This window comes from Nothobranchius furzeri, chromosome 2 (genome assembly GCF_043380555.1).
Source record: "Nothobranchius furzeri strain GRZ-AD chromosome 2, NfurGRZ-RIMD1, whole genome shotgun sequence".
Lineage (NCBI taxonomy): Eukaryota > Metazoa > Chordata > Actinopteri > Cyprinodontiformes > Nothobranchiidae > Nothobranchius > Nothobranchius furzeri.
The window spans coordinates 6,234,647-6,523,004 of NC_091742.1; the positions used below are offsets into that span (position 1 = coordinate 6,234,647).

At 41.8% G+C, this 288,358-nt stretch overlaps 10 protein-coding genes and 1 long non-coding RNA gene across 16 annotated transcripts in view; 5 read left to right on the forward strand and 6 right to left on the reverse strand.

Moving 5' to 3' along the window:
• Positions 1–43,943: 43,943 nt before the first annotated feature.
• On the reverse strand, positions 43,944–49,351 carry mrpl19 (mitochondrial ribosomal protein L19). The gene is made up of 6 exons (XM_015947388.3): positions 49,216–49,351; positions 48,930–49,041; positions 48,724–48,842; positions 46,178–46,312; positions 45,797–45,978; positions 43,944–44,353 (listed from the first exon to the last, which is right to left on the reverse strand). The coding sequence occupies exons 1-6, from the start codon at positions 49,292–49,294 to the stop codon at positions 44,129–44,131; spliced, it is 852 nt and encodes a 283-aa protein (XP_015802874.3). The 5' UTR covers positions 49,295–49,351; the 3' UTR covers positions 43,944–44,128.
• Positions 49,352–52,682: 3,331 nt separating this feature from the next.
• efhc1 (EF-hand domain (C-terminal) containing 1) lies at positions 52,683–63,816 on the reverse strand. The gene is made up of 10 exons (XM_015947389.3): positions 63,609–63,816; positions 62,307–62,528; positions 61,940–62,227; positions 61,685–61,834; positions 58,828–59,014; positions 58,403–58,626; positions 58,156–58,293; positions 54,656–54,869; positions 52,922–53,074; positions 52,683–52,812 (listed from the first exon to the last, which is right to left on the reverse strand). The coding sequence occupies exons 1-10, from the start codon at positions 63,672–63,674 to the stop codon at positions 52,784–52,786; spliced, it is 1,671 nt and encodes a 556-aa protein (XP_015802875.3). The 5' UTR covers positions 63,675–63,816; the 3' UTR covers positions 52,683–52,783.
• A 338-nt stretch (positions 63,817–64,154) lies between these two features.
• LOC107377641 (protein eva-1 homolog A) lies at positions 64,155–161,944 on the reverse strand. 5 transcript variants are annotated; one of them, XM_015947391.3, is made up of 8 exons: positions 161,625–161,944; positions 135,269–135,492; positions 133,743–133,866; positions 131,878–132,030; positions 116,799–116,942; positions 76,197–76,331; positions 67,628–67,774; positions 64,155–66,069 (listed from the first exon to the last, which is right to left on the reverse strand). In XM_015947391.3, exons 1-8 carry the CDS (start codon positions 161,725–161,727, stop codon positions 65,690–65,692), a joined length of 1,410 nt encoding a protein of 469 aa, XP_015802877.3. In that variant the 5' UTR covers positions 161,728–161,944; the 3' UTR covers positions 64,155–65,689. The 5 variants fall into 5 exon arrangements, with proteins under 5 accessions (XP_015802877.3, XP_070399562.1, XP_054603952.2 ...); XM_070543461.1 differs by lacking the exons at positions 116,799–116,942; positions 131,878–132,030; positions 133,743–133,866; positions 135,269–135,492; positions 161,625–161,944 and adding exons at positions 93,558–98,896; positions 109,504–109,909; XM_054747977.2 differs by lacking the exons at positions 116,799–116,942; positions 131,878–132,030; positions 133,743–133,866; positions 135,269–135,492; positions 161,625–161,944 and adding an exon at positions 109,504–109,904.
• Positions 161,945–167,467: 5,523 nt separating this feature from the next.
• Positions 167,468–168,671, forward strand: LOC129165263 (EF-hand domain-containing protein 1-like). The gene is made up of 2 exons (XM_054747979.2): positions 167,468–168,128; positions 168,234–168,671. Exons 1-2 carry the CDS (start codon positions 167,913–167,915, stop codon positions 168,417–168,419), a joined length of 402 nt encoding a protein of 133 aa, XP_054603954.2. The 5' UTR covers positions 167,468–167,912; the 3' UTR covers positions 168,420–168,671.
• A 17,745-nt stretch (positions 168,672–186,416) lies between these two features.
• Positions 186,417–187,780, forward strand: LOC129165264 (uncharacterized). Its single transcript, XR_008564651.2, has 3 exons — positions 186,417–186,785; positions 186,891–187,001; positions 187,082–187,780. It is a non-coding gene; the product is annotated as an uncharacterized lncRNA (long non-coding RNA).
• Positions 187,781–187,831: 51 nt separating this feature from the next.
• LOC129165448 (uncharacterized) lies at positions 187,832–196,350 on the forward strand. Its single transcript, XM_070541789.1, has 14 exons — positions 187,832–188,257; positions 188,467–188,689; positions 188,866–189,031; positions 189,112–189,194; positions 189,273–189,449; positions 189,889–189,981; positions 190,653–190,718; positions 192,060–192,149; positions 193,169–193,303; positions 194,399–194,533; positions 194,612–194,680; positions 195,200–195,294; positions 195,950–195,995; positions 196,144–196,350. Exons 1-14 carry the CDS (start codon positions 188,028–188,030, stop codon positions 196,348–196,350), a joined length of 1,815 nt encoding a protein of 604 aa, XP_070397890.1. The 5' UTR covers positions 187,832–188,027.
• An 8,014-nt stretch (positions 196,351–204,364) lies between these two features.
• tram2 (translocation associated membrane protein 2) lies at positions 204,365–218,983 on the reverse strand. The gene is made up of 11 exons (XM_054747987.2): positions 218,782–218,983; positions 217,188–217,251; positions 216,947–217,056; positions 215,833–215,949; positions 215,656–215,714; positions 215,433–215,517; positions 215,185–215,255; positions 214,980–215,084; positions 214,722–214,865; positions 205,066–205,223; positions 204,365–204,990 (listed from the first exon to the last, which is right to left on the reverse strand). The coding sequence occupies exons 1-11, from the start codon at positions 218,899–218,901 to the stop codon at positions 204,914–204,916; spliced, it is 1,110 nt and encodes a 369-aa protein (XP_054603962.1). The 5' UTR covers positions 218,902–218,983; the 3' UTR covers positions 204,365–204,913.
• Positions 218,984–224,899: 5,916 nt separating this feature from the next.
• On the reverse strand, positions 224,900–230,392 carry xkr5a (XK related 5a). The gene is made up of 7 exons (XM_015947393.3): positions 230,172–230,392; positions 228,818–229,001; positions 228,452–228,636; positions 228,147–228,359; positions 227,754–227,923; positions 227,477–227,588; positions 224,900–227,233 (listed from the first exon to the last, which is right to left on the reverse strand). Exons 1-7 carry the CDS (start codon positions 230,305–230,307, stop codon positions 226,293–226,295), a joined length of 1,941 nt encoding a protein of 646 aa, XP_015802879.3. The 5' UTR covers positions 230,308–230,392; the 3' UTR covers positions 224,900–226,292.
• A 4,458-nt stretch (positions 230,393–234,850) lies between these two features.
• On the reverse strand, positions 234,851–244,192 carry prdm1c (PR domain containing 1c, with ZNF domain). 2 transcript variants are annotated; one of them, XM_015947395.3, is made up of 8 exons: positions 244,044–244,192; positions 242,316–242,576; positions 241,047–241,166; positions 239,934–240,186; positions 237,406–238,382; positions 237,188–237,316; positions 235,741–235,801; positions 235,366–235,601 (listed from the first exon to the last, which is right to left on the reverse strand). In XM_015947395.3, exons 1-8 carry the CDS (start codon positions 244,068–244,070, stop codon positions 235,507–235,509), a joined length of 1,923 nt encoding a protein of 640 aa, XP_015802881.3. In that variant the 5' UTR covers positions 244,071–244,192; the 3' UTR covers positions 235,366–235,506. The 2 variants fall into 2 exon arrangements, with proteins under 2 accessions (XP_015802880.3, XP_015802881.3); XM_015947394.3 differs by having other exon boundaries at positions 234,851–235,801.
• A 14,496-nt stretch (positions 244,193–258,688) lies between these two features.
• prep (prolyl endopeptidase) lies at positions 258,689–268,877 on the forward strand. Its single transcript, XM_015947396.3, has 14 exons — positions 258,689–258,896; positions 259,210–259,284; positions 260,166–260,299; positions 260,864–260,994; positions 261,136–261,345; positions 261,440–261,561; positions 261,644–261,749; positions 261,868–262,059; positions 262,151–262,348; positions 263,461–263,564; positions 263,672–263,903; positions 265,946–266,077; positions 266,342–266,498; positions 268,051–268,877. Exons 1-14 carry the CDS (start codon positions 258,774–258,776, stop codon positions 268,343–268,345), a joined length of 2,211 nt encoding a protein of 736 aa, XP_015802882.3. The 5' UTR covers positions 258,689–258,773; the 3' UTR covers positions 268,346–268,877.
• A 6,403-nt stretch (positions 268,878–275,280) lies between these two features.
• The window catches only part of lin28b (lin-28 homolog B (C. elegans)), a 22,421-nt gene continuing 9,343 nt past the window's right edge, over positions 275,281–288,358 (forward strand). The window contains exons 1-2 of the mRNA XM_015947397.3: positions 275,281–276,494; positions 277,059–277,252. Of these exons, the coding sequence (XP_015802883.3) occupies positions 276,485–276,494; positions 277,059–277,252 (204 nt within the window). The 5' untranslated portion in view covers positions 275,281–276,484. The remainder of the gene's footprint in view (positions 276,495–277,058; positions 277,253–288,358) is intronic.

Here is a 288,358-nt window from a genome sequence, read left to right on the forward strand (position 1 = left end):
GATGAGGTTGTTAAAAAGAAAATTTTATGATTTTGTCCTTGCATGCTCAACATTTTATGTTCCTACCTGTTGTATCCCAAAATATTTGTAGGGGTTTTGTTTGTTTAGTGTTTGTGTTTGGATGGATTTGCCATGTTTCAGTGGAAAATTCCCACATTCCCGTTCGACGCAACCAAAGCTCTTGCTGTTTCACCCAGTCCCTTGTGTCTTTGCCTGCACTGCTTCCCCATCAAAGTACAGCTGATTACTGGGAAATCCACTGGGAACAGGAGCTTGAGAGATGGGAAGGAAGCGGGGAAAAAAGCAAAGCTGGAGCAACTCGTGCAGAACTGAGTCGCAGACTGCTTGTGCAACAGCAGTTTAAGGCAACACAAAAGGTGATTAACCTTATATCCATATAAATGTATATAATCAGAAAACAGTTTGCTTGGGAGAAGTTTTGCAAGTTCAAATTTGTCTTTTTTCACCTTTTGCAACAAACAGCTGAATTTCTGTGTGAAAGTTTGTAAACAGAAAAAAAAAGAGTATACCGGTGTCGGTAAAGGATCTGGTCGGGTGCAGGATCGGCTCGGGGTCCTTCGACTGCCGATGACGTCAAAGTAGTTGATTGGCTGAACATGAAGCTTATGGAAGTTACGTGATCACGTTATGATTTTGATTGGTCAGAACAAATTTGCGGTCGTAGTCTTAGCGGTTGTAGTCCTGTAGTCCAAAAATCAACACTTTTTGGAGAAAATATGTTTGATTTTCTAAAGGAAATGTAAAATATAAGCAAATTATAAATGGTGACCCCCAAAAGCTCTTGATGTTGATGTAATGGGGCAAAACAAAATATAAGAACTTTATTGAAAGACACCAAGCAATATTTAGAGTCAAAGAATGTATTTAGATAACAACTAAGGAAATATACAGACGAACTCCACATTAATACAAACAGACATGGCTTCACATATAAGAACTGTTCTATTTTTTGTCAGTCCGATGTTGGTTTTATGCAGTTTCACATTCTTTACAAAACAAAGATAATATGGTGTTTTATTAACAAATTACAATTATAAAGAAAACATTTAGGTGTTAACAAACAAGAATTTATTAACAAAACTGCTGATGTCCTTCCACAATTTTTTCCAAAATTCCTCCCCGGCACGGACCCGGTATAAGCTGATCGTGTGTGCGTGCACGCGCGTGTGTGTGTGTGTGTGTGTGTGTGTGTGTGTGTGTGCGTGTGTGTTTTAAGCTCCCAAAATAGAGCAGGCAGGGTATCCGTTCATTCTCTTCTCATGTTTTTAATCTTCCTGTCCTTTTGCCCATCAAGCACTGTTGCAACACTTCCTGTCAGTGTCGCCATGGCGATGACAGGACAACCAATAAAAAGCCGAACAGGAAACAAACGGGAGACCCTCTGTTTGTTTGGAAGGTGTCTGGACTGTGAGTCCTCAGTGTACTTCTACCATGCTTTATACCTTTGTAATGACATACACACACACACACACACACACACACACACACACACACACACACACACACACACAAACACAAATAAGCACAGCAGGACAAAAAGTGTAAAGAAAGTTGAGGAACATTGAAAGAGAAGCAGGAAGACAAATGTAACGGAAATATGCAGATTCCGGGCCAGGAATGAGGATAATTCATTCATGTTTTGTTATTTCCTGCACAACATGCAGGTGCGGTTTGGCGATCTCATCATCATTAGGAGGCCAAGTGCTTTGATTGACAGGAAATGCATAGTTTTTTTTTCTTTTCTTGTTACACATTTTACCTTGTTGCAGAGACATTTTTTAAAGGCCATCTCTGGAGTAAAAATGTGAACCGGACCGGAAGATGGTATTACTAGTTGATGATTAATTAAACGATAAACTGGGTAGGGAGTAATGAAGGCTTGGATTAGTCTCAATAAACTGATCTGGAGGAATGCAGAGCTTAACCTGCTGGAAAACTAAGATGATCTATTGGTCGAATTTAAAAGTGGGGTTAAAAATCACAGAAAGACGACAATACGATAATGCAGTTGTAGACACTCAGGAAGCTCTAAATTGTCCAAATACAATGATTTTATCTTTCAAAGTGGGGGTGTAATGTCCTGTATCCCAGACAGGACGGTATGTTAAAGGCCGGTGACCAGACAGGAGCCATCTGGTGAAAGGCCAAGATCTGGGATATAACCCTGGAAGGAAGTGAAGGTCCTAAGTAGCCTACTGGAGTCAGGATGTGCAGAATGTTCTTCCATTATCCATTTTGTTTCATCTTGTCTCTCAAACATACACAGTTTGTAGTTAAATTGGGACAAAAAGTTGTCTGAAAAAGAAAATATGGGCTTTTTAAAACTACTCATGTCTAAGTCCTGATCCAGACACCAGAAGTTTGAATGTTTTCATGGAAAGAACCACTTCTTCACATTTAAAGGTGTTGAACAAATGTGTAAATCAATACATTTGCTGTGGTCTCTGGTAGGAATGAATGCCTTACAGCGGGGTGTCAAACTGGGACGAAGTTGCGGGACAAACTTAATATTTTTTGAAAAAGTGACGGCAAATTTGCACATTTTCTTCATCAACATTTATGCAATTTTGAACCTTTTAATTTGGAAACTAACTAATTTCTGCATTAACACTGAATGTGGAATAACCAAATTACACACGAGCAAGTCCATTTTAAATAAAAGGCATCAGTGGTATTCATTACTTGTGGTATATTCAGCATTTTTAAAATCTATTCAGGATTTATGTTTTCTTGTTGTTTATTCGTTTTTCTTATTTTTGTTCTCCTTTTTTTCTCCTGTAATAAGTGTCATCGCTGCTGTGACATCTAGCTTTCCCCACTGAGGAACAATAAAGGGATTTTCTATTCTATTCATCTATCTGCAGCCTTTCCACTTCCTGTTTACTGTAGGTTAAATCTTTTCTCACGGGCCAACAACAAAATACAAATATCGTTTTATCTTAAATGAAAATGCAACATCTCACCTGTTAACTTTCATGTTTTGGAGCAGAAAAAGAGCAGAAAACCTAAATATTTAAAGCTCAGTTTGCTGCACTGGTTTACTGTGATGCTCACCTGTTCCAGCCAGATACCTGCATCATGGGGTTGATCTGAGCTGAGGAGGAGACTCCTGTTGTTTTGTTCATCTTCATCATAATAATGACAACATTAGATGACAACAGGTGCTCACATAGGTTTGTGCTGCTGAACATGTCTGAGCAGCTTGACCACGTTGTTGTGTGTCGGGGAGGAAAAATAAAAACTACAGCAGCCACAGAGTCATGCTGATTTGAGCGTGTCGCTGCTCGCTGGAGTTATATCAGCTCTGTAGTTAGTTGGAAAACATTCTCTTTCAGTTGTGAACACATTACTGAGCTGTTAAGATCTCCGTTTCTGGGCTTCAACATCAGAAAATAGCTGAGTAAACTCGGCACTGAGTGAGAGGAGTGCTTAGTTTGTCCAAGACAGCGGAGCTGCAGACACCGTCAGCAGACGCTGGATAAAACACAAAGGAGAGGGTGGTTCGGCTCCGTGCTAACGCCGCAAAGCATCATGGGAGTTGTAGTCTTTGCGGTAAAATCAGCCAGCGGGACAGTTTTAATATATTTTTGATATTTATCTCGCGGGCCACATAAAAATGCTCGGCGGGCGTTGTGTCTGACACATGTGCCTTACAGGTCAAACTCAGGGCAAAAAAGCCCTGAAATGCCTGAATCAGCATGGGCAAGTCTGCCACATCGAAGGAGAGCTTAACACGACAGGATTTCCAGTCTTATTTCTTAATGTTTGGACAACATGCCTTGAATCGGATAACAGCGACACATCTCTATAGCCTTTTTTACAAGACAGACGTGCCGGCAAAATTGGCGTAATATTACCGCAACTGCGTGTCTTATAAATGTGCCTTGCTAGCGTGGCGTTGCGCGAATTTTGCAGCATCTGTTCACCTCACTTGGTAGTAATATTGCAGCCTGCAACCATACTGAAAATGAAATAAGTAAAAAGTTTTGTTTTTTGAACATAATCAGCTGAGACAACAAACTGGAACGTTGCAGCACTTCGTGAGCGTCTCTCCGTTAGAGCTGAAGCTCAGATCATCAGAGACTGCACGGTGACTGGTGGGGACAAACACCTTTTGGAGCAGCTTGTTACAAAAAATTAACATTCACAGATTCAATCACAATAAAGTCAAGTTATGTTCAAGATAAACGGAAGTCGGCAGCATCGCAGAGACCGCCCCCATACCTCCTTTATGCCGCCATGGCCTAACCTAACGGCGTTGTGACACATTGGCGACATTGTTTTGTAAAAATGGCTTACTACTAACTCCACTTGCTCTGCGACAGGGATGTTTCATCTCTACAAATAACTCAAGCCGGGAGGAGCTTCTGCTGTGCAGCTGAGTTGCTAATGCTAAACGTTAGCTTCTACTAGTCTAGTTATTCACCGATGTTTCCTGTCCATTTTTTAGGTTTTTTTCTTACACAGTTTAGTAAAAATGATTTATTTACCTAACATGTTTCAGCTAGTAGCTCTAGTTATCCTCAGAGATTACCGGTGATGGGGGCGTCACTTCCTTTTATCCCTGTCACGAGTCAAGATGGGTGTTGTGTGACGTAGATCTGTCCGACTTTTCAAATCCTAGAGTTTCACCATCTATTTTCTATCAGAAGTTAATGCAGGACATAAGTGTAGGAGACTATTTTCATGTTCAGCCTCCATGAAAAACTCAGATTATAATCTGAAATAATCATTAAAAACGTTTTTTTCAGTGTTCCGCACCGTTAAAGAAGTTAAATACAGACATGTAATAAAGTAGCAAATGCAAACAAACTGAAAGAAAATCCTAACTCTCTTGTGCTCTGGTCAATCACACAGTAGAGCACAGTTTAGTATCTTTCATTGAACATAACTAAAAAAATAAATAAATCTGGTAAATCAAAAATATCTAGTACGGTAATTGTTATCTTGCATTATTTGTATCTTAAAATCATTAACTCAATCACTGTCAGCCGTTTCCTGATCACTGACGGCATTCGCTTGCCAGCGTTTCTCACCGTTCTTACTGTTTTTTAAGAGTCACAGAACGTTGCGCGCTAGCATGATGTCGATGCCAAAACAACCGAAACAAAGAGGAGACTCACCTCTTACATCAGGAAGAAGCCGCGTGTTTTGAGCGTTATCCGTTCTTTCATAATCCGTTGTCGAATTGTGATCGGCAGACGCTTTTCTGGTTCGCGCCTCACTTTTTTTTTTACAGGAACGGCCCAAAACGATCTCCTAACACATGGATGTGTTGCTTCCTGATCATGTGATCCGTGACGTATGCGGATGAAGATCGGCTTCAGGGCTGAGATGTTTGTTCTCTCAGCGCGGGGGCTCGTTCCGATGCTCAAACAGTAAAAAATGCAAATTGGCTGTGAACGGTTGGATCTAAAATGACGACTTTAGTCGTCAATGGCAGTGAATAAGTTAATTTGGGAAAATTACCATAGAAGCCTGAAAATGATTAAAAAAACAGACAAATAAGAAATTTTTATTGCTTTCTTGTGAGTAAATGAAAAAGTTGGACATGAAGACAGAAAAAAAAGATAAATTAGTTCCTGCTAAATGTTCTGCACAAATACAAAGTGTCAGAAAACCCAAAAGCCTGACTGTGTGAAAGCATCTTTTATTCATTTCTCACTCCCTCGAGCTGTTACACCCTTTTTCTTTCTTGCAGTGTTGTGGCTCCTGCAGCCTGTTCTTCTGTTTTTTTACGCAACACCCAGCGTCACAACATGACCTTGTGCCAGTTTCATCCTCGCTCTGCCAGCCTTTCAGGCAACTGTGCCAAACCCCGGTCAACAGCAGGTCCACACATCTCCTTCTTCACTGACAGGGCGTGCGTACACTAGTGCATGTGCGCAGATTACGCCCACATAATCTGGGATAAGGAGAGATAAACAAAAGCAATTATAAATTTCCACATTTACAAAAAAAAAAACCAACAATTTTTTAAGTCGTCTTCCCAGACACGCCTCAGTATCAGCAAGCACACCTCAGTCCGTCTCAGTCAGCCAAAAACAACTCGCCGCTTCATGGCCTCTGCGATATGTTTATGTAATAAGTGAGTTTACAGATTTGAGAGCATCGTAAAATATAAGTGGGTATGGGAGCTGCATGCCAGACCTCAGGCTTAGTACAACCAGCTCAGTGTCTTAATTGAAAGTCTCACAGGCACAGAAGTTGTTTTCTCTGGGAATCAGCTGGGGAGAGGCTCTGGGGTGGTGCTGCCTCAGCAACTGCATGCAGAAGCTTGCGCAAAAAGCCACCAATTACTGAGAAATGGTTGAGATTTCAGTTGGTTTTGATTTAGATTGCGTCTCAGTAATTTGAAAACGGTTAAAACTCATAAACTGCCAAACAGAATACTTCCAATTCCAACGTTCCGTAATTCGCCGACTCATCCTTTTTTAAAATTTGTGAAAATCTACTAATTCAGCTCTGTGATCCGAGCAAACCACTAAGCTAACGGAGTCAACTGTGTGTAAATAAACAAGGAATTGCTAATCTCCGACACGTAAACAGGCTGGTGTCACCCCGGCCGTCGATTCCGGAGCGCATTCCCATGTTATCCAGCAAAAAGTCGTGACCCGAGATAATAAATGAGTCGAGTTTTCTAATTTGGCTCGGACTCTGTCAGAGGTCAGGGAGCATCACCCCTGTGCCTTTGAGCTCTTTCTTGTGGGGTGGGGGGGTCAGTGGAGGTGAGGGAATAGCCACGGGCGAGTGCACACAAATGCAAACACCCACTGGTGAACTCACACAATCTCCAAATCTACTGATTTCCAGGAAGGTCAACAAAAGGGGTTTTTTAGAGCTCTTGGAGGTTTGGATTCATGCGTTACGGCCTCATTGAGGGTCGCTTGTATTTCCTTTCCTATAAAATTCTTTGGTTCTTTAATACAATACATTAAAGCTCTGGGCAAGGGTGAGCTGGGCAGATCAAAGCTGTTCTCCGAAGACCCGATACACTCCTGGCTCTTCATAACTCCTCGCGCAGAGAGTCAACCCCCTCGGCCCGCTGACCCCCGTGAACTGTGCGTGTACAGAACCAAGGCGGAACTAAACGGGTGGCTCCGGCGGCATCATGAGAAGAGCCCGCCATCATCTGTGCAGAATGTGTGTCAGGAGATTGGGTAACTCTACCAAGGGAGGAATAGGAGGGCAGCACACACTGCGCACATTGTTGAAACAGAAGACATCTCACTTACATAAGACAAGCGTGTGTGTGTGTGGAGGGATCTGTGCAGATGCATGAGGGAGCATCTGTATGCATGTGTGTGTTCCTTGTCGATGATGTGGTCGTTGAAACATTATTTTATGTGCAAAACAATCATATGTGGCTTTTCTTTTGTTGCTCATTGTTTAGACAACCTTTCGTTACTCATTGTGTCACCATCAGAGGTTAAAGGTCAGCTCTGCTCTTGTGTGTATGTGAGTTTTGCAACAGTTTTGAACCTTTCATGTGTGCGCGCTTTTTCGTTCAGACTGTGAGCATCCGAGCATGTGTGCATCATTTATCACCGGAGCTTTGTCTTCTCTCCTCTCCGAGTGTTTGTGTTTACCTGCAGCTTTTATCCGATCGGCCCACACAGGAGGTCAAAGTCACAACGGGACTCTGTTGAGTCCATCTGAAGGTGGAGCTCCAGAGAATCAGCTGCTGAGGACTTCGAGGAGACTTTAGGCACAAAGATCTGTCCGGCCCACTGTATCTGAAACCAGTCCCACTCTCTTCAGGAAGAGGTTCTAGTTTGTTAACTAGAGCTGGCCATGATGGATGTGGTTTCATTCATCCACAAACTGTCTGTTTCACTTAAACAAATTCAAGCAACGCACTGGAATTGCTGTTGACTCTCCTTTGCAGAGCAGGAGTACCTCGTTTTCTATCAATAACACTTAAAATGAAGCTTTGCAGGAGCTTGGACCCGTATTTTCATACTTCTGAGACGAGTAAAGGCTGGTTGTACTGGAATTGTACGTTTGAGATCTGTGGCAGCTCTGCATTTGAGCCCGGTGGGGCCGAGGCCCACCAGATGTCGCTGTGGAGGTCTATGTTTGCATAAAACAATTAGTTAAAAGGCTTGTGTGTTTATATTGTTTCAAAAGCCATCATGTTATTAAGAATATTCTGTTATAAACATTTGTGTACATATAGCCCTTTTTACAAGACATCGTGCCGGCAAATCAGCATAATATTACTTCATTGGTGCATGGACGTAATTTGGGGGGGGGGGGGTTCCCCACTTTTTCCAAAGTCAAGTTTTGACCCCTGCACTTTTTACCATCCAAAAACAACATTACGCTATATTAAATTGACACTGGTTGAGCTCTAGGACCAAGCAGAAAACAACCGTTTGTGTTGAAGCCTGTTTCCCATTACAGCATACTGTAAAGATCCCCCCACTTCTAAAGTGAAAATCATGTCCATGCATTGGTGTGTCGTATAAACGCGCCATGCCGGCGTGGCGATGTGCAAATTTTGCGGCGTTAATTCTGCCTCACTTGGTAGTAATATTTAAGTAATTGTCTGCTCCATAAACGGCGATTGCGCCTTGGCGCCACAGAGGGAGGTGTCAAGATCACGTGGGGAGTTACTGCCGAGCTCCGACGGGCAAAAGCACCGAAAATTAAAGTAAAAACGGGTCGTAACGTTTGCTTTTGAGCAGAATCAGCTGAGACAACAAACTGGACGGATACAGCGCTCCTGGTGCTTCTCTCCGTTGGAGCTGGAGCTCAGATCACCAGAGACTGCACCGGGACTGTGGAGGACAGACACCTTTAGGGGCCGCTTGTCTAAAACCTGTAACAATCGCAGCTTTGTTCAAGTAAAAAAACAATTTATGTCCACGATAAACGGAAGTCCACGGCGTTAAGGCAAATTGATGGCATTGTTTTCTAACCCTGACTTCACACTAGAAGCATCAGCGGTGCGGAACGTTGGAACATCACTGCTTCAAATAGAATCCATTACACTTTATAATTTTCAGGCGGTTCTCAGAAACAGCTCGCTGCGCCGCTAAAGATAGGGTCAGGTTCTGTTTTTGCCGCTTCTCTGACACGTCGATTTTCGCCATTACCATAGGGCTGGACAGAAATTCACATACGGCTTCAGTGTAAAACCTCCAGTAATTTTCATAATACAAGACTATTGCAGCGATGGGATTTCATATCTATGTGGATTACATCTGTACGTGTGACCTAACAGCTTATTTACTCCCTGCATTGTTGAAGAGGTGCAACAGTGTGATTGTATGCCTTTAATCCTGGCAGTGAAGAGGAACATCCTATATGATGCTTCAAACAGTGGTTTCCTCCTGTTTGGTTTAATCTCGGAGGACTTAGTGATCTCGCGAGTCCAGCGAGGAGGACGGTGGCTTCCCCGCCGTCCATGGCTGAGATTCTCTCAGTGTGCACTGCCACGCATCGAAGCGTTCCACTGCCGTCCTGCGCCGCTGATGCCTCCAGTGTAAAGTGGGGTTGAGTCTTTGCCAGAACACCGACGAGCTCAATAAGCCAATCGTGTGCAGACATCAGAGATTGGGACCATCAGTGTTTGATTTAAAACCTATAGGGCACAAAACACCCAGCCCCAAGCTCAGATCTTCCAAGTAAAATATTGGAAAAGCAACTGTGATGTTAAGTTACTGTTCTGTGGAATAGCATTATTTCCAATATGTGGTGTTTTGTTAACAAGGACAAAAATCAAACTAAATGAAGTAGAATTTCTCAAGAAGGCAGAATTTTCCACCTGAACAAAATTCCGACATAAAATCTTTAGGATTGTTGACCACAGAAGAGTCATTGAAAAGTTTGCCTATGGAAGCTTACACGCATGCTACGTCCTGGCTATGCTACGGATGTAAGGAGATAACATAAACCTGTGACCAGATGGTACAAAGGGGGGCCGTAAGAATGCATCTTTTCTGTTAGAGAACACTAATGAGTGACCCTTTAGTTGGAATTTTATGTGGAACAAAGTGTTCTTTTAAATTTTTACTCAAGAATAACTGAACAGTAGTTTGTCTAATGGTGTTTTCTGTTGATGTCTTCATCACCGCTGTAAGTCATATCCGTTTCCTCTGGACATCGTTCAGCTATAAGACCACCGTCATCCTGACAGCACACGCAGCAATCCCCATCACGAGCTTCCTGCGTCACATTCCAACCAAACGACCCAGCCGAATGATGTCCTACATTGGGGGATTCCTTCCCATTCTCACACAGCCCTCAGCATTCCCACACATCCGGGACTGGACTGGATGCCCAATGAGCATCGCATGGCGGCTCCTCCTGTCTCTCAACCAGCTGGCTCACAAAATCATGAGCTTTGAGCAGACATTCGGGAATAACATAATTCCCTTGGACATCGTTCTCCTTCTCGTCAGCGTTGCTGTCAACATGAGTAAAAGGGGCTCAGGTTCAGCAGCCGCAATGGTAATGGGATGGACAGATGCTTAGACGTGAGGGAGCCGTCTCCCTTAGAGGCACCCGCAGCAGCACAGCCTGACAGAAAGCAATAAGCTTGATGTGGAAGAACAGAAAACTGTACTGTGCATTTACAGAAAGCGCTGTAATGTGAGCCAAGAGAAAGGGATTTAGACTTGAGGTCCGATTGGGAGAGAAGCCGGCAGAAAGGAAAGTAATAAAAACAGCTGAGCAAAGGATGAGCCCATGCGTGTGTGGATGCTTGAGAGAAAACAAAAAACCATGAATTCTGAATGACAGGAAGTGTTTGTGTGAGTATTTAGAGTCGACTCGTGTTTCTATCTGAGGGAGAACAAGAAAAAAGGGAAGGGAAGTAGGGGAGGTGCAGAAGAAAACGTGTGCTGTTGGCAGGAGCAAAGGTGGAAACAGCTGAGAGGTTTTTGAGGTGCATCTCTGGCTCTGATCACGCTTTTATTCTGGAAAGCTGATCCTCACGACGCTCGGCTCCCCGTCTCACCAACACACACTCGTTCTCCTTTCCTCTTGCCTCACCCCTCCTCCTGTCCCGTCCCTGCCAAGTATTTTATCCTGGGAGGTGAAGTGAGTGTTTCCACATGTGGTAGGCCGGTGCTACCAGTTTGGCTTGTAACACTGACTCAACACAAAGCCCCCTTATAGAAACACAAAGAGAAACAGTGAAGAGGCCACGATTACCTCATAGGACTTCACGTTTAGCTCGGAGGCTCCGGCTGAAATGTTGGAAAAGCGGGACTAAAGGGCAAATTGATGAACTGTGTGTGTTTTTATAGCAACCATAAGTCTGGACCTGCAGCTTTATTATTTATCTTATTTTATATAATCATTTTATTCATTTCAACTTCATGTTTCCCATACAGGGGAGGCTCTTTTCTGAAACCACTCGGGAAGTGAGTAAATGGAGCTGCTCAATACAAGATCCCACCTAAGAAGCCTCATTAGTGTGAGTGATGTAAACATTAACCTACCCATACTGCAGATATAGCAGCTAATTGATGAAATGTGAGTTAAACAAGTTGCTACTGTTTTTCCTGTTGCAACACAGCTCGGGTGATCATTTCTCTTGAGGATTATCTGCTGTGTTTCATCAAATAAACTCAATGTTTCTTTCATATAGAACAAGGGATTAAACAAGGTTTGCGTCTGCAAATTTAGGGACTTTTCACACCTACAAATAAGATCTTAAATATTTAGGCCCTGTCCACACGTAGCCGGGAATCTGCCAAAACATAGATATTTTTCTACGTTTTAGCCTGTCATCCACACGAAAACGGAGTTTTTTCACACAAAAACGGATCTTTTTAAAAACTCCGGCCAAAGTGAAGATCTGCGTTTTCTCCGTTTTGGGTGTCTGCGTGTGGACGGACAAAACCGGAGTTTTAAGGTCCGCAACGTCACTTTCCGCAACAAAAAATGCTGACATCAAGTGTGCGACCTGTATTTACACTAGCCGACAGCATGGATGCCCTCAGAGCTGCGCTCGCTTTATCAATTGTCCAAGCGCTTTTTGCTTGTTTGTATTTGCAAGCGGAATCACTGCTCCTTGCGGAAGACCACAGACGAAGGACGAGGTTAAGAACGGGGGAAGTACTGCCGCCTACAGGTCTGGCATGTCCTTAACAACATATTTATCTGGGTACGTGTGGACAGAGTTTTTTTAAAACAAGGTGGTGTGGATGCAAGTATATGGAGGGACGGATATTCGTTTAAAAAAAAACGGCTACGTGTGGACTAGGCCTTAGTAAGGTGATTAGTATTTTACGCTGCATCTTGACTTTTTTAATTCAAATTTTTACCCAAAAGTCTGCCGTGTTTGTGTTTTCCTGTATTTACCAAATGTGTGATACATGCATGCTCCCGTACACCAATGGCTTTGTTCCATTCAGTGGTTTGACTTTCTGATTATAATCGGTCATTCTGAGTTTTTCATGCAGGCTGAACGTGAAAATAGTCTCCTACATGTTAGGATTTTAAAATCCTGACAGATTAACGTGTCACCTAACTATGGCGTTTAAAGCGTGCCACAACCCGTGCACGCGCATTGGGTCCACAGCGCGCGTGTGAACGGGACTCGCGAGCGCAAATATACATGGCAGCGCGCGTGTAAACGGGAATCGCGAGCGAAAATATACATGGCGAGAGGTCATTTGTGCACTGAGAGGGAGCAAACTGTGTCTGTGAGCGCACAAGGATGTGCACAAGTGACAAACCTGCGTGCGCGCGTTGTCAACGAGCACACGGCAGAGGAAAACGTGCGCGCGCGGCAGCCTCTGTGCGTGCTCGGCAGCCTCTCTGCGCGCTCGGTTTCTGACTCCTGCTCGCTCGGCTGTAAGGGCTTTTGGCACTCTGGAGGCGTGGCCTGTGGCAGATCTTGTCTGTCCTCTGATTGGTTAGTTCACCCCGCACTTTACCCTCTATCTATATAAAAAAGTCTGATGTTCAGTAGTTGCTGGCATAGCTCAGCTGGGAGAGCGGGTGACTCTCGCCCCGGAGGATCCAGGTTCGAGTCCGGGCAAGGAAAATGTAGTAGACGTCATGTTAATTTTTCTTAATTTCAGGTATTTTACAGTTGTGACCGTTCAACTGTCGTTAAACGTCCGAATGTTTGCTGGGCAGTGTTTTAAAAAGTGCACATAAGCTAGATGGTTTTAACCATATAAAATTACATTTTTTGTGATACTGGAAAAATACATACTGAAATAAAACTACTGATTGAAAACTTTATGACTGTGGTTGTACAATATATGACTCACTAATACACTGCAAACTCCCTTAGAGTGGGGCTTCCAGAGAGAGAGAGAGAGAGAGAGAGAGTTAGAGAGAGAGAGAGAGAGAGAGAGAGAGAGAGAGAGAGAGAGAGAGAGAGAGAGAGAGAGAGAGAGAGAGAGAGAGAGAGAGAAGTTCTTGCCTCATTAATGAATTGTTTATTTTTTTCAGTATTTAATTGACAAATTATCCTTTCAAATAATTAATTGATGAGTTACATAATTGTCCATTTAGAATTGTTGAATGGACTGAGTCAGGTTTGGTGCACTTTATATATTTCAAAACATGTTTTTTTTATTTTAATGATGCATATAAATAATTTAAATGTTAATTTAATGAAATATTTCTATTTTTTCATTACCTCACCCTTGTTTTGACAAAAACGGGACCTTGCTGGATAATATCATGGAGAAACTATTTGTTCACAGTACATGGCTCAGTGAGGATCTGTGTAAAGGAGGAGATACTCAGAAATCTGTCTGCAGATTGTTACAACCCAGACTGGAAGTGGTGGGCTGTAATAAGAAAGGAGACCAAACAGAGGAGTGGGGGTTCAACAACTGATTTATTTAACAAAAGTAAGGATTTACTAAAGCAAGTTAGTGAACAGAAAATGGCCATCTCAAGGTTTTACTCGGATGTCCCTCAGCAGGGTGCAGCACTGTTGAAGGTCATCTGAATGAAAGCTTGATATGCAGTTTCTTTATGAAATGGACAATTATGTAACTCATCAATTAATTATTTGAAAGGATAATTTGTCAATTAAATACTGAAAAAAATAAACAATTCATTAATGAGGCAAGAACTTTTCTCTCTCTCTCTCTCTCTCTGGAAGCCCCACTCTAAGGGAGTTTGCAGTGTATTAGTGAGTCATATATTGTACAACCACAGTCATAAAGTTTTCAATCAGTAGTTTTATTTCAGTATGTATTTTTCCAGTATCACAAAAAATGTAATTTTATATGGTTAAAACCATCTAGCTTATGTGCACTTTTTAAAACACTGCCCAGCAAACATTCGGACGTTTAATGACAGTTGAACGGTCACAACTGTAAAATACCTGAAATTAAGAAAAATTAACATGACATCTACTACATTTTCCTTGCCCGGACTCAAACCTGGATCCTCCGGGGCGAGAGTCACCCGCTCTCCCAGCTGAGCTATGCCAGCAACTACTGAACATCAGACTTTTTTATATAGATAGAGGGTAACGTGCGGGGTGAACTAACCAATCAGAGGACAGACAAGATCTGCCACAGGCCACGCCTCCAGAGTGCCAAAAGCCCTTACAGCCGAGCGAGCAGGAGTCAGAAACCGAGCGCGCAGAGAGGCTGCCGAGCGCGCACAGAGGCTGCCGCGCGCGCACGTTTTCCTCTGCCGTGTGCTCGTTGACAACGCGCGCACGCAGGTTTGTCACTTGTGCACATCCTTGTGCGCTCACAGACACAGTTTGCTCCCTCTCAGTGCACAAATGACCTCTCGCCATGTATATTTTCGCTTGCGAGACCCGTTCACACGCGCGAGTCCCGTTCACACGCGCGCTGTGGACCCAATGCGCGTGCACGGGTTGTGACACGGGTATGACGCGATACCTAACTTTCATGGACTCAGCCATCTTGATTAATGACAGGGAAGGTTGTTGTTGTGTTAGCGTCTAGGAAACAGCAGAGAACGACTTGGAGAGTTTAAGCTAACCGTTAGCATTAGCAACACCACCACACAGCAGAAGCTTCTCCGTGCTTGTGTTATTTGTGGAGATAAAACATCCATGTTGTAGATCAAACTGAGTTAGTGGTAAAGTCACATTGCTGTTACCCAATCCGAGAAGAGATGTCCAAATATCTGGAAAAAAGACTCAAACCCTCCCGTGTCTGATCTGGCTCACTTCTAGTTCCTGAAACAGGCGCACGGGAGCTTTAATTCCCCAGAGTACGACTTACAAGGTGTTCATTCCTACTACTGCAAATGTATTAAAATGTAAAGTTGACTTCTGAAATGTAACCTTGCCATGGTTTCCTGTTGTGCATGACTGGAGTTGTCCCATCGATAATATTCCAGGATGTCACAAAAACGTGAAAATTGTTTCGCCAAGCCATCAGAATCAAATGAAGCATCACATGAGAATATTGAAAATGAAAGGCATTCACATTGGGTATTTGGCATTCAGGAAAAGGAAACACAAGATGTAAGAAAAAATAATGAAGTAGAATTAAAATATAGACATAGACCATAGCACAAGGGTCAAGGTCTGTGATTTGATGACGTCATTGAAAGCTCTCCCGCGGTCCACCGTAGAGGCCTCTGCACTTGCCGGTGTCGGCACAGGATCTGCTCGGGTGCAAGATCGGCTCGGGGTCCTTCGACTGCCGATGACATCAAAGTACGGCAAACCCACTCAGACAAAATACACTACACATCTATACTGTTGGAAAGAATTTTGCAGTTTCGTTATTAAAATAATGTTTCTTAAGACGTAAGTTTGAGTTTATAATGGTATTTGTAAAATAAAACACTATATTTTATTCATAATGTTGAACTCCTCTTTGAGCACGTCCCTTGAAGGATCATAGGTATTAGCAACACCTGTGAAATTGTATTTGCAGGAAAGAAGTGTGTCCCGTTTATTGAAGTATTTTGTGTTTAGAGTTTTTGACGTCTTGTCCATGCGTAGTTCAGGTACGCTCATAGCTGCTAGCCAAAACTCTGGAGTTAAAAGTTTTCTGGCTTTACTAAAATACCTGTCTGTACTTATTTGATTGATGGTAGTTTTACTTTCTATTAGACTCCAAATGTAATCATTTGACACGTTTCTAATTCATAATTTGTAATAATGTAATCAGTGATATTAGCATTAGCATTCCTATGGGTTTTTCCACATATATTAGCATTGCGCTAACCACTCGCTGCCAAATTGCAGCCTTTGGGATTAGAAAATCTCCTTTTGTCACATCGCAATTTAATTGCACATGCAGTTAATCGTTCAGCCCTAATATACATGCAGCTCTATGCTAAAAGTGTATTTTCAAAGCGGTAATGATGGATTTCTTTGTAAAAGTTGTCCATCTTTGCAACAGAAAGATTTGCCTGGACCAGTGTAACGTGATAACAACGTAACGTGATTACATAACTTCCGTAAGGTTCATGTTCAGCCAATCAACTACTTTGACGTCATGGGCAGTCGACGGACCCCGAGCCGATCTTACACCCGAGCAGATCTTGTACCGACACCGGCCTTAGAAATATTACAGCTAACGTGGACAAAAGTCAAACTGTCTGTTGTAAACCCAACTCAATGAGATGGTGTTTTTTTCGATTTAGGATAATATGAGTAGTGAAGAAGAAGAAAGTATCATTTCTTTAGCGCCTCTCAAGACAAAAATCACGAGGCGTTTCAAAGTGTGTGACGATGTTGAAGCACAACAATTCTAATATTGCTTTTGAACTTTGGTCACTTCTGAGTGAATCCGTGTGTGAGTCTTCGTGCATCTGCTGGCCTGTGTTCACACAGAAACTCCTGGGACATTAGGGGTGAGAACTAAGGGCTGCTGACTGGGATGGAAGCTGAGCGTGATGGAAATGAGGCAGCAGGAATGGAAGAGGCTGGTGATGAAAGAAAGTGAGAACACACACACACACACACACACAACTCACGGTCATTCGTTACTGCCTGCCACCATCACAGTGGGGGGGCCGTGGCCTCTGCAAAGCCTAAGAATGCTAAAGGCTAATCCTACAGGAATGCTCTAGGAATGTGAAAGTTGAGTCAGGGATCGAACAAGAGAGGGGTGGAGAAGAAATGGCTAGAGGAGTGGGGATGGGGGGCAACAGAAAGAAAAAAGAGGGGAGCTTATAGAAAGGAGGTGCATTCAGAAGTAAATGAAATGAACGAGAGAAAAAGAAAAGGGGGGAGTGCTTGGGGAAGTTCAAAAAGAGAGGTGGAGAGGAAGAGGAGTGCCTGAAAAGAAGAAAAGCAGAGAAATGGAACAAAGGGAGAGAAAGAGGGCAAGTGAGAGACGGACTGGCTGCAGGACTGATTGTAGTGTCTATAAATGGTGGGACGCCTTTTTTTTTTATCTTACAGGCATTTCAGACGTTACAGAAACAAAGTCAGAACCTCACAGATCCTTTTAGAGACATCCCCTGTCCTACAGGTGAAGAGTTCCCTCAGAAGGTTTGGCTGGAAGCGTTCACCTGCTTGTCTTGTCATGAAACAACAAACAAACTTTGGGCTGGCTTTTGTAACAACGGCGGTTAGGCGTTCACCGTTGCCGCTAAGCTGTCAGGATGAGTTTGGACTCGCCTCTGCTTCCTGGTTCCTGTTACAAATATGGTTTTTCCACCTTGCGAGTGACGTACGCACACCGGATAATGTGCTCTCTCATGGTGGTTGGATCAGGATCAGCATACCTGCTGGTGAAGCTTTCCTAAAACACATTTGGCTCTAAAAATGCATACCAAGAGGGATGATTATGCTCTCTTGATGCTGTTAAAATCTAAACTCAGAGATAAAAAGAGTTTTTAAGATAAACCTGACATCTGTGGCTGATGGTTTTGCATGAGTTACCTAAGGGGCAGGTGTGCCATGTGTATTCCTGGGTGACACCCAGTGGGAACACACACACACACACACACACACACACACACACACACACACACACACACACACGCAGGAAAAGAATGTGTCGTTATGCATATATTTGTCTTGCAGTTCTTGATCAACGGTAACTACAGTTACACCTTCAGTTAAACTTGCTGACAAAACACAGCAGGAGATGGGACACACATGGCAGCTGCTCTTTCATTTATCTCTTCAAGTTTGTGTGCACGTATGCAAATACGTGTTTGCTGAAAGGGGACAAAAACACTTTTCAACAGATATTGACATCGATGTGTGATTAGGTGTACGGAGCCTCGAACGTGACGCATGCATGAGAGGAGTTTTCCCATCACTAGTGTTATGGGGAACTTCACCAGTGTTTTGTTCTACTAAAAGAACAAGATGGGGTGATAAAGGTGGTAAACGCTGTTGAGCTTCACACAAAAGTCACAAAGATTTCATAGCCGATAACGTGCTGCGAAGTTGCCGTTTCGACTTTTTATGAAACCTTTCGGTTTCTCCGTTTGTTTCTGGAGTTGAAATCATCAGTAAGGGTAAAGTTCTCCACTCTAGCTGACATATTTAGAGAGATAAACTAAAGAAAACATTATAAATTAACAAGAAAAGCAACACAAAACATGGAGATACAGTCAGGAATCACACAGATTTAGCATGTGCGCCTTTTCAGCACCGTCAAAGTGAAACCTCCTAATATAAACATTAGTAGGGAAGACAAACAAGGTTTCATCTGTCCCCATTCCAGCACGACAACTACAAAAAGAAAGGATGCATAATAATACACAGCATAACTTGGCAACTTGCAATTATTCTTTCATAAGAGGCAGCTGTCACACACCCATCAGATACCAGCACGCTTCATCTAAAACATTAGGATCAGGATGTAAAATCTCTAGAAACATCTGTATTATAGAGGATGTTCTACACTCCTTTTGTGTTTGACTGTCTGGCTCCATCTAAGTTGTGGAGTTTGAGGTGTTTTGGAAGCGTAGCACGTCAAAAATACACTCGAAACATACTGATGGTTTTCCCTCGCTTCTGGGCGTGTCTAACTTCACTTCCGGTGGGAAGGAACTCATCTACTGTAACGTGGTTAACTGCTGCGTAGTACATTTCTCGGCCGTTTCGCGACGCTTTGACGTGCAGTGGGAAGAAGGGGTGAATCACGTAATGTCATAGACTCGAGTTCAACAGCACGTGCCTTCCCACTGGGGGTGTTTAATATATGATTCAGAAATGAAAGTGTTCCATGCATCTGGTCCTGCAAAGTAACAAAATCACAGAAGAATTGCAAGATCACACATAATTTCAGCAGCTCACATGATAACAAGTAAGGAAAAAGATGGCAGCGTGCATCCAAAAAGTTTGTGGTTCATTTTTGGTTCCTTTAACCCCAGCTGTGGAGGCGCCACAGGCAATAACATATATTTTAATTATCAAGGGACAAAAAATCTGCAGTTGTCTTTTATTTTGAAAGTTGCCGGGTGTTTTACACTGATCTCGTGTTTGACTTCCTGTCTGGCCCAATCTGAACTAATGAGTTTATAGTATGCACGCTTTGGTGGAAACGTCCCCAACGACTGAAAAAGCGGCTAATTGCTGTTTGCTACACTTTGCAGCCAAAACCAGAGTGAAAAAGAGATCCTTGCACATTCATCTACAATTGATGAACTATTGAACCCAATTCAATTCAAGATGGTTGCTAAAGCTAATCAACCATGGTTGCAACACAGAACATTTAAAAGTTATTGCTGGGTTTGGGTGTAAAGGTAGAAAGTGGTTAATAACACAGAACTAACTGTGAAACATTTTGCATTATCGCACATAAGACTGAACCCATTCATTAATAACTGCATCTTTTCCCGTAAATGATCTTGGTTTGAAACAACGACATGATATACGGCAAGTATTTGCGCCCTATAAAGCTAGTCCAGGCCTGAAAAGAAAATCTTAGTAAGAATTCCTTTACTTAATTTTGTTTTTTACCAACAAGAAATGGTTTCCAGTTACAAAGGTGACTTAATTAATTAAAAAGGAATGGCAAGGCAGCTTTATTTATGTAACACATTTCACACAAAGAGGCAATTCAATGCTTTCCATTAGCGAGATTAACACAAACATTAAAATAATGTTACAGCATAATTAAAATCAACACATTCTCACTCCCAGCGCGTCAAAAACAAACGCTTGGTCAGCCACCCTCCACGTCAGACCCCAGACACCAAAAGTGCGCTTTTTCGTTACTTATGTGCGAAAAGGGGTTTTCCCCTTTCTAACTGCAGATCCCAATGCAGCGTAAAACTGACGTGATTAGATATCCGCTGATGCGGCACCGAACCAGCTCATTTAACCGCACCTAAACCTTAAATGCGGCGCAGAACCAGCTCGTGACTGTGAATTTTTGTATTTGCCACCCAAGGGGAACGTTAGAACATACCATCTGGCGAGGAGGAGGTTACAAATACCCTCTACTTTTAACCTCCACCGTGGTAGTTGAAACCTCCCCATCGCGTTGGCTCGGTCCAAACTCGACCAATGACGAAGCGGCTCCCGCCGTTCGCTTCATAGAGCAGGCTTTTAGAGCGATCGACACATCACTAACGTGTTAGCTAGCAAGATGGTTACAGTTAGGATAGGGGTGAGGGGAAGGTTAAATAAGAGGATAAGGTTAAGGTGAGGTACAATGAGCTTGTTTGGTGCCTTGGCTGCGGACATCCCATCTCGTCAGTGTAACGCTGCATTGGGATCTGCAGTCGAATAAGGGAAAAACCCCTTTTCGCACATAAGTAACGAAAAAGGGCACTTTTGGCGTCAGGGGTCTGACGTGGAGGGTGGCTGACCAAGCGTTTGTTTTTGACGCGCTGGGAGTGAGAATGTGTTGTTAAAATGCACAAATAAAGATAGATCAACTTAAATATGCAATTAATTTCATATTTAAGAATTGGAAAAAAAGGCGGTAATGCTTCCCTTTACAGTTCCCTAATTACTAAGTACTTACATGGTAATTACATGGTATATTGAAGTTTATTATTGTTTCTGAGTTCTTAAACAGTTATTACTATGTAACGCAGGTTCAATTCTAGTTTTTATTTTATTAATAATTTCAAGTAAGTACAGCTTTACACAATAATTGCACTTTTTTACAACTATACACTTTAATTACACAATATTACACTTTAACTTACTATGTAATTACCATGTGAGTACTTGGTAATTAGGGGACTGTAAAAGGAAGAGTTACCAAAAAGACAAAGTTAAAGGGTGAGCAGTTACAGTGCAGAAGGTGCAGCATAAGAACGTTCATTCACTTAAGCAAATTAAATTAGAAAACATACAGCGGATTCATTTTACTAATCACATCCCCGGTGGGGACTTCCACATTCATTGTATTCCCCCAGAGACAAACTCCCAGAGTTATTCAAGGACACACATCAGACATATAAACAATACCACAGAGAGAGAGAGAGAGGGGGGGGGGGGCGAAGCAAGCATTGGAGATGGAGGAAGGGCTGGTGATAAATGTCTGAAGGCAGTGAAGGGTGAGTGGGAGAGGAAGAGAGCAGATGGAAACTTAGCAGTGATGAGAGATTCTAAGAGGGAGGGATATGAGCAGAGACAATGGGACAAACAGGGACATGCAGTTGGAGGAAGTCCCCAATAAAAGCTTTCCTGTCTTGCTGAACATCCTTGGTCTCTGATGGCTTTCTCACCCAAGGCCTTGGTTCTAAGTGAGATTCCCCCTCAGGACCTAACAGACAGAGAGACGAGTACATGATGGCTGTGAACGTAGACTTCCTGTGCAGACATGTATAATAAAGATGGACGCACTAACACATTCAGACGTCTTCCATCGGGCATACAAGGCACGCTTTCTGAATAAAAACAGAAAAGTGGATTTATTTGAAAACTCAAGCAATGGTTAATGGAAAAATACAAAACATGTTGAGGGTTTTCTAGCCTAGAATCTAGACCAACAGTTTGCCAAAGCAAAACGATCGGTCTAGCCATTGGAACTAAAGCAGACCCAGACTTCTGGTGCAGGTCCAATCACAGCGCTCAATCTGTTTGGTGGGTGGGATGTTGCACCTTCTTCAACAGTGTACAGCCATTTTTAGAAGACACATCATGCCAGCAAATCACAGTGTGCGGGAATTTTGCAGAATTACATGCTTGGTAATATAGTAATATTGCCGCAATGCCCGACTTGGCGCAGCAGAGGGTGGTGTCATGATCAAGTGGGAAGATACTGCTGAGCTGAACTGTAATGAAAATGAAAGTAAACACAGGCAGGAAGTTTATCATCTCAGAATCAGCTGAGATGATAAACTGGAGCAATGCAGAGCTCCGGGAGCTTCTATCCGTTAGAGCTGGAGCTGTTCAAGGGGACTGTGAGTGACACACACCTTTAGGAGATGCTTGTGAGAAGTTTACACCAGCGCAGAGACCGCACCCCTACCCCCTTTATACCTCCATCTTGTAATCTTTTGTAAAAAGGGAAACGATTGCGCCACATTACCGCCATGGTCTGACCACTTTTAAACAACTTGAGGCTCCGTGATACCGACTCAGCGTTGCAACAAATTGGCAGCAATGTTTTCTAAAAGAGGCTCATGGCAGACTGTGACTGACATCTTTAGCAGTCCAATCACAGCACTCTGTTGGTGGGTGGGATGTTACTGAAAATACAAAGATGGCGATGGCTTGTTTGAAACAGCTTGTCATCAACTTTGGCTTTCTTTAGCTGTTTTTAACCCTTTGGTGCATAATGGTCACTATAGTGGACAGGTACTCAAAATTGTTATTTATTTGTTTTTGCTATTAAGTACAGCTGTTGAAGACTTTATTGCATTTGAGCCTCTCCATTTGGACTTCAGTAAGCCAAGCCAACACATTTCATGCTCAGAATGCACGCTGTCCACTGAGATGGATATGTAATAAATTATTTGTAAATTATAAAATTTTACAAAAAATGTTTTTTGAAATTTGTTTCATTCACACCTAAAGACAAATGAAAAAAATTGTTAAAAAAAATCATGGTTGAAGATTTCATAATTCATGCATCAAAGGGTTAAAAACAATGCCGTCACTTTGCTGCAACGCCATGACGGTATCAGGGACCCTTTGGTCATTTATAAGTGGTCAGACCCTGACAGTGACGTGGCGCAATCGTGTCATTTTTATAAAAAATTGGGCGATGGCAACATTAGGGAGGTATGGAGGTGGCCTTCTGTTTATCTTGGACATAACTTGCTTTTTATTGCGATTGTTAAGGTGTCTGTCCCCATGAGTCCCTGTGCAGTCTCTGATGATCTGAGCTTCAGCTCTAACGGAGAGACGCTCATGGAGCGCTCCAGTTTGCAGTCTCGGATGATTTTCTTCAAAAAGCCAAAACTTATTGCCCATGTTTACTTTCATTTTCAATATATTTGCCAGCCAGAGATCGGCATCAACTCCTCAAGTGATCATGACACCTCCCTCTGTTGCGCGATGATGCAACAGCCATTTATGAGACAGACCATTACCACAATATTACTACCAAGGGAGGTAGAGCAAATGCAAAATTCACTTAATGCAACGCCGACATGGCGCGTTTACAAGACACAATGTTGCAGTAATATTACATCGGCACGGTGTGTCTTGTAAAATGGGCTTCTGACTCAGGAGCAGATAGAGGTACTTAAGTTTATTTAGAAAAGGGATGTGCTTGTATCTTCACTGACGGAAGGTGGAGTTCCTCATGAACTGACATCCGAAGCGCTGAGTACATCACTTGTTTGTTAACCAATAGCACGCGGAGTCAGTTTGAAAGACAACCGTAGATCCCACCCCTCGACTGGGAGCTGTCAGTGGAGACTTTATATTCACATATATAGGATGGCTCCAAATTTGCCACAATCCATACACATACTTGGAGATTGAAGATGATCACAGATTATAACTCAACATTCAATAAACTGGCCCACATGGCATTACATTTGTAATATTTGAACTACCAATGGTTTTAATATTGCAGCTTTTCCAATTTTTTAACCGTTCCTATTTCTCACTTCTTCCTGCTTAAGCCTTGAAAGCATGAAGCTTTAATAAAGCGATCTATTTGTGTGGCCCCTAAAATCCAGTAGGAACCAGGATGATGTGGCTCAGAAGGAAGGACTGAGAGGATTACAGAAAGGGTGTATGCTGGGTGGAGACAGGGGTTAGGCGAATTAGAAACTGGGCTCAAATCCCGGGCGCAGCATGCCACGCTCCAGGCTTCATCCAGCTCCGCTTCAAAGAGTCCTGAAATCTCTCCAGAGCCACTCAGACAAATTATAGTAATAAACAACAAGTAACCCTTCCACACACACACAACAAACATCTCTCCCAGGGGTAAAACTAACAGCCCAGAATCCTATCGCCCCGGTGACTGAACCCGAACAAGCTCGCCCTGCTGCTGACTGCCTGTTTCCAACGCTGTTTGTTTGTTTACTCAAAGACAACAGAGACGACCGTAGTAGGGACTGTTATCTTCACAGAGCTCAGGCTGAAAGGAGTCGGGAAAACACGAGGAGAAAGAAAAAAAGTTAAATTACATGTGATTTTGTGGGGTTGGTGTGTTTGATTGGGAATGATAAGACGGACTGTGAGTGGGCAATAATGACTGACTGACCTACAGGAAGGCTGGGTGTGTTTTGTCTGATTGTCTCTACTGTAAATCACTGCAAAACACATGAATGGATCCTCCTTCACATAATGAGTCTGGCTCTCTTTCATGTCTGTTTTTCAGAGGAGACAAATTGATGTTTCACCTTTGCAATGAAAAAAAGAAAAGTGAAACTTTAATTTTGATCCCAAGAGATTAATGTGATGAATCAAAGGAAATCAGGTATGAAAGGTGTCAGATTTTAATCAAAGTTGATTCAAAAAGTGCATCACTCAAATTCCGCACAGGTAGAAGTCTTCACCTGCCCTCCAAGGCCAAATGCATTCAAGAGGTGAGGAATTTACCAAGACAGTAATTCACAGGCCTCTCCTGTAGTTCACATGGAGATGTTAACCCACGAAAGCTCAGGTAAAGGTTGAGCTGCTCTCTTCATTTACTAGAAAGAGATCAGTCGGTGTTCTCTGGTGGTTTCTTGTTAAACACCGAAGTTCTCACGTAGCGCAGGAAAAGAACAAGATGAAGAAGAAAAGGGAGATCTCAGAACCTCCTGATCCAGTCTGAGTAATATCAAACAGTCATGAGAGGAATGTCAACAGCACTCACCTCTAACCCCCCGTGTGAAGGCACTACAGTGGAGCGCTGACCCCTCGTTCTCCTCCCACCGACCTCCCAGCAGCCCTGCTCTAATGGAGATTTTATGGATGGTGTTTCACTTTAAAGAGACTTTGGGCCTAACTGGGCATCTCTGGGAGCCAGATGTGTGATCCGGTCAGAGCGGGTCAGTGACTCAGAGAATGAGAACAGGGGGGTGCGTTTCGCAGGTACACACATTAAAATGTCAATTCAATTTCACTCAAGCCGAAGGAGGGTACTCCCGTAAAACTGCCAGTCGGTTTTCTACACAATATATTTAACCTAACCAAGCACTTTATTAGTTGCACCTTGCGTCAAAGTTAGGTTCAGAGAAGTACTGATAACATTTTTGCTCAGTCAAGGGATTTATTGCTTTAATAGCATCACACCAAGCTGTCCAAGTCCAAGTTGTAAACAACAGGAATGAAACTCCTAAACTATTAAATGTACTTGAATTATGTTGCTTTTGTTTTAGACTCAAACTCTTGCATGTGGAACCATTAGTTTGGTTGAGTTTGGACTGCTGGACTGCAGACTCAACTGTGCACATTCAGCAGTAACGGACATATTTCTTGGGAAAGGTTTGTGTATCCATCCACTGTCTTCAGTTTATCCGGGATCGAGTTGCAGAGGCAGCGGCCTAAGCACAGAGGCTTACCCCGGCTGCACACTGAGAGCGTCAGCGGCGCGGAACGATTTTCTGCGACAATCACTGCACTCCAGTGCAACAGAGGGAGAGTCTCAGCAGCAAAGCAGCTTCTCTGCCATGCTAATCGCTCGACTCGCGAGATCACAAAATCCCTCGAGACTTCAAAGGTAACAGTTTGTTTACTCAATCCGCAATTAAACCAAAAAGAAGGAAATTGCGTTGTTATCTCCGTTTAATGTCATTCATGATGCTGTTCCTCTCCACTGTCAGGATTAAAGCCATGAAAACACACCGCTGCACTTCTGGAATGATGCTGTGAGTAAATAAGACGATAGGCCACACGTATACTGCAGTACTTTTATATTGAAAATTACTGGGGATTTTACACTGAAACCTTGTGTGATTTCCTGTTAAGCCCTATGTTAACTGCGGTAATAGACGCATCCCAGAAGCGGCTCATGGAAAAAAAAGAACCTGATCCCATCTTTGGCGGCGCGGCTGGTTTGTTACTATATTGGGTTTTATTTGAAGCAGAGCCGTTTTGCTGCCGTTCCGCACCGCTGATGCTTCCAGTGTGCAGTAGAGGTAAGGCCTCCCTATTGGGCCAGCTTCTCCAGGGGAATCCCAAGTTGTTCCCTGACCAGACAAGAAACATAGTCCCTCCAGCGTGCCCTGGGTCTCCCTTTAGGTCTCCTTCAGGTCAGACGTGCCTGGAAAACATCACAAGGGAGGTGTCCGGGAAGCATCCTAACCAGGTGCCTGAGCCACTTCAACTGGCTCCTCTTGAAGTGGAGAAGCAGCAGATCTACTCTAAGCCCCTCCTCGATGACCGAGCTTCTCACCCTATCTCTCTAAGGGAGAGCCCAGACACAGAGAAAACTCATTTTGACCACTTGAATCTGCGATCTCGCTCTTTAGGTTACTACCCAAAGCTCGTGAGAATATCAGGGTTGGAACTTAGACCAACCGGTAAATGAAGAGCTCTCTCGTCACCATTATTGCAGACACAGCACCAATACTCATATCGATCTCATCATCCACCTTTCCATCACTTGTGAACAAGACCCTGAGATGCTTAAACTCCTTCACATGAGACAGGACCTCGTCCCTGACCTGGAGAAGGCACTCTACTGTTTTCCGACTCAAGTGTATAACATGTGTGTAAAAAAAGACGTCATATTTATGACTCTGAACTTTTGAGAATTATATAAAATGTGTTAACACTGTCCTTGCTTGGACATTTGATAAAAATAGAAGATTTTTTTCCAGTAACAATTTATTTGGGAATTTATAAATAATAATGATCAAAAAAATCCATCATTCATCTCACATCATTTTCCTCCGAGTCTGATGCGACTATCTCTATCGATGTTTATATACAGAAGAAAAAATGAGTGAAAAAACACCCAAAGATATTGATCAAGATCAAAATTCCACTAGGAAGTGTTGTTCCTGAGAAACAATGGCTGAAGAAATGAGAGCCGGCCAAGACTTAAGTTAGCGGTTTTCTCTGAACCTCCCAACAAACAAAGTAAAAAGCCACTTTTACACTTCACTAAACTCTTGTGGACATCCTCTTGGGAGGCCCAAAAAAATGACAAGCAGACGGCAAGTGTGAGATAGTGAAAGGAGTGACGGAGAGAGACAGGCAGAGCGTTAACACAGAGGGGTAGATAAAAGGACAAGAAAGGGGCAGAGAGAGAGACGAGAGATCAAATGTCAGGTCCACTCTGGTCCATTTTGCTCGGAGACAGCTGCAGCCACAACTGACAAATCCAGAGGGGCCCCTTCCTCTATAGGCACCGGGAAAGCACCGGGAATTATCCAGCGTCTCGGCTCTCTGCTCCTTAGGGAAGTGCTCTCTCTCTCTCTCTGTGTGTTTCTTTGGCTGGCAGGGAAGACTAGGAGACGAGGGTCATGTCCTGTCCCACTTCCACTGGCTGTACCAGTGCCCTTGATCCTTCTTCTCTGCCCACCCTGTCCCGCTGGCATCCTGGAGACTCGGGCACGGTCCTGACACACTCCCCCACCCCCATATGTCTTCACACAATGATTTGTATGTGTGTGTTAGAGGGACGTGGAAGTTAGACGCGGGGGAAAGTGTGAACAGCTGTGACGAACTGTCGTCCGGGGCATGATGATATACCCACGCCATTCCATGAAGGCTCAGGAACATCTGTACATGTGTTAAGGTGGGTTTTACAACAAGCTAGTCACAGTTCAAAGCAGGGCACGGATTCCTGGAAAACCCTGATACCTGCTGCGCCTGTAAAAGTCAGGAGCATTAAGTGAAATGAGCGCAGGTTACTGTTACGGAGAGATGGGGGCACAGGATATTAGTGTAAGAAAGGGGAGGGGGTGGCAGCAGCTACACGTGAGAATGTTGGAAGGAGGTTTTGATGTTTGGGAAAGGAGTGCAGCAGGGGAGCGCATCGTAATGTATCTATTGAAGTGCAGGCCTCTGTGCTTGATACATTACATCTGTACACCCCCACCCCCCACCCCCCACCCCCCCCCAGCTGCACTCTCTCACGTGTACGGGAACAATAAGACACAAGACCATAAATTCCCTCCCTCCCTCTCTCCACTCACATCCATCTCTCTTAGCATCAATGTTTTCCCATTTTTATTTCTTTTCCATGAGGCGTTTCCTTTCTGCCTCTCACACCATCTTCCTTCTTTGTCCCCCTCTTTTCTGTTCTCCACATAACGCAGCGCTGCAGGCATTCAATGCTGACATCCGCCTCAGACTGCTGACTTTACTACAGCCTCTCATCTCAGACGCTGCGCCATAAAAAAGCTTGAATAAATTGATTTCCTCTTAGTGAGAGGGGTCGTGTCTTCTGCTCTGGTTTCTGAAACCCTCTCCCCCCCCCACCCCCACCCCCACACCCACCCACCCCACCCCCCCCATCGACTCTCTGGGCAACCTCTTACAATAATCCCTCCGCCTCCTCCGCCGCTCTGCGATGTGAGAGAATGGAAGTATCAGTTGGCCCCCATCCGGGTCCACTGGGGTGTGGGTGCGCGGTAAATGAAATATGGTAGCTGTCGCATTAGGAAATCCATTGAAGTTAATGAGGGCCGGTGTTCTCTGCGGAGCTACATCTGCTGCTGGTTAGGCGCCAACAGCCCTCTATCCAGACACCACTATGGGGACTGCAGTGGAGAACAAGGGGGTAGAGGAGGGGGTTGAAGGGGTGTTAGTACTGATGGGGAAACTGGACCTGGGGTATTGAGTGGTACTGGCCAGCAGTTGGCTCTGGAGAGTGGCAAGGAAGCTGAATGGCTGGAGGTCTTGACCTCTTGGTAATTTGTGATGGTGGCTGGAAGGAGCATCGAGTAATGGATACGGAGTTGTTATCACAGCGATCAGCTGGCTAAGCTGTGGTAAAACCACAAAAACTAACCTTTCCACACCCACAACACATCTACAAGTGGGATTCATTCAAGATGTATGCTTCTGCTCTTCGAATCATAAACTGGTTTCATTACATGTTTCAAAATGTCACCAGTAAAGCAACAAAACTGTCCGGGAGTATAGCTTGGTAATGAGCTGTGAAGCAGGTCTTTGTAATTCGGTACTGCGGGCGATTGCTGGGTAATGGTGCATGATTTTAAGATGGCAGCTCAGATAGAAGAGCACGAGGCTTGACCGTACAATGTACACTCCCAGTGTATAACAGCTGACCTGTACCCCTAGGTGTGTGGGCTAGGGCGTAATCATGACAACTAAATAATAAAGACAAGCAAACTTAGCGTGACAGGCTTGACCGCTACATAGACAGTAGTCAGAGGACTCAGAGTTTGGTCAAAGAGCGGCAGACACAGCAGGGTCAAAAGTTTAATGATGGCAGTCGTGTGAAACATGACAAATGGGCAACGTATCGACATGCAGACAAACGGCCCAAAGCTGCCCCGAATGGCCGGTCACAGCTTTTTAAGACAAACTTTGAGTGATTTGGACTGATGGATTTGGGCAGCTCAGATGAGGTCTTCAGCCCGTGTGGAATTTACTGACTGCTGGAGAATTTGTTTGGAAATCAGCGCCGGGTCACATACTTGCTAATCAGTTTTACTTTTTTTTTGTTTTTAACTGCTTGAAGTTCCAGATGGTGAAGGGTTTACTGCATTAGAGGAGTTCAAAGACTGTTTGGTGAGCTGTCAATCTTGAAGTTGGAGGTTGACATTATGCTTTTTTTTAAAAAGAAAGAGAATTCACCTCGATTTATAGCTTCAGATGGATGTATATGTGGCAATCCCATTTAAAAACAACAAACCTATGAGTAAACACTTGAACGTTGGTAGCACAAGTTGGGTGGAAACTTGTGGACAATGGATTTACCCCAAAAGGACGCAGCACATATAATGAGCCTTTGCTTCATCTCTCAGAAAAAGTCAGATAATAAATAAAAAGGAGAAGAAATGGTCTCTTAACCTCTAGTCAGATCACAAAACACCTCCCCAGGGTCAGCCAAAGCAGGGAGTCCCTACATCTGAGATGTCAGACCATTTATCAGCTCCGTTCACTTCAGAAAGTGCCTTTGCTGAGTCGTCCATCTTTAGCATGTATTGTAAGTATGCATTCATGTAGTGTGTGTTTCACGTCACTTGTCAGCAGTTCAGAGAGCATCTTCATTCATTTGTCTTCAGCGAGGCTTCTAAGTGGATTTTCTTTGTGTCCATTTCAGGTCATTATGGTCAGCATGCATAATGGATGAATGAGGTGGGTCACAATCAGGACGAATGGAATGGCTCCTTTTTTCTCGAACGGATTTCTTTATCTATAATAAGATTGAAACGATTAGCACAACACAAATGAAAGTGATAAAGACAAAAGAGGCGTAATAGAAAAGGTTTGGTTTGCATTTACAGTAAAGCAGAGGCTGGAATTCAAATGAAACCAGAACCCCCAAGTGGATGGCTGCATTGTTGGCTTTTGTTGGTTTACCTAGTTATTGTCTTGCTGGAGCATGTTCAAGTATTTGGTTTTCTAATAATCGTAATTAGTTATTATCATGGAAAGACATCGTACATCTGTGTTGATCAGGAGTAGGCACCCCTTGTGTCCCAAGTAGATTCTGGCTTCAAAAGTACAATCGGGCAGCGTTCATGTGTGGTGCTTTGGTTTTACTTTTACACAGCAGATGTAGACGTTGTCCAGTTTTATGTGTCAATCACCTGTGCAATGCAATCGGATCGGCGTTTGCTGCATTTTACTTTTAGATTAAAATGATGCAAGCATGCTTGTTTTATTGGAATAAATAAAAGTGTGTAGTTGCAGTTGTTTATGAAGAATGCATCTCCTACAACATTCAGTTTGGTGTATAACTCTTCTTCATTTTCAGGGTGTGAATGGGTGAATGACTGATTGTGTTGTAAAGCACCTTGGGGGGTTCCAAGACTCTAGAAGGTGCTACATCAAATACAGGCCTTTTACCATTTTGTTTGTGTCAGACTTCATTAAAGGTTTTTGGTGTATTAAGTATTAAATTGCAGTCTTTGTACCTGTCACATGTTTTCTTTGAATTACTCTAGTATGACAGCAGTTTTTGCTCCTAGCAATGTTTTACGATACATATCATATCGACCGTGGACCTAAGACACTTGACCCTAGGATCTATTTTACTGTCTATGCTGTAATAATGTGTAGAATTAAGCAAGAGGAACCATGATGCATGTTTAAAACGTCAAATCTCTGTTAGTTACTGATATGTGACCAAGTCACATGGTAGTTTAAGTGCAGTAGACTTTATAAAGACATATTAGATGCATTTTATACAAAAGGGTATAATAGAAGAGTTTAGGTTAAAGGGACAGTGTGTATTTTTACCATTAATCTCTGGAAACCTCCATCAGAATGTTGAAAATGAGTTCAAAGTTGCCCAGTTGTTGGAAAATATTGCCGGCTTCGTAACATAACCATAAAAAGCGGGTCTAAAATACCTGGGAGCGGGTCCAAGTGTCTGGGCGACACCATAGAAGCCATGTTTCCTTCTACGTAGGCTCGTGAGGACAAAACGCTTTAACTGATTTGTAACACGCGGTTACAAATGTACAAACGTCAGATTTGCTTGTCATTTTGCTGGCGATTGAACGATCTGATGAAGTACTTGTTTGAAAAATGCGCTCCCAGAGATGTGTTTATTTTATTTTGTGCTTACAATAACTATGCAGTGAAAAACTTTGAAGACATTATTGTACAAAAAAAAAGTTTGAATAAACTTTCTTTTTTTTAATGATAAGCAAAAATAATCATATGTTTAAAATGAGTATTTTCCGAGACGATGTATTTAAACCTTCAGACATCACTGGAGGGGTTCTGCATCTTGAGTCAGATAACCTTAGCAGTCGGGTTGTTGTTACCTCACAGGACCTCAAATAAATTACTTAGTTGTTTGTCAACCTTCTTGACCCCAGGCGTTGCAGATAAGTTTCCCTGAAATTCTGCTAAATTCTTTCGGTACCCCCCACGGAGGGAAAAGAACAGGCACTTAAGCTGAGTGTTGTCTGGTACAAGTAGAGTCCCAAGACTTTCTAATCTATATTGGTGAGACATGAGAAATCAGAGGGTCCTGATAAGCAGGCGGACTACTGCGATGTGGTTTGGCTGGGAATCAAATAATTGTGTGGCTCAGCTCCTTTTTTGAATATCAAAAGCTATTTGGGTAAATTGCTTTTCAGCTGTTGCCTGAAAAACTACAAAAAAAATTAAAAAAACGTTCAGAATTGGTCAGATGAAGTTCGTGATACCCTGACCCATAAAGGCCCGCTCTGCCTGCATACTTGGCATTAGATCAAGGTGAGTCTAAGTGTGTGTGTGTGTGTGTGTGTGTGTGTGTGTGTGTGTGTGTGTGTGTGTGTGTGTGTGTGTGTGTGTGTGTGTGTGTGTGTGTGTGTGTGTGTGTGTGTGTGTTCTCAGCCCTCATTAGTAAACTCCAGTCTGCGTTAACAGTATAAATACACCACACCTCCTCTTCCCTTCACTCTCTGCCTCTCAGCTAAATGAGGTTAATAAACTCAAGAGTTTACTTCCATCCCTACCAGCCCTCCTCCCTTGATCTTTCTCTCCTTACCTCCACCTCTCTCACACACATGCGCACACACACACACACACACACACACACACACACACACACACACACACACACACACACACACACACACACATTCTCTTCCTAAGCCTCCTTCACTCTTTCATCTCAGCTGAAACGCTTTCTTCCTCTTTCCCTCACCTCTTTTTTATTGTCATTGTTGTAAGGCAAAAGCTCTGGGATTTCCTCCCTCTTTTTCCCAGGACAGAGTTGCAATTACAGCTCAGGAGAGAAGAAGACCAGCTGTTTCAGGGGAACGGAGAGCCGCTGGAAGGCAAAGCTGAGGGCGCCGCTCAGAGGTGAGGAAGCCAAACTGCTCTTCAAAAGCAGCCCAGAGAGGGGGGATTTAGTAAGCATCACACAGGGTCATGATGACCAAAACAAGAGTAAAGTCCATCAGAATGAGTGATGTTCTGTGTTATGACCTGGTTTTGCTTTAAACCACAACACTTGCCGTTGGCAGCAACAAAAGCTGAGTGATATGAGAAGAATGCATCCAGCAGCCTTGAGCACTCTTACCTTGTATTGCATTTGGACACGGATGTCCTGAAAGCTGAGAACGCTCAAAGTTACAGTGAAGCAGTTTCTGGGCAGAAATATCCCGACTCAGTGCCGAACGCTGCTGTTTCTGCCGTTTTTTAAAATGCAACATCCTTAAGGCACAGCTTTGTTTTTACTAGCACACTCATCACACTGTACGACCATCTGAAATCTAACAGGATTATCATCAAACAAAAGGTTTGTGCTCTGGTCTGATCACACTCCCTGATCATATGACCGAGGAGCGCTCGAGGCAAAGCTGTGGAGTAAATCTTACCTTTCTGGCAGATTAAACACAACTTTACATTAAAATGTCTGTAAATCTTCATCATTACAGCTGAAAAACAAGGATCTTGATTCTGATTTTGAACAAATTCCACATAAAGGAGCTAAACTTACTCTGGATTAGTGTTTCCCCAGTACTTGAGGTCTCTTGATTCAAAAGGCCTCATTTAAGAGACTTAAAGGGATTTATAAATTGTCTTTCTATTTACATTTTATAAATAATTACTACCTTACCTGTTGTAAATTGCTTCCTGAACAGCCTCAGTGATAAAAAAAAAACGTACATCCTGCAGGACTGATGAGCTAACAGCTAGTCTGGACAAAGCCAGCACTAAAGTGTATCACTTCTGATCTGTCTAATCTAAAACATATCACAGCAGTTACATATAATTTTATAAAGCCTGTCTTACATTTAGCATTGCATGGTAAATATATACTTGGTGGTTATTTACTGGCGTAGCATGTTACCAGCAGCAGAAAAACGTAGCACTGTGTTTATTAAATGGGTCAAGTCCGGTGCGAATTTCTTAGTATCTCTTCTAAAATAATTACATAAGGTTGATAGAATATGTATACATGAACTGCTATTAAATGTTGGTAATTGTTGTGTCAAGGAGAATTGGGTCTCAGCTGTCCTTAGACAAGCTTTCATTGCATCAGTCCTAGTATATTAGTAGCACAGGTCAAAATGCACATTATACCTCTTTAAAACCAACAAAGGTGAAAAAAAGTTTTAATGATTATAATTAAATGATTATAATCTGATAGTAATCATTCACTCTGAGTTTTTCATGTAGGTTGAACATGAAAATACTCTCCTACTCATATGCCCTGCATTAGCGTCTCATAGAAACTCTAGGATTTGAAAATCCTCACATGTCTATGTCACACTGTGAATTTGCATTCATGGCCCCGCCCATCTTGGCTCACGCCAGCCCACAGGAAGGTTGTTTTTTTTTTGCAGCAAGGAGAGACAGCGGAAAGTGTCCTGATGATAGTGACTGTGCAACATGGCTGAGCACGTTCTGTTAGCCAATCAGGAGTAAGATGTGTGCATATTGTCGTCGTCATCTTCCTCCGCTTATCCGGGTCCGGGTCGCAGGGGCAGCATCCCAACTAGGGAGCTCCAGACCGTCCTCTCCCCAGCCACCTCCACCAGCTCCTCCGGCAGGACCCCAAGGCGTTCCCGGACCAGATTGGAGATGTAACCTCTCCAACGTGTCCTGGGTCGACCCGGGGGCCTTCTGCCAGCAGGACATGCCCGAAACACCTCCCCAGGGAGGCGTCCAGGAGGCATCCTGACCAGATGCCCAAACCACCTCAACTGACTCCTTTCGATCCGGAGGAGCAGCGGTTCTACTCCGAGTCCCTCCCGAATGTCCGAGCTCTTCACCCTATCTCTAAGGCTGAGCCCGGCCACCCTACGGAGGAAACTCATTTCGGCCGCTTGTATCCGCGATCTCGTTCTTTCGGTCATTACCCAAAGCTCATGACCATAGGTGAGGATTGGGACTTAGATCGACCGGTAAATCGAGAGCCTGGCTTTCTGGCTCAGCTCCCTCTTCACCACGACAGATCGGCTCAGCGTCCGCATCACTGCAGACTCCGAACCAATCCACCTGTCGATCTCCCGATCCCTCCTACCCTCACTCGTGAACAAGACCCCGAGATACTTAAACTCCTCCACTTGAGATAGGGCTGCATGGTGGCGCAGTAGTTAGCACTGTTGCCTCGCAGCATGAAGGTCGCAGGTTCGAAACTTGGCTGCGGCCTTTCTGCGTGGAGTTGCAGGTTCTCCCCATGCGTGGGTTTCCTCCGGGTACTCCGGTTTCCCCCACAGATCACAACATGCCCTATAGGTTATAAATTGTAAGTCGCTTTGGATAAAAGCGTCTGCAAAATAAATAAACATAAACATAGGTAGGACCTCTCTCCCGACCCGGAGTTGGCAAGCCACCCTATGATATGATATGCGTGCATATCATTAATAATAATAAGTAATCCTGCTGTATGCAGCCCAACTCTGCACCAGCAAACTTGTGCATCTCAGAACAGGAGCATCACATGCCCTTTTTACAAGACACACCATGCCAGCAAATCAGAGTAATATTACCGTAACAGTCTGTATTATAAACGCGCCATGCTGGGGAGTCACTGCCGAGCTACCCGGCAACAACATTAAAAACGAAAGTAAAAACGGGCCGTAAGTTTAGCTTTTGTGAACAGAATCAGCTGAGATGGAAAAGTAAAGCGATGCAGGGCTCCAGGAGCTTCTCTGTTAGAGCTGGAGGTCAGATCACCAGAGACTGCACGGGGACTATGGAGAACAGACACCTTTAGGAGCAACTTGTTAGAAAATATAACGATTGTGGGTTCGATTGCAATAAAAAGCAAGTTTTTTCCAAGATAAACGGAAGTCCAAGGCAGCGCAGGGACCGCCCCATACCCCCTTTATGCCACTGTTACATAATCCTTTCTAAAAAGGACACAATTGCGCCACATTACCGTCAATGTCTGAATACTTATAAACAACCTATGGCTCCTTGATGCCGCCACAGCGTTGCTATAGCTTTTTTTAAAGACTCATAAGGCATTGATTAACACCAGAGAACACTACTAATGTATTGAATAAACGAGTAAACCACACCTTTAAACAAGCCTAAACAATGATTTGTGATTCATACTTTGGTGTAAATATGGACTTTTTTCTGTTTAATCAGTATAAAAACATTTAAAAGTTCTTTATTCACAAGAAAGCATCCTCTTCTTCCTCCTGCTGCAGCGACCAGCACATTCAAGCAGTGTGTCACTATTTAGTCTAGAGAATGATGTGTTGTTTCACTTCACTGTTCTCTGTCATTGCTAGTTTTCTTTTTCTGCCTTGGTGGTTCTGACCCAACTATGATTTGTGATGACATTTTATGGAAGGAAATTACAAGTTTTGTCCAAAGAATACATTTTCAAAAGGAATAAACTTGCATGTTTCTTTTGTGTGCATCTTCTTTTAATGTTTTGTCTCACTGTTCAGGCTAAGAAAAGGGATCTCACCTCCAAGTTCTCACCAAGTTTTCCCAGAGGGAATACTGCTCCAGAACTATCCAAAGCACCTCAAAACACAGCAGCTGTGAGCGAGCACAAACCCGTACACAGAAGATTTCTAAAAGGAATGTTTCCATAAAGAAGCTAGTTTAAGCTTCACGTGTATTTATGTTTGGTTCTCTACTGAGTATTTCCAGCAGCAGGACAGGCCACATAAACTTCTCCGTCCCAGCTCAGTTGTATAAACATAAGTGACGGTGAAGCAGTGCGAAAGTAAGAAACATCGGTACACTCAAAAAAATATATATACATATACATATATTTATTTATTTATTTTTCAGCCACAACAAGTGTGATTGGGTCAAATTGAACTGAACAAACACTTGAGTTCAAGGACTTAAATAAATTACTGATGTTGGTCGTTTAACTAATAACTTCTTGAAACAAAATCAAAAAATGTGTGAGTTTCTCTCACAAATCAGCATTATTATTATTATTATTATTTATTTATTTATTTTTTTGCTTGAAACTATATTTCAGTGCTAATTAAATGTTTTCATTAGTTCGGTGGAAAGTTATGAATTATCCATATTCTGCCTTTTCTGTGTAGGTCTTTGAATGGCTTCAGTTGGGAGAAACAGAGTTTAGCTCTGATGAAGCCACAAGGGCCAAAAGCTAATCGGGATGAGTTCAGATACAAAGTGACTTAAAAGACTTCCCCAAGTCGTCAGCGACTTTACCGAAAAACATTCCAGTCCCTAAAGGTGTAGGGATTTCTTATTATAATCGGTCACTGGGTTCTCCATGCAGGCTGAACATGAAAATAGTCTCCTACACCAATCTCCTGCAATAGCTTCTGATGGTGATCAAGCCCCCACAATGCAGCTCAAAAATTGAAGCAATCCCGGAAGTACTCAAAATTGCAGTTCCACCCTCATCCACTGGTGTCAGAAGCGAGCAATCCTCATTGACTACCATGTTAAAAATACCAATTTCACAGCAGAAATAACCATGTTTACAGCCTGGTACCAAAACATGTTTTTGGTTTAAATTATCTAGTTTACACTCATGACAACTCTGAGGGGGGTGAATTTTTTTTCTCACTCTTCTGTTTAAGTGTATTAAAAGCCTAAAATTCTGTATAATTAATGAGCATCAGACCCACGTGACTGCAGAGCTAGCTCCGTGGAAAGGTCTTAGTAGAGCCTCGGTCTGGCTTGGAAACTGTTCCGGGATTTTGAGTCTCTGTGTTTGTGTATTCTTTTTTGTATGTTTTTTGTGCAATTGTTGGACAAAATGACTTGCTGTGGCATTAATTGCACTAACAGAGCGTCCAAGGAGTCTCCACTTCATTTTTTTCGGTAAGTAAAATTATATTTATGTATTTTAGGTCACTGCCGAGCTGAGCTTAGATTTTAACATGTACTGTTTAACCATGAAATTTAAATGTAATAGGGTAAAACCCAGTGCATTTAACATAATGCTGCACTTTAGAACATGGGTTGAAATATAACATGTTGGTGGAGCTGGGTTCCGACTATCGGCTTGTGGAGCTCTCAGGAGACCTCTCTTTTCCACCCGGTTCTCCCCTCCCCGCAGCTCGGCGCATCTCTGTCTGATCGCAGCTTCTGTCTGCTGTGCGGGCTGTCGGCTTGCGGAGCTCTGGGATGGAAACCTTTCCACCAGGTTCTCCCCAGCGGCAGCTCTGCGCATCTCAGGTCACAGCGGCGCTTGTCTGCTGTGCGGCTGCCGGCTTGTGGAGGTCTCGGAGACCTCTGTGTTCCACCTGGTTTTACCCAGCGGTCAGCCCGGCCTATCTCTGACTCAGAAGCTCTGGTGTTGTGCACAGTCAACTCCGGTTGTAGCTAGGTTGCTACCTCCGTTAGCTTAGCTCCCACCGCCACGTTAGGTTTGGGTTAGCTTGTAGCTAGTTCGACCGGGTGTCGTCAGTTGATCTCAGCCTTACAGCACCACCCTCAGCTCCACCGCTCTTCCCTTTTGTGGAATTGCCTGGGCTTGATGGAACCTGTGACATGGTCAAAATGGCGGTGGTGGCCACCTCCCATTTATCTTCAAAAATTTGTTATTGGAGCCAATGGAAACCCATTGTCCAATATTTATGTCGATGATGGTGATCTACGTCACACTGTCACTAAACTTTCATGGACTCACCCATCTTGACTCACGGCGGGGAAGGCTGCTGTTGGTTTAGCTTCCAGGAAACAGTAGCGACGTCTCAGCTAGTAGAAGCTAACTGTTAACATTCACAACTCCACCACACGGCAGAACTCCTCCAGGTGTGGGTTAATTGTGAAGATAAAACATCATTGTTGCAAGTCAGTGCTAGAGTTACGTTGCTGCTATCCAGTCCAAGAAGTGATGTCCACATATCAGGAAATATGACTCCCAAACCTGCCGTCTGAAGATCAACAGTGATGTGGCTCACTTTTAGTCTGTGAACATGGTGCACCAGGGTTTTCTTTCCCAGAATACAACTTACAAGGCATTAATTCCTAATAGAGACCACTGCAAATGTATTGATTAAATGAGTGAACCACACCTTTGATATTGTTTTTCGCCTCTGGTCTTCTACAGTAAAACAAGAGTGTGTGCAGGTTAAACATGTGATGTCTTAGACATGGGAAGTGACGTTTCGAAAGCCAAAACCCTAGTTATTAATGTCCACAAGTCAATGCCGACAACAAAACTCCACTTTGGTCTTGTACACTCAACAAAAATATAAACGCAACACCTTTGTTTCTGCTCCAATTTTTCATGAGATGGACTTAAAGATCTAAAATTCATTCCTGATACACAATATTACCATTTCTCTCAAACATTGTTCACAAATCAATCTAATTGTGTGGTAGTGAGCACCTGTGCTTTGCTGAGATAATCCATCCCACCTCACAGGTGTGCCACATCAAGATTCTGATCTGACATCATGAGTAGTGCACAGGTGTACCTTATACTGCCCACAATAAAAGGCCACCCTGGAATGTGCAGTTTTTTGCTTTGTTGGGGGTCTGGGGACTCAGAACCAGTCAGTATCTGGTGTGACCACCGTTGCCCTCATGCAGTGCAACACATCTTCTTCGCATAGAGTTTATCTGATTGTCAATTGTGGCCTGTGGAATGTTGGTCCACTCCTCTTCAATGGCTGTGCAAAGTTGTTGGATATTAGTGGGAACTGGTACACGCTGGCCTATACGCCGGTCAAGCACATCCCAAACATGCTCAATGGGTAACATGTCCGGTGAGTGTGCTGGCCATGCAAGAACTGGGAGATTTTCAGCTTCCAAGAATTGTGTACAGATCCTTGCAACATGGGGCCGTGCATTATCTTGCTGAAACATGAGGTGATGTTCATGGATGTACGGCACAACAGTGGGCCTCAGGATCTCATCACGGTATCTCTGTGCATTCAAAATGCCATCAACAAAATGCACCTGTGTTCTTCATCCATAACAGATGCCTGCCCATACCATAACCCCACCTCCACCATGGGTCACTCCATCCACAACATTGACATCAGCAAAGCGCTCACCCACACGACCCCACACACGCTGTCTGCCATCTGCCCTGAAAGATGTAAACCGAGATTTATCCGTGAAGAGAACACCTCTCCAACGTGCCAGACGCCATTGAATGTGAGCCTTTGCCTACTCAAGTCTGTTACAGCAACGAGCTGGAGTCAGGTCAAGATCCCAATGAGGACGACGAGCATGCAGTTGAGCTTCCCTGAGATGGTTTCTGACAGTTTGTACAGAAATTGTTTGGTTATGCAAACCAATTTTTTCAGCAGCTGTCTGAGTGGCTGGTCTCAGACGATCTTGGAGGTGAACCTGCTGGATGTGGAGGTCCTGGGCTGGTGTGGTTACATGTCGTCTGCAGTTGTGAGGCCGGTTGGATGTACTGCCATATTCTCTGAAACGCCTTTGGAGACGGCTTATGGTGGAGAAATGAACATTCAATGCACGAGCAACTGATCTGGTTGACATTCCTGCTGTCAGCATGACAATTGCACACTCCCTCAATGCTTGTGGCATCTGTGGCATTTTGCTGGGAGACAAAACTGCACATTCCAGGGTGGCCTTTTATTGTGGGCAGTATAAGGTACACCTGTGCACTACTCATGATGTCGGATCAGCATCTTGATGTGGCACACCTGTGAGAAGGGATGGATTATCTCAGCAAAGCAGAAGTGCTCATTATCACACATTTAGACTGATTTGTGAACAGTGTTTGAGAGGAATGGTAATACTGTGTATCTGGAATAAATTTTAGATGTTTAAGTCCATCTCATGAAAAACGGGAGCAAAAACAAAGGTGTTGCGTTTATATTTTTGTTCAGTGTATGTACACTTTCGTGTGGATCACAGGCCAAATTTACCTTATGAAAATATTGTCATTTTGTGGGATACCTGGCTACATGTGGATGTCCACAATTCCACAAATGACTTTATGTAGTGCAGTTTATCCTACTGCTAACTTGAAAGACTGACTGGCCTTTGTCCTTCTGCTGCTTCCTAAACTCAAACATGGTTAGACATAAATGGAAATCTGACAAACTTTAATCTGGAAAGGATCCAACTGGAAACGAACCCCTCACCATAACATAGACACGCTGCACTCTAGACGACATTCTCACAATAATTGTGATGTGTGACTGTTTGACTTCAGCTATCAGCTGCTTGCCATGTACTGTTTCCAAACAGCTGTTGCTCTGTCAGGATGTGTGTGTGTAACAGACAGAGTGATGGCAGCGGGAACCCCCGCCAACCCCGTGGGACAGTCGGAGGAGCAGACGGTCGTGTCGTTTCACTGGAAGCATCTGGTGAAACTCAAGTGTGTAATTTACCTTGGACTACGGGTGGCCCTGAGCTGCGCGCGCACACACACACACACACACACTCTCACACACACACACACACACACACACTGGTGGGGTGTAATTTACCTGGGGCCTATGGGTGGCCTGGTATCCAGTTCCACTTGTCTTCCCCACAGACAGCCCAAACACAGTTCACACTGACGTAGGCACAGAGAGTGAAACTAATTTCTCCAAGCCTGCAAACAGAAGAGCAGGAAATCATGCAAGATGGAGACAAAGAAGTGAAGACATTACCCCCGACTCTCCACCTGTGGGAGTTGCTTCACACTCCGTGTCACATCCTCTCCGGTTCATCAACCTGGCTCCTTTTCAAAGACTTCAGCTAGAACTCCCACAGGAGAGGGATGGAGATGAAGGCTTGGGGAGCGCCGGCGAAAGGGAGTTAGACTGATTAGAAGAGAACATCCCTCCCTGCATTCCTGCACTGACCTTCTTAGTGGTGCGGCACTGTAGCCATCATCAGCCCACCGTGCTTTACACTTGGGCGTATGGTCTCAAGTTTAAACCGTGATTCCTCAACAGATGCAAATGGTGATCAAGGTTGGATTGCCCCAGATATCTACAGTTGGAAGGTGTGGAGAAGGGGGGAATAATGGCCGTTACGGCAGTGATGCACCTTTTGTGCAAAAGCGGCCCCTCATGTAGCACTCGTCCGGCATGTCGGGGGGGACTGTGGGTGGCTGGTGTTTGAGGACCGACAGATATTTTCCCAGAAACCTCGGAAATTTCCACTAATAACTGACCAGAAAAACTACCATTGTGCACCGTACCTGGTAGGATGAGAGGTCAAAATCAGAGGTGGCGCTACTGCGTGCCGGCCCACTTAAAAGCACTGGTGCAGGGTGATGTGATAGCTTGTCTGCAAGTTTACAAACGTGTGTGCATGCATGTGTGTGTGTGTGTGGGTGGGTGGGTGAGAGAGAGACAGAGAGAGAGAGAATCAACTGGTGTTTGATCTTCCGCTCCCAGCCAAGGCACTCTAACTTCACTCCAGGTGCAGAAAAGTCAACCTGAGGGCATGGGAGGCACGTACAGACAAGCAGACAGGCTTAGAGCGCGTGCACACACACACACACACATTTCCTTCCAACTGAGACTGAGTAACTGTGGTTTAAACTGGTTTACCAGTCCAGTGGTGTTACCAGTGGAATGCCTCTGAAGGCTCGGTAATGTGCAGTAGGATAAACATTTCTGTTACTGCCTCCACACGAGAACATCCATCACCGAGCAGAAATACTGAGAGTGAGAAATGAAAAGGTGAAAGGGCCAGCTGGTTCAGTGGGTAGGGTAATGACAATGTGCAGGACGGCCACTTAGATGCAGATGGAGCTGCTGTGTTTTTCTTTTCTGAAGGTCAGCTCCAGCTGGACGGGGAGCGAATGAAACGGACCGCTTTAATGGAGCCAAACCTTACAGGTGTAGAAGTTTCAACTCTTCCAAAAGCTTGCCTGCATGACACTAAGCATAGCTCAAATAATCACTCTTGTTGCTCCTCAGCATCTCCGCGCTGCTGGGAATCTGTGTGGTCCATAATGAGCCCAACAAACATCTGCTTCTCCTGTATTAGAGACCATTTTCTCCATGTCTCATCCTGTAATATGGAGAAATTAGAGTGCAGGGAGTCGTTTGGTGTGTTTATGCACATGCACACACACACACACACAGACATAAGGAGCCCAAGTGTTTTTATACTACTCAACTGACGCTCAAACACACCATCTCAGCACCGCAACTTTCCATCCACAGCAGTAAAACACAACCGGGTGTCTTTGGTCTGACTTGACTTTTTCCAAAACAGCACTTTGAGACTTTTCTTTTAACAGCAGGTTTACTAAAAATAAACAACTCCTAAAAACACAAAAGCCTAGTGAGATTTACTATTCGCTTATTCAAAATTTGAAGCACAAACCTGCAACATCCTGCTTGTTTAAATAATGCATCGTTTTTCTTACCTTGGAGGTTTCTCCTCAAAAACCTCCAAGTCAATTATGTAACCGCTGATGTGTGCAACAACAGTGAAGGAGCAGCGCCACCTAGTGTTACTAATCAGATCTACATGTTTTATTCGTCCTGGTTTTCCTGAACTGCTTCTGTGAAATAAGTTTTGAGAGAATCTAGAAGACAGAATGTAGCTTTGGCTAATCTTTCTTCTGATTTACTTTGGTAAACTAAAAGATTAAATGTCAAGGTGGAAAGACTAAAACGACAAGTTCTAGAACCGGAAACATTGAAGAAATTGGCAAAAGAGAAGCGAAAAAGACAATAAATTGGACTTCTTATTTATCTTTATGAAACCAGTTTTTATTTGCACAGATATCAGAGCGGCTAAAACGGGAATGTGGCGAAGTGGCCAAAATTGCCCACCGCTCCTAAAACAGCTTCCCAACCAAGTCAGTTGTTACACCCACAAACGTTTCCAGTCATTCCCAGAAAAAGTCCGCTCTGTGGTTTAGGTGGATCTCCCTCACTTGCTCAGCTCCTGCTGGACCTCCTTGAGAATCTTCACCTCCAGCTCGGAGGTGTCGTACTCCTTCAGCATGTCGTACTCCACCCAAGGCTGCCCGTACTTCTTCTGGACGAACTCCGTCTGTCTGGGTGTCATGCAGAGGTCGAAGCGGATGCCCTGGATGTTGAACGTGGGCCGTTCCCAGTGTTTGGACCATGGCTTCGGACGCATTTTGACTTTGAGCTGGTATAAAGACAAGTTTTAAAATGAGAACACACCAAAACGTAGACAAGTTCACCACATAAACAAGAATCATTACTAGGGAGAATCTGACGTATCGGTCGGCAGATAGTCCTCCTTACTAGAGCTGATTTAAAGTCAGGCACATCTTTAGGAAGCCTCAGAAATGAGTGTTTTAGGCCCCATTTTATTTAGTTTGTATACGTTTTATTGTTTATATTTCTTAGTTTTATTATTTATATTCTAATGCTTATTTTATTTAGATGCTTGATGTGTGAAAATAACAAATCCTCGAACATTTCTATAAGCTGACGTTTGTTTTTATCCACCAGTTTTGTAACTTTCAATCTATAATACAAAACTTTTTCATGTTTTTAAACCATTTTCTTGAGCCAGTATGTGCTAAATGACCCTTTACAGAGTTCTGACCTCCATCGCCCCCCTGATGGCAGAATACCGCACTTGCAACTTCAGAGTAGTGGACCAGTCCCTGTTAGGTGTAAGTGGAGCTGACATACCAGCCCTGCAGTCTGCTTCCAGCACGTTTCCTGCATGTTTTAGATCATGAACACAGCTGATTTGTTATTAGCGATGAATCGCTCCTGTAGACAATAATGAAGACTGAGGAGACATTTTAGCTGTTTTACTAAGATGTTAAAAGACAAACGCACAGCAGGGACGGACTCTAGAAGTAGGGCTGGGATGATAATCAATCAATCAATCAATTAATCGTACGATAGATGAAAATGAACTCAATATATCGAGGTTAAGAAATGTACAAATCTATTATTATCATTTAGTATCATTATTGAAGTGCAGTTTTGGTCGATGACACTGGATAGGCCATTGTATTTATTGTTTTGGAGAGACGGGGTCTATTTTATTGTTTTTGATGCAATGTTTCCTAAGAGTGTGAAAGTCCTTTTATTTTTTGTTTGTTTTATTAATTTATTTAGAAGTTCTGGTTCTGGACATTCCAATATTAAATAAAGCTTTAATTGTTGCATTTTAAAGGGTGTACTTGTATTAGTATTAACATTACATAAGTGGCTATTTTGGTCTCAATAATGTCAACAATGACATTGTTTATCGTCAATAATATGTTGGACAATATATCGTCCACCAAAATGCGTTATCGTCCCAGGCCTAGCTAGAAGCAAGCCAAAGCTCCTTTAAACACTTGGTCGGTTTATTCATTTGTTGGTTAAATTCAGTGTTTAAAAACTCATTAGATTCATAAATGTTGTGCATCCACGTGATTAGTGACATTTTACCACGCAAACAAGACAAAAACTTGTAGGTAACGGCTGTAATAATTGGCCCAATAAAATTGGCAGCACATGTCAGCCATCAGCAGCAGAAAAACCCGGAACAGTTGATTCTATAACGAAAGTAGTAATAAATGCAGCTGAAGTACTGTTGGGTTTCATCCTAAAGCTCTCTCACCTTGTTAACAGGCACCTCTCCAGCGGGAGAGAAAGGCACCGGCTTCATTTCTGGGTCCACGGTGCTGTATTCAGGCAAAGCGTCCCTCAGGTACATCAGGTTGTCATCCAGTCTTTTCTCCAGCTTCAGCACTTCTATTTTCTGAACACGAGGGCTGTACAGCTCGTAGCAGATCTCCACACCTACGACACACACGCACACACACCTTTACCTTTAGACTAGCCTGACTCACAAATATTGGGAGCAGATTAGTTATAATAGTGGACACACAAAAAATGTGATGTTGTAAATATTTACAACATACAAAAATACCCAAATATGCAAGAGACAATTACAGAGTGTTATTTTCATATGAGTGGTTGGTTACAAGTCAGATCTTACCTTGACTATTAATGATGTTCCTCAGAATAAATGTGGCGCCCAGGCCTTTTCCTCCCCTCTGGACACAAATACCAACAAAGCGGTTTGCTTTCCCACTAGCGTTTGGATCAGCCATGGTCACTGCAAGGATACTTCCTGCAAAATAGTGAGATAATGTTACATGTGGGCACAGATTACAGTGAAATCGATTCAAAAGCTGAAGCCAAGAACTCTTGGAGACTGAGAACCAAGAAGCAGTTCTGAATATAGTTTGAGATAGCTGTGATACTTTAACACTTATTTTATCATCATTTTAATGTAAACTGCTGGTATAATGAAAAAAAAATTGACATTGGTTCTTTTGTTTTGCTTTTCCCCCACAGTATTTTGATAATCGTTCAGTGATGTCATCGTTCTGGGTTCTTACATCTCTGTTAATATTGAAATCAAGAATTTTTAAGGTGATGATTTGTCGTCGTCTTCCTCCGCTTATACGGGTCCGGGTCGCGGAGGCAGCATCCCAACTAGGGAGCTCCAGACCATCCTCTCCCCGGCCACCTCCACCAGCTCCTCCGGCAGGAACCCAAGGCGTTCCCGGACCAGATTGGAGATGTAACCTCTCCAACGTGTCCTGGGTCGACCCGGGGGCCTCCTGCCGGCAGGACATGCCAGAAACACCTCCCCAGGGAGGCGTCCAGGAGGCATCCTGACCAGATGCCCAAACCACCTCAACTGACTCCTTTAGATCCGGAGGAGCAGCGGTTCTACTCAGAGTCCCTCCCGAATGTCCGAGCTCCTCACCCTATCTCTAAGGCTGAGCCCGGCCACCCTACGGAGGAAACTCATTTCGGCCGCTTGTATCCGCGATCTCGTTCTTTCGGTCATTACCCAAAGCTCGTGACCATAGGTGAGGATTGGGACGTAGATCGACCGGTAAATCCAGAGCCTGGCTTTCTGGCTCAGCTCCCTCTTCACCACGACAGATCGGCTCAGCGTCCGCATCACTGCAGACGCCGAACCAATCCGCCTGTCGATCTCCCGATCCCTCCTACCCTCACTCGTGAACAAGACCCTGCGATACTTAAACTCCTCCGCTTGAGGTAAGACCTCTCTCCCGACCCGGAGTTGGCAAGTCACCCTTTTCCGGTCGAGAACCATGGTCTCAGATTTGGAGGTGCTGATCCTCATCCCAGTCGCTTCACACTCGGCCGCGAACCTACCCAGCAAGAGCTGAAGGTCAGAGCTGGATGAAGCTAGGAGGACCACATCATCCGCAAAAAAGCAGAGACGAGATTCTCCTGCCACCAAACTCGACACACTCCACACCATGGCTGCGCCTAGAAATTCTGTCCATAAAGGTAATGAACAGAACCGGTGACAAAGGGCAGCCTAGTTGATTTGCACACACGTAATTATTGAGCACCCTCGCTATTTCCAGTTTCAGTGAGAGCAATGGGAATTCTTAAAAATTCGAGCACTTTTTAGAATTTTGAGGACCCGTAAGAACTGTGCTTGTAGCAATCTCTCTGCTGAAAGCAGAATTAGACTCTTTAACATCACAGGGATGAATGTTAAGAGTATTTAAAGTGTGCAGAAAGTGGTTGCATGGCCTTACAGTGTGCAGATGATCACATTTAATAACTAGTAAAATATTCCCTCAAAGAAATTAAGATTTTTTTAATAATTTCTTCTTGTGCGTACGGTGCTGTACTGCAATTGAAATTTTACATTTATTAAAAGGATAACCCCTTGAGATGTATCGTATCATTTTCTTAGTGATGCACCGATATGAAATTTTTGGGCCGATACCGATATATTAAGATCAGTTATGGCCGATATTTGCTGATGCCGATATACTGACATTAATGCTTCTAAAATCAGGAGATTTTGTATAGAATGGAAATTATTAAAGCTGAATTTACATTATTTTGTACACATAACACACATTTACGCTTCTGAGATGATTCCATTCACTGTCACTTAACTAAACAATCACACATCACCCCCTCACCCTCTGAAACAGATAAACAAATGGAGACAAGATGGAAAAAGTATCTGTTGTTAATATTGGCCCGGTTTTATTTATCGGACCGATACCAATATGTTAAAAAATGACTGACATCGGCCGATAACTGATATTGATGCCGATATATTGTCCATCCCTAATTTTTTTCAAAAGGTTGTAAAAACATTCAAATTTAAAATATTTATATAATAATAATAATATAATTATTTAATAATTTGTTACAGTTTCTACAAAACTGTATTTTAAATTTTTTTAACCAGCAATGGCAACTAAAAATAATTTTTGATAAAACAAAGGAGCTGGAGCACTTAAACTAGTTGAGTGTAACAGGTGCTATTTTTTTCATTCCATTGTCCTCCAGTTGTTACTCTTTTATTCTAACTTGAAAATAAATATTTGTTTTAAGAAGAAACAGCTCAATATCACAGATAGTAATAATAATGAATTGTCTAAAATAAACTGAAATAATGCATTGTCCAGGGGGAGCATATTAAATGATTTTGTCAATCACAAATCCCTGAAACGTCATTAGTGTTCTTACCAACATAAAACTCAGGGATATTGAGTACTTTCCTCCTTCTAATCATGTCCTTCCTTTCAATAAAAAACTTTAGTGGGTCCGTCCTTTGTCTGGGAGGAATAAACTCTGGGCTCAGAAACCTGAAAAAAAGAAAAATACAAAAGAAGGGAGTTTAAAAAACACCGCAAACGTGTCTACATTAATGTCTATATTCTTGACAGTCTTACTTCCGCACAGACGCCACAGTCTGAGTTTTATCTACAACAACGGGCTTGGACGGGGGGACAAACTTAGTCGGTTGGTTGTCCGCATGAAGACACGCAGACGAAGACAGAAACCCTGAAAACATGAAGGTAAAATATCGTTTTATTGTGTCTGCTAGCTAGTTCACATACTAGCATTAGCTTCGTAGGCATATTACGGACATACAAATGAAACAAATCACTATTTAGCACTGTCTTGTTTAATTGTGACAAAATACGAGAAAGTTGGAAACGTTTTTAATATACATACGTTCATTATGAAGCTGCAAATTCCGACATAATCTTAGTGAACCTAAACATTCATTGAGTCCCTTCGTGTAGGCAGCCATGATTGACCTTCTGTTATCACGTTGTAAGGAAGCCGCGAGGGCCCAAAAGCCGACGATGCGCTATTTCACACGAGTCGTGGTAATACATTACTCTTTTGATTATTAATTAAATTATTGTTTATATTCGTGTTTTAAGAGAATATGCCGTAATTGTGCACACTAATAATTGCAGCTTTAATTTTCTTAAATATTTACAAAATCAAATGTGTTTCATAGGAATTTCAAAGTTTACCTGAAAACCAACGGCGTCTCCAGCCTTTAAGGAACACCTGGGCTTAGCCCGGACCACAAATTATATTTCATTTTTAGTAAAAAACAACGGTTGTATTTTTAGGCACTGTAATATGCACTATGTGTCTGGAGGGCAACAATTCACCTCGTTCATAAAAATCAATAAAAATGGCAAGCTTGTTGCACTCTAGCTAGCTGGCTTTAACTCTATTCAAGCATCATGTTTAACACATATACAGTTTTTATTGTGCTTTCAGCTAGAAAAGACTGTTAAAACGAGTTATCCTAGCCTAGTGAACTAGACCAAATTCTTGTTTTACAAAGTTTAATATATTTATTTAGTCTGGATTTCCAGGCTAGCTACCTATCCTGTTGTTACCATCAAAAAGTCATGGTGTTTTATTTTGAAAGAAAACACAGGAAAAGTGTATACTAAGTAACAGTTGTAACTTTATTAATGTAGCTCACTAGTCAACTTCTGCTTTTTAAATTAAATATTCAAAAGTAGACCATCCATCCATTGTCTGAACCCGCTTTGTCCATGTAGGGTCGCGGAGGGGCTGGTGCCCATCTCCAGTGGTCAATGGGCAATCAGGCGGGGTACACCCTGGACAGAGAGCCAGTCCATCACAGGGCAACACAGAGACACACAAGACAAACAATCACACACACACACACACACACACACACACACACACACACACACACACACACACACACACACACACACACACACACACACACACACACACACACACACACACACACACCTAAGGACAATTTAGACAGACCAATTAACCTAATAGTCATGTTTTTGGACTATGGGGGGAAGCCGGAGAACCCACGCATGCACAGGGAGAACATGCAAACTCCATGCAGAAAGATCCCAGGCAGGGAAGTGAACCCAGGACCTTCTTGCTGCAAGGCAACAGCTCTAACCACTGCACCACCGTTCAAAAGCAGACAAGAAAAAAAAAGGATTTTTTTAAGAGGCAAAAATATTTTTGTTTCAATTATTTAACAGAACCGGACAGTTGTTCCGACTCTTCGACACTGGAGGGCGACAAAATCCCTTCTCATATACTAATTAAAACCACAGTTTGTTGCTGTAGCTAGCTGAGTTTAGCACTTTGATTCCAGACAACTATTATGTTTAACACTGTATAAATACAGTTTTAAATGTGTTTTTAGCTAAAAGAATATGAGAAAAAGGTCCATTTCCTCTGCTGCGAACGCCAAAATGAGCGTTTCATTTTGAAAAGAATTTGCAGGAAGTGTTTCTGCTACGTAACTTTGTAGATGTGACATGCATATTATTAACGGGTCCACCAGAGAGCGCAATTGCCATGTAAAATAACTGATAGTTTTACGATTTAGTACTATTTGATTAATTTTAAATCAAAATGATCCATATATATGTGTTTTTTTCTTCTTCATTATACTTTTTATGGCTGGTGCGACTTATATTCCGGAGCGACTTATAGTCCGGAAATACGGTACGTTAATAATATTGAAAACTTGCTCAAAGGAAAACATATTTTCATTAAGGAAATAACTTATAAACTTAACGATTTAATACTTTTTTATCCACAGAAAGATGGTTTGCATGAAAAAGCGCCGCAAACCTCCACACAAACTCCGTGTGAGCTTCAGGTCGCTGGTGTTCCACAGAGTTAGCTCTGGTTGTAGCTAGGTAGCTACCTCCATTAGCTTAGCTCCCATCTCCGCGTTAGCTTTGGATTAGCTTCAGGTTAGCTTGTAGCTAGTTCAACCGGGTGTCGTCATTTGATTCCAGCCTTACAGCCCCACCCTCAGCTCCACCTCTCTTCCCTTTTGTGGAATTGTCTGGGCTTGACGGAACCTGTGACACGGTCAAAATGGCGGTGGTAGCAACCTCCCATTTCTTTTCCGAAACGTGTTATTGGGGTCTATGGAAACCCATTGTCCACATATATATATATATATATATATATATATATATATATATATATATATATATATATATATATATATATAGATAGATAGATAGATAGATAGATAGATAGATAGATAGATAGATATATATATATATATATATATATATATATATATATATATATAGATAGATAGATAGATAGATAGATAGATAGATAGATAGATAGATAGATAGATAGATAGATATGTCGATGGTTCTACTGCTGGTGTGCTTGACTCAGTCTTGGATCCTCTGGAAGTTTATCCGCTTCCAGCTGAGGCGCTGGAGGGAGTTCAGACACGAACAGGCCGTCCGCAAGAAGGGCAATACAAAGCAACCCTTGCAGCCGCTAAAGAGAGACTCAAGTGAGTTTTGCCACTTATGTTGTATCTTAATGAACTGCTTGATCTTGACTTCTCCATCCCGTGTCTCCTTGCCAGCTGGTTACCATGAAAATAGAGTCATTTAAGCTGAGAATGGAGTTTCTCCTCGGACAAAGAAACTCAAATCCACATAAGAAGGTGAACTAAACGACCGTTAGCCCCCGACTGAAGCTTCTCAGTGAAGCCAGCGGCCCGCTGGCCACCAAGCTTTTGGCCGGGAACTTCCTGTGATGTCACAGGCACTCGGTCACAACAGATTTATTTTACAGTTTTCATTGGTTCACTCAATCCATCCACTCAATCCAATTGTGTTTCACACATTTGTCCTGTACCAGAATGTTTCATCTATCTTGTAATTTGTATTTTGTAATTTGTATTTTGTAATTTGAATTGCTTTTATTGTTGATTTATTCAATATATTTACCTACAACTGTACCATGTTCAGCACTTTGGGCTTCCTGACAGGGTTGCGGAAGGCGCTTTATAAATAAAGCTTTGATTGATTGATTGATTGATTGACTTAAGCTTGAGCGCTGGATAATGAAATCCAAGGAAATCCTTAGAGCCCAACAGACGTTTACTGCTTTGTCATTCCATGTTTTGTTTTTGTTCTCTTCTTAAATGTCTTCAATAAAATGACTTTCTGAAGCAAGTTGTAGGATTATCTGGAGTATCTAAGCATTTTGTTTTTGGGTCAGATGTGTTTTTAGGAAGAAAAGCAAAGTGATACTATTAGTATAGCGCCAATAATAAAGCACAACTGGGGCTACTGAACTACTGCAGGATGAGAATGCTGTCTTTAAAATCATTTCCATCGTTCCCGTTTGTAAATTTATTTGAAAATCCACTAGGTCAAACCTTTTAAACATTCAGTGTTTCTTCTGTGTTTTGAAGCAGAAACATTGAAATAAAATCCAGTGTTCATGTCGGAGATGATTTTGGTTCTTCGCCTGTTGAGGAGGAAACAAAAGTGCAGAATTACATTCATGCACAATTCTTTTTATTAAACCAGGCAGTTTGTGTGGGAGTGTTGGGAATAAAGACAGATTTGATTCTTACCGTTCTGCTCGTCTGGTTGGTTTTCTGCCATCTTCTCACCAAGTGTATGTCTCAAAGAATCCAGTGTGTGAGAGGGAATCTTGCTGGAGATTGACTCCAAGTACTTAAGCACTTGTGGGGCAGCGCCGGTCAGCACAAAGCGATGGCCTAAAACTGGAAACAAACCGTCAGCTGCATTAATGGTGAATGCAGCTCGGTATGGCATTCATTATAAAACATTGTCTATCTTGGTGAAACTTTAGAGTAAATATTAACGTTCAGAATTTGGGGATTACATTGAAATGCTACCTCTCCCTGGGCTGCCACCTTACCGTGGTGGAGGGGTTTGAGTGTCTCAATGATCCTAGGAGCTAAGTTGTCTGAGGCTTTCTGCCTCTGGTAGGGTCAGCCATGGCAAACAGGTCCTAGGTGAGGGATCAGACAAAGAGCAGCCCGAAAACCTCTGAAAATCCACTAGGTCAAATCTGAAGTGGAGGGTCCGTCGGATTGTTGAACCTCAGATTCAGGAGGAGCAATGTGGTTTTTGTCCTGGCCATGGAACACTGGACCAGCTCTATACCCTTAGGGGGATCCTGGAGGGTGTGTGGGAATTTGCCCAACCAGTCTCCATGTGTTTTGTGGATTTGGGGAAGGCGTTTGACCGTGTCCCTCGGGGGCCCTGTGGGGAGTACTCCGGGAGTATGGGGTACCAGGCCCTCTGATACGGGCTGTTAGGTCCCTGTATGACCGGTGTCAGAGCTTGGTCCGCATTGCCGGCAGTAAGTCGGGCTCCATCCCAGTGTGAGCTGGACTCCGCCAAGGTTGCCCTTTGTCACCGATTCTGTTCATCACCTTTATGGACTGGATTTCTAGGCGCAGCCAAGGTGTGAAGGGCATCCGTTTTGGTGGCCTGAGGATCAGGTCTCTGATTTTTGCAGATGATGTGGTCCTGTTGGCTTCATCAGACCGTGATCTTCAGCTTTCGCTGGAGCGGTTCGCAGCCGAGTGTGAAGCAGCTGGGATGAGAATCAGCTCCTCTAAATCTGAGACCATGGTCTTGATTCGGAAAAGGGTAGAATGCCTTCTCCGGGTCAGGGATGAGGTCCTGCCCCAAGTGGAGGAGTTTAAGTATCTCAGGGTCTTGTTCACCAGTGAGGGAAAAGTGGAGCGTGAGATTGATAGGTGGATTGGTGCTGCATCTGCAGTGATGCGGGTGTTGTATCGGTCTGTCGTGGTGAAGAGAGAGCTGAGTCAGAGGGCGAAGCTTTTGATTTACCGGTTGATCTACGTTCCTACCCTCACCTATGGTCATGAGCTTTGGGTAGTGATCGAAAGAACGAGATCACGGATACAAGCGGCCGAAATGAGTTTTCTCCGAAGAGTGGCTGGGCTCTCCCTTAGAGATAGGGTGAGAAGCTCAGTCATTCGGGAGGGGCTCGGAGTAGACCCACTGCTCCTCCACATCGAGAGGAGCCAGTTGAGGTGGCTCATGCATCTGGTCAGGATGCCTCCTGGACGCCTCCCTGGTGAGGTTTTCTGGGCACATCCAACCGGGATGAGACCTAAAGGTAGACCCAGGACACGGTGGAGGGACTATGTCTCTCACCTGGCCTGGGAGCGCCTTGGGATTACCCCGGAGGAGCTGGCCCAAGTGGCTGGGGAGAGGGAAGTCTGGGCCTCTCACCTTAGGCTACTGCCCGTGAGACCCGACTTCGGATAAGTGGATGAAAATGGATGGATGGATTGAAATGCTACCTTCTACAGTGGCTCCAATGGCAAAGTCCACAGGTGAGTAGAACTCTGGTTTTTCCACGGAAGAGCCTGGCTTGGGAACGCAAGTCTTTCTCAGGAATTTCCCACCGATGAAACCAGAGTTGCAGACAGGTTTCTCAAAAATGCTGATCGTGTCGTCCAACAGGAAGTACGACATAACAAACTGTCGGCCTTCATCCTCAGGATTCACCGAGTCCTGGAACCAAAATCAAACATACTTTAGTTTAAAGGTGTCGAACACTGAAAAACCATTTTTTAACGATTATTTCTGATTATAATTGGTTGCTAAGTTTTCCTTGCAGGCTGAATGTGAAAATAGTCTCCTACACTTATCTCCTGAATTAGTCTCTGGTAGAAAATAGATGGTGAAAATCCAGAATTTGAAGGTAAATGTCAGCATCAGCAACTCCACCACATGGAAAAACCCCTCCAGGTTTGTGTTATTTTTGGAGATAAAACATCAATGTTCCAGTGCTGTTATCCAATCTGGGGCGTTATGTTCAAATATCAGGAAATAAGACTCCAAATCCCACCATCTGAAACTCTACTCTGATGCAGCTTACTTCTACTTCCTGAAAATTGTGCACTGGAGCTTTGTTTCCCCAGAGTATGACTTACAAGACCACAGCAAATGTACCAAAAAAAATGAGCGAATCACACCTTTTAAAAACCGAGTACATAAAAATCCAAATTCTTAAATTTTACAGTTTAATGTTTACTAAGGTAGAATTTGACTGAATGTTGAAAATCCTGACCATAGGCGTCATTTTAACCGGGGACGCCGGGGACATGTCCCCGGCAAAATTTGTGATTGGCAGCTGTGTCCCCCCCACTTTCAAAAACGCCTGCTGATGAGGATTTTTGTTTTACCAGTTCAGATCTTATACCAGGGGTCGGCAACCTGTTCCCATCAAAGAACCATTATTACCCGTTTCCCACGGTAATTTTGGACGGACCTTAATAAGCAGAGACTTAAGTGAAGCAGGCAGGTCGCGCTAGAAAATTTCATTTAAAAGACGTCATAAATGTGTTCCCCCGTCATTTTTATTACTAAAATATGAAGTAAAAACTCACAATTTAATTTTCATTCATTTGTCATTAATATGTAGTCTACACCCGTGTGTTAAGTGGACCATCTTCCAGTAAACGCACAGCATCCAGTCCATCTCTCCAAATGCGTAAAATGTGCATCAGCCGCTAGTTAGGCGCGCGCGCACCATCAGCTGATCAGCCCAGACAAGAGCAGAGCAACTAGAGAAAGAATAGAGGATAATTGTGTCTGGATGTGGATGGAGATTACATTTTACAGCAGCCTGATCATCATTTAAATACGTAAACCATCACCTGTCTTCTAGTCCACGCTATCAGCATTATTTTAATTGGTGTGTGTGTGTGTGTGTGTGTGTGTGTGTGTGTGTGTGTGTTTTCCACTTCAAACACTGGTCTAACCAACCAGACCAGCGTGTCCAGTAACATTAATGTTACAATTAAACAGTTTCACTTCATGTATATAGGCTAGGAACATTTCACCTGCCGTGGCCCGACCGCTTCTGCTCCACATAAACTTTGTGCGTGATCAAATGTCATACGCTTCATGCGTCTCCATATTAGAGACGGGAACAAGCGCTGTTCAGCCAAAGTTTCATAATTTCATAAAAAGAACACTTTCCAAGTGACACATCCCTCAGAGAGACCGGGTTTCCAGACTATTTCAGTGGGAGGAAATCATCGCATGCGCGTGGTTCTGCGCTGCGCTGCACTGCGCTGGAACCCCAGATCTTCAGCTCACTGTCCACCGGGGCGCTCCGAGCCGCGCTGAACACAGTGTCCAGTATAAAGAGCTCTGATGTTCTGATGGGAATATTTTACCTCCGCGATGTGCGTTAACGATTAAAATGTCAGCTCATCCATGTGCATCAAAGGGCGTCGGGGTAATTCTTTCAAACAGAGCAACATCCTTGAGTTCATCTGTCAAAATAAACAGTCAAATGGAAATATATGTAACCTGCCGTTTAACTGTTTTGCCTTCCTGTGAAGATTGTTGCAAAGAGAAACAATTAAACTTGATTAACCCTAGAGCCACGCAGAGAACCATGCAGTGCACATGCGGGAAGATTCCTCCCACTGAAGCGAGTGTTTTCCAAACCCCGTCTCTCAGAGAGACTTGTCACTTAGAAAATGTTCCCTGATTATAAACTTTGGCTGAATAGTGCTTGTTCCTGTCTCCAATGTGGCGACACATCCAGGAGCCGTCTGAGGAGAAGCCCAGAATCTCACATCCTCTTCAGCTCATAAAGTGCCTATATGATTACGCACAAGCGTGACCGGTCAACCACCGCAGACCGGGTTGGACCTGTTCAGGTTTACGCAGACAATCTACATTTAGAATTGGCATACAGGTGTAAAATTAATGCAGTAAAATATAAAGCATTTTATTTAAATATCCATTTATTATTTTACAAGCACAGAGAGTTGCATCAGATGGATGGAAGAGCATGCGGCTCCAGAGCCGCGGATTGCCGACCCCTGTGCTAGCCTTCTTTATTGTCCCCAGCAATTTTTAAACCCCACTCAAGTGTATGGTTATTGTCCCCAGCAATTCTGAAAACAAACTGACGCCCTTGATCCTGACAGATCTACGTCACACTGTTGCTGAACATTCATGGACTCACCCATCTTGACAGAGAAGGCTGTTGTTGGTTTAGCGGTCAGGAAACAGCTAAGAACGTCCGGGCAAGTAGAAGCTAACCGTTAGCATTAGCAATTCCACCACACAGCAGAACTCATCCAGGCTTGTGTTATTTGTGGAGACAAAACATCAACGTTGCAAGTCAGTGTTAGAGTCACATTGCTGTTATCCAACCCAAGGTGGGAGGTCCAAATATCAGGAAATATGACTCCAAATTCTGCCGCGATAAGCTCTGCTCTGTTGTGGCACTCTGCTAGTTCCTGAAACAAGCGCATCTGAAACTAAACTTCCTGATTTACTCTGAGGACCATTCCTGCTCTGTAGAGCTAATACATTTCCTGTAGCAAAACCTAGAGTTTAGGAGGGGAACTGCAGTGTGTGTAGCTATACTACCCACTTCAGTGGCCTAGTGATAGAGTGTACGCCCTGCTACTGGGAGATTGGAGTTCAAAAACCGGTCGAGTCATACCAAAGACTAAATAAAATGGGACCCAATGCCTCCCTGCTTCACACTTAGCTTTAAGGGGTTGGATTGGGGGGTTAAATCACCAAATAGTTCCCGAGCGCAGCCACCGCTGCAGTTCACCGCTCCCCACAGAGATGGGTCAAATGCAGAGGACAATTTTCACCACACCAGTGTGTGACAACTATGGGACTTTAACTTTACTGATTAAATGAGTGTTCCACACCTTTATTTGTTTTATGATTGTTAGCAAAGGCTTTTCAAGTCGAAACAAAAAGAAATGTCAGAATTCTAATCATTAAGTATTCGAGATTTCAAAGGTTTCCTCACCAACCGGGCGCTGTAGCGCAACACAGTGTCACCCTTCAACATCTTCTGCAGGTTCCCTTTAGGACGCTTGGGAATTAAAGACAAACAGTTCTGAAGGGAGTCTTCAAGAGAACCGAATCCATTGTAGGGTGGTATGTGCTGTGCATGTTGACAACAGGATGCAGAAAAAGTAAGGTTTGAGAGAAATATTAATGTTACAACAGATATCTTTAGTCTGACAAAGTAATACGAAGAATGTGTTCCAGACCTTCTCTGGAATTGGAGATTCCTTCTTCACTGGTATCTCTGTGGGTTTCATCTCCATGTCTGGGAAGTTCTTCTGGTAATAGTCTTTAGTGAAGGCATCACAGTTGTAGAGCAAGAAGTGATGGTTCAGCAGGGTGACCTTTTGACCCAGCTGGAAGTCTTTGGGGGAGTAGTACTCCTCTACATCCTTCTTAGTGAGCTCCATTATACAGCTAGGGGCCGTTTCTTACAAAGCAAATTTTAAAAAGAGAGAAAAATGAGAAAATCTATCCAGGACAAAAAGCATTTATTTTCACTTATTAGAGGAGTTGAAAACATGTTGTGTATTTTGGTGTAATTTGGTGTATTTTGACACCACCACTTTGTGTCAATATTTTTTATGAAATACCTCGTCTCACAAACTACATTTGGTTAATTTTATCTCACCAGATTTCAGCTTCTTGGGGATCTTCTGCCTGCGCAAGAAGCGAGAGGAGGGATTCCAGCCGCTGTTGTGTTCATGGACCTCACTGATCTCCACTGTGTCGTCCACCAGGTAATAGTAGATGATCATTGGCCGGGGATCTTCATAAGGTGTGTCCGATTTGTCATACAGGGCATAAAAACGTAGCACCTGACCAAAGAATCAAACAGCCTGAATGCTGAACTGGTATTACAAAGAAATATATCATTAGTATTTGAAATAAATAATAAATAACGTTGTGCCAGATTTTTTTAAAACAATATGATATTTGAAAATTTGTTTTTTTTATTTAGAATTTTTAATAACTAACCACCTGTAATGAAATTGTAATAAGGAAATTAAAATCTTTTTGTAAGCAACACTAAATAGTTTTTTAAACTTTAAGCTAGTGATTGTTGAGTTATAAACTTGACCAGTTTCTTATCTGACAACACTCTGCAGCCCGCTGCTGGCCAGATACTGCACTTAGTTTTGTGGAGCGGGTAGGGGGAGCTTTTTACCTGCTTTGTGCCAGTTAGCTGTTATGCTAGCAGTTAGCCTTTCAGTTTGCCTATGGTAACCCAGCAGAGAAAACGTCCTTTTTCTCTTCTCTTACCTGTATCAAATTTTATTTTTGCTTTTATTATGAAAAAACGTTTACATTGAAAGGAGGAAGTCAGATCCGTTCTTTCCCACTTTGTTTCCTGTTATATGGTCTTTTTGCACTTGGACATGAACGAGACCGGTTGTACACGAGCTGTTCTGGATTTAATGTTTCACCTTGGTGAGTTTAAAGGCAGAAACGTGTTGTACTCCACTGTTGGCAATTCCTAAAAGCTATTTTAGGATATTTGTTGCATTAAGTGATGAGAGTATGAGCTGGAGCAGCCGTGTGATGGGAGTCCACTGCTGCATTCATATTGATACCTCATCTTGGCTAAGTTTTTATCCTTGCCGATTAAGAACTGGATCGGATTCCTGGATTCTCTCCAGATGGAGATGGCGAGCCTTTGCCCAGAACCCAAAGACACGTCAATTGAAGACACATCACTCTTCTCACTGAATGTGAACACCAAGTGGTAACAACTCAAACCACTGAACCAGAAAGAACTGAAACTGAAAAGACGCTTTGACTTGACTAACGACTAAAAGGACAACTCAACTATTGAGTCCAAAATAAGACTGGGGTTTTATTTTGTTTATTTTGGGCCGGCTCAGAATTGTTGATCTGAGTATTGCATTGTTAAGATTGTATTCTCATTTCACATTTTTCTAACTAAATATTTTCCATTTTTGCTCATTTCCTGCCTCCTGCCATTTCCTTTTGCACCCACCTTAGTCCCTATTGTAATCCCGCTGAGCCTAGCTGCTGGTCTATCTAAACATTCCTGATCTTAAGTTATCTAACTGTGTCCTGGGTTACACTGTCGTCAATAAAGATGAGGAAAAAGAAGAAATTAGCTTTATTGTTGGCATCATGGCAGAGCCTGGAAGTAAAAGTAAGAGAATAATGTCGTTTGAGGTGAAGCAAAGAGCTAAACCAGAGTGAACATCGGTGCAGCCTATGCTAGTTTGAGGGAGCTAAAGGAGGCTACAAAATCACAGACTGATGGTGACCTGGCTTTGTTATCTGATGCTAAAATGATATTTTCGTCCAACAATGGGGATCTTTTTACTTCATGTCTTTTTTTTTATTAGTTAGCTCATGTTAGTGTTAGCTTGTATTAGCGCTAGCTGCAGCAGGGTTGTTTGCAACAGTTGTAATTCCATTTTCAACTAAGAGGGTGTTACGAACTCATCCCGCTGACTTCTGTCCCATCATTCCTGCCACCAACGTGGCGGCTGACGTCATCACGCTGACACTACTTAAGGAAGTGCCGGCGTTTCATTCATTACTCAGTCATCGTTCTCACCAGACTTTGTATCGAGTCTCCAGGCTTACCAGCCCTCTAACCTTCAATCCAAACCTACAGGAGATAACCACGCTGGTTATTTCCATCACTCCGTGTCTGGGCAACAGATCCTCTCAGTCACGCTTCAGATCTGCCAACGTACCTGACAGGGGGCAGAGTAGCAGGAAACTGTTCTGTCTCACTTGAAATTATTCTTTTAATTGGCTAATGTCAACCTAGAATTAAAAAAATGTACCTAGTCTTTTTCATTATGGTTTCAAACAACTATTAAAAAAATACAGTTGCACATGTTGCCTACAACACAGAGCTTCAACCAGAGGGCAGAAGAAATGTACAGGATTCAGGTTTTTGAGGAAAGTACAAATCCTGTTAAAGCTCTTAAAAACAGATTTGTCAAATATTAAACATTTGGTATTAATGGGATGTTACATATATGTCAAAGTGGACTATGTTACACAGTTTCAAACCTCAGCAACAGTATCAAATCAACATAACGGCATTAATTAGGCAGAAATATTTAAAAAAAATGTTTAAAATATTATACAAAATTGAACTGTAACTAAGTATAAAATTGTATGGCAATGTGGAGGTTTATAAAATAATAAATGGTTGACATTTTGGAGTCTTTTTTTTACTTTTTAGTTGCTGAAATAAAGTGATTATAGTTAATCTGGATATAGGTTTTGTTGCAGGTAAGTAGTCTTAAATGTTCTTTAATGAGATGTCCTTTGGAACATACTACGATTGTACTTGCAACAGCCAGTATAAATCCATAAAATATACAAAACATTAACAAGTAACAATCCTGCACAAAATAGCATTCTTGTTATGTGCCTGTTCTCCTCCAACTGCATGTTAAAGTTGTAAAGGTCACCAGATGTGCTCGTTTTATTGCTGCAGTGACTTGGAAACAAGGACTTTCCTTTACCTTAAGGTCCATGGTAAGAAACCGGTGAGTTATGTCGGGTGTGGGTGAAGTGATACGGGGCGGTGGTGAGAGTTGACGATGTTTGATGTAAGGATCCTCAGGCATCGGCTCAGGCTCATTCAGAACTATACCCTCATGTTCCATGAAGTCCTGTTGAGTGAATGAAAAGCCTCAAACCAAAAGACTAGTTGCAGAAGCGGCTCACACACAACACTTGTTTCATAGGGATGATAACAGGAATCAGGAGTGATGTACCTTTGTGAATGTATCACAGTGAGTAAGATGGTACTTGTATCCATACACTTCCAGGTCTATACCAAGGTTGAAGTCTTTCCAGTGGTAATAGTCTCCACGGTCATTCTTTGGCACCCGATGGCGTTTGAGCCGCTTCCCCTGTGATATCCCAGAGTTCATCACTGCGGACTCCCAGATGCACATGCTGTCATCCTCGAGATAGTAATAAATGACCACATGGCGTATACGGTGATCCTCGTCAGGTGAATTCCAGACATCCTCCAAGAAGTATGCAAAGAAACAAAGTACCTAGAATACAAGCAGATGGTTGTCAACAGTAATTTACATTTTATGGATAAATGATCATATCAGATTTTCTAGGTTCAACCTTTTTGTCGAATTTCACATAAGCTGGGATGAAGTCTTCGTATACTGTCTTGTCATCAAAGTGATATGTAAGGTCTGGTTTCTCAAAGGACAGCTCACTGATCTCCTGTTGGGACAGCTGCTCTGATACTAGAGGCTCCTGACCAATGCCAGCGGATGGGCGACGAGGCAAAGCAAAGCCGTTCTTATAGATCAGAGTCTGGGGTAGGTGGAAGGAGGACTTCTGTCGAAACAAATACTTTATTGTGGACTTAAATCACACCAGAAATTATGAAGTCATGTACACGAAACTTCACAATGTAGCATGACGCTTGTAGATGCAAAGTACATAGAATAAAAATATGACACTGGTGTATTTCCATGTAATTTTCTGTAATAAGTTGGTTAGTTTGAGTGATCCAGCACCAAAAGGTGTTATAGGTTTCGATTTACCAATTTTCCAATCACTAGCAGCTGTGAATAATAACTAAACTCTGTGTTCTTTAAAGAGTCACAGGCTCACAACGGCATTGTGACATCATATTGTACCAGCTAACACCATAGGGTATCTCTTAGCCAATGGCGATGACAGATTTAAATTCAAATGCAGTGCAGAATTTTCAGCTGAAGAGAGCACAACACTGATAGTTTTAGGCAGAAAATTAAAAATTTAACTAAAGTGCAAGACTATTGTCTACATGTGTCTGCAGCTCGATTACGCACATTTATATAGTTTATCAGAAAAAAAAGTTGATTTGGGGATGACTTGCTCTTTAAATGAACACTGGTCTAGAAAAGTTGTATTCTTATATAGTGTATAAGGTTTTTCATTCATTGCAAGCCAACTTGCACAAGGATTAATGATCAGTTTTGCTGATGTTGGTTTTACAGAACAGATGGTAAAATCCCCGCAGTTGAGAAAAATCTCATAGTAAAAGAGTATTTTAGCCGTCTTCTGCAAAAATGTGCTGTTACTAGACATTTCACACTAAAGCTTTATATTAACAAATAAGATGAATAAATTACAGATGTGAATAATTTGTGTAACAGTTCTTCTAAATGTTATCAGAACTTTTTTATGGAGCTGAAAGCATTCAACAATGTTTAAATATGTTTATCAATTATGACTAATTAGTAATTTCTTTTTTCCACAAATGCCTGAGGAATTATAGCAATGACATTTCTATTACAGAAATAAAAAGTAAAGGAATAATGAAAAACAGCAAAAGCCTGCAAAATGCTAACTTTAGTGTTTGTTTACCGGTCATTTACATCAAGAATTCTGTTTTGCTAGCTAGCTTTAGCTTCAGGTGTGTCAGTTTACCCTTTCCTCTCTAAACGAGTATCCTGGTAAAAATGGTATCCCATAGTTATTCCAGTTAAAAGCCATTTTCCCGGGAAGCAGTTTTCTAAATTATTGTCTCTAAAACAATTTGAGTCTCCTGAAGAGCTTCTCGAAATACAAAGCCACACGACAACGATTGAGGTTAGTTTGTAGTTTCCATGGAAACGATAAAACAGTAACAATTTCTAAAATTAAATACAGAAAAATAAAACTTCCGTCATAAAAAATGAGACAAATCAAATTTTACGATAAAAATGAACAGGAATAATAAAAAGAAATTAGAAATAAAATGATTTCTTAATTCTTTATATATTTTCTAATTCGTAAATAGCAAAACCCTCATGTGGCCACCAGGGGGCAACATTGCTCATTAAATCCTGCCGACTCTCCCTAACTTGGGTAACAAAGTTTGCTCTTATTTGCGTGACTACCTATCATTTGATTTGATTTGTTTCTGTGCTATGAGAAAAGGATTGTGCAGATAAAGCTGTGAAAATTAAAATTTCCAAGGAAAAACAACAGCAGTTTAAATTTGAACAGTTTATTCCAAGCACAGGAGTCTTACATTGTTATTAGCACATGTGAAATTCCTCCAAGTCTAGACAAGAAGATGGGAAACTTAATGCTTTAAAATGTTCCATTAAGACAATGAAAGCCTTTAAATGAATCTGACTATAGCTTATGTTATTAAACTGGTACTTGCACGTTTCATCTTCAGTGCTGGTTCCTTCTTCAGATGGCAGCAAGCAGTGATCACCATGAGCATCTGTTCAGCACTGACAGCTATGGAATTAGGCCGTGGTTTGTTGGAGCCCTGAAGTTCACACAATCTTTGATCATCAAAGACTAGAAAAAGTAATTTCAAGCAAAACCACATTTACAAATTTGGCATATTCTTGCAATTTTACAGAGTAGATGGCAAGTGCAATATTCAATAGAAACATTGAGGTTTTACACAAGCTCCACCTTTTCCATAGCAAAATGGTTGTATAAATAGAAATAGAAATGTGATTTCAGTTAAAAAAACACTAGTTATGGGTGACAACTATGACTTAATGGCTAAAAAAAGGCACTGCACTGTGAATTTCTGTATCAAAAATAACTATAAATCACTAAAATCCTCTTTGAGGCCTTTTACATCATATTTCAAAATTTCCTTAAATGCTGAAAAACCTATTTAATTGAGCCGATCATGGCTCGATGAGCACATCATCCAAACAGAAATACTAGGATTGCATCCCTGAGGTGCCAGGCAGCCTTTGCCACGTATAAAAATATCTCATAATTAAGCATACTTAAAACAAAGTAAACATAGATAAACTATTAAATATTATAAAATATTTTTCATAAGGGTTGAGATGAATCCCCTGCACACGTGTAGAAAAACTAAAATCTTTTGGTTTTATTAAGCTCAAAATGCAGCATGGTTATTCTCTGTGGAATGATTGTCCTACATCGACCCATTGTCAAGCATGTTTCATTCAAAATGCCCATCTGGTAAAGCACACGCTGAATACTGGAAAGTACTGAGCATAAAGCTCCAAGTGTAGCAGTTTCTTCCAGCTGCTCTGCATAAAACAGACCTTGGTTCAGTCTCTGCAAGCCTGCGTATGTCTAAAGCAGCCAACCCATAAATCCCCACTTCAAAAAGTCCTGCTGAGGTCAACGACAAGTCAGTGTAGCCTTTCACCTCTCACTTCCAGCAGTAAGAGCTAGCTTGCCATGTAGAGTGGGCGCTTATTGTTTGAATGAAGGGGGTGCAGCACATGATGCAAATAAATCTTCCTCTGTTCCTCATCAGGGTGGAGGCCATCTGGCATACTGGGCATCATCCCGCTGGGCTGATCCAGTCCGCCATCCCACCCTCTGCTTGGCGATCCCCCATCAAGGGATCGAGCGGGCTACAGCACCGTTCTTTCGCTCGCTCGGAGAACTAAGGTAATGGCCAGTAGGACGGACAAATGCCAGGGGTGAGTTTTTGTCCCAGTCCACCCCTTTCAGGGTTCACCATTTGTCGAGTTCCCCCTTCAGTCCAAGATTTGGTTCAAGTCAAGCCGTCGTCAGTAATAGCGATTTAGGCTCCGCGTCCCGGGGATGTCCGGTTGTCCGTTCATCCAGATCTCCCGTATGATTCGCTCTCGTTCCTCTAGCCTCTGCGCCCTCTCCAGCTCCTCCGCCGACGTGAACACGTTCATGTTTAGCGTGCGCTCGAAGCGTCTGTGCCGTTGCGCCGACAGGTCCGAGGTGGTATCCCAATCCGAGTCGGAGTTGCTGGAGTCGGAGGACGAGTCCGCAGGGCGTGCTCGCTTCTTCGCTGGGGCACGCTGACGGGGCTGGCAGTCGGTGCGACAGGAGATCTGGACCACCAGGGCGAAGAGAGTGAGGAAGAGGCCCAAACACACGCCGCAGACGAAGAAAAGTGCTGCCTTTTCTGGGTGGTCTGTTAGAGGAGAAAAAGCACGGAAGTCAGAGTTGATTTCTTGTAGAAAACATGACAAAGAGTGGTTTATTTCAGCGTTTTCTAACCTGTTTAGCGAGTTATATTTGACACCACACTTGGCTTGATTTGTTAGTTTCTTGTGATCTCCGAGCTCGACTACAACCCAAAACTCTCTTTTATATCCCTTAACCCTTTCTATTACCGTCCTCTACAGGTCGTATCTTTTTTCTTTTATTAAGGACAAATGATTCAGTTGGAAAGAGCAATGAAAAAAGCCACGTTACTCCAAAAAAAAAAAAAAAAAAAAAAAAAAACGCCATTTCTACATAAAGCATCTAAATTGTATGATGGAGGTTCTACATCGTATAGAAGAAGAAAGTATCATTTCTATAGTGCCTCTCGCGATAAAAATCACAAGGCGCTTCACAAAAACAAAAAATGTAAAAATAGAAAAAAATTTAGAAAATGGTTACAAATATATTTAAAATGAGCAAAAATAGACAATTTGTGATTAAAAACAAAATGTTAAGAAAGAGAGAGAGTGAACAGGAAAGAGGGAAATCAGTGGATCCTGAGGAAGGTGGAATAGATGGGGAGAGCAGAATAAAGAGAGAGTGGATGAAGAAGGTCATACAAAAGCCAGCTTGAACAGGTGAGTCTTCAGCTGCTTTTTAAAGGAGACCACTGAGTCCACTGATCTCAGGCTCAGGGGGAGAGAGGTCCAGAGTCTGGGGGCCACAGCAGCAAATGATCTGTCACCTTTGGTCTTTAGCCTGGTGCTGCACAACCAGTAGGCTTTGGTCACCAAGATCCCGTGGGGCAAGCAGCCTTTTTCACTCGCTAATCAACAATTTTTAACATCTTTTTGATTTCAGCCACAGAAAATGATGTTCCCGGACGATCACTGTTTGGTAGGTTGCTTCTTTTCCGACTTGCATTCTTATTCCATCACTTCCCATCCAGGATTCAGGACTTCCACGTTACAATCATCCCGGTGGTTTGGCTCGGAGTAAGTGTTTACATTTAGCTTAGCTGCAGCATCCTCCATGCAATCACAAAGTCTTTCAGCCAATATGGACAAATATCTCAATTTGTTTGTGTCCCTTGGCGTTCCGATGATGATGTTTGAATAAAAAAACAATGATCAAAACTTTCATCCATACTAAACACTGCAAAAGATGATTGTGCAAGATCTTGTGGTACTGCGTGACCTCACGTGCAGCGTTTTCCAGATTTAATGCATTTCTCAACACAAGATGTTGAAAAACTCTGCCATGAAAGGCAAGCGGGCCATATGCATTCCCTCAAGAAATACAAAATCTTTCATTTAAATCTAAATTCAACTGGACCACCTTTACCCAACCTTTACAAATGCAAAAATTGGAGGTTCCAAAAAAAGCAAAATGCAGTCATTGGCATTAATTTAATAGTATAAAAGTAGACGGTGCACTGATTTATTGCATGCTGCTAGCAATAAAAGTTTCATCTCTCCCTCTGAGACATTTTAAATTAAAGCATTTATGGCCCGTCGCATAGCTAGTAGATTTGACTGATTTACCTGATATGTGAGTGTAAGCTGCCAGTGCATTGCTGATGAGGGCCAGGTTGGCTCTGGAAGTAGAGTTGATGATGGGATTCATGCCTTCTGGTTGGAATGGACTTTCTAGTTTGGTTTCGGATGTCTTCTCCTCATCAGGGGTCCAAACTGCAAACAAAGAGGCATTTTAAAACTTACAAAAGCAGTGTGAGATCAGAACGTTCTGCCTCTAATGTTCAGAGTAAGTAACTCGTAACTTATTTGTCACACCCTGTCCTGTCCCTCCATGTGGTTCAGCCTGTGTCCCTGTTGATTGCTCCCACCTGCCTCTTGTTTCCCAATCACCCAAGCTCCCAGCCCTCCTGTATTTAAACCCCTCCAGTCCTTTGTCTCTTGTTGCTTCATTGTTTCCATGTCCTGCGTGCGTGAATCATTAAAACCCTTTCAGTTGTCCAGTTTGTCTGCCTGCCTGCTTTCTCCCCTGCATTTGCATCCTCACCTCCGCTCCACTCACCAGCGCACCCTGACAGAATGAAGCAACCAATTGAAGGAACCAGCGGGGAGATTCTCCCGAGAGAGTACCTGCTCCAGTGGCACGCTCCAAGCCACCACCCGGCTTCTCCAGCTCCAGCTCCGCCTCGCCGCGGACGATGGCGCCGGCGTGCACCCTCGGCCTTCCTCTCCACCCTCCCAGCGCCTGATGAGAGACCGGATCGAGAGACGCGTTCGGATCACTCCAGTTACGTGGGCACCCGTCTGGCTGTGTGCTCCCCCGGCGTTGGTCCACGGCATGGGGAGAGACGCCGGGCTCCCCCGCAGTCCTGTGTTCCGGGACGGAGCTGTGTGCCCGCCGCTGCCCCTGCTCTGCGCAGCAGTTTGGACAAGCCCCCGGCCAGACCAGCAGTTCCGGCTCCGACCCAATCGGCGCCTCCGTCATCTGCTGAGGGAGGAGCGTTGGCTGCAGCCCAGCTGACTGAGCTCGTCAGTCTCCAGGCGGAGCTTGGCCGGTTCCGCCAGCTCATCAGCTTCCAGGAATCCCGCCTGGACGCTCTATCCTCCTCATCTCAGGACCAGACTAGCGAGCCCGGTGTTCACCCAGCGGAGCTCGCCGATCTCCGGGCTAAGCTGGCCCAGCTCCATTGGACCCTCAGCCTTAAGGAGCATCAGCTGGACGGTCTGTCCTCCCTGCTTTCACAGTTCTCAGCACCACCTGCTCTGTCGCAGCCAGCTCCAGCAGTGGCCCCGGAGGTCGCACCACATCTGGTCCAGCCTGGCCAGGCAGCTCCTCCTGCAGCAGCTCTGCCTCCAGCCCAGAAGCTGATGATACCGGTCCGGAAGCAGGCGGTCCCGGCCCAGAAGCAGAAGGTTCGGGCCCAGAAGCAGATGGTTCCGGTTCTGGCCCAGAAGCAGACGGTTCCGGTTCCGGCCCAGAAGCAGACGGTTCTGACCCCGAAGCAGATGGTTCCGGTTCCGGACCAGAGGTTGACGGTCCAGGGGTCAATGGTCCAGGGGTTGACGGTTCGGAAGTCGATGGACCAGAAGTCGACGCCTCCAGACCAGGAATCGACGCCCCCAGACCAGAAGTCGATGGGGGTCGACGCCTCCTCCAGTTCAAGGGTCGACGCCCCCGGGCCAGAAGTCGACGCCCGTTCCTGTCCAGAAGTCGACGCCCGTTCCTGTCCAGAAGTCGACGCCCGTTCCTGTCCAGAAGTCGACGCCCGTGCCTGTCCAGAAGTCGACGCCCGTGCCTGTCCAGAAGTCGACGCACGTGCCTGTCCTGAAGTCGACGCCCGTGCCTGTCCTGAAGTCGACGCCCGTGCCTGTCCTGAAGTCGACGCCCGTGCCTGTCCTGAAGTCAACGCCCGTTCCTGTCCTGATGATGACGTCTCCTCTGAAGTCGGCTCGTCTGATGACGTCTCCTCTGAAGTCGGCTCGTCTGATGACGTCTCCTCTGAAGTCGGCTCGTCTGATGACGTCTCCTCTGAAGTTGGCTCGTCTGATGACGTCTCCTCTGAAGTCGTCTCGTCTGATGACGTCTCCTCTGAAGTCGGCTCGTCTGATGACGTCTCCTCTGAAGTCGGCTCGTCTGATGACGTCTCCTCTGAAGTCGGCTCGTCTGACGACGTCTCCTCTGAAGTCGGCTCGTCTGACGACGTCTCCTCTGAAGTCGGCTCGTCTGACGACGTCTCCTCTGAAGTCGGCTCGTCCGACGACGTCGCCTCCCAAGTCTGCTCGTCCGACGACGTCGCCTCCCAAGTCTGCTCGTCCGACGACGTCGCCTCCCAAGTCTGCTCGTCCGACGACGTCGCCTCCCAAGTCTGCTCGTCTGACGACGTCGCCTCCCAAGTCGGCTCGTCTGACGACGTCGCCTCCCAAGTCGGCTCGTCTGACGACGTCGCCTCCCAAGTCGCCTCCCCTGACGACGTCGCCTCCCAAGTCGGCTCGTCTGAAGTCGGCTCCCCTGACGACGTCGCCTCCCAAGTCGCCTCCCCTGACGACGTCGCCTCCCAAGTCGGCTCGTCTGAAGTCGGCTCCCAAGTCGGCTCGTCTGAAGTCGGCTCGTCTGACGACGTCGCCTCCCAAGTCGGCTCGTCTGAAGTCGGCTCGTCTGACGACGTCGCCTCCCAAGTCGGCTCGTCTGAAGTCGGCTCGTCTGACGACGTCGCCTCCCAAGTCGGCTCGTCTGAAGTCGGCTCGTCTGACGACGTCGCCTCTGAAGTCGCCGCCTCTGAAGTCGGCTCGTCCGATAACGTCACCTCCTCCTCCGAAGTCGGCTCGTCTGAAGTTGCCTTGTCTGAGGATGCTCTCTCCAGTCCAGAGGTCGACGCTCTCTCCTGTCCAGAGGTCGGCGCTCTCTCCTGTCCAGAGGTCGGCGCTCTCTCCTGTCCAGAGGTCGGCGCTCTCTCCTGTCCAGAGGTCGGCGCTCCCTCTAGTCCGACGTCTCCACCGTCTCCAGTGCCAACGGTGGTTCTGGAGGTCATACCGTATCCGGTCCAGCTTTTCTACGAGTCTCCGGTCCAGCCCGTCCAAGGGGCTTTGGCCCCGGCCCAGCCTGCAGAGACTATGTCCCCGGCCCAGCCTGCAGAGACTATGTCCCCGGCCCAGCCTGCAGAGACTCTGTCCCCGGCCCAGCCTGCAGAGACTCTGTCCCCGGCCCAGCCTGCAGAGCTCCTCTGCCATAGACGCCGGCCCCCAAGAGCCCGTCGTCGCCTCCTCCTCTGCCCCGGGCGCAGGCCCCCAAGAGCCCGTCGTCGCCTCCTCCTCTGCCCCGGGCGCAGGCCCCCAAGAGCCCGTCGTCGCCTCCTCCTCTGCCCCGGGCGCAGGCCCCCCAAGAGCCCGTCGTCGCCTCCTCCTCTGCCCCGGGCGCAGGCCCCCAAGAGCCCGTCGTCGCCTCCTCCTCTGCCCCGGGCGCAGGCCCCCAAGAGCCCGTCGTCGTTATTGCCTCCTCTGCCCTGGGTGCAGGCCCCCGGACTCTGCTGGTCCCTGCCTCCTGATCATCGGGCCCTCTGTCCCTCTCGGCCCTCCATCCGGGTCCCCCTCCTCTGGCCCTGTTCTGTGTTCCTGTGGGCTTCTGGAAGCCGCCCTTTGAGGGGGGGGGTACTGTCACACCCTGTCCTGTCCCTCCATTTGGTTCAGCCTGTGTCCCTGTTGATTGCTCCCACCTGCCTCTTGTTTCCCAATCACCCAAGCTCCCAGCCCTCCTGTATTTAAACCCCTCCAGTCCTTTGTCTCTTGTTGCTTCATTGTTTCCATGTCCTGCGTGCGTGAATCATTAAAACCCTTTCAGTTGTCCAGTTTGTCTGCCTGCCTGCTTTCTCCCCTGCATTTGGATCCTCACCTCCGCTCCACTCACCAGCGCACCCTGACATTATTGAGTAATTTACAGTAATAGATATGCATCGCAACATTTTTCAGAGAGCAGAGACGAATAAAGTTTTTTAGGAAGTTTTAAAATCTAAACTGAAAACTTTTACCTATTAATCTATAGGGTGCCATTTGTAAAGTCAAACGGTCACAATTTAACGGCAATATTTTGTGTTATTTAGTCGATTATGAAAGAAAATAATTGAAGTTAATTTTTAAAAGTTGTATGTTCACCATGTTATTCATACATTTATAAACTCTAAAGTTCCCAAATAAACATTTAGTTAGTAAGTTGAAAACAAATATTTAGCTCCAAAAATAAATACTTATTTTCAACCATAAATATTTAGATCCCAGCTAAATATTTATTTTAGAAAACAAATATTTTGCTCCAAAAATAAATAGTTATTTTCCACAATAAATATTTAGATCCCAGCTAAATATTTATTTTAGAAAACAAATATTTCGCTCCAAAAATAAATAGTTATTTTCCACAATAAATATTTAGATCCCAGCTAAATATTTATTTTAGAAAACAAATATTTAGCTCCAAAAATAAAAACTTATTTTCCACAATAAATATTTAGATCCCAGCTAAATATTTATTTTGGGGCTAATCCTAAATATTGACTTTGCAAACTCAATGTTTGACTCCAAAGTAAACATTTAGCTGGGATCAAAATATTTATTTAGAAAATTAAATATTTAATTTGGAGCAACATATTTAGTTTGTACACTCCAAAGTCAACGCCCGTTCCTGTCCTGATGATGACGTCTCCTCTGAAGTCGGCTCGTCTGATGACGTCTCCTCTGAAGTCGGCTCGTCTGATGACGTTTGTTAGCTCCAAATTAAATATTTAGTTATTACATAAATTATTAAATTAAAAATAAATAAGTATCTAAATTAAATACATATTTATAAAAGAAAAACTTCACTAAAAATATTTATTTTGTACACCAAATGTTTAGCACCAAATTTAATATTTAGTTAGTACATTATTTAATAAATAATAAATAATTATCTAAATTAAATAGATATTCATTAAATAAAAACACCCTCAATTATGATAGGCTAAATAACCCAAAATACTGCTAGCAAATTATGAATCTTTGACTTTACATCAGCCTTTGAGTGAATGTTTTATATGCTGCACCTTCTGCACTACTGTTCACCCTTTAACATCGTCATTTTTACCATTTTTAAATCAGAAATTAATTTGTGTGTTAATTCGATCTAAATGTATTTGTGTATTTTAATAGTTTTTACACTGATTTTAATGTTCATACTATTCTTGTTAAATGGAAACACACTGAATTGCCTCTGTTAATGACATTTGTAAATAAAGCTGCCTTAATTGCCTTTTAACACATGAAATGTTGGATACAGCCAATAACACAACATCCGTCCACCTCACTCTTGACTCAGAGCATCGAGAGGCAGAGAGCCACATGGAAAAAGTTTGTTCTTTGGCAGCCCTTAGAAAGTTCCCTTCAAATCTCAGAGGAGAATCTGTTTATGGCAGAGAACAACAGTTTGTTCTTCTGGATATACGTCATCTCTTTTAGTGCTGGCTTGGGCTGTGTTTGTCAGAGATGAAGATTCAGATTTATTTTTGAGAAGGGCCTCATTTACTTGACCTGAAGGAGGTTTGTGTAACTTCTCCATCTTTAGCTCTCTAAATAAGCAAAGCCTCACTGAAAAAAAGAAAGAAAACAACCTAAAAATAAAGACTAAATCCCCAAATCTGTGTGTATATTTGGGTGCACGAGTCATATTTACAGGTTAGAACTTTTTTTCCTTGCTGGTTGGGTGAACTATCACACAAACCAGTGATCTCTAATTGCAGCGTTTCTGAGGTGCGTCAGAGGCTCTTTATCTGATAAACGCAGTTTGGTGTGGGATGGCTCACCCAGGAGGTGAACGTCTCCACCAGATGACGGTCAACTAATACGCACATAAATAAACCCCAAAACAAACACGGCAAAGCTTCTTATAATCATTACATACAGAGAATACACATCTCTTGATGTGTCATGAACACAAATCTAGATGTATAGATCTTTCTTTTATTATAAAATCCCAACTAAAAGTGTGTTACTTGCAAAACAGGAAGCAGATAGCAAGAGTTACCTAAAGCATGTTTTTTCAACAAATCTGCAGTGGTCTCTAGTATAAACGAATGCCTTGTGAGTCGATCTCTGGGGAAAAAAAGCTCTTGCACTCACGCTTCAGGAAGTAGAAGTTAACCGAAGGAAAGGAGGGAAGAAAATGGCAGGTATTGGAATCTTACTCATTAAAGTAGCTTTCCGAAGTTTTCTACTTTCAGAGATTATATATGGTTTTTCAGAAATCCGTAAAAGTGATTTTCTTATCATGTACTGTGATATTATGTAAGCAATATGTCTTTTTTATTTTTTTATTTTTGCTAAGCATGCCCCTGCCCCGCAGAGCTCCGTGCAATAGGAAACTGAGCGCCGACCAGAACTGACCAATAGCGTTAGACTAACGGCTGATGCAGAGTTGATGAACTTTTCACGGACAAGAAAGTCTTTAAAATATAAATATATGAAAACACAACATGACATGAGAATAATGCTTGTAAAACAACATGTTTTAGCTGTGTTTGTCAACTACAGAAACACATTTATAAACAAGAAACGTGAAGTTGCCATCTTAAAAAACTGAGCGACAGACTTTTTGTGTGATATGCTTGTCAGCCACTAGATGGTGCCATGGGATAAGAGAAATACTCCGGAAAGAGACTTTAAAGCTGCAATGGCAAATTAGGAAAATGAATGAGCTTAAAACAGGTTTTTCATGCCTCTTAACAACATATAACTATAGTTAAATTGTTGAGATACAGAAAAGAAATAAATTAGTAAAGTGGTTCTCTCTCATTTGTCTAAAAACCTTCGCCAATAACAAGTAACTGGCTGAAAGCAACTATTGAACTATCTGGTTGTAGGTCTCACCAAACCGCCACACTTTCCTGGATCCTCCTCTCATAACGCACCCGTGTATTTAGCAACAGAACACCACTAGTGTGAGAGGTTCTTGGCTCGATATTGTCAGAGGAGGAGAAACAGCCGGCTGCTACCACTTCAACTCTAGGACAAACTTCCAGAGTCCCAAAAAAAAAACAACAACATTTGAAGTCACGGACAACAGAAGACATTTGGACCTAGAAAACGGTGACTGGTGTTTAGCACTATCTTGTTTCGTCTGGCATTACTGGTTTCTTGTTCCAGCAGAAGTGTTTCAGGAAAGATACCTGAAGGGAGGGGTGAGTGTTCCATGACCGTGTTTGCGTTCAAAACCTCGCTTGATCGCAGTTTCGTTATAACAGCTTTATTATTTATCATTTTCAGACATCTCGCCTCTGATTGGCTAACAGCAACGCGGCTCTTCCACCACCTTTGTTCGCTCTGCAATGCTGATGTTTTATTTTCAGATATAACACAAGGCTGAAGGAGTTCTGCCATGTTGTGGAGTTGCTAATGCTAACTGTTAGCTTCTACAAGCCGAGGCGTGCTCTGCTCTCTCCTGGATGCTAAATCAACAACAGTCTTCCCTGGTCATGAGCAAGATGGGTGAGTCCATGAATGCTAACATACAGTGTGACAATTATCAGTGTGGCCTTTTCAGGCCTGTCAGTTTCCCCGTCTGTTTTCTAATGACAGCTAAAGCATGGAATCGGGGTAGAAGACTATTTTCATGTTTAGCCCGCTTGTGAAACTCAAAGTGACCAACTGTATTTAAAAAAAAGAAGAAGAAACTAGAAACTAGAAAAAAGAAAAATAAGATAAGTAGTCAACCCAGTTTTCAACATGTTAAAACTTGTATGTCTTCAAAGAAACTTGTTTTAGTTTCCGTGGGTATTTTTAGTTTCGTGATTTTTCTGAACAGGAAGAAATTACTTCCTGGTATCTTTGCTCGTAAAAACCTGATGGTGATGATAGTTTAATCATTAATAAAAGATCAAAATACAAACCCCGTCATTGAGTTTGGTAGAAACTCATCAGATAAATCCATTGTCACACTAACATGAGGTAGAAACGGGTCTTTCCAGATGGACCAAAGGAGTTTCTTTCTCTGTCTCTGAATAATTTATCAGATGTTTTGTAATTAATTAATCTTGATTAATTGCATTTTAATTGTTCAAAACTATTGGCCCCCAAGCTATTTTTTAAAACTAAAAATAATGTTAGTGAGGCACAGATGACACAGCCACACTATAAGGAGTGTAGTTCTGTAACCACAAGACCTAATACATGACTTAGGTCTCATTATAAAGGTAACCATTGTGGGATTTGTTGGGAATCTGCATCAGAAGCTGTCAGCTCTGCAGCGCACATCTCCTGTTCTCGCCCCGTTTGCTCTCTCTTTTAACTTCTTATCCATTCACGCATCATCTCCATCCGTACAGAACCAGTAGCTGAGCAGAGCAATTAGTGTGTTGGACAAAGGCCAGCATCCCTCATGAATAAAGCTTTGTTTGACTTTTTTTTCCTGCCAGGGTCTTCAACTTTTTCATTCTTTTATTTTGTTGTTCTTGTTTTCACTTTTCTCCCTGGAAGTTTGACGTTATGAAACTAGCTTCGACGGTAGTTACTGAAAAAGCTGAACAATTTCAAGTCCCGTCCTTCAGCTTCAGATTGGAGATTGTTTTAAATTGTTTTTTGAGAAGCTGAGAATTAGATATTGCATAAGCTCACATGTTCTCACCTGTAACACTGTCAGGCCGTGGCAATGAGGTTCCCTCAGGAGGGTCGTCTCCCACTACGTTGGGGTCATGGGAGCAGGGAGGTGGGTGGTACTCTGACGATCTGAGGCCTGGTTCCTGGAGCAACCTCTTTGGAACTTCAAAGAAGAGGAGGAAAGTTCGGGGAGCAGGAAAAAGCATATTATGATTAGACTATTGGATTTTAATTTTGAAAAAAGGTAATTTGTGTAAAAAATCAAAGTTTTGATTGTTTAAATGTAATAAAACAGCAACAAAATAGCTTGAAGTCTTAAAAAGACAACTTGTGATGTGATCTCCCAGCGACTGGCTATGTGTAACTTTCTAAGATTTGCACTTTGAGGTTCTGATGAAATATTAAGGACACATTTGGCTTTTCATCATGACTGGAGGATCAGCAACAGTTTTGAGCATGAATAAAACTTTGTAGCACAGTCGTGATGGTTTATTGTTGTTGTGAAGTGCAGCTTGCATGCACCACTAATGTGGCTTGGTCATGGCAAATTTGAAGAAAGACAGGTCGCATTGACTACACATAGACCAAAACACCACTATGTCAGAGGTTGATCTTGTAGCATGTACTCATGGATATTCTCATTTTGAGAAGATAATGATGCAATCGTGGATTGTTGTTGCTAAGCATTGTAAGGGAGCAGGAATGTCTTGGAGTTGCAGAAAATGGGTGATTGCTACGTTATATTAGCCTAAAATCTAGACTGACATGCTAAGGAAAATGATTTTGCTTAGCATGTTGGTCAGCCAGTGTTGTGGCTGACCAACCACAGCACGTTCATTTAGAAAAATTATGTATTTTCATCTGCTTCCATGATGTTTAGCAGACTGCCCCGTTGATTGTCATCTGCAGCGGTCCAATAACCGCATTCTACTGGTTTGGTAGGCCAGTCGAAGCACTCTTTCAGTCAGGTGGGCGGGATGTTACTGCGACTGAGTGAAACTAAGATGGCGACGCCTCATTTAAAACAGCTTTGGCATCAAAATTGAACAATTTAGACTATTAGGGCTTTTGTTTGAGTCAAGAGCAGACAGAGGTACTTAATTTTATTTAGAAAAACTATGTATTTCCAGCTTCTTTCATGACGTAATGGCGGACTGCCCCTTTGACTGACATCTGTAGCAGTGAGTACGTCACGTTGTTTGTTGTCCAATAGCATGCAGAGACCGTTTGAAAGGGAACCGTAGATCCCGCCCCACGACTGAGAGCCATCTATGTATTGTGGCCAGACTACATATTCACATATATGGGATGAGAGTAAATATTGCTTTCATTCTTACAGCCTTTCAACATTTTCTGCAATCTGCTCATATTCTAATGTATTGTGTGTAAATAAGAAAATGAATACTTATTTCTTTGGAGAGTAAATTCTTGTTAATTGACTAACTGATTGATCAAGAATCCACTTTAGCTCAGTTTTGGAGTAACCTGAAACAGATGCTGTTGGTAAAGATTACAATCCTCTTAATGCGTCATGCATTTCAGAGCTTCTGTATGAGTAAGATGACTGTAGACAGCATGACTCACACTCCCCCCAGATCTCCATTCCCTTTTCAGACCCCTAACCTAACAGCGTCCTGTGAGTCAGGGAGTCTGCACTCTTTCCCCAAGACACAAACCCACAATGCAGTGGGCTATACATTCCTGTCTGCTTACATGTGGTTTTGTGGGCCGAGCCACGCTCGGGTCAGCATGTTTGCTAGCCCTGTGAGATCAGCGGTGGTTTGCAGCTTGACAAATGCCTATTTCTGTTTTTCTCACATGTTTATCACCCCAGACAAGCAAACAAACAAGCCATCGTGAAAAATCCGGCATCTTCTGTTGGCATCAATGGCTCCCATGGTGACATTTGATTTTGGGGTAAAATGGACCAATTGGTTAAAGGCCAGAGGATAATCATACTGATCAACTTTCCAGAACCGTAGCTTGGCAGATGTTCAAGAGCCAGTCAGTGCAGGAAAAAGCGAAGCGGAACACGCTTTCTCCCTCCGCCTGGATAAAGATTGTACTCTGGACACAATTCAATGAGTGAACTTTGATGAAAGCTTTATTGATCACACTTCAGGGCTGAAGGAGAAGGATGCACTCCACTGACATCCAGAAACTGGTACCAGTTGTTTTTAAGCTCAGCACTGACAGATTTTTCCACATTAATGTCGTCTCTTCTGATTACTTTGTTACAATAATACAATATTTTGTTCTGCTACAAAAGTTGACCAACTGTGCATCTTTCACCTAGAATCACTGCAAATCAAGATTTCTCTATCAGGTGGAAGTTAATGTATTTTGTCATTAAACAAGATATTGTTCGGTGAGACCATGGAGCAAGACTTACGTACGGCTTCGAGGAGGTTCTGGTCCACCATCCGGCGCCTCAGGGGGGGAAAGCAGTGCGCTACCAACACTATCTATAGTGAGGACGGTGTGCTGCTGACCCCTACTCAGGACGTTGTGGATCGGTGGACAGAATACTTCGAAGACCTCCTCAATCCCACCAACACGTCTTCCAGTGAGGAAGCAGACTCTGGGGACTTTGGGTTGGCCTCTCAAATCTCTGGTGCTGAGGTCACTGAGGTGGTTAAAAAGCTCCTCTGTGGCAAGGCTCCGGGGGTGGATGAGATCCGTCTGGAGTTCTTCAAGGCTCTGGATGATGTGGGGTTGTGTTGGCTCTGCAATATCGCATGGACATCGGGGGCAGTCCCACTGGACTGGCAGACCGGGGTGGTGGTCCCCTTATTTTAAAAGGGGGACCGCAGGGTGTGTTCCAACTACAGGGGGATCACACTCCTGAGCCTTCCTGGTAAGGTCTATTCAGGGGTTCTGGAGAAGAGGGCCCATCAAATTGTTGAACCTCAGATTCAGGAGGAGCAATGTGGTTTTTGTCCTAGCCGTGGAACACTGGACCAGCTCTATACCATTAGGGGGATCCTGGAGGGTGCGTGGGAATTTGCCCAACCAGTCTACATGTGTTTTGTGGATTTGGAGAAGGCGTTTGACCGCATCCCTCGGGGGGTCCTGTGGGGGGTACTCTGGGAGTATGGGATACCAGGCCCTCTGATACGGGCTGTTAGGTCCCTGTATGACCGGTGTCAGAGCTTGGTCCGCATTGCCGGCAGTAAGTCGGGCTCGTTCCCAGTGAGAGTTGGACTCCGCCAAGGCTGCCCTTTGTCACCAATTCTGTTCATCACCTTTATGGACAGGATTTCTAGGCGTAGCCAAGGTATGGAGGGTATCCGTTTTGGTGGCCTGAGGATCAGGTCTCTGGTTTTTGCAGATGATGTGGTCCTGTTGGCTTCATCAGAACGTGATCTTCAGCTTTCGCTGGAGCGGTTTGCAGCCGAGCGTGAAGCAGCTGGGATGAGAATCAGCTCCTCTAAATCTGAGACCATGGTCTTGATTCAGAAAAAGGTAGAATGCCTTCTCCGGGTCAGGGATGAGGTCCTGCCCCAAGTGGAGGAGTTTAAGTATCTCGGGGTCTTGTTCACGAGTGAGGGAAAACTGGAGCGTGAGATCGATAGGCGGATTGGTGCTGCATCTGCAGTGATGCGGGCGTTGTACCGGTCTGTCGTGGTGAAGAGAGAGCTGAGTCAGAAGGCAAAGCTCTCAATTTACCGGTCGATCTACGTTCCTACCCTCCCCTATGGTCATGAGCTTTGGGTAGTGATCGAAAGAACGAGATCGCGGATACAAGCGGCCGAAATGAATTTTCTCCGAAGAGTGGTGGGGGCTAAGCAGATGAAAATGGATGGATGGATGGACAAGATATTGTTCCATCATTAACTTCTGAGACCGAAAACCACCTTCCCATCCAATTTGTTTGACTGAGATAAAAAAGGAGTACATTTTGATGAATGACATTATTACTCTACAGTGAGAACAGAAAGAAAAGTTTCTGATGTAATTTTAACACAAGCAAGCCACCAAAGCTAGTAAAAACTTTAGTTTTTGTTCACCAAGAACTGACGAGGAAAAGTGGGGGATGGGGATCTGAAAATAAGAAGAAAATCATTCGTTTTGCAATCCAGTCAAAGCAATAGAGTCAGATATGCAGCCAGTTGTAAAAACATACATTATCACATTTAACTACCTCTCTGTAATTATATCAGGTCATGTGGCAAACCGCACCATCATGTCCTCTCTCTCTTTATGTATACACACATGCTATATATATATATATATATATATATATATATATATATATATATATATATATATATATATATATATCAAACTAAATAAACAAACATGTAGAAGTAAAGGAAGCAGCCTCGGCAGCTGTCCCCCTTTTCTCCTTCATGAGTCTGACCCCCTAATCATGGGTCATAAACGTCCCCCACTGCCACGCTACTCCTCTTGCCACGCCCTGGTTACAACTTTCTGATTGGTCCTAATTGGCTGCACATGTGGATAAGGTTCACAGCTGAGAGGCGGCACACTCCAACACACACACATGTTTTTTTCACAAATATAGGACATAATTGAGACATTTGCTAAAAATTGAATACCCACCGCTGCACAAATGAGTTTATTACCCCTACATAAACATGATTCGTGTTATTCTATAGAGTGTTTGGGGAACTTGGTGCAATGATGACTGCTTTTCTTCTAAAAATAATAACAAAAACGTCAAAAAGCTGAAAGTTCTTGACCTAAATGCACGCAAATGCCTCATAAAGGGGCAAGGCAGTTAAACTTGGCCAGGAAAGGGAAGAAGAAGAAGTGCAAGGGAGCAAAACCCAGCACATAAATCACACCATGCAGTCTGTATGCTGTAATGGCATGGTCGCATAAATGCGGGGCAAATGATTTCTCACAATTCCTAAAATAACTGACCCAAGCAAGGCCTGTGCCAGAGCTCCACCACTCAGAGGCCAGGATCGCCACGGGGAGCGAAGATACGAGGTGGGAGAGAGCGCTCATAACAATGACCCATGTTTACACTGGCAGAGCCTGGCTTTGTTTTCACTAGGCTCTACAGACCAGTGTGTGTGTGTGTGTGTGTGTGTGTGTGTGTGTGTGCGCGTGCGTGCGTGCGTGCGTGCGTGTGTGTGTGCGTGCGTGCGTGCGTGCGTGCGTGTGTGTGTGTGTGTGTGTGTGTGTGTGTGTGTGTGTGTGTGTGTGTGTGTGTGTGCACAAGGCTGCTTTTGCTTGCCATTTGTTGACCACTGCACTGAAACATGCTTTAACCTTTATGAGAACACACGAGGGGCACTAAATGTTCTGAGCGTTGTTTAGGGGATGTTTTAATGCTTGTTCTCAGGAGTTTGGCTCAAAAATGAACAACCTAATCTTTGTTGATGATTTGGTAATGAAGTCCCTGAGCAATCCTCAACATAATTACTGTTTTTATTTTCTTTCCTGGATTAAAACAATAGTCAGAAACTAGAAATATTCTGAAGAAACCTTGAAGGGTGCAGTTTTGTGACAACAAACCGTTTTGATGACTAAACTATAAGAAGTGCATCAAAACAATAATAACAATAATAACCCTACCACTACCAAAAGCCATAATGCAATATTCCTGACTGACCAACTTACTTTTTGACACACAAATGATGTATAGATCTTTCTTTTATTATGAAATCCAAACATAATGTGTTACATGCTAAACAGATAGCAAAATATGCCTAAAGTCCTCATTCACTTGTTTTTATTCAATAAATCTGCGGAGGTCTCTACTGCCTTGCGAGATGATCTCTGGGAAAAAAAGCTCTGGCCCTCCTGTTTCAGTTACCCAGAGGAGAGGGGGTCAGATAACAGCAGGTTTTGTAGTCTTACTCATTAATATTCATAATATTTGGACATCTCACCTCTGGTTGGCTAACAGCAACGCAACTCTTCCACTGCCTCTGATCGCTTTGCAACGTTGATGATTTATTTCCAGAAATAACAGAAGCCTTAAGGAGTTCTGCTATGTTGTGGAGTTGCTAATGCTAACTGTTAGCTTCTACTAGCAGAGGCATGCTATGCTCTCTCCTGGATGCTAAATAAACAACAGTCTTGGTTTTGAGCCTAGATGGGTGAGTTCATGCATGCTAATTTGCAGCGTGAAGTTAACTTGTGTGGCTTTCTCTGACACGTGTGTTTCCCGGTCGGTTTTCTCTTGCCGGCTAATGCAGGTAATCGGGGTAGAAGACCATTCTTACATTCTATTTGCACAATTTTTGCCTCCAAAGCTGCAGGGTGTGAAGACGGACAAAAATGATTACAGAACTAGTTCATAATTGAAACAGAAAAAGTAATTTCTTCTTCTTGGCTTTTAACTCTTACACCTGGTTTTAGTATTAGGCCTACAAGGTTTCCTCCTTTCCATCCTGATTGCTTAATTTCACATTTGTGTATTTTATAGTTGCCTGTTTGGCTTTTATTCCTTTTTGAACTGTGACTATTTAGCTTGTTGTTTTTACTGTGCAGCGCTTTAGTTGGCTGTAATGCTGTGTTGAAAGCGCTTAGCAATTAAAGTGGTACGGTTTGGTATAATTAGTAGCTAATAATAGTGCTTTTGCAGTGGTGCCCTTAATGATGTGCAACTTGTTTGGAGAAGAAAAGCAAAGTTGTGAGGAACTGTAAAACTGTGCACATGCACACTTAAGTCATCCAAGATTGCAATAAACGAAGTTGAGACTGTCAGCTAATTAAAAAAGCGGTGAATGAGGGTTACTTTTGTTGTAAAATAGAAAACACGTGCTTATATGGCAGAATGCTAAAACATCTTGAGAGATGTGTTTCTTTAAATAGGTTCAAGCCGTTTTAAGAAAAAATAATGTCAGTGAGATAATGTGCTGGCGTGGTGTCGAAAGTCTGGGCAAAAGCATCTGGTTTTAATCAGCACACAGCCTACTTTATGACATGAAACTAGTAGTTAAAGCTCTAAATTCAATTAATACACACACACACAATTCTTCTGCTTTTCACAACAAAATCTCTCACACACACACACACACACACACACACACACACACACACACACACACACACTTAGGTTATAGCATTCCTGCAGAATAACATGTGAGGTGAACAGGGCAGAGGCTGAAGGTGTTGTGGAAACTTCCCTCCTCTCCCTCAGATGAAAACATCTTATTAGGCTTGTGTGTGTGTGTGTGTGTGTGTGTGTGTGTGTGTGTGTGTGTGTGTGTGTGTGTGTGTGTGTGTGTGTGTGTGTGTGTGTGTGTGTGTGTGTGTGTGTGACTACACCAGCCTTGTGTGTACCAGCGTTCATCTTACTAACCTGACCAACCTGTTTGTGTAGCTCCAAAATAAAAAAATCTAAACTTTAGCTGAAGAGAATCAACAGGTTTGTAAATCTCTACCTGCCTAAATCCTCGCATGCCTTCATGGCTGAAGGCACACATGTCGGGGGGGTATAATTAACCCACTCATTGTTGTTTTGTATACATAGAGTGGATCGGGTTTAGTTCACCAGTAATGTGAACTCTTCCAAGAGACTCGAGGTCTGGCCTACGGGGTTTTCCTGGTTCTGCTTCTTTTCATGTAAGTTTAAACAACCTGAAGGACTCTGTTGCTTTATTAGGGTTAGTCATGTGCGTGTGAATGTACTTTGGAAGGGTTATAACCAACTGCACCTGTGATCATTGTAGAGGAGCATTGCCTGTTTCAGCATTTCTATTCCATTATTTAGAAACTTTGACTACATAAGTAGGAACTAAATCAGCTAATATGACATGACTGGTAGACTCACTTTCCCAAAAAAGTCACAAATTTACACTTTATTTTGGACAGAAATGACCCTCAAGACAAGTAATCAGATTTTTCTCAACACAGTGGTGCAGTCATTTGAACTGGCAACATAAACCTGCATGTTTCTGTTACTATGACTACTTTTCCTCATCCCCACGTCAAGGTTCAGCATAACAAAGCTCTTCGTGGACTACAAAACATCACAGGCTATAGTTATCTCAAGTGTCATACATTCATGTTTTGCATGCTGATAATATATTTAACCATTCCGATGGACATTCCGTGATCTTGATGTCTAACCGTGATTAATTAGCCTGGCAATCCACCATAATTATGTGAATATATAATCTAGCCTCGACCCATTGGCGGATCTCAGTCGTGGAATCTTTGAATGACTTTAAAACTGTCTCCGTGTGCTATTGGACAACAAACAAGGTGACATATGTCACCGCTACAGATATCAGTCATTGGGGCAGTCCACCATACGTTGTTGAAGACACAAATATATCTTTTTTCTAAATAACAGACTTAAGTGCCTCTATCTGAACTTGACTTAAAGAAAAGCCCAAGTCTAAATAGTCCAAAGTTGGTGCCAAATCTGTTTCAAACAAGCCACCACCGTCTTAGTTGTTCTGCTCTGTTGCATCGTCCCACACACACAAAAAAAAAAAACGATAGACCGCTTTGATTGGCCCAACAAACCTATAGAGCACTGTGATTGGCAAGACACAAAACTGCTCAGGTCCAATGGTGGACCTGCTGAGGTTCCTATGGAGACCATGGTCTTGGATTTAGAGGAGCTGATTCTCCAATGTTTTTTTTTACATATATGATGGTATTTTGAAGCAAGAGATGAACCAGCAGATGGGGATTGTCTACAGCAGGGGGTGCCCAATCCTGGTCCTCCAGGGCCGGTACTCAGCATGTTTTAGCTGATTCTCTGCTCCAACACAACTGATTCAGTGGTTGAGTCACCTGTTCAGCAGCTCCTCGAGCTCTGAAGAGGCCTTTTAATCACCCACTGATTGAAATCAGGCATGTTGAAGCAAGAAAAACACTAAACATGCTGGACGCCAGCCCTCCAGAACCAGCATTGGTCTACAGCAAGGAGGGCATTGCGTTGGACTGTTGAGAGGTTTTATGGGCATTCCTCATTTGGATGTGACCCTGAGATAGATCCAGATCCATCTGGAGGGTTTATACATCTACTCTGGCCAAGAAATGCTTTGGGATACCCAAGAAGTAGTTGGAGAGTGTTGCTGGGGAGAAGGACATCTGGGGTTCCCTCCTGGAACTTGCTGCTGTTACACAACCTTGCATGTCGGAGAAGAACGGATGAACAGAATGACTGACAGATTAGTTGAACGATGGATACATTTGGATGGTCAGGATGCAAAAATATATTTTGAGTTTCAGTGACAGAAGAAAAAGAATGAAACAAATTTCATTGCAATTTTAAACAAAAATACACTTCTTACACTTCTATAGTCAAATTCACGGGATACCTCCATGTTTTCTGTACATTTCTGCATGAGATAACAAACTCGAACATACTAGTTCTGGTGAAAAAGGCTTCCTCAAACAGTTTTCACAATCACACCTCAAATCTTGAGATATAACAGATAGCACGGCATTTTCTGGTTTCTTTTGAGCTTGAATAGTTCACAGGTGGTCTCAGATTTCCTGTATGAGTTTAGGGACAACACATGCGCTTGAATTGGCAAGGCCTTTTGGCATAGGAAGCTTGTTTTAAAGTTGTATTTATTTAACACAAGACGGATATAAGTAGACAGCATAATTCCCATTTAAGCAAACACACTCCTAATACATCCAGAATCACTGGTTTGGAAATGCACTCGATGAGAAAACCCCTATCCTTGCCTTATTCAGCCCTCTACCCTAAATTTAGCAGCAACCTTTTGAATACATCTCCCATTTCAAAGGATAACACACATCTCATTTTGTGAGACACCCACAAATGCAAATGAATGCACATAAGTATAGACTCCCTAGACTAGGAATCACTCTTAACTATACCACAGCCATCATTGAAACCCCAGCTGTTTATACCAAATCCTCTCCATACACATGTCTATGAAAACACAGTTGGTATCATTCATATACATGAAGTGACAGAAATAGATGCAGCTGTTGACAATTTAGGTCATAGCAATCAGTGAGAAGGACACTCAGTTGGAATTCAGACCTCACACAGATGTTAGCTACACAAGCTCTAATGCTCTAATGACAGTACAGTTACGTCTTTACTGGCCGGAAGTGGGAGACGCCGGTCCACTGCTGAAATCAGCACAGCTCATCCTTATCTGATGTTCAACAACGGGACAACAATGATGTGCTCGACGCTGAATCATCAAACCAAGCCACCCGCCTACACTCACTTCTTCGTGCCAGTGTCATGAGGTCACAGGATGCAGGGCGTTCAATGGGACATGCAGCTGCTCAGGTCACTGTATCTCCTGTAAACAGTCAGACCCAAGTCTTTTGTTGTCGCTGATATGGAGAACAGAAGGAACAGAGAGCTTAAGGACCTAATCAGACATAAAGGCAGCAGCATTCGACAAGAACATTCTGATGCATGTCAAGCTCGCTCTACACAATGGTGTTATCTTTAGCAGAAGGCTACAACTGGTCAAAGCAAGGCAGTTAATAAAATCAACACTTGGAAACATTTGAGTCCATTGGAATGTGGGAAATGCATGATGCACTGATCAAAACATAATTATGACTTTTTGTCTTTGCTTGATTGTATCGGACTGAATCAGATCGATCTGGATTCAAAATGGACCTTTAGTCTTATGTAGCTTTCGGAGATCAGCAACCCAGAACAGTATCTTGGTGCATACAACTACTTTTACGCTACAAGTCACATTTATCAAGTCACACGATCCGTGCGGTCCATTACGACTTCCTCACTGTGGTCTTTGCCGCACTCGCAAGATCACAAAATCCCTCATGACTTCGAAGATCACGGTTTGTTTATGCCATCCGCCATTAAACCAAAACAAAGGAATCACGTTTGATATGGTAAATGGCCTGTATTTGATATAGCCCCTTCGAGAGTCCTGGAACACCCTAAGGCGCTTTACAACACAACCAGTCATTCAAACACACACATTCACACCCTGGTGGGGAGAAGCGACGATGTCGCAACAGCTGCCCTGGGGCGCACTGACGGAGGCGAAGCTGTCGAGCACTGGCGCCACCGATCCCTCCGGCCACCACCAGCAGGCAAGGGGGGTTAAGTGTCTTGCCCAAGGAGACGATGATAGCGACAAACTGAGCGGGGCTCGAACCTGCAACCTTATCATTACGGGGCGAGCACTCCTGTGCCACCGCCACCCCAGATATCACCGTTTGATGTCATTTATGATGTTGTTCCTCTCCACTGCCAGGATTAAAGCCATGAAAACACACCGCTGCACTTCTCAAACAATGTGGAGAGTAAATAAGCCGTTAGGTCACACGTATAGACGTAATCTACATAGATATGAAACTGCAACGCTGTACTAGTCTTTCATTTAGAAAATTACAGCAGCTTTTAGACTACATCCGTGTGTGATTTCCTGTCTAGCACTATGCTAACTGTGGAAATTGATGTGTCGAAGAAGCGGCACGCAACAAAAATACAATCTGATCACAACCTTAGCTGCGCGGCAAGCCGCATCTGGGACACACCTGCAAATTGCTGCATTGCAGCTGGTTTGAAACACCCCCATAGACCAGGGGTTCCCAAAACTTTTCAGTCCGTGACCCATAAATTAACAGTTTCAAAGTCTCGCGACCCCCTGGAGATGAGTGAAATAATTAAACACACACGTGGAACTTAATCTTTAATAAGTGTACTCAAATAGACAGGTTTAGAACCCTCAACAGGTAAATATGGCACGAATTTACATTTGAAAACTGTAAAAGGCGACTCTGAAAACATTCTTGCTGTTGTGTGCAAACTTTAACATGTAACAATCCTTGGCAGTTTTGATAAGAACAAGGCAGTCAGTTAGAATTTTGGTTCATTTTCAGCTTCTAAAGTGACAGCAACTCAGTGCCACAACAATCTCCACACTTTCTCCCTAATTTTACTCTCTCCCGTCCCCCTCCCTGCACACGCTCACACATACACAGCATTGCCATGGCAACAAATGGACATGCATCTCTGCCTCCCTTGAGTAAACATTTCCAGAACATATTAAAACAACACTCCTAAACGGGTTACAAATGTTTGTAACAAATGCAATTCTTGATGAAATCTTAAAAAAATGGTAACGGAAAAGTGCTTTCATTTCAATGTAGCAAAAAAAAAAAAAAAAAAAAACTCATGCAAAGTCACAAACAATGTAATACAGAGGAACTTTGTTTCCGTGCTTATTCACATTTTCAGAATGTATGAGATGGGTGGGCAATATGCTTGGAGCCGAGTAAATCCATTCTGGGTTTAATTTTAGAGATGGCCACTCGAAGATCATCCTGCACGTTAAGACGTGATCTGTATTTATTTTTAATATATGTGAGGGTTGAGAAAGTCTTTTCGCACAGGTATGTGGAGCCAAACGGCATCAGAATGTCAATCGCAGCCTTAGAAAGCTGTGGATATTGTCTCTCAACTGAAATCCAGAACTCAGCAAGCATCTTTGAGTTAAAAGCACTCTTTAAGGTGCGGTCACTTGACAGTTCAACCAGTGCGTCCTCAATGTCGGATGACAAATGATGTGTGCTTGTTACGGTGAATGGGGATCTTATCCAGTCATATTTTTCTGGAGCTGTTTCCTCAGGAAAAAACTTGATAAAGTGATCCAAGAGGGTTTGAAGGTGCATGGTGATATACCCCTTAACGGTGTTAACACACAAATCATTTTCCTCCATGAACTCCTCCAGTTCAGGAAACATGTCAAAACAGCCCGTTTTTACTCGTGCAGACCACCGATCCAGTTTCCTTTTGAATGCATTAATTTTGTCATTCAGTGACATGATGTTTGCGTTTTCAACTTGTAGTGATGTGTTTAACCCATTCAGCTTGTCAAATATGCAAGCCAAGTATGCTAGCCTTGTTAACCAGTCAGGATCAGTCAGATGGGCTGTGGGCAGCAAGGTGAGATCCGTGCTCCAACAAAAATAGGCGCACCTCATCCCGCAGCTCAAACAAGCGCCTGAGAACGTTTCCCCGTGACAGCCACCTGACTTCTGTGTGGAAAAGCAGACTTTGATGCTCTGATCCCATTTCGTTGCAGAGAGCAGCAAACAGTCTTGTGTTCAGAGGACGGGATTTTATGTGGTTGACAATTTTTGTTGCACTCTCAAGCACCGTTTTAAGCTCTGGGTCTAGCGATTTACTCGCCAGAACTTCTCTGTGGATAATGCAGTGCGTAAAGTTTATGTGTGGGGCCACTTGTACAACTCTTGCTTTAAGTTCTTTATTTTTCCCCAGCATTGCTGCAGCACCATCTGTGCACACACTGATGCATTCATCCCAAGACAGCCCCTCCTCTTTCAGTTTTTGATCAATTTCTGTGAAAATGTCCTCACCTGTGCACTTTGCTGACAGTGTGGTGCAAAACAGCATGTCCTCGTGAAGTTTTCCATCAAAACTGTATCTGACAAAAACGAGCAGCTGTGCAGAGTTTGCGACGTCTATGGATTAATCTAACTGCAAAGCGTATTTTCCTCTCTTGACTCTGTCAATCAACTGACACTTGATGTCCTGCGCCATCTCTGTGATGCGCCGGGATATTGTCCCATCAGACAGCGGGACCGCTTTCAGCTCCTGGGCTTGTTTATCCCCATGCATTATTTGGCTCACTGCGATGGCAGCAGGTTTTATTAGGATTTCTCCGATTGTGTGCGTTTTTTTTGCCTGTGCAATTAAATATGCCACCTCATATGATGCCTTTTGAGCTTTTGCAGAGATTGTTTTCTGGTTGGTCATAACTTTCTTTTGGCTTTGAAATGCTCTCTCTTTTCGACGGAAGAAGTCTGCTGGTTTAGCTGCAAATGAGGAGTGCTTAGTCTTCAAATGTCGGAGCATTTTTGCAGGCTTAAAGCTCTCATTTGCAAGCAACTCAGTGCACAATACACATTGGGGGTATTGTATTTCGTTTATAACAGTGCACGTAAATCCATACTGGATATATTCCTCTCGATACCTGCGAAATTTAGGTGAAGGCTGATTCAGCTGCGCCTTGCGCAGCAGTTTATGGGCTCCTCCTCCCGCCTCAGATGTGGAAGGCGGACCCCCGCTGTTCTCTGAGTCTGCTGCTGCATGATCAGTTGGCTTCTGTTTGTTGTCTCTAATCTGTGTTAACAGCGCTTCATATTGCATACAAACAATATTACCGTAAAACTTTTTGGAATATTTCAGTTGTTCAGAAGAAACGTGTTTACCGCGGCGCTGCAAAGTAACCCGTCGGTCGCAAATTGAACTGCCGTAAAGAGCCTTGTTTCGCGACCCAGCAGGGGCGTATTGCGACCCCCGGGGGGGTCGCGACCCCGGAAATGGGAACCCCTGCCATAGACTATAACTGATCCTGTCTGAAGCAACAACGTACCACGCCGCTGATGCTTCCAGTGTGAAATAGGCGTAAGGCCATAAATTAGGAACTTAAACTTGCTCAATCAACCGAGAACAAAAATATGACCCATTTTTAAGAAAAAAAGAAATATTTCAAGATTTCATTATGCAGTCCTAAATATAACTAATTACCTAAACCATTCCCCATTTCCCTCCACTACACAAAGAATCAGATCAATTCACCAATGAAAGCATCTACTCTGATGAATGGATGTCTTTGATGGAGTTAAGCACTAACAGAGTTGGAATAAGGATAGTGTGGTGGTGAAATGAATACATACCTACCTGCTGTATGTCCTTTTTCCAATGTTTCTAATCTAAAGGATTATTAAAGCCACAGACTGTGAGACTTTTGTTGTGTAGTTCGACTTAAAATGACCTGTTATGAGCTAAGAAATCAAAAGCAAGACAGAGCAAAGATCAGACATTGTGATAATTTAACCTTGGCCATATGTCTGGTTTATCTATCGTACTCTGGCTTTTATGTAAACATGAGAAAAATTGAATAAAATCACAAGTTGTTCCAAACAAAGAAGAACACAGCTTTAGATAGCAGATGTTTTCAGCATCTGTGAGTTATTATGTGCTCTATGATTTAATACAAGGCGTACTCTATTCTTTATCATAGCTAAACACTACCACCTGTCTCACGTGTAAACTATCTATCAAAGGAGCTCCTGTGCTCTGTCATTGTCAGGTGATTATAGAAATCACGGGTGAGACTGGATTACAACCAACAGCTTTTCAGACTAAGCAATACCTCACTGCATTCAACAGAGAGAGAGAACTGATGGTAACGTAAGGATCGCCGAGCTGAAAAAGCAGTAGGGGAGATTGCCTGGGAATCAGAAAGCAAAGCATATTTTTCTTTTTTACTGTGTGTTGACAGAGTGCTGGGTCATATCAGCAGCCAGTTCTGGAGAGAGATAATGATAGCAAGGTCTGGGTCAGCCCGAGTCTGTCATCACTCTTATCATTAGAAATGCATAAAGCATTTTGACTTGAGCTTGAGTTTGTACAAGCTTTGTGAAATACGCATTTTGCAAGTAGATAATTTACTGCAAAGAGGTTTTCTGATTTATTTTTTGTCTGATGAATGGTGCAAAAACTATCAAAAAAGGTCACAAGAAGTGAGTTTTTGAAGAGGAACAAGTTTTAGGAAGTTTAAATTTTGTTTAGACGTCCAAAAGACACTGGAGATGCAATGAGCCCAAATCTCCAAATCTGTTCATTCAAAGCACTCCTTTCATTTCGGAATGTCAATCAAAAAGCATCTTGTGTTGAAGCATGATGGAGTTATAGCTATTTTGATCAAATATCGGTAACCGCTTAGCATCAGCGGTGTGGAATGGCAGTGGAACATCACTGCGTCAAATAGAATCCATTATAGGGGTGTTTCAAACCAGCCGCAATGCGGCAATTTTCAGGCACATCTCAGGAGCGGCACGCCGCATGCTGCTTCTGGGTCACGTCAATTTCTACAGTTAACATAAGGCTAGACAGGAAATCGCACACTGTTCCTGCATAAAACCCCAGGTAATTTTCAAAATAAAAGACTATTACAGCAATGCAATTTTATATCTATGTAGATTAAGTCAATATGTGTGACATGATGGCTTATTTACTCCCTGCATCGTTGCAGAAGTGCAAAAGTGTGTTTTTCATGGCTTTAATCCTGGCAGTGGAGAGAAAGAACATCATACATGACATCAAACCGTGATATCATTTCCTTCTTTTTGGTTCAATGGCGGGTGGCTTAAACAAACTGTGAACTTTGAGGTCTCGAGGGATTTTGAGGAGCACAGTGAGGAAATTGTTCTGCGGCCAAGACTTTCCCGGCGTGTACTGGACCACAATCAAGCTCGCCAGTAAAATGTCCAGCTCTGCTGATGCTTCCAGTGTGAAATAAGAATGTAATGCTGATTTCATGAAATGGTGTAAGGATTATATGATCTGTTAGCACTTAGCTTTAGCGACATGCACAATAATTCATTGCTCAACATCTGTAAAACTGACTGAATGTTTACCATTTTAATGGTTTCTACGGTCATTTAAAGTAACAATAAATAGTTTTATGCTAGCAGTTAGCTTTTTCAGTTCGTCAAGACAAAGAAGAAGATGAAGAAGAAGAATGAGCTAAAACCAGAGTGAACATAGGTGTGGCCTACACTAGCTTGAGGAAGCTAAAGGAGTTTACAAAACCACGGACTGATGGTGACCTGGCTTTGTTGCTACTGGACTTGTGAGTAATAATATTTTTGACCATCGGTGTGGAACTTTTGACTTTGTGGTTTATTTTAGTATTAGTTGGCTCATGGTAGTGTTAGCTTGTTGTTAGCGCTAGCTACAGCAGGCTGCTGCAGGTTTTTCTAACAACAGTTGTAATTCCACTTTCAACCAGTAGGGCAGAGGAGCAGGAAACTGCTCTGTGTTACTCGAAGGCTGGCTTGATTTAGGTTAATTATGAGAGCTAGCCAGTTCCTTATGTTCACTAATGACCAGTACAGCTGGTTATGAGATATGTTTGCTAAAACCTACACAACAGAAACAAAAACAATGAACTTACAAAACAGAGAGAAAACAATGAGAGTATTCTATCTGAAGGACATACTATTGGTAATTGGTAAACTAGTATTAGATGAGTCACTGGGACGAAAACAAACTGGCGTAACAGACTCACAAGCACACAGTGAATATGGTGAACAACCAAACCGAGAAAAAATAATGGCAAAACTAAAGAATAAACCAAACTAAACCAGAACTAAAAGCAACCAAAGCCACAGACACTTTCTGCTTCTCCTACGGAGTCCAAACCCCCATTGTGATCCTCCCCCCAGCAGAGTGGTTTAAATACATTCTATCAGCTATTATTAGAACCAGATCCCAAGTTAGACTTCAAAACAGGTGGTACCATTGTGTCCTGCAGCAGCTGTTTGTGATCAAGCGAAAGAGAGGACAGCTAAGACAGCTATAAACATTTCCTATATCCAGTCGGGATTTGGGGCCAGCAAGAGTTTCTTACACAAATACACACAAGTGCAAAGGATATACCGTCTTCAGAGCACATTTTGGGTCAACAGTTGAAGGTAAGGATCCAAACTGGGGTATTTCCACTTCACTCTCTGTGGAGAATTTCTGTCTGGTTAGCCGCCTGTACTGTATATCCCGATTCACCCCTTGTGTGTGCAGACTTGAGCCACAACAGATGCAGAAGCATGTCCTCGAGGGTTAGGAGAGCAGGAAGACAGAGCAGCCGGGAGAAAAGTGCCAGACACAAAAGGCAGCAACTGACACTTTTACAACAGTCTCAAAAATAAACACCTGCTGCTACGACTGAAGGTCCAGATGCTTAACAGAACCGGCACGTGTTGCTGCTTCTGATTAGGAAATGAAACAAAGACTCACGACTCACATGCTGGACTGTACTTTAGGTGGTTCAGAACCACCAACAAGATTATTTTTTTACAGCTCTGTCACTCATTAAGTAGAAGAGTGAAGTAAAGGACAAAGGTTGTAAAAATAAAATCATTTATTTGTCTAAATCACGGAGGACACACACTTTGTAGCTATCCCCAGTTGGACAATAACTCAATTTGCGTTCAGCCACTGGACCATTTGGCAAACCCAATGAAGCACAGCACAGCGGGAAGGTACAGCCATTATTTCTGGTCCTTGGGACCACACAACCAGTTAGTCAGGCATATTTAGAGAGATACTTTGCAACTGTTTCATATTTTAATATATTAATAAGTTCGTTCTGTTTTTGGGAATGATTCTAATTATCAAATAATAGCCTCAGTACAATCATTTCAAGGTAATACAAATCCTCTAAAGAGCCTGGTAATAATAAAAAGATAAATCATAAGCAGCTCATTAAAACACAACTTATCTTCCATAACATAAAGAGCCAGCAGCAAATCATCATCATCATCATCCTGCTTACGTTTTTCTTCTGGTTCGTTCTTTTTATTCCATCATTCTGGTTTCTAACAGCAACAGAAGCCCTTGAACAGAAGATGTAGCTCACAGGCCTTTAAAAACACAAGGCTGTATGCTGGTGAAGGTTCTCAGTCATCCAGGTCATAGTAATCCAAAGGTTTCAAATGAAGGCAACTGGACTTCTTTGGTTTCTTGAAGACTCTCATCCGAGGAGCTTTATCCATTCTAACTAGAATATGGGAAAGTGAAGCTTATCAGCTGTAGCTGTCTGTTATTTAACGAGCAGAAACTACTCGGAGTACCCCTCCTCTCCATCCCCTGATGAGTCGTTGGCCTCTATTGAGAGGGAGTCGTTGTGTTGATTAGATGCAGGAAGGTGTGACCTCGACTGAAACTGCTTAGTAATGAGATTCAAAGCTGCATTATAGGTACTGGAAAGGTGAAATTCAAGCCCCCCCTCCCCTATTTAAAGTCGGGTTTTCACGTTTGACATACAGTGCGTTTACATGCAGCCAGTAACCCTTTTAAAACTCGAATATTCACAATAACCCAGTTCCGTAGGTCCGTGTAAACACCGCCAGAAACTCGGATATGCTCATAACCGGGTTTTTAAAACCCGGTTACTACACCTGGGGTAACCCTTTTCTAACCCAAATGTTTGGTCGTGTAAACGCATATCGGGATATCCCCATCAAAGCGTGTGTTCTGCGCATGCTCTGTTCGCAAGGAATCTTGGTCTTTTTGAGTAGCGAGACGTCTTGTATGCGCCAGAACTCCGGAAGTAAACAACAAGTTGGGAGCAACATGGCGAGTCGCAGCACAGCACCACACTTTCGGAGTGACGAGGAAACTAAAGCGCTAACAAACGCGGTCGCTATCTCTTCCGAACTGGGAAACACGTTGTTGTTTTCACGGATACCGGAACAGGAAGAACCGGAAATGACGCATATTGCATCTGGACGTAGTCCATACGTCCTGACGCTACCCCAACGTCCGCATTTAAATCGGGTTATGCAAGTTAGAGGTAACTCTTTCTATTTATGCTTGTAAACGGGTTATTCTGATCAACTCAGAAACCCGAATACCGACCTTAACCCGATCATAACCCGGATATTGGCTGCATGTAAACGTAGTCATAGACAGCTTCATTTACTCCTCTCTCAAACCATCTATCTTCTTTGTCCAGAATGTGGACTTTGTCGTTTTCAGAAGTGTGTCCCTTGTAAGGCTTTATTTTCCCACAGGGCTTTGTGCCGATTTGAAAGAAGGCAGGCCTATACAACACTTGACTCTGTAACTCTGAGTCACATTACCACCTCATAGCGGCAGGAGGACAGGAAGTAAGAGTGGGGGGTAATTAACTCGGCTTTCCCTCAGGGTGATGATATCTTCAGGACCAGTCCCAAAATTAATGTGGATTCTAAAACGGTGAAACTCTAGGATTTGAAAATCCAGACAGATCTGCGTCACACTGTCACCAAACATTCATGAGCTCACCCATCTTGACTCACAGCGTGGAAGGCTGTAGTTGGTTTAGTGTCCAGCAAACAGCGGAGAATATCTCAACTAGCAGAAGTAATCGTTAGCATTAGCAACTTCACCACACGGCAGAACTCCTCTAGGCTTGTGCCATTTGTGGAGCTAAAACATAGCGGTAGAGTCGCATTACTGTTATCCAGTCCGAGGAAAAATGTGCAAACATCAGGAAATACGACCCTAAAACCCGCCGTCTGGGCTCAGCTGTGATGTGGGTCACTTCTAGTTCCTGGAAATGGTGCACCAATGTTTTTCTTCCCCAGAGTACGACTTACAAGGCATTCATTCCTACTAGATCACTGCAAATGTACTGACTAAATGAGTGTTTAACATCTTTAAAAGTAACTATACCAGTTTTAAAAACTACAACCTATTTTTAGAACGAAGCTCACAAATGTGAGTTATGAGAAACCAGTGCTCAGAATAAAAGCACCTTAATGTGGAGGACCACCCAGAAATCCATCAACCCGTTTTATGAGGTAAATGTTCTTTGATCCTCAAAATTAAAGTACTTCTTATTTATTTGACTCACAATATTTTAACTGCATTTAACCATCTTCTTTTTTTAGTGACATAACCGCGTTGTGTTGCTAGACTGTGTTGCCAACACAAGAAAAACTGCCTTAATTTAGATCTTTCTGAATGAACAACAATCATTTTTATACATGATGTCTAAATGACACCAGAGAAAGTGGACCAGGAACTGAGTAATGTTTCCTCTGCTTAGAGAGTTAAAGCAGTCACATCTACAAAATAAATACTATATTTCATGTTTCATGAAGGTTTCCTTGCTGCTATGCACTCCCTACGTCCCTCAGGTGTCTGATCCAGATATTTCTCCACTCCTCAGATGGAATTGACATCTAATCAAGAATTGTTCAAGGCTTTAAAGACAGAAAAGCCAAGATGAGTATCTTCTTCAGTTTCTGAAGTATTCTCATTGTTTGTGTCACAGCATTACGCCTGATTTATACTTCTCCGTCCGCTCCACAAGGGAGATACGCACATGCATTCACAGAGATGTTTTTGGAGTTTACAAAGAATGGTGTGAAAAGGGAAAAACACCCAATATGCGGCAGTCCTGTGGGCGAAAATGCCTTGTTGATGCTAGAGGTCAGAGGAGAATGGGCCGACTGATTCAAGCTGATAGAAGAGCAACTTTGACTGAGATAACCACTCGTTACAACCGAGGAATGCAGCAAAGCACTTGTGAAGCCACGACACGCACAACCTTGAGGAGGATGGGCTACAACAGCAGAAGACCCCACCGGATACCACTCATCTCCACTACAAATAGGAAAAAGAGGCTACAATTTGCACAAGCTCACCAAACTGGACAGTTGAAGACTGGAAAATGTTGCCTGGTCTGATGAGTCTCGATTTCTGTTGAGATATTCAAACGGTAGAGTCAGAATTTGGCGTAAACAGAATGAGAACATGGATCCATCCATGAAGGTGGTGGTGGTGTTATGGTGTGGGGGATGTTTTCTTGGCACGCTTTAGGCCCCTCAGTGCCAATTTGGCATGGTTTAAATGCCACGGGCTACCTGAGCATTGTTTCTGACCATTTCCATCCCTTCATGACCACCATGCACCCATCCTCTGATGGCTACTTCCAGCAGGATAATGCACCATGTCATAAAGCTCCAATCATTTCAAATTGGTTTCTTGAACATGAAGATGAGTTCACTGTACTACAACGGCCCCCATAGTCACCAGATCTCAACCCGATAGAGCATCTTTGGGATGTGGTGGAACGGGAGCTTTGTGCCCTGGATGTACATCCCACAAATATCCATCAACTGCAAGATGCTATCTTATCAATATGGGCCAACATTTCTAAAGAATGCTTTCAGCAGCTTGTTGAATCAGTGCCCAGAAGAATTAAGGCAGTTCTGAAGGCGAAAGTGGGTCAAACACTGTATTTGCATGGTGTTCCTAATAATCCTTTAGGTGAGTGTATTTACCTGTACGAGAAAAGGAAGTGGAATAATATTTTGAGCAGAAATATACAGTTCACGATTATTTAAGGAGCTAAATCTTACAAAAGTGTTTAAATGAGATGTTTTAAAGACATATGTAATATCCTGGTAGCTAACTCCAGCTATGGGCTGCAATAATTACATAAGTTTTGCACACAAAAAAGTATACTTTAGTATGGATTTACATAGTTCTTTTGTGTATTTTTGTCTAACTCCAAAAGCATTAGAACAATTCTAAATAATAATAATAGTTTATCAAATATTTTCTCTTTTTTAAAAAGCTCAAGTAGATTTTGTGACTCTCCATTTGTTAGGAACAATTTGAGATTGCTTTTTTCACCCAGTTGTACAGAAATGGCTCACTTTACCTAAACAGCAGTTTTACTAAAGTGCAGTTATACATTCATTTAAAAAAAACTGCACCTTGTACAAAAAATTACTCTACAAAATTTATCAAAGTAGAAGTTAGAAATTCCCAAAGGATTTGGGCGATCAGACCGTTATATCATATTTGAATAAGATTCAACCACATGGTCCACTTTATACCAACATAAATGACTATGTGCATTAGCGCAGCAGCTAACCATAAACCCCACAAAAGCACGCATACACCTCAAGTGTAGTAGAGCCCAGTCTGGCACTGGTGTCATGTTGCAGACAGGAAACAGATGTCCTACTGGGGGGGAAAAGGCAAAAAAAAAAAAAAAAAAAACATGCAAAAGAGTCATAGAATACGGCTCCGCCACCTTTTCTCCTGACATCCTTCCTTCCTTTACGCTTGAATAGGAATAGTGAGACGTTGGTGCTTAGAGTACAGATCGGTGAGTTCTGGCTCAGGATCAGAGTGACGGAAGTTCTCTCACAGATAAACCAGCAGGGTCTGACTGTACTGACAGACTGGGCTCTGAGCCTGGAGGCAATTTAGGACGCATCCTAAAAAGAAAAAAATGAATTTTGAGATGCTTTTGTGAAATGTTTATAAGCTTTAAGACTGAGTTAATCACTTTTTCAGTGTTTTAAAGCCAGTATAACAAAGAAATGTGGGATGAATTTGATAATTCACAGCTGGACAGACACCAACAGACACACAAGGTAAAGTTTACTTCCTCCACCTCAACCCCATGAAACTCACCTGAAACTCAGGAGTGACCTATACGTTGCAGATCACAGATAACCTCTGACCCCAAAACAACAATTAAAGATCAATATTGTCTGAGGCAGAGGTGCGCTGATAAGTGGACTGACCCCGGCTGTTCGAGGTCACGATCCATCACATGTTTACTCCAGCTCTGCTTCCTGTGTTCTCCCGAGCTGACGCCTTCAGATCTCTATCACCGTGAACTTCTCAAGTTGAGATCTTTGATGAGTTTTTGTCGAGATCAGTTAGTCGGACAACTTCGGTCTTCTCAAAGAACTGTCGCGTATGTGCAGACACTCGTGCTGAAGTGATGCGGCGTAAAACACACGCTGTGTGTTAAAAGCTGCTAAATGCAGACAGAGACCTCTTCATCTAAACATTCTTTTGACGTCGTCTCTGTTCTCCTCCTTCAAAACACTTTAACCATTATTGGAGGGCTTCAGTCTGGTGTGTTTTCTTCTCCAAGTCTCCAGACTTGCAATCAAGAGTAAACTAAGGCCCTGTCCACATGTAGCCGGGGATCTGCCAAAACCTAGATATTTTTCTACGTTTTGGCCTGTCATCCACACAAAAACTGAGTTTTTTCACACGAAAACGGATCTTTTTAAAAACTCCGGCCAAAGTGAAGACCTGCGTTTTCTCCGTTTTGGGTGTCTGCGTGTGGACAGATAAAACCGGAGTTTTAAGGTCCGCAACGTCACTTTCCGCAACAAAAATTGCTGACATCACGTGTGCGACCTGTGTTTACACTAGCCAGCATCATGGATGTCCTCAGAGCTGTGCTCGCTTCATCAATTGTCCAAGCGCTTTTTGCTTGTTTGTTTTTGCAAGCAGAATTACTGCTCCTTGCGGAAGACCACAGACGAAGGACGAGGTTAAGAACGGGGGAAGTTCTGCCACCTACAGGTCTGGCATGTCCTTAACAACGTATTTATCCGAGTATGTGTGGACAGAGTTTTTTTTTGTTAAAACGAGGTGGTGTGGATGCAAGTTTTTGGAGGGGCGGATATTCGTTTAAAAAAAAACCGGCTACGTGTGGACTAGGCCTAAGCTAACATGTAAAAAAAATTTGGGAGTCTTCATGTCTTTTTCCCCTGCCTTTCAACCATAAAAAGTACTGTGAGTAGTTAAACTACATTTTAATTAAGACCTTAATTAGAACAAAGTTCTAAAGTTGCTCTGCGTTGTTCTGTGTTGCAGAAACAGGATTTTAAATCAACAAATTGAGCTTAATGGGGGTGAGGTGTGGGGAAGTCAGGGGGAGGGAAATGCACCATGCCAGTCCTCACCATGACATTAGTTTACACACCAACTGGAGCATGCACACAAATGTAATCCCATGAACACAAGATTTATTATTTGTTTTACAAGATAATGCTTCTGTACTTTATTTTAATCAATTTGATGTTAACATTGATGTGACGAAAAGTTAATTTAGTATCATCAAAATCCTTTTATCATCATTTTTATAAACAGTCCAGGAAAAAAAAGTCGTCACCTGGATTTAACTAAGCAAACAGGAAGGAGCCTCCGATTGGATAATTACTGCATCTTTCAGCTGGCAACAAGTTATTTAACCCTATCTGGTGCAATGAGCTGCTTCTCATTTCTTAAACAACCATGCAGAAAGACACATCTGGTGGTCATGGAAAAGATGTTAGTCTGTTTGAGAAGGGCCAGATCATTGGCATCAAGCAGAGAAAACATCTTAGGAGACTGGAGAAATGACTAAAACTGGGTTAAAAAAGGACCAACCCCTTATGAAAAACTGTTCTGATGAATCCAGATGGACCCTGTTGCAGAGTGATGGTGCATCAGGGTAAGAAGAGAGGCAGATGAAGTGATGCACCCATCATGCCTACTGTACAAGCCTGTGGGGGCAGTGCTATGATCTGGGGTTGCTGCAGTTGGTCAGGTCTAGATGTAGGATCTGAATATTCTGAATGACCAGGTTATTCCATCATCCCTGATGGCACGGGCATATTCCAAGATGACAATGACAGGATTCATCAGGCTCAGACAGTGAAAGAGTGGTTCAGGGAGCATGAGACACCATGATCACCATGGATTGGTCACCACAGAGTCCAGACCATAACCCCAATGAGAATCTTAGGGATGTGCCGGAGAACCGTCACCTTATCGTGGTGGAGGAGTTTGAGTGCCCTAATGATCCTAGGAGCTATGTTGTCTGGGGCACTTAGTGCCCCTGGTAGGGTCTCCCATGACAAATTGGTCTTAGGTGAAGGGTGAGACAAAGAACGGTTCGAAGGATCTTTCATGGCGGTTAAAACGAAGAGTCGGAGTACCCGGCCCGGAGGGTTACCGGGGTCCCACCCTGGAGCCAGGCCTGGGGTTGGGGCCCGTGAGCGAGCGCCTGGTGGCCGGGCTTTCGCCCATGGGGCCCGGCCGGGCCCAGCCCGAACCGGATACATGGGCTCGTCCAACTGTGGACCCACCACCCGCAGGAGGAACATGAAGGGTCCGGTGCAATGCGAATCGGGTGGCAGACCAAGGCGGGAGCCTTGGCGGTCCAATCCCCGGACAAGAAAACTAGTTTTTGGGACATGGAACGTCACCTCGCTGGCGGGGAAGGAGCCGGAGCTTGTGGCAGAGGTTGAGCGGTACCGGCTAGATATAGTCGGACTCACCTCGACACATTGCATTGGCTCTGGAACCCGAGACCTGGAGAGGGGTTGGACACTCTACTTTGCTGGAGTTGCTCCGGGTGAGAGGCGGAGGGCTGGGGTTGGCTTTTTGTTAGCCCCGAGACTCTCTGCCTGTGTGTTGGGGTTTACCCCGGGGGACAAGAGGGTAGCTTCCTTGCGCCTTCGGGTCGGGGAACGGGTCCTGACTGTTGTTTGTGCTTATGGGCCAAATATCAGTTCAGAGTACCCACCCTTTTTGGAGTCCCTGGGACGAGTGCTAGATAGTGCTCCATCAGGGGACTCCATTGTCCTGCTGGGGGACTTCAATGCTCACGTGGGCAATGACAGCTTGACCTGGAGGGGTGTGATTGGGAGGAACGGCCCACCTAATCAGAACTCGAGCGGTGTTTTGTTATTGGACTTCTGTGCAAGCCGCAGTTTGGCCATAACGAACACCATGTTCGAACATAAGGATGCCCACCGGTACACTTGGTACCAGGGCAGCCTAGGTCACAGGTCGATGATAGATTTTGTAGTCGTATCATCTGACCTGCGGCCGTATGTTTTGGACACCCGAGTGAAGAGAGGGGCGGAGCTGTCAACTGATCACCACCTGGTGGTGAGTTGGATCAGATGGCAAGGGAACATGCCGCGTAGACCTGGCAGACCCAAACGCATAGTGAGGGTCTGCTGGGAACGCCTGGCAGAAAAACCTGTCAAGACGGTCTTCAACTCCCACCTCCGGCAGAGCTTTGACCACGTCCCGAGAGCAGTGGGGGACATTGAGTCCGAGTGGGACTTGTTCCACTCTGCGATTGTCGAGGCGGCTGTTGCTAGCTGTGGTCGTAAGGTGGCCGGCGCCGGTCGTGGTGGCAACCCCCGTACCCGCTGGTGGACACCAGAGGTTCGGGGAGCCGTCAGGCTGAAGAAGGAGGCCTACAGGGCGTGGCTGGTCTGTGGGTCTCCGGAGGCAGCAGACAGGTACCGGATAGCCAAGCAGGGTGCAGCAGTGGCAGTTGCCGAGGCAAAATCTCGGGCGTGGGAGGAGTTTGGTGAGGCCATGGAGAAAGACTATCGATCGGCTCCAAAGAGGTTCTGGCAAACTGTCCGGCGCCTCTGGAGAGGAAGGCAGCAACTCGCTCACACTGTTTACAGTGGGGATGGGGAGCTGCTGACGTCAACTGAGGCTATAGTCGGACGGTGGAAGGAATACTTTGAGGAGCTCCTCAATCCCACCAATGCGCATTCCGAGGAGGAACCAGAGCTGGGAGGCCTGGGGATGGACTGTCCGATCTCGGGGGCAGAAGTTGCTGAGGTAGTCAAACAACTACACAGCGGCGGAGCCCCGGGGGCGGATGAGGTTCGTCCTGGGTATCTCAAGGCTATGGATGTTGTAGGGCTGTCATGGTTGACACGTCTCTACAACATTGCGTGGTCATCGGGGGCAGTTCCTAGGGAGTGGCAGACCGGGGTGGTGGTCCCCATCTTTAAGAAGGGTGACCTGAGGGTGTGTTCCAACTATAGGGGGATCACACTCCTCAGCCTCCCTGGAAAGGTCTACTCCAAGGTACTGGAGAGGAGGGTCCGATCGATAGTTGAATCTCAGATAGAGGAGGAGCAATGTGGTTTTCGTCCTGGCCGTGGAACTGTGGACCAGCTCTATACCCTTGCAAGGGTGATGGAGGGGGCATGGGAGTTTGCCCAACCAATCCACATGTGGTTTGTGGATTTGGAGAAGGCTTATGACCGTGTCCCCAGGGGCACCCTGTGGGGGACGCTCCAGGAGTATGGGGTGGGTGGCTTTCTGTTAAGGGCCATTCAGTCCCTTTACCAGAGGAGCGTGAGTTTGGTCAGCATAGCCGGTAGTAAGTCGGACCTGTTCCCAGTGAGGGTTGGACTCCGCCAGGGCTGCCCTTTGTCACTGGTTCTGTTCATCACTTTTATGGACAGAATTTCTAGACGCAGCCGTGGTGTGGAGTGTGTCGAGTTTGGTGGCAGGAGAATCTCGTCTCTGCTTTTTGCGGATGATGTGGTCCTCCTAGCTTCATCCAGCTCTGACCTTCAGCTCTTGCTGGGTAGGTTCGCGGCTGAATGTGAAGCGGCTGGGGTGAGGATCAGCACCTCCAAATCTGAGACCATGGTTCTCGACCGGAAAAGGGTGGCTTGCCACCTCCGGGTCGGGGGAGAGGTCCTACCTCAAGTGGAGGAGTTTAAGTATCTCGGGGTCTTGTTCACGAGTGAGGGTAGGAGGGATCGGGAGATCGACAGGCGGATTGGTTCGGCGTCTGCAGTGATGCGGACGCTGAGCCGATCTGTCGTGGGGAAGAGGGAGCTGAGCCAGAAAGCCAGGCTCTCGATTTACCGGTCGATCTACGTCCCAATCCTCACCTATGGTCATGAGCTTTGGGTAATGACCGAAAGAACGAGATCGCGGATACAAGCGGCCGAAATGAGTTTCCTCCGTAGGGTGGCCGGGCTCAGCCTTAGAGATAGGGTGAGGAGCTCGTCATTCGGGAGGGACTCGGAGTAGAACCGCTGCTCCTCCGGATCGAAAGGAGCCAGTTGAGGTGGTTTGGGCATCTGGTCAGGATACCTCCTGGACGCCTCCCCGGGGAGGTGTTTCGGGCATGTCCTGCCGGCAGAAGGCCCCCGGGTCGACCCAGGACACGTTGGAGAGGTTACATCTCCAATCTGGCCCGGGAACACCTTGGGGTCCTGCCGGAGGAGCTGGTGGACAAGGCCGGGGAGAGGACGGCCTGGAGCTCCCTAGTTGGGATGCTGCCCCCGCGACCCGGACCCGGATAAGCGGAGGAAGACGAAGACGAAGACGAAGTGCCGGAGAAGGCTTTGTGCAGCGGTCAGACTCTACCATCATCAATGCAAGATCTTGGTGAAACATTAATGCAACACTGGATGGAAATAAATCGTATCGTAACAATGCTACAGAGAATGTGTGCCGTAATCAAAGCTAAAGGCGGTCCAACGAAATAGTACAGTGTGTGACCTTTTTTGTTGTAGCGACCTTTTACTTAGTATTAGGCTTCTTTTTAAGTTTAATTGTGCATGACCGATTGTGCATGATGACTATGGAAAGGCAAAAAAATAAAAATAAAAATCATCTGATGAAGAAAAGGTTTAGCATCATAAAGCTAATGCATAATATGAATGAAAATACCTCAAAGAGTCAAGGTCAGATGAACAAAACATCCACAGCTATTGTCTGTCACCTGTTGACCGACACACAAACCTGGCTAGGCAGCAAAGTAAGCAAACAAACACACCTTCAGCAAAACTCACACACGAACACAGAAGAACGTTTCTGTTCTCTCATGATGCAATGCTCTGGCTCAAAGCCCACCTAACATTTCCTCTGCTCTGTCTCCTTCGCTCTTACCACGATGAATCAATGTTGCTAAAAAAGCAGGAATCCTGCTGAATAAAGCCTTCTGAGAAGTTTCTGGAAAGCCCTTCAATTTTCCAGACCCTGGCGTAAACTGAATACGTCTTCTGGACAACTGCCTGGCTGCTGGCACTGTCTGTTTACTTGATCTGCTTGTTATCACTGCAAGTTTGTTTTTGCAGTCGAAATGGAGTTAGGATGATTAATATGATAACAGCCTTCAAACAGTCATTCTGCTCATGCAAATCAAATAAACAAGTTTAAGCTTCTCAACTGTAGCTTTACATCATATTCTGTGCAATATGTGAACAAGCCCCTCCCACCTCAGTGACATTTCAGTTCTACTCTGACAATCTTACTGGGATAAATCAAAGTAATCAAATATAAATCAATCCTCAAAGTCACGAGGCTAGACCCATACACACAAAAAAGCACGAAACACGAAAAGAGACGGCTCATTTACTGCTGATCGATAAATCAGTTAAAAAGTTTCAATAACTTTGGCTAATACAGAAATTACAATAATTTAACACAATTATTTAGAAAAAAATGCCTTATTTATTTGATCTTTTAAGCCCAAAACACTGCAGGGCGCACTGTCAGCTACATTTGTATCTGTGTTCACTTGACCAATATTTTCTGAAAATAAAGTAACTCATTTTGAAAGAATATCTTCAGAAATGTCTACAATGGCCTCCAATAGGGTAAGTCCTAAAAGCACAATATTTTAGGGAGGTTTTTGGATTATGTAAAGTCTTAAAAATATCCAGAGTTCATACGATAGGAACATATTCATGTTAAGTAGCCACAGATTTGTGCTATTTAGAGAGGATTAATTCTTACGAGTATAAACTAAGAGTCCTACACTACTTTCATCATGCTGCAATCAATCCTACGTTTAGGTTAACAATACAACATACTGTTACTTTTGACATTTGACCAGTAGCTCAACAGGTTGAGCGGGTTGTCCAGTAAATCGGAAGGTTGTAGGTTCGATCCCGGCTCCGGACAGAGAATGCTGCCGTTGTGTCCTTGGGCAAGACACTTAACCCACCTTGCCTGCTGGTGGTGGTCGGAGGGACCGGTGGCGCCTGTGCTCGGCAGCCTCGCCTATGTCAGTGCGCCCCAGGGCAGCTGTGGCTACATCGTAGCTCATCCCCACCAGTGTGTGAATGGATGAATGATACACTGTAGTGTAAAGCGCTCTGGAGTCCTTACTCTGAAAGGCGCTATACAAGTGCGGGTCATTTATCATGTCATTCACAACAAACCAAAATAAATCATCCACCTGACTGACAAGGACAGACAGCGCTGCTAAAAAAGCAGAGAAGAGCTGCCACGGGAGCCCGGATGTCCAAGCTAACAGAGGGAATACTAAAGAAAATTGGTCTTCTTAGAAATGGATCCATTTTGGAAAAATATTGCTAGATGCCATGCCATCTCAACTGGATACACGTGAAGCATATCGTTTGATGCATGTCATACACCACCAGTGTGTTTTGCTCTTGTTCTGCCATCTTTAATTGCTTTAACATTTTAAAACAACGCAGCAGGACATTTTTGATTGCAGCCTTCAGATGGGGAAGGATCAAAGAAAGACCAAATTAAAGCATGCATGCTGAGTCAAATGTGACTAGATGATTCAAAGAACAGCACAGATATGCAACCAGTGTGTCAAAGTACAAAGAAATGGTCCAAAAAGTAGAAAAAAACAGTGAAACTAAATTCAAAACAGTCATCACTATGCAGAGAGAAAAATAATTGTGCATAAAAATGAGTTAAGAAGGCTGTAGAGCCATGAGGATGTGTTGATGTATTCAAGGTGGAGGTATGTGAGGGTAGAAAGGTCTGATATGGAGACAAAAGAAATCCAAAACACCCAGCAAGCACCTGGATGTTGGTTTTCCCTCCTCTCTCTTAAACATGTTTCATGATGAGAGTTTTTCTGTGTTGAGAGATGAAAAGGCAAAGAGAGCAACACCTCTCAGGGAAATCCATTTGAAATGCACGCTGGGCTTCAAAAACAGAGAAAAGAGCAGAACAGAACAAAAATTTAATCAAAGGTATAGGGCAGACAGCTAGAGGGGGTTGAGAGGGGCTTTGCTTTGCAGTGAGAGAACCAGATCCAGCTTAGAGCAGAGCCAGGTTCTTCTCAGACTGCAGAAAGTAAATAAAACCACTTGATGGAAGAGAGCTAAAGGAAGCAAACGGGCGGAGAGGGGAGTGAAGCTGTGATTTTACCGTTTTTATGACTAAACCATCAACCTTATCTGAGGCCGGATACAGATCTATACTGATTATCATAGCATGAAGTCACGGGAAAAGAGGGACAGCGTAAAGAAGTTCACTCATTCATCATTTCTGCTGTCACCTCAATCTCTCCCTCCATCTACCAAGAACATCCACAAACAGAGCCAAGCTAGCATCCAGCACCGCCGGGCTCAGTCCTGTTCCCGAGCTGTAAAACTGGGCCTGCCCCCCGTCCTCCCAACACAAACCACACACTAATTTATAAATTACAAACAAAGAGTCTCTTGTGGTTTGGGAGGGACCGGGCCGATGCTGCAAAATGGGGGAATGGCTGTGCTTTGGTGGAGGGAATCCTGGCTGTGTGTGGATCCACACCTCCGGTTTACCTCCAGTCTGCATTTGTTTGCAGCGTGCTGTAAACACACAGACCATTTGGAAGAAATCCAAACAATGTTGTCACATTTAGGTGCAGAACTGAGAGCGTCGTTGTCCGCTGAGTGGGATTCTCTGGCCCGGAGTCCGAATGGGAGTTAAAACACGAGCCGGAGGGACACAGAGTGGCTAAATAAACAGCTGGGTGCTGAACTTAGCTTTTATCGTTGTAAATACTTCACGCCCAAGTGTGACGAGTGGTAAAATAAGTAGGACAAAATGTCTATTGGCAAATATCTAACAATTAAAACAAATGGCGACGGGGTTCACCTGAGTCTATTAGGTCTTTTGTTGCATCTTTGGTTATTTGGATTGGATTTATAAAAAATCAAAATCTTTGGTTTTCTACCCTAAAGTGTTTTAATTCATCTAAAATAGCAGCAATGGCAAATTTGGAAAATAAATGAGCTAAAAACATTTTTATGCTTCTTAACGTAGCATAGCTAAAAATTGATTGTAGAGATAAAAAAAAAGCTAAATATAATGAATAAGAAGTGGTTCTCTCGCATTTGCCAACAAATCTCCACCAATAACAAGTTTTGGACCAAAACCATCTATTAGATCATGCGGTTGTCGGTCTCGCTGAAGTGCCGTACTTCCCTTGGTCCTCCACTCATTACGCACTCACATATTTATTTACAGAACACCACTGGTGTGAGCGGTTCTCCGCTCAATTATATCAGAGCAGGAGAAACAGCCTGCTGCTACCACTTCTACTTTAGAACAAACCAGAGTCCCAAAAAGAAAAATCACCTTTTGAAGTTACAGACAACAAAAGACGTTAGGACCTGGAAAACAGTGACTGGTGTTTAGCGTGATCTCGTTTGGACTGGCATCGCGGGGCTCTGGTTCCTGCAGAAGCGTCACAGGGAAGATACCTGAGGGGAGGGGTGAGTGCTCTAGACCTAGCTTGTTAGATTCACTATAGCAGCTTTAAGGCCAGAAACCTCGGTTTTAATCATGCAATGTTAAAGACAAATGAATAAATATTCACTCTTCATGCGCCATCGATGACACACTCGTGGCTTATGTTCAAGCATGCATTTACTACACACACGCGCTCACACACAAATGTGTTCAAAACAGCTTTTGAATTCCTGTCTTTTGCAAAAATCAACACAAACTGATCTAATACTAAATAAAAGTTTCCAGTAGATGTTTGTTCTACATAATAAAATGACTATTTGTTGTTCAGCTCTATGAGTGAGTTGCTTTATGGTGTTCTGCACCCTGTGGTCCGCTGCAGCAGAGCTACACTCCTGCTAGAAAGAGCTGGTTCATAAGAATTGCTGACCATGTATGGTCACATGGAAAAACATACAAACAAGAGCTTTATTGCTGCTCACACAAAGACAGCAGCACTGATGGAGCCTTTTAAAGTTGGGTCTTATTCATGAATCAAACTCCAGCGTTTACCTCCATCTGAGCACATACAGCGTCACATTGTAAATTTACATTTTCCGTGACAAATGGTGACAGTATCCCCTTTATAATAAAGCTTTCCAACAAAAATGGTCACACAAAACTCCTAAATAAAATAAACACTTAAGGAAAATGTGAAATGTATATAAAAAAAGGAGCTTTCTAGTGAAGCTGAACAGATTTTAAAGCAGATGCATTCAGGGAGGTGAGACATCCAGCAGTGTGTTCAGGCAGAAGCAGAGGTGACACTTACACACACATCGCTGAAGAGAAACTCCCCCAGGGTTCACTCACTTCTTCCGCTCAGAGGGGGCGCGTGTGGCTCTCCGACTTGTCAAACACTCCTTCTGCTCTCTCTTTTGCTGGAACAGCAGAAGCTGACGTGAAAAGTCTGCTGTGGGTCTAACCAGAATCAGAGAGCACGGCCCACATGAGGAAACACAAGGAGGGGTGGGAGGCCAAAAAAATAAAAAATTGCCCCTTTAAGAAGTTACGCTCCTTTCAGATGACTCCCCCTTTTAAACCAAATGAAGTAGAAAGAGAGTTTCCTTTTTGATTCTCTGCTTCTCCCTTCCTTCCCTCTCTCAGTGAGAGAAAGTTAAGCTCGGCTTTAAACAACTGGAATGTGACAGCATAGAGGGAGAGAGAGAGAGAGAGAGAGAGAGAGAGAGAGAGAGAGAGAGAGAGAGAGAGAGAGAGAGAGAGAGAGAGAGAGAGAGGGGGGGGGCACAGAGAGGGAAATGGGACATGTGTGGCGTCCACCTCCACTGCTGGGAGTGAGCAGTCAGAATCACAAAGGGGAGGGACCGAGCGAGGCAGGGAGGGGGATGTGAGAGTGAGACAGAAAGAGACGCAAAGCAAGGAGAGGTTGGGAATTTCATTCAGTTTGGACTGGGAATCTGGGAATGTTGTTCTCCAAGCTGCACATTAGTGAAGGTACACTGCATTGGTGGAAGATAAGATGATAACTTGTAGGGTTGCTTAACGTTAAAGCCATGTTTTATAGCAGATCTGAAGAAGAAGAAGAAGAAGAATGAAGAAGAAGAACAAGATAAACTTTGTTATTTCTAACCAAAAATAAAATGTTAATTGTTATTACTACAAAAATGGTCAAAAGAAATGTTAAAGCTACTTCCAGTGGTTTATAAATGGTTACCGTGGTAACCACAACTCTTGTTACTTCCTGGTTTGAAGAGGACATTTTTAGCTAAAATGCAGCTGGTCTATAGCAGCCTGTGTGCACTTCCTGCAGAGATTAGAATGTGATATCACTAACTTTTCTATTGAATCAAATCATAAAAATGTGGTTATGTACACAAAATGCAGAGTTTTCAGACTTTGGATGAAGATGAAATTGACCAGATTAGGTCTGTGTGACACAAATTCATTTAGTAATCACTTTTAAAATACTCCGTTGCATTTTTGATACAACACTCAGTCCATTTCTTTATGCCTCATCCACTTAGCATATATTAAACTAATCAGATCAAACCCTAAACACATACACTTATCAGCACTAATAACAATAAATGCATAATTAATGGTTACTTTTTAATGCTCTGAACCTGCTTCAGATAGACCTTTGGGTATGAAATGTAACTCTCTCACTTTGTGAACTGAAATCTAAGCTGGTTGAGTTTGTTTTGAAAGCCGATGCTGGGTTTGGTGAGAGAAACTATAAATTCTCCATCTGTGGGCCTCTTTAACTCCAGATCCACAGAGATGCTGCATGTGTCTTTGTACAAGTACAGAAAAATTCCAATTCCAAATTCCTCACTGGCTCCCAGCCCCCTAGAAAGGCCCTTACACACACACACACACACACATACACACACACACACACACACACACACACACACACACACACACACACACACACACACACACACACACACACACACACACGTCCCTCATAATTTCTCTCCCCTTCTCTCTTCATCCACTGCAGAAAACTGAAGCCAGCCCCCGACTGGAAGGCATTACTCTGCCCCCTCTGTCGGATTCAACGCCCTCAAACCCAAACGACGGATCACAGCGGAGAGCAGAGGACATGAAAACAATACAAATGTTCTGGAAATGACAAAGCCTTGACCAGAGGTTTGCTTACTTTGCATTTTAAATAACAATAATAATAATATTGGATTGGATTTATAGTATATAGCAATTTTCAAGGCATCCAAAGCGCTTCCCGTTATTCACACATGCTCACATTCACACTGCTGGTGATGGTGAACTACTATGTAGCCACAGCCGCCCTGAGGCAGTCTGACAGAGGCGAGGCTGCTGTTTTGTGACATCAACCCCCTCTGAATATTCTATTTAGTAAGAGGAAAACTTTATGATCTTTATCTTAGTGAATCTATAATTAATTCAACAGCACATTCCACGTCAAAGAGAGTAAACTATTATTATCAGGAGAGGGAGAATGTTTAAGCGGTTAACAGCAGGATAATAAACATGTAGTTGATTTTCTCACACTTTTGTGTGTTTTCTGTCAAAGTTACTAATGCCTCGTGCCTCAGGACACTGAGATATTCATACAGGTTTATTTACACAATTTCCTCTTCAAATCAACGTTTAAAGAAACATTTCTGTTCGGGACACATTCAGTTGTTTTGTTTCCTGTTACTCAGATACTGGAGATGACTAATTTCAGATACAAAGCACTGAACTCAGAGAAAGTCTTTAACCCGTATTAGTCATGCTGTGGTTAAAAATAGAAACACTGTGCACCATCAGCACACATAGAGGAAAAACAGCAAGACAACACGGCTGTGATGGAAAAAAATGCAACTTAAGTTGACTGAAAAGTCCCAGAACACCCCAAAGCAGATTCTAACACCTTACTTTTATTCTAATAAATCTCAAACAGAATTTCTGTGATCACACTGACCAGGTATTTATTTTTATCTGCAACATATAACCACATTGCTTATTAAATTCCAGAGTGTGCACCCATTAAAACCAGGACGAACCATTAGGTTAGGTGTGACTGAACAGGTCCTGTCCAGAACCAGCAGATTCCAGATGATGCAGGTCAGTGAGACATGCTGGCAAAGCGTTAAACTAACCATGAAATCACTGAAAACATCTCTCCATGCCCTCCATTCCCTTCAACAGACCAGCAAAAACGATGCTTAACTTGTTATAAATGTTTACCTTCTGCAGGTGAACAGCATAAGCAAGTCTGTCCAGGTCGCATGTTTTGTTTCAGAGCAGCAGCATTTCTGTAGTTCTCATTACAGCTTTGATGCAGAAATGCTATTAGCATGAGCCAATTTCTGCTACACCAGTCGTCAAACTCACATTTATGTGAAAATCTCATTTTTTTCAGCAGAACATCTCAAACTGATCTCAACTGTATCAGACAAAAGGCTATTTTTGATTCATGGAGCATATCAGTCCAACTTTTAAAAAATCTGGAAGCTACTTTGTTTTTTATCCATTAGGACCTGCAGCTCACTCACAGAAAATCTTAATTATTCATCAACTTTGGTCCCTGCCGTGTCTTTCAGGCCTAGTCCACACGTAGCCGGGGTTTTTTAAAAACGAATATCCGCCCCTCCAAAAACTTGCATCCACATCACGCGTTTTAAAAAATAACTCTGTCCACACGTACCCAGATAAATACGTTGTTAAGGACATGCCAGACCTGTAGGCGGCAGTACTTCCCCCGTTCTTAACCTTGTCCTTCGTCTGTGGTCTTCCGCAAGGAGCAGTAATTCCACTTGCAAAAACAAACAAGCAAAAAGCGCTTGGACAATTGATAAAGCGAGCGCAGCTCTGAGGGCATCCATGCTGTCGGCTAGTGTAAACACAGGTCGCACACGTGATGTCAGCATTTTTTGTCGCGGAAAGTGACGTTGCGGACCTTAAAACTCCGGTTTTGTCTGTCCATACGCAGACACCCAAAACGGAGAAAACGCAGATCCTCACTTTGGCCGGAGTTTTTAAAAAGATCCGTTTTCGTGTGGATGACAGGCCAAAACGTAGAAAAATATCTACGTTTTGGCAGATCCCCGGCTACGTGTGGACAGGGCCTTAGTTGCACCTTGATCAGATCCTAACAAGCGCCAACTGCTCCAACCTAAAGAAGAAAGAGCAGGTAGCAAGAAGAATAAAGGGGCTACTTGAACATTCGTCATGTTCATTTTGGGCTCTGATGACGTTTTTATTTTCCCTTTGAAATATGAAAAGTCAAATATTGAAAGTTTTACTTTTTGCCAGAGAATATCTGTGTCCTATGTGAGGACAAAAGTGTGGATTTCTGTTTTATTAGCAAATTTTTTACTTAAAGCATTTAAAAAAATAGTGTTAAAAATATCATCTCACAAGCTCATTGACTAGTTGTATCAATAGAGAAAAGTTACCCCACAATTAAAAAATTACCAGTAATGATGTTTGAACCATTTTGTTGCAACCCTTTTTCTTCTTTAAAAACAATTGGAATACTATAAATTAAACTTTCCTAAATTTGATTTGTTTTTGTAAAAAAAAAATAAACACCTATAAAAGGTGTAAATATTCCAGCCTGTTTTACTTTAAATTCCTGTTCTTAACATATAAATTGTGTCCACATCTGTTCCAATTCCAGGGGGACAAAAACCCTGATTAGAACCCAAAGTTCAGTTTTGTTGGACAACTGTGTGAAAATGTGTGTGATGTCCCAGTTGTGTGTTATGTGGAGGGTACATGTCCACAGCTAGAGGACAACGAGGGAATGATGATTCCCAGCAGCACCCGCTGCCTTCCTGGCTGGACAGCAGCCACATCCAACAGGGCCAAGATAAACATCTTCCCCGCAGTCTCTTCTGCTGACACGCGTGTGTGTGTGTGTGTGTGTGTGTGTGTGTGTGTGTGTGTGTGTGTGTGATAGATCATGTATTATTTTGATTTTACAGTATGTGTTTCTGCTTTAAAACGCACACAATTCTGAGCTCCATCTTTGTCTCCCTTTAGGCCAGCTAAGCCACGTCCATTAAATCCACAGCAGATGAACTTTGTATAGCATGTCTGGAAAGTACACAAAAACCTATAAACAAGATGAGAATGCTCTGGAGATCTGAGGTTTCAGATTTGATGTAAAGTGCAGGCTCAGCAAAATTAGTATAATAAAAAGATAAAAGGATTGGATGGAAATGATGCTTATTATCCCATTGGAAATGTATGGGTCACATGTTGCGCTGAGTCCCCCCCCCCACCCCCCCCCACCCCCCCCCACACACACACACACTGAGAACAGACCTGATGTAAAGTCTTATGAGGGAGCTCCAGACCGTCCTCTCCCCGGCCACCTCCACCAGCTCCTCCGGTCGGACCCCAAGGCGTTCCCGGACCAGATTGGAAATGTAACCTCTCCAACGTGTCCTGGGTCGACCCGGGGGCTTCCTGCCGGCAGGACATGCCCGAAACACCTCCCCAGGGAGGCGTCCAGGAGGCATCCCGACCAGATGCCCACTACTCCGAGTCCCTCCTGAATGTCCGAGCTCCTCACCCTATCTCTAAGGCTGAGCCCGGCCACCCTACGGAGGAGGGTGATATAAAGTCCAAGGTATTAATGCTTCTCAGGGGAGGAAAAAGGAAATGTTCTTCATGATTGAGAAGCCTGATTCAGGTAGGAAGAGATGGATTCTTCTAGATTTAATCTTATCAGTAAGGATAGTTAGTCATAAATCATATTAACAGCACACACACGCATGCTCAAATTCTATGAAATTTCAGCTGATGTTATAAATAGACATCAACACACTGTTTAAGATGCATTTTCCACACAACAATGCCAACTTCTAGTATTTATTCCACTACTGAAGTCTTTTGACAGACCAAAAACGTCGATGCAAACAAAGCCTCATAAGAGGTGGCTGTGTGGAGTGTGTGTTTAATCTACTAGGAGGCTGCTGGTGAGTTCCAGGTCATTTAGCTCTGTGTTAACTCTGAGGAACGACTCCGTCCCTGGGGCTGTGTGGGGAAGCAGCTGAAGCTCTGCAGCTGGTAGCTTCAGAAATCACAGGCAAGTTGAGGCTGATAACGAGTCTGTGTCATGAATCAAACTCAAAAGCTCCAGTGTTTGATGCTCAGAGACGTTTGAATAAATATGCACGCACACACACACACACACACACACACACACACACACACACACACACACACACACACACACACACACACACACACACACACACACACACACACACACACACACACCACACACACGTCAGGTTACTCAGATCAATAGGTTCAAAAGTCATTATTTAGACATTTAAATCTCGTGCTTGTAGTCCGTCTGCGTGAGGCACCGGATGGAACAAAACATGGTAAAGACAACCACATAAATACATGCTCATAAATATTACCAACCCAGAGTGGACAGCCAGGCTCCATGCCTCGCATTTACCCCCAACCACCGATGAAAGAGGATCCCTGAAATTACCACTCTCTGCGAGCCTGCAGCAACCCGCAGCAGATCCCATTCAAACCTCTGAATTCCCACCGCGTTTTACCCCATTTCCTAACCCTCGGCATGCAGCACATTCACAGACCCAACTATCCAAACAGTTCTGGTTCTGTTACCACCACACATCCTTCCTCTCTCCACTCCGGCTCACAAAAGCTTCCACAACACCAGAGCTGCCGTACGCCGAGTTATCAGTGACAGATAAGGAAGGTCAGACAGACGTCCGTAACAAACGACTGCATAAACACAGCTCTGTGTGAGTGTGTGTTTGTCAGGGATGGCACACTATTAAGATAAAGTCTTTATGCATCCTATCTGATACTGAACACACTGCACACTGGGATCACACCATAATGAATCTACTGTATAGTTTAAACCAAAGCACAGACTGAAGCGGAAACTCCACGGGCCTAAAAAGTCCAAGAGTGATTTTTAAGCCTGAAAGGAAGAGTTAAATATAAAATAAAGTGTGGTCCTTAAAATTCGAACTCAAAAATTCCACTCGCAGCGGGCTAATTTTGGGTTTCTGGGCAAACATTGACTGAGCTGACTGATCGATTCCTGGTGCTTGAGGCGCTAGCAGCGCATGTGTGTGTGTGTGTGTGTCAGAGTTAACTTTGAGGGGATTTGAAGCAGAAAAGGGAAGCCCGTTATTTCTCCTAATCTGTATTATAACTTTAGAAATACAGATTAGGAGAAATAACGGGCTTCCCTTTTCTGCTTCAAATCCCCTCAAAGTTAACTCTGACACACACACACACACAAACACACTCACACACATGCGCTGCTAGCGCCTCAAGCACCAGTTAAAGTTAAAGCAGGAGACATAACAGCAACCATTTGGAATAAGTTAGCAAAGTTCTTCTCCACACTTACGTTAAAAAAAAAACTAACAATGCAAAGAGAATTGTCCGAGAGGTATTTTTCCCCACTAAAATGTTTGTTTCACAAGACAGTTAAAAACCAGCAGAAAATGTAAAGCCACAACAACAAAAAAACTCATTTTGAAATAAACAACATCTGATAAGTAGTGGAATGTCCCCCCCTGGTGGGCGGAGGACGAACACCCCTTGAAGAGGTGAGCTGTGACTTACCACAAGTGAAGATCACACTCAGGTACTTCCTGGTACCAGCGTAACACGGATCTCCAAATTCCCTGCTGGAGGCTCGAACCATGCAGCTCTTCTTCCCCTGGCAGCGGGCTGTGAGAACCTCCAGGGCCTTAGCTGACTGACATTCTGACAAGAGAAAGAGGATTTTTTGATTTAGACAACGAACCTGTTGCTATGTGGTGTGATCACTTTTTTCTAATTATCCAATAGAAATGTCAAGAAGTGCAATAAAATAGGATCAATTACACTTTAAATCTTTACAAAAGCGGAGATTAGATTTAGAGCGGTAGTAGCTGAGAAGCATTCACAACACAAACTCTGAGTCATTCAATGACATCTCAAGTAATCTTAAGAGATTTTACAATGTTTTCTCGGGATTTAACCAAAACGGTTTTAATTCCATCTCTGTTGACCCAACATGATCTTACGATTAAATTCTGGCAACAAGATCAGTGTTTTGTTTTTGGGTAATGCCTTTAAAAAGGAAGCAATCTCTCACACACACATGCATGCACACACACATTTTCAGCTGTCAGTGTGTCCATTTGTCCAACAAGGAAATTTCCAGAGGTCCTAGACTTTCTGATCCATATACATGAATATGTAAATGCCCCACTGGGCACTGGAGAGTGTAACAGCTATGCATACACACAAGCGCGCGCGCACGCGCGCGCGCTTGTGTGTGTGTGTGTGTGTGTGTGTGTGTGTGGTCCGATCCAACAAATGTGTGTTTGTGTTGTGCAGTAATCAGACAGAAATAATGGATCAGCCTCTCATACATCATCATGAAGCACCTGCATTTAGAATGCTCCTCCATTGTCAGGGCTGTGCAGTTTCATGAATGAGACCCACCCATAAAAATAATCCCACTTAACCCAATTCCATACTAATTTACACAGCGAAACATTTGTAAAAACTATTTACAACATGCAGGATTAATTTTATTATTAGAGTAAATTTAAGAAGAACCTAAATGGAGCAACATGAACTTCACTGACACTGCACACAGAGGTGTGACGAGCCCAAATAAAACCAGAACCCCCCCCCCCCTGCTGTGTCTTGTGGGAATGTGAAAGGGACTTGGTTTCGCATGGATGCCTCTCAGGCCTTCACGGTCCATCTAAAAAACCCCAAGAACAACACAAGGAAATGAGCCTTTGAAAGTGGACACTGGGCTGTCACACCATCTCCCCTGGTGGGCCTCAGAGAGAGAGGGAAAGAAAATTCACAGGAAAAAGTTGGAAACGAGACTGATAAAGACTTGGCTCACACGTCAACAAGCCTCGACAAATTATGGAGCAGGTCAAGGGTCAAATGTTGCAGTTAGGAAGGGTATGAGGGCAATTTTGCAGTTATCTATAGCGGCAACACTGGGAATTCTTCCATAACTGCATTCCTGGTTTATAATCAGGAAGTAGAACACTCTGGTTAATTTATGTGGCAAATCTTTCATTTAAGTTTAAAGTTGTGCAAAATTTTAAAGGTGTGGTTCACTCGTTTAATCGATACATTTGCAGTCGTCTTTGGTAGGAATGAATACCTTGCACGCTGCACTCGGGGTAAAAAATGCCCAGAAACGTTTGGATCAGCTCCGACGAGTCTGCTGCTGAAGACAGAGGCACAAGACAGCAGGGTTTGGAGTCTTATTTCCTGATATTTGGACATCTGGCTTTTGATTGGATAAAAGCAACGCAACTCTAACACTGACTTGCAAAGTTGATGTTTTATCTTCACAAATTGCACAAGCCTGGAGGAGTTTTTCTGTGTGGCGGTGTTGCTAATGCTAACTGTTAGCTCCTAATAGTCGGGATGTTCTCTGCTGTTTCCTGGACACTAAACCAACAACAGCCTTTCTCGTCGCGAGTCAAGATGGGTGAGTCCATGAATCTTAAGTGACAGTGTGACATAGATCTGTCAGGATTTTCAAATCCTTGCGTTTCACAATCTACCATCAGAAGCTAATGCAGGAGATAGGTGTAGGAGACTAATTTCATTTTCAGCCTGCATTAAAGACTCAGAGTGGTCGATTATAATCAGGAATAATCATTAAAAATGGGTTTTCAGAGTTCCACACCTTTAAGCTCCTCTAAGAAATTAGCAACTTGCATCTTTATCTTTGGAAATGTTTCATTTGGGTTCCTGGATGCTGCTCAGCTCCAGCTGACATGCTGGACTCCTGCAGATGGATGGGACTAGAGAACTAGCTGCTGTACATTTGAAGTCACTATAAAAGATGTATCCCAATGACATTCCCATGCATTATGATCTATTTTTTTCCAGAAATGTCTGAAAAAGAAAACTACGTGTATTCCACTCTTACAGATCAAGCATTAGGTAATGAGTTGGATTTTGTCCCACTCTCTTTTACAGAATTGTTTCATTTATCCACATTGGATGGTTTACCAGTTTAAACAAGTTGTTTAGGGTCAAAGGTCGGAGCATGGCTCCAGCAATAACAGCATGTTGTCCAGATCCTGAAGCAGAAAAAAACACCTCCAGACCATCACACTACCACCACCATGTTTGACTGTTGCTATGATGTCATTTTTCTGAATTGCTTGTTGATTTTACTCCAGATGTAACAGGACATCCACTTTTGTGACATCGGTCGACAAAATTCTAAAGTCAATTTTCCCACAAGTCTTAGAGATCATCAGAACAGTTTCTGGGCAAATGTGAGATGGGTCTTTCTTTGTGCGCAGAGGTTTTGAACTTGGAGCCCACCAATAGCATTTTAGTCCTGCTTCTTTCTTAATTTTGAATAAAAAAAACTGATGCATTCTGGGTTTTTAAAATACTTTAAATGAAACACAACGTGTTGCTTTTAGCCTCGTTGTCATGCATGTCCTAGTCAGGCGTGGGCGTGACTAGTCAAACTAGACTCAACTTTACAAGTAACATGATTAATCACAGTTAATTCAAGATGTATCAAGTTTGGCGGTTATTTCCTCCACATGAGGCCCTTTTTAACCTCTTATGCCATTTTGACAAAAATCTTAACAAGCACACCATCTGAGAGACCGCTAGCTCTTTTTTTCCACTGATTTTCAGAGTGAATAGGGTGTGTATGTGTGAGCATGAGGGAGGGAGTGTGTGACTGTGTTTGTGTATGACTGTATACGTCAGGTGGGGCCTTTGACTCCTCCCTTCTCCTGGGATTTCTTTTGATGATATAGATCTTCGTCTCCCCTCTCCCTGCCACACCTGGTGTGGAGTGCGGTGTCTTGGTCTGCCTGGGTCGAGGCTCCCGGGTCAGGGAGTTTAAGATTTTTGGCATCTGCCTGACCAATCCCTGTGGCTGTCTGGTGGGGTCTGGGTCCCTGGGCTCTGCTGGGTCCCCGGCGGGGGTGGTTGCCCCTGGGTCCCGGGCTCGGCCGGCTAGGGGATGTGGGCCTGCGGGCTTGCTGCCAACATCTCCCGGGACTCTGCCGGCTGCTGGTTGTGGCCCCCGGGGCGATCCTCTGCGCCTCTCGAGGGGAGTGGGGGCTTTTCTGGTCGCAGTTTCCCTGGAGTTCCTGTGTTCTGGGGCAGCACCTGGATCTCTGGGACTTGGAGCTCCCTCCGTTTCCTACACATCTTTAGGGGGCAGATCTGTGGCTCCTCACACTCTCTGTTGGATGCTCCTATAGAGAAACTTTACATAAACAAGCGCATGTACACACACAGGTGCTCACATGGTGCTCTCATAAGTATGGACTTGGGCACGTTCAACACAGGTCTTAAGACTATGGTGGGCACTTAATGCACTGTGATTTATTATCGTGTGATTCTTCAGTTAAACAATGTTGATTTTATATTTCTTCATCAAGTTGACGCAGTGATAGCTTGATCTTGTTGTATTGTTGTTGTGTCCCTTTTTTTTGTTTTTTGTTTTTTTTTCTTCTCTCTTTCTGCAGGTCTAGAAGCAGACTCTTGTTCATTATTGTTTATTTTTGTGGAACCCCCCCCCCCATCTTTTCTCTCTTCCTTTCTCTTTCACCTCTGTCTCTGTGTCTGGTCGGAATTACAAGCATTCAAAAACAACAACAATAAAGTTTTAAGTATCAGGCGTGACATTAAAAGCAGACGCTTTGATGCTCCACCTGACAGTAAATCTATAAGGCTTGTTACCAGCATTCAGACATCAATTCTGTTCGCTTCACAGCCAGACAAGACACGGTAAAAAAATAAAATAAATAAAAGAGACAGCTAACTCTGATTTAGCTGACGCTATGATTCCATGGCCAGTTGAACATGGATGAAGCTGAGAGGCTCAGAGAATAACAGAAACTTTGTGTTTGAGGTGAATGGTGACACACTTGTAGTCCTTGTTCCTAACCCCCCACACGCACATGCATGAGCATGCACATACAGACACTCACAACATTTAGCTTGGTCTGACCTCTGCAAGCTCTTATCAGTGATTTTTAACACAGATAGACAAGCATACAGCACTTCAGCATCCCTCTCTCAAACACAAAAGGGGAATGAGTAACCTCTGTGACCTCCAGCCTATCCACCTTTCTGTCTGTCAAACTCCAAAGGACAGGACTATAGCTGAGAAAAGAGGGTTTGCAGTCAAAAGACACATCAGCAGAGGATAGGGAGGAGTTTCCTGGACAAAAACACACCACCATACTCTCGCCTACTCTTTATCTTGACAGATGACAGACAACCATTTAAGAATCAATAACTTTGTTTTCTAATGTAACAAAACAAAAAGAAAGTTGTCCTCGTTCGTGCCTCCATCATGTGTGCTTTTCAGGTTTCAGAGTACCTGCAGCAACTCATCACAACAGCTTGGACTCACGCCCATCATGAGCCTCAAACAGCACCTGAGTGCCACCAGTCTGAATGCCGGGCTGTGGACGGGTTTGCCCACTTCATTCCCACTGAACTGCTTTCACACACCCCCATCATGCATTTGAGAAGCAGCATAATGGTAACATATCAAATACAGTCTCATGTGCATCAAAGCCTAACGTTGAGTCTCACTTGTCACAGAGCCCTTATGTTAAAACTGTTATTGGGTACAGTGCATGGTGGCAAGGCTCTAAGCTAAATTCTTCTCAGTTACATGTACTTTTAAAACACACCTCTGAGCACAGATCCAGGCACACACACACACACACACACACACACACACACACACACACACACACACACACACACACACACACACACACACATTATCAGTACATCCACGGCAACCCCCAAAACACTCCTGGTTTTCCGCCCATGCACACCTTTCTTGGAATTCTAAAACAATGACCGGAGAAGCTTGTCACAAGTTCCCATCTCCTATTTCACCATGACTCACCTTGTGATGAGATAAGAAGTCACATTAAAAACAAACCTCTGGTCGCACAATTGCTGCAAATATTATTTTTCTGGAGGGACGAAGTATCTTTTTTTTAATGTAAAAATGTGGGTTTTTTTCTTTCTTCAGGTGTATTTGTAGGACATGAAATGGGAAAATCCTTCCACAAGATCACACCTGGTACGTGTTTTCACTAGCCTCATGGGCGGGGCCATCGGCTAGCACACTGCTTCTAACCACTTAAACATTCCCCCTCTCCTCATGATAACATTTTAATTTCTTTGAATGTGCTACTACTAGTTTACCTGTTGAATTACTATAGAATCACTAGGATAGAAACAATAAAGTTTATCTCTTACTAAATAGAATACTTACTAAGAAATCACAATGTAACCATAGAAACACTACTTGGTATAAATGTTGTGTGTGTGTGTGTGTGTGTGTGTGTGTGTGTGTGTGTGTGTGTGTGTGTGTGTGTGTGTGTGTGTGTGTGTGTGTGTGTGTGTGTGTGTGCGTGTGTGTGTGTGTTAGGGTTGTCACGATACTAAAATTTCAAACTCGATTCGATACTTGAAAAAAACTCGATGCTCAATTTCGATACTATTTAAAAACACCAATTTATTGAACAAGTTTATCCAAAAAATAACATTCCTCAATTCATATTGCAAAAATTAAATGTTAAGAATTAAGTGTGTAAAGTGCTTAAACCTTTCAAGTATCAGCATTTTTTAAAACGTGCATACAAAAGCTGGCGAAAGTTAACACTTTAAATCATGAATTGTCTCACTGTATATACACTATTTGCAGAGTGATGTTTTGCTGCTTAAACTCTGTTTAAGGTGCATTTTTGTCATAAGACGTAATGCCATATGTTTTGTTCTGTACTTTTGAACAACTCTGTTGGTCAATAAAGGGAGAAAACGAATTTCTCCACTGTAGGACAAAGGTACATCTACCGGTAATCTTAATAAAAACAGACTGGCGCACGGCAGTGACGTCATGAAAAGCGCCGGTTAATTAGCCGCGGCTAGTCTGTTTACGCCTAGAAATCCCAGACCCGCTCCAAACGAACAGGGGATTCATGTTAATGATTCCTAACAAAACCCTTCGACATTGAGATGCTTTGGTGCAGATAATGTCTTATTTCGAGGCTGCACCATGGGTGCCCGTCCGCACCCGTTATATGGATATACACTGATGGCGATTCGCCGATGGATCTAAATACCCCGGGGAATCCAAGTAGCACCAAAGTTGTCAGCGTGAGTAAACAAACGTACTGCATGCTAGAAATTAAGTCCGGGTTGCAATAAACGGGAGTTTCCTTTAAGCACATAAGCGTGAATATACAACTACGTGTCGGACTTGGTATGCTAATTAAGTTGGGCTGTGAAGCGCCTCCCAAATAGGCTGTTTATGTTTTTGTTTATTTATTTGGCAGACAAAACTTGGATCGGAGACAACTCGCGTGGGAAATTGCAATGTAGCCATGCAGCGTCTTCTTCTTCTGTTTGTCTGGGAGGCGGAGGCTGCTTTACGGCGTCTGGCTGTCGTGCGTGTCGGTGTACTTGAAGAAGGCTGTGTATAATAGTCCATAATATCGATACCACAGGGATGGAATATCTAATTTAGATACCACTTTTAGTATCGATTTATATCTAGGTATTGATTTTTTTGACAACTCGAGTGTGTGTGTGTGTGTGTGTGTGTGTGTCTACTCTGTCTTCTCCATCCCCAGTGAGTCATGGTGGATGGCTGCTTATACTGAGCCAGGATCCTCTGGAGGGTTCTTCCTGTTGGGAAGGAGTTTTCCTCTCCACTGTCACCACATGCTTGCTTAGAATGAGTATTGCTGTAAAGTCACTGACACTAGTCAGCGACCTGCTACGTTCCTTATGTAGGAAACTTTTTACTGATTGGCTTAATGGACTGTATTGGAATGTTTATTATGTGAAGTGCCTTGAGATGACTCTTGTCTTGATTTGGTGCTATATAAATAAACTGAACTGAAATGAATTGAGTTAAAAACTCTGGTCATAAATTATGCAACTGTATAATACAATAGCAAACTTTAGGCAAACTGTTGTCACTATTTTAATGCATCAAGTACCCATCCATCCATCAATCTTTCCATTTTCATCCACTTTTCTGGGGTCACGTAACGGGGGTAGAAGACTAAGCAGAGAGGCCCAGTTTATCCTGGGTCTTCCTTTAGGTCTTCTCCTGGCTGGACGTGCCCAGAAGTACCTCACCAGGAAGGCGTCCGGGAGGCATCCTAACCAGATGCCCGAATCACCTCAACTGGCTTCTTTCGATGTGGAGGAGCAGCAGATCTACTCCGAGCCCCTCCCAGATGACTGAGCTTCTCACCCTATCTCTAACGGAGAGCCCAGCCACCCTGCGGAGAAAACTAATTTCAGCAATTTATATTCACAATCGCAATCTTTCGGTCACTACCCAAAGCTCGTGACCATAAGTGAGGGAAACGTAGATTGACCGGTAAATGGAGAGCTTTGCCTTCCGGCTCAGCTCTCTCTTCACTACGACAGACCGGTACAACGCCCGCATCACTGCAGACGCAGCACCAATCCGCCTATCGATCTCACGCTCCATCTTTCCTTCACTCGTGAACAAGACCCCAATACTTAAACTTCTCCACTTGGGGCAGGACCTCGTCCCAGACGTGGAGAAAGCGTTCTACCCTTTTCTGACTGAAGACCATAGTCTCGGATTTAGAGGAGCTGATTTTCACCCCAGCTGCTTCACACTCGGCTGCGAACCGCTCCAGCGAAAGCTGAAGATCACGTTCTGATGTAGCCAACAGGACCACATCATCTGCAAAAAGCAGAGACCTGATCCTCAGGCCACCAAAACAGATGCCCTCCACACCTTGGCTGCGCCTAGAAATCCTGTCCATAAAGGTGATGAACAGAATCGGTGACAAAGGGCAGCCTTGGCGGAGTCCAACTCTCACTGGGAACGAGCCCGACAAACTGCCGGCAATGCGGACCATGCTGACACCGGTCATACGGGGACCTAACAGCCCGTATCAGAGGGCCTGGTACCCCATACTCCCGGAGTACCCCCACAGGCCATCAAATACCCAAAAAAGCTAATTTTGCAAAGCAAATGTGACATGTCTTATTTTGCATTTATGGTGAAGCAGATCTTACTTTTCTACTAGAAAAAAGCTAAAGTAATAATCAGCATAATGACATTAATTTGGCATCTTTGTGATCATTTGACAGTCTAATAAGGTCTAGTCTAAAGTCTGAAATCTTTTCTTTGAAGCGTGCACTCTAAAGCAAAATCACAGCAACCTGCCCAAAGGGAGAAAACAAAAATGGCTCTGATATCCTGCATGCCATGGGTGGGGGGCTATTTAGATGTCAAGAGGTGTGTGTGATGGTAATGAGGCAGATGAGAGAGCAGCGCTGAGGCAAACCCCTTTTACTATGAGGATTCTCCATCACCGCCGAGAGCTTCATACCAACATCGATCTCTCCACAAAACCAAAGAAAAGACTAGATCAAAGAAGTCCTACTTTAGTCAGCGTATTTAGTCTACAGACATTTACCCCCAGCTTTTTTTTAAATTAAAAAATGGTCAAGAAATCATTTCAAGATCTTTGCTTAACTTAAAAGCTATTATCTGGAAATTAGGATTTAGTAACTTTTGGTGGTGGGGTTAAGAATTAGTTCTGGATCTTTAGATGAAGATGAAGCAGTGAGAATGTACACCTGAGTAGGTGCAGCAATGGTAGAAACTCAGATCTCAGACAGCAATAGGGATGGACTTGGTTCAGCGCCGATACTGTAAGGGCAAACCAAATTTGTGGTTATCTGTGCGAGGGATGTCACATCACGTCAGGAAAGGGAAAGATTTAAAAATCATCAAATATGAACTTTTCATGCCAGAAAAAAATAATAATAATTTTATGTTTGCGAAAGAGAATGGTTGTTTTGATGAAATCTTGAATATAACTGTGTAACGTGAGGAAATATGGGTTTTCTGTCACAAAGGTGGTGTTGGACTCAGCTGGGTCAAAGCTGGGTCGCTGAGAACTTTCACCCACAGATTAAGACCTGAACGCCAGCGAGTCTGGGAGGAAACCATAACATCTGAACACCTGCAGTCTACCAGAAGATGTGTTCCCAGGAAATATAGTCATAATAAGTCTTAAAATTCCTTTTCTCTATTTTAATGTTAAAGTAATCATTATCATTTTGCTCATTATAAATGTGTTTAATCAAATGAATGATTCTTATGCTTTGGGTAATTATAATGGATTAATGAATCCATACTTAATTAAATAATGTTTGAGGATGTTTGTTATCGACCTTCACACACACTCAAGCACACACACTCAAACACACCCACACACAGATTCTCACAGTAAACTCCAAAACACATTTGCTGACGCACACGTTTGCTTTGAGAAGAGAAAGGTTTTTGGTAAGTTTCAGTCTTATGATTCAGTTCGTGTTGGACAACGAAAGAGAGAGGACCTGAAAAACCAAAGGGTGGACGGAGCCGATTGGCTCATTTCCCCCCCCCCCCCCCCCACGCTGTTCCTGTCAGCCAGACAGAACAGCTGAATCGCAACTTCTAGCGCAGACTCATACTGAGTCTTTTGATTTCTGAGTGAACTAAACTTAACAAAACGCATCGACAAAACGCTTTACCACCAACGTGTACCGAGGGCAACTCTGGACCGGTTCGTGGCGCATCTTTGTCTTCTTTGCCAGCCAAGGTGCCCTGGATGAAACATCATCCTAAGGTGACGTCCCGGGTCCAACAGGGAGTCCGATTTTCGGTGAGGCAGAACACGACAGATAGCGTTTTGATGCATCTTTTCCAACTAAACCTAAGTTTATTCAAACCATCACTTTTCACTCAGACACCTGTTTCTTCCTGAAGCAAAATCAGATGCACACACGCACTCAGCTCACCTCATATTCAATCTTCACACACTCATCACAAGGTCTATTTGAGCAAGAACAGCATATCAACTGTTAAAGATTGTCCCACAAATTTGCCAATGTTGATTGTTATTTCCTGTTTGTCAATTTCAAAATCATTAGTTTAATTTGAAGAATTAAAACTTTTAATTGTCAAACTTGTTTCTTCATTGAACTGAAACACAGACCCACGGATATTATCGACAGTTTATCGATGAAAACAACCTTTGAGTCTTCTTAAAACTATACAATTTGGTTATTAATTTAATAAAATTAATATCACAAATTAAAATGTAGAATGGTTCCTCTTTCATAAAAGAGCATAAACCATAACGCTACAACTGCGTCAACTATTGACGATGACTCTCGGCTGCAATAACAACACATTTTAGTCCAACATCTGTAACAGCGACTATATATGATCTTTATTTTGTTTGTTTAAGTTCAAGTAGGTGTGGTGACCATCTTGGACTAGATTCAATGATTTGTGTCTGGGAGTATTATTATTAATCATCAAGTGGTTCATGAGATATTTATTTAAAGGTGTGGAACACTGAAACTTTTTTTGATTATTATTTCTGAGTTTTACATGCAGGCTTAATATGAAAATAGTCTCCTACACCGATCTCCTGCATTAGCTTCTGATAGAAAATAGAAGGTGACACAGTAGGATTAGAAAAATCTGACAGATCTACGTCACACTGTCACTTAACATTCATGGATTCATCCATCTTGACTCAAGACGGGGAAGGCTGTTGTTGGTTTAGCGTCCAGGAGAGAAACAGCAGAGAACATCTTGGATAGTAGAGGAGCAGCAACTCCACCACATGGCAGAACTCCTCCAGGCTTGTGTTATTTGTGGAGATAAAACATCCACCTTGCACAGCAAATAGAGTCAGTGGTAGAGTTACGTTCTTGTTATCCAATCAGAGGATAGATGTCCAAATATCAGGAAAAAAGACTCAAAATCCTGTGTTCTGCCACTCTCTGCTCCAGCTGACTCCTCTGTGATGATTCAGGTGCTTCTGGCCTTTTTTAAATCCCCGAGTACGACTTACAAGGTAAAATATGAACACATGCCAGCACACAAGCAGAACCATTATCATCCTTTTAGAAGTGGACAATAATAATTAACAGCCCGTGACTGAGCTGCCACTCAAGATACCCTCACTTCCTGCTGGTGGCGGCACGCAAACCACATCAAAGGCAGAGATGACAGGGGAAACCTCACTAAAACTCCATAAACCTGTCTGAAACGCCCTGAGCAGGCAGTTATGGGGGAGGTGGGGGGGGGGGGGGGCATAATAGTAAAACTGAGACACAATGTGTTTGTGTGTCTCTGATGCACAGATGAAATAACACAAAGCTAATATGTCAGCTAACAACAACCACCGACTCCTCAGCTCCGAGTCTGTTTTCCTTTCCAGCAGCGCTGAGAGCTACTGTAGTTGAGCCTGAGTCTGAAACCAAATACCGAGCCATTTGGGTCTCACCTGCTACCACTACCTGTCACACATTCCTGATCCACCTGTAGAAGGACCAGACCGCTTCAAAGCAGCCATCAGTGCTCACAATAAGACTCCCAGAGATACGTATACGTCCTCACACAAAGACGTTCTGTATATCAGACGGAGGTCTTTGTCAGGCTGCTCAACTCATCTGTCAAAATGAGACAACCAGACACAAAACGGAGAGATATCACAACTCATATAAGCCAATTTAAAAAAAAAAACAACAGTGGAAAATCCCATTCTCCAGCTCTGAGTCTCAACAAAACCCATCCAAACCTAAAATATGAGCCTAAATTGGAATTCTGAACTTGACCAGTCTTTTTCCCATCAGGCTGCTATTAAATGTAAACTAGACTAAATGAGATGCAGAAAACAGACACCTTCCCCGTTAATGAATGTAAGTATAGGCTACTTGTTTAGAAGTCCAATTCTGAGTGGAATAGGTAAATGAAAGGCTGCCCAGTAACTTTTGACAATTAAAATTCCTCTAAACAAGAATGCATATACATGTGGAAGTCCCATGTACTCTCTCGAACACACATTCATACTCGTAAGGAACCCAATACGTCCTTCTTCTACATGCCAGTCTGTGCTTTGGATGACATCGGATCTACATTCCACCCAATTCCTCTGGCGCTGTGTGTGTGTGTGTGTGTGTGTGTGTGTGTGTGTGTGTGTGTGTGTGTGTGTGTGTGTGTGTGTGTGTGTGTGTGTGTGTGTGTGTGATCCTTTCTTCCTTTAAAACAAGGTGAAGTCTGAAATCTGAAATAGTAGAAGTGTAAACAAATAAGATCGCAGTGTTCCCTCCACAACGTGTGCAGCTAGAGGCGATAGAGGAAATGATGAAGTCTTAACAAACCACAACAACATCTTCAGGCAATGTTACTAAAGTGATATAAAAATAAAAAAAAATAAAAACCAGGAGATCCAGCAGGCACTGAAAATGTGGGAGCATTGTGGCTCATTTGTCCTGACATGTTCAGCTAGGGTTAGGGTTCATTAATGAAAGACAAGAGTTGAAGCTTCACTCTTAGGTCATAAATATAGAAGACTTGCATGACTCTTTTTGACATGTGCACACATTTATTGGATTTGCATAACTAGTTTACATCTCACTGCAAAGCTTCAAATTCATCCTTTGACCTCAGACTAACCTTGAATTTATAGCATAAATTCAAGGTTAGTCTGAGGTCAGCTTTTGATACTGTGGACCATAACATCCTTCTGGACAGACTCACAAACTAGGTGGGACTATCAGGCACAGTGCTTGGCTGGTTCTAATTCTATCTCAAAGACAGGGGTTATGTTGTCTCCATTAGGGATTACCAATCAAAGCGGATCACCGTGACATGTGGAGTCCCCCAAGGCTTAATTCTAGGATCACTACTCTTTAATCTATATATGTTCCCCCTGGGTCAGGTCATACTTAATAACAACATCGCCTATTATAGCTGTGCTGATGAGACCCAGATCTACCTAGCCCTATCACCAAGTGACTATTGGCTACTGGACTCACTCTGTCAGTGCCTAGAGCAAGTAAACGACTGGATGCAGTCAAACATCCTTCAACTAAACAAAGACAAGACTGAAGTTATTGTCTTTGGCAACAAGAAGGATAGAATAACTGTTCAGCTGGACTCCAGGGGAATAAAGACAAAAACCCAGATTAAAAAATCTTGGTGTTATTATTGACTCCGACCTGAATTTGTCTGGACATATTAAGGCTATAAGTAAATCAGCGTTTTATCACCTTCATAGAATATCAAGAGTCAGAGGTCTCATGTCCAGACCAGATTTAGAGAAACTTATTCATGCTTTTATTTCTAGTCGGCTGAACTACTGCAATGGTCTCCTAACTGGTCTTTCCAAAAAAGCTGTGAAGCAACTGCAGCTTGTTCAGAATGCTGCTGCTAGAGTCTTAACAAGAACTAAGAGAACGGGGCACATCTTTCCTGTTCTTAGATCTCTACACTGGTTACCCGTAAACTACAGAATAGATTTCAAAGTGCTCCTACTAGTTTATAAATCACTCAATGACATGGGACCAAAATACATGGCAGATCTCATTCCTGTATATACACCCATTAGGGCTCTGAGATCCCTTGGAAACAATCAGCTGGTAGAACCACGGGTCAGAACAAAACAGGGTGGAGATGCTTTTAGTTACGAGAGCTGTTTTTACAGGACCAGAGCGTTTTCAAAACAGGATTTAACGCGGCTCCCTGGGGAGGGTAAAGGTCGTTTATAAGATGAGACCGTGGCGGTAATGTGGCGCAATCGTGGCAATTTTATAAAAGATTAGGTGATGGCGGCATGAAGGGGGTACAGGGGCGGTCTCTGCGCTGCCGCAGACTTCCGTTTATATTAGGACATAACTTGCTTTTTATTGCGATTGAAGCCGTGATCGTTAAGTTTTTTTTAACAAGCAGCTCCTAAAGGTGTCTGTCCCCATCAGTTCCTGTGCGGTCTCTGGTGATCTGAGCTTCAGCTCTAACAGAGAGGCTCGTGGAGCGCTGTGGCGCTCCACTTTGCCATCTCAGCTGATTTTGTTCAAAAAGCAAACCTTATTGCCTGTGTTTACATTCATTTTCAATAAATTTGCCAGCCGGAGCTCCCCACGTCATCATGACATCGCCCGGGCGCATACAACAGACCATTACAGCAATATTACTACCAAGCGAGGCGGAACGAATGCCGCAAAATTCGTGCAACGCCATGCCGGCATGGCGCGTTTATAGACATACCATTGCGGTAATATTACGCCTATTTGCCGGCATGGTGTGTCTTGTAAAAGAGGCACATTAATGTGCTCTATAAATTAAGCTGCCTTGACTTGCCTATGAATAAAGCGTGATCAAATTGTTAAGCAATAAGGGGTTATTTTGTTTTGAAAGAATGATAATATTGTTACCTCACTATGACTATAATATAATCACACCTCAACTTGTACATAACCCTTCATCCTAAGGTAACTGTAAACGAGCAGTTAGCATCAAATGCTACAAGAAACCTTAACCCTAACCCTACAAAAGTGTCATTTTTCACGTGAAATTACTCAACCCTCTCAGGCTCAAAATAAGTTTTGATAAAAGGACGAACAACTAAGTCCGTCAAGGGTACTTATGAGTTAAAAAATGCTCATGAAATACGTATGTGGAGTAACCAGGTAGGTAGGTTTTAACTGTTGCTAATCTGCAACGCCTGCCTCCAGAGGGTTAAAATCACTTCAAAACTTTTTTCAGACACTAAACTTTCATATAAGCTGTGAATGACAAAAATATATCATGTCTCACCAACTGGTGGCACCCTTCTGTGATGAGGAGGACACTCCATTGTGCCCTGCAAAGTTCGACCAAACAAGGCGGAGTAAACGGCAATCTGCATTCCTCGTTTGCAATTCAGCCTCATCTTCTCCTCCTCACACGCCACCTTACTCTTATATTCATCTGTTAAAAAGAAAAAAATGAGAGGTTCTGTTACTGAAACATGCATTTTTACACATCTGTACATCAGCATGGTTTAAGGCTGGGGAGAAAAAGAGTCCCGGTGAACATGTAGAGCCATGCAGGGACATTCCTCAAACACATCCAGTCAAAATGACCTGTGACAGGAAAGAGCAGCTCCACCGGCCGGCAAATGAAAACAGCCGCCATGTCCTCCGCCCATGTGGGGAGTGGAACAGGAATGCAGATCCAGGAGAGAGTAGATGAATCAAGCAGGATATTTCCTGGTGACGGATTCACTCCTGTTCCATCTCACACCCACCCACTCTCCATCCACCTCTCCATTCAGAGGCAGTGACACCTGCCTGTTGTGCCTCACAGACACCCCATGTGGTCTTTCTCTCCTGCCCTGAGGAGTCACCGGTTAAGTGGCATCGGACAAAGAGCCGTTGATTGGCCCTGACATCCAACGGAGACAGAAATAAAAAGCCAGGAGGCGAGGATCGGTGCATTAATGCTCACTTGTGGTCACTCTTGCGAGAAATTTTACCCAGCTCAGTGCTGCATGACTCGGCACAGCCCTGAACTTGAATGGGTGCTAGAACCTGGGTGAGATTATGGTGCTGTTGTGGCTCTCCTCTGGAGTGATACTCTTAATTTGTTGGCTCAGTAGTGATGAGTCCAGCCACACTGATGCGTAATATCTAGCTCATAAAGCGAGACCCCATGTCGGTTCGCGTATCTAGGAGGTAGTTACATGACCGATACTGCTGCTGTTTTGGAAACAGAGGAGCGTCTCCGTCAGTCAATGGGATGACTTTCTGCCAAAAATGACATATTTTGAAGCAAAATCATTCCACGGATGCAACATGGAGCCAGAGAGGGTTCCGTGAGGGATCATTTTGTTCGTTTTATTTTGTTTTATTTCGTTGTTTCATCATTTTCCTCTCCGCGTGTGCTTGATCCATCAGAATTTAGTAATTTTATTTTTACATTATTCATTTTATTTTCTGCAGGTTAAATGTTGCATTTGTTGAGACATCACAGAAAAAAATGCATTTTGAAAGAGTCTCAAAAAGAGCGTGCAGATTTGGAAATGCCACTTTTTCGTTTAGCTAACTTTTCCTGTGGTAAATGCAGTAAGTCAGATCTGGAAACTACAGCATCAGAAAACTAAAATCAGCATTGCATTTGCTGGAATTAACTGAAGGACCATCAACGTCTGAGGACACGTTGAGGTTGCATGCTTTCTGCTCCACAGGTAAGAACATTTGCCGTTTTTAGCGACAGTCATGGCGATTTGGTGTAAACTATCCAGAAATGTATGTACTGCTCCAAAGCGACAGGAAACTACACACTACCACTTTAAGTCTGCATGTCTACGAGAGCCCATGTTTGTCCAAAATTTTAAAAAAGGTTTTTAACATGTAACGTAGTCTGTATGGCATTTGTACTGTTAAAATTGCCATAGCAGCTCTACTCTGATGAAAACTTCTATAAATAGTCTAGTAATCCTTAAATTGTTTACAGGAAAGCTAATCCAGGCATGTATTGTGTTTGAAAAAAATAATTTCCTTTAATTGTTAATATTTGTGCACATAAAGAGACCTCACCCATTTGTATTTCTTTCCAAACGTGGGAGAAATGATCCTTCACAGGGTGGGACAGAAATGTGTGTCACTGCCAGGAAGAAAGCAGGGTGATGAGGGACTTACTAGGTCTGCATTTGTACCAGACAATGAGGTATTTACTGCTGCCTGGACACTGGTCCGTCCCAAACACGCGGCTGTTGACAAGGACTTGACAGCTCCTTCTGTCCTGGCACTCATCCAGCATTTTCTAAAGAAGGAGAGTAACAGAGATGGGTTTGGAGAAAGAACAATAAGCCAGCAGCCTGCACATCTAAAGCTACTTCAAACAGACTGCTCATACTACGGAAAGCCAAGGTAAGCAAGAAAAACTTTGGAAAATCTGTACTTTTCATTTCCTGGCATTGCTTTAAGCGTGCTGTAACTCAGGTGAGAGCGCTCCAACTCACAATATTATCCTGGGAATTACAGGAAGGAATCTGCTCAATGAATCCAACTTTTTTAAAATGATATATAATTTAATAGTACAAATATTGACCCCTGAATATTTAAAAACATAAAAAATTAAACAGCAATATTCACCGAACAAGTCCGCATTTGTTATTTTTAATAAACCCCTCACGATTGGATAAGAAAATACACCAAAACATTTGCCAGTGGATGATGAATTCACATTTTAGCTAGATAACACCAAACCTTTTTGCACAAACTGCTCTGCCTTATAACCAGATAGGTCACTCAATACAAATAATTAAATACAATTATTATCATGGTTATTTTATTCTAAAATTTAATAATTAATCAACACGATAAAATCACTTGAACCAAGCATGGACAGACAGCGCTTCTATAAAAGAAGAGAAGAGCTGATATGGATTCCTGGGTGTCCAAGAGCGATGAAAATGAAAAAAATACTGAATTTTAGGATCATGCATGCTTGGAAATGGAACCATATGGATAAATATCTTAACCTAATTTGGAAGGCGAGAACAAATCTACAATTATTGCTATAATTTATCATTAGGAAGTCATTTTAGCTGGCAAGTAACATATTTCCATTAAATTCTTTTTGAACAATACTTTTTTTTATTGGAATAAGCAAAGATCTTCAATGATCAGCAAACAAATCTAGCATTCTTTTATAAAATCCTTTTTACCCCAACACCAACAAACCCAGTCATGAACAGGTGGCCGTTCTGCTCATGTGGGTGGCATAGCAGTCAGTCAGTCTCTCACATCAGCACAATGTGCCCTCTGTGTGAATGCATTCGTGGCTTTCCTCCCCGTAAAAGAGAATGTTTGACTCCGAAAAGGCAGAGGAGCTAAGAATAACTGCCAGCATGGCCACTGAACAGATCGTGCCGGTGTCGGTACCTTCCAGTCCAGACGCATTGTCATTCAGAGAGGATCCTGAGAAGAAACCTTCATGAAATCACTTTGTATCCCGGGAATACACAAACCCATATCTTCCCCATAAGTGTTACATAACCAGACTATCCTACGATAGTTAACCTCTAACGGGGCGTGAAACATCATCAAAGCAGGTGGTTTGGAGCCGGATATGGATTCTGATGGACAAAACCAACACTCATGTAGAAGGAACAAAAACTAAAATCATTACAAAAACAGGATTTGTGAACTTGATGGTTTACCTGTAGTGCAGTAGACACAGAACAATAATGATCATTCTCTTGAGAATGATAACAGCTTGGGGGATCCTGGTAGGTCTGTGGGCAATGTTGGAGATCAGAGGGACTTCTCCTTCCATAAAAAGCTGACTGGATGGTGATTGTGGTGCGGGGTGGACAATGGACGGAAAGGAAGTCGCCGTCACAGGCCTGTTCAGTGTAGTTCCTCAACACTTTGGACAGGTAGTCTAAGTCAGGAGAGAAACAAGCAACAAGATGTCATTTCTTCGGATCATTTATTACATCTCCTGGAAAGACTCTTGGGGGTTTCATTTCATTTAACTTCATTCTGCCTTACCTTGAGCTTCAGCTAACACTAGTGACTTCCAAGTTTCTATTTGAGATTTTTGCTGCAAACAACGATCAGTGCACAGATCTATGCATCAAGCGAAAAGAGTTAAATCCTATAGCTTAATCATGCTTTATCCCAAGTTTTAGTTGACTTCTTTCTTCTTGATAATCTTGACAATCCAACAGAACATGTTCTGTGGCTTCATTTATTCCACAGCGATCACATTTCGCTGTTAGTTGCTTTCCTATAATGAAAATACAACTATTGACCCTATTGCGTCCAAATCCTCCCAGTCCTTTCCCAGGTTTGCGGTTGTATCACCCTCTTCACTTCGGCTTTGCTGATGTTGATATTTATGTGTACGCAATCTCTTTTTGCAACCTCATTGTCAAACAACACCACGATGTGCTGGCACCCATACAAAATTAATCAACAATCCCATCACATGTCTTCTAAAGATTGTAAAATCTGGACTAAAATATGAATGACCGTTGTTCGAGCTTATTGAAGATGATCTGGAACAGATGATTGTATCTAACATAGGACAGAGCGATATGGTAAAAAAGCATATCCATTAAAACATATTCATATTGTTTGATATCAATAATTATCGACAACTATAAAAAATGTAGAAAACATATTTGAAATGTAGCCCTGGCCATTTTACTTTATGATAAAACATGTTGGTTGTGTTACAAGATTTGGTTTTCATAAATCCTCTGCAACTTTTGCAAACAAGCTTTTTTTTTGTGTCAGACTTGTAAAAATCTAAATTAAAAAGAATAAATATTACCATGCTGGTGAACTTCTGTAACGTTTCTTCTGGATAATTTCCTCCACCTCTGCTTGCTGCAACATCTTGTTATATGACATGCTGTCTATTTAGGTTTGAAGGAGGAGGGCTTGGTGACAGAGCAGGCCTGGGTCTGTTTTGATTGGCTGGGAGTAGGTAATGAGTCTAGCATTAAGCTAATCGATAGGCTACATTGAAAATAAAGGAAACTTTTTATTGAAGTCTCAGTTTTTTTTCTGTTGCACCACACGTCTATTGATCAATATCGTTATTAAATTATTGTCCAACCCTAATGTAACACTTTATTTTCCTCGAACATTAAAGGTGCAATACGTAAAAAAAATTGGGAGAATTTTACAGTGTGAAAATGCCTAAAGAGTCTAATGTTTCAGTCATTTTGTAAGGAAGGTTAAACTGAAACATATTTCATATCCAGCTGGCTGCGGGGATTGTCAGCTTTTCTCCTTTCAAAACAAAAGAAGGAGGGACGTAACTGTTTACCATCAGTGAAAGTGGGGCTGCAGTGTCCTGCGAGCTAATACTGCAGCAGCGCCGACAATTGTGATTTGACGACAGCCGGCATAAAGCTCCAGCTTTGTTTAAAGTGGTTGCATTGACAAAATTTTACCAAAGGATGTCATTTTTATTTTATTTCTACATTATAAGTAAGCAAATTTTATTTATATAGCACTTATCACACACATAGAATTACAAATTGCTTCACATGGATCAAAACAAAATGAAACATAGTCATAAATTTATAATGATCTCTAAATAAAAATAGATTAACATCGTAAAAAATTAAGTCATAAAATTATAAACTTTCATAAACAGATGAAAGATTACAAATTTGAGGTGTGAAAAGTGTGTTTCAGTAATCTAGTCAGGAGGAGATAAAGGCATGGATAACCATTTCAAGTTCATGTTTTGACACCAACTTTCGCAGTTTGGAGATATTTCTTAAGTGATAAAACAGTTTCGGACCAACGTTTTTGAGTGGCCTTCAAGAGACATTCATTAGTCAAAAATAACACCCAAATTCCTCAAGTTTGACTTGAAGGCAGAGGATAAATGACCAAGTTTTTGTCTAATCAGGGGAAACATGCTCTCAGGGGCAATGATCAGACATTCAGTCTTTTCAGAGTTTAACTGAAGGAAGTTATCTTCTAGCTAGCTGGTGATAGCTGATAGACACTCTAGTAATTCAGACAGTTTATAGAACTCAGAATCCTTAAAAGAGCAGTACAGCTGAATGTCATCTGCATATAGGTGATGAGACATTACGGAAAGAAATAAATTTTCTGCCCAAGAGGGTGGATGTACAGCAGAAACAACAGTGGACCCAAAACAGAGCCTTGGGGTACCCCACAGATCAGATCGGTAGAATCTGACATGATTTGGTTTATACAGACACTGTAACTTCTGTTAGAAGGGTACGATCTAAACTAGTCTAGAACAGTTCCAGAGATCCCCACCGAGTCACCAAGTCTGTTAAGGTGTTGTGATCAACAGTGTCAAATGCACCTTTAATACCAACCTTGTGTACACTGAAATTAGTCTATTAATCTTTTTTCCTACTTGAATCTAAAATTCCAGAACATTGAATGCCACACTCACTCGGTTGCCTGTATTTTTTAACGCGTCAGTAAGATTTGAACAGACCCTTAAAATTGATTAAATTGCACTGTGTGAGAATTTTAAATAAAGTCCTTATATTTGTATCGCAATCAACTTTGACACATGCAGCATTCATGGTGGTCTTACAGGTAAAGTAGGCTTAAAGGAGTGAAATATACCGGTGCACAGTTTATTAAACCTGAGTTGCCCACAAAATAAGTGTCTCTTTTGTTGTTGCTATTGACCCTTTAAATTGGGTCACCAACGCTTCCTGAAGCTGTCTCACATTAGCTGAACCTTGCATCTTGCAAAATCGATAAAGGTTTAGGATGAATTCCAAATGTACACTGTAAAAAATAGATGATGTTCAACCTCAGTTACTCAGGAGACACAGACAACATTTGTCATGTGAGTCTGAAATAAGAAAAACACCTAACAGAACCAGTCCCGTAAAAAAGCACCTTAAATGCAACCTTTCAATGTTTTTTTTTATTTACCCAGAATATTTTTTAAAAATACACGTGTATCCTTTTACATTTATTTATTGTGTGTCAAAAACAACTGGGAATGTTCAAACAAACTTCATTTGATGACAACTGCTTCTTAAACATGTTCATACGCACAAGCTAGCATAAGTCACCCCAATGTGCTTCAATCCCTCTTGTTTGATCAGCATTTAAAAGGAAATAATAACACAAAAAACTGTTTCTCTAACACACTAGAAACACACATTGTCATCTTATCACCATGACCACACTTTCAAAGGAAAAGGGAAACGAGAGACTTAACTGGGTTGTGAAAGGTCATCCTTTCTCCAGACGGCTTATAAAACCTCTCAGACTAACACGTTTCCACCTGGGAAGGGTAACAACCCGAGCTCTGTTTTAAACGTATTCTTATTCTGACCTGAAAGCAACCACAGTGACTACCAGGCCAGGTTGCTAAAGGTGTTTGTTTACAACCTAGAGCATCCTTTCTGTGGCTGAGGAAATTACTTTCATGCAGCTGGAACACGAACAGGAAATTACTCATCATTAATGTAATTCCAATTACTTTGCTTGTCCGGGCTTCATCCGTAGTTTTCCTGTTGCACTCCCCCCGCCCTCTGCTGCTTTCCCTGTCACATTCCTCACTGGGTGAGAGGGAACTTGGCATTCCTCCTGGCAGCAGGACCACACACACACACACACACACACACACACACACACACACACACACATACTAACACAACATCAACACAAACAATGTGGTCATGACAAGCTCGTTTGGCGACGGTGCAGCGTTATCCGAAGCAGGTTTTCGGCAAAAGCTTTGGTTCTGTTGAAGATCCCACTTGTCCGGTCGGTAAGAGGTCTGGTGGTCATGGAAACGGGCAAGGGTAAGAATAGGGCTCAAAGCTAGGTGAGAGAACTTTCTTAAGGTGGCTTGTGTAACAGTCTGATACTCCTTACTCCACTCTGCAAAAGGGGGCGGGGCTGTAAGTAAAAGGAAAACAGATTATCTCACTCTACCCCTCAGGTGCTTTCTAAAGAATCTATTTCGTCTTTCTCCCTCACGTCTTCAGGATCATCACTATTGTTCCCTTCGTGCAGCCTGTTTACTGAAGCCTCCTTTTAAGGCCAACGAATCAGGCAGCATCAAGGCACCTGTGTGGGCCACCTGACCTATGACGGGTGTCCCTCAAAGGCAGAGGGCTAAACAATGCTGGAGGAACACCCAGGCATCTTTCCTCCTCCCTGTTTCTTTTCATGTGGGTCCAAGCTTCTTCTTTAACTAGATCTTGGCCCTTTCCCTCCCCCTTTGTAAAAAACAGGCTCTATTTTGTCTGCCGGCTTGTTTGTTCAGTCATTAAAAGACAGGAGGCTGCGGTTGCGACGCTGCTCTTGTACAAACAGATCACCATTGTCGTGAACTTTGCTGAAAAGTTCGTTTTTAATCTCTAGACAAGAAGCATTGTAAACACAGACGCACAACCGCACCTGCTTTTTGTATTTATGGGCCAATAGAGATGGGATCCTGTCACATGATGCTTGACTCGACCTGTCGGTTTGGGTTAATGCTCACAAATCATAAAACTAAAAGGTCTGTGGTCCTGCTGATCATTAGCTCCTCGTTTATGGTCATGTGATGACCCTTAAGTCTGACCCAGCAAGGCAGGAGGTCCTTTACGATGGAGATTAGTGACAAATCGCTTTGTTGTGTCAACAGTGCACAGAAATCAGACGTTGTGGGAAAGTTTTGCTCAATGGGATCCCTCATGTTGCAGCCCAATCCATGTTTAAATAATAGCTGGAGGCAGAAACTCTAAAAAAGATGCATTTGTGGCAAATATAATCAAAACAAACAAAAGGGAAAAGACTTGACCTCAGAACAGGATCAGGTGGAGAGTCTGCTGGTTATTGTTCAGTTTGAAAATGCCGTCCATTCCTATTGGCTGCCTTCTGAGTGTGTGAGCAGTCGCAGCAGAAGTAAGTATAACTGACACGTCATTACAGCGTTAACTTCCTATTTGCTATTTTAACACAGTTTTATGTCCAACGGAATGTTTGTAAGCCTCTTGCAACCAATGAACGCTGAATATTAACGGATTTAAGCTTAACATAATGCCACCTGTTTACACTGCAGTTTAGATATGATCAAAGAGCCGCAGGAAATGCAGAAATAAGGCAGGAAGATTTCTAAAAATGCATGTCTAAAAAATCAAAGATACCGTAGTGCTTTTGTGCAATAGTAAATCAATATTAAGTTTCGTCTCACCATTGAGTATTTAAGCATTTACGGCTTCGTAAGTTTATTGATGGTATTTTAAGCAAATTATAGCTGTCAAATGTTCAAAGACACAGTGCTGCAGGCCTGCTGAAGGAGGAGGAATTCTCTTTTAGTGGTAATTTTAAGGAAGAGCTGAGGTTTTCCTCAAAGAGATGAGCCACGCTCTGGTAGTGCTTAGAAGCAGGGCAGGAAGGGTAAGAAGGGTAAGAAGCTACGAAAATAATATGCACAGCTGAGATGTAAAGTGTTCTGATTAAACATGCAAAGGACTGCTTAATAGTTTAGTGTGCTGATTCTAAAAAATAAGGGTTATAACTCTTTGGAGGCAGGCGTTGCAGATTTGCAACAGTTAAAACCTACCTACCTGGTTACTCCACATACGTATGCCATGAGCATTTTTTAACTCAGAAGTACCCCTGAAGGACTCAGTTGTTCATTCTTTTATCAAAACTTATTTTGAGCCTGAGAGGGTAATAAGTCATTTTTAAAAAGTATTAGAATCCTTAAGTTTTAGATTAAAACATTTTTCAGGGCACTTCCTTTTATGTTTCAGACCTGAATTAAGTTCAGGTCTGTTTCAAAAACTAAGAAAAGCTGAACTGCTTCTGTGTACATGCGAAGTACACTTCTCACTGTTAAACCTTTTCATCTTTGAATTTCAAAACATGCGTTCCTAAAATACATTACATTCCACTGCCTACAATACATTAGTCCTGCTGCTATCATCAGATCTAGGATGAACGTGCTTTCCAGTTTGGAACACAGTGGTGCAAAAAAAGGACTTTGCAAAAGACAAAACATGTTACATTTAACTTAAATGCCTAGTGTGTAGTATTTTTACACAAATTCTGTGTATTACATTCACAAACATGTTATTTTTCATTAATAATTCTCAACAATGTCTATTCTGAATATTTCTATTTGCTTGAAGTTATATACATAAACTGTGGTTTACCCTCCATAGTCATGCGCCATCTTGAAATATGCCAGGGGGCAGCCATATTCCCTGGACACTTGGGCCGTTTCTCAATATGTGTACTTGTCAGAACACGTGTACTCACGTCATTGTGAAGCACCACCAACGATGACCCAAGTACTATTCCAATCCTAAGTACACATTGCGGCAAGTTTGCTAAAAAAATCTGCCCATTGTAATGGGGATGCATTAATACATCGTTCTGTGGACTTGGGAAAGCAAAATATCTCGTAATGGATTGCACCCTAACCCTAACTCTCGCAATCCCTCCAAATGCAAATTGGCTAACCCAAACATCAGCAGCGTAGCCTAATCGCTCTGTTTCGATGAAAATTTCACTTTTTTTCTTCATTGAACAGTGGGAAATACTGGTATTTTATCCATTTTGATCAAAAGTGGACCAAATATTGTACAAATAATATGTATTTGTTCTTATCTTGTTATTTAAGTGACAAAATAGACTTAAATTTGAAAGTCAGGTGATTATACAATAACAAGCAGCGCTTGTGTTCTAAATGCCATCCTTGTCCTCAGGTACTCTGTAGAACCGACTTTCTGGTGAACTTGCCCAGATAATACTTTTCAAGTACATATAAACGTACTGGCATACTTGGGTATTGACAAGTGGCCATGCAGTCTGCCAGTGTTTAAATAACATTGATGACATATTGCTTTTTTTGATACATGTGGGTTACCATAGGAGCAATACCCAATCTAAAATGTGAGGCACTAAAGGGTCAATTACTTTTACACACTGGGCCTTTAAAGCTGAATGTTCCCTTAAGTCCTGCAGAACATGTTATTTAAATTATTTAATGTCATAAAAGATGTGTAATTGGACCCAAAACAGCAGGCAAGGCAACAGAGGAGTGAAGAACACAAAACAGCCTGTAAAGAAAATAAAAAAGCTAATGAGAGTGCAACAACAAACAAAAAATGATAAGCAGTAGAAACGGGGGAAACAGTAAAGAGACAAGAGGATCTGGCAAACAAGCACAGAAACAAAGGACTATTTACACAGGGACGAAAAGCAGGTGAGCAGATATGTGGCGTGAATAGGTGTGTGGGGAGATGAGGGAATAATCAAGTGCAGCACTAGCAGAAAAGTGCTGTACAAAAGGAGAAATTAACAAAAAACATCAAAAACCTCTAACTAATAATTCAACAACACATGAAAAATTATACCTTATAAAGCATGCAACAACTTCCTGTTTTGTCTATGAACTGTCCAATGATTAATGCAAATATATCAGGAAATGGTTAAAAACAGAAACACAAGGTTCAAACTTTAGATGGTTTTAAAATCAATTTGTAATTCAAATGTCAACCTCCAAAATTACATATCACCTGTCCTTCAAGGATACACACACAGAAGAAGAAGAAGAAGAAGAAGAAGAAGAAGAAGAAGAAGAAGAAGAAGAAGAAGAAGAAGAAGAAGGAAGTATCAGTTCTATAGCGCCTCTCAAGATAAAAATCACGAGGCGCTTCACAAAAACAAAAAATGTAAAAATATAAAAAAGAATTTAGAAAATGGTTACAAATATATTTAAAATTAGCAAAAAATAGACAATTGTGATTAAAAAATGTAAAGAAAAAGAGAGAGAGAATAGGAAAGAGGGAAATTAGTGGATCCTGAGGAAGGTGGAATAGTTGGGGAGAGCAGAATAAAGAGAGAGTGGTGAAGAAGGTCACACAAAAGCCCGTTTGAACAAGTGAGTCTTCAGCTGCTTTTTAAAGGAGACCACTGAGTCCACTGATCTCAGGCTCAGGGGGAGAGAGGTCCAGAGTCTGGGGGCCACAGCAGCAAATGATCTGCCACCTTTGGTCTTTAGCCTGGTGCTGCACAACCAGTAGGCTTTGATCACTGGACCTCAGGGACCTGCTGGGGGTGTAGGGACTGAGAAGATCACCAATGTAAGATGGTGCTTGTCCATGTAAGGCCCTATATACCAGAACCAGGATCTTGAAATGAACCCTGAAGTTGACTGGCAGCCAGTGAAGCTGGAGGAGAAGCGGGGTGATGTGGGTGTGTTTGGAGGACTTGGTCAGAAGCTGAGCACAGGTGTTCTGAACCACCTATAGACGGAACACACACACACACACACACACACACACACACACACACACACACACACACACACACACACACACACACACACACACACACACACACACAACTGGTTCAAACAGAAGCAATCAAAACATCAGTCTACGCTGCATTTACAACAAACCTCCAGACCGGCTTTCTAAAACACAGCTCATTAATTTTTCACGACTTTTATGACTCCTCACTTTTAAAAGGACGACATTAAAAAAGAAGATCTGGCAGTGGAGGAACAAAACAAAGCTGCTTCATGGGTAAATTATGTAAGCTAAGTGACATGATGAGAAGACAGTGATGGTGGAAAATTATAGGGAAAAACCAGCTTAAAGCAACTTTGGCTGTTCTAGCAAATAAAATAAAAAGTCAGAAGAAACAAAGATCAAAGAATCCAAATCATGTGGGAATGTGGCATGTTAAGACATTCACTGAGATTTTGGTGCAAAAAAAATAAGTGAACTAAAACTATTTTTCTTAAAAACTCACACAGTACAAAAATTCCACAATTAAAGTAACATATAGTTTATTTAACTTTAGGCTAAAACTTGAACACAGATCTCAGTGATTGAGTTGGAAACATGACCAGTTTCATATCAGACACCACTCTGCAACCCTCTGACCAAAATTTGCCTTGGATGGTTTTGTGGAGCGGGTAGGTGCTCTTTATCTATTTTACAGCTGTTAACTGTAATGCTAGCAGATAGCATTTTGAGTTTGCCAAAGTTAGCTTTTTCTGTTGGCATCATGGCAGAGCCTGGAAGTAAAAGAGAGTAATGTCTTTGGAGGTGAAGCAAAGAGCTAAAACCAGAGTGAACATCAGCGCGGCCTACACTAGCTTGAGAGAGCTAAAGGAGGCTACAAAATCACGGACTGATGGTGACCTGGCTTTGTTGCTACTGGAATTGTAAGTAACATTTTTTTCCAACAGTGTGGATCTTTTTACTTCGTGGTTAATTAAAGTACTAGTATTAGATGTTAGCATTAGCTCTTTGTTAGCGCTAGCTACAGCAGAGCAGAGAAGCAGGAAACTGCTCAGTGTTACTTTAAAGGGATGGTTTAGATGTTTAAAGCGTGTTTTATGGGGAATGTTAGAACCATGTTTCACTTTCTTTCCTTTCATTCTGCCAAAAATAAAATTTTCTAAAATATTTTACAATAGTTTTTGCTGGGATGAGGTTGCACAAAGGTATGATGGATTTAAAATTAGAATGATAGAATGATTAGAATGATTTGAAAATTAGAACAATGAAGCACGAAGACATTTCTCTTCCACTGCAGTTCTTCTCTGCTTTTATAGCAGCACCATCAATCCATATTTTCTTCTTGATCGATCAATCAAGTAGAAGTTTCGTTTCTGATTTAACTTAAATGTTCGTTTTTATGAGTCGAAGACTAATTTCAGTGTTAAACCAGGGTCAATACTTTAAGGCACCAATGTTATCAGACCCTAATCCAAAAGGAGACCTTCCACCTGTGGATCTGTTGTCTAACCCCACTCTGGGGGGATATAAAACATCTGCCAGCTTACAGATGTCAGCACAGTTTGACAGTGTCTGCTAAGACTCCCTTAGGGAATCCTCCAACCCCAGTCCCACCCAAGCCCTCTCGTGACCTCTTTTAGGACATGCCTTTCCTTGCGACCTCAGGGGGCCAAAGGGTGACAGTGGAGAGGACACTTTAGCTCCACGATTCTGAAAGTGAGCATTCTGGGTGTCTTATCAGAGGTGGGGTGGAAAACGGGGTTGAAGGGTGAAAGGCAAAGGTTCCGGGAACACCCCTGCTGCTGCACGTCCAGACACAAAGTGTGACAGAGAGAAAAGACACAGGGAGACGGAAACAGAGGGGGACACATCTGTCATTTTAATGGTCACTTTTATAGCCTGGGAGAGCAGCGAGGAGGCCAGACTGCCCATCACTAACCGGAGTCCACCAAACACTGCACAAACTGGAGTGGAAGCTTTTACTGTCGCAGGGCCGTAAATCATCCACACTGGAATGAGCGGTATTAAACAAAATAAAACAAAATATAACATCTTTCTTATCACCTATCAGAATAAACAGTTCCCCCTGAAATTTAGATGAACACACTATTTTTCTAAGTTTTTGTCCCACCCTGGCTGTACGGCATAATTACTGTGATCCATAAATCTCCAAATAGCTCCATCTCCCTCCTCCCATCTCCGTTTCTGTCAGCTTCCCCCAACCTCCCACCCCATAGCTGTTAATGCTTTAATGTATTAAAAGCAAGACACCATGCCTCCAGCAAGTTTCAGGCATGTGCGGTGAGGATGAGAGAAATATTTCCTTTTAAAAAATGTGGAGCAGGAGGGCAGTGAAAGGCTGAGCGTTTGGGGGAATTAACAAGCTTATCTCGGGGGGGCTGTTCTGTGAAAACAAGCAATAGAATTACTGCTAAAGAACAGGGGGAGTAAAAGGACGTCTGCAGCATGTCCAAAGGGACTTAGCATGGAGATCCCTTTCCACTTTCAACAAACTTAAACAGATCTGCAGCAACAACTAGAGTAAACGTGAAGGCTCACCTTGCTTTAGTCAGTCAGAGTTTTGAGGAGAGATTGTTTTAAGAATGCTCCAAGCTCCAAAACTTCATTGCACATACATCTTAATTTTATAAACCTATAAACTGCCAATGAATTTTGCGTAACTTGTTTATTTACATGGAATTTTATGTTGTTTGCCAGCATAAGTGACACCACCAGCAGCAAATTTTGGTATTTCTGGTTTATTCGGGGGTGAATGTTCAGATGTTTGAAATGCTGACAAAAAGGTTCACATTTTATTTGCAGAAAAAGGTCAAATTTCAATGAAAAAAAAAGCTAATTGTTGTGAGTTTGTAATATTAAATGAAAAAGACTAAAGCCCGGACCACACTGTAGCCATCCTATAAAAGTCTTCATGAACAGAATCGTGACAAAAACGTGAGGGTGATTTGCAGATCTGTGGCCGTCCAGTGTGACCGGCTCTGTGACAGCTTATTGAGCAACTCTGACGACCAAAGTCAGCCTCTAACAGTCTTCAAGCAGCACTTGAAAACCAAAGACTTCCATCTGAAATCAACCAATGAAAATACACCCAGGACGTGACGCAAACGAATGACGTGAGTACAATGCAAGAGTCGAATTAGCAACATTAGCAACAGTAGAAGCTACACGCAGGAACATGTGGACCACTCCTTTTTAGAGTTTGGTTCAGAGTCTAATAAAAGAAGTGTCAACTGTAGCACTTTTTTTCTCTTTTCAGCATTGTTGTTTACATTAGCTTTCAGCTTTTAGTGATGTATGCTTTTCAGGGGATGTGCTTGTGAAGTTAGCACACCATTCTAGAGCCGTGGTACTCACTCCTGGTCCTGGAGAGCCGGTATCCTGTTTTCCTTGTTACTCTACTCCAACACACCTAATTCAGGAGTTGAATCACATGTGCAGCAGCTCATCAAGCTGGGATGTTGGGGAAGATGACCATCCTAAAAAAAAACTTCTACCCACTGCATTCCACTGTGGAGACCATGGACAGCTCCTTCTGAAGCAGAGTGAGACATCCCAGATGTGAAAAATGGTCTGTATTTGATATAGCGCCTTCTAGAGTCCTAGAACCCCCCAAGGCGCTTTACAACACAATCAGTCATTCACCCATTCACACACACATTCACACACTGGTGGGGATGAGCTACGATGTAGCCACAGCTGCCCTGGGGCACAACAACAGCGACAGACTGAGCGGGGCTTGAACCTGCAACCTTCCGATTACGGGGTGAGCACTTAACTCCTGTGCCACCGTCGCCCACAGAATGTTGTGCGCTATGATGTCAACGCCAAAACAACCAAAACAAAGCAGACTCACCTCTAAGAATCCACGCACTTTGAGCTTTATCCGTTCTTTCATAATCCGTTGTCAAATTGCGATTGGCTGAAGCCTTTTCCGGTTCGCGCCTCACTTTTTTTTTGCAGCAGCGGCCCAAAACGATCTCCTAACACATGGATTTTCTGCTTCCTGGTCATGTGACGTGTGACATACGTGGAAGAAGATCAGCTTTAGAGCTGGGTTGTTTGGTCTCATGGAGCAGGGGTTCATTCCGACGCCCACAAAGTTAACTGGTACTGGCATTATCTTGGTACACAATAACATCAATGCAATACTCAGTACGTGTTCAATACTTGTGCAATATCGGATTTACATAGTATTTCTGTGTCACTTACAGTATGCTGCATAGTTCTGGTACACAAGTTTTTCATTTTTTATTTGTGATTTTTGGAGGTCAAATGTTACGATACTAGCTTGCTGCCTATGTGTATACACATACATGTACCTTTGTTATTATGTTTCTTCAAATTATTCTCTTAGGTGTTTGTGCTGCTGTAACAAGTGAATTTCCCCACTGTGGGATCAATAAAGTTTATTCTATTCTATTCAGAAGCATCTAGATCACCTGCTGATTGAAGTCAGGTGTGTTGAAGCAGAGTTAAAACTAAAACATGCTGGATGTGAGCACCACTGAGCTAGATGGAGACGGCGTGCAGTTTGGCTCACTGAAATCTTGGAACGTACGGTGTTTCTGGAGTCCTCAGTGTGCAATGAGCAATCGTGTGCAACAACCCAAAAAAAAATAAAACGCACAGTGTAGTCTGGGGTTAAAAAGCAGCCTATTCCAGGAATAACAAAGAAAAGATAGAGAATCAAAAACTACAAGCGCAGAATACTCACAATCTTTGTGTATGAGACAGAACAAGTTTTTATTAATAATAATAATAATAATAATAATAATAATAATAATAATAATAATAATAATAATAATAATAATAATAAATTATGGAAGATTCAGGCATTTTGTGAATGGGTGTGTATGTTTCAGACTCATATTGTGAAGGATGGAAGGTACTTCTCTACGTTCCTCTTTGCTGAGACAGAGTAAACCTTAAACTGATTCAAGAACATGTATGTATTTTTATTTGTTGTTTATTAAGCATGACCTTCAGGTACACAACAGACAGAAGATCTACAATTATCTTCTTACTCCCTTTCACCTGTGTAGACCAGTTTTCTACAGATTTGCTTTGCGCTGGGGTGCAGGTTCCTTTACTGAGCTCTAACACTACGCGGTTCAGGAGCAACACAATGGCCCCTTGTTCTGACTGACCATTCTCCCCACCTCTAAATGTTTGGCTCAAGGGCTTTAATCAGACCATAAAAACAACAAGGTTCTTCTTTTAAACTCTTCTACATCAAAAGAAATTTAGGAAGAGAGTGGATTGAAGGATTGAACTAGAGTAAAAATATACGATAAAGGAAGACGGATGACAGGGAACATGTTGACTCCAAATCCAAACATAAATCAGTTCCCAGGAAACTGAGCGAATGATGGAAAAGAGGGGATGGGGGAGGAGGGGCATCAAAGCATGGCTGACATTCTCCAAGTAGGCGAAAAAAGGTATGCACCAGTTTTTGCATGTGCGTGTGTGCTTGTCATGAGGTCTGTCTGGGCTTTAATTCAACAGCCAACACATAAGTGGGAAAACCACTGCCAACAGGCTGAGGCTCAACCGTTTTTTTAATAAAATCTGCTCAGTTTGACAAAGGAAACCACATTCTGAACTAATCTCTTATTTGTTGGCTAAACACTCGAGATGCGAAGCTAGTTTCTAAGTGCAGACAGAGCCAACTGAAAGTCTTCTTCACATTTTTCCTTGTGTTTTCTTTGGAGTCTTTGAGCGTCTTCTTCGAGCGGGCAAGTGCAAACATCCACCTATATTGTGAGTATATACCTCATAGCAGGTAAATATACGAGGAATTAGATTCTCACTTCAAATAACAGTCATTACTAAAGAACGATCTCGCTCAAACATCTGACTGGACGATGTTTGTTGTTTCATGTATTTTAAAGCAATCTGTGCAAAATAATGATTACCCCATTAAGGACAGGCAGTGTGAATGGTTTCTGCTGATAATAAGCTGTGGTTTAGAAGCCAGTGCACCCATGTTGATGGTTAAAACTCCTTCTCAGCAGAGGCTTGTAATTTAGGACACAGACGGGGTTTATTTTTTAAGTTTTGCCCCAAAATCAACCTTGAGACAGACAGTATTTGAAATGGTGAGACACCTACTCAAATTATAGAGTTTTCATTTCAGCAGCTAACATAAGCACAAAGACAAGTGTATTGTGTTGTTGGCATGGTAACTGGTAACCATGGGAATACCTAAAGTTGCACAACTTGGGACTCTTGCAACGTGGTGCACAAACACATTGAAATGACTACAGTTATGAGTAGAGTTAATGCATTATGTAGCCAAAGGTATTGGGATGACTACCTTTGCACCCACTTGCATTTCAGTGGCATCCCATTCTAAAAGTGTATGGTTCAACGTGGAATCGTCCACCCTCTGCAGCTAAACAACTTTTTTCCATCCGGTTTGGTAATGACAATGGCTCGGAGTCTTCATTTGCCCTAATTTCCCCCCAAAGGTGTTTGGTTGAGGTCAGTCCTCTTTACAGGTCAGCCAAACATCTGTGCCTTTATTGGAACACTAGAATTAAATTATTTAGAGAGGTATCAAGACACTTTTGGCCATGTGATCATGTATTTTCTTTGTACTAACAGTGTTATCAATGGCAGAATTTGAAATAATTGAATCTGACTTTACTGTTTTTGAACAATACAGGCAGCTAGCTGTAAACTGGGAGATTATTCTGTGTTCATATTGGTCTCTTTGACAAGAGGGGGCAGGACTATCATAAACTCGGAGATGCCAAAAAAAATATTAAGTGTCAGAAAAGCTGACATGTGACAGGGTAAGCTGGCTTTAGAGGGTGTAATACGGTGATCAGCTAGGGTTTAGAATAAGTCAACACATTTTCTGCATAGTGATTCATGTCAAACCCATAGAGTTGCTCCTTTGGTTGTTTGATGCCAGCCTTATCAACAAAAGCACACATCATGTAGCGCATTCACATCTGTGTCAGCCTGGTCTAGCCCTGGTAGGTTATTATGTTCACATCTGGGTATTCGTGTTCAGTCGGCTGTTTTTTTCCGACCTGCTTCCCGGCAGTCAGCTTTGTGCTCAGCTGACCCAACACAACCGCTATGGACCGACTGTCCAGCTGAGGTTCATGCCTACCTACTAAAGGCAGCCTCTGATTGGCAGGTAGAAATCAGTCATCAGTCTGGACCCGCCCACAGGCTCAGAGTCATTCATGTTCCTGAGAAGGCTGCATGGACCACGGACATGATGTGAACAAAACATGGCCACGCAGGGGAAGGCCAACCCAACCAAGACCGGACTGGGACAGGCCAGATGTGAAAATGCCATTTTATGGGTCATGGTGGCTTAACGTAGAATACAAATCGCCAAAGGCAGCCTAAAGAGAGGCTTGTCTTTGCAGCAATATTTCAGAACAAATGCCCGAGTCACACTGTGCATTTTCTGGCCATCCTAAACAAATATCTTGTCCTGAACAGAGCTGTGACAATGCACGGTTAACATGGCGTTGACTTGCAGGTCTGTGTGCATTTCCATCGTTGTTGTCTTGTCTATCTGTTGGCTTTTAGTGATGTATGCTTTTCAAATGACTCGCACTTGTATAGCCTGCACCAGCAGGCAAGGTGGGTTAAGTGTCTTGCCCAAGGACACAACAGCAGAATTATCTGTCCAGAGCCGGAATCGAACCTGCAGCCTTCCGATTACTGGACAACCTGCTCAGCCTGTTGAGCTACTGCAGCGAGTATGCTCATGGCAATAGTGCATCCTGCTAGAGTGAGACATCGTTGTGAAGTTTGGCTCACTGTGAGCTTGGTGCTACCTCTGTAGAGTCCTCAGCGTGACAAGAAGCAGACACTGAAAACGTAGTGTGGCCTCAGCTTTAGGAAAGAAGGCAATGCTTCTTGCAGATCTAGTTGTCTATGTCAGTAGTCCAGCCTTACCCTGCATTACCCTTCTTGCTTCTATGCCTGAAAGATTCACAGTACATTTTAAGTCTTTGAAGCTGAATAAGAAACAATAGTCAGAAAATAATGAAAAGTATATAATTATAAAATAATACAAATGTATACAATAAATTAAGAAAGTGTAATTCCAGTTAAAAAGGAAAATCAAACAGGATAAATTTGGCATCTCTGGTTGAAAAGGGATAGGGTTAGGGTAACCCTGGGTCTCTGCTTGAACTTGAAAATGGGATTAATCAGCTTTTGCTATCAAAAATGCTGTTTGTAATTTGCTTTTTTCATAAAATTGTGATCATCTAATGGCAAAAAAAAACTCATACAAATGCCCCTTGCATCAACACTTCACCTCTGAATCTCATTGACACTCACGTCACAGCATCTCTGTTTATTGTAACATGATGAGTGTTAATTAGAATTAGATTCCCTCGTGCCAAACTCAAAACGAGTGTGCTTCCTGTTGTAAACACTCATCTTTCATCACAAGCAGTACTTTGTTGTTCCCCAGCATGATGTCAGTCTCTGCTTTATGTGTGTTTGTTCATGAGCTTGTTGTATCCCGTGGGAGGACCCTACACATCTTTCATCACGGTCATGTTGTGCCAGGCCAGACTTCCACCTTAAATTACATGCACACACCCCACAGACTGTGCCCTGCAAAGGCACACATTATATCCCTGAACTGACTGCAAAGGCATTTTAGTATCTTATCATCACCACATCACTTCTCTGCAAGGTTTGCATTTTAAATACTACCCTATTATGTTATATGAACAGCTTATTACTGTGTTATGGGGCAACGGTGGCACGGGAGTTAAGTGCCTGCCCCATTATCTGAAGGTTGCAGGTTCAAGCCCAGATCAGTCTGTCACTGTCATTGTGTCTTTGGGCAAGACACTTAACCCACCTTGCCTGCTGGTGGTGGTCGGAGGGACCGGTGGCACCAGCGCTCTGCAGCCTCGCCTCTGTCAGTGCGCCCCAGGGCAGCTGTGGATACATCGTAGCTCATCACCATCAGTGTGTGAATGTGTGTGTGAACGGGAGAATGACTGATCGTGTTGTGAAGCGCCTTGGAGTGTTCTAGGACTTTAGAAGGCACTTCATCAAATTCAGGCAATTTAACATTTACATGTTTTGTAGGGTCCAGCACAGGGGTAGGCAACCCTGGTCCACCAGAGCTGCCGTCCTGCATGTTTTCCAGCCATGCATGAACTTGCAGCTTCTACTTGGCTGAACACACCTGATCCAGGTAATCAAAAGCAGGAACAACAAAGATAGTTGGAAAACAAGCAGGACTGAGGCTCCCTAGGACCAGGGATGCCTACCCCTGGTCTGGCAGAAGTGTACCATTTTTTATAGCTTGCCATCAATAACAAATGACAAATTAAACACAGTTTTAGGGGAAATGTATTTAACCACATTTTAGTACTGATATTTTTACAAAATCATCTAAGTTATCACTTTTATCAATCAATACGGACTCCAAGCCTTTCTGTGGTGGAAGAGGAGGAGGAGTAAGAAGAAGATGATCCTTCGACAATGCATGAAAATAAGATGAAAAAAGGAGAACATGTACAAGCTTGGCTTTAAGTTTCCTTCCAAACTGAACATTTTCACTCTACTGAGGCAACCCGTTAGCTCTGCGTTAGCTTGCTAGCTAATGCCTGGACCACGCGAGGCAATTTTTGGTTGTTGCTCAAGACTGCTTTGTGTCACTCTGGACTCTAGAGAGAAGCTACACTGCTCAGTCCAAGATTTCAGTCAGCCAAACCAAACGACACAACAACGCGCTAATGTCACGAGTGACTTTGTTGAAAAGCATACGTCACTAAAGGCCGACAGATACCCCAGGCAACAACGATAAAAAGAGAAAAAAGCACCACCATTAACACTTCTATTAGACTCCGAACCAAACTCCAAAAAGGAGTGGTCCACATGTTTGTGTGTAGCTTCCACTGTTGCTAATGATGCTAATACTACTCTCATACTGAACTCTCTGTTCACGTCACTCTCTGAGTGTGTTTTTATTGGTCGATTGCAGACGGGAGTCGTAGGTTTTCAAGCAGTGCTTGAAAACTTTTGTTGTTCACTTTGCTTTTGAGAGTGCTCAATGAGCTGTCACAGAGCCGGTCGCACTGGATGGCCACAGAGGTGCAAAAGACCCTCGCATTCATCGTTTTTTGTAGGGATGGACAATATATTGGCATCAATATCGGTATCAGCCGATGTTAGTCATTTTTTAACATATCGGTATTGGTTCCATAAATAAAACCAGGCCGATATTAACAACCGATATTTTTTTCCATCTCGTCTCCATTTGTTTGCCTGTTTTAGAGGGCGAGGGTTGATGTGTAATTGTTTAGTCACGCAAACAGTGATTGTAATCATCTCAGAACCATAAATGTGTGTGTTGTGTGTACATAATAATGTAAATTCAGCTTTAATAATTTTCATTCTATACAAAATCAGCTGATTTTAGAAGTGTTTAATGTCAGTATATCGGTTTCGGCAAATATCGGTTATCGGCCGTAACTGTGATCTTAATATCGGATATCTGTATCGGCCCAAAAATTTCATATCGGTGCATCACTAGTTTTTTTGTCATGATTCTATTCCAGATGAGGGATTTGTGTAGGCTGCCAAAAAAACGCACCGGTGGTCCGGGAGTAACAGTTTAATGTCCAAGTCTGAGTTTCCCGCCTGCTGTAAATTGTGTGTGATGTTACGGTGTTGTGGTCGTAACGGTGAATATTAATCTTGAAGAACTTGTTCAAATCAAAACCAAGCTATTGTTATTCCAATATTTATGCTTGATTTATAAGGCTAAATCCCCCTTTTCACACCGATTGTTTAAGAATCATGTGATCGGGCCAAATGTTCGTTCACAGGATCGGATCGGAGCATTCCTGCTTTCAGGGTAACAAAAATGAATACCTACCTACTGTTTAGGTATTTAGTTACCAATGAAAATGAGTTTTCCACTGTTACTGATGAACAAACATCAATAACTTCAGCATTAATTCAATTGTGTGGGACACAAGTCAAACTGTAATATTACAAAATACAGTGAAATGCTGATGAAAATGTGGGATGAATTTAATTTTTAAATGTCAAATGTCAACATAATAAATGGTTTACATTAGAAATGGTTCTGCATAATCCTTCTAAGTCTTTCACTTTATTCCACAATCAAATGTTTTTATTGAATTCTTCACTGTACCAACTGATCCACGCACAGAGGTCATTTATGTATGACTCTACTGGCCAAGGCGTTATGCAAACAAACACTAAGAAAGATTTGAAATGATTAGAATCCCATAATAGGATTCCAAACAGCATTTAAAGTGCATGAAATGCAATAAATCCCGCTGTTTCTTTCTGCAACATGTCTGAGTATTTCATTTGGATTTAAAAGATAAAATCTGAAAGGGACTTTAGTTCGAGACAGACTTGTTGGGAGTTTTTCCCCTGTGTGTGTTTCCCCTCCAGGAACATTGTTCAAAGAAACCATTCTTTAAGGAGAAGCGCCTCTTTTTCAGATATGAGAGAAAAGCAGCCTGATGCCAGACCCACGCCATCCGCCCAGCCTGCCCGAAGTAGACAAAACAAGTGGGAGGCAGGATTTGTTTAGACAGAGCTCACCTGGCGCACACGCAGACACAGAAACAGTGATCGGGCAAGCTCTGGGGAGGAGTAGAGGCAGAAAAGGCGGGGAGGTGGAGATGGAGTTAGTGGTGGGATGGGACAACTGTGAGCTAATGTGTGAGAGAAGGGGGAGGGGAAGGGGCTAAAGGACGAGGGTAGGGGGTGTCGGTATACTACCCAGATCTACTCAGAAATTAAAGCGGATAAAGATTTAAGGGGCATAAGTGGTGCTCGGTTATAGGTGGAAGGGTGTAGTCAAAGTAGGGGTTTAGGAGGAGTCTAATCCAGGATCTGATGCTTCTGTGTGGCTTCTGCTTCAGACAGCTTGGCTTTGGAGAAGCATCAACCATGACGGAAGCTCTGTGGTGTTTCAGCCTCATCGCAAAAAGCAAGATTTATTACCTCTTCATGGCGTTGGCCTTTTGTCCTGTTGGATGCAACGGCTGGCTGGATACAGTTCTCTAACAAAATATGTTTAAAGATCATGAGGAAATTATGAAAAAAGAACAAAAATTAAATGTACTAAGCTGAAAAATTCTGGAAAAGAAACGTAACAAACCCTGACATGCTACTGACCCATAGACCTTTGTATAAGTAAGTTGGGGACTAACTTGCGCATCAGGGGTGGGACTCGATGAAAAAATTAGCCTAATTAATTAGAGGCTTTGTAATTAATTAATCTTGATTAGTTGCATTTTAATCGTTCAAAGCAATTAGCTGCCAAGCATTTTTTTTAAATCAAATATAATTTTAGTGAACCACAGATGACGTACTCACACTTTAATGAGTATATTTCTGCAGCCACAAGGTCTCTTTGATTACTTTGGTCTCATGATAAAGGAACCCATTGTGGGATTTGTTGGGATGTGTTTATATTAGCATTGATATATTTGGAGTGTAGATTGTGAAGCTAAAATTGTGAAGCTAACACGTTCCGGCCCCCAGTAAAGGGGCGCTCGGGCTCATAGAGGTAAAAGTTTAATGTGTTATTTTTTTCTAATAATTCAGTCGTAATTAACGTGTTAAATTCCCACCCCGATTATACATATCGTTGTGCAGATTTTTGTGTTGCATTTAAACTACCAAGTGTTCAAACATGTCTCGATTTTTTGCATTTTATCCAAAATGTATTCAGAATTTGCCAAAAAAGAGAGAAGGATACAAGACATATTCTAAATGCCTACAATGAGTATTAATACCCTGAATGGAAATTAAGGCCCTGCCGCTTCCCTTCCAGTCCAAACATTTTAGGAGTAAAAACATGGTCACTGATGGAAACGGAAGATTTTTGTTATTGTTTTGTACATGAACAGCAGGACTTGGCATCATGACGTGGAGTTTTTCTCCACTGCCTGTTACTTGACTACACTCCACCCATCTCTTGACAATGCAGATAGCTTCTCCTCCACAAACAGGGATTAACTGCTCATCATCCTCACGCCGTCTCAATCTGTGACGACTCAGAGACACATCATCAGTAGAGGAAGCATCACTTTTTCTGGTAACTCAGAAAGCAATAAATATACCTCTGAAATAAACTGATGAAATTAACCAAAGTCTAAATTAAACTGCATTGTTAAAGGGGGTTAGATTTGTAATGTCAGGTGGATCACTCCTCAAACCTAATCCTCCTCTTTTCAACCAAATGAAATTCATGACCAGTGTTGACTTTTCCTCTCCCTTTTCCGTCCGTGATAAACGTGGGATGAGGGTCGACAGCAGGGAACAAAGCGAAAGATGGATGATAACTCCCCCAAACCACACACTCGCAGTTACTAAGGCCTGACCTCAGTTGACCCCTTGGCCTCTCAACAGCCTCTCATCCCACTGACTGGGATTAAAAAGGGCTTTTTGCCTGTGGGGTTTTATGACGGAGAAACGGAACGAAGGCGGCCTCACTGTAACCTTTCAGCGACGCTGCGGTTTGTCTGTTCGGGTCAAAGTGACAAAGCAGCGGTTCTAAAACAAGGTTCGTTTGTTTGCATGTCAAATGACTCAATCTTTAAAAAAAAATGCTGCAATAAAAAGCACCTTCCTGTTATTGTTTGGTCATTTTTCAACAGCTCATTCATCACTTTGCTTCACCTTCACTTGTTGAAAACCTGCTATGTGTGTTTGTCACTAAAGGAAAAAAGAATAAAACACGTAGTGATCATGTGACGTTTTGGCCAGTAGGAACGCGTAACCAGGAGGTCGTTAACTGTTTAGTTATTTAAATTCCACAAATATAATTTTTAAAATAGAATAATTAGTTGATGCCATTATGCTGCAATTCTAATCATGTCTGGAGACAGCTGTGTCGTGCAGCAGAAGCTATAATAAATCACCCGCTAACTTCTGCAGTTTTTTTCTTTTTTAGCTGCTAGCTTAAGGCTATTTGAGGGAGAAATCCTAATCATGATTATTTAACAGCGTTCGCTTTTTAAGAAGATTGTAGACAAAGATTTATGTTTGCAAGTGTCAGAGTTGCAAAGTTCAAAACTACAACGGCAAAACTGGAAAACAAGTTAGTTTAAAACATTTTTTCATGCCGCTTAACGACTATCCAACATGGTATAGCTATGAATAGGGCTGCACAATATTTGGAAAACTTGCGATATGCCATAACAGTGATTAATATTGCGAGGATGATATTACTTGCGATAAATAAAAACTTTACTCAGGAACAAAAATCATCAAAAATAAAGAAATTAAAAAATGTCAAAAAAAATCATAAAAATGAGAAAAGCAAAAAAAAAAAGTGAGGAAAGGGAAAAGAAAATAAGCAAGAAAAGGCAATCAGTGGATCCCGGGAAAAGCAGAATCAGCAGAAAGAGCAGAACAAAGCTAACTCAAGTGGTTGCTAACCATCAAAATTAAGTGCCGTCCGCCTCGGAGGCGGGCATCTAACCGATGAGAACCCACCCAATTGGCCAAATGGGTGAAGAGCTCTATTTGATTTGTTAAAAAACATCATGCTTTCGTTTGATTGACAGAATGAATTTTGTGTAGCAAACATTTGAGCTGACCATTCATTATGATATTTATCTGTTCTTTATGATATGCATATTGTGCATGCTGATATCGTAATAACGATATATTTGTGAAGATTGTGCAGCGCTAGCTATGAATACCCTGTCGTAGGGCTGCTCGATTATGGCGGAAATAATAATCACGATTATTGTGACTGAAATTGAGATCTCGATTATTTAAGACAATTTTTCAATTTATGTTGATTTTATTTGTTTTTATTCTGTCATAAAATTGCTCAGGGAACAATCAGGACAAAAAAATAAGAAAGAAGATGATCACTAAAATAACTCCTGATTACCAGTATAAAAAGACCAATATACTTATAGCTCATAGTCTGTGACCCAAGGGCTATAGACCTTGGTTTAACTCATTTAAGTCTAACCAGTACAGACCCAAATACCAATATCTTGCAAATACTGACAGCAAGAATTATACAGTGGCATTTATAACAAATAAATGCAAATAAATTGATGTTCACAAAATGTTGCATAATATGTATTTAGTCATGTCAAGGTGCTGTAGGAGAGTGCACTAGCACCGTGTCCTCAGAGAGATTAGTTATTATTAATCAGCGTAAGGAACTTATTCTATGTATTTCTACATTATTTATAAACTATTTATTTACAGGTCCATCAGTTAATGTAATAATTGTCCCAACCACAGCTGCACCCCCCACCCCGGTTTCACAGCAATCGGGGGCAAGCTGCATGTGTGTTTAGTGCGCCGCACACGCACATTTAGCCGTTTTTTGCGGCTCAGGAGCCCACAGCCGCAGGTACGGTGTGTGTGTCACTCACTCTGGTTACTCCAACAGGGAGCTGGCTCTGAGAGCCGTTTCTTTAGCGACAGACACATCACTACATCATTCCCTTTCCTAATGTCCTGAAGAACGGTCCGGACCGCAGGCAGAGTGTTTAGCTAACCTGCAGGAAATGTCAACGACAGTTATCCAGAAAGCAGCTAAGGGTTACCAGAGATGTTTCTGAGGTTTTCGCTAGGTACTTTTGAGATTTAAGAAGTCAAAAAGGGGGTCTGAAAAGCTGTTAGAAATAGGGTCAAAGTCAAAGTCGCTAAGTTGGCGACACTGTGGGAGGAGCGCTTCATTTGCAAGTGGGAGGAGCAAATAATCGGCTTGTTTTGTTTTTATAATCATTCAAAACTCAGATCATAATTGGGATTAAAATTCGATTAATTGAGTAGCCCTACTCTGTCGAGATTAAAAAAAAGTTAATAAAGTGGTTCTCTCGCATTGGACCATCCGGTTGTCGGTCTCGCCAAACCGCCCCACTCTCGCACTTCCCTGGGTCCTCCACTCATAACGCTCTCACGTATTTAGCAACAAAACACCACTGGAGTGAGAGGTTCATGGCTCAATAAACACAGAAACATCTGACTGCTACCACTTCAACTTTAGGACAAACTACCAGAGTCCAAAAAAGAAAAACACCATTGATGATTGGACCTAGAAAACAACTGCAGGTGTTTTGCCCTATCTCGTTTCCTCTGGCAATGTGGGTGTCCATTTACGGCAGAACCAGAGCAGAAGAGGGAGTGATCTGTAACATGTTAGCGTTGCTAAAGCAGCTTTAATTAGGCATAAAACTAATGAAAATGAAACATGAAGCCAAAATTAAGTTTTCAAATCTGATGTAACAAACATAAAAATGCTCATTTCTACTGAGACATTCGGATGTTAGACAAAAACAAGGGCAGACACAGTTCATTTTTCATGTGCTGTTATAAAAGCTGCAAGGGTCAATGCGAGTCAATGTTTTTCTTGATTTTTTTTTGTTTGTTTTTTGACCATTTGGAGTCAAGAACAAAATACAAATATGTATCAAACTTGGTGTCCAAAACAGGGAGTCAGTGTCCATAAAGTACATATTTTTCAGCACATATGGAATAGCATAACTTTTGACTTAATACATGGCCACAGTGTTTTGCCCTCATTCTGCCCCTTCTGTTTTCACTGAAATTTTAAAAGTCAAGACATTTGTGAGTTTGGCCTAAAGGGAGAAGTTACAACAGAACAACATCAGGCTTTGTTCTCCAATGTTTTTCTTGATTTTTTTTTGTTTGTTTTTTGACCATTTGGAGCCAAGAACAAAATACAAATATGTATCAAACTTAAACATGCTTTTTCACCTGCACAGCCAACAGCTGCTGTGTCTTGTTTATGTTGTGACATGAGGTTGGACTGACAGATCTCTGTCCCTGGCACCTCCTGTCAATCAAAGAGTCTCCTGGGAAACGCCAGCTGGTCAGGAATGTCTGCTATTTCAGCAGCTTCTGTCTTATTCCATTGTTAAGGGAGCTTTGCTCAGCATCTCTTTAGGAAGCCAATGTGCCTAATCTGTGCAACAGATAATTTAACAAAGTGTTTCATCATTACACAAGAAATCTATTTCCACCCTCTGCTCTAATCTTACCACCTTACATCTAGTTTGGGCCAAAACCGCAGCATCAAGGGCACATGCATGTTACATACAGCTGCTATTCAGCTCTTTTCACTGTTATTCTGCCATTAGACCCATTAGAGGCCAATTAACATCGACACAAAGTTCCCTTCCTGTTTTACAGCACTGTAAACAAACCTGCAGGCTCGCCTTTGGGCTCAGCACCTTATAATGCAACAGTAATAATATCTGCCTATTAACCTGTTACCGCAGCTTCCAGGCGCTGATATATGTGAACACGTGGGATGCATTTTGGACTCATTTCAGCTGCACGTCTGCAGGATTTGATCATAACAATCCATCTCAGCTGCAAGATGGAAAACAATTTAATTTAAGAATGAAAAAGCCCCAAGTGTATGTGTGCGTAAATCTTAAGAAACTGTGCCTACGTGCATGGGCTAAAAGATATGCACAAAGGGTCTTTTCCGCGTGTTTATGCTGTGCCCTGGTTGGTTTACGAGGCAAACATGCTGCAGCACGCCAGAGGCACGGGTCGTCCTCACAGGAGGACTTGATGCGACACAACTGAGTTTCCAGTGTAAACAAAACAAAAGGTTGATTTATCAGCATCTTTCTTTTTTGTTTGGATTTAAAAGCAGGTAGTAAAGGAGGCGCACGTGTAACTAACCATGAGATCGCGTCTAGTTTTTATTTATAAATAAACTGAGGAAGAAAAAAAACACAACTTTTAAAAACAGAATAAATGCCCCAACCTGAAAAGTCTGCAGAGCCCTTGAGATCGCTGATCAGACACGTTATTCCCAGCAGGAGCGCAAAACTGACGGCAGAGATGTTCCCATCTGAGAATAACATCATTGAAGCCTCGAAGTTTTTAATCGTCTCCGAATCATTAGAAAGTCCAGTGCCGAGGTTCAGGGTTCAGGAGATTCCATCTTTCTAGCCTCCCCTCATCCTCCCACCGCGCAGCTTCTGGCACCGAGCTGGTCTGGGAGCCTTGGAGCGGCGCGCCGAGAGCATTTCCAACTGCGTTTGGAGGAGGAGGCGAAGCAGCCCACCTGCAGGAGCAGCAGCAGCAGCAGCGCTCCTCCTGGAGTCCCCCTCCCCCACAGCCTCTAACTGACCATTTATTTATTTATTTATTTATTTATTTATTTATTTATTTATTTATCTCACCTGCCGAGCCAAATAACCAAAATAATTATTCTATTAATCTTTTTATCTTTAAGACTGAAAAAGGCTTTACTTAATATTTTCTGTTTTTATATTGCATCGTTATAAATGCCGTACAGCTAAATTGGACTGCAAATCTACAAAAAAAATTCAAATATACCCTCAGAAGAAAAAGTTCCCCATAATACGCTCAAAGAAGTCTTTGATTTGTCACAAACCTCCTACCTTGATAAATGTTCATTTTTACAATGTTGGAAATTGCTTGTAAACCACCTCGTATCGTTCATTAATTAGGTTACAATGAAGGTAAAATCATGTAGGCCTACAAAAACACAAACTTTGACGATAATTTAAAAAGCAAAATTGTCTTTGATATGTTATTGATGTATCTAAAACCTTATATAATTAATAAAATGTTTAATATTACTATATTTGGATTATTTTGATTTCAAATTCATCAAATAGCACTAAAACGTAAAACTATCAGTTATTTTGCATGTCAATTGCGCCCTCTGGTGGAGCCAGATGCATAATAATATGCATGCCACAGTTACAAAGTTACGTAGCAGAAACACTTCCTGCAAATTCTTTTCAAAATAAAAAGCCACATTTTGGCGTTCGCAGCAGAGGAACTGGAACTTGTTGTGAGCCTGTGACTCTTTAAAGAACACAGAGTTTAGTTATTATTCACAGCTGCCAGTGATTGGATAAATCAAAACCTAGAACACCTTTTGGTGCTGGATCACTCAAACTAACCAGATGAGGGATCATCTAACTTGTTACAGAAAATTACATGGAAATACACCAGTGTCATATTGCATCTACAAGCGTCATGCTACATTGTGAAGTCTCGTGTACATGACTTCATAATTTCTGGTGTGATTTTAGTCCACAGTAAAGTATTTGTTTCGACAGAAGTCCCCCTTCAATTCAATTCAGTTCAATTTTATTTATATAGCGCCAAATCACGACAAGAGTCGTCTCAAGGCACTTCGCATAATAAACATTCCAATTCTGGTCAGTTCATTAAGCCAATCAGAAAAAAAAAGTTTCCTATATAAGGAACACAGCAAATTGCATCAAGTCACTGACTGGTGTCAGTGACTTTACAGCAATCCTCATACTAAGCAAGCATATAGCGACAGTGGAGAGGAAAACTCCCTTTTAACAGGAAGAAACCTCCAGAGAATCCTGGCTCAGTATAAGCAGCCATCCTCCACGACTCACTGGGGATCGAGAAGACAGAGCAGGCACACACACACACACACACACACACACACACACACACACACACACACGCACACACACACACACACACACACACAAAGCAATGTGTCCATGGTTACACAGTGATTGCTTAGTAAATATTCTATTTGGCGAGAAATAAACTTTTTTGTATTTATCCTAGTGGATCTATAATTAAACAGATAAACTAGTAGTAGCACATCCAACGTCAAGGAAACAAAAAGTTGTTATCAGGAGAGGGAGAATGTTTAAGTGGTTAGCAGCAGTGTGCTAGACGATGGCCCCCTCCATGAGGCCACCACAGCTCAGCAGAACATCATTGTCGCATCTTCTGGGGAGAAAAACACTTAGAGAAAAAATAAAGCTAATAGCTGAAGTAGCAGGAAATAATACAGTTAAAGGCAGATTGTAGAAGAAAGTAGTAGAGTGTGAAAAGTGGTCAGTGTATCCTCCAGCAGTCTAAGCCTATAGCAGCATAACTACAGAGATAACTCTGGATAATCTGTCCTATTTAGATGGAGGCATGTTGGAGGCAGGGCAAGGGAGAGCCGTCTTTACCGACTGTACACTCCACCTCCCTGTACTCCCCCACTTGTCCAGATTTAGGCTAACATCAGATTTTAACCATAAGCCCTATCAAATAAAAATGTTTTAAGCCTAGTCTTAAAAGTAGACAAGATGTCTGCCTCACGGACTAAGGCTGGGAGCTGGTTCCACAGGACAGGTGCCTGATTACGAAAAGATCTGCCTCCCACCCTAATTTTAGATATTCTGGGAACCACCAGAAAACCTGCAGTCTGGGAGCGAAGTGCTCGGTTAGGAACGTATGGAACAATCAGATCACTGATGTATGATGGAGCTTGATTATTAAGAGCTTTATATGTGAGAAGAAGGATCTTAAAATCTATTCTGAATTTAACAGGTAGCCAATGTAGGGAAGCTAAGACAGGAGAGATATGATCTCTCTTTTTAATTCTCATCAGAACTCTAGCTGCAGCATTTTGGACAAGCTGAAGACTTTTAACTACATTCTGTGGACTTCCTGAGAGTGATGAATTACAGTAATCCAGTCTTGATGCATGAACTAGTTTTTCAGCATCACTCCTGGAAAGGATGCTTCTAATCTTAGCAATATTCCGAAGGTGGAAAAAGGAAATCCTACAAACCTGATTAACCTGGGATTTGAATGACATGTCCTGATCAAAAATATCACCAAGGTTCCTTACTTTGTTCTCGGAGATTAATGTAATGCCATTCAGGTCAGGTGATTGACTAAGCAATTTCCTATTCTGGATTTCTTGTCCAAAGATGAGAACTTCCGTCTTGTCTTGATTTAAAAGCAAAAAGTTTAGAGTCATCCAAGCCTGTAATCTACCTAACCGATTAGGTTAATCAGAGTACCGACAGAGTACCGGCAGAGACAGATATAACTGAGTATCGTCAGCATAACAGTGAAAGTTTATCCCATGCTGTCGAATGAATTTACCAATTGGAAGCATATATATAGTAAAAAGAATTGGTCCAAGCACTGAACCTTTTGGTACTCCACAAGTAACCCTGGAGTATGAAGAAGATTTGTCATGTACATTTACAAAATGAAATCTGTCAGACAGGTAGGATTTAAACCAGCCTAGCGCTGTTCCTTTGATCCCTACAACGTGTTCAAGTCTTTCTAAAAGAACATTGTGATCAACTGTGTCAAAGGCAGCACTGAGATCTAACAAGACTAGAACAGACACAAGATTCTTATCTGAGGCCATGAGAATATCATTTGTAACTCTCACTAATGCAGTTTCAGTACTGTGATACTCTCTAAAACCAGACTGAAATTCCTCAAACAGAGCATTAGTGTTTAAATGCTCACATACTTGGATGGCCACTATTTTCTCCAGGACTTTGGATAAAAATGGAAGGTTAGATATTGGTCTAATAATTCATTGGGTCATCTGGATCCAGAGAAGGCTTCTTAAGTGAAGGTTTGATTACAACAACCTTAAAATCCTGTGGTACATATCCATTTACTAAGGATGGATTGATTATATCTAGAATGCGGGCAGTAACCAAAGGAAATGCCTCTTTAAATAATTTGGTTGGGAGTGGATCCAAAATGCAAGTGGAAGGTTTAGATGAAGCTAATATTTTTGATAAATCTGAAAGCTCAACTGGACCAAAACAGTTCAACACAGATGAGGTTCTACAGTTGCCTCTGATGCTGCCTAGGGCTGGGCGATATGACGATTTTAGACCGTTTTACGATCTACACATCTGACGGTCTGTCATTTTTGAGAGACCGTTTTATCACGATTCACAGCTCTGCTGTTGAATTTCTGCCTCTGAATGAAAATGGAACTTACCTCAGGCGAATGACACGCCTTTGTTTGACCCTTAACCAATCAGAGTGAGTCATAGTAATATATTAGTGCCCCGCTTGTTTTCACTTGTGTGTGAACAAACATGGCTTCGCCGCGGCTGAGCGACAACGAGGTTTTCGTTCCGAAGAGGAACGCAGGGTTTCCTTAGCGCGCGGCGCTAATCACTTAGCGACGTGACATGTCTCGGAGAAAGCGTAAAAACACGTTGGACGCTTCTTCTAAAGCAGGAAAATAACACCGCTTCTTAAGCAGAGCACGACGCCGCCTCGGCTCGTCCACCTTCTGCCGAGCCGGTGTCGGTACCGGACTGAGCTCGGTCACTGGGTCACTGGAGCTGCTCCGTGACTGCCTGATGGAAAACCAGCGGGTTTCATCAGACTCGTAGTTTCTTGTTTTTGCTGGGGACCCCTGTATTTTACCGCTCCCTCCTGCAGTCTTCCCTTATTACAATTTAAAATGATTCTGTAAACTCCGTGTATCAATAGAAACAATCTCTGCCTCTGCCAGCTGCAGTAAATGTAGTTTCCAAATAATAAGAGGTGCATTCATCTGTGTATCTCCTTTGATCCGCATTAGTGATATTTTCAGCACCAGAACAGTGAAGCAAAGAAAGATTCCTGAGTTTGTTAGTAATTTTATTTATTAGGTGCATCTAACCTGTTCTATTTTTCTCTGAAATGAGATCAAATCAGTGCTTCTATGGGTTGTCTCCACTCTGCACTGGAAATTTTTACTTTATTTAGAGACTTGTTGCAGAAAATATTCAGAATGCGCAGTTTTTTCTACCACAAGCGATCTCTGGTCCAGCCGCACATCAGAGCTGTATTTGAGCTTAACTATCCACTACATGAGCAATTGGGAGCTACATAGTATTTTGAACAAGTTAATGTTTGCACAATACGTTTGCAATTGACATGTTTGCACTTTAAATATGTTTACGATTTTAATTTATGTTAAGTTACTTGAAAACCGAGAAAAACTGATTTTTGTAATTGTTTCTCTCAGGGCTTTTATCATCTCTGGTGTGAGTTTAAAATATAAGTGTGTTAGCACTGTGTTGATTATCCCTAATATGAATAAATGTTTATTTATTCAATGTTTCTCTTCTTTAATACGCAATTGAAGTTATGCTATTCATGGATAAAAAATCGTGATAAAATCGAAATCGTGATAAAATATTGGAAAAATCGTGATATTCTATTTTTGCCATATCGCCCAGCCCTAATGCTGCCTCACTTACTGAGGAGGAAGAAATCGCATTAGGGAGGATGCTAAAGATTTTTTTTTCTAATAGAATTAATTTTACTTGTGAAAAATCCCATAAAGTCATTACTGCTGAGGGCTAAGGGAATAGATGGCTCAGAGCTATGATTCTGTGTAAGTTTAGCAACTGTACTGAAAAGAAATTTAGGATTATTCTTATTCCCCTCAATTAACGCTGAGAAATAAGCATTTCTAGTTTGTCGAAGCTTATTTTTATAAAGCACAAGACTATTTTTCCAGGATAGGTAGGCCTCCTCATGGTGCGTAGAGCGCCATGTTCTCGCCAATCTCCTAGAGTTTTGTTTTAAAGCTCGTAAATGAGAATTACACCAGGGAGCCGACTTCCTGTCCCTAATTACCTTCCTTTTTAAAGGGGCAACATCATCTAATGCCACACGAAAAGAGGAAGTAACATTATGAACTAAGACATCAATTTATGAGGGGCTAGAAATGAAAATATTGCCCTCTGCTATGTTCCTCTGAGATGCTGAGGACAGTAAAGACGGAACAGTTGATTCAAAAGATGCAACAGCGTTGTCAGATAGAGACCGACTATAGTGAAATTTACTTTCATGTCTCGAGAACTCAGTTATAAAAAAACTCAAAGGTTATCAGAAAGTGGCTCCTTCCACCTACCCCAGACTCTGATCTATAAGAACGGCTTTGCTTTGCCTCGTCGCCCATCTGCTGGCATTGGTCAGGAGCCTCTAGTATCAGAGCAGCTGTCCCTACAGGAGATCAGTGAGCTGTCCTTTGAGAAACCAGACCTTACATATCACTTTGATGACAAGACAGTATACGAAGACTTCATCCCAGCTTATGTGAAATTCGACAAGAAGGTTGAACCTAGAAAATCCGATATGATCATTTATCCATAAAATGTAAATGGCCGTTGACAACCATCTGCTTGTATTCTAGGTACTTTGTTTCTTTGCATACTTCTTGGAGGATGCCTGGAATTCACCTGACGAGGATCACCGTATACGCCCTATGGTCATTTATTACTATCTCGAGGATGACAGCATGTGCATCTGGGAGTCCGCAGTGATGAACTCTGGGATATCACAGGGGAAGCGGCTCAAACACCATCGGGTGCCAAAGAATGACCGTGGAGACTATTACCACTGGAAAGACTTCAACCTTGGTATAGACCTGGAAGTGTATGGATACAAGTACCATCTTACTCACTGTGATACATTCACAAAGGTACATCACTCCCGATTCCTGTTATCATCCCTATGAAACAAGTGTTGTGTGTGAGCCGCTTCTGCAACTAGTCTTTTGGTTTGAGGCTTTTCATTCACTCAACAGGACTTCATGGAACATGAGGGTATAGTTCTGAATGAGCCTGAGCCGATGCCTGAGGATCCTTACATCAAACATGATCAACTCTCACCACCGCCTCGTATCACTTCACCCACACACGACATAACTTGCCAGTTTCTTACCATGGACCCAAGGGCGTCAGTTTGCTTTCAGAATTGCTGGGGACAATAACCATACACTTGAGTGGGGTTTAAAAATTGCTGGGGACAATAAAGTAGGCTAGCAAAGGGGTCGGCGGCTCTGGAGCCGCATGCGGCTCTTCCATCCATCTGATGCGCTCTCTGTGCTTGTAAAATAATGAATGGATGTTTAAATAAAAAGCTTTATATTTTACTGCATTAATTTTACATCTGTATGCCAATTCTAAATGTAAAGATTGTCTGCGTAAACCTGAACAGGTCCAACCCGGTCTTACTGTGAACCGGGTTGACGCGTCACGCTTGTGCGTAATCATATCGGCGCATTCTGAGCTGGAGGATGTCAGATTCTGGGCTTCTCCTCAGACAGGTTCCTGGATGCGTCGCCACATTGGAGACAGGAACAAGCACTATTCAGCCAAAGTTTCATAATCAGGTGTGGCAGTGTGTGTCCTGTCACAGTGTCCCGATAGATAATGCGCCCTGGCTACTTGGCCAAGGGTTTGTACCTTTGGCTGACTGGTTAGAGCGTATGACTCTCACCCGGGAGTCTACCGCGGTCAAGTGAGCCGACAATTGTGAGCCGCGGTCAAGCCAGCCGCATCTTATCCGCCGCGAAAATTTCATTGCGCGTTTACAACGGTCTTTGCGGTACGGCATTTTGAACAGGGAACTGCCCAACTCGTGACAGTCTGGTTGCATATTCAAAAATTCATAAAAAATCATCCTTCATAGCTGATGTACAAGTTTCACCACATTATGATTCTGGGACACCCACTGTACCTGTGTGCCACATTTCAGACAGATTTACTGTAGAAATCCTCAGATATTACAGCAAACTTGTATGCAGTCCACACTTGTGACAGTCATGTTGCATAATCAAAAATTCATAAAAAATCATCCTTCATAGCTGATGTACAACTTTCACCACATCCTTACTCTGGAACACCCACTGTACCTGTGTGCCACATTTCAGACAGATTTACTGTAGAAATCTTCAGATTTTAAAGAAAACTTGTATTCAGTCCACACTCGTGACAGTCTGGTTGCATATTCAAAAATTCATAAAAAATCATCCTTCATAGCTGATGTACAAGTTTCACCACATTATGATTCTGGGACACCCACTGTACCTGTGTGCCACATTTCAGACAGATTTACTGTAGAAATCCTCAGATATTACAGCAAACTTGTATGCAGTCCACACTTGTGACAGTCATGTTGCATAATCAAAAATTCATAAAAAATCATCCTTCATAGCTGATGTACAACTTTCACCACATCCTTCCTCTGGAACACCCACTGTACCTGTGAGCCACATTTCACACAGATTTACTGTAGAAATCTTAAGATATTACAGCAAACTTGTGTTCAGTCCACACTCGTGACAGTCTGGTTGCATAATCAAAAATTCATAAAAAATCATCCTTCATAGCTGATGTACAACTTTCACCACATCCTTCCTCTGGAACACCCACTGTACCTGTGTGCCACATTTCACACAGATTTACTGTAGAAATGTTCAGATATTAAAGAAAACTTGTATTCAGTCCACACTAGTGACAGTCTGGTTAATATTCAAAAATTCATAAAAAAATCATCCTTCATAGCTGATGTACAACTTTCACCGCATCCTTCCTCTGGAACACCCACTGTACCTGTGTGCCACATTTCAGACAGATTTACTGTAGAAATCTTCAGATTTTAAAGAAAACTTGTATTCAGTCCACACTCGTGACAGTCTGGTTAATATTCAAAAATTCATAAAAAATCATCCGTCATAGCTGATGTACAACTTTCACCACATCCTTACTCTGGAACACCCACTGTACCTGTGTGCCACATTTCAGGCAGATTTACTGTAGAAATCTTCAGATATTAAAGAAAATTGTATTCAGTCCACACTCGTGACAGTCTGGTTAATATTCAACAATTCCTAAAAAATCATCCTTCATAGCTGATGTACAACTTTCACCACATCCTTACTCTGGAACACCCACTGTACCTGTGTGCCACATTTCAGACAGATTTACTGTAGAAATCTTCAGATATTACAGAAAACTTGTATTCAGTCCACACTAGTGACAGTCTGGTTAATATTCAAAAATTCATAAAAAATCATCCTTCATAGCTGATGTACAACTTTCACCACATCCTTACTCTGGAACACCAACTGTACCTGTGTGTCACATTTCACACAGATTTACTGTAGAAATCTTCAGATTTTAAAGAAAACTTGTATTCAGTCCACACTCGTGACAGTCTGGTTAATATTCAAAAATTCATAAAAAATCATCCTTCATAGCTGATGTACAACTTTCACCACATCCTTACTCTGGAACACCCACTGTACCTGTGTGCCACATTTCAGACAGATTTACTGTAGAAATCTTCAGATTTTAAAGAAAACTTGTATTCAGTCCACACTCGTGACAGTCTGGTTAATATTCAACAATTCCTAAAAAATCATCCTTCATAGCTGATGTACAACTTTCACCACATCCTTACTCTGGAACACCCACTGTACCTGTGTGCCACATTTCAGACAGATTTACTGTAGAAATCTTCAGATATTACAGAAAACTTGTATTCAGTCCACACTCGTGACAGTCTGGTTAATATTCAAAAATTCATAAAAAATCATCCTTCATAGCTGATGTACAACTTTCACCACATCCTTACTCTGGAACACCAACTGTACCTGTGTGTCACATTTCACACAGATTTACTGTAGAAATCTTCAGATTTTAAAGAAAACTTGTATTCAGTCCACACTCGTGACAGTCTGGTGAAAATATATGTAACTCTCATATAAGCTCTTTTATTATTCATTCTTACATGCTACTCTTTTTATTATGGGATCATGTTATACTGTTAAAGGCCTCTCTGTGTTTCTCTCCTGCACAAGCTCTTAGAACAGCTGCAGGAACTCCAAAAGGGAGATGTTTCTGCTCATCTTCTAATTACAAGTTCTTGTGACATGTTAGATCCTGCCTAACAAGGCAATATATATATATTTACCTTAAAAGCTCATTTTGTTATTCTATGCTATGGAAACTCGCTCAGATACTCAAGGCCTCCACACAAAGATTAATAGCTGTGTATCTTTTCCTGCACCAGAGAAAGGAGTGTGCACATTCCATCTACACTCAGTGCCTCTTCGCACCGTGAATGTATCTTCTCCTGTCATAAATGTATCACGATGTTCCTGGTACTTTCAAGGATAAATGTTCTAGACTGTCCGCTAACAAGGCTGTTATTTTCACCTGTCATAATCATTGACGTATGTACATGGCAAACTGCGTATGTAACATTCCTGTAATCTTCAATAAAAATCAGCCGTTTCAGCAGAACGGCGAGAGTCTGTCCGAAGCATCTGGCAAGAGCAGGTCGTGGGACTTGCTGCAGAGGCTCTCCCCCTCATGAGCGGCGAAACAGTGAATGGACTTCTGATCATTTGTCTCCTCGTTCTGTCAACTTAAAAGGTGTTTAACTCCATCTACTCCGTACCCGTGCTTGGTCTAAAGGAAGAGAGACCAACAAATTTGGCGTCACGAACAGGATTTTTTCTTTTTGAAGAAAAAGGAGTTTTTGGAGGACAATTTGACCAACCGACCCAGTGAACGATCTTGGCACAGAACACCGCGGTGGAAAACAAGGTGAGCAGAACCTTATTTTCTAAAATCTGCTCATTGGATTTATCCAAAGCCTTTTGTGTCCGGAATCATAGTAGCTGTGGTCCTAAAATAATAGTTGGAGAAGAAAGTGGAGACAAGTGCAGAAAGAATAAGAGATTTTTTGTAATGGTTTAATGGTGAAATGAAATGAGGATTTTTCTAATGGTTTAATGAGTAAATGAGAAAAGGAAATAGTACAGATGAAGGGATGGTGACCCAGGGCTAATAGAGTAGCCCTAAAGTTCCATTTCCAGGTCGTGGCTGACCACACTATTTGCTGACGAGCGGATAGAATATATAACGAGGTTATATAATGCTTGGCTGGATCCATAGGTGTGGGAACCCTAAAAGTCCACAGGTCGAGGACCTGGTTTTTGTGTTAAGGGAAGGGGAGGCTAAAGAGAGCTCCCTGGATTTAAAGGTCAAGGACCTGGTTTTTATGTTAAGGGAAGGGGAGGCTAAAGAGAGCTCCCTGGATTTTTAAGGTCAAGGACCTTTTGCATGAGATGAGAAAAATGTTCTGAGGTAACTGTTTTTGCATAAGATGATAAATGTTTTGACTGCTTCTGTGTGAAGAGAGCAGTGCTTTTGGCTATTTCTGCGTGCTTTTGGCTGTTTTTGCATAAAATGAGCAATGTTTAAATATGACAAGCAGCCCAGTTGAAGCCACGAGAAATAAGGTTTTATTGAGAAAGTCAGCGGAAGAGGCGATGAAGAAAAAAGGGATAGATGTTAACAGTAGAGGTAACTGGAGAAAGATTTGGGAAGTGAAGGCTGCAGAATCGAGAAAAAAAAAAAGGCACAGCTGTAGACAAGCTTCCTGTGTGTGTAAGCTGAGTTCAGCCTGTGTGTGTGAGGCGCAGCAAGAGGCTGCTTACGGCTCTGGATTGAAAGTGCAGCACTAGGAGAGTGCAGAATGCAGAGCAGAGTTTTGGGAGCTCCGTGTGTGTGTGTGTACAGCGCTGGGTGTGTGTGTGAAGGCCTGATGCGGTACCAGAAAATAAATAAAAAAGATAAATAAGAAACGCAAGTAAGGTTGTAAATGACAGCTTTTATTTTAGAAACATATGGATATACATATACATAAAGTCAGATAGCTGCTAAACAGTAAAATCGAAACAGATCTGCAGAAAATAAATATATAAACTATTTCTCAGAGCGCTCTCAAAAAATTGCAATTGGATTTGCTCTAATGTTACATAAGTCCTGCTTAAAAGCGTAGTAAGCAATAAATTCTGAAAATAACCAGTGCAGTGTTAAATAAATTCTGTGCTTAAAATATTATATATATATAGAGAGAGAGAGAATAAATAAGTGACGAACTGACTTACTTAAAAAAAAAAGACTGTGACAAACAAAGAATGTCGTCTGTGCCATGTGAATGAGTGGATGTGTGTCGTCTTGCATGAGAAGTAAATGCTGCTTTCGCTGGAGCTTCTGAATGACTCAGTTTTTAATAGAGGGAGCAGCTGCTTGAGAAACAGGGTGCGGTCCATGTTTTTGCTAGACGGTTATTTAGTTCGAGAGACTGTGGAAACAATAGAAAAAGAATTTATCGTTAGTGTGAGGACAAGAAAATCCTTTAAAATACAAAAGTTGTATGGTTGTGGTTATAAAGGAAGTATTTTGTCTGATTATGGGCCGTGGAGTCAGCTGGACTCCCTCGCTCTCACAGTTTTTCTGTGTAACATGCAGTTTTAAGCAATTTGTGACTTTAGAAAGGATATTTTTCGGTGTTTTGGACGTACCTTAAGGCTTCTGGTTAGGGTATTCAGGAGATCCTTCCTCTCGGACAGATCTAGTGAGAATGACTGGAGTTTCAGCCTGGGGACCTGACTCCACCCACTTTTACACACAGGAGTCCCGCAGTCTAAAAATAGCACAGGGCGCTGCGAAAAGCAGCTCTGAACCTCTCAGGATCATCTTTATGAAAACCATAAAATTAACAAATAATCAGTAAGGAAATAAAATATTTGTTAAATCTTGCTATAAAACAAAATCCAATAATTGTCTTGCCTCAACTTTAAGAACCATTAACGTTAATGGCTGGATTTTGGGACGCTGAATAATGAAAAAACAGATAAACTAAGTATTATTTCCTGTAACCTGGCTAGAAACTGTACTAGGCTGTTTTGAGTTAAAAACTGGTAGTTATTTTCCCAAAATAAAATAGATAAATAAAAAATGAAAGGAGGGATCTTGCATTTGGGATAGATTGTGCTTAATGTTTAAAACCTGTGTAGAACTGATTTGATGATTCAGAACAAATTGTGCATAGGAAGTAGTTCAGATTTATTTTTGAGTCAATAAAGTCGACTAAATATTAGAAACCATCGTTGATTTTGATTTGTAAAAGAGAAAGTTCTGTCCTTTCAACTCAATCAACATATTTAAGGAAAACGTTTGCTGTGCATTGTGGAGGCATGAACTTTACTGGGTGGGCCTGTCACAACCAGCTGCAAAGAATGTTTGGCTCTGACTTCTATACAAAGAGAACCTGGAAGCCCTCACCAAAAACTGTGACTTATAACATCAAGACGGGGAGCACTACAAGATGGACAAAGAGGCAGAAACTTATTTGCCCTGCTGCTGATGAAACAAAGTACAAAAGGGGGAGCATGTGTGCTAACATGTGAACTTTAATCAATGACGGTGGTCATCCTGGACTTACAAAGAGAGGCTCAAAAGAGACTGTTTCCTATGGTTACACCCAGTAAAAGAGTGCTTGCTGCAGTCAGGTAATGAACAAGGCTTTTTGGCAACAACCAGTTGAATTGATGAAATGTCAGAACTGTGGAAAATTTACTAAACTACTGTAGAACATAGTTAACTGAGAAAGTTAGCCTAAAAAAAAGATAATAATAATATCAATAAATAAATAAATAATAGGATTAGTAACCTGGATTTCAGCCCAACTCACCATTGGACGTCAATATAATCTTTATTGTCCTAGGATTCTCAGCTGCAGCGGACATGCAGTAAAGCCTTATTTTCTTTTCAAAACGGAATACATCAGCGTCATCACTTATTTTCATTGGTTAAGGAAACGGTGTCTATTTATAAGTCTAGGAGAACGCTTTAGGCTTCAACAGTTCTCTCCTTCGAGCAAACATGCGCAAATTTCCGGATAGTTTATAGTAACGTTCCATCCCATTCCATTCATTGCATAAAAATAAACATTAAATGAATAATTTGGCATCCAGCTGACTAAATGATTCATGGAACATCTCATCCGAGACAACAGTGTTGTTTCAGCTCCGTTGAGTTTCCCAACAGATCTAGCCAAACCTAGCTGATCCTATATTTTTCTATCAGCTGTAAGTTCTAACGTAGAAAATAATGTCACAAAAATATTGAATAATTGTACCCCTCATTCGATAAAAATTATGTTCACATTTTTATCTTGTGAAATCTTTAACATAATATTTTTAAATGGCCTTTTTGACGACAATTGGCTAAAAAGTCTTTAAGATTATCATCACAGGATGGCATGATAAATAAGTAAATAACATAAATAAATAAATAGACAAAAATAAGAGAGAAAAAGCAAAATTAATTAAATGAAACGTAATAGTGATAAAACGTTAAATTGATCTAAAATCTGTCATTCAGCGCCACTGGAAAAAGGAAGAGGATAGGGGAGTATTTCTTAGCACAAATCACGTTATTGATTTAGCAATGCAGCTTAATTTCAGATGCTTTAAGGATGATACTAACTTGTGTTATAGATGGAGGAGTAGCACAGAAACACTTCTAGATGAGGAGATAAGGAAAAAAACTGCTGATTACCAATACTATGCACAAACAAACCTGTAACTGCAGTTTCGTTATTTATGAATTAACTTTAAGTAGTGAATTAATTCTTAGGATTTCTTGTGCGAGTAGTGTTCCTAAAAAAGAAAGAAAGAAAGAAGGTAAGAAAGACAGGTAGTTTAGGTAAGGGACAACCTGAAACTATTTGGTTGAATTGATAGTAAAAGTGGTTGTCCTAATTTTTAATTGGAGAGATCACACCGCAACGTGAGTTTAGAACAGCAGTTATGGGAAGTTTTGTTGGATTAATTTGATTACACGCTTTAGGTCTTATTTTTTTTCTTTCCACTGATTTAGCGTTAGGTTAAGTGTTTTCACACTTTCGCTTCAGTCTGACATTTGCTTGGTGTGTGAGGGCACAGAGACGTGTATGGACCGTGTGTTTGACTGTGTTTGTCTTGTTTGTTTGTTTATTTATCTATATGGGCGTGGCTGAGCCTTGAGAAACATCAACAAAGCCATTGGGCTATTCTGAGTAAATTGACCAATTCAACTTCAGGATCCTGAAACAATTTGGCTATAACCTCTAATTGATGAAGGACATCTTAAGAATTCATTATACAAGGCTTCCTCTCCAGTGTTGCCGGAACTGTTATAAAACCCATGCATGGTTGTATATTTTAGTTTGATCATTTATACTCATTGAATTATTGTTGTTTGCTTTGTGTTTTAATTTCTTTGTAATTTTTCTCTGTGACACAGGTGGAGATGCTGGTGGCGAAGTGGATCCCACTCATTTCTTTCTCCCACACACATTCTTACTCTCTCCCTCTCTCTGTGTGTGTATGTGCATGTGTATGTGTTTGTGTGTCTGTGTGTGTCCATGTCGTGATGTCACTGTACCTTTAATTGCGCTTGCTGTTCGTAACTGTATGTGTCTGATGTTGAAGGTATCAGAGGCTAGGGTCAGTAAGAGCTAGGACATTTTTGTGCATAACCTTTAATCCCTAGGCGATCGGTTCAGGGAACTTCTGGTCCGGCCGGAGTGTGAGCCTTCCTACCAACTATCTGCCGAGATCAAGGACTGCACAAGCCGAGAAAGCCTTCATTGGACCAAAACTACACACACGAAGAGGCTTCGCCTTCGGTGCCAGGCGTCTGGGTCCTGCTAAAAGTCACCAAAAGGAAGTGGACGGAACCGAGGTGGACCGAGCCATACAGGATCACGGAGAGGACGTCACACGCTGTCCGGCTGGACGGGAGGAGCCTAACCTGGAAGAGAAGCAGCCGACATCTGCCTGACCAGAAGAAGTACCCAAGGACCAGGACGAGAAGCAGCTGACATCTGCCTAACCAGAGAAAGGATCCAAAAAACCAGGAAGAGAAGTAGCTGACTACAGTAGCATGCCAAGCTGCCACCACATCCTGCAGGACGAGAATCTTGACATCATCACCCCCTGCAGCTGCCTGGAGCCAGTGAAAGGACCTCAACAGGGGGAAGAAGTAACCACCCTATGAACATTCTACAAGGGTTCTATTTAACACCCTCATTTATTTTACAAGGGTTATATTTTATACCCACTACTCATTTTATATTATTATTCATTTACCTGTTTAGTATTAGATATATGTTTACACTCATTGCATTCCCAAACTCAATTCTGAATGCACATATTGATCACCACTGCCATCTCTCCTCCACCTGCTGACCCAATTATCCAGATGCCCTTGTTACTAGCCAATCCTAAAATCTATTTGGGAGGGGAACCCTCTGATGAAAGTGATGACTCTCATGATGAAGAAGATGTTGTTAGAGTGTGAGAATATTGAGTGATTTCTGTAACAATCCCTTAAACTGTTTATTTCTATGAGTTTTTTGTTTTTATTGTATTTGTTTCTTTTGATCATTGATGTCCTAGGCATGCACACTCTATGCCAACAGGCGTTCGCCCCAAAATTGAGATATGACAAAAGGGGGGACATGGGGGAATTTTCCCTATAAACATATGATAATTAGGGTTTTTCGCCCTCATATGGAGTTGCATGCGATCCATACATGTTGTGACATGTTCAGTTGAAAGTATAATCATGTTTTTTTTTATTAGTTTACTGCTAGAGATATGAGAAAATGTAATCTGATTGATTGTTTGTATTGGTGTTGTTTGTATTGGTGTTTTAAAACTCTGCTTATTATATTCTTTTTGATGGAATTTGGAGTTGTTATTGTTTTGATTTCCTACATCTTTGTTGAACTCTTAAAAGAGTTCAAAAGGGGGATTGAAAATATATGTAACTCTCATATAAGCTCTTTTATTATTCATTCTTACATGCTACTCTTTTTATTATGGGATCATGTTATACTGTTAAAGGCCTCTCTGTGTTTCTCTCCTGCACAAGCTCTTAGAACAGCTGCAGGAACTCCAAAAGGGAGATGTTTCTGCTCATCTTCTAATTACAAGTTCTTGTGACATGTTAGATCCTGCCTAACAAGGCAATATATATATATTTACCTTAAAAGCTCATTTTGTTATTCTATGCTATGGAAACTCGCTCAGATACTCAAGGCCTCCACACAAAGATTAATAGCTGTGTATCTTTTCCTGCACCAGAGAAAGGAGTGTGCACATTCCATCTACACTCAGTGCCTCTTCGCACCGTGAATGTATCTTCTCCTGTCATAAATGTATCACGATGTTCCTGGTACTTTCAAGGATAAATGTTCTAGACTGTCCGCTAACAAGGCTGTTATTTTCACCTGTCATAATCATTGACGTATGTACATGGCAAACTGCGTATGTAACATTCCTGTAATCTTCAATAAAAATCAGCCGTTTCAGCAGAACGGCGAGAGTCTGTCCGAAGCATCTGGCAAGAGCAGGTCGTGGGACTTGCTGCAGAGGCTCTCCCCCTCATGAGCGGCGAAACAGTGAATGGACTTCTGATCATTTGTCTCCTCGTTCTGTCAACTTAAAAGGTGTTTAACTCCATCTACTCCGTACCCGTGCTTGGTCTAAAGGAAGAGAGACCAACACTGGTTAATATTCAAAAATTCATAAAAAATCATCCGTCATAGCTGATGTACAACTTTCACCACATCCTTACTCTGGAACACCCACTGTACCAGTGTGCCACATTTCAGACAGATTTACTGTAGAAATCTTCAGATATTACAGAAAACTTGTATTCAGTCCACACTAGTGACAGTCTGGTTAATATTCAAAAATTCATAAAAAATCATCCGTCATAGCTGATGTACAACTTTCACCACATCCTTACTCTGGAACACCCACTGTACCTGTGTGTCACATTTCAGACAGATTTACTGTAGAAATCTTCAGATTTTAAAGAAAACTTGTATTCAGTCCACACTCGTGACAGTCTGGTTAATATTCAAAAATTCATAAAAAATCATCCTTCATAGCTGATGTACAACTTTCACCACATCCTTACTCTGGAACACCCACTGTACCTGTGTGCCACATTTCAGACAGATTTACTGTAGAAATCTTCAGATTTTAAAGAAAACTTGTATTCAGTCCACACTCGTGACAGTCTGGTTAATATTCAAAAATTCATAAAAAATCATCCGTCATAGCTGATGTACAACTTTCACCACATCCTTACTCTGGAACACCCACTGTACCTGTGTGTCACATTTCACACAGATTTACTGTAGAAATCTTCAGATTTTAAAGAAAACTTGTATTCAGTCCACACTCGTGACAGTCTGGTTAATATTCAAAAATTCATAAAAAATCATCCTTCATAGCTGATGTACAACTTTCACCACATCCTTACTCTGGAACACCCACTGTACCTGTGTGCCACATTTCAGACAGATTTACTGTAGAAATCTTCAGATATTACAGAAAACTTGTATTCAGTCCACACTCGTGACAGTCTGGTTAATATTCAAAAATTCATAAAAAATCATCCGTCATAGCTGATGTACAACTTTCACCACATCCTTACTCTGGAACACCCACTGTACCTGTGTGCCACATTTCAGACAGATTTACTGTAGAAATCTTCAGATTTTAAAGAAAACTTGTATTCAGTCCACACTCGTGACAGTCTGGTTAATATTCAAAAATTCATAAAAAATCATCCGTCATAGCTGATGTACAACTTTCACCACATCCTTACTCTGGAACACCCACTGTACCTGTGTGTCACATTTCAGACAGATTTACTGTAGAAATCTTCAGATTTTAAAGAAAACTTGTATTCAGTCCACACTCGTGACAGTCAGGTTGCATATTCAAAAATTCATAAAAAATCATCCTTCATAGCTGATGTACAACTTTCACCGCATCCTTCCTCTGGAACACCCACTGTACCTGTGTGCCACATTTCAGACAGATTTACTGTAGAAATCTTCAGATTTTAAAGAAAACTTGTATTCAGTCCACACTCGTGACAGTCTGGTTAATATTCAAAAATTCATAAAAAATCATCCTTCATAGCTGATGTACAACTTTCACCACATCCTTACTCTGGAACACCCACTGTACCTGTGTGCCACATTTCAGACAGATTTACTGTAGAAATCTTCAGATTTTAAAGAAAACTTGTATTCAGTCCACACTCGTGACAGTCTGGTTAATATTCAAAAATTCATAAAAAATCATCCATCATAGCTGATGTACAACTTTCACCACATCCTTACTCTGGAACACCCACTGTACCTGTGTGCCACATTTCAGACAGATTTACTGTAGAAATCTTCAGATATTACAGAAAACTTGTATTCAGTCCACACTAGTGACAGTCTGGTTAATATTCAAAAATTCATAAAAAATCATCCGTCATAGCTGATGTACAACTTTCACCACATCCTTACTCTGGAACACCCACTGTACCTGTGTGCCACATTTCAGACAGATTTACTGTAGAAATCTTCAGATATTACAGAAAACTTGTATTCAGTCCACACTAGTGACAGTCTGGTTAATATTCAAAAATTCATAAAAAATCATCCGTCATAGCTGATGTACAACTTTCACCACATCCTTACTCTGGAACACCCACTGTACCTGTGTGTCACATTTCACACAGATTTACTGTAGAAATCTTCAGATTTTAAAGAAAACTTGTATTCAGTCCACACTCGTGACAGTCTGGTTAATATTCAAAAATTCATAAAAAATCATCCGTCATAGCTGATGTACAACTTTCACCACATCCTTACTCTGGAACACCCACTGTACCTGTGTGTCACATTTCAGACAGATTTACTGTAGAAATCTTCAGATTTTAAAGAAAACTTGTATTCAGTCCACACTCGTGACAGTCAGGTTGCATATTCAAAAATTCATAAAAAATCATCCTTCATAGCTGATGTACAACTTTCACCGCATCCTTCCTCTGGAACACCCACTGTACCTGTGTGCCACATTTCAGACAGATTTACTGTAGAAATCTTCAGATTTTAAAGAAAACTTGTATTCAGTCCACACTCGTGACAGTCTGGTTAATATTCAAAAATTCATAAAAAATCATCCGTCATAGCTGATGTACAACTTTCACCACATCCTTACTCTGGAACACCCACTGTACCTGTGTGCCACATTTCAGACAGATTTACTGTAGAAATCTTCAGATTTTAAAGAAAACTTGTATTCAGTCCACACTCGTGACAGTCTGGTTAATATTCAAAAATTCATAAAAAAATCATCCGTCATAGCTGATGTACAACTTTCACCACATCCTTACTCTGGAACACCCACTCTACCTGTGTGCCACATTTCAGACAGATTTACTGTAGAAATCTTCAGATATTACAGAAAACTTGTATTCAGTCCACACTCGTGACAGTCTGGTTAATATTCAAAAATTCATAAAAAATCATCCGTCATAGCTGATGTACAACTTTCACCACATCCTTACTCTGGAACACCCACTGTACCTGTGTGCCACATTTCAGACAGATTTACTGTAGAAATCTTCAGATATTACAGAAAACTTGTATTCAGTCCACACTAGTGACAGTCTGGTTAATATTCAAAAATTCATAAAAAATCATCCGTCATAGCTGATGTACAACTTTCACCACATCCTTACTCTGGAACACCCACTGTACCTGTGTGCCACATTTCAGACAGATTTACTGTAGAAATCTTCAGATATTACAGAAAACTTGTATTCAGTCCACACTAGTGACAGTCTGGTTAATATTCAAAAATTCATAAAAAATCATCCGTCATAGCTGATGTACAACTTTCACCACATCCTTACTCTGGAACACCCACTGTACCTGTGTGTCACATTTCACACAGATTTACTGTAGAAATCTTCAGATATTACAGAAAACTTGTATTCAGTCCACACTAGTGACAGTCTGGTTAATATTCAAAAATTCATAAAAAATCATCCGTCATAGCTGATGTACAACTTTCACCACATCCTTACTCTGGAACACCCACTGTACCTGTGTGCCACATTTCAGACAGATTTACTGTAGAAATCTTCAGATATTACAGAAAACTTGTATTCAGTCCACACTAGTGACAGTCTGGTTAATATTCAAAAATTCATAAAAAATCATCCGTCATAGCTGATGTACAACTTTCACCACATCCTTACTCTGGAACACCCACTGTACCTGTGTGCCACATTTCAGACAGATTTACTGTAGAAATCTTCAGATTTTAAAGAAAACTTGTATTCAGTCCACACTCGTGACAGTCTGGTTAATATTCAAAAATTCATAAAAAATCATCCTTCATAGCTGATGTAAAACTTTCACCACATCATTACTCTGGAACACCCACTGTACCTGTGTGCCACATTTCAGACAGATTTACTGTAGAAATCTTCAGATATTACAGAAAACTTGTATTCAGTCCACACTAGTGACAGTCTGGTTAATATTCAAAAATTCATAAAAAATCATCCGTCATAGCTGATGTACAACTTTCACCACATCCTTACTCTGGAACACCCACTGTACCTGTGTGCCACATTTCAGACAGATTTACTGTAGAAATCTTCAGATTTTAAAGAAAACTTGTATTCAGTCCACACTCGTGACAGTCTGGTTAATATTCAAAAATTCATAAAAAATCATCCGTCATAGCTGATGTACAACTTTCACCACATCCTTACTCTGGAACACCCACTGTACCTGTGTGCCACATTTCAGACAGATTTACTGTAGAAATCTTCAGATATTACAGAAAACTTGTATTCAGTCCACACTAGTGACAGTCTGGTTAATATTCAAAAATTCATAAAAAAATCATCCGTCATAGCTGCTGTACAACTTTCACCACATCCTTACTCTGGAACACCCACTGTACCTGTGTGCCACATTTCAGACATATTTACTGTAGAAATCTTCAGATATTAAAGCAAACTTATATTCAGTTCAATACAGTCAATAGAATTATGTCATTTTTCAAAAATTCATAAAAAATCATCCTTCATAGCTGATGTACAACTTTCACCACATCCGTCCTCTGGAACACCCACTGTACCTGTGTGCCACATTTCACACAGATTTATTGTAGAAATCCTCAGATATTAAAGCTAACTTGTATTCAGTCCACACTCGTGACAGTGTGGTTGCATATTCAAAAATTTATTACGAAAATTCCTTCATAGCTGATGTACAACTTTCACCACATCCTTCCTCTGGAACACCCACTGTACCTGTGTGCCACATTTCACAGAGATTTACTGTAGAAATGTTCAGATATTAAAACAAACTTGTATTCAGTCCTACACAGTCAATACCATTATGTGATTTTTCAAAAATTCATAAATAATCAACCTTCATAGCTGATGTACAACTTTCACCACATCCTTCCTCTTGAACACCCACTGTACCTGTGTGCCTCATTTCAGACAGATTTACTATAGAAATCTTCAGATATTAAAGCAAACTTGTATTCAGTCCACACTCGTGACAGTCTGGTTGCATATTCCAAAATTTATTAAGAAAATTCCTTCATAGCTGATGTACAACTTTCACCACATTATGACTCTGGGACAACCACTGTACCTGTGTCCCCCCTGCTGTGTTCTCCGCCAATGGCCACATTTACAAATGAAGGGATGCTAAGTGGAGCTATCAGAGTCATCCGTGTGGGTTAAGGGTCTTTTCAACCTGCTTCAGGACTTTGGGGCGGATCTTGTAATTCTTGGGACTTAAGGGTGAAGGTTGACTGTAGTAGACTATGGCCACAGCGATCCCAACGAGACAAGTAGTTGCTGTGGTGGTGTGATGCGTGCACATGATTAGACAATTGTAGGAACTAGGGAGTTACATTTTTACTGGACACTGTGAAACAAAGTTAGTTTGTTAACTTTGAACAGTTACGAGTTCCTGTTGTTGACAACATGAGCGACGCAAAACGACAGAGAAGGTAAGCATGAAATTAGCTTTAGCTGCAAATCATGTCCTTTGCCTTATTGACTTACATTTTTTGCGACGTTTTCCGTATGGGTTTTTGCTTCATTTGTTATTTGCTTCCCATTACTTTTTTTTACAGTAAAATGGTGTTTCAATGTGTTTTGGAGTACTATGTATTTAATTAGGGACACATAACGTAATAGATTTGTTATAACCACGTAATGTTCTAGGTAGCCAAGAAAAACCAACACTTTAGAAAATAATTTGTTAGAAAGACAGTTGATTTTAAGAGATGATTTAATAACTTTTGCTATGTAGGTTTATTTCCTTGCACCCGAAACACAAATAATCAGCCTTTTGCTTTGTCCATATCTCTGACTAGAATGGTGTGTTAACAAAAATATGATTAGTCTGTTACCATCCAAGACCATTTCAGTCACCCCAGTGGTTTTAAATATATCATTTCGAGTTATACAAGAAATATATAAACATAACACGTTTATGAAGAAAAACTTCAAATGTTATTGTTTGTCAAATACATTGAAGCATTTGTTTTTTAATTTCTTATTTGTGTTACAGGACCTCAACATTTACTGCCTTTGGAAAGGCAAGTTTTCTCCTTAAACAATATTTTGAAAAAGATATTCAATAAAGTGTGATTGTAATTAAATTATAAAGTCTAAAAAACTTTGTAGTTCTAGATCTCTCTATTTCATGTAATTATTTTACTTACATTTACAGGCACGGAAAATTCGTCTGAAACATGAACATATAATACAATGCACTGAGACTTTCGCCGAACCACACAACAGAAACAAACACAGTGTTCACCGAGGAGACGCATTCTGGAGTAATGTGTGCAGAGACTTGGGAGTGCCAAATAATTATGCAAATCGTAAAAAACTTAATCTTGTTGCTCTGCACTACCAAAAGGTAAGCACTCTATGATATCTATGTTTATAGTCTGAATACTACTCTGGACTTAGTATTTACGAAGGATAGTGTAAAAATTTTATAAGCTCTGAAAGAAATTCCAGAGCAAAAATTCCTTGAGCAACAGACGTTTGTTTAGACCTGAAGAACAGTGGATGAATAATATAGATTGTGCCTTGCACAGGCACACCTAAGTTTAACTTGGTGGAAGGATACTGTTTATCATTACAGGTCGATGACAATGTAATTTCTACATGTGTATTAAACAGGGAAACATGGAAGTCATACACCAAACAAACAATCTTGATGTTGAAGGTGATAGTGGGACCTCCGGAGAGAGTAAATCTTCTTTGGTACGTATTTCACAATAAAATGACATGATTGATTTTATGTAACGTGTATTGTTATGAATTCAAAAGTTAAATTTTTAAAATTGTATTAATGTTTAGATTACGTAGTTAAACAATCATTTCCACATGAATTTATGGTTTTATATGAATTGTAGTGTAGTGGTAACTCCATAGTGTACAGGTTAATAGTAACACCTAACATGAGACATGTGCTTTAATGGATGGAGGCACAAAACACAGGAACCGTTGTTTCTTGAAGGGCAAACGCATATGATGTGATCCCGTTTCCTAGTCCCAGTCAGCAACCTGGCTGCGCTGTTCTGCACCACCTGTAGGCAACGCAGTGATGACTGACACAACCCTGCATATAGAGAGCTGCAGTAATCAAGGCTAGAAATTACAAAAGCATGGAGTACCCGCTCCAGGTGGGCTCTTGACAGCATGGGCTTGATTTTTGCAAGGCGTCTCAGGTGAAAGAAACTGGACCGGATCACATAGTTGATGTGAGCATCAAATTTAAGTCCAGCATCAAGTTTCACCCCCAAACTGGTCACAACTGGCTTGGAGTATGGCGAAAGAGGCCCAAGATCAACATTACGATCCACATTCCTGCTATTGGGGTGACAAACAATGAGCTTTGTCTTTCCCTCATTCAGATGCAGAACGTTGGCCATTAGCCAACACCTCACCTCGTTAACACTGGACAAAAATGACTGGATAGAGTCACCTTTCTCCGGACACAATGGAGAGTAAATCAGGCAATCGTCAGCATAGAGATGGAATGATAGGCCATGTCTACCTACCTTGTGCGTCAACATTGTATCAAACAAATGTAAATTACTATTTATTTTCTGCTGTGTGGCTGCGGGTCAGGTTGTTTAGCAGATATACGCGTTGATTCCTGGCTCAGTCTGCATGCCAAATATCCTTTGTCAAGATACTAACCACAAGTTGCCCTCCGATGCGCTCATCGGACTGTGAATGTGTGTAAATGTTTATTATTTAGCACTTGATTTTCTAAGTGCATGTATGACGTGTTGTGAATGTGACATGTAGTCCAGAGCGCTTTGAGTAGTCTGGGAGAGTCGAAAAGCAATATATATGAATCATTCCTTTCATCATATTAGTGAGTGTTTGTGTAAGTGAATTACTTGTATTATGTCAACCAATGTAAACCTTTAAAACTAAAACGTGTATTTTTTTTTTACATTACTATACTCATGAGCTAATAATTATTTCACACTCAGGATGAAGGAAACAGTGGCAGCGAAACACTCGAGATGTATCCACCTGAAAAGGAAGGAAATGAATCTCTCTTTTTGCTCAAACAGGTTGGAATTATTTATTACATAACTTTTAAGTGATTGCACTTGATTAAAACAGTGTCTCTATTTAAAAATAATTTCTTTGTTTGACAAATACAATTACATTCAAAGGATGTTTCAGAGGACAGTGATGACAATGGCATTTTCCAAAACATTTCTCCTGAATTGAAACAGCCACAAACTGGTGTGTCTACACCACAATCGTCTACATCACTCGAACAGGTAAATTATTGTCCACATACCATTATTTTTAATGAAATTACATCACATATTTCTTATTTTTAATAATTAATGTGTTTTAGGACTGGAGTACAGATTCACCCAACAACAGTGACAGTAATGCTGAAGAGGAATTCTACAAATGCTCATTGCCACAGCAGCCTTGTTTTTTTTTTCATTGACCCGAAAGACTGGCAAGACCTAAGAAAAACGCAGAAAGGGAGGCTTTTCAAAGGACTGCAGTGGACTAATGTTGTAGCCACTGGCATTAAGTCAGTACACCCATTTTGCAGTTTTGGATTTAAGAGGCATACCATCAACACCAGTCAGTCACGGTCTAAGAGGGCTGTGTTCTCATGTAAGGCATACTGCCGTTTTAAGGATTGTCCAGTGACTGTGACAGTGGAGGTTAAAGATGAAAAAACCCTGAAGGCTGATGTGCTTTTCCAAGGAGGTGAGGTGTGCCACAACACAAAGGAAATAAAAACAAGACCTGTGCGTGGACACTCCAGAGACGAAATAGCAGAACAACTGGAAACCAAAATGCCAAGAAGTCTTTATCTGGATTCTCTAATTAAAATACCAGAAAAAGCTTTCCAAGCCGGGTGTCGGGATGAGGCTCCATCTAAAGAGGTCTTGAAAAATATTGCCTGGTCCCACAGAACAAAAGACAGACCTCATTTAAATGAGATGGCCAGTCTGCAAATTTTACTTGACAGACAGCAAGGACTTCCAAACGAAGTCCTTCAGAGAGTGCTCCTGCATCCAAAAGGTATAATGCTCTGGTCCCGAAAAACACTTACAGTGTTTTACCAACGGTGCAAAGATGACATAGTATATTTTGATGCAACAGGAAGCATTATCTCAAAAGATAATGCTTCTGCTACTCCGTACTATGTGTATGAAATTATAGTTCGAAATCCCTTCAAGGGATCCTCACCTCTTCCAACAGCAACTTTTGTTACATGTGACCATACCACGGCTTCTGTAACATATTTTGTACAAGCATTTCAAACAGAGCTTACACGAATGTATGGAAGCAGGGCAAACAAAAGGCCAGTAATGATCATATGTGATGGCTCACTGGTGCTTCTCCAGTCCATTGCGATAACATTCTGCAGAGCAAGTTTGGAAGACCTCTTGGAGAGATACTTCCAGGTTATCACAGGACAGTTGGACACGGATAACTTCAACATACCCATTCTCCACCGGTGTTTGAGTCACATCATGAAGAACGCAAAGGATCTTTGCAAAAAGAGGTATTTGTGCTCAAAGTCCTTGAGTACGAATGTTAGTTTTCTGTTTTAAGTATTTCTTTGGTGTTAGTGGTCTTGCCCTTGTAGATATTGTTGACTTGTTAATTTATGTCTATTATAATTATATTTTGTTAATGTTTTTTCTGCTAATTATTTGATTTTGTTTGTGTTTAGTATTCATGGTAATTGTTAATATGCTTTTTTGACTACAGACTTGAGAAACACTACAAATTTGGCATGCACGTTTTTGGATTACTGGCCTGTTCTTCCAACCTGAAAGATTTCGATGGCATTATTGTAAGTGCAACAGTAGTTTTCAAAAGTCCATGCAGTGGACCAGAAGTGCAAAAACACCTGCAGAACCTCAAACTGCTGATCAATCCGACGGGAAATGGTGATGATGAAGAAAAAGACATCATTCCAGAGGACTACAAGGTAATTTTAAAATTAAGTTTGGTTTTCAATGGTTGAGATATTAATTGTGTTCATGTTATAGTGTGACACCAATAACATTGTTTTGTAGCACATGTATGTGTTTTTTTAAACAAAATAAGGTCTTCATTATCCGAAATTTTTGTTAATTATATGACACTTAAATTTTTTTTTTTCAGACGACAACAGTTCACTCATCACTTAACCAGCACTTTGCAGAAGTAATTGCCAGTGCCCACCTTGATGTGACTGGACCACCGAATGTGTACCATGCACCAGCATTCATTTCAAGTCTTTCTAAATACTTTCTTCCACATGCTACCTTGTGGTCAGGAATGCTGCTTGGTATGTCTAGTTTCGTTCAATCATCACTTTTATGTTATAATTGTTGTGCTTTATTGATTGAAAGTACTGTTTTTATTTAGGAGACCTTGGACGGCATGGCAAAGGATCAGCGTATGTCTTTCTCAGTAAACGGTACAATCAGGTGTCGCAGTTGAACACGCAGGTAGAATAAATTAAGACAGTAAAAGACACATTATGCAGATTTTGTCAAAAGACTAAATGATGTAATTACCATTTTCAGAACTACACTGAAGACAACCGTACACAAGGGATCATGGAAAAAAGTCAATGGGACCTGAAAAGGATTCGTTTTGATGGAAAGCGTCTCACTAGATTAGATGACTTTGTGCTCATATATCAAAGGAAACATGATGGTCTTCTCAGAGAATATGGAGATGTGGTCAACAAAAGGAGGAAGGTGAGGTTTGAAGACAATAATTCAAATTTCTGGACTGCTTTGGTGCAGTTTTTACACAACAAAAGTCATTCGCACTGCTGTAGTTGCATTTATCATATCTGTAATGAATATTTGCATTAACATTATGAATTGTGTGTTTTATGTGCATGCTTTAGTCTAAAATGTATTTGTTACTGTCGTTGAGACTTTGTGTTATTAGAAAACAAATTTACAACTGCATTACATGTGGTTATAATGAGTTTTCAGATATGATAAATGTAGGAGATTATTAGACTGACAACTGGAATTAAACAAAAGACATGAAGCATTAAGCATTTCGCATTCCAATAAGTTTGGAATTACAGTAAATGTCCTTGACTGTTTGCTTGTTTGGAATATTTTGTACATAAAGATCAGATCAAAAAATTCTTGTTAATTATTTTTAAATTATACTTTTCAGTCTTACCGAGTGGAGACCGAGAAGTGGAAGAAAATAAGTAGAAAGCGAAAAGGCTTCTATGTAACTCCTCAGATGGGAAAACAAGTCAAACAGGTAAGGTATCATCACTTTTTCTTTCATCTATGCATGTCACCACAATTTGTTCTATTTGAAATGTTGTGTGTTGTATGCCAATTACAATGTATACTTGGTTTTTTTTTTTTTTTTTTTTTGCTTCTATTAAGCATGCAATAAATTATGTAATCTTACTGTAACTCTCTTTATATTCCTATGATTGTATGCATGTTTTGGAAAGTAAATAACGATGTCAACTATACATCACTGTACAGTAATTGTAACTCGTCAATGTGTTAAAACTGTTTTGAACAGATTAAATAACCATCTGTTGTGCCATACTACATTTCATAATTAAAAACCTCATTAGTCTTTCACAGCTTTTAGCAAAAAATTGGTTATTAAAAATCATGACACTGGAACTCTCCACACATAGCAACAGCTAGCCATAAAATACTTGTTGTTATTGAAGTAATTAGCATTATTGTTAGTTATTGCAGTTGTAGAAGACCATTTACAACAATTAGCATTTTGTTCTGTAAATGCAGTAACATTTAAACACATAATGCAGACTGCATATTGTCTTAACCTATGTGTGTATTATAGATAGAGAACAATTTAAGTTCTGATAAAGACATACATTTTCATGTGTGTTATGTAAGTATTCTGTGTTCTTCCATGGAAAGTAGTAATTTCATTATTTCTCTAAGGATTATCTACAAGAACCACCAGACTCAGATGTGCCCACAGAGCAGACTGAAGCTGTCACTACACAGGTTAGATTTTTATTTATTGTGAGATATACATACATAAATATATACAGTATACACACACACACACACACACACACACACACACACACACACACACACACACATACATCAATCAATCAACCAATCAATCAAAGCTTTACTTATAAAGCACCTTCCGCAACCCTGTCAGGAAGCCCAAAGCGCTGAACATGGTACTGTTGTAGATAAATATATTGAATAAATCAACTATAAAAGGAATTCAAATAACAAAATAGAAATTACTAAATCCAAATTCCAAAATAGAAATTACAAGATACAAATTACAAAATAGAAATTACAAGATAGAAGAAAGATTCTGGTACAGGACAAAAGTGAGAAACACATTCGGATTGAGTGGATGGATTGAGTGAACCAATGAAAACTGTGAAATCAATTCTACATAAAAGAGGGCCAAAATCAAACATGTTCTGGAAACGCCAAGCGGAGGAAGTGTGTTTTTAGGTGATTCTTAAAGACTGGCAGAGAAGGGGACAGCCTAACTGAGGGTGGCAACTGGTTCCAGAGTAACGGTGCTAGGACTGAGAAAGCCCGGTCCCCACGGGCACGACACCTAGAACGAGGGACAGCGAGCAGGCCTTGGTCAGAGGAGCGCGTGATGGGGAATGTCTGTTCAGGAGTGTGGCTAGATAGGGGGGACCACCACCCTGGAAGAAACTGTAAACAAAGACGAGGATTTTGAATTGTGAGCGATAGCAAATCGGAAGCCAGTGCAGGGAGGCCAGAACCGGACTGATGTGGTCCCGTTTCCTGGCCCCAGTCAGGAACCTGGCGGCGCTGTTCTGCACAACCTGTAGGCGACGCAGTGATGACTGACACAACCCTGCGTAGAGAGAGTTGCAGTAGTCAAGCCTAGAAATTACAAAGGCATGCAGTACCCGCTCCAGGTGGGCTCTCGACAGCATGGGCCTGATTTTTGCAAGGCATTTCAGGTGAAAGACACTGGACCGGATCACAGAATTGATGTGAGCATCAAATTTAAGTCCTGCATCAAGTTTCACCCCAAAACTGGTAACAACTGGTTTTGAGTATGTAGAAAGAGGGCCAAGATCTACATAACGATCCACATTCCTGCTGTTGGGGTGAAAAACAATGAGCTCTGTTTTTCCCTCATTCAGATCTAGGTAGTTGGCCATTAGGCAAGACTTCACCTCATTAACACAGGACACTAAGGACTGGATAGAGTGACCTTTATCCTGACACAATGGAGAGTAAATCTGGCAATCGTCAGCATAGAGATGGAATGATAGGCCATGTTTACACATATTAAACAATATTGAAATGGTCATGTGTTTTAATTTATATTAGAGCACAGAAGACATCCAAGGATGGGATTTGCCAAACAACTCCAGAAAAGTCCAGGAGGCGGAAAAGGGCAAAACATTGGATAAATTACAGGTGAATCAATGTCTATTGTACTGTCTGTAACTTCGATGAAATGTCAACAAACAGACATAACATCAGGAGTCGCTGCTATGTCATTCAGACACACTTCGGAAACATGCGGGTGGTTGCATGAGAAGAACGTGAATTTGTATGTTAGAAGTTTTTTTGCAAAACGAAGGCTTAGGTATTCTGTTATGCTGAAAAGGGTTTATGTTCCCTTTTAACTATTTATCCTTTTAATAGCTTTTCCAAACTAATTAATTATTGATTGCGGTAGCCTACCCTGATGTGAAATAGAGTTATTAGTATTCACAAATTAAATTTGAAGATAACAATCTTGTGCACATAAAAACTTTTTTAAAAAACCTTAACTTGTCCGATAAATGTATTAGGTACCTATGTTGGTGTAACACATAGTCATTTATATGTCTGAATGAATTGTCAATCATCCTTTTTATGTCAATCTCAAAAGGTTCAATCTATTCACCTGGACGCCGCTTTTTCAGTGGGAGACATGTTTCCTCACTTATCCAAGTAACTTCTTCACTCTAAGCTGACTGCAGTTTTCACCAAAGTTAGAAAGAATACATTTTCATAATGACTGAAACAAGCAAACTGAAGTAATGATGGGTTGTGATGTGAGTTGCTTCATCATAATTGTGCAAATTGGTGTGACCATTGATCAACAACGACTGATCACAGATCACTACTAAATGCCCATGACTCAGTATACAAATTTACATTTTGTAAGATGCGTGAAACTTGGAGAGAGGTGAGAGTGAATACATTTCTTGGATGACTGAAGAAATGTTTGTCCCTCTGCAAACGCTACGTGCAGATGAAGAAAATCAGCTTTTGGGGTTCATTTATATGTGTTTCCATATCACCAAACAAAATGAAAGCATTTATAGTATTATGTTGAACATCTTTGAAAAAACAACCTTACTGATTTGTGTACTTCTTTGACAATGTGTTAATAGTTTCTTACTGTTGTGCCACAAATACAAACACACTCTTAATTTTACCCATAGGTCACAGCACTGTGGAAAAGAGAGGAAACCGAAGTTGTCGTTGCTGTGATTCCATCACAAATAAAAGGGAACAACTTTATAGTTCACCACAGCGAGCTGCAATCCCTGGAACCTCATCAATGGTTAACAGGCGAGGTACATGGAAAAGACAGTTTTACAAACCCTGTGTTTTAAGTGTTGTGGAAAGGGGTAACATAAGAACTGATGCGGAGAAGGAGTGGTGAGTCTAAAGAAAAGACATATATTTAAACAGGGAGGGCAACCAATATACACAGTCCTACACTGGAAAAACTCAAACAAACCACGTCATTCTCCCACTGAATAACTGTAACAGGAGTCCTTTTAGCTAGCGCTTCATCATCATGGGGATTGTCTGCAGCTGTTGCAGAGTGGGCGGGCCTAGGCGGAAGCCAGCCTGATGGAGGACTTGTCCAAGGTCCTGAAAAGCCTGGAGGGAAAACACAGGGCCACACAGGGCCACACAAGGCGTGGGAGCCCAGGATCCCTAAGAGACAGACTACAAAACAAATGAAGCTGTATTTTAAATACTGTTTTACACTAATCCTTTCATATCCACCATTTAATTTCCTGTTGTTGTTTTTTTTATTTATTGCTATTCATAGAGCCAAAACATCACTGATCTTAATGCTGTTCCCATATCAACAACAAATTTTTCCATCCACGTTAGACAGACGCAATGTTTTTATAGACAAAGCTATTGTTTATACGTGCTTTAATCTTAAATGGATTTGTTACAGTGCTAATGCACTTGAATCTTCAAATGTTTTATACTTAAAATGTTTTATACAACTCCAAATCACTAACTGTAATTTGAAATAAACAGCATTCCTTTAATTAAACAAACAAATAAATATACGTTAAAAATTTAAAATATATATCAAAGAGGAAATAAAGTGAAATTGTCAAAGACAAAATTTTAGTCTTGTGTCACATTTTGTTAGCCCAATTTACCATGTGGACATGACAAAAGGATGTAAAAATGTTCGGTGATCTTGTAACTGTGGAAGTTATTGACCTATATTTTTGTTTTAAATCTGTTTTTATTAATATGTTTAACATTTATGAGCACAAAATGTCACTAAAATTTCCTTGTTCGTCACTGACAGGAGTCACCCACAGTGTGGTCTTTGTTTGATATAAAGCTTTTGCCTGGAGATAAATAGCAGTTTAACTTGACATCTCTTCTTTATTCAATTTCATTTTTACCAGATTATAGAGTGTGCTCTGCATGTTATGGCCTGCAAGCTGGATTTGGGCAGTAAGATATACATTCTGAACCACTACACTGCTGGTGTCATCCTGTTTGGGAAAAGAGAAATGATGAGGAGGCACTGTTTGTCAAAGGTGAAATATACAAATTCATATACATATTGCAATGTAAATATGTTTTTATTTTACATTGTTCTAATTTTTTGTTAACAGGTCAACTTTGATAACTACGAGGCAATTGTTTCGTTTGTGAACGTTGGAAATGTTCACTGGAAGTGCCTGGTTAGTAGTAACATAAATTGCCTTTCAGAAAATTCATATTCTGAACTAAGTTCAATATTATGGAATAATAAGATTTCTGTTTTTAAAATTAGGTTTTGTAAGTGCCATAAAATGTCACCCTGGAAACTTTTTTTACTTTCTGAGACAACTAGCCCTGATTTATGTGTGTGTGTGATGTCCCACTATCAAGTCCTAAATGTCAAATACCTGTATACTGGACTACTAAATGTTTCCCATCAGTTTACCTTAAAACCTGACATTTAATGTATTCGACTGTAGTAAATGGTGTGTGGACAAAGAGGACGATAGCAAATAGAAATTAAAGTAAATTAACTTGAAAGATTACAATAGGTATTGATGTAATAATATGTATAACAGCTTTTCATGGACTAATTACAGCAATCAGCTTTAATAACTGATCAAACAAGTTATAGTCAAATCTCTCAAGTATGATAAAAATCAGATACATATCTGCAATTACTGGCTACAGAATTAATTATATTATCTTTTCTGTTATAGTACCTAAGTAAAGCAGACAACTGTCTTTACCTTGTTGATCCAGCACACAACACAAGAGAGCTTGAAGAATCCAAAGTGGCAGCACAAAAATTCAGGTAGATTCTCATTTTCAAAAATTTAATTGATTAAATGATCATGTTCTTTTATAGTGCTGCAGTTTTCAAAATGTGTAATCCAGTCCGTATGAGTGGGTTGGGACGGTTCTGCCGATGTGCCTCATTAATTACATTTTAGCAATGAAAAAGCACAAGTTTTTGATTACTTGATTATTTTTTGCTTAATGTTGTGTTAAATCTCAGTGTTACGTAAACTTTATGTGTCCCTATGGTAGATGGGTCAATCATTGGCATTAAGAACTTGCGTTAACATTTCTGTTCCTGCAAGTTTTTTTGTAATGTCTTGGTAAATTTTTTTCTGTTTTAATATATGACAGTCCCTGTTTTTTCTGTAGAGTTATAGTTTCTTTATTCTGTGTGTTTTTGGGTGGTGCAACCCTATTGGCTTTGGTACTGAGGAAAATTAGAGGAATAATGAATTGTGAGTACTATAGACAATTTAATACAGTACTCAAAGACAGTGCTATTCAAAATACGGTAATGACATGTATTTGTTAGGGTCCCTGGGTCGTTGAGCCATAGTGTTAATTGCTCATTACTGTTGTACTTTGATTGTTGCTTTTGTTTACCGTATGTGATCTTTTGGTTTCTTTGTCATAGTTGTACCTTTTTGTTTCTTTTCTGTGTTCCATAGTTGCTGTCTACCCTTTCGGCTGTATCGACGTGTCAAGTCTGCGTCTGTGTTTTTTTCCATGTTTTAATTAGAAAGTCTATGTCTCATGTTAAAGTGTCTGTTTTTGCTTCCTTTGTGTCGTTAGGCCTGAGTTGCCACAGTTGTAGTTCCAATCCTGTTTCCCATTCCCTGCTCGCTCCCTCTGTGTTTTTCAGCCCTGTGTTTTCATCTACACGTCTCACGATCTACTGTCTCCTATGCTGCGTGTTGTCCCTGCCAGCCACCGGGCCGAGCTGGTTCATTTTGTGTTCGAGTTCCGAACAGTTGTCTGTTTGCCGTCCGGCATTATTGCTGTAGTTAAGTTCAACATTTGTTTCCGCGACTGCATTTTGGGTACTTTGCCTGCCTGCACGTGGCCCTGACATGACAGTATAACCCTTGCACAGGGAGTTCTTCAAAATGAGGCGTACTGCTATCGGCAAGACTGACTGGGTGGATATAAAGTTACAAGGAGAAGTTGTGAAACACCCAGTTCAGAAGGACACAAATAGCTGCGGTGTGATTGTCATCTTGGTAAAGTAACAGACATGAGTTTCAAAACATTTTTGTGTTGATGTTGCATTAGAAAATTGATTCTGCTATAGAAAACCAATATGACTAACTTATTTTGTGAGTATTTTGCTATTTCCATAGATGGCTAAGGCGTTCATGGAGTCCTTTCCAAAAAAACCAGGCATGACATTTAAAACAACACCGAAAGCAATGGTGCAACAGCGTGAAGCAATTGCTTCACAAATACTGGGAGCCTCAGGTTTGTGAAGTGTTATAGCACAAAGAGATTACTTGTAGTTAAATACATTCATTGTGATTCACAAATTTTACTGTATTTGTAATAGTGTTCGAGGCAGAAAACAACTGCGCCATGTGTTCAACCCCAAAACCACCTTTTCCAGGGCCTTCTATCACCAAATGGGTAAGACAGATTTGTAATTGAGGATATTATTTTACAACTTGTATTGTGTACAGTTGCTTTTGTAATTTGGTTTTTGTATTGAGGAAGAGGGGTTATTTAGCCTAAACTTGCATTAATTTTTTTTGCCTTGGTGTGTTAGTTATTTGGAATAACTGATATGTAAAGAAAAAAGGAAATACATAGTAGTGGCAGATTAATAAAGATATTCATGTTAAATCATGTGAGAAAATAAATTTTTTGATTTTTGGTTTGTTGAACATTCACAGATCCAGTGTGACAGCTGTGCAAGGTGGTTTCACAAACAGTGCTTGCAGATGAACACAGAGCTGTATCAGAAGGCAGAGGCTGCAGAATGGGAGTGTGCACTCTGTGAAAAATAAATAGTCTTATTTCATTTGTAAAATGTATATATGTCATGGTCTGTGTCTGCATCTCCCCTCATGCTTCTCCCCTGATTAGTCATTGCCTTGACCTGGTCCTCCTCCCACATCCCACACACCTGCAGCTCATGTCCCTCTCATCCTCCCTGTGTATTTAAGCCCTGTCTTGTCTCAGTGTCTTGTCTGTCCTTTGTGGTAATTCTGTACCTCGTCTCTAGTTTGCTTGTTCTTCTTGTATCTCTGTTTTTGTATCTCAAGTATTAGATTTTGAACATTTTGGATTTTGACTCTCCGCCGTAGAGTTACTTTTGTTTTTGACTCACCTTTAAATAAAGTATTTCACTGATTCTCATCCCTGCATCGTGTCATCTTGGGTGCTGCATTATGGGTCCTACAAACCAAGCTTTCAACGTGACAATATAAGGTTGACTAATGTCATGTAATTTCTTATTGCACTGATAGAAACAGAGGAACAGGTGTAAATATTATTTAGAAATTTTGTATGTGTACATATAAAGGTTATGTATCTCAGAAATGTAAATAAAGCTAGATCATTTTGACTTTGTATTGCAGTCTTTCTTTTTAATGAATTTTTGAATATTTAACCTGACTGTCACGAGTGTGGACTGAATACAAGTTTTCTTTAAAATCTGAAGATTTCTACAGTAAATCTGTCTGAAATGTGGCACACAGGTAGAGTGGGTGTTCCAGAGTAAGGATGTGGTGAAAGTTGTACATCAGCTATGACGGATGATTTTTTATGAATTTTTGAATATTAACCAGACTGTCACGAGTGTGGACTGAATACAAGTTTTCTTTAAAATCTGAAGATTTCTACAGTAAATCTGTCTGAAATGTGGCACACAGGTACAGTGGGTGTTCCAGAGGAAGGATGTGGTGAAAGTTGTACATCAGCTATGAAGGATGATTTTTTATGAATTTTTGAAAAATGACATAATTCTATTGACTGTATTGAACTGAATATAAGTTTGCTTTAATATCTGAAGATTTCTACAGTAAATCTGTCTGAAATGTGGTACACAGGTACAGTGGGTGTTCCAGAGGAAGGATGTGGTGAAAGTTGTACATCAGCTATGAAGGATGATTTTTTATGAATTTTTGAATATTAACCAGACTGTCACGAGTGTGGACTGAATACAAGTTTTCTTTAAAATCTGAAGATTTCTACAGTAAATCTGTCTGAAATGTGGCACACAGGTACAGTGGGTGTTCCAGAGGAAGGATGTGGTGAAAGTTGTACATCAGCTTTGAAGGATGATTTTTTATGAATTTTTGAAAAATGACATAATTCTATTGACTGTATTGAACTGAATATAAGTTTGCTTTAATATCTGAAGATTTCTACAGTAAATCTGTCTGAAATGTGGCTCACAGGTACAGTGGGTGTTCCAGAGGAAGGATGTGGTGAAAGTTGTACATCAGCTATGAAGGATGATTTTTTATGAATTTTTGAATATGCAACCTGACTGTCACGAGTGTGGACTGAATACAAGTTTTCTTTAAAATCTGAAGATGTCTACAGTAAATCTGTGTGAAATGTGACACACAGGTACAGTGGGTGTTCCAGAGTAAGGATGTGGTGAAAGTTGTACATCAGCTATGACGGATGATTTTTTATGAATTTTTGAATATTAACCAGACTGTCACTAGTGTGGACTGAATACAAGTTTTCTGTAATATCTGAAGATTTCTACAGTAAATTTGTCTGAAATGTGGCACACAGGTACAGTGGGTGTTCCAGAGTAAGGATGTGGTGAAAGTTGTACATCAGCTATGACGGATGATTTTTTATGAATTTTTGAATATTAACCAGACTGTCACGAGTGTGGACTGAATACAAGTTTTCTTTAAAATCTGAAGATTTCTACAGTAAATCTGTGTGAAATGTGACACACAGGTACAGTGGGTGTTCCAGAGTAAGGATGTGGTGAAAGTTGTACATCAGCTATGACGGATGATTTTTTATGAATTTTTGAATATTAATCAGACTGTCACTAGTGTGGACTGAATACAAGTTTTCTGTAATATCTGAAGATTTCTACAGTAAATCTGTCTGAAATGTGGCACACAGGTACAGTGGGTGTTCCAGAGTAAGGATGTGGTGAAAGTTGTACATCAGCTATGACGGATGATTTTTTATGAATTTTTGAATATTAACCAGACTGTCACGAGTGTGGACTGAATACAAGTTTTCTTTAAAATCTGAAGATTTCTACAGTAAATCTGTCTGAAATGTGGCACACAGGTACAGTGGGTGTTCCAGAGTAAGGATGTGGTGAAAGTTGTACATCAGCTATGACGGATGATTTTTTATGAATTTTTGAATATTAACCAGACTGTCACGAGTGTGGACTGAATACAAGTTTTCTGTAATATCTGAAGATTTCTACAGTAAATCTGTGTGAAATGTGGCACACAGGTACAGTGGGTGTTCCAGAGGAAGGATGTGGTGAAAGTTGTACATCAGCTATGAAGGATGATTTTTTATGAATTTTTGAATATGCAACCAGACTGTCACGAGTGTGGACTGAATACAAGTTTTCTTTAAAATCTGAAGATTTCTACAGTAAATCTGTCTGAAATGTGGCTCACAGGTACAGTGGGTGTTCCAGAGTAAGGATGTGGTGAAAGTTGTACATCAGCTATGACGGATGATTTTTTATGAATTTTTGAATATGCAACCTGACTGTCACGAGTGTGGACTGAATACAAGTTTTCTTTAAAATCTGAAGATTTCTACAGTAAATCTGTCTGAAATGTGGCACACAGGTACAGTGGGTGTTCCAGAGTAAGGATGTGGTGAAAGTTGTACATCAGCTATGACGGATGATTTTTTATGAATTTTTGAATATTAACCAGACTGTCACGAGTGTGGACTGAATACAAGTTTTCTTTAAAATCTGAAGATTTCTACAGTAAATCTGTGTGAAATGTGACACACAGGTACAGTGGGTGTTCCAGAGTAAGGATGTGGTGAAAGTTGTACATCAGCTATGACGGATGATTTTTTATGAATTTTTGAATATTAACCAGACTGTCACTAGTGTGGACTGAATACAAGTTTTCTGTAATATCTGAAGATTTCTACAGTAAATCTGTCTGAAATGTGGCACACAGGTACAGTGGGTGTTCCAGAGTAAGGATGTGGTGAAAGTTGTACATCAGCTATGACGGATGATTTTTTATGAATTTTTGAATATTAACCAGACTGTCACTAGTGTGGACTGAATACAAGTTTTCTGTAATATCTGAAGATTTCTACAGTAAATCTGTCTGAAATGTGGCACACAGGTACAGTGGGTGTTCCAGAGTAAGGATGTGGTGAAAGTTGTACATCAGCTATGAAGGATGATTTTTTATGAATTTTTGAATATTAACCAGACTGTCACGAGTGTGGACTGAATACAAGTTTTCTGTAATATCTGAAGATTTCTACAGTAAATCTGTCTGAAATGTGGCACACAGGTAGAGTGGGTGTTCCAGAGTAAGGATGTGGTGAAAGTTGTACATCAGCTATGACGGATGATTTTTTATGAATTTTTGAATATTAACCAGACTGTCACTAGTGTGGACTGAATACAAGTTTTCTGTAATATCTGAAGATTTCTACAGTAAATCTGTCTGAAATGTGGCACACAGGTACAGTGGGTGTTCCAGAGTAAGGATGTGGTGAAAGTTGTACATCAGCTATGATGGATGATTTTTTATGAATTTTTGAATATTAACCAGACTGTCACGAGTGTGGACTGAATACAAGTTTTCTGTAATATCTGAAGATTTCTACAGTAGATCTGTCTGAAATGTGGCACACAGGTAGAGTGGGTGTTCCAGAGTAAGGATGTGGTGAAAGTTGTACATCAGCTATGAAGGATGATTTTTTATGAATTTTTGAATATTAACCAGACTGTCACGAGTGTGGACTGAATACAAGTTTTCTTTAAAATCTGAAGATTTCTACAGTAAGTCTGTCTGAAATGTGGCACACAGGTACAGTGGGTGTCCCAGAATCATAATGTGGTGAAACTTGTACATCAGCTATGAAGGATGATTTTTTATGAATTTTTGAATATGCAACCAGACTGTCACGAGTGTGGACTGAATACAAGTTTTCTTTAAAATCTGAAGATTTCTACAGTAAATCTGTGTGAAATGTGGCACACAGGTACAGTGGGTGTTCCAGAGGAAGGATGCGGTGAAAGTTGTACATCAGCTATGAAGGATGATTTTTTATGAATTTTTGAATATGCAACCTGACTGTCACGAGTGTGGACTGAATACAAGTTTTCTTTAATATCTGAACATTTCTACAGTAAATCTGTGTGAAATGTGGCACACAGGTACAGTGGGTGTTCCAGAGGAAGGATGTGGTGAAAGTTGTACATCAGCTATGAAGGATGATTTTTTATGAATTTTTGATTATGCAACCAGACTGTCACGAGTGTGGACTGAACACAAGTTTGCTGTAATATCTTAAGATTTCTACAGTAAATCTGTCTGAAATGTGGCTCACAGGTACAGTGGGTGTTCCAGAGGAAGGATGTGGTGAAAGTTGTACATCAGCTATGAAGGATGATTTTTTATGAATTTTTGAATATGCAACCTGACTGTCACGAGTGTGGACTGAATACAAGTTTTCTTTAATATCTGAAGATTTCTACAGTAAATCTGTGTGAAATGTGGCACACAGGTACAGTGGGTGTTCCAGAGTAAGGATGTGGTGAAAGTTGTACATCAGCTATGAAGGATGATTTTTTATGAATTTTTGATTATGCAACATGACTGTCACAAGTGTGGACTGCATACAAGTTTGCTGTAATATCTGAGGATTGCTACAGTAAATCTGTCTGAAATGTGGCACACAGGTACAGTGGGTGTCCCAGAATCATAATGTGGTGAAACTTGTACATCAGCTATGAAGGATGATTTTTTATGAATTTTTGAATATGCAACCAGACTGTCACGAGTTGGGCAGTTCCCTGTTCAAAATGCCGTACCGCAAAGACCGTTGTAAACGCGCAATGAAATTTTCGCGGCGGATAAGATGCGGCTGGCTTGACCGCGGCTCACAATTGTCGGCTCACTTGACCGCGGTGGGAGTCTGGGGATCGAATCCCGCCCGGGCCCTCGTTTCTCCACCTTGCCACATATTGACGGATAAATGCGATAAGATTTCCCCCCACTGAAGCGTTCTGGAAACCCGGTCTCTCTGAGGGATGTGTCACTTGGAAAAATGTTCTTTTTATGAAATTATGAAACTTTGGCTGAACAGCGCTTGTTCCCGTCTCTAATATGGAGACGCATGAAGCGTAGAGACATTTGATCACGCACAAAGTTTATGTGGAGCAGAAGCGGTCGGGCCACGGCAGGTGGAATGTTCCTAGCACACACACACACACACACACACACACACACACACACACACACACACACACACACACACACACACACACACACACAACAATTAAAATAATGCTGATAGAGTGGACTAGAAGCCAGGTGATGGTTTACGTATTTAAATGATGATCAGGCTGCTGTAAAATGTAATCTCCATCCACATCCAGACACAATTATCCTCTATTCTTTCTCTATTTGCTCTGCTCTTGTCTGGGCTGATCAGCTGACGGTGCGCGCGACGCGCCTAACGGCTGATGCACATTTTACGCATTTGGAGAGGTGGACTGGATGCTTTGCGTTTACTGGAAGATGGTCCACTTAACTAAATATTAATGACAAATGAATGAAAATTAAATTGTGAGTTTTTACTTCATATTTTATAAATAAAAATGACGGGGGAACACATTTATGACGCCTTTTTAAACTAAATTTTCTAGCGCGACCTGCCTGCTTCACTTAAGCCACTGCTTATTAAGGTCCGTCCAGAATTACTGTGGGAAACGGGTAATAATGGCTCTTTGATGGGAATAGGTTGCCGACCCCTGGTATAAGATCTGAGCTGGTAAAACAAAAATCCTCATCAGCAGGCGTTTTTGAAAGTGGGGGGGACACAGCTGCCAATCACAAATTTTGCCGGGGACATGTCCCCGGCGTCCCCGGTTAAAATGACGCCTCAAGGTAAAGGAAAGTCCTTGTTTCCAAGTCACTGCAGCAATAAAACGAGCACATCTGGTGACCTTTACAACTTTAACATGCAGTTGGAGGAGAACAGGCACATAACAAGAATGCTATTTTGTGCAGGATTGTTACTTGTTAATGTTTTGTATATTTTATGGATTTATACTGGCTGTTGCAAGTACAATTGTAGTATGTTCCAAAGGACATCTCATTAAAGAACATTTAAGACTACTTACCTGCAACAAAACCTATATCCAGATTAACTATAATCACTTTATTTCAGCAACTAAAAAGTAAAAAGAGACTCCAAAATGTCAACCATTTATTATTTTATAAACCTCCACATTGCCATACAATTATATAGTTAGTTACAGTTAAATTTTGTATAGTATTTTTAACATATTTTAAATATTTCTGCATAATTAATGCTGTTATGTTGATTTGATACTGTTGCTGAGGTTTGAAATTGTGTAACATAGTCCACTTTGACATATATGTAACATCCCATTAATACCAAATGGGGGGGAGCAGAGCTTTCAGCCACTCTGCTCCTTGTCTCTGGAACTCACTTCCCCCAGACATCAGGAACATCGACAGTTTTGCCCTTTTCAAAACAAAACTCAAAACACATATGTTTAAATCTGCCTACAACCTCTGATTTTATTGAACTGTTTCTGTTTTTTTTTTTCTTGTTTGGGTTTTATTATTGTTTTATTGTATTTTATTACGCGTTTTCTGTCAAGTGACCTTGGGTGTTCTGAAAGGCACTTTTAAATAAAATGTATTATTATTAAATTTTTAATATTTGACAAATCTGTTTTATGATAAATCTGGAAATGATTATTGAGACAGCAATCTCACCCTGTCAGTAGCCCCAGTTGTGCTTTATTATTGGCGCTATACTAATAGCATCACTTTTAGATGCTTTTCTTCCTAAAAACACATCTGACCCAAAAACAAAACGCTTAGATACTCCAGATACTCCAACAATTTGCTTCAGAAAGTCATTTTATTGAAGACATTTAAGAAGAGAACCAAAACAAAACATGGAATGACATGCAGTGATATACAACATATATGATGGAAATCTGCTAAGGGGCCGGTGACGAATGTGTAACTTACCAGTTAGTTCATGTCACCAGTAATGCTTCCACGGTCCAGTGGACCAGCACGGGGAAGCAAGCAAAGCCGGCCAGTACAGTACTTCTGTTTGAGAATGTGAGTAAACACATTCAACATGGAAACGTGCGGAAACATGTGCGATGCACAGTTTGAATAATTCCAGTGCCTTTAGGGTGGGATCTCAGGCAACATAGATGTATAAAAAATACTGATACAATGAGAAAAAGGAGTAAATGTCTGTTGGGCTCTAAGGATTTCCTTGGATTTCATTATCCAGCGCTCAAGCTTAAGTCTGTTGTGACCGAGTGCCTGTGACATCACAGGAAGTTCCCGGCCAAAAGCTTGGTGGCCAGCGGGCCGCTGGCTTCACTGATGAGAAGCTTCAGTCGGGGGCTAACGGTCGTTTAGTTCACCTTCTTAGGGAGATTTGAGCTTCTTTGTCCGAGGAGAAACTCCATTCTCAGCTTTAAGCACTCCATTTTCATGGTAACCAGCTGGCAAGGAGACACGGGATGGAGAAGTCAAGATCAAGCAGTTCATTAAGATACAACATAAGTGGCAAAACTCACGTGAGTCTCTCTTTAGCGGCCGCAAGGGTTGCTTTGAATTGCCCTTCTTGCGGACGGCCTGTTCGTGCCTGAACTCCCTCCAGCGCCTCAGCTGGAAGCGGATAAACTTCCAGAGGAGCCAAGATTGAGTCAAGCACACCAGCAGTAGAACGGTCATCCTGAAAACAGTTCAAAGTGGTTAATGCCAGCCTTTATTTAGAAATGGTTTCACTAAATAGGCCTGACATTATGGACATAAGGTTGTAGCAGGAGAGGTTTTTCTGGAGCTTTTTGTCATATTGCTTGAAAAGCTTTTCACATACTGATGCGACAACTAAAGTTAACGTTTGGACAAAAAAAAAAGGAATATTTGTAATCGTCTCTGAAATGTACGATCCTGGAAAAACCTCATCGAATCATTTTAAAGTCCCGTTCTTAATGATTGGATCCTGGTTCATCAATCAAACCACCCTCTGATCGCCCCTCTATTCTCTGCACACACCTAGGGATGAGTACCGAAGACGGTCCTTTTTAAGGCACCGACTGGATTTCACAGTACCGACTGAGAACGGATTCACGTCATATGAAACTGTGCTTTTTTTTCAGTACCCGCGCCGCATGCCGGCGCAAGAACGTAATGTCGTTGGTCTCTGTGGGCGAGCTGTTAAAGCAGCATGGCAGAGAGGACGCGTTCTGAAGTTTGGGTCTACTTCACTAATCGGGATGGGTAACTGGGTGATGATGACACCAGCAACAACGATCTAAGTGAGGCATCATCATCTTAATCTGCTCTGGTAGATAAATAAAATGTTTAAGATAACGGTAGCTTCATATGTTAGCTTCCGTTCAGCTAATGGTGCGCTCGCTTTCTCCTTGTGTAATAAAAATGAACTTGTCATCTGTTGTATAATTGCTTTATACAAGTTATTGATCACTACTGTTTGTCAATCACACTTATCATGATATAATCAAGGGTAATCATGGTAGAGCCGAACATAATGTGATCATGAGGATGTAATCAAGGTAATCCTGGTGGAGGTGTGCAGCTTTGCACGCACATCAGGGAATGTATAAGGAGCAGAGGAGGGCTCAGAGAGTTAGAGCTGCTTGTTGGATTCTACCTGACGAGGTTCATGGATTACATGTGTTCAGTTCTTCACCTATCATGGATTACGTTTTCTAACTGGGGTGTTCAGCTCTCCACCCATAAGCAACGGTAAGAGAAATGTTTCGTTCATGATTGATAACTTGTATGAATGCCGGTTGAATAAAGCCTTGTTGTTCATCTGATATTCAAGTTGTGTTTCATTGTTTCTGGCGTCGACTTGACAACGATCCTGATTAAATAAATATAAAGTGTAAAAAGAGACTTTGAGTCTTTTAAGGTAATTAAAATAAAATAAAACATTTTTATTTTAGAACATTTTTTTGGCGTCACGAACAGGATCAGTCAAGCTATTCCAGCAACAATGAAGTGTTTTTGGAGAAGCAAAAAGGAGCCGAGTGCTTCTGGGGAGGGAACGCCGATTCCCGTGCCGATTCCCGGCTGGGAAACGGAGGAGTTCCGAACCATTGGTGATATGTTAAGGCAGCGCGGTGGACGCCCTGGGCCGTGGGGAGAGTTAAATGGAGTGGTCAGCCCCGCCGTGGTGCTGGACCGTTTGACGCGGATAGAAGTTAAAGAAAAAGCGCCGCTGGCAGGAGTGAGAGATATGATGTGGCTTTTTGCAGAAGCATGGAAAAAACAGGAGTTAGAATTGAGCAGTTGTAGAGAGCGAGCGGCGCAGGAGAAAATCCATGCTGAAGAAGTTGGAAAATCATGCTCAGAGTTTGAGCAGAGAGTGTGTGTGATGGGGAAAGAGCTAAAGCATGCTCAGAATGTTTTGGATAAAACGCTGACTTTTGTGTCTCGAGCGCAAAGGAAGGAAAAGAAGCGACCTCGTAGAACAGGTCCTGCTCAGATCCGGGCGTTTGTAAAGAATGTTGGTGAAGATTGGGACCCTGAGAAATGGAACGGGGATCTTTGGGGGGATGATGAGGAGGAGGAGTGGGCGATTAAACCTGACCCACCACCTCAGCCCTTGTATCCATCATTACAGGGGATAAAGATGTCAGAACAAAGACCTATTACTAGGCGTCGGCGAGAACAGCAAATTATTCCACCAATACTGGTAGATATGGTGGATGATCAGGGACGGCCGGAACTCGATGAGGCGGGTAATATAAGAAGGATGTTACAACAGCAGCCACAACCTGCCCCTAGGCTGCTAACAACGCTAGAGGATTATTCACAAGATGAGTTAAATCACATGAATGGGAAGCTGAAACAGCGCCCAGGCGAACCAACTGACTCCTGGCTTAATCGCCTTATGGAGGATGGCGCGTGTGATATAGCCATAGATGCCGGTGATGCCATGAGATTTTCAGGATTAAGTACTGATGCACAGATAAATGCTGAATACCGGGCTACAGTCCGGGCATTGCCAGCAGATGAAGATTTCAGTGTGGGGGATGCATATGCTCTGGCATGTCATGTAATCTATCCTACCACGGCGGACTGGTCTGAGATTAAAGGGCAATGGCAGACAGTGAGAGATGCCATTCAGCGGCTCACCAGACTCACTATTAGAGAGCAAGTGGCTCGAAACGGGGGAGCTGGAGTGGTGGACTGTAACATCTCTAAGGCAACTAGAGATCACCTCATCAGACATGCCCCACCACATTATAAACCCATGGTGACCAGCTTGTTGTTTGGCGCGGCAGACCAGACTTTTGCCGCGATAAAAGATCGTCTTGGCGAACTCACCACGCTGGGTGATTGGTCTGAGACGAGGAGAGAGGGAGCTAGAACTGAAAATAAACCCAGGATTGATCCACATTCAAGGGGTCGTAAAGGGGGGGCAATGGGCCCCTCTAGAACAGATCTGTGGAGGGCACTGCGACAAGCGGGAGTACCGTTTGAGGAGATTGATGGATTGCCCACTAATGCATTGATGGAGAAATGCAGCCAAATGGGACTGAAGGTCCATTGTCAGTTCAGACATTGTCCTGAAAAGGACGACAGGATGTCTGTGTCAGAATTGGTTGGAATGTTGCAGAATGTGATCAGGGAGGTGGCGTCGAAGCCTGCTGAACCTTCCGCCCCTCCCAAGGAATCTTCAGAGGAGGAGAGTTCAGATGAGTGTTATCAGGTGGCGGCAGTGAAGCGTAGAAAGGAAAAACAGCACCGAAGGGAACATGATGATGAATAGGATGAAGGTCAAGCTCAGGTTGTTGCCAGTGCCTCAGGATGGTCAATAAATGATATCAGACCACATGTGGAATTACAGATTTATTGGAAAAAATCAGTACAGACAGTAATGGCATTGGTTGACACTGGGGCGGAGGCCTCGGTAATTCATGGCAATCCTGATAAAATAAAGGGAAACATTGTAGAAAAAGGAGTATCAATGCTCCACGAGCAAGTGGCAGACGTTCCAGAAATGGATGAAGTGCCTTTTGAGGTAAAACCAATCCAGGATTCTCCTGTGAAACTGGGGGTAAGATGGAGCGAACTCACCCCAGAGCAGCAGGAGCGAGCCTGGTTCACTGATGGTTCCTGTCAATATGTGGCAGGAACCAGGAAATGGAAGGCTGGGGCATTTAACCCTGGTACACAACAAGTTATGGAACTCACAGGGACAGGAAAGAGTAGTCAATGGGCGGAGTTGAAAGCAGTACACATGGTAATAATGGCGGCTGGGGTGCAGGGAGTAAGTATTTATACTGACTCCTGGTCAGTAGCCCAAGGAATGTTAACTTGGATGCCAACTTGGCATGCTACACAATGGAAGATACATTCAAAAGAGGTTTGGGGAGCTGACCTATGGAAGGACATTTGGGAGAAATGCCAAAATATTCCTGTGTCAGTATTACATGTGGATGCTCATACTAATAACAATGATCCTGAATCCCTGCATAATCAGACTGTAGATAAGATAGTGAAAATTCAGGCTGTAAGACAATCAAGTCCTGGATTAGCCAAATGGGCTCACGTTACTGCTGGACATTGGGGTGTGCAGGGAACATTGAAATGGGCGAGGGACAGAGGAATAGATCTCATCATTGATGATATTAAAACTGCCATAGAAGATTGTGAACCTTGTCAACATCAGAAAAAGAGAATCCCTCGACATATACAGGGACAGATACATCGAGGTAAACAAGCGGGACAGTGTTGGCAGATTGATTTCATTGGACCATTGCCAAAAAGTAAAAACTGTAAGTATGCATGCACAGCCGTGGATACGGTGTCAGGGGTACTGGTGGTGCATCCGTGTCCTAACGCCAATCAGGAGGCTACATTGAAATGTCTGTCATTAATAGAGACCTATTATGGACTACCTTTGCAGGTTCAGACTGATAATGGTACCCATTTCACTGGAAATAAGATCAAAGAATGGGCAGAGAACAACGCGGTAGAATGGATCTATCATGTAGCATATCACCCGAAAGCTAGTGGACTCATTGAGAGAATGAATGGGTTACTGAAAGAGAAACTAAGGAAACTATCGGTTACTAATTCTTTGGACAAATGGAGAGAAAATCTGACTAGGGCAGTACATCAGTTAAATAACAGACCCGTGGGGGATGGAGTTACTCCACTGATGCTAATGGTTGCCAGGGCAGGAAGGGAAACAACTTCTACTGACCCTCCTATACGAATGTGGAAACTAACTTCTGAGGCAGAACTCCCTGTTAGAGCAACTGCGGGCTCTGTGGGATTAGATCTTAAAATCTTGGAAAGCATCACTTTAGTAACCAATAAAGTGACAGTGGTAAAAACAGGATTGGGAATTCAATGTCCACCAGGAACTTATGCTCATGTGTGTCCAAGAAGTGGTTTAGCTTTGAGGGGTCTAACCATTTTAGCTGGGGTAATAGACTCAGACTATCAAGGGGAAATAGGTGTGGTGTGTCAGCATACAGGTAAAGAACCGTTGGTACTGGAAAAAGGAGACAAGATAGCTCAGTTAGTAATCAAACGGTGTGTAATGTCCAAAGTTGAAGAGATTACTAAACCTACCACTATCACTCAGAGGGGTGAAACTGGGTTTGGATCATCAGACTTTACTGCGGGGGCAAAAGTGTGGGTGGAGCAGCTCAATGGTCCTCCCAGAGCTGGAGAGATTATTGCACAGGGAAAAGATGCTGTGGTAAGTGTATTGTTCCCCGGAGAGGAAAAATGGATTAATATTCCGATAAACAAATGTTACAGGAGAGAAAATTAATGCTTGTCATTCTATCTGCAGTTTTGTATGTATCCCATAGGCGGGTGTCTGAGTGACGGTGGTTGACTGGGTCCCCTTCCCCTACAAAAGGATTGAACCCTTGTCGAGGCGATGGATGGGCTCCGCGGACCTGGTGGTGTCGGATGTTTGGTCATCGTCCTCCATGTCCTCGCTGTCATCGCACTGAGGGCACATTTCTGTTGGGGGCTCACGGAAGGACAAGTGTTGGAAGAAGGGGTCATGGGCCATCTGGAATTGGTTAGCAGTATGTCCAACCGCACTCAAGGCACATTCACATGCAGAGCAAATGACGCTTGCTACTTGGGAAACCTAACATCTACCGGTAAGATGTACCGGTGCAGAGGATGTCTTAAAATCCGAGGAAGGGTGATCAGCCCGGGGGTGTTGGTTCAAGGATCAACAGTAACCTTTAATTCTGCAGCGCGCATCTGTGCATACCATCAGGGGAATGGTACTTGCATACAAAATGGCACAAATTGGAGTATGAAGGTTGATCGTGATTTCCGGATCAGGAATGGAACTGTAATCACAGGAGGATACGCCTATTTGTACATATTCTGGGTGCTGCCCGACACAGCTAGAGCTACGCAGACAGCTGTAGCTCCCCTGGTTCACACTTGTCAACAAATGGGACAAATAAGGGTAGCCGAATATGTGCGATGGACTGTGAAATTCCCTCCTATTCCGCCTTGTAACAGGAGGAGGCGAGCATGGTATGACACCGTGCTAGGAGGAACTGGAACTTTGTATGGTCTGGCTAACACAGCAGACAATGAGGTGACATGAACTATGCTGTCCAACACTGGAGAATACACCGCACAAGCTGTCACCAAGACTGCAAGATGGATGCCTTCGACTGTATCTAGTCAGTTAGAAGGAAGTGATGTGTGGAAAAGTGTATTTAAATGGAATCTAAAGCTTTGGAATGAAACTTATGATGCATTGCATAATTTGTCACACATAGGTAATTGGACAGTCTGTTCCTTGCAGACTATTCATGCTGAGACACAGAGAAATAGGTTTCAAATACAGGTAATGAGTAATAACTATCATGCATGGCGAACATTATGGAACATCAGTAGTTCATTATGGCTACAGCTACATGCAGAAATGACGATTTGTAATAAATCTATGTGTACTGGATACTGGGATCAGTATAATATGACATCAGTAATGACTGTGTGTAGATATCAGATACTGCCGGTGATAACCACTAAAGGGTTTTGGTATCTCCATGTTAGTGGAGAGTGGTGGGATGTTAAAACAAATCGAACATATGAAGTAAAACACTGTGATGAGACTGATAAGGGTTTAGCCTGCCCATTGGTAAAAGGACATAGCAATCCATGTTTCACTGATTCAAGGGTCGTACTCTGTGATTGGACGGTCACACCCCCAGAGGAACAGTTTTGGCAGGTGGGTCCTAACACCTTATGCGTGGCTACAATGACCAATTCCCCACAGGTACCTTCAGTTCCCTTTTCAGGTTGTCTCAAGGGTATACATATGTGGGAATGGAATAACGTGACCTATTGGTTGAGTAATTACACTGTATCTAGTCGGCTGACTAAGATACAATGGGAGGTTTTACACTCCCCTTGGACACTCTCACTGGAACGATTCAAATGCGCATTGGATGGTTCCACTGAAGTGGCAAAATTGATTGACTCTCATAGGTCCAACCTTTCCAGGCTCATGGTGTCTACTCTTGTGGCACAAGGGGAAATAAAACATGTTGCTACATTGATTGAACAGGCTTCCGCTCATCATTGGTGGGATATATTTACAGGCATGTCGAGTACCGCTAATAAAGTGCTAATTCCACCTATGATTGCAGCATTAATTATAATCAGCATTCTAACATTGTGTAATCTTATTATTTGTTGGTATGTTATTCGATTAAGAAGAGAAATAAATTGGGTAATAATGCAAAGACTACGATGAAAATTAAAGTGGAACTACAAGGTATGTTATAAATGACGTTGGTTTTGATGGGGAAATGGTGATGGATCCATGATGTTACATAAATTAGATGAAAAGTTCAAGAGTGGAATGTAATAAAAATGAACTTGTCATCTGTTGTATAATTGCTTTATACAAGTTATTGATCACTACTGTTTGTCAATCACACTTATCATGATATAATCAAGGGTAATCATGGTAGAGCCGAACATAATGTGATCATGAGGATGTAATCAAGGTAATCCTGGTGGAGGTGTGCAGCTTTGCACGCACATCAGGGAATGTATAAGGAGCAGAGGAGGGCTCAGAGAGTTAGAGCTGCTTGTTGGATTCTACCTGACGAGGTTCATGGATTACATGTGTTCAGTTCTTCACCTATCATGGATTACGTTTTCTAACTGGGGTGTTCAGCTCTCCACCCATAAGCAACGGTAAGAGAAATGTTTCGTTCATGATTGATAACTTGTATGAATGCCGGTTGAATAAAGCCTTGTTGTTCATCTGATATTCAAGTTGTGTTTCATTGTTTCTGGCGTCGACTTGACAACGATCCTGATTAAATAAATATAAAGTGTAAAAAGAGACTTTGAGTCTTTTAAGGTAATTAAAATAAAATAAAACATTTTATTTTAGAACACCTTGGAACTCCGAAATTCCGACTAGAAGAAAGTGAACGCTGGTGAAGGTTCTCAGTCATCCAGGTCATGGTAATCCAAAGGGTTCAAATGAAGGAAACTGGACTTAGGTTTCTTGAAGACGTTGAAGACAGGTTGTGCAGAACAGCGCAGCTAGGTTCCTGACTGGGACCAGGAAACGGGACCACATCAGTCCGGTTCTGGCCTCCCTGCACTGGCTTCCGGTTTGCTATCGTTCACACTTCAGACTCCTCGTCTTTGTTTTTAATTTCTTCCAGGGTGGTGCTCCCCCCTATCTGGCCACGCTCCTGAACAGACATTGCCCATCACGCGCTCTGCGCTCCTCTGACCAAGGCCTGCTCGTTGTCCCTCGTTCTAGGAGTCGTACTCGCGGGGACCGGGCTTTCTCATTCCTAGCACCGTCACTCTGGAACCAGTTGCCACCCTCAGTTAGGCTGTCCCCATCTCTGCCAGTCTTCAAGAGTCGCCTAAAAACCCACCTCCTCCGCTTGGCGTTTCCTGAACATGTTTGAATTTGGTCCTCTTTTATGTTGATTTTATCTCACAGTTTTCATTGATTCACTTTTTCCCTTGTTATACACATTTGTCTTCTACTAGAATGTTTCACCTTTTTTGTAATTTGTAATCTGTAATTTGAATTGCTTTTATTTTCTGATTTATTCACTTTCTTTAACTTTGTACTGTACCATGTTCAGCGCCTTGGGCTTCCTAACAGGGTTGCGGAAGGCGCTTTATAAATAAAGCTTTGATTGATTGTTTCACTTCTCATCCGAGGAGCTTTGTCAGTTCTAACTGGAATATGGAAGAGTCAAGCTTATCAGCTGTAGCTGTCTGTTATGTAACGAGCCGAAACTACTCTGGGTACCCCGCCTCTCCATCCCCTGATGAGTTGTGTTGATTAGATTAGACTGAAAGTGACAACAATGGGTTAAAAAGGAAAGATAACTTCATGCTTTACTATGTTTTCTCCTGTATTCTGGAGGCGTGGCCTAGTGGGGAAGCCCAATGGAAGAGAGTTGGACCTTTGATTTGTGGGTAATTTTTTTTATTTTATTTTTTTTCAAATTGTAGCTCGCTTGAACATCTTTTTCATCATTGGCCCTTCCTTCAAAGGTGTGGTTCACTGAAAAAACTTTTTTTTAATGTTTTTTTTTCTGATGAGAAACAAACAGTCACTGAGTTTTTTCATGCAGGCTAAACATGAAAATAGTCTTCTACACCTTTCTCCTGCATTAGCTTCTGACAGAAAATAGACAGTGAAATCTATGATTTGAAGCTAACCGTTAGCATTAGCAACTCCACCACACAGCAGAATTCCCTCAGGCTTCTGTTATTTGTGGAGATAAAACATCAGTGTTGCATTGCTGTTATCCAATCCGAGGTGAGATGTCCAAAAACTAGGAAGTAAGACTCCAAATCCTGATTTCTGAAGCTCAGCTCAGATATGGCTCACTTCTACTTCCCGAACATGGTGCACCGGAACTTTGTTTCCCCAGAGTACGACTTCCAAGGCATTCATTCCTTCTACAGACCAATGCAAATGTATTGATTAACCACGTGATCCACACCTTTAAAAATCGCGTAAATAAGCCCACAAACTCTTAAAGATTTACACTTTGTTTACCAAATGGGGCGTCTGAATCGATTTTAAAATGCATTTCTTTGAAACTGTAAACAAAAATCAATCCAAAAGATTATTGCAACAAAAGAAATGGCACTTTATGGGCTCAAAGTGCATCATAAAGTGCACAGATGAGTCGTGCCTCACCTTATCAGAACGGTGTTGAAGTTGCCCATCTCCAGGTCCAAGCCCTGATTCTCAGCACGAGCCAAACCAAAGCCCACAGCGAGGAACATCAAGGTCAGCGTGGCCATCCTCGTAAAAACGAAGCTCACCGCCCACAGATCGAACCTGAGGCAGAGCAGTGCACTTCACCTCATCAGCTCAAGTAAAAACACGTTTCGTTGCATTTCTACAGGAAATAAATACAACTGAAACTATTAAAGATCTGCTTCAGTCACGTACATTTTCTGATGGCTCTCATCAGTAAAATACAAGAGTCTGGCGATGTGGAAGCCCAGCTCCGACACATACTGGAGGAAGACGAGCACCAGACCCACACGGCTCAAACTGCACCAGAGAAAACCAGATATTACATGAAATTTAATGGAAAGGAGAAGTCATTTAGGTAATGCAGTGAGATGGGTTCATTAATCTTCTAGATGCTTACTTTAGCAAATACGCTGCAGAGATGTGCAGCAGATAAAGGCTGATGTACTGGAGCTGACGAGGAATCTCCTCCTGAAACGAGACAAAAGCATCACTGTTTTTAATCCTAAAGCCTCATTTAAGTGTCAGACATGCAGAATCTTTACAAGACCTTCCAAAAAAAAAAAAAAAAAAGAGGCTGAAATATAAACAAATCTTATCTAGTCCCACTCCAAGAATTCCTCCAGTTCCTAGGGCCTCCCAACTAACCTTGCGAACTTTCTGGAAGTAAAGCTCCGGCAAAGCGTGGAGCCAGTAAGCCAGCTGAGTGAGGTAGAAAAGCTTCACCTGAAACCTGAAGAACAAAGAAGCACAGACACAATGGTAAATATTATTATACAACTTATCTGCTAGAAAATGCACGGATGAGTCCTAGGATCAATAAAAATGATCCTCGTAATTTAAAATTATTTTATGTCACATTATAACACACCTGAGATGTGTATGAGGGTAGTTCTCCCAAAGGCTACTGGGATGAAGGAGATATCCTTCCTGTGAGAAAAAATGGAATAAAAAAATATAAATTTAGTGGCTTTAAAAAAAAAATACAGAACAATTTAAAAAATGGAGCGATCGTGTGGCTGAATAATGGTGTGAAAATCTCACTCACTGTAATGAGGATGTAGAAACTCCACACACTCGACACCAAGTGAAACACGCACAGCTGGCCTGACTCATTGAACTTGGTATTCTTGCTCTTGGAGAGATGAAGGCGTCGGTTCACTTTCTGTAACCAGAACAAAGCAGCAGATCGTGTGACACTCGATCCTTTTGCAATGTGTGACGGGAATCATTATTGTGCACAAGGAAGTGTTACTGTAACAAATAAAGGACGCCAAGAGAGACACTATTTCTGGCTCCTGCTGGAAATACCGTTCCAAAAGCTCATTTCTCAAAATATGTTCCTCCTCCACCATTTTTTTTAAATTGAGCTTTGAATATTATTTTATTTACGGTAAGTAGAGTGACTCAAAATGTTCCACTTGGTTCATTTGAATACCAAAACTGCAAGATGAAACGGGTTGCTTCCTGGTTTGAGTGTAAAATGTTTGCAACAATTCAACGAGAGCAATACATTGATTAAAAGCCAATTAAAAAGTATTTCCCTCATTTTATCCCAGCAATCATTTTAGGGGTAGATCGGTCGACCGATATTTATCATATTTTATATATCAGCATCGGCTGATTTACCTCCTTACTAAAGCCGATTTAAAGTCAGGCACATTCCCGAGCTGCCCGGTGCTGCTGCAGAATTTAGTTTAAATATATATTTACGTTCCTGAAATGCATCTGCAAAAGAAATGCTGTAAAAAAAAAATTTTTACAAAAATTTTTCAATTCACAATTTTGAGGTTTTTTTATACTTGATAATTTCATTGATTTGTTTGATTAACTTTAATTTCAACACTGAGCAGTGCACAAAATTAAGATTTAACAGTTGGTTAAATTCAGTGTTCGAAAACTAATTACGCTTCAGAAAATAAGTGCATCAGCTGATAATATTTGACATTTTAGCATGAAAATAAGATGAGAAACGTCTAAATATCAGCCATGAAAATTGGCCAAAGAAATCGTCAGCACATATCAGCCATCAGCTGGCTATGACCTCTACATATCAGCCTCAGCAAAAAAAAAAAAAAATAAATAAATAGATTAATATATATATATATATATATATATATATATATATATATATATATATATATATATATATAATAGCTTACATCCAATAGATATTCCTGGACTACAGCGTGGAGGATAAGGGTGATGAAGAAATAGAAGAGGATGGTGGCGCAGTCCTTCCATCCATATTGATACGTAGTCACCTCTCCTTCTGAATATAAATAGGAGGGGGGAAAACATGCAAAGCACCAACTGATCAGCTTTGGTAAACAAATGGTTAACTTTTATAAAACATTTCTAAGTGGCTGCATAGTGAATTTACATTAATAATTCAGCTCCTACCTTGTGATAATGTAGTAATGTTGTACTGAGGCTGAATGAACAATATGGCCGTCTTTGCAGTTGCCTGTAAATAGCAAGAAAATAAAATATAGGGAAAATTAAAATGCAGCAGTTTTCTAAATGCAATGTCAACAAACAGATTAGATGAAGCAGGTGTGCCACTGATGTGTGCAACAGGGGAAAAAAGACCGAGAAGCTAAATTCCAAAAGGTGAGCATGAACTACTTTTTTTCTGTGAGGAGTTTGCAATTGTTTCCTTAAGAATCATTTTATATCCAACGACGAGATTAGAAGATTGTCTCTGAAGCAACAGAGGACAATAATTTAATTTAGACCAAGAGAGGCGAGTCAAAAATTAATACAGGGCTGCGTAATTAATGAAACGTCACTTCAATTTAGATTTTGGCTGCTGATATAACAAAAGCAATATCATCAACTAATATTTTGCCATGCTCAAGGGAATAACACGCATGTCTTCTTGCTAAACTCATAATCTTTCTATCTAATAATGTATGGGGCACCCAAAGGTTAATTGTGTCAATAACCCAAAAGCAGAAAATCCTCATGTTAAAGGCTGAAACTGGAGGAGTGAATTTGTGCAACAGTTAGCGGCCTTAATCTGCAACTACCCAAATAAATCTGGTTATATTTCATCCTGAGGAAAACGTTTTTAAGAGTTTCCATACTTTGCCATTAGTTTGACCATAATAAATTACAATATTTGTAGATTTGTCATTCTTTTGTTTGTTTGTTTTAGATTGCTGACAAACTAAATAATAAATTGTAATTTGAGTCTATAGTGCTGTTCATTTTAAGAAACTAGAAACAAGGTAGGAAATCCCCCTAGAACTTCTCAACCCGGCCAGCTGTGTACTCTCGATCAAAGGTTCCGGATTGAAACTTCACATGTTCACAGTGAGTTTTTAAACACACGCTGTAGAAACGAAACATTTAATTCATTCAGAAACGGACTTATGCTGTGATGTCTCCTGGTCAAAGCGGATCTAGGCTGATCCCCGAGTGGTCAGGAGCAAGTAACAGCTAAAAGATTGAGACGTGGCAGTAACGTTGCATCAAATTAGCACCCAAGCCAAAGCATTTCCGCTACGGCCCTTCAAAGTAAAACAAAGTGGTAAGAAAATCTACAACCCAAGTAGCGGTGGAGCTTTTACTCTGAAGGTAAAATATGTTGTTTTCCGGTTGATTCTGGTATTCTGTAGCTGACAAAGTTTGGAATGGAAACAGCAGATACTTTGTAAGAATCTGAACAATTTTTATAGAAAGGGACGAAATTTTAATTTTATGAAGATAAAGAAGGTTTATTTAGTTGGAAGAATAAACTTTATGAGCTTGCAGGACAGTTTAAATGAGTGTCAGTACTTGATGATTGAGAGCAACATTATGAGTTTCCTAAACTTGCAACTAAAGAAAGCAAAAGTCGTATCCTTTGAACTGATTGAGGATTAAAACTAACATATTAACTGAAAAGATCCGCCCGATTAGCGTTTCAAGCGAAACCAGTACGTGAGATAACACAACTGAGTTAGAGCTGTTGAAGAAAAAGGGAGAAAAAAGCAATCAGAGTTGATCTCACCTCAAACATCAATCCAATCAGAATGAAAATCACCAAACTGAAGACGATGTCGGCATGGTTTTGAATTAGAAACTCTTGGCTGAAGAAGGGATAACTCTTGTTCCTTCGGCGAAATGCCATGTCAACTCAGTGAATTTAAAATCAGAGATTTTTTTTTCTGCCTACGAAGTTGAGGAGTTAACTTTTATCGGGGCTGTGCGCATGCGCTTGCTCTTAAAGGGCAAGCGCCGTAAATACTTTTAGAATAGAATAGATCCCACGGTGAATAGAATAGACTATTGATCCCACGGTGAATAGATTAAACTATTGATCCCACTGTGAATAGATTAAACTATTGATCCCACAGTGAATAGAATAGACTATTGATCCCGCGGTGAATAGAATAGACTATTGATCCCACGGTGAATAGAATAAACTATTGATCCCGCGGTGAATAGAATAGACTATTGATCCCGCGGTGAATAGAATAGACTATTGATCCCACAGTGAATAGAATAGACTATTGATCCCGCGGTGAATAGAATAGACTATTGATCCCACGGTGAATAGAATAGACTATTGATCCCACTGTGAATAGAATAGATTATTGATCCCGCGGTGAATAGAATAGACTATTGATCCCACGGTGAATAGAATAAACTATTGATCCCACTGTGAATAGAATAAACTATTGATCCCACGGTGAATAGAATAGACTATTGATCCCACGGTGAATAGAATAAACTATTGATCCCACTGTGAATAGAATAAACTATTGATCCCACGGTGAATAGAATAGACTATTGATCCCGCAGTGAATAGAATAGACTATTGATCCCACGGTGAATAGAATAAACTATTGATCCCGCGGTGAATAGAATAGACTATTGATCCCGCGGTGAATAGAATAGACTATTGATCCCACGGTGAATAGAATAGACTATTGATCCCACGGTGAATAGAATAGACTATTGATCCCACGGTGAATAGAATAGACTATTGATCCCGCGGTGAATAGAATAAACTATTGATCTCACGGTGAATAGAATAGACTATTGATCCCACTGTGAATAGAATAAACTATTGATCCCACTGTGAATAGAATAAACTATTGATCCCACGGTGAATAGAATAGACTATTGATCCCGCGGTGAATAGAATAGACTATTGATCCCACGGTGAATAGAATAAACTATTGATACCGCGGTGAATAGAATAGACTATTGATCCCGCGGTGAATAGAATAGACTATTGATCCCACGGTGAATAGAATAGACTATTGATCCCGCGGTGAATAGAATAGACTATTGATCCCACGGTGAATAGAATAGACTATTGATCCCACGGTGAATAGAATAGATTATTGATCCCGCGGTGAATAGAATAGACTATTGATCCCACGGTGAATAGAATAAACTATTGATCCCACTGTGAATAGAATAAACTATTGATCCCACGGTGAATAGAATAGACTATTGATCCCGCGGTGAATAGAATAGACTATTGATCCCACGGTGAATAGAATAAACTATTGATCCCACTGTGAATAGAATAGACTATTGATCCCACGGTGAATAGAATAGACTATTGATCCCACGGTGAATAGAATAAACTGTTGATCCCGCGGGGAATAGAATAGACTATTGATCCCACGGTAAATAGAATAGACTATTGATCCCTAGGTGAATAGAATAAACTATTGATCCCACGGTGAATAGAATAGATTATTGATCCAGCGGTGAATAGAATAGACTATTGATCCCACGGTGAATAGAATAGACTATTGATCCCACGGTGAATAGAATAGACTATTGATCCCGCGGTGAATAGAATAAACTATTGATCTCACGGTGAATAGAATAGACTATTGATCCCACTGTGAATAGAATAGACTATTGATCCCGCAGTGAATAGAATAAACTATTGATCCCAGAGTGAATAGAATAGACTATTGATCCCACTGTGAATAGAATAGACTATTGATCCCGCAGTGAATAGAATAAACTATTGATCCCACGGTGAATAGAATAGACTATTGATCCCACGGTGAATAGAATAGACTATTGATCCCACGGTGAATAGAATAGATTATTGATCCCATGGTGAATAGAATAGACTATTGATCCCACGGTGAATAGAATAGACTATCGATCCCGCGGTGAATAGAATAAACTATTGATCCCACGGTGAATAGAATAAACTATTGATCCTATGGTGAATAGAATAGACTATTGATCCCGCGGTGAATAGAATAAACTATTGATCCCGCGGTGAATAGAATAGACTATTGATCCCACGGTGAATAGAATAGACTATTGATCCTACGGTGAATAGAATAGACTATTGATCCCACGGTGAATAGAATAAACTATTGATCCCACGGTGAATAGAATAGACTATTGATCCCACGGTGAATAGAATATACTATTGATCCCACGATGAATAGAATAAGCTATTGATCCCACGGTGAATAGAATAGACTATTGATCCCACGGTGAATAGAATAAACTATTGATCCCACGGTGAATAGAATAAACTATTGTTCCCACGGTGAATAGAATAAACTATTGATCCCACGGTGAATAGAATTAACTATTGATCCCACAGTGAATAGAATAAACTATTGATCCCACGGTGAATAGAATAAACTATTGTTCCCACGGTGAATAGAATAAACTATTGATCCCACGGTGAATAGAATTAACTATTGATCCCACAGTGAATAGAATAGAATAAACTATTGATCCCACGGTGGGGAAATTCATTTGTTACAGCAGCAGAAACAGAGAAAATTTTGAAGAAAAATAATAGCAAATGTACATGTATATACACATGAGCAGTAAGCTATTATTGTATTATTGTATCATTTGTAACCACAAATAAAAATGAAAAAAAAAACGTGGGTTCTAGAACTATGCGGCATACTGTAAGGAACACAGACATACTATGTAAATCTGGTATTGCAGAGCACATACTGAGTATTGCATTGATGTTAGTGAGTACTAGGATAATGCCAGTACCAGTTAAACTGAGGAGTTAGACACTCTTACTGCAGAGGGCATGAATGACCTGTGGTAGCGTTCTGTTTTGCATCTGGGATGTCTCAGTCTGCCTCTGAAGGAGCTGTCCATTGCCATTTTAAGGCCATTTACCAAACAGGTTATTTTTGTCTAACAGGAATTATTCAGAGGTGGTCCAAGGTTTTAAAGGGCCTTGCGCTGGATTTGATTTGGAATTCTCCCAATCAAAAATCAAAAGACAGATATTGTCAGCCTGAAATACCCAAGTTTCAAAGGATGATCAGCAGTCCTTATGGAGCGTTCGATTTGCCTCGGAGGTTGGAACTGGGAATGATGTCACACCCGAGTTACGCTCTGGTTGTCGTAGTCGCCCTCAAAAACTGCTGTTTTGTTTGTTCTCAACAAACACAGACGACTAATAAACAAATATGAAGCTCATATTCAAAAATACTTTGAGTGAAGCTTTTAGTTGCAAGTGCTACATGTAACATTGATTTTAAACGCATTTAATTTGATTTTTCTTTTACGGAAGTCAGGGTTTCCAAGTTCCGAGGACAAATTGATTGCACCATTAAAGCTATGATGGCAAATTTGGAAAATATTTTTTCATGCCTCTTAACAAACTTTCTAACATATTATAGCTATAAATATATTGTGAAGGTAAATAAAATGAAGTGTTTATCTCGCATTTGTCTCAACACCTGCACTAGTAACACCTTTCGAACCAGAAGCAACCATTGGACCATCTGGTTGTTGGTCTGGCCATACCGCCACACTTCCCACCGTGGTGAAGTTAGCTTGAAGTTGGACTTTGACTAATTTACCTAGGGGCTATTGAAAAAAATCTCTTAATTTTTTATAAAATCCTAATAAAAAAGATCAGGTTGTATGAAAGTTGTTATAAACTGCTGTGTCTCATTGGTGTGGCTTAGCAATACAATTGAGAAATGCTTTTGTGGATTTAGACTGATTTACCTAGGAGCTTTTGAAAAAAGTATCTTAATTTAGGAATAAAATCCTAATAAAAAAGATCAGATTGTGTGAAATGTGTTAAAACTGTTGTGTCTTGTAAATGTAGTTTAGTAACACGAGCCAGAAGTAATTTGAGTCATTTAGGAAATTATTCTGGAAGTTTTTAATTGTTTTTGTACTCGTTTACAAAGGACTACAAATTTGTTGATAGTCCCTAAGCGAACCACCGTTCCTATTACCGAGTCCTCAGACCTCAGCTAACCGCTGTCTGTGCCGCAGTGCACGGCATGAAGACTTTTCGGTGACCGTGTAAACCAATGTCTGTCGAATATCCAGAAAGAGAGAAAAGGACAGGCAGAAGACAGGGCGTCAGTATGTCACACAGTTTTTCTCAAAGAAAGGTGGGTTTAGTTAGTGATTGGTTAAATTCAACCTGTTTGCTAGCTCTGATATCCACAATGAGAGGAACTGTTTCATCTAATTGTGGTATATGGGTTGTTGTCCTTGTCCCTATAGAATCAGCAGCTGATGATATGTCAGCAGGTGTCCCCTCACAACCCAATGAACCTCAAGAAGGTGAGCAATGTAGCCTGTGGGAATCACTTAAGGCTCTCTTCTCTATCAGTACTGTTACAAAGGAATATAAAAAGGCTATATTTGGTGATAAACACATTTTTCCACATAATGATAATTATATATATTAATCAGTAAAAATTGTTTTGGATGCTGGGCAGGTTGAAGCATTGTTATTTAGTCTGTTAATGTAACATAAATTACTGTGAGATTATTACTGTGAAGTACCTTTTTGAAGGCACCATACAAGAAAAAAAACCCTCTTCATCTACTATACCTTGAAATGAAATGTTTTGAATCTGACTAAATTATGGGAGGTTTTACAAGATGTAATTTGTTCATGTAGCTTTTAGAACACAAACCAAAATCAATAATTTCCAAATAATTCATCAGAGAGCAAAACTGAAACAAAAGCTATTAACAATTGTAATAAATAAACTTAATATAACATTGAACACAATAAAATATGAAATCTAGTATTGATCGTTATCGAGCATTATTAATTATATCATTGTAAATAATAAATCTTGCTGTGTACAATCAAGGCTGAATATATTTTTAGCTGTTTTTTGTTGTTGAGAAAAATGGGTTTCTAGAGACTTATATACGTATTCATGCAAAGTTGTCCAACTTTAAAATTTTATGTAACCCTAACTGACTCCGGTTTGAACTGTGTGCTTATTCATTTTGTGTCTATGATGAAGCCATGGAGACTTAATAAAGTTACCTTATGAGCAGTGAATCCTTAATTTTTGTCAGTCATACAGAAAAACTTGATTTCAAGAGGAAAGACAGCTAAAAATGTAGTTATGTAAAGCTTTGACACAACATGGAAATGTAATTAGATATCCAAATTTGAATTTTATCATCAAATAAATTTTTAGAATAAATAAACATTTTAAGGGAGTAAAAGGGAAAAGGAGATTAACACATTTCAGCATGTGCATTTCCTGCTTATTCCAGCAGTGATATTGCTAATTCTGTTGAAGGAAATTCACTGTTTAATGACAGATACAGGTGATGAAAATGATACGTAAATAAGTAAGAATGCATGTAGACCTACATAATTAAACAAAACTGAAACACTAATATAAAGTATATATATATATATATATATATATATATATATATTTTTTTTTTTTTCTCCCTTCGAATCTGGGAGGGAGGAACCCCAGCTCCAGCTATGGACGAGCCCCCAGGGGGCCCAACTTGATATTTTTTCATGGGGCCCAAAACCTCTGGCAGCCCCCCTGGCTACAGAACAGAATACCACTGGTGTGAGAGGTTCTACACTCAATAATATCAAAGGAGAAACAGCCGGCTGCTACCACTTCAATTTTAAGACAAACTATCAGAGTCGGAAAGGGTAAAACACCACTTGAAGTCACAGACAGATGTTTGGACCACGAAAATGGAAACTGGTGTTTAGCGCTTTTACGTTTCCTCTTGAAATGCGGGTGTCCGGGTACTCGAGGGGAGGGGTGAGCATTCCGTGATCGTGTTTGCGCTCAAAACCTAGCTTGTTCTGTTCACCTTTAATATTTTCCTTCGCATTTGAATAAAACCCTCATTAATTTCACTCATCCAAACATGTTGGCTGTTTATTGCTTATTTCAAGCCACCCGTGGCCTTGCTTTATTTCACAGTTCATTAGGCAGTCACCTGGTTGCAGTTTCACTGCTTTTTGTTTGTTGCCTGCTGAGTAAAATCATTGAAACAGCAATCAGAAACAAATACAACAAAAAATCACCACATTTAAATCATTTGTGACACTGAAAAAGCTTTTTAAAGATAACGCCTGAGACAAATCTTTTCTTTTCTAACATACTTCTAATTTTGGAGATTTATTTTTTATATTTACATGATCAACATGTAAATAAAACAAGTAAAAACATCAGTCTTCCTAAGATGAAATGCTGGATTTGCTTATAGCAGTGCCAGTTTCAAACCATACAAGAAATGCAGCTTATTAATATCAGATGAGTGAAGGGTGTTTTTTACGTAACATTTTAAAACAATAAATAAGTAAAAACACAGCGTCACTGCAAATAGATATGATACAGATGATATTTGTGCTTTTAAAAGGCTCTGGCTCACATTGAAACCACGCCAGAGATCAGACTCTAGCTCCTGTCAGCTCTTGGAATAAATTCTCTGCTGATGAATTATTACAATCATTACAATATCACAAATATCCAGCCGTTATGAAAGAAACCGTCGGTCGCTTGAGATTAGAAAGCTTCAGGATATTTAAGCAGTTTTTAAATACAGTTTATACACACTTCTTCAGTAGAACTTGTGTTTGTGTAATGTACAGCAGACGTCCAAAGACCTAATAATATTTCTGCCACAATAACATAAATATTTATTGAATTTCAGATCTAAGCCATCTTTCAGCATTTTAATTGTCTTAGTCCAGCATCCAAACCCTAACCCTCGTTTGTTTTTCTCCAAACTGGTTCCAGTACTAGACCGGCTTTGGTTCCTATGAAAAACAACAGTTTAGACTTTCACAGCCACAGACCCATCGCACTAAACCACTTTAGATGTCTTCCAGTCTGATTTGTCCTGTTGAACGGAGATTCTGTAAAGGATCACCAGGTTTGTCTTGTTTTTCCTGCAAACAGACATCCTGATATCACCGATCTGTTTTATCAGCGCTGATTATCAACAACAGTCGCTTGCCAATGCTCTTTCTGATTCGTTAGGAAGCTCTCGCTATGGTTTAGTACTGGAACCTGGTTAGAAAAAAGCCCAACACGTGAAGCTTTTGGGTAAAGCAACGTGGTTAGTAAATGGTTTATGGTTAGAGAAGTGTTATTTTAGAATAATTTCAGGTTCTCTGTGCCACGCTGTGCACCAAACACACCAAATAAATACCAGCAGGCACTCTCATCCTATTACACTGAACAGAAGATGTCGGACAGGCTGCTGTTTACTCATTTTCCTGATTCTGACACAAGAATGCTAGAAGGTATCGCCTTCGTCTCTGTGGGACATTACGAGCTGCCTCCTAGGACCTGTGAGATGAGGAGCACTAGAGGGAGAATCCAACACTCCCGAGTCCAGTTTAGGAGTGGAGGTGCAACGCGGTCCAACTCGGCCCATGAGTCCACGCACATCCCTGTGAAGGGCTGGATCACTGGGGATGGAGTTGAGCCGAACCCCATGTTCCAGACCCCCCATGTCCCGGTCCAAGCGTGGGTTACTAGCGCTGCTGGGCGACTGTGGATCTGCGCTGAAGTATAAGGTGGAACTTGACTCGGTGGGGCAGTAATAAGGCTCTGGGCTGTCTCCAAAAACAGACTTACCCTCCGGAGAGCTGCGTTTAAAATCTGATGCAGGTGACTCCATCGGGCTCTCCATCTCCAAACTGTCCTCTTCTTCAGGTTGTTCGGTTGACGTGGGCTCGCTTAAACTCTGGAATTCGTCTTTGCAGTCTGAAAGGGGCGCCAGGCCCTGCCCCTGAGACTCAGAGGTGGACACACCCTCGCAGCTGCCTGCAGCTGTATAAGTGATGCCCTCGTTACTTTTAAAATCCTGGTTGTACTCCTCCATGTCCAATATGGCAGCCGGTCCGCCAGCTCCATACGCTCTGTTGATTTTATTGAGATCTCCGGTTTTAAGCGCCAAGCGGATCAAGAGCCAGTGGTGATGGAAGCAGGGGCAGGAGCTGTTAGACTGGCCTCCACAGTTTCCTGGATGTTCCAGCAGAGACCCAGCCACACCCGAGAGGGAGAAGCTGCCGTGGTTTTGAATGGAAGAAGCCGGCAGACTTTTGTCCCCGAGAGAGAATGAGGACTCCCCCTGCTCTATGCACGCGCTGCCCATGTGGCGGTCTGTACCGTGGGAGATCTCTGTGGATTTAGGATGGAGGAACCGGTAGTACAGAACCAAAGAAGTTGCCCCTGGAAGGCACAGAGGCAGCAAAAATTTAGCTGTGCAGATTTTTACATTTCCAACCTTAGTTTATGATATTTCAAACATTAAAGGGCATTCAGTACAGAAAGTTCCACCATTTTTAATCTTTACGAATCCCGTCTGGCATTTCGTCACTCAGATTCCACAGAAATAATTAGACACCTGTCTAACTCTTGTAATAATCTGACTAGTTTCTGCCTTTCCGCGCTAATGCGGTCTAAATGACTCACCAAGGACAAAGCTACAGAGCGCAGAGGTGGGAAGGGTCATGTTGTCCCACGACGCTTCGCTCAGGAAGTCGGAGGCAGCCAGCAGCAGAGTGGCGTTCTCCACTAGCATGAACTAAAGTCATGGAGAAGGTCACATGATCAGTCATCCACAGATAAACATCACTGAAAGGTGCGGACACAGAGGTGAGGATGACAGTGCAAGCTTTTATGTACACCTGTGTGTGTGTGTGTGTGTGTGTGTGTGTGTGTGTGTGTGTGTGTGTGTGTCCTATCTTACTGCATAGAAGCTAGCCATGCGAAAGCGTGAGGGTCCATCTTTGACGTTGAGGAAGAGGAAGACATGGATGAGCCCCAGAATGCTGTTAAAGGTGCGCCAGCACCAGTGGCCGTTGCAGATGTCTGGTTGCTGTGACACCAGCCAGAAGGAGGCTGTGAGCCAGTGAAACCCTGGAGGTCAACACAAAAATAGATTACGAGGTGCAATCGAATATCCACATCGAGCGTTTCGAACTGATGCTGAGGAGCAGCTGGGAACTGTATCCGAAGGACAAACGGCAGCACTGAATACAAAACTTAAAAGAATGTTTTTAATTCAATATGTTTCACGTGATATGTCGGGGTAATTTATTATTACAAGAAAACCTTGAAATCACAGCTTCTCCATGCTCACCTGCTACTCCACAGACCCACCAGTTAAACACCCTGGCAAAGAACATGAGGCAGGTCACCCTGGCACCCAGCATGCCCGCTCTCCAGACCAGCTGGCACAGCAGGGCTGCTGGAGGCATAGCCAAGTGGCCCGGTCGGATCAGACAGCAGGCTCGGCTGTACAGCACCAGGGCCCAGGAAACAGACAGCACACATAAGCCACAGCAATAGGCCACTGGGGGTAAAAACAGAAGCGTTTGGACATTTAAATCCAACTCGAGCGTTGTTTAAAGCATGCACACGCCTCTAAAATGGCACAAAGATTACCTGGAGATGCAATGCCCACATCGGTAGACACTACAACATATGCTTGTAGAAGGCTCTGAGGCAACGTGAGGATAAGAGCCTCCAGCAACCAGAGAGCTGCCATATCTGCCTGCTGCATGACGGCAACGCCAAGCTCTGCCACAGAGCCCTGCGTATGCAGCACAGACCTCATGCAGTCCCACAATCTGCCAGAAGAGGGAGACAAACACCTGAGCATAGATTGAGAACTCAATGACAGAATGGTGGGAAAATAATTTACATTCTACGCAGACGATCACACAATCTGCCGCAAAAATACATTTATTCATCTCAAGCAAATGCTCTGTGCATTAAATCCTTATTTATTTAGAATCACAAGACTCTTACCTTTTGAAGATGCCCAGGTGTAGTATGTGTATGACCGAGAGGTAGCAGCGCCTGTCATCGCCATCGTCATAGTACCATTTCACACTTAGCAGCTGAACTGCTGTCCCCGGAAGGAAGAGGCCAAGTGTAAAAGCCGCCCACTGTGTCTCGTCGTTCCAAAGGTAAAACCCTATGCAGTAGATAACTGATCCACAAACAGCAGACAGATGGTAAAAATACTAAATATAAGTGTTAACATATCAAATGTACAGAATAGGATCTGTCCGAGTTTAAGATTCTTGTGTGAGGACGACAAAAGTCATCAGAGAGGGTCGTTGACAAAAGTAAAAGCAAATAAATGTTCCTCAAGTGGATTTAGTGTTTATTTAAAGGTGCATTATGTAGAAATGAAGTAAAAATGACATCCTATGGTAAAATTTGGTTTCTGCAACCACTTTAAATAACTCTGGAGCTTTTTGCCGGCTGCTGCAGTATTAGCTCGCAGGAGACACAACAACCCCACACTCACTGATGGTAAACATTAGTTACGTCCCTCCTTTTATTTTGAAAAGTGAAAAACTGACCATCCCCACAGCCAGCTGGAAATGAAACATGTTTCAGTATAACCCTCCATCCAAAATGACGTTAGACTCTTTTAGGATTTTCTCACTGTAAAATTCTCACTATAGTCCTACATACTGCACCTTTAAAGGTCAGTTGTCTTAATGAGACGATAAAACCTCCATCAAAGAGAGACAAATCTTGGCTTTGAGAAATAATGTAGGCAGGCGTGTTTTTGATTACATAAGCCAATGCAGACAGAAGTTATTGTATTTCTAATCATCTTGACAGTGGGGGGATTCTGGCTGCAACATATTATTTTTATCTTCAGGGAAGGGAAGGGTACCTGCTGGAGAGAAAGTTACACTTTGTACACAACATCCTGACCTTGGCCCATTGAGCTGCCTATTCGGGGAGAGAACGCCGTTGCAAAAACCAGACTCTTAGCATTATTTGAATTTAAGTAAATCTGTCTCTGTGCTAATAATAATGATCCGTATATTCCCCCCTAACCTTTGCTCTTGAAGCTGGAGATATAAAAGGTAAATCCAAAATAACTGCAGTTCTGATTACTGATGGAGAACAGCTGGAGGTCTGGGGGCCAGCTGGGCTTAACTATACACACCAAAGCCAGCCTGGCTTCAGTGCTAATGGCGGTGTAATAACATTGTAACAAATTCGAATAATTACAGGAGGCAAACGCAAATTTCCATAGCTATAACAGGACAATGTTAGCAAACATTTGGGTTTTCTGTTGTTTCACATTTAAGCTAGCTTCCCACTGTAGCGCGCGAGGATTTCTTTGCCCACTTACGAGCGCTCCGTTCGGCCACGATAACCAGCGCCGACACGCCGAGCAGGACCGCCTGGCACCACGCTATCCAGCAGGCGCTCCGCCGGGCTGCCGACGGCATCCTGCGGACTAGCGCTCCGGGACCAGCGTTCATCATGTCGCGGACTGGTGGTGGGAGCGAAAGGTAACCGGTGACATGATCCTGGGCATCCTTCACTCCGGTTACATCCGCTCGCTTCCTCTTCTTCTCCCGCTGCGTGCCCCCCCTCCCTGTCACGTGACGTCAGGGAGCTCTTTAAAGGGGCATGGGGATACTGTAGAGCTCATCTTTCCTCTACCGTGGAAATTATATCTCCTCTCTTCCTGCTTTATAACATCTTATGCATATTCCATTTCAGCGGAGACCTTTATTGATAAAATGCATGATAGCAGGTTTTTCTCATTAATACATCTGCATTTCTACCCATTCAGAAGTCACAGGGGACTTGTTTGGGGGCCTTTGTGACCTCTGTTTTAAAATTCATCCTTAATTTTCATCCTTGCAGAAAAGGCCGAAGAGCAGCTGGTAGGCACTGTGACCTGATCCTCGCCGTATCATCAGCAAAGAGGTATGTTTCGTATACAACGAATGGCCACTTTGAACCTTTTGCCACTTGACACCATTTTAGTTTGTAATGGAGAAGACAGGCTTCAGCACATGAAGCCACAGCACGTTTTCGTCCTTTTACCAGACTGAGATGTGATATTTTTATTTGCCTTAAAGGGATTTCTTTGTTTTAACCATAGGAGGCATTTACGAGATAAAAGTTAGACCTGAACAGCCTTACGTGGGAGAAATTGACTTTGCATCCTGCAGGACTGATGAGCTAACGGCTAGTCAAAGCACAATCCTAAAAATTAAAAAAAGTTAAATGGTAAAAAACCAATAAGGAATGTGTGATTTCTCAAAACATTATTGTGGGGGACGCTCCAGGAGTATGGGGTGGGTGGCTTTCTGTTAAGGGCCATTCAGTCCCTTTACCAGAGGAGCGTGAGTTTGGTCCGCATAGCCGGTAGTAAGTCGGACCTGTTCCCAGTGAGGGTTGGACTCCGCCAGGGCTGCCCTTTGTCACCGGTTCTGTTCATCACTTTTATGGACAGAATTTCTAGACGCAGCCGTGGTGTGGAGTGTGTCGAGTTTGGTGGCAGGAGAATCTCGTCTCTGCTTTTTGCGGATGATGTGGTCCTCCTAGCTTCATCCAGCTCTGACCTTCAGCTCTTGCTGGGTAGGTTCGCGGCCGAGTGTGAAGCGGCTGGGATGAGGATCAGCACCTCCAAATCTGAGACCATGGTTCTCGACCGGAAAAGGGTGGCTTGCCACCTCCGGGTCGGGGGAGAGGTCCTACCTCAAGTGGAGGAGTTTAAGTATCTCGGGGTCTTGTTCACGAGTGAGGGTAGGAGGGATCGGGAGATCGACAGGCGGATTGGTTCGGCGTCTGCAGTGATGCGGACGCTGAGCCGATCTGTCGTGGTGAAGAGGGAGCTGAGCCAGAAAGCCAGGCTCTCGATTTACCGGTCGATCTACGTCCCAATCCTCACCTATGGTCATGAGCTTTGGGTAATGACCGAAAGAACGAGATCGCGGATACAAGCGGCCGAAATGAGTTTCCTCCGTAGGGTGGCCGGGCTCAGCCTTAGAGATAGGGTGAGGAGCTCGGACATTCGGGAGGGACTCGGAGTAGAACCGCTGCTCCTCCGGATCGAAAGGAGCCAGTTGAGGTGGTTTGGGCATCTGGTCAGGATGCCTCCTGGACGCCTCCCCGGGGAGGTGTTTCGGGCATGTCCTGCCGGCAGAAGGCCCCCGGGTCGACCCAGGACACGTTGGAGAGGTTACATCTCCAATCTGGTCCGGGAACGCCTTGGGGTCCTGCCGGAGGAGCTGGTGGACAAGGCCGGGGAGAGGACGGCCTGGAGCTCCCTAGTTGGGATGCTGCCCCCTCGACCCGGACCCGGATAAGCGGAGGAAGACGAGACGAGACGAGATTATTGAAATTTGTTGCACATTTTGAATTCTACAGAAATCATTATTGGCTTGGCTGCACTCAAGACACGCCATTACCTAATCATTCCTATAGGGAGTAAACTCCAGCAGCTGTAACATTATAGATAATAGTTTATTTAAAACCTTATGTTGCATTTACAAATAACTTTAGTGTTTTCAACAAAGACTACAGATAGACCAGTTGTCATGTTGGGTTGTAGTTTTTTGACCCACGACATGCAGAATCACACAAGAGGCAGAAGGTAAGTAAAAAATTATTTATTTTTGTTCGGTGGAGGTGTAGATGAAGGTCGGGGTTCAGGTGGTTCCGATGGAGTTCTGAAGCAGAAACAAGAGTGAGTAGTTGTAGATCAGCGGGCACAAAGCCTAATGAGAGCTGGCTTACAGTTTCCTGGTTGTTGGGGGAGCTTGAGAGGAGGGGGTAAGTCAAGGCTGGCTGAGCTGGTCGGGTGAGAGGCAGAGGCAATGGCTGGGAGCTGAGCTCCGGAGTCCAAGGTGTCCAGGTTGGCAGGTGAGGGTTGGAGAGCAGACGGTCAGGGATGAGCGACGGGGCTGGCAGGCAGGGTTGTTCCGATGAGTCTATTACTTTGATGATGGAAGTAGACTGGTGGACCTGAGGAGGTCGGAGGAAACAGGGCAGATCAGTATGAGGGAAGCGAGGTACACAGGAGACCAAAACGAGCTAGAGACAGGCAAAGTACTGGTGAGAATACTACCCAATACTGAGTATCATCCGGCACTGACGAGACCACTGATGAGCAGATCTACAGCAGCTGCTCTCCGTACACACCCACCTGCACACAGGACTCAGCACAAAACAGAAGTCAACTCAGCACAGGCCATGACACCAGTTCCTATCAATTAAAAGGCAAAGTATAATGCCTCAAGTAGAATTTTAGTTACCCATTTAATCTTTATTCAACTAGGGCTAAAGTAAAACTTTTACTATTATAAATATGTTGTTAGAATGGTGAATAGACAGCAGCTGACCAAAACCTGGGTATATTCTTCAGGATTAATGATGCACTCAGATGACCACTAATGCAGCCATTCTTTAACATACAGACGTTGATTAAATCTCCAATAGAGCTCCGGACCCCACGTGACTCTCAGTTAGTAGACGCCATATTGGCAGGAAAAAAAGGTAAACAAACACGGATCGTAAACATGAACATGAACGGGATCTGCTTGGATTTTACTTCGTCTGAGTTTACTTCACACTTTAAAACCGAAGAAATCGTTTTATATAGTCAGAAATTAAATAGACTAAACATCTCTGACCCTTACCGTGCCCCTGGGATACTTTTGAAAAACGCCAGAAGCTGTCGGAGCGGACTTCTTACCGGACCTGGCCGGGGAACTCCTTGGGATTCCCCCGGAGGAGCTGGCTCAGGCTGGGGAGAGGGAAGTCTGAGACTCTCGATGCTACTGCCCCCGCAACCCGACTCCGGATACGCAGATGAAAATGGATGGACAAATAACAGATTTACACGTAAGTAGTTTAAATAGAGTGCTGTGCTGTTTGAATGTATAAACTGAACGCCAAGAGAAATCACTAGTTTGATTGTTTTCCGTGAATAAAATAAATATGTCAGGCAGGAGCGTCTCAGGATTTGTCTGAGATCTGTCTCGGTGAGACAGATAATAGCAATCCAAAGTGCTTTTTATGTGTGATCTGACACTTGATCAACCATTGCTTAAAAATGAAATACAGCTTAGCCGGTTAATTGCTGTGATCATAAAACACGGAAACGGCAGCACGCAGAAATCACGAGGCAACGTTATACGTAACGTTTACTTGTTGCTATGAGTAATAAGACAGAAAAAGCCACGCCAAAATAAGTTTAGGAAGCCCACTAAGAATCGTAATAAAAGCATTTAAAATAAACACCATACACAGTTGAAGAAACGTTGGTTTAAGTACCTGATATGAAGCGGTCGCTGCATAAGCGAAATCCTTTACTCTCGGGATCCCACAGCTTCATTTTAGCCCGGTCACTAGCGCGTTTTATTACAATGATCCAACGTTTCCGGCGCTCCGGATCTTGGGGAATCCTGTAGATGGCTCATTCCTTATGTCGTCTGCGTCTGTTCTGCATCCTGGGGCACAACAGGAATCTACCATATTTCCTGTCTGATTGAGTTTCTGACAATAACAAATAGTCCAGCTGCCAGCTTCTGCCTGCCTAATGGCGCCGTTTCGATTTGAACTGTTGCATACCGGGAGAAGGGACGTCAACTCCCGGAGCTCTATATGTTGGGATTCTGCTTTGAGAAATTGTTCATCACATTGCTAATGCACTATTTTTGCTCAATCATGTCATTAGTTAGTCATCTGTTAGACAAATTGTCTACCACCTGATTAAAACAGAAACCATGCAAAAGAAATCTTAGCGCACAATTTGCTTTGTGATCTTAGACATGGACAACGTAGTTTTCTTTTCAGGTGTTTGTCTTTCGGTGTGAAGCGCGGATGCTTACTGATGCTGCAAATCCCGAGACTTATAACTCATAACAGGATGTTTGTCTGAATCACCGACTTCCCACATCAGCAGAGTGCACTCATACAGCATGTGTGCCATGCACGAACAACTGAGGTTTCCTCTGCGTCGTCACTTTATAAGTTTGCCCCCTGACACCACAGACAGTCGCGCTCGTGCAGTCATCGTCACTTTTAATTAGTCGATATAAATACGGGCACAAACGAGAGCCCTCGGTCTCACACAGTGAAACTACAAATCCATGTTACATTGTTACGCATATTCGCTGACTCTGTAGTTACATTGAGATGTTCTAGAGGTACAAAACAAATAGAAGAAAATATAACAATTCTGTATTTTTATACATGTCAAGATTCAAATTAGCAAATGAATAAATTAAAATTAGTCACTTTTCCCAGGCAGTGCTGTCAAAGTCTTGACTTTTCGTAAGCTAAACTCCCTGTAGAGTTACAGGAAGTCCATGATTCAGATAAGGCTTTACTTCAAATAGGACAGTGACAGACAGATGCTGGGTTGGCGTCTGAGGATTATTTGGTTGGATTAGCAGGTCAGTCTTAAGTCTCTGAAATGCAGCCCGACTCCAGCTTGATGCTTGCTGGTTGCAGATGCAGTGAACAGTCACGGTGCAGCTGCGCGTCAGCACAGTCCTTTGCTGATCTGATGCTCAGCTCAGTGTTTCCTCTGGCAAAGTCCTGCAGGTATGAGACACGAGTCTCTATCTTTTGCATCAGAACATTGACATCCCCCTTGTCCATCTTAACCTCTGTAGCCATGGCTTCAAGCTGCTCTGCGGCCTCACTCAAGTCAAACTGCTCTATCTCAGAGTTGATCCGATGCAGCTCCTCTGGAGAGAGCCTCTGGGTTGCTGAGGGGGAAAGAGGGCAGAATCCTTGGAGGTGCACCTGCAGACTGCAGTAGTGGAGATAGGCACAGGGGCAGTGAGGACAGTGGTGGGGTCGCTCGCCTGTGTGCAGGCGTTTGTGGAGCTTGAGGTGAATGAACTGAGTAAATCGGGCTGGGCAGAGCTTGCATTGGTAAGGCCTCTCACCTGAGTGCAGCCGCTGGTGGGTCTTCAAGTTGCTGGTGCTGCTAAACCGCTTATGGCACACCTGTTTCAGAACAAAGCAGAGGGTAATATATGAATATATTTGTTCTAAATTGCTTATTGTTGTATAACACAAAGAATTTGAATCAAAATAAGAGCTAATTGTTTGATACGGTGTTCTATGTTATGAGTATTTCACCTATTTTGGTTTAGAGAATAAAGGAAAAGTTGTCCAGAGGGGAGTACATTTAAAGTAACTCTAAACAGTTTTTTTCAACTTTAAGCTATAGAGCTTTAACGTTGATCTCAGTGACTGTTGAGTTAGAAACTTGACCAGTTTTATATTTCACTCTGCAGACCTCCACTGACCAAAAATCACACTAGATAGTTTTGTGGAGTGGGCAGGTACCCTATAGGGGGTGCTCTTTACCTGCTTTACGGCTGTTATGTTAGCAGTTAGCTTTTTCAGTCAGCCAATCATCAATAAAAAGCACAAGAAGAAGAAAAAGAAGAAGTTTGCCCTTTTTTGTTGGCATCATGTCTTTGGAGGCAAAGCAAGCTAAAACCAGAATGAACATCGGCGCGGCCTATGCTAGTTTGAGGGAGCTAAAGGAGGCTACAAAATCAGTGACTGGTGGTGACCTGGCTTTGTTGCTACTGGACTTGTAAGTATATATTTTTTCAACAGTGTGGGTCTTTTTACTTTGTGGTTTATTTTAGTATTAGCTGGCTCATGTTAGTGTTAGCTCTTTGTTAGGCTAGCTACAGCAGGTTTTGTATAGGGCAGTTGTAATTCCACTTTCAACCAGTAGGGCAAAGGAGCAACAAACTGCTCAGTGTTACTTTAACCACTTGTGAAACAAAAGAGTAAATTTCCATCAACTAAAATAACCCACGATTTAAAAAGCTTTGAATCACTGCAAGTGAGTTCTCTGTTACTTTCACTTTTGCAATAAAATGTTATTCATCAGAACTTTCAGCAACATATCTTGAGTGTGTAGACTCTGGAAGCAAAAATACAACACGGCAGTGCTTCTAAGAGAAACAGTTTGGCTTCACTTTTCAACAATGATAACATTTAATTTATGTCAATCACTGCAACATGGTCGTTGGTCCATCTGAGGTGGAACTCAAATTTAAAGATGAACCACGTTAGGCATGCCAATTCCATCACATATGCTAGACAAAAATAGTCTAAAAACCCATGACATAGTGTTTGCAAGGATGTTTATAAAAAAAATGGAGATTTTAGGTGTATTATGTAGTGAAAAGTTACTTATTTTCACTCGAAACATTCTCCCTGATTCTCCAAACTGCAATTGCTCTGAATACTGTCTACCAGGGTTAAACATCAAAAGTGATGAAAAAACCCAACTTGATAAAACATTAACAATGGAGTTAACATACACATCCAACCAGTAAAATAAATCCATAAATGCTGAAGGCTAACCTTGCACTCATGGGGCTTTTCCCCCGTGTGAACGAGGTAGTGTTTTTGCAGATGTGCCAGCTGAGTGAAGTTCTTGTTGCAGGTCTGACACCTGAAGGGACGTTCACCGCTGTGCACTCGCAGATGGACCTGGCAACAGAATCTGACAGATTAGCACTATGTCAACTCACCATGCAGTGACTGTACAAGCTGCTAGCTTATGGTAATGAGGAACTTACCTTGAGATTGGACAGCTGCCCAAAGACCTTTCCACAAATATTGCACTCATACCGGATCTTTCCATTCTGCCTGGTAAGAGGGTACGATAGGGTCTTGTAGCCAAGGGTCTGTCCTCCTCTCTTTGTACTCCTGAGGCCCAGTGCACCTTCAGTATAGCCTTGAGAGGCAGAGGTAGATTTGGAAGAAAGGCAGTTGAAAGAGGCGGCCATGCCAAGAGGTGGCGAGCATTCCCTAGGTGTGGATGAGGGTACTCTGAGGATTTTACTGTCAATGGGGGAAGAGCTGGCTCTAGCAGATATAGCGAGGTCTGTGCAAGCAGAGTGTTTGAAATCTCTGAAGTCCTTTGAGGGATTTTTGAGGTAGCTTGTCTTTTGGGAGTAGAGGTCACTGTTGTCTTTGTGCTCACTGGTTGATGAAATCATGAGCTCTTGTTTAGAAATTGATGGTGTAAGCACCAAGTCTTTGCATCCACCTACCAAAAGATGTGGGAGGTGTGAGTAGTTATCAAAAGGCATGAAATTAGATGACATGGCCAAGTGTGGTTTGATTTGATCGCTGTAGAACGGGTGTGAATGTGGCAAAAGGCCAAGTGAGTAGTGAGGCAGCAGATAAGGATGCCTAAGAGCAGACACAGGATCAAGGACAGAGGTTTCTTGGAAAGGTTTGGCTTGGATCGGGTCTTGACTGAGGTGATAGTTGAGGTGGACACCATTTAGTGCTGGGCTTTTGGTAGCCGCAGGGCTGCTTGAGGGCATAGAGGTTAAAGAGGAATATCTGTGGCCATGGATAGAATCAGAGTTGGCCTGTATTGGGTAGATGACACTGGGACATAAGGGGAAAACAGCGGAGACACTGGCCTGAGACAAAGGACTGTCCAGGCGTCTTGGGCATTTAGATTTGGAGGGTTCCTCTCGGAGGATCTCTGAAACACTGTGGCCTCGTTTCTCTTTGGTTTTCTCGTAAGTCTGACACAGTTCTGTTGGAAAAATAGGCAAAGGAGATGCAACATTAAAAACTGTTAAATCTATTTTAGTCACAAGTAAGTTCTAGCATCACTATAGGTCTACTGGTGCACAAATGTACACACAAGAACACAATTCCAAAGGTCTGTCCAGTTCAGGAAGGCCAACCCGGCAGATCAACCTCGGCCAACACGAAAGTGGCTGTAATTCAGTGAAGTCCTTCAATACTGAGCCAAAATCTAATGTAGATGTTGGGTTATTCAGAAAACATGCTCTGTGTGAGACTTAGCGTGACACTGAGCATATTATTTTCTAAATTTGACCAAAAATTCTATAACTTCAAAACGTTTCTACAAAAGATGTTACTTAAAACTTTGGCAAGAAGAAAGGTGAATGATAGACACTCCTTCCAAGAGTGCTAGACCTTGAATTTTTCAAATGATACATCTGTCTGTGTCTCTATGACCTTTGAACTCTGTGAAGGTGGACACCCAAACTTAAACAATGGGGGGGTTGATCAGGATACAGATAGCGTTAGGAGTGTGAATACAGTATGTTATCTATTTCAGAGTGACGGTGATTTGTAACTGCCTTGTTTTATCGTTGCTAAGGCAGGATACACAGGAAACAGAATACAAAGGCAGTTTCATCTTCAAATGAGTTATGAGGGATGGTTTTACCCAGATGTAAACAGACAGAAATCCATCCAAATTCACTAGTTAGGTTATAAATGATTGTGAAAATCAGGGGAATTCTACACTTAATCCTAACTCGTGAAATCACGTTAATATTCAGCAGAGTTGTGTGATTTTCTTACAAGACAAAGAACTTACAGAGGTGAGCTTGTATACTTAACCTACTTTTGGACTTAGTTAACAGCAACCCACATGTAACATAGCAAGCCTTATCTTTTGTTCACTCCCTCCTTGCTCTGCCCCTCACCCCTCCCACCCTACACCCCCATCTCCAGAGAGCCCCGCTCTTAGCAAACAAACAACGCACTCCAAGTGAGATATCAATCTTTCAGCGGGTCACCTTGTCAGGAAGTTAACGTAGTCACTGCAAGACTTCCTACCACTCTTCCTCTTTAAAAAGCCAAACAAACGAAGGGGAGTCGTGCCAGAGCATCAGCAGCCACCTCGTTGCGAGCACGAGTTTCTTAATGAGCATTGTGTGCATGCTTGTGGCGTCTCTGACAGTTTTTCTTTGTGGCTCCAAATGAGCGCCCTTTGTTTCCAGGTTTGGCTGAGCAGCCAGGGGTGCTTAAAAAAGAAAAGGGAAACTGAAACATGGCCCAAAATCCTGAATTTGGACTCGTTTTACTCCCGTGCTGCACCTGTAGACAAGCCCCTCTCTGTTTTCAGGACTCTACCATGATTCTTTGTGCTCTGCTTTAACAAAGGGCCCATGGGTGTGACTGAGTAACTTTTTAAACACCCACACAAAGAGTGTGTCAGTCGGTCACCCCTTTGACTGGGCGCTTTCACTGTGACAGTCCAAACCAGAAACGCATCAAAGTGTGGCCGCGGAAGACCATCCCGCGTGGATTCTGCTCTAACACTCACCCTTTTTATCAACAACCAGCTGGCCCAGAGGAGGGTACTTGCAGCGCTGGGCGAATTCTGGGCAGTACCACACCAGAAGCTCCTGGCCTGGATGAAGGGGTTTGATAGTGTAGAAGTAGACATCCAACCCACTCTGGCAGGCAACCAGGTTCTGCTCTTCCACCGAACAAGCTGGGTTGACGAAGCGCATCCAGTTGCTCTTCTCCTCGTTCAGACCATCCAGGATGTGGTGTAACTGCCCGTCAAAGAACACCTAAGCAAGCCATTGCAACACAGGATTATCTGGTTGATAACGACACATCAACTTCTTAAACAGGACCTCACCAATCCTGATGTCATTGTCTTTGTGGTAAATAGTCTATTTATTCCGCTTGGGGTTGTGGCTGTCACCTGTTTAGAAATTAACTGAACAAGAATTTCTCTGTATGACTAGATCGCATCATAGCCCACATCTGTCACAGTTGTAGTGAATGTATCCTCCCCCTCTTCCTCCCTACTCCCTTTTTTATGTCGGCATGACTTTATTGCTTGAGTCGTGGTAAAATATCGGTATGTCTGTTGCAAGTTTTGGTCAGGCTTAGATAATTTCTATGTTCCTAACTCTGATTTGCCTAATCACAAAAAAGCGTGTGTGTGTGTGTGTGTGTGTGTGTGTGTGTGTGTGTGTGTGTGTGTGTGTGTGTGTGTGTGTGTGTGGGTGTGTGCAATGGAAGATGTCCCAATGCTGCTGAATTGTAGCATCACCGTTTTCAGACTCAAAGCCACTTCCTCGCTTAGTCAGTGTGAAAGTTTGTAAGTCTGGAGAAGTGCGGACATGTGTACGGTGTATTTACTGGCAGTGATACCACAGCTGAGAGAAGCAGAGAGAGAAGAAACACTGCGTCACTGAAACCAAACAGCTGTGTGAATGTGTGCTGAGAGAGAGAAAAACCTCACAAAGTCACCAAAAAACTGACAAAACACCTTTGCATAATTAGCAAATGCAATTTTCTTCGCTAAAACCACACATTAGCATCACGACTCGACTTTAACAGGATGACGGCCCTTGGCCACAACTGCCAGCTTGCACCACAGCAGAACCCCTGCAGCGCCTCCAGCACGTAGCTCACTTACCCTCCAAAAATATCTTCGGTCAGCATTTTTCGGCAGGGTTTCGTTGGTGTAGCTTTCCCCGACGAAAGGGCCGAATCGCGTCCCTTTGGGAATCAGCTCTTTGCTCATCACCCCGAGCACCTGTTCAACACAGAGGAGACAGAAACATCAAACGGGCTGGTTCACAAATTGGAGGGCTGAGCAGACGCTTTGATTAGAATCACATAATTAAAGGGATGAGGCTCTTGGGAAAACTGTCAGCATGATCAGACCTTTAATCTTTACCCATTTTTCTTTGTGATTAAACAAGGTAATCGATCTGATTCCTGTAATGCATTAACTATTGCCACAACATTTTCACGCACTGCTTTTTTAAGTCTGTGACTGAATGTGCTCCATCCTTCACATGCTGAATTTTTCATGAGACAGTCACCCGAGTTTTCTACGGTTTCAACTCTTGTTCTGGTACCTCCAGGTGTGAAATTCACTCCTCTTTCTCAAGCCTTTGGGCCAAGGAAGTGTGTCACGTTCACACCCCGACCAGCGAACATTAATCTGAGCTCCGTGTTCAAAAAGCAAGAGCACAAAAGCGATGGAAAGAGTCTCTTTCATGGGAACACTGGTACAGGATATTTACTGGGCCAGCCAGACAGTTGAACTCATCCACCTAGTTTTCTGGCCTTGTCCTTATTCCTCATACGGCTGACAACTCTAACAAATGCAGTTCCTTGATGCCAATCAAAATTCAAAGAAGTCTGGTGAAAGTTCAAAATGGTAAAAGCCGGTATTTAGTAACAAGCAACAAACCTGCTTCCTCTGATTACATCTGAATACCACATCTTATCTACAGACAACCGTTTCTGATCTTTGGTTTTCTTTTCATCACTTATCTTCCATCACCATGCGCGTGTCCACCTTTGACGATGTTGTCCATGTAACAGGTCCCCATGTCTCAACTTTGCATTATAATGTAATAACTAGCTGGAACAAAGGGATCTAAGGTAGCCGCCAATCACAGTGCCCTTGGGCTAATTGCTAAGGAACTTGGCCATTGTCTCTGTCTTTGCCTCGGCTAATTCACAGCAGTGAGGGAAAGACCCGAATTGGACAACAACACGTCAAGTACTTCCCGCCTGAGGATGGATGCATGGATGGAAGGATGTCGGAGTGACGTAAAGAGTTGGCAGTCCAAAAACATCAACAACTGCTGCACATTTTCTGCAGAAATTGCGATTTTGTGTAAAAACACACAAAGCAAGTAGTTCAAGAAATTAGGAAGGTCCTGCGCACCTCTGTTGAGTTGTTGCTCCGTTTCAGGGCAAGGTTTCTGGGTAAGGACCTCTCAGCTCGAACCTTGCCATTGTGACTTTTGGACTCTTCTTCTAGAGGTTGATCCTTCACAATGTAAGTGCACTTCTCCTCAAAGTCCGTCTCGCTCCACGATTTCATATCTACATCCTGCGGACCTGGCATCTCTGCTGTGGTGGCTCTGATGCTTTGTGGAGATTTCTCTGAGGTTAACATGACTGTGGTGCATTCAGGGGAGGAGGCCTAGAGAAGAAAACAAAACAAAAAGTAGAGAAAATACGCAGCTAATGGATTTCTTTCAAATGCATCATTTTGGACTTTCTTGACGTCTACAGTAGCACAAAATCCAGTTTGGCTTTACTATTTTTGTGCCTCAGATTGAAGGAAAACAATAGGAACAGCTGCACTAAAGGAAGTCCGGCTTTGAATGGAGCTAAAATTAGATCCCCAAGTGTGAAATAAGATTTTTGTGGAGGCAGATGAGGCAAATTTGGGATAAAGAATTCAACTTCAGCAGCTACGAGTGGACAAACAAACTTCAAAGTGCCCTCTTACCCCCGCTGTCCCATGCATTCTTTCACTCTCCAAATCACAACGCTTCAGGCTACGAGGAAGATTTGTTTGTTGCACGTCAGCCCTGAAGCAAGACCACTTTCACAAGGAAACAAGTAAGCACTCCAAGTGAGTCAGCCCGACTTCCTTTAAATGGACCTGGCTCTCGGCCAGTTTTGAACTCTTTCTCTTTCTGTCTGTGCTGATTTCTCTGCTTCACATCCTTCTTTGCGAAGACTGTGGTCAGGTAACCTCAGCCCTGATGATGAGCACAATATAAAGGGGTGTTAACCCTCAGAAGGCAGGCGTTGCAGATTTGCAACAGTTAAAACCTACCTACCTGGTTACTCCACATACGTATTTCATGAGCATTGTTTAACGCAGAAGTACCGCTGAAGGACTTAGTTGTTCGTCCTTTTATCAAAACTTATTTTGAGCCTGTGAGGGTTAAGAAAGACTGAATGCTGGAGATACAAATACAGTCTGCAGAACGTCTCCTTTATTAGACGCATCAGTCTGCAGCCGAGATAGTGACTGATAAGCGCTGTGCTTGTGAATATTCTGTAGGAAACCATGTGACTTCAGCTCAGCTCCAAATTTAACCTTGATTTAAAAACAAACAACCCGAGCTTCTTAATTTGACATTTCTTAAATCTGAATTTGCATTAATTCTCATTCATCCAGGAACTAGAAATAACCCTAACCCTAAAAAAGTCCAATTAAAAGTTCTAAATTCTTCAGCATGCTTACGCGGTTGATCAGGAATATAAAAGAGCGACATCACGTGAGCTGCTTTTTGATCTCTGGTGGAAAATAAGAAAATCAAAACAACTTCAAATAAGAAGTGCAGAGAAAGATGAGATTTATGGACAGAGTTTCACACTCGTTTTCTCTGAAGCGTGTTGCCACAGCTGACTCGGAATGACTGTCACAAGTGTGACAGCTCACTCTGAAACTGTTGAACCTAGTGACACAGCAGAAAATATATCCTGAAGACCAAAGACACGAATCAAAAACTCATCTGTGGCTCGCAGCACGGCGTGTATCAGTTTGAGTCTAGAAAGCACACTCTTCCTGTGGCAGCAGATGTGCAACAAGGCAAAGAATATTTAGAGTGAATCCATGAAAGGATCAGAGATGGGTGTAAAGGTCACTTACTGTAAAGCCTTGAGAGGAGCCACACATAAGGCAAGTTTGACTGTCTGTGCCCAACTTGAGCTGGAGTTCGTCTGATCCACTGCTGAGCGTCTTTCCTCTTCTGTGGCTCACCCAGCCTGAACGTACCTAAGTGTGACTGACTGCGTAACAGAGTGTGGAGGAGGGAAGGTGTGTGTCTCAGAGAGAGAAATACACTCCCTTTTCCTCTTGTGCCACCTCCTCCTACCCCATCATGACTCCTCCTTGGAGTGTGTGAGTGTGTGTGTGTGTCAATGTCCTGCCTAGAGGCGTGAGGCTTTCTCCAGGGGGGTGCCTTGGCTGTCACACAGCTATGTCCGGATCACACAGATGCATCTTCATTTTCTGACACCCTCTTTTGTCTGTGGGCAACCAGGAGGACGGACCTGTATGAGACTTTGGGGGGAACGTTTTAATAAAAAATGTTTTTCTTTGCCCGATTAGATTTTCATGAAGAGCTACTTCTTTAATTCAAAAACAAAATTAGGTTCAATAATACACATTGACTGTTTTTCCCTTTTAAAATTAGTGACTGGGAGGGTTAGGGTTAATAGAGATAGGGTTAAGGGTTTTCTTTCACCCTCACACTCTCTTCTACTTTAGCTCTTTGTCTGATTTGCCGTTCAGTCAGCCAGGTCAGCATGGACGTAATTTTCACTTTAGAAGTGTGTGTGTGTGTGGGGGGGGTGGGGGGGTGGGGGGGGGGGTGTCTTTACAGTATGGTCTAATGGGAAACAGGCTTCAACACAAATGGTTGTTTTCTGCTTGGTCCTAGAGCTCAACCAGTGTAAATTTAACATAGCGTCATGTTGTTTTTGGATGGTAAAAAGTGCAGGGGTCAAAACTTGACTTTGGAAAAACAAATGGGGGGGACATGTCCCCCCTGTCCCCCCCAAAAAATTACGTCCATGCAGGTCAGGAATTGTCTGAATTCTCTGACTCGTCATCCGCTCGCTTGACACGCTCCTGCTGTGATAAGCTGCCTACTTGTAAGCTTATTTCCATTCATCGGCGCCTTCCTCGTCAGCGTTCTCGTTGACTTTCTCCTCCTCAGGAACGTTCATGTCGCGGCACCAAAAAGTGTCAAGATTCTACTGTTCTTCGCGCACTCTGCTTTGTTTTCGTGGCGTTTTGTCCTTCCTCTCCTGCTTCCTGTCCCATTCACCACACCTGACCAAGCTACTAATTATGGCTGCTGACATGAGCCACCGTGTAATTTAAAATCCACCTCTCTCTCTCTCTCTCTCTCTCTGTCTGTTTCTCCCTCTTTGCCTTCAGTCATCTCATTCATCACCTTCTATTCAACACTCCTCTCCTCCACCTCCTCCTCTTCCTCTCTAATACCTCTCTATCTGAACCTTATCCTCATTCCGTGTATTACTCAGAGGAGCTGCATGAGTAATTCACATAATGACAACATGGACTATTGGTTTAGGTCGAGTCCTGTAGAGGCGATGCAGAGATTGCTCGTTGATTGCGTGTGGGTGGATATCTACGACGGTGGATATTTATCTCGATCTGCTTAGAAGGAAGTTGGTTTCAGTCACGTGACATTTAAAAAACTGCATTCTTAGAATGACACGACGCTGAGTGAACTTTATGGAATTGTTCAGATCTTCGGAAGTGAGGTTCTGTGGAAAATCTCTCCCCCACCTCTGAGCTAGTCAGTTTGCAAAAAAGAAACGAGGAAATTAAAAAGTGAAAATCAGGAACTGGTTATTTATAACTTGATTTTAACAGCCAGAGAAGAACAGAAGCAACGCAGGAATGAAAACCGTCAACTTATAAAATACTTTCATTTTTCCATACAACTGGATATATGAACACTAACAGAGGCTAACACAAGATTTTCTGGAACAGCAACTGCTGCTAGATGCCATTGGTGACAGTAAGCATATGAAAGTGGAACACGTTGCAGAAACCTGCTTGTGCACAACCTGCAAGCGTTTGTCAGAGCCTCGGTAAACGGCATCAGCAGCTTCAGCTCTGTCATTTCCACGCTTCAGTCTGAACCTGCCTGGGGTCATTCCTTGCAGACGAACTAAAGGCGACCACTCCTTTTGTTTCACTCCTCCCAAACACGATGACAACAATCTTTATCTCAGAAATTCAATTTTCACCTCTTCTTTCTTAAATTATATCAGGCGATGAAAAACAAAATCAGACGTTTGTCACAATTATCTGTTGCCACCCTCCTCCTGTGGCCATCTTGCTGTTTTTGCTTTCCGTGCTGCGCTGCTGTCAACCTGTCAGCCCCGTCAGTCTCCTCCACCATTTCTGTGCACAGTTGTTTACTCTCCCTCACTTTGACGTTCTGTCCTGTTTGTGGTTGAGAATTCCCCCGTTCCTAAGTGCATCTCTTCCGGCTTGATATATTTTGATTGAGTCGTGATGAGATCTATTGACACAGGGAGCTGAAAGTGATGCACTAAGCCTTAATCCATCCTTTTACTGTTCTCTTATCCATTTCAGGTGGGAACGTCAATGAATGTCAGCACAGGCACCACCCAATGAATCCCCCCCTCAATTTGCTGGATGATCCCTTGCTGACAGGCCGAGAGTTATTATGATGGTTTCAGGGCTACGAGGAATGCTGCCGTGCTTCACAACAGATGGTTCTTTGAATTCGAACCAAACCACCCACAGAGATGAGGAGAAACACTCTCAGCTGACCCACATATGCCCGTAGATGCTCCTAACCATTCATTATTGTCTGGCAGTTGCATCACAAAGAAACACGGATTGCACTAAACTCATAAATGCACGTTTCTAATATTCAGGCTCATCTCTTCACCGAGGCACCAATGGGGTCCAGAAGGTCTAATGGGAATTTATGCAGTCCTGTAAACGTTAGCGGGTTTATTTGGAAGATTGTGGCACATTTTTGTGCACATCAAAAAAATGTTGTGATGAAATTAGCAGAAAAAATGTACACGAGCTAAAAAGAGTCTGAAATGTACAATTACTCTTTAAGGGATTGCATTTGTCCCCCAATGCTGCAACACATAACGCAACCTCACTTTTTAATCAGCTCCAACTTTTTAACCAGACTTCAAAGAGACAATGTGTAGTTTTTACCAGTAATCTCTGAAAATATCCATCGGATTGTTGTTGACCATGAATTCAATGATGCCCAGTTGTTGAAAAATGTACATACAACCATAAAAACCAGGTCTAAAATACATGTGAGTGGGCCTAAGTCTCTGGGCGACACCATATTAGACTAGCCTGGCCAGCCACACCAATGCTTCCTTATGGGAAGCAAAGATCCTGGTAACCCCGCCCCCGAGAATTCTAACCGAGCCAATCAGCACCGAGCAGCGTACGCCACATGCTGCGATGCTCAGTTTCTCATAAACAATGAAGACGGCGTCTGAAACGGAGTTTGCTGCGGCTCTTTCCTCTGTTCTAAATGACTTGGCCGTGTCTTTAAAACCACAACAGGAAGCGCTAAAAGCCTTTCTGCTAAAGAAAGATGTTTGTCTATGGCTGTAGTCCCGCCTCTCATGGTGCTCTCTGCCTCTGAGTGACCAGACTCATCCTCTGTGTAGATTAGACAGAGGGGAGTCTGGCAGGCTAATATTAGACGCCATGTTTCCTTCTACGGGAGCTCGTGAGGACAAAACACATTAACTGATTTGTAGCAAGCGGTTACAAAACTTTCACCGTTCATGAACATTGTTGTTTTAAACATCTAACTTTTCACTCGTTGCCAATGATGAAAGGGAGTCTGATGTTCTTGTCATTTTGCTGGAAGTTTTTGACCCTAGTGGCCATCCGTAGATAAGGTCTTACTCGAACACAAAAATACAGCTTGCTTGCAATGATTTAGGTATATGCACTGCCCCTTGTTGCCAGGGAAAACACACACCTTCACTTTAACTAATCTTTCTAAATGTTTTAGTTTTCCAGTGGCCTGCAGGGTATTTTCATAATTTTTAAAACAACTATTTATATAACTGTGTGAAAAACTTCTTGACAGAAAATCGATGAAACAAGCAACTGATGTTTAAATAAAAAGTAAAAAACTTCAGAAGTTGTTGATCAAATGGAAAAATTGAGCGATGATATCAGATTTTTGCACAGTATCGTACATCTGTTTTCAACACAGTCTTGTAAAGAAGACGGTGTAATTGTTGTTCTGTGGTGGTTAGATGGAATTATCCAATCCCTCCGCGAAAAATAATCTCTTCACTCATCAAGTTATTTTTTACTTTTTAACTTTGGAGGTTTGGAACACTGAAAAACATTTTTATTATTATTTCTGATTATAATCAGTCATGCTGAGTTTTTCATACAGGCTGAACATGAAAATAGTCTCCTACATTAGCTTCTGATAGAGAATAGACAGTGAAAAATGCCTGGCAGATCTACGTCACACCGCCACTTAACATTCATGAAGGCTGCTGTTGGTTTAGCGTCCAGGAAACATCAGAGGGCAACTCGAGTTGTAGAAGCATTACCGTTAGCATTAGCAACTCTTCCACACAGCAGAACTCCTCCAGGCTGGAGTTAGTTGTGCAAACAATAGTATGTGGTAGAGTTGCGCTGCTGTTATCCAATCAGAAGTGAGATCTCCAAATATCAGGAAATAAGACTCCAAATCGCCTGAAGCTCTGCTCTGACGTGACTCACTTCTAGTTCCTGAAACTGGTGCACCAGAGCTTTTTTCTCTCAGAGTACGACTTACAAGGCATTCCTAATGGAGACCACTGCAAATGTATTGATTAAACGAGTGAACCACATCTGTAAAATTAAGTCAGTTAAACACATTTTACCCAAATTATTCCAATTTTAGACACTATTAGGTAAAAAAGGGAAAAATGTGGTGAGAAAAGTCAATCCCAAATTTTTTAATGAATAGAGCAGCAGAGGAAGTGACACCCCCCCCCCCCCCCCCCCCCCACACACACACACACACACACACACACACACACACCAACGGCTCCTCACATTGTTTTGTCTTCCTTCTGATTTCCAGTCCAGACCATAATAATGACCAAAAGAGAGATGTGTCATTCAGGAAGGATGCACACAAACGTTTAGCTCATGCTTCTTGGTGCAAACACATCCTCTGTTTATTGTGACTCAACCCCTTCATTAATTTCGTGTTGTTATTTAATGAAAGTCATCTTCATCACTCTCAGCTCCCTTTAGCATGTTTGAATGGTCAATCAAAGGATGATCTGTGCTTTTGCAAACGCTTTCCATTCCTCACACACAGAGTTCTTTCCCCCACAGAGATATAATAATAAGTATTATTATTAATAATAATTATAATAATAATAATAATGCATAGGTTTTATATAGCGCTTTTAACCACTACTCAAGGACGCTTTACAATCAGAGAGAAGGAGACAGTAAAATAAATTAACAGGCTTTAACCCTCCCACTGTCTTTATGGGTGACCCCGTGAGGAAAGTTGACCATTGAGCAGGATTGATGGTTTATCCCTTGAGGTCCATGTGGCAGGGGTGAGGTGGTGCTCTCTCCTCACCCCTGCCACATGGACCCAAGGGATAAACCATCAACCCTGCTCAATGGTCATCTTTCCTCATTGGCAGTGAAATAAGAGATGCATAGGAAGGCTATATACTGCCTCACCCATGAGCTGATGCAATGTAAGGGTGTGTGTGTGTGCTCATTCATGTTCTACCATGTTCTGTGTAAGTGACGCAAATTTGCATGTACTGCAGTAACTGATCACAGAATAGAGCTCACCTTGACAGTTTGATTATTGAAAGGTGAACAAAGTAGTTTTTGTTTAGCTTGTTGCATGTTTTATTTGTGTGTGTGTGTGTGTGTGTGTGTGTGTGTGTGTGTGTGTGTGTGTGTGTGTGTGTGTGTGTGTGTGTGTGTGTGTGTGTGTGTGCGCGTGCTTTGTTTTTTTATAGATCCAAGCACAAGGAAGAACCTGTTCTGCAAACCTATAAATCACAGCAGTTAATTGAGAATACAGGAGCTCTCTCTGACTGAGACAGACAGTTTTCATTCCCTCTGTGAGTCTACTCCACTTTAATGATCTGTTTTAGGATATATTAATAGAAATTTCATTTGTTTTAAACATGAATGAAGGCCTACCGTTCATTGAAGAAATGCTGCCTGCTGCTTTAGAGGGTTAAAAGGATTTCACACACATGTCAGTGAAAATGTTGGACTGCAAGTTTGTTTTGTTAAGGAGAATAGCAGCTTTTATTTTGAAAGAGGAGTCCCAGTTCCTGTGAGTGCAGCTGAATGAGTTCAAATTCTCTTGAGTTTCTTCAGTTGTACCCACATAGCGTACAATAAGACCACACTGCACTTACATTTTCTGGAAAACAAAACATCAAAAGATCTCACACAATCTTTTAGAGTGTTTGGTGTGAACTAGAGGTGGGCAGTATGCCGAAAATTCACTAATACTGATTCGCTGAGAAACATAGTCCCTCCAGCATGTCCTGGGTTTTCCTTTAGGTCTCCTCTCGGTTGGATGTGCCCAGAAACCCTCTCCAGGGAGGCGATGGCATCCTATCCAGATGCCCGAGCCACCTCAACTGGCTTTTCACGATGTGGAGGAGCAGCTGATCTACTGCAAGCCCTCCCCGGATGACCGAGTTTCTTACTCTTTCTCTAAGGAGAGATACCCTGTGGAGAAAACTCGTTTCGGCCATTTGTATCAGCAATTTCATTCTTTCGGTCACTACCCGAAGCTCGTGACCATAGGTGAGGGTTGGAACTTAGATTTACCTGTAAATGGAACGCTTCGCCCTCCGGCTCAACTTTCTATTCACCACAATGGATCGGTACAACACCTGCTTTAATGCAGACACAGTTGAAATTTCACCCTCCATCTTTCCCTCACTCGTGAACAAGACCCAGAGATACTTCTCCACTTTATCTTGAATTAGTGGATTCAAAGTCATTCAGTTAAAGACTTTTTCAAAGATCTTAGGTGTGTTCTTGCTGTGTGTTATTTCTAATTCCATGTTGTCGTTCTTTTTTAAAACACAGAAACGGTTTTGTTACCTGTTTTTGACGCTACGTTTCGCCGACGGCTGCCGTCTTCTTCAGGCTGACACTGATGGTGGCGCGTCACTTCCTTCTCCGTTTATCTGTGGGCAGCAGAGGACGTTGTCGCCCTCTATTGCCCGCTCTCCCCTCTCCGACGATGCAGTCCCATGCGTGGTCCAGCGTGTTTCAAAGATATTTATTTCAGTTTGGTTATATCAGCATGTGAGAATATGTTAAAACACATTACCAACTGATCCAACATTGGACCAACATTTTTATGGTAAGAAAGTGTGAAACATTTGGGTGTTCTTGACATGGGATTACATGTCATAAGTGAAGAACATATTCAAACCATGTGATTTTTCAACAAGGGTCGGGTATTTTGCTAATAATTTAGGCAACACATGCACACAGAGTCAAAATTATTATTACCATGGAGCTAATATTGAGGCTATATTACATGTAACTTGTAACATATTTTGTAACTGTAACTCTCGTTTTGTAGCATGTAATTCTTGTTTAAGGAAGGAAGCTGAAATTGAGACAAAATGCCTTGTAACATGTAGACTTGGGTTTTGTATTTGTTGACTGAGATGTGTGTTTTGAGAGCTGTGATTTGAAACTTGTGCATTGAATTATTTTTAAGTCTGAAAGTTACAAAACGAAAGCTACATGTTACAAAATGAGAATTACATGTTGCAAAACAAAAGTTACATGTTACAAAACAAAAATGACATGCTATAAAATGAAAGTTACATGTTACAAAATGAGAATTACATGTTACAAAACAAAAGTTACATGTTGCAAAACAAATGTTATGTGTTACAAAACAAAAGTTACATGTTGCTAAACAAAAGTTACATGTTGCTAAACAAAAGTTACGTGTTACAAAACAAAAGTTACGAGGTACTAAACAAAAGTTACATTTTGCAAAACAAAAGTTACATGTTGCAAAACAAAAGTTACATGTTGCTAAACAAAAGTTACGAGTTACAAAACAAAAGTTACATTTTGCAAAACAAAAGTTACATGTTGCAAAACAAAAGTTACGTGTTACAAAACAAAAGTTACGTGTTACAAAACAAAAGTTACGTGTTGCAAAACAAAAGTTACATGTTGCAAAACAAAAGTTACGTGTTGCAAAACAAAAGTTACAAGTTGCAAAACAAAAGTTACATTTTGCAAAACAAAAGTTACGAGTTACAAAACAAAAGTTACATTTTGCAAAACAAAAGTTAAATGTTACAAAACAAAAGTTACATGTTGCAAAACAAAAGTTACGAGTTGCAAAACAAGTTACATGTTACAAAACAAAAGTTACATGTTGCAAAACAAAAGTTACATGTTGCAAAACAAAAGTTATGAGTTACAAAACAAAAGTTACATGTTGCAAAACAAAAGTTACATGTTGCAAAACAAAAATGACATGCTATAAAATGAAAGTTACGTGTTGCAAAACAAAAGTTACGTGTTCCAAAACAAAAATGACATGCTATAAAATGAAAGTTACGTGTTACAAAATGAGAAAGACATGCTACAAAATGACCAGTTACAAAACATGTTACAAGTTACATCTATTATGGTTTTAAACATTAGCTCCATATTATTACTAGACTTAAAGTAGGGCTATTGTTGTTTTTATTTTACTTTTGAATTGATCACATTTGACTGTTGATTACATGCGTATAAGTCCAGCTGATGTGTGCGTTTGGAAGATTGTCTGGGAGTTGATGCTAACTGCAGCTGACTGCATAATGACTGACTTATCTCACCGTCTTCAGCTGTGAACTTACAAAAACAACATTGTTTGAGTAAAAGCCCAAGAATCATGTCCATCATTAAAAGAGGAATTTACCACCACTCATCGACATAAATGACATCACCAGATGCCACCATGTCTGTCGGGACATCTCGGTCTGCATCTGTGTCACAATTCATTCCCTCACCCACACATAAACACACTCCCTCTCCCTTTTAGGACCAGTCAGACGGCCCCGTCCTCCACCTGTCTCCAGCTTTACCTGCCCCAGTCATTAACAAAGACCCAGAGCCCGACTTTAAGTGCACATGTCAACTGCAAAATTACAGGGGGGACGTCCACAAACATATTTGTTTTGCGTTTTAAAAGGGTAATATCTGTCTGCACGAGAACTATCTGTTCATTTTCTAAGCTGCGAGCCCCTCCTCTTCTTTCTTTGACAAACCTAAAAAACAAAGCTGGTCAGGTTCAAAGGCAGAGAGGCGACGCTTACTCACCGCCGGAGTGGGCTGGTGTAATGACAAGGAGAAGCTTATCATTTCAGCTTGTTTATCTGGTCACTGTGGAGAGACTTCACCTCAGTGATCACAAACCTGGAAGCATGCTTTGTTCTCCCACTTAGCTGGCTCTTGTAAAACTAATCAAGACAAGAAAGTTGGTGCGTGTCCGTGCCCTGAGAGTGTCCCTGCTTTAAGATGCAGATTTAGCGTGACTTGATATTTTGGTGCATGAGTGCACGGACAAGTCAGGCAAGGAGGGAAAGCAAAATGCTAATTGGTTTGAGTGAAAGATAAGGATCTATTTCAGCTTTTCTTTTCACCGCCAATACTTAAAGGTAGTGCAGATATGACATGCACAAGCAATTGAAGACATTCAACACCTAAACTTTTTTGTTATTTTTTTTTTAAAACTGTCCTTTTATCTTTGGCTCTTTCACCAGGCTGGCTTTAGGTAACCTGAAAGCTTTTCTTTCCCTTTTCATCGTGATCTGCACCAACAACAGCAAAGTCTGGGTGACTAACTTCACCTTATTGTGGCTCTTATTTATGTTTTTGTGCCATGTTAAATCAGGAATGTGTGCCTCTAGCTTCGTTAATAGCTGCAACAGTCATCCTGGAGCACTGGGCTGGTTTCCACAGCTCAAACTGAAGACACCTGTAAATGACCAACGCTGCAGCTCAGATCAGGCATGGCTGAAAAATGGTAAACAGATTTCTTATCATTTATGAAGGGATTGGATCTATCTTCTGTGTGAGAGGTAAATTCCCCACCTGGATCTTCAAAAACATCCTGTTGTCTGAGGATATCTGACGGGCCAGGCTGCACTGGCCCACCACCACATCGGGCTGTTATTGAGTCCCTGCTTAATGACAGCCGAGCAGGAAGCCGTCCCCTGTGATCTCTGTATTTAAAAGCATCCTTATTATTGTTTATGTATTGTTGTGTCGCGCTGGCATCCTTTGGACTGCTATCATTAGGTTGACGGACTGTGGCTTGACATTTACCGTTGGTAACAGTCTGCATCTGAGATTTGTGACAGCTCTGATGAGAAATAAATGCTGAATAAAACTTCAGTCATGACAAGAAATGGACATTTTAAAGTGGCCAGTGAGCAAATTATGGCGTTTCAGTTCAAAGATGAAATATTTCTTTACTGGTGTGGGATCAACATGGGTTTATTACGGCCTAATCCAGAGGTTTTAAAACTAAATTTTAAGACAAATTCTTTTCGGAGAGGACCTAATTTGATTCATGCTATTTCTGGTAATAATTAGTGGTCTATTTGATTCATCCGAACCTCTGATGTAATTTGACACATTAAAGGTGCAATATGTAGAAATGAAGCAAACATGACATTCTGTAGTCAATTTTGGCTACTGCAGTGACTCTCTGACTCCTGTTCTGAGTTTCTTGGCTGTTGCCAGTTACGGATCAGCACCAGAATATTCTAGATGACAAGCAAAGACGAGTCATACACAGTAAGTTGAAAAGTAATACATTGTCATATCTGGTGCTAGCACTCTTGGATGTTTTACGCTAGGGAGCACTTACTACACGTATTATGGTAATATTACTCCGGCATAGAGAAAGTGATTGTTACCGTCTTGGAGTTAGCTTGCTGCTATTGCTCTGAACGATTCATTTAAGAAAGTAAAACACCACATTTGACTCATTGTTCACTTCACACCAATTTCACTGTAATATCAAGTTGTTGATGATTTAAAAAGTAGCTTGAGACAGTTTTATTTGCATCTAATTTACCATTAGCATTATTAGCTCAATGTTAGCCTCTAGCCTTCTTTACCAGAGTAAAAGAAAAAGATTCCGTGGCTTCTTAGGGGTCGCTCCTGTTTCTGGCTTTGGTTTTTTTCAACAACTCTGCAGTTTTTTGCTGGCAATAGTTAAATTAAAAATGCTGGCGCTACAGCTTTAGCTGGCAGGAGACACGCAACCTCACACTCACTGATGGTAGAGTAGCTACGTCCCTCCTTCCTTTATTTTGAAAGGAGAAAAACTGACAACCCTTGCAGAATAAATGAAATGTTTCAGTATCACCTTCCTACCAACATGATTCAGACGTTAGCTTGTTTTGATGTTATTTCACAGCAGAATTCTTACTTTATTCTTACACACTGCACCTTTAAATAACACCAGTTTAGGAGCTCAGTGCTCACTAAAGGGTCCATAAAGAATGAACATTTTGGGATTGAAAGAAAAATAAACATTTAAATGTTGTCTAAATGATAGATATCAGGATAAAATGTCCAAACCAAGTGTGGGGATGTTGCTAATCTAAATTAATCCTTGACTAACAGAAACACAACATATCTGAAGTGAAAGGACCCGCAGATGAGGACCACTGACACCAGCCAATGGGATAGGCTCATTTGCTGAAACTTTCTGTAAAAATCTGAAATGATAAAAAGTAATAAAATGCGTTTGTTCATTGTAATGGATGTGCCTTAAATATATACAAACACCAGGAATATAAACAGAATCAGCAAACGTGGAGAATTTATGGACAATGTTAGCAAAATGAATTTAAAACCATTGGTAAGGCTTGGTCGGTGCTTTTGGTCTTGAAATAGGAACTTAGTCTAATCAGTGTTTTAACCCTCAGGAGGCAGGCGTTGCAGATTTACAACATTAAAACCTACCTACCTGGTTACTCCACATACGTACTTCATGAGTACTTTGAGAAGTACCCCTGAAGGACTTAGTTGTTCGTCCTTTTATCAAAACTTATTTGGAGGCCGAGAGGGTTAAAAAACAACATTTGAGATAATTTCTCCCCCAAAAAATAATCCCTGGGATTAAAAGAGGAGGTGTCACATGAGAATTATCTTAAATGTCAGAGGTTGAGGAGGAAATGCCTGATTCATATCAGAATTAGCGAGAAAGGATCAACGTTTGATCCCTCCTTAGTATAGAAACTGTCATTGGCTCATCTTGGTGCGTTAAACCGGTTCATCGAGTGACACGATTATAAGAGTTCAACCACTATCTGCGTGGAGGACCCTGATCAACAGCTTCCTTTCTGTAGTAATGTTTAATCAGGTGTGAAATGAGAAGCGAACACCTCCACCAAACGCCAAACCTTCACAGTGAAGCTGTGGAGGCTTTTATTTTGAATGGGATAACCTTGTAGTAACCCTCTGCAGTGAGACACATCAGGTGGTCATCCCTCTTTGTCTGCTTGCAACGGAGACAGGTGCTTCCGACTATGGGGGACAGATCACCATCGGTGCCGGACAATGGAGGACAACAAAAGGGAAAAGGAGGTGATTCATGCATGGACACCCCTGGCGCAGTCCAGCTCTGTCAAACACACAAGTGCATGAACCCAACTGTTCCATGTGCATAAAAAGTCCAGCGCAAACACACCGATTCAGACTTTTCGGCTTAGTTTGTCGAGGAAAACAGAGGTGTCACAAGACAATGGGCCTTTTACGTGTTCTGGAGCAAACAAGCAAACAGGAAGAGATCCTGTGTGTGTGTGTGTGTGTGTGTGTGGGGGGGGGGGGGGGGTCAGGAGAATGTGGGGAAGTAGAGCAAACAATTTCACGTAATAACCTCTTCCGTCATTTTCAGATTCCAAAATTGCAACCGACAAGGCCGCATCTATCAGCAGCCTTGTTTACCAAAACCTCAGTTTAATTCAGTCTCTTAAAGACAATCGTAGCGTGCGATGTTGTCGTTTCTTACTGTTTCTCTTTTTTCAACCATTCACACGTCAAGTCACGCCACCTCATAATCTTTCCATCGCTTCCTCAAAACGTTTACAGCCCTTCATCTTCCTCAAGGGCGTGAAAGGATCTGACACACTCCTGGATGAATGTGAAAGTAACAACGCTGACATCTGACTGTCCGATCAGCAGAGGCATCCTAGCAATGCGCGTGCTTTTCGACGGAAACGCTGGCACGTGGTTAGCCCCGTAGGAGAGATCTTATCCACATTTTTTGTTGTGTTGCAGGACAAGAAAACATAACAATTCAATTCAAAAATACTTTATTAATCCCAGAGGGAAATTGATTACGAGGGATTGATAACGAGGAAATAGATACGAAAACTTATAAATATCTCCATTAGTAAATGCAAAAGCAACAAAAACTCACACCTCAAACCCTCTCTGATCATAACTAATTAGTCTTCCTGGTAGAACCTGTAACTTCCTGACAGCTTTGCACTCAGCACGCTTTATCCTCTGCTATCAGTCGCCTGTGGGAGATAATGATGGTCGCATCAGCGCTGATTGATTAAGGAAGAAGTGGAGGAAGGAAGGGAGGGGAGAATGATGAGCAGAGAGAAAGAAAAGCAAAGAGGTGACCTCTCTCTCGCTCGCTCACTGAGAGACAGATAAGAGTAGTGATGGAGATCCTCAGACTGACCTTTAACTACAGATGCGACATCATTGTTTACAATGTTTATACTCTAAAACTGAACTAGAAAATAATGGTTGAATTTAAACAAAAACAGAAGCCATTATTACTAATGAACACTGAGTTTATTTTGTATGATAAATGTTTATTATAGCATTATATTTTAATTCTGAGACTTTCGTGTAATTTTTCTAAATGGTATCAATTCAGTTATTATGGTTTTCTGCAGGATTTTTTTTTGTTCTCAAATCCAGTATAAGACCACCAAAGGGATAAACCAGTGCATTTTTGTTATTTGTCACCCAGAAATGACCTTTTAGAGGATTAATTATAGAAATCTTGAAAACAGACAATAACTGACTTTTGGGAAACCTAGAAATTTTTGGTAACTGGGGAATGGTGCTTGAACAAGAAGAGGACAGGAAATTGATCAAAAATCAACCAAATCACAAGTGAAAAACTAAAAACATAACATCAGAAAACCTGGAAAACTGCTGAATAAAACTACTTAAAAAAACTACAACTTAATCTGTCTCTATGGAAAGAAAGTTTAAGTAAATGACTTGTGGTTTCACACATTCACAAAGTACATTACCGGTATGTTAAAAAGACCAAAAAGTGATATAATCTCAGTTTACAGGTACATTCACATATGTATTGCTAAAGTCTGAGTTCTATTTAGAGTCCCAGAAATATTTCCTTTAATTTAGCCGCCTGTCTGCTCTGACACCCTTCACAACTGCAGAGTCATCCCAGTACTTCTGCCAATGACACAACCCGGAGCTCTACAAGAAGTCTGAGGTGTTCCCATTTAGGAGAAACAATTGAGAACAGTCACCTGAATTAGTTCAGATGTTCGGTGCGAGAAATCTACAAGTAGAAAGTGTCAGAAAAGCACCAACTCCGCTAACTTCAACAGCGTTTTATTTTCAGATAGCTGTTTTACCGCTCTGCACCGACGGGGGCGCTGTGACATTTTGAGCCAACAAAACAGCGAGCGACGTGCCTCTTGTGTGCGCTCGTTGACTGCCAGTGAGCGGCGTAGCCTGCTGTACCTTCCCCTGTTTCAGTGTTTTAAGTTGATGATTTACAGAATCAACAGACCGATACACTCTCTGAGTAAACTTTTTGTGTTACGCCATTCTCGAAAACTAACGTCCAAAATGTCTTTTCAGTACCCACAGGCTTACCGTGACGAGGCAGTTGTAAGTAAACGGGACTCGCTAACTAGCCTAGCATGCTTTCTAGCCGGGTGCCTCCTACAGCGTTCTCATTCATTAAAACGAGCTTTTGTTAGCATGCTACTACGCTTAGCTAGGTGCTGCTCACATTGACTAGCCGTGTTGACAAATGCATGATTAGATTTTGAAAAATGATATTTTCTGTATATGTCCTGATTATTTTGGTTACCGTCTTCTGTGAACCTTTATGCCGATCCCTCCCTGCTTGGCTTCTGCTCAGCCACACCTGGCTGGCTAACAGTCTTAACAACTGTCATTACTGTGTGTCCTGTCTCAGGTGGATGACTACCATGGCGTCAAAGTTCCAGATCCATACAGCTGGTTGGAGGATCCTGATAGTGAAAAGACACAGGTATACCCGTCTACTTTATGAACTTTATTTACCCTACAGTCATAAACGTTTGAAATTCTTTTGATGGCAAGCCGGTGATGCATTTAAGTGTCTTTTTAAATGGTTAAAATGACATACATGCTTGTCGTTCTATCTGTAAAACAGGTGGCTTTCAGATTAATCAGGTGATTGTTCCAAAAGGCTGGTTTATGAGTAACTAGTCCAAAATGAACACATACTCGTGCATTACGGTGTCTTTATTTTAAATGTGTGGAACACTGAAAAAACATTTTTCAAATTTTATTTCTTATTATAAGTCACTCTTGAGTTTTTCATGCAGGCTGAGCATGAAAACGTCTTCTACACCTATCTCCTGCATTAGTTTCTGATAGAAAATAGACAGTGAGACGCTAGGCTTTAAAAAGCCTGATAGTGTGACATCACACTGTCACTTAACATTCATGGACTCGCCCATCTTGACTCAACAGGGAAGGCTGTTGTTGGCTTAGCATCCAGGAAACGGCAGATATCGTCTCAGCTAGCATTAGCAACTCCACCACACAGGAGAACATCTCCAGGCGTTTTTTCTTTGTGGAGATAAAACATCAACGTGGTACAGTTGCGTTGCTGTTATCCAATACGAGGCGAGATGTCCAAATATCAGGAAATAAGACTCCAAAACCTGCCGTCTGAAGCTCAGCTGTGATGTGGCTCACTTCTATTTCCCGAAAAAGATGCACCAGTTGACTTACAAGGCATTCATTCCTACTAAAGACCACTGCAAATGTGTTGATTAAACAAGTGTTTCACACCTTTAGAGCAGTACATTTTTGAAAGACAACATAATGTGTAAATAATTTCGGCTTCTTGTAATGTATCATGACGTACTGTTCTCCCACCAGGCTTTTGTCAACTCTCAGAACCAGCTGACGTTACCGTTTTTAGAACAGTGTGAGGTGCGGGACCTGTTCAAGGAGCGGATGACCGAACTGTATGATTATCCCAAGTACAGTTGTCCGTTTAAGAGGGGAAGCAGGTGAGGAAATCTCCCTACAGAATCTGTCACGTGAGGGCGTGGGCCCAGATGGTTTGTGCAACTTTTCAATTTGTTACATCACACTTTTCCACTTAAAGATGCCAACTGCAAGTTCAACTCATCCTTGTTTTACCGCTTTGATAAATACATCGCTAAAGAAACTGACATTTACATTTTAGAGGGAAACCGTTTGTTTCAGCAACGGAAAATTCCTTCGGTAAGTGTAAGCATTAAGTCCTGCGTCTTAAGAAACCGCAGGTGTCCCCAGAGTCTGCATGGTTAGTCAAGAACGTTCATTGGTAGATTAAAACACAAATAATGTGTGCTTTATATTATCCAAACTAAAAAGGTAATCATGAATACAAATAATTAAAAAAAAAAAAACGGACGAAAAGGAAAATATTCTCAAAAATTAAGAAAATGTCCAGTTTCCTCTTTTGAATCCCCACTAAAATCAGTGAAGTTGGCTATGGCCTCAGTCAGCACCTTACATTTAAATATTGTATTTTTGGCTTCTGCCTGTGAATATTTTAAGGTTTTGTAGTATCTCTTTCTGTTTTGTAGGTATTTTCACTTCTATAACACCGGCCTCCAGAACCAGAGTGTGATGTACGTCCAGGAGAGTCTAGATGCCGAACCAACCGTCTTTTTAGATCCAAACAAATTTTCTGACGACGGAACTGTTGCTCTTCGAGGTAGCAAGCTAAAGCAAAAATAAATATATTTTACCAGCTTATTTATTTATCCAACTCGCTTAGATATTTAAAATGTTGATTATAACTAAAAATATACATTTCACACTTAGTCATTAGTTTTTTTCCTGTAATTACTCCCAGGTTATGCGTTTTCTGAGGATGGGGAATACCTGGCGTACGGCACCAGTGCTAGTGGGTCTGACTGGGTTGAGATCCACTTCTTGCGGGTTGAGGGTGCCGCGTCGCTGGACGACCACCTGGAACGAGTAAAGTTTAGCTGTATGTCCTGGACTCATGATGGGAAGGGTCTTTTTTACAATTCCTACCCAGAGCAGGAGGGCAAAAGTGATGGTAAGTTGTAAACGATTCAGACAGATGTTAGCTAGATTTTTTTCTCTCCAAAGTCATGAGTTTGTGCATTAAAGTAATAAAATGTACCCTCCAGGCACCGAGACCTCCACCAACCTGCACCAGAAGCTGTACTTTCACGTTTTGGGAACTCCCCAGTCTGAGGACGTCTTGTGTGCCGAATTTCCCGACTACCCCAAGTGGATGTGTGGCGCTGAGGTACGTCTGAAGGTTTTGTTTGCTAAAAATAACCCGACTTCACTACTGAGAGTGTTTGTTAGTGACGGCAGATGAATTGCAGGTGTCGGATGATGGTCGATATGTGTTGCTGTCGATCCGGGAAGGTTGTGATCCTGTGAATAGACTCTGGTATTGTGACCTCCAGACGACCTTGCAGGGTATTACAGGTAAGTCAGGTGTTCATGTTGTTGTGAAGGAACTAAGACGAGAGAACAGATCAAACGATCACCTCCTCGTCTTTTATAACTCTTGTTTGTTTGTTTTTTTAACACATTGGATGTTTAGGACTTTTGCCGTGGGTGAAACTAATCGACAACTTTGACGCCGAGTATGATTACGTGACCAATGAAGGCACGTTGTTTACTTTCAAAACCAACTTGGACGCCCCGCGTTACAGACTCCTCAACATCGACTTTGCCTCTCCGGATCAGAGCAGCTGGACGGAGCTCATTCCTCAACACGACAAGGACGTTATTGGTGAGCTGTTTGTGACCAAGCATCACTAATATCACCGTTCTTCTGCTGACCTCAGCCAAACCTGATGACCTCTGTGCTTCTCCGTCTACAGTGTTCGCCACCTGTACGTTCTCCAGCTATCTGTTTGTGTGTTTCCTCCACGATGTGAAGAACATATTGAAGATGTACCGTCTGAGCTCGGGGGAAGAGCTGAGGACTTTCCCCCTCGACGTCGGCTCTGTAGTTGGGTTCACGGGACGAAAGAGGGACTCTGAGATCTTCTACTATTTCACTTCGTTTCTGTCCCCAGGTACCAGGCCACCTACGTGTTTTGGTGATGATGCTCTGTGCTGCAGAAGCCTGTTGAGCAAAATAAGGCATAAATCCCTGGTGGATTTGAAATGGCAGGGACCAAAACCATCACTTGAATGGTTGTTTAACTAGAGCAGAGTAGAAAACAAGATTAGCAGAGAATTTTGGGGTTTTTGGCAACAGTGTGATACTTTTACAGTTGCTTGAGTTTAGTTTTTTTTAATCCAGTGTTGTTTTTTTCTGTTAGTTCAGTACGACGTTGCTCATTACTGGAAGTTGCGTTGCTTTTCCCTGTTCAGAACCACGGACAGCGCATGGGAGTGAAGCGAGTATTACGGGGAATACCTTTTCCCTTTCTGAGCCGTTTCTGGGCAAAAGTTACTTATTGTAGACATGAAGACATAGACACCCCGTTAGGCGGTGGAAAGTGTAACGGCATCGCCGCCATATTGGAAGGTTTTCTCATTCTCCAAACCTGGAGTCAATGCAGAGTGGGCAGCTGTTGCCCGTTTTTGTGCAGCCTACGGTTGCAACAACCGGCGTACTTTTGAAAACGGATCACGTGGGATTATTGTCGACTTTTCTAGCCTACCTGTTAGGATTCTGTATTTTAATTTATTTTGTATTTTAACTATCACACCATGCCATATGTGTGATTTAGCGAGGGAATAACCTTTCTCGGGCAAATGAAATGCTCTCGGGCAAATGGAGACCCATCCAAGATGGCAGCCTACTGCTCCTCCAGTTCCTATAGGCAGCACTGCTCCGTGGGGTCTCTACGTGTTTGCTGTCTGTGGTGTAGACAACTCACTGCTAAATATTTAGAAGCTGCCAAAGAAAGTAAACACAAGAATAAACCATTTAGTCCTACTTCATGTTTTTAAGATTCGTTTGTTTGGACTGTTTAAATGATTAAATCTGGGGAAAACCCAGATTAAGAAGGTGCAGGGAGGATTACAAAAACACGTAGAATAAATCTCATCTAAACATTTATTCTAAGCCATTCAGAAATTCAGGTGATCCAATCGAGTAAAAGTATGAAAATAATAGTTTTCTTTTTGGGTGTTTGGGTTATTTTCCACAAACACAATGTTGCTTTTTATTTTCTAGCTGTTATTTACCACTGCGACCTCACCAAGGAGCCTCTGCAGCCACACATCTTCAGAGAGGTCACCGTCAAAGGTTTCAACCCCTCCGACTACCAGACCACCCAGGTAACTTCTCCCGTTAATGCTAAGATGCTAATAGTTGTAGCCAGAAACAAAACTGGGAAGCTGTAAGGATTAATATGTTCCACCTACATCCATTATCCTTGTGTTAGATCTTCTTCCCATCCAAGGATGGCACTCAGATCCCCATGTTTGTAGTTCACAAGAAGGGAATCAAGCTGGATGGCTCCCATCCTGGATTTTTATACGGCTACGGCGGCTTTAACATCTCCATCACACCGAGCTACAGCGTCTCGCGCCTCATCTTCGTCCGGCATCTGGGGGGAGTTTTAGCTGTTGCCAACATCAGAGGGGGAGGAGAGTACGGAGAAACCTGGCATAAAGGTGGGGTCTATCAGTCTGCTTTACAAATATCATCCCAAAATCAGGTCAGCTCTGAATCAGAGTGCATTTACCACATAAAAGGGTTATATTTATGTTTTGGAAAGCGTTGAATCCAGCTGGAGTCGCCTTTTTTGTTTTGTTTTCTGCAAACCCAAAATCAGAGTCTTCGGAAACAAAAAGTAGCATCTTTCCACAACCAGGAGATGTTTCCGGATTCATCTGCAACATGAATCATTTCAGATTAGATCGCCTGTTTCCAGCCAAAACACGTTAATCGCTGCAGTGTTTCTACAAGAGGAACAAACCTATTATATGTAATTGTTTGATTAAATGCTGTTGGTGATGTTTTTTTTGGCTTGTCATTTAAAATCTTCATATACAGGTGCTGGCCAGTAAATTAGAATATCATCAAAAGGTTGAAAATATTTCAGTAATTCCATTCAAAACGTGAAACTTGTACATTATATTCATGCAATGCACACAGACCAATGTATTTCCGATGTTTATTACGTTTAATTTTGATATTTATAGGTGACAACCAATGAAAACATCAAATCTGGTATCTCAGAAAATTAGAATATTCTAAAGGCCAATGAAAAAATGTTTGTTTCTCTAATGTTGGCCAACTGAAAAGAATGAACATGAAAAGAATGTGCATGTATAGCACTCAATACTTAGTCGGGGCTCCTTTTGCCTCAATAACTGCAGTAATGCGGCGTGGCATGGACTCGATCAGTCTGTGGCACTGCTCAGGTGTTATGAGAGCCCAGGTTGCTCTGATAGTCGTCTTCAGCTCCTCTGCATTGTTGGGTCTAACGTATTGCATCCTCCGCTTCACAATACCCCATAGATTTTCTATGGGGTTAAGGTCAGGCGAGTTTGCTGGCCAATCAAGGACAGGGATACCATGGTCCTTGAACCAGGTGCTGGTGGTTTTGGCACTGTGTGCAGGTGCCAAGTCCTGTTGAAAGGTGAAGTCTGCATCCCCATAAAGTTGGTCAGCAGCAGGAAGCATGAAGTGCTCTAAAACTTCCTGGTAGACGGCTGCATTGACCCTGGACCTCAGGAAACAGAGTGGGCCAACACCGGCAGATGACATGGCACCCCACACCATCACTGACGGTGGAAACTTTACACTGGACCTCATGCAACGTGGATTCTGTGCTTCTCCGCTCTTCCTCCAGACTCTGGGTCCTTGATTTCCAAAGGAAATGCAGAACTTGCTTTCATCAGAAAACATAACTTTGGACCACTCAGCATCAGTCCAGTCCTTTTTGTCCTTGGCCCAGGCGAGACGCTTCTTGCGCTGTTTCATGTTCAAGAGTGGCTTGACACACGGAATGCGACACCTGAATCCCATGTCTTTCATGAGTCTCCTCGTGGTGGTTCTTGAAGCGCTGACTCCAGCTGCAGTCCACTCTTTGTGGATCTCCCCCACATTTTTGAATGGGTTTGTCGTCACAATTCTCTGCAGGGTGCGGTTATCCCTAGAGCTTGTACACTTTTTTCTACCACATTTTTTCCGTCCCTTCGCCTGTCTGTTAATGTGCTTGGACACAGAGCTCTGCGAACAGCCAGCTTCTTTAGCAATCACCTTTTGTGTCTTGCCCTCCTTGTGCAAGGTGTCAATGATTGTCTTTTGGACAGCTGTTAAGTCAGAAGTCTTCCCCATGATTGTGGTGCCTTCAAAACAAGACTGAGGGACCTTTTAAAGGCCTTTGCAGGTGTTTTGAGTAAATCAGCTGATTAGAGTGGCAGCAGGTGTCTTCTATATTCAGCCTTTTCAGAATATTCTAATTTTTTGAGATACCAAATTTGGAGTTTTCATTAGTTGTCACTTATGAATATCAAATTTAAATGTAATGAACATTGGAAATACATTGGTCTGTGTGCATTGCATGAATATAATGTACAAGTTTCACGTTTTGAATGGAATTACTGAAATATTTTCAACCTTTTGATGATATTCTAATTTACTGGCCAGCACCTGTAGAGCCTGAGGGTATCTTCAGAACATTAACAGATCTTTTGTGTTTCTCTAGCTGGAATGCTCGCTAGCAAGCAGAACTGCTTCACAGACTTCCAGTGTGCAGCAGAGTATCTCATCAAGGAGGGCTACACGTCTCCGTCCAAGCTGACGATCAACGGAGGCTCTAATGGAGGACTGCTAGTTGGTACGAGTCTTCCCGCAGATCAGGGCTGTTCAGTCCAGGTCTCAAGGTCTGGTATCCAGCACATTTTAGTGGTCTCTCTGCTCCAACACACTTTATTCAGTGGTTGGATCACCTGTGCAGCAGCTCATCAGGCTCTGCAGAAGCCTGTTAATCACCTGCTAGTTGAAATCGGGTGTGTTGAAGCAGGGTTAAAACCAAAAGTGCTGGATACTTGGTTAGATTAGCCCTGAACACGTTTGATCCGAGTGGCTTTTCTTCCTTCAGCGGCATGTGTGAACCAGCGGCCCGAGCTGTTTGGCTGCGCCGTGGCTCAGGTGGGAGTGATGGATATGCTGAAGTTCCACAAGTTCACCATTGGCCACGCGTGGACCACGGACTTCGGCTGTTCGGAAAACAAAGAGCAGTTTGACTGGCTCATCAAGTAGGTGCTAAAGCGTTAAACTTAAAAGCTGCTCGTGGGAAAAAGTGTCGCTTTTTGATACATTTCAATAAGAACATTTATTTATTTATTTATTTATTTCAAGATATTTAACCCTCAGGCTCGTTTTTGTCCATTTGGACAGTTTTTCCTAAAATAATAATGTATGTAAATATTTAAGCCGTTTGTAGAAGTAGACACTTTAGTTCCTAAGAGGGTCGTGGATTTGAAATCTGTTGCTACACAAAAACTTGATGCAAACATTTCATGTTTTTACATATTTCATAACATAACCAGGTCTGATTTGCAATAAATGCCCCAGGCAGAAAAGCTTTATTTTTTGTAAAAGAACAAATTTTTGTGTTTTATTTAAAAAAAAATGTTTCTTTTATAAATTACAGCAATGACATTGAGTCAAATGCCGGGAAATGGCATTTCAAAGGTTAAAATCCTCAAAAGTAAATGTTTTAATAGGTTTGAGGCGAGGAGGGCGGAAGTTGTTTAACAGAACTTTGAAAAAAAATAATAAAATAATATATTGATGTTTTTATAACTACTTTTTTGAGTGGGCATTTTTGTCCTCCAGCGACTCGAATTTGGTAAGTTAAAGTTAAGTCTGTGGGTTAAAGAAGTTTTATGGGATTATTATTCTCATTATTCTTTATTTTGCATTAAAGTACATTTTTTTATTGGCCCAAATTGTCCAATTTTAATGTAAATATTTTTTTTTCATGACTTCTAATTTCTCCAGTTGTAGCTATCCCTTGAGCCATTTTCCGTTTATCAGTATTCGCTTATTTCACATAGTTTTATTTTGTACTTGAATCCTCCCACAGTACACTCTGAAGTTTTCCTTGAGTTTTTTTATTTAAGTCTTTGAGGCACATACATTTTTAATAATAATAATAATAATAAAGGCCTTTATTGTCCCTCATTGAGGAAATTCTGGTGCACCAGTAGAAAAGTTACAGGTAAGTTAAGTAAAAACAGATTCACGCAAAAAAAAATATATATATAAATATATATATATATATATATATATATATATATATACACACACACACATAAATAAATGGAAAGAAGAATAAGAATAGAAAAGAAATAGTAAATTATTTACAGCAAGGATGTAGTAATGACACAAATATTATATAAGATAATAGCAGCATGAAACTAGAGATGGAGTAATGTACAATCATCCCATGTTGGACTCAGATTCTGTGTCATGCAGGCAAAAACTGAAAAGGGGTTATTGATCAATGTGCAAATATGTGTTCAAATTCCCCCAGACCATGACATTTCTGCCACCGTGCCTCATTACGGACCTCTCTTTTGGAAAGCCATCTTTATACTGGCCTTGTTGGTGCACATTACAGGAACTTTATTTTGTAGGAGCCATTTTTATTTGGATTTGACTAAAATACACACATTTATTCTTACTGTGATGGGTTTTAGGAAGTCACCTGACCTTTGGGAAATCACCTTTTTTGATCATTGTAGTTAATTTTGTTTAGCAAAATAAACAAAAGGATTATTTCTAACACCCTGATACTTTCAGGTACTCCCCGTTGCATAACATTCGCATCCCAGAAGGCAATGGGGTCCAGTACCCCTCGGTGCTGCTGCTAACGGGAGATCACGACGACCGGGTAGTGCCTCTCCACTCTCTCAAGTACATCGCCACCCTGCAGCACATTGTGGGCCGCAGCCCCAAGCAGACCAACCCCCTCTTCATCCTCGTGGACACAAAGTCGGGTCACGGCGCCGGGAAACCCACCAGCAAAGTGATCCAGGAGGTGGCTGATACCTATGCCTTCATCGCCCGCTGTCTCAGCCTCTCCTGGGTCAAATAACCTCAGCTGCCTGTTTTCTTTTTACTGACGTATGTTTCTAAAGACTGTTGACTCAGTTCTGTTTCCTTAGCGTAGCACACATGGCTACTCTGTCGGCCATATTTGTAGTTTTAGACTCAGGCGCCACCTTGATGATTACGGTTATCGGTTCATGAGGTTTAAATGTTTTCATGGGTTCCTGCGTCGTCTCGGAGCTCCAGCGATATTAATAATTTAATGCGTTTAAGTTCAGGATGGAGAGGCTGAATGTCACCACCGCGTACATTCATGATAGTATTGTGTACCCAAGAGTACTGTAACTGGACAGTGTTGCTGTTGAAGTGGAAACCTGCTAAAACAATCTGCTTGTTGCAGTGTGCTCATTTGAGTGTGTGTGTGTGCATGTTTGTCTGAGACTGCATCACATAGAGGAAATGTGTGTGTCATAGTTACTTTTGGGTGATTTCTACCTCTGGACTTGTGCTGGTTGTTTACCCCTTTTAAAGGGAATGGGACACAACGCCACAACAGTAAACAACTTTTTAAACACGGATTAGTTTCTTTTTTTTTTTGTCTTGCATTAAACATCACTGTTTTAAAATCGTTTGTTTAAACCAAAACAATTCAGATGGATAATCTGGAAGAATAAACATTGTACATTTTAGCAAATGTAATAAACCAGTTTGGTTTATTATTATTGCAATTATATTTTTAAAATGGAATGTCTATTATTTTGAGCATAAATTAACATTTGAACGTTTAGGATTTATGCAGCTTCTGGTCTTGCGATTGCGTGAGCCTCCAGTAGGGGGCAGTCTGCTTTTCAAGCACCTGAAAGTGAGGGTGGTCTGACTCGGGAGGATTCCTAAACACACCTGTTTAATGTTCAGAAGCTTCTCTTAAAGTTTGGAAAATAAAGAAAAACATCTCAACATAAAAATTCTAAAGATGTGGATCAAATACTTTAAGATAGTATTTTATAGTTTTTGGATAAAGATAAATAATAGACATCTGAACCATTTTTACCTTTGAACCACTAATAAGTGATAAATTCCTAATAATGGTATTTATCTTATAATTAGCTTAAAACAAATGTCCGTTAATATAAACTTATTTTAAGTATCTAAAGCCCATATGATAAGCACCATTCAAGCCAAAACAACCACATTTTGTTTATTGTGAATTATAATAAAAATAAATTAAATAACTTATTAATTTAGCAAAACAAAACCATTGTATCCTAATTTAATTCGCAAAAGTTAAATCTATAATTTAGGAGAGAAACCAAATAAGAAGCTCAAAGTATTTGCTCTTACTCAGATTTATTTAAGGATAGCTTTAACTTTACAGGACAAAGGTCTTCATGGGAAGCTCAAAGGTTTCCTTCAGTAATGACAGCTGTGGTTTGCACAATCCAGCGTGTTTCTACCTGCTTTCAGTCAACCAGATATTCATCATCCTCAATTTATGTGTCGAAACTCCACCAGGAGAAAGCAGCACATAGTTCCTTAGAATAAAGTCTGATGGGTAGTCCTACCTCCTCAGAGGGCTGGACTTTCCGGACTTTCCTCTGGTTTTAACCCGGAAACACCTGCGACTGATAACAGAAACAGCTCAGGTCACGTTTGAAGCGTGCGCGCGAGCACGTACGCGCAAGTGTAGGTGTGAACGGGAAACCAGCAGGAGACGCGCGCCACAGCGTCACCTGACATCAAGAAAGTTATCTATCTATCTATCATCTATCTATCTATCATCTATCTATCTATCTATCAATCATCTATCTATCTATCTATCTATCTATCTATCTATCTATCTATCTATCTATCTATCTATCTATCTATCTATCTAATATATATAATGATGGCCCCTGTCTGTCTGTCAGGGGCCATCATTATGCCGATAGGTGGTGCTATTCCAACCCCCCACCCTCACCGGTTGATCGGCCCCTGATAACTGATCTGAGACCAGTTGAATGCTCATCTCAGCCGGACTAACTGAGCGCACAGCAGATGTCAGATCAGTTTGTAAATGAAGTTGAATTGAGAAAACTAAAGTATTTGATGACAAAATCGGGTGAAACGGGATATTTTTGAGCACACGTTGGGATTAATGTTGTAAATATCAGCGGTGGCTTTGATGTCTGTGCGTTTTGACGTGTTGAGGCATTAAATGCTGCTGGTGGTCAGAGTGGGGGATGTGGAGTATGGATCTTTATCAACAAGGGGAGAAAAGAGGGGAGGGGACGAAGGGGAGCATGTTGGGGGAGGTAGAAGATTCCGCTTAAGAACTCGTCTTTCAAAATGTTTGTTTCGTGTTTCCAGAAGATTTAATTACACCGGAAATGCTTCGCCGTTCAGCAGCTTTGTGTTTTTGTGGTTTTTGACCGAAAAAGCCTGTGAGCGCATTTTGGACATGAAAGGAAAAATGCACCTAACTTTTATTTTGCAGCCATTTGGAGATGATTGTGCACTTCTGCGCCTCAGCCTCCCAGCAATCAGTTGGAGCGCATTTAAAACAAATCTGCCTGCGCTGCTGCAGCTTGTGTTACACAGTCACTATAAAATATTCATCCATGGAAAATCTCTTTGATTTCAGCCGCTCGTATAGCCTCCGCGCCGGTTAAAGTCAGCCCAAATATGTAAGACAAACTTCGGAGGGATCTTTCTGCGTCTGGGACATATTTTAGAGGAAAACGCGCGCGCAGTCTGTGCCATCTCATTCATTCAAGGAGGAAAGAAATGTCCTCCACTGCCTGTCCCACAGGTGAGTCCTCAGATTAAACTAAATCTGCAAATATGATCCTCTTGTTCTCCTCCATTCAACCCTAGACGAAGACAAGCCCTAAGTTCATCTCTGTGCTCGTTGACCTGATTTGACCCTCGTTGTTTCATGGAAAAAGTTCATTTTTTATCAAGCACAAGAAATGAGCTGGGAGTTAAAGATGCGCGCGCATGCTCACAGTAACGCCTTTCATTTTCAAGATGTCATATAGAGAAATAATCTGAAGGTTGGACTAAAATGTAAGTTTAATGCTGTTAATCAAATTTAGAACATCAGATTAAATTTTAATTATATGCTTATTTAGGTTATTATTAGATGGACAAAACGCTTCTATGGTATTGGTGTCCAGAATCCCTTGGGTGGTCAGAAATGTGTTTAAAAGTGAACAAAACAAACTAAAACAGAACCGTTAGGTCCAACAAAAACAAAATAATGAAAAATGTGCAACTGGAGCAGATGGAAGCGCATATTCGGTCCTTTTTATGGCACAGCGTTAGCAAAGGCGCTACTCTTTCAAACGCCCCCTCCACGTGACGTCACACTAATTTAATTCATCATGTGCAGCCAGTTTTATTCCGATTATATGCTCCGCTACAAAACTCCACCAGCACAGCGAAACGTTAAATAATCATCCTTATAAATTATTATTATTTTTATTATTATTATTTCTGTTGTTAAACTGAAAGTAAATGTTCAAACAAATCTTGAATCTAGGAAAAGTTTAAAACCCGATTATAAATAATCAGATTAAAAGGAAAATAATCTGGATTAATTTAGTTTAAAATTATGACAAATTATCGTATCTGATTTTGGCAGATTAACACTGACATAAAAATAAAATCACTACATTTAAAAAAATAACTAAAGTTGTTTTTAATATAAAGTGGAGACCTCACGTGCTTTTTGTGAGCTGTGTATAATCATTTTTCGTTCAATTGAATTATTATTTAACGAAATCTGATACTTTAACCTTTAATATACAATTTAGAAATATTTGCTTTTTCCTCAAGTAGAAAGATAAAAAAGTGAATACGATTTAGACAGAAATAGATGAAATAATTAGAAAAAACGAGGCTTAAATGTGATTTAGAAACTCCTGATGGTTCAAAACAAACTACCACGTGCTGACTGGCCACCCTTGTTTACTGTCTTGTAAAAATATATCAAAATGAAAGGTAGCTGGAATGCATAAAGTAAATGACAAAAAAGCAACCCCCTTAAGAGGAGAAAAGAGACACAGGCTCAATGGACCCTTTGAACTACATTGACAGCGCAGGGGTAAAGGCAAATTTCCTCTGCGAGCCTATAGGGTGAGGAGTGGGGGTTGGGTTAGCTGGGGTGATGGAGTGCAAAGTCTACTCAGAAAGTTGGAATTCAAACAACTCAGGAATCTGGCTTTGTTCATCAGGTACTCAAACACAATGTGTCCTAAAAAATCTGTCTGACTGCAGGATTTCTCAATTTATTGTTCAGATCATAAATATATAAGCAAAATATTCATTAATATTGTTTTTGTTAGTCAGAAAGATGATGAAACTAACCCAAAAACCCCAAACTAGCACTGTTTCAAGTCAATTAAATGCACACAATTTAATCAGTTTTCCTTAAATTCAGTTAAAATAATTATCATTTACAATTTATGAATGTTTGATTAGGAAAATTGTTCAGTTGAACAAACGGAATCAAAAGTGAAATTTTGTTTCGTAAACATGAAAAAAAAATGACAAAAATTAGAAGGTTTGAAAAGTTTTTGACAATAAAGAATAAAGATGAAAAAAGAAAATTCAAACATAATAATTATTCCTTTAATTCAGTGTGACAAAAGGTCAGTTTTTACCTCTCCACAAGTTAAATACAAACTAATTTTGCAGTTTTTATACTGTTTAGACTAATGTAATCCAATCTATAAGAGAATTATCTTACTGTAACTTCATTCTGATGCTTTATTAACGTTACTTAGTGCATTATTAATCATTAATAAACAAAATACTTCTTTAATAACATTACTTAGTGCATTATTAATCTTTAATAAACAAAAGACTCCTTTATTATCATTACTTAGTGCATTTTAAGCATTAATAAACAAAATACTCCTTTATTAACGTTATTTGGTGCATTATTAATCATTAATAAACAAAAGACTCCTTTATTGACATTACTTAATGCATTATTAATCATTAATAAACAAAAGACTCCTTTATTAATGTGTCTGATACGGTAAAGTGTCCTTAAGGTTAGGACAAAGGGCCAGGGGGTGTGGCTGCTTAGTAATGCATTAATATTAAGCAGTATTTACTATTTTGTTTAACTTTTTTTATGCTTAATAATGCACTAACGTTAATAAAGGGACCCTTATTGTAATGTGTTACCCTAAATTTGATTAAAACAAGAAGAAATATCAAGAAGAAGATTTTTTTAGAGTTTTCTTTTAAAAAATCTTCAGATTTGTGACTTGAAATCTCAACTAATCGTTGTTTTCTTTCTAAAATCAGACCTTTTTTCTCCTAAAGAAAAACATTGTGTGATCAGAGGAAGGTCTAGTTGGGATTTGAGTGACTGGATCACATCTGACACTGGTTTCCAGTCCTCTGACCCAAACCATAATTCTGTAGTGACTGCTGAGGCCTCCACTACAAGCATCTTCAAAAGCAGGCCTCTGCTGCGTGGGGCTGGGATGGAGCATAAATTGGGGGTGGGGGCCTGAGCATTCCGAAGGGTGGGCTCTTCAGCCTTGGTGGGTGGGGAAAAGGGGGCTTGTTTTTGTTTCATTCCTCTGGATGTGTTTTTCCTCTCTCCTCCCAACCAGGGATAACCCCCTGAGAAACGCCTCACCAGGGTTAGGTGTGAGATAAAACGGGGAGTTGCATGAACAGACACTTTTCCACACTTGATGTTGTCGAGCGGCTGAACGGCCTTAAGAAGTCGCAGCTATTTTTCAATTTGCTGCTCGTGTTCCAACATAGAGAGACTTGTGGAGTTTAAAGCTCCTGAGTCGAGTTAGAAACTCCACAAGCTTTCAATAATAGCTGCTTTTAAAAGGATTTCTAAATAATAACTCATCTGCTTTGTTCCGTCTTTTGGGGGATGGAGAAGAAAAGATGAAACATTCCGGCGGTGTTTGACTCTAAATCAGATCCAAACATCCTTGCAGGAACCTAAAAAAAACCCCCACAAGATTAGGTGACTCGGTCTGGAAAAGCTGATGCTTTATTGTCCAGAGAGGATTCAGAATGACAAGTTTTTGGGGGGTTTGTTTTCCTGGATTTTGCTACTCACATTCCAAAGTTGTGAGTTCAGCTCTCCTTTGGTGCCCACCAGGATGCAGGGAGGTTTCCAGTCATGTGTTGAGAACGTGAGCTCAAAGAAACGATGGCTTTGTTTAACATAAAGTTTTAGCTTCGGCAACAAAAGGATTGTTAATTTACGGACAGAAACACTCATCAAACATTTAAGTATGTTGGACAGCTCGCCCCTGAAACATTTGACATATTTAAGATCGATGCATCTTAATTGTTCTTTAAATATAAAGCGGCTTTGAACTAGCCATGTTTACCATTAGAATACGTTATCTTCTACATTTTGGTGAGATGCATCGATTCAGATTTTGGGAGCCGATACCGATTTTGGTTGATTCTGATTTTTCTCAAAAACTAACAAAAAATTAAAAAAAAATTGATTAGAACATTTAGACCACATAGAGTTCTAATGTTTATTTTTTTTTTAGATTAAAATCAGTTGAGTACTAGTCTAGCAGAAATTTGGCCAAGTTCAATCACCGATTTTCTCGTGCATCTCTTAGTAGGCCATCTATCTTTTTTTTTACATCTTTTGTTTGTTTTTGTTTATTATTCCATTTGATTTTTGTAGCTGTTCACAATTATTGTTATTTATTGTTTTAGCTTTTATACACTTTTGTGTGAGCACATAATAGCCTGTGGCTAAAAATAAAATAAGGATGTTCAATATCATCAGTCTACCAATATCGCATTAATATTTAACATTGTGAAATGTTGGTGTCAGTTTTTAGTCTTTTAATGATGCAACTTTTACATATCTTATACATCAAACTCTTCATCTACTTCTCCTCTTTCAAAATGTCAAAATACAACAGATCTGAAGTAAAAAGTTAGAGATATTTTAGTTTTTTTTTTGCACAAATGTGTAGCGAACATACGCTGTCCTTACAACATGTAGGCATGTGTATCTAAGGCAGGCAAACAACTAGAATCTTCACTCAAAACTTGCTTTTCTTATCTAAAGATCTTTATAAATGTTCTATCAGATGCCATATATAGAAAAAGAAAAAAATACATTACTATTACACAAAAGGATATGTTGGATAGGAAATATGTGACATTAGTAACCAAATTTGTTTTAGTAATTTTTTGGGGGGCTTATGTCGGTATCGGTTTATATCGGTATCGGAAATTATGAGTCAGACAATATCAATATATCGGATATCGGTCAAAAATATCCCTAAAATAAAGGTGTTAGTTAGTAAACGGTAAAATGAATCAAGTTGATCTGTTTCAGTGGCATGTTTACTTTATTGGTACTGGACATAGCATCCATATCGTCATGATTAAACTCCAAGCTTTGTTCAAGAATAGTTTACGCATCAACTTTCAGTTGCAACAATATAACGTTGTTAACTCTAACCTGTGAGTCAGCCACTACTTTGCCTTCAGGTGTTCAGCATTGCCCTTTACTTCCCAGTTAGTTTCGTTATTCCCATGCTTCTTCTCTGTTTTCCCCATTGCCATGGTTACCCAATTATCCCACAAGGTTCATTAAAACGTAATTTAATCCCATCTAATCATCTAATCTAATCTCTGAGTATAATAGACTCATGTTGCCACACCAACTTCCACCCACCACACACACACATTTGTGATGCGGAATGGGAACAAAACCAGAACATTCGCCACAAAGCGCATTGTTGTCTATTGCTGTAACGCACTGACGCTTCCGGTGGCTGTTTAGAGCCACTTTCCCCCTCCGTCTTCCGTGAAAATCGCAGGGGCAGAAATTAGCAGCAAGAAAGCATGTAATTGACAAAGTCACGTGCTCAAACTACGGGCACGGGTACAGCCAGCGCGAGAGCGAATGAGAGCGAGGGAGGGAGCGCGAGCGAGAGAAGGAGGGAGAGAGAGAGAGAGAGAGAGAGCAGTACAGAGGTGGTGAGAGCGAGGAAGGGATAGGAGAGAGGAGAGAAAGACATGACAAAAATATCAAAAGGCAGAAAGCACGCCGTACCATGCGAGCCAAACCGGAGACCGAAGGGCTCGAGGATGTTGGATTAATGGTGACGGCCACAGCCCGTTTTCGCAGAGGAAGCTTCTCTATCGCAACTTGGGCACAGAGGGTCCGCGGGGAAACATGGCCGAAGGTTATTGAGCTATTAATATCATTATCATTTAAAGAAAAAGAAAAGAAAAACTCAATTCTTCTTCTCCCTGCATGCTCGCGCGAGACGCGAGGAGGCAAGGTGCAGCGTGATTATGGTTCACTTGAAAATAAACAGAAGGAGAAATAAAGGGAACCCGAGCCGCCCCTTGTGTGCCGAGTGTTGTGTGTGTGAAGCTCGGCCGCCTTGTTGGAGCGATGAAGTAACCATGTGTACACCTGCCTTCAAAAAAAAAAAAAAAAAAAAAAAAACAGGAACAGGCAGCACGAGACAAGTTCCTCCGCGCGAGCTCAGGGCAGAGGCACTCATCTGTCATGGAGTAAGAACTTTTTAGGCTTGCTGAGGTTTTGCACGCCGGCTCAGGACTCCGCGCGTCCAGATGATGTCAAAAATAGAAAAATTCTACCGGCCCTGAACTCCACATCGCACGATTTCCCCCCACGGTCCTGCAGTGTTATTTAAATGCATGAAAGGGAAATGTTTCTTTTTTACCCTTTTATTTGATTCATTTAGGTGAAATAAACGTTCTGGTTCTGCTTGTTTCAGGAGGGCCGGGTAAAGGTGGCGGAGGAGAAAACCCCGCCAAGTCCACCGAGCAGGAGGAGAGGACTCGACCTCAGGTCCTGGCGGGATCGGGCTTCTGCAAATGGTTCAACGTCCGGATGGGTTTCGGGTTTATCTCAATGACCAGCAGTGAGGGGAACCCCGTCGATCCGCCGCTGGATGTTTTCGTCCACCAAGTAAGTTGACACTTTCATTAAAAAGGAACAAAAACACACCTTCTTGTGACTGTGGTGAGACAAAACAGGGAGTCCGTGACTTGTTCCTCCTCAGACTGCCTGTTGCTTTGTTACATTCGTCATACGGGTGTTTTGCATTGCCCAACACGTTACTGTGTTATCACACGTTGTCCACGGGCTTAAAAAAACATTTGTTTCCTCTTTGGGCCACATGTGATCGCCTCCCCTTCTACTCCCTCCCTCCCTGCTGCAGAAGGGGAAAGACTGGTGTGGTTGTGACACGGTTAGTTTCACACTTGGCCCCAATGGACAGCAAAGCCTGCTTGACATCCAGCCAGAAAACCCATTCTTTCTTTGAGTTTATAACTTTTATTGCGTGTTGACTTTTATTTTGAAAAGCTGCTGATTGGTTTTTGGGAAACACACACTTTCTGCCACATCTTCTAGTGATTTATCATCCCATAGGCCTTGTTTGTCAACTGCTTCCACAGCAAAACACAGAAGTGGAGCCCTTCCAGTTCAGCCACCATGTCTAGTCATATTTAATAGATTCAAAATAGTCAAACTGCAACAACATACCAATCTCTTCATTGCACTAGTGGTTGTGCACAACTGGCTTGAAAGGGGATCAGTTTTGTCAGCTATTGGGAAAAGATGGAAAACATTTAAGGCACATTGTGTTTTTGCACATGCATGTGATGGCTGCGATGTGCATTGATGTGGTTCAAATGATCGTATCTGAAACATAAATGTTCTGTTTGTTCTTCAGCTTGCAGAAGATGCACGAATAAAACGCGTCTTTGCATTTACTCGTTATTGTTTGAGTTCCACATGTGATGAAAAATAGTGTAGAAATACTTGTTTTAATTTCTTCATGAAGGTTTCTCATAGATGAATTGGATGTTGAGTTAAAATCTAGCATAAAATGGAATTATATTGAAATTAAATTGAACAAGAAGTTATTGACAATGACAATTGTAAATTGTTGGTTTATAAACAAAAAGGTGCCCTTTCCTAAGAATATCTGTATGAAATTAAATGACTGCACTTATTTACATCTTTTACTCATGCCTCATACACACATTAGCCAAAATAACACATTGCTGCGTAAAAAAAATAGATTATTTTTATTGATGCATTAAAACTTTAGCAGCATCTGAATATCGTTGCTGAAAATGAAAAGTCTTAATGTAGAGCTGCGGCTCAGGGAGATGGATGAGAGTGCTATTAAGCGATTGTTATCCACATCCAGCAGACTCCTGAAAATCCAGAGATGCTCTGGAGGTGGATCAATCCCGGAGTGATGGGAGAGCGAGCAGGAGTCAGATAAACGCGGCCTGAATCAGCTGTTTGACCTGTTGTTGCTTTTAGGGTTGCAGCATTTTCGTCCCCATAATGCATCGACTCTGTTTTTCCACTCTTTTTATTCTCTTTTCCTTCATTTTTCATCACTCACACTTAAAAAATGCATTCTAAATACAAGAAGATTAATTTGAAAAAAAAAAAACATCACATTTTCTATTTATTTCCAACAAATAAAACAACAATTTTCTGTCACGCGTCAGTGAAATTGTTTTCTTCCATTAGTACTCAACATGAAATCAGCTCTCATTTTTATTTTAAAACACGTTTTTTTCTATTCTATAAAAAGAAATTCACTCATATATTTACAACAAAACACACTTCCACCCCAAAGTTGCACGCTAATAATCCAGCTGCCATGTTGCACAAAGGGAAGACAACATGCATTCATGAGCAAATCATTACATAGAATGTAAAACAGCTCATTTCCTTGCAGGGATTCACGCTCATTAAGCCAGTCGCTCATTTTCTCTGGCTGCTCCTCCCTGCAGCTTCAAGCTACTTGGATGATTTTTCCAGGTGCAGTGGGAATGCTCAGATTTGGATAAACCCATTTCAAATCTGGCCTCTAAAAGCATTGGATATGTCAGGACACAAGTGTTTTTCTGTCTGGATAGAAATATTTCAGCTAACAAGCTTCATGCAATATTGTCCTCATTTAACAGGGTTTGCTGTCTGTATGAAAAAAGCAGAAGCAGTGGCAAAATAGCTGATTTATTCCAGCAAAACAGTGACCCTATATGCACGAGGGACAGAGAGAGAGGTAAAAAAAAATGGTGGGGAGGGATAGGGGAGGGGGAAAGAGGAGGGGGAGAAGGAGGGAGGAGGAGTTTCCTCAAGAGAGGGAAAGAGGAGGGGATGTGTGGGTGAGGGGTGGCAGCGCTGGGCTGGGCTGGGAAGGGAGGGTGCTAGCGGTGGTTGGGGAGGAAAAACATGAGTGAGAGGTCGGGAAAAGATGAGTGAGCGGAGGAGTAGGAGGTAGAGAAAAAAAAAAAAGAAGGGTGAGTGTGAGTGTGTGTGTGTGTGTGTGTTCCTGGGAGGCCTCTTCATCAGTGGTCCTTTCAGAAGGCCGGGGACGAATTAAGCATCTTCACTCACTTTCCTCTGACTCCTCACGCAAGATATTCTACCTGGACTGTGTGTGTGTGTGTGTGTGTGTGTGTGTGTGTGTGTGTGTGTGTGTGTGTGTGTGTGTGTGTGTGTGTGTGTGTGTGTGTGTGTGTGTGTGTGTGTGTGTGTGTGTTCCTGCTGGTATGAGGGGGTGTGCTCTCCTCAGGCATTCTTTAAAAAGAGGAATTTCTTTAAAGACAAAAAGGCAGGCGGGTTTGGTGGGGGTGATTTTGTGTGTGTGTGTGTGTGGCAGTGAGGTGGGGTGGGGGGACCGGACCGTTTGCCCTTTTGTCTGTAATCAGTTAGAAATGTTTTGCTCCTGAAACCTTCAGTGTGTGTGTGTGTTCGATTTATGCAGCTCCAACGAGTGTGTGTCCTGCTCCTTAGCACCCAGTTGATGCATAGAAGTAAACTGTTCTGTGTGTGTGTGTGTGTGCGTGTGTGCGCGTGTGTGTATGTGTTGCGTAGTGAGGTTAAAGTGGGCCCCTAGTGAGATTAACCTCTGGTCCGTGTCACCGTTTGGCATGCAGGCCCCACCCACCTCTGCCTTCAGATAGCCAGTATCGGGCTTTATGTGTCCTGCATCTGCACCGCACTTCTTTACATACAGAAAAAAAAAAAGACAAAGTCATGTGACTTCCTTTTGAGGAGCCGGCCACATACAGCAGTGATGATTGGTAATTGAAATTGTGGCGAAGGAGAAAGCAACGTGAGCCTCTGAACCGACCACAACTCACTTAAGAGAGCAGCTTGTCCAGTTTATTTTCACATGATTTTCACCTGATTTAAGCCTAAATGACTTTCATCTTTATAATGTTAAAACCCGTTTTTATCTAAAACAACACATTTTTCACAATAAATTTAATATATTTCATATATTCTGTAATTCTTTGGATATTGCAGATCAGCTGGTCACAAATAAGTATTTGCAAAGCTTTAAGAAAATAATTATCATGTTTTAATTTAGCTGCATAGCAACAATAAATAAATATCTCATATTTCCTTCCTTGAATTTTTGTTTAAATATCCTGAAAACTCACACATACATTCTCATTTGTGTTTCCATATAAAATACATAAAAATCAGTTATATCTTGTTGTGGTGGTGATTTTTTTTAATCACATTTGATTACGCTGAGAGTAGTTTTACAGCCATAGATGACAAAATTAATCCTCAGACTTTCAAAGCAGATTCTTATTTATAATTAGATCAAATATGAAAAAAACATTAAAAAAAGATTATGCAGAAAAATGTAGATTCTCTCAACAAGATTAAATAATCAATAAAAAATAATAATCAAATATTTGATTACAGATAAAATAACTGAACCCTAATCACAAAAACGTGGCTCTAGAGCCTCTAGAAGCATATTAAACCCTAAAAAAAGACAAATAATTATTTTCAAATCAAACTATTTACAATAAAATTAAGTGTATAGAAGTTCACCCACGTTTTTCTCCCGTTGTTGACTGTTTTGATTGGGTGTAGCTGTGTTTTATCAGCCGTCACCTCCCCCAGGTTCATTTCCCATCTCGTGCTGATAAACGTGGCGAGATGATCTGGTGCTTCCTGCCCCAGATCAAGTATTTGCTGCAGTCATAATCAGGGTGTTGGATGTTTGAGGCAGGGGAAACGTCAAGGCTTTCAAGTGCCTGATGGGGGTTGGGCAGGGGTCAAAGGTCAGTGCCACTAATGACAACGTGTTGTGGAGGACTGGGGTGTCGGCGTCATGAGAGAGCCATTGTTGCTGGTTTCCACTAGCACATGTGTGTTTTTCACCCCGCTGCACCCATCTTTCTCTAATTTTACCATCCTTTTTTTTTTCTTTTTGATTTACACACTTCATGTTGAGGTGCTCACCCTCATTTAGTCCACTTCCTGTGTGAAACACAGCTCCACAGTGGCTCCAAACCACATGTTGCTCAGTATCTCTCCCACGCTCACCTTTACACAATCCCTCATCCTCTTAATTTAGACACCTCTGACTCAAAGCATCCCATAATTAGCCATTCCAAAGCCGGTGGTCGCCTTGGTGAGAGGCTGTTGGAGGATGGTGGGCCTCCTCTCACTTGCTTTCACATCCCCTCATGTTTCAGCTTCCTGTATTGATTGCTGGGCCTGGTTGATGACGAGGGCCGGCTGATGAAAAGGAGGGCTATTTCTATCCAGGATGTCAGAGTCCATATTGATCGCTCCCTCCTTCTCACACACACACATACACACACACACACACACACACACACACACACACACACACACACACACACACACACACACACACACACACACACACACACGAAGATATTCATTCGCATGATTTTCAGGGTTCGTTGGTGTTAATTTTTTTTCAAATGGTAATAGTGGATAAAAATGGTGCAAAATCTAAAAACCTATATATACACATATATATGTGTGTGTGTGTGTGTATATATATATATATATATATATATATATATATATATATATATACATATATGCATATGTGTGTGTGTGTGTGTGTGTATACATATATATAATAAAGATGGTAAGAAAAACCTACTTAAAGTGTGTTTGCTTTAATTTAGAAACACATTTTTGTACGTTAAAGGAGCAAGTTTTGCAGGTTTTCTTGGCAAATCCTGTTTATGTTTCAGATCTGAACCTGCAAACATGAAACTCACTCTGCTGACAAGTCGTTCTCAGAAACAGAAGGAATTCCATCCTGAGGAATAGCTGTTATTGTTTTCCTCTTACGGCCCAAAAGGCTTCCTACCTGGCTCCATCACCACGGCAACAAAGGCTCAGCATATATTCTATATTGTCATCTGTTTCTGTCAAAGAAACACAAACTGATTATTTTCTATCATTATATTGTATCTTTATTGGTCTCCAACCATTACCAGTAAACTGAGCATGCATCCAGAAATAAAGCTTACAAGTAGGGGTAGATCGATGTATCGGTACGATGCTTAACTTTTTCTATACATCGACCAATATTTATCCTTAGTAAAGCCGATTTAAAGTCAGGTGCATCCTCGGGCAGCCCGGTGCTATTGCAGAATTTTATTTAAATGTGTTTGTATGTTCATTAATAACATCTGCATAATATATACTCTCAATAAACTATATTTAGATGTCTGACTTTAACACAGAGCAAGTAAAATTCAGAGTTTTGTGCATCAACTGAGGTTTTTAGTGACATTTTAGCATGGAAATACGGTGGAAAATGTCTGGATAGCGGCCCACAAAAATCGGCAATACATATCAGTGTCGGTATTGGCAATAGAAAAAAAATCGATCAACTTCTACTTACAAGCATTAAAGTGACGATGTGTATTTTCCCTGGCGATAGGGGGCAGTACATACCTAAGTCATTACAAGCAAGCAGTTTTTTTTGTGTCCAAGTAAGACCATACCAACGGATAGCCACTGGGTCAAAAATCGTTCAGACTCTTGCAAAATGACAAGCACATCAGAGTCCCTTTCATCACTGGAAACGAGCGAAGAGGTAAAAGTGTAAAACAATGTTTATGAATGGCGAAAGTTTTGTAACTTCTTGTTACGAGTCAATAAATGAATTTTGTCCTCACAGCCTTCCGTAGAAGAAACATGGCATCTAATATGGGTTTGCCCAGAGACTTAGACCTGCTCCCGTGTATTGTAGACCCAATTTTTATGGTTAAAGGCAGTGTTGGGAGTACAGCGTTCTTTTTTAGGTAACGGAATAATCTAATTAATTACTTTTCCCACTGTTGCAACGCCATTACCGTTACTGGGGATGGAAGGTTGTGCGTTTCTATGTGCTTGTCGAACGTTGAGCAACAGTGTGAGGCTTTCCGACCGCCACACTTCAGCTGCAGCCAGGGAGAGAGAGGTGTCGGTGACGCACTTACAAACACGATGATGATTGGCCGGGTGGGCGGAGACCCTCAGTGTTCTCACTGTCACTGCATGTTGTAGACACAATTACAGTGCAGTGATGGGAGTAACGCCGTTTAAAATAACCACGTTAATAAAAATAAATATTTCTTTCTGTAACGAGCAAACTAATTAATTAACGTCTTCTTTTATCAAAACGATCGTTTCTGTTACTGATAAGGAAATGCGTGCGTTAAGCAGCGTGGTGTGTTGAAGCTGTCATCAGCTGATCAGGAGCTAAAGAGGCAGATGTTTTCATCCAAGCGCATCACGGCCCGTGAAGAATGAGGAAGACGTGATGAATAGTCTACGGCTGCAGACCCACAGATTCGTTGCTGCAGGTGTGGATCTGCAGCCGTGCCCTTCTTAGCGTGACAGCGGGACATCCCGAAGGTCTGCTCACCTGTTCACCGCTCAGACGTCCTGATCCATCCAGCTGTAACCCGTTTCTGATCATGCGTTTAGTCCCGCTGTAACACTGATGCATCAGTCTCCAACGTCATGGAGCTCAGGTGTTATCAGAACTGCCTGTGTGTGTTTACCACCCAGCTTCAGCTCTTCTGTGGTTGGACCTGACCCAAGTTAGTAAATTTAAGTCCTCCATCAAGCTTGTGCCTCTTCTAGTGTCATTTTAAAGGATTTTATTTATTTATTTAACCAGTACTAGATTAGCAGCAACAGAAATGCTACTAATAACACACAATTATGTGAAGCTGGAAAAATTAAAATGCTGTGCAAAATTACATCCATTTCTGTAATTTAACTAGACTGAGATACCATTTAAAGGCTCGGGAACCTTTACAGGTGTTTCTATTTGCAATTTTAAATTTTAGCGGATTGGGGTCTTGTTAAAAATCACACAGTGACCTTTTAATGGTCTAGATTAGTGTAATGTTCCTGTTGGTAGTTCCTCCTGTTAAGTGTTTATTTATTTAAATTATTCAGGTTTATAAAAAACATTTGGACATACATTTTATTATGTTCCAGTCAATAGTCATTTATATTTCACTATTGTAGTAATTCTTGCATGCTTTAATGAAAAAAGTAACTAAGTAGTTATTTTTCTTGGTAATTAGTTAATTTTATAATCTTGTAACTCAGTTAGTAACTGAGTTACTTTTTTGAAAAAGTAATCAGTAACTATAACTAATTACTTTTTTTAAGTAACGTTCCCAACATTGGTTATACAGTGGTGTGAAAAACTATTTGCCCCCTTCCTGATTTCTTATTCTTTTGCATGTTTGTCTCACAAAATGTTTCTGATCATCAAACACATTTAACCATTAGTCAAAGATAACACAAGTAAACACAAAATGCACTTTTGAAATGATGGTTTTTATTATTTAGGGAGAGAACAAAATCCAAACCTACATTGCCCTGTGTGAAAAAGTGATTGCCCCCTTGTTAAAAAATAACCCAACTGTGGTGTTTCACACCTGAGTTCAGTTTCTGTAGCCACCCCCAAGCCTGATTACTGCCACACCTGTTTCAATCAAGAAATCACTTAAATATGAGCTGCCTGACACCTCAAAAGCTACATCATGCCAAGATCCAAAGACATTCAAGAACAAATGAGAACAAAAGTAACTGAGATCTCTGGTAAAGGTTATAAAGCCATTTTTAAAGCTTTGGGACTCCAGCGAACCACAGTGAGAGCCATTATCCACAAATGGCAACAACATGGAACAGTGGTGAACCTTCCCAGGAGTGGGCGGCCAACCAAAATTACCCCAAGTGCGCAGAGACAACTCATCCGAGAGGTCACAAAAGACCCCTGGACAACTTCGAAAGAACTGCAGGCCTCACTTGCCTCAATGAAGGTCGGTGTTCACGACTCCACCATAAGAAAGAGACTGGGCAAAAATTGCCTGCATGGCAGATTTCCAAGACGCAAATCACTGTTAAGCAAAAAGAACATCAAGATGCATTACAGTGAACATTATAATAAAGTACATTTTTCTAGTGCAGAGTGGAGCCAACCCATAGAAGCACTGATTTGATCTCATTTCAGAGAAAAATAGAACAGGTTAGATGCACCTAATAAATAAATTTACTGACAAACTCAGGAATCTGTTTCTTTGCTTCATTGTTCCGGTGCTGAAAATATCACGAGTTTTACTTGTTTCATGCTCGTATTCGTCAAAAATGCTATATCCGCGGCTCATCTCTAGCTGTAACCACCCTGCCCTGCCTCCTCCTCCTTGCTGCCTTTCGGCTGTGATAACAAGCAACAACAGAGTAGTTCCCGCTGCTTCTTCGGGAAACCGCGTGAAAAAAAAAAACTATGGCGCTGGGATTTCAGCCGTGGCAGGCCGCCACGGCTACACCTATGTAAGGGGAACACTGGGCGCATTTTTCAAACAGGAATTTGGAGTGGCGTAAGTCTCTGGTAGGTGGTGACTTGCTCTTTTAGTGTGCACAGGTGTGGCCTATAAATATTTAAGTGACCAATATCAGCTGATTTACTGATCATGCAGATTATTTACTCCTGGATTACACCCAGTGATACAAACAGAATCATGAATTATCATGGACCATGTTTTTATAGATAAATACCATTAATACCCATCATAAGAAGAGTACTCATGCTTGTTTGTTTAAAAGAGACTAAACACGTTTTTATCTGAGTTTTGCCAGTTTTAAACATTGACAAACTTAAGAAAAACGCAATAGATGTTACTAGTTTCCAACTTTTAAATGTGATGCTTATTAAATTCTTCAGTCTGTTTATGTAGTCCACTAATCAGGGTGATCCCAAATCCAGGCTGTTGAACGTTGTTTCCTTGGTAACGCTGCTATTTGTCCACGTTCTTCCTTTTGTTTGGGGCTTTTCCGTTTCTTTGTTCTTCTTCTTGACTAAAACCAAAAGCAACAGAGCCTACAGCGCCACCGTTTGGTGATGCTGTGCAATGCAGCATTTGCTGCAATCTGAAAATTGCCTAATTAGAAATGATATTTATTTCCCTTTATTGAACGGAAACCCAACTAGTAACAGTTTGTTTAGAGTTTCAGAGCTGATGGAGGTCTCACCTCGGATTCCTGTTTGCCTTCCATTCCAACATCCACTGATCAGGACTTTCTTCTTCATTGGGGCCAAACATTATGCGCTGGAGGTATTTCTAACCCCCCTCCCCTGAAGACTCCCTCCACCCCTCCCATTCAAAGTCATTCCCACGTTCTATATTCTCCCTGTTGCTGACTCTTTCATGTTCTCTTAGGCATGCTTGCTTTCCTTCCCCTCAGCCGTGCCCTTTTGTGACCTCTTTGTGTAAACCGATACGGGTCAGGACACCCGGCAGGAGAGTCGGGTGGCGGGCTCTAATTTGTATTTTATTATAATTTTAAACTTGACACACATCAGCTCAGAGGCACATGGGACGCCGCACTCCATCAAGTAATTGTTGATAACAAGCTGCTCCCGAAACGATCGGAGACACAAACGCGGGTGTGTGATGCCATTTCCTATAGGGAGAAGATTGGTGTGTGTGTGTGTGTGTTTTCCTGCTGTACCGCAGAACAAAAGGGGTTGTGTGGTTTCCTCACTGGTGCATTGTGGGAGTTCAGGGGTATGGAGAAGGGGGTAGAAGGCTGAGACGAGCCACTCAACTTTGACCTGGAAAGAGAAGCAGCTTGAGGAAAGAAGAGAGGAAAAGATCTTCTCAGTTGATGATCATTATTTAGAAGATTTTGTGGGGGATGGGAAGAAGATTTTCCTGCTTTCTCATTGATTTCTGCAGGAAAAAAAATGTTTCTGTCATTTTGTTGGATTAATCAATGATTATAATAAAATCAATCAGCAATCAGATTTGATTTATCAGGTCTGGTGGAAAAGAGGCTTTTCCAAAGCAGAGTCTTCTTCTATTCTTGATCATTTTTGTCATCTTGACTTACGTAGTGCTTCGAGTCCCGGTCTCACGCCACTTCAGCTGGTGGCAGTAATGAACAAGAAAGTGGTCTGCTAACCACAAAGCAGCAGGGGGATAAGAAGAGTAGTCATGGCACAAGGTGGAGCTCAGAATGCAATAAATGAACCATTGTGTTTTTGTTGGTGGATTCTGATATTGATTTTATGTACAATTCCACATCCTTAAAAAATTGACAGAAATATGGTGTTTTGTTAGTAAACTTACATTTATGAATAAAGAATCTTCTTCTTGTTCTTGTTCTTGTTCTTGTTGTTGTTCTTGTTCTTCTTCTTGTTGTTCTTCTTGTTCTTCCAGAACAAGCTCATCACGTCGATAGCTTTCAGGTGTCCAAAGCCACGAGCTCGATCTGTGACTCGCATCTTCTCCTCTTGTTTTTATTGCTGCATCTTCGGTGCAAAAGCGCTCCTCGCGCTATTTCCATCCCTTGTTGCTCCTCCATTCCTCAAAGCTGAATCCAACACCTGGATAACCATAAAGGAAGAGTCTACAACAGTCTGTGACGGCAGAGGGAGAATATGAAAAAGGACGCGGCGCGGAGACTTTTAATAAATAACATCGTCAGCCATCTTTAGGAAATTAGTTTAACACCCTGTGTCCATATGTGGACATTCTTGCACAAATTAATTCTCTTCAACTTTTTTATCATTCATAGATGGAAGTTTGTCAAAAATCGTATTAACTTAAACATTTCTTTGTTTCACATTTATGAGAGTTGACTAATCTGTAACGACTTGAAGTGTTTTTCCTTTTAAATCGCATCAAATACCAATTTGGATCTCAGGAGGTTAAATGTTAAAAAACATTCAAAGGT

Bases quoted from the DNA above. Each gene is read 5' to 3' on its own strand.
- mrpl19 (XM_015947388.3), bottom strand. From the start codon at position 49,294: ATGGCTGCCTACACGAAGGGACTCAATGAATGTTTAGGTTCACTAAGA. The intron at 45,979-46,177 runs GTAAGATCTGAC...TGTGTGTCGTAG, and splicing joins GAACATCATTAATAGTCAAG to GTGTGGAGATCTGCTACGAG. The intron at 44,354-45,796 runs GTGAGAGAGCTT...TCTTTATACCAG, and splicing joins GAGAGGTGCCTGTTAACAAG to CTCAAAGTCAAAATGCGTCC.
- efhc1 (XM_015947389.3), bottom strand. From the start codon at position 63,674: ATGGCTTTTAACTGGAATAACTATGGGATACCATTTTTACCAGGATAC. The intron at 54,870-58,155 runs GTGAGGAAACCT...TTTTGGTTCCAG, and splicing joins TGCGCTACAGCGCCCGGTTG to GACTCGGTGAATCCTGAGGA. The intron at 53,075-54,655 runs GTAGCATTTCAA...GTTTGTTTCCAG, and splicing joins CATTGGAGCCACTGTAGAAG to TTTTAGGCCATCGCTTTGTG.
- LOC107377641 (XM_015947391.3), bottom strand. From the start codon at position 161,727: ATGATGTTATTCTCAGATGGGAACATCTCTGCCGTCAGTTTTGCGCTC. The intron at 135,493-161,624 runs GTTGGGGCATTT...CTCCTGACTTAG, and splicing joins GGGCTCTGCAGACTTTTCAG to ACTACCTGTCCAAAGTGTTG. The intron at 76,332-116,798 runs GTAAGTCACAGC...TCTTCTTTGAAG, and splicing joins GAGTGTGATCTTCACTTGTG to TTCCAAAGAGGTTGCTCCAG.
- LOC129165263 (XM_054747979.2), top strand. From the start codon at position 167,913: ATGGTCATTTATTACTATCTCGAGGATGACAGCATGTGCATCTGGGAG. The intron at 168,129-168,233 runs GTACATCACTCC...TTCACTCAACAG, and splicing joins ACTGTGATACATTCACAAAG to GACTTCATGGAACATGAGGG.
- LOC129165448 (XM_070541789.1), top strand. From the start codon at position 188,028: ATGTATGGAAGCAGGGCAAACAAAAGGCCAGTAATGATCATATGTGAT. The intron at 189,032-189,111 runs GTATGTCTAGTT...GTTTTTATTTAG, and splicing joins GTGGTCAGGAATGCTGCTTG to GAGACCTTGGACGGCATGGC. The intron at 190,719-192,059 runs GTTAGATTTTTA...AATTTATATTAG, and splicing joins CTGAAGCTGTCACTACACAG to AGCACAGAAGACATCCAAGG.
- tram2 (XM_054747987.2), bottom strand. From the start codon at position 218,901: ATGGCATTTCGCCGAAGGAACAAGAGTTATCCCTTCTTCAGCCAAGAG. The intron at 215,085-215,184 runs GTAAGCATCTAG...TCTCTGGTGCAG, and splicing joins TCTGCAGCGTATTTGCTAAA to TTTGAGCCGTGTGGGTCTGG. The intron at 204,991-205,065 runs GTGAGTTTTGCC...TCTCCTTGCCAG, and splicing joins GCCGCTAAAGAGAGACTCAC to CTGGTTACCATGAAAATGGA.
- xkr5a (XM_015947393.3), bottom strand. From the start codon at position 230,307: ATGATGAACGCTGGTCCCGGAGCGCTAGTCCGCAGGATGCCGTCGGCA. The intron at 228,637-228,817 runs GTAAGAGTCTTG...CTCTTCTGGCAG, and splicing joins CACCTGGGCATCTTCAAAAG to ATTGTGGGACTGCATGAGGT. The intron at 227,234-227,476 runs GTGAGTCATTTA...TGTGCCTTCCAG, and splicing joins GCTCTGTAGCTTTGTCCTTG to GGGCAACTTCTTTGGTTCTG.
- prdm1c (XM_015947394.3), bottom strand. From the start codon at position 244,070: ATGTGTGGCTCCTCTCAAGGCTTTACA. The intron at 241,167-242,315 runs GTGCGCAGGACC...TGTGTTGAACAG, and splicing joins GGAGCAACAACTCAACAGAG to GTGCTCGGGGTGATGAGCAA. The intron at 238,383-239,933 runs GTGAGTGTTAGA...TTTTTCCAACAG, and splicing joins GCTGGTTGTTGATAAAAAGG to AACTGTGTCAGACTTACGAG.
- prep (XM_015947396.3), top strand. From the start codon at position 258,774: ATGATTTACAGAATCAACAGACCGATACACTCTCTGAGTAAACTTTTT. The intron at 260,995-261,135 runs GTAGCAAGCTAA...AATTACTCCCAG, and splicing joins CGGAACTGTTGCTCTTCGAG to GTTATGCGTTTTCTGAGGAT. The intron at 263,565-263,671 runs GTAACTTCTCCC...TCCTTGTGTTAG, and splicing joins CCGACTACCAGACCACCCAG to ATCTTCTTCCCATCCAAGGA.